This window comes from Pteronotus mesoamericanus, unplaced genomic scaffold, assembly GCF_021234165.1.
Source record: "Pteronotus mesoamericanus isolate MK-2021 breed Mesoamerican mustached bat unplaced genomic scaffold, CSHL_Meso_final contig_50, whole genome shotgun sequence".
In the NCBI taxonomy this organism is placed as follows: Eukaryota; Metazoa; Chordata; class Mammalia; order Chiroptera; family Mormoopidae; genus Pteronotus; species Pteronotus mesoamericanus.
In genome coordinates this window covers 38,203,883-38,492,240 of record NW_026555186.1, presented here as the reverse complement: position 1 = coordinate 38,492,240, position 288,358 = coordinate 38,203,883, and positions in this window count along the sequence as shown.

Below are 288,358 nucleotides of genomic sequence, written 5' to 3'. Positions count from 1 at the left end.
CCACTGTCAAAAATGGACAGATCTTCCAAACAAAACATCAACAAGGATATTGTGGAGCTGAATGACACACTGAATCAAATAGACTTAACTGACATATATAGAACCTTACATCCCAAAGAAGCAAAATACACTTTCTTTTCAAATGCTCATGGAAGTTTTTCAAAGATAGATCACATGACAGGACACAAAGCAAACCTCAGCAAATTCAGGAAAATTGAAATAATACCAAACTTTTTCTCAGACCACAAGGGCTTGAAACTGGAAATCAACCTCAAAGAGAAACTTCAGAAACTTGCAAACTTATGGAGACTGAACAGTAGACTATTAAGCAATAATGAGATAAGAGAAGAAATCAAAAAATTTCTGGAAACAAATGAAAATGAACAGACAACAGTCCAAAACCTACCAGACACAGCAAAGGCAGTCCTGAGAGGGAAGTTCATAGCAATACAGGCTTACCTAAAAAAGATAGAAACATTTCAAATGAAAGACCTCACACTACAACTTCAAGAACTGGAGAAACAACAACAAATAAATCCCAGAGCAAGTAGAAGGAAGGAAATAGTCAAGATCAGAGCAGAACTGAATGACATAGAGACGAAAAGAACAATTCAAAGGATCAACAAATCCAGGAGCTGGTTCTTTGAAAAGATAAAAAAAATTGACAAGCCTTTCAGCAGACTCATCAAGAAAAAAAGGGAGAGGACCCAAATTAATATTATCAGAAATGAAAGAGGAGAAATAACAACTGATACCACAGAAATAGAAAGGATTGTCAGAAACTACTATGAACAATTTATGCCAAGAAATTTGAAAACCCTGATGAAATGGACAAATTTCTAGAAAAGTATAATCTTCCATCCCTGAAGGAAGAACAAACAGAAAGCTTGAACAGACCGATACAGCTGGGGAAATTGAAGCAGTCATCAAGAAACTCCCAGCACACAAAAGCCCAGGGCCGGACGGTTTCACAGGAGAATTTTATAAAACATTTAAGGAAGAGCTAACCTCAGTCCTTCTCAGACTATTCCAAAAAATCCAAGAGGAGGGAAGACTCCCAGACTCTTTTTATGAGGCCAGCATCACCCTGATCCCAAAACCAGATAAAGACCCTACAAAGAAAGAAAACTACAGGCCAATTTCGCTGATGAACATAGATGCTAAAATCCTCGACAAAATATTGGCAAACCGCATCCAGCAATACATTAAAGAGATTAGCCACCACGATCAAGTGGGATTCATTGCAGGGGTGCAGGGATGGTTCAATATACGCAAGTCAGTAAACGTGATACACCACATAAATGAAAGAAAAGACAAAAACCACATGATCATCTCGATAGACACAGAAAAAGCATTCGATAAGGTACAGCACCCATTTATGATCAAAACACTCAGCAAAATGGAAATAAATGGGTCATTCCTCAATGTAATAAAGGCCATATATGAAAAACCTACAGCCAACATCATACTCAAAGGGCAAAAACTAAAAGCTTTCCCACTAAAATGGGGAACACGACAAGGATGTCCGCTTTCACCACTTCTTTTCAACATCGTATTGGAAGTCCTGGCCACAGCAGTCAAGCAAGAAAAAGAAATAAAAGGCATTCAAATAGGAAAGGAGGAAGTGAAGCTATCATTGTTTGCAGATGACATGATAATGTACACAGAAAACCCCATAGACTCCACCAAAAAACTCCTCAACCTAATAAGTGAATTTGGCAAAACAGCAGGATACTAAGTCAATATTCAGAAAGCAAAGGCATTTTTGTACACCAGCAATGAAAGAGAAGAAGAACAAATCAGAAAAAAATACCATTTGATATAGCAAGAAGAAAAATAAAGTACCTAGGAATAAATTTAACCAAAGAGGTAAAAGACATGTACGCAGAAAACTACACAACATTGAAGAAAGAAATTAAGGAAGACACAAATAAATGGAAGCATATACCGTGCTCATGGATTGGAAGAATAATATCATCAAAATGTCCATACTACCCAAAACAATTTGTAGATTCAACGCAATCCCTATTAAGATACCAATAACATATTTCACAGAAATAGAACAGACATTTCAAAAATTTATATGGAACCATAAACGACCCTGAATAGCCGCAGCAATTTTGAGAAAGAAAAACAAAGTAGGAGGGATCACAATACCGGACATCAAACTCTACTACAAAGCCACTACACTCAAAACAATCTGGTACTGGCGCAAGAACAGACCCATAGACCAGTGGAACAGAATAGAAAGCCCAGAAATAAGCCCAGGTCTCCATGGGCATCTAATATTTGACAGAGTGGGCAGAAGCATAAACTGGAGCAATAATAGCCTCTTCAACAAATGGTGTTGGGAGAACAGGATGGCTACATGCAAAAAATTGAAATTGGGTCATCAGCTGACACCATACACAAAAATAAACTCAAGATGGATAAAAGACTTAAATATAAGTCGCAACACCATAAAAGTCCTAGAGGAGAACATTGGCAGGAAACTCTCAGATATCCCACACAGCAATTTTTTCACTGATATGTCTCCTAAAGCAAGGGACATAAAGGAAAGAATAAACAAGTGGGACCTCATCAAAATAAGCTTCTGCATGGCTAAAGAAAACATCAGCGAAATGAAAAGGGAGCCAACTCTATGGGAAAATATATTCGCTAATGATACATCAGATAGAGGTTTGATCTCCAAGATATATAAAGAACTCACTCAACTCCACTCCAGAAGACAAATGATCCAATTAAAAAATGGGCAAAGGACCTGGGCAGATGCTTTTCCAAGGAGGAGATACAGAGGGCACAGAGACATTTGAAAGGGTGCTCAGCATCACTAGCCATCAGAGAAATGCAGATCAAAACCGCCATGAGGTACCACCTCACACCGGTCAGAATGGCCATCATAAACAGATCAACAAACAACAGGTGCTGGCGAGGCTGTGGAAAAAGGGAACCCTAGTACATTGTTGGTGGGAATGCAGACTGGTGCAGCCATTGTGGAAAGCAGTGTGAAATTTCCTCAAAAAGCTGAAACTGGAACTGCCTTTTGATCCAGTGATTCCCCTGCTGGGACGATACCCTAAGAATCCCAAAATGCCAATTCCAAAGAACCTATGCACCCCAATGTTCATAGCAGCACAATTTACAATAGCCAAGTGTTGGAAGCAACCTAAATGCCCATCAGTAGGTGATTGGATCAAAAAACGATGGTACATTTACACAATGGAATACTATGCAGCAGAAAGAAAAAAAAACTACTAAACTTCACGACAGCATGGATGGAACTGGAGAGCATTATGCTAAGCAAAATAAGCCAGGGGGGCTAAAGACAAATACCATATGATCTCACCTATAAGCAGAACCTAACCAACAAAACAAAGATGCAAGGAAAATAAGACTAGCAACACTGAAAGGAAAAGAAACCAAGAGACAAGAGGGAAGGAGGGCGGGGTGGGTGCGGGAAAGAGAAGGGAAGAGGAAAGTCAAGGAACATATAGCAAGGACTCATGGACAAAACCAAAGGGGAAGGATTGAGGGAGGGGAGGGGGAAAGGGGGCAAGGGAAAGTGGTGGGAGAAGGCAGAGACAAATGTATTTGAAAAAACAAAAAAACAAATAAATAAATACATAATTTAAAAAAAAAGAAGTACAAATTGATAGTTTCAGAATAGTCACAGGGATGTAACTTACAGCACAGGGAGTATATAATATTGTGAGAACTAGGTATGGTGTCAGGTGGGTGCTAGATTTATCAAGGTGATCACTTCGCAAATTATATAAATGCCTAGTCACTGGGTTGTACACCTGAAACTAATATAATATTGTATATGAGCTGTAATCAAAAAATAAAACATTATTTACAAAAAATATTAGTATTCTTATAAGAATAGACACCAGAGCTCACGCCTTCTCTCTCCACCATGAGATGACACAATGAAAAGGCAACCATCTGCAAGCCAGGAAGAGAGCCCTCACCAGAGAATCAAATTGGTCAGCACCTTGATCTTGAACTTTCTACAGCCTCTACATGTGTGAGAAACAAATTATCATTCTGTAAGCCACCCAACATATGGTATTTTGCTACAGCAACCCAAGTTGATTAATACACTAATGGTGTAGCTCTTGTTTGATTATGAAGGTCTGAGGACCAGGATTACCAGTGGTGTAGTTCTAGTCCAAATGCCAGTAAACAAGTTAAAAACAAAACAATGCCCCAGCTCACATACAGTCAGGCAAAAGAAGTTCCTTCTTCTCAAGAGAAGATCAGATTTTCTGTTATATTAGGGTCTTCACTTGAATAGCAGACACCCACCCACATTAGAAAGAATAATCTGCATTATTTAGTATACAGATTCAAATGTTAATACCATCTAAAAGGACCCTCATATACATATACAACGTAGTATTTGAACTAATATCTAAGTACCTCATAGTCCAGTGAAATTGACACATAAAATTAATCATTACAATTAAGTCCTTTTTTTATTCATTTTGATAACCTCTGTTTTTTAATTCAGGTATATAAGCCATTTACATTGATTGTGTTTATATGTGTGGACTTGAGTTAACCATTTTTTTCTGTGTGGTTCTGTTTTTATCTCTTTTTCTTCTTCCCCATTTCTTTGGACTATTTGATCTCTCTATCATATTTCATTTTAATATATCTATTGTTTTTTTAGTTTGTTTTTGAACTATATATCTTTTTTTTTAGTGATTTCTTTAGTGGTTATATTATACATACTTAACTTTTAGCAATCTATTTATAACTACACTTTTACCAATCTAACTAGGATGTAGAAAATTTAATAACATACATGTTCCTTTATCCTCCTCTTTATATGTTATATTGGCTTGTATATTATATCCACACATATAGAAAACCCCTTCATAAAATGTTATAATTTTTCTTTCAAGTATGAAAAATATTTAAAGAACAGAAGAAAAATATAGTCTATTATATTTACTCAGATACTTAGTATTTCTGTTTTATTTTTCCTTTTTCCAAATGTGTAAGTCTACCTCTGATAAAATTTTTCCTCTTTTATAAAGAATTTCCTCTTGAGAAGGTCTTCAGGCAATTAATTCTCTTAGTTTCCTATGCCTAAGAATGAATTTATTTCACCTTCATTAATTTTATTTTTATCCTCACTCAGGGACATTTTTTCTTTCCTTTTAGAGAGAGAGAGTCATCAATGTGAGAGAGAAATATCAATTGGTTGCCTCTCGTACACTTCCCAAGTGGGCATTGAACCTACAACCTAGGTATGTGCCTTGACTGGGAATCAAACCTGCAAACTCTCAGTCTACAGGATGATGCTCTAACAAACTGAGCCACACCAGCCAGAGCTCACCTTCATTCTTGAAGGGTAAAGGGTATTTTTACTCTGTGAGAGTGCAAGTTTGACAGTTCTTTTAGCCTGTTAAAAATGTTGCACTTTTTTCTGGCCACTATGGTTTTAGTACACCATTCTTCTCTAGGTGATTTTAAGAAATTTTTCTTTGTCTTTAGTTTTTAGTATTTGATTATGATGTGTCTAGACCTGACTTGCTTTACACTTATCCTGTTTGAGGTTTACTGAGTTTGTTAAAGCCATAGGTTTCTATCTTTCACCAAACTGGAACAGTTTTTTAACCTTTATTTTTACAAATATTTTTCCTCCCCACACTCTTTTTCTTTTTCTCAAAGGGACTCCAGTGGCAAGAATAGCAAAACTTTTGGTAATGTTCCACAGGTTCCTGGGGTTATGATTATTTTTTAAAATCTATTTTCTCTTCATACATGAAATAAAAAATTTTTAATGATATTATCAAGTTTATTGATTCTTTCTGTTGTCATCCCTGCTCTACTATTGAACTCATCCAGTGAGTTTTATTGTTTTAATTATTTTAATTTTAGTTTCAAAATTATTTGGTTTTTGTTTTGATTTATTTTCTATATATTGCTATGTTGATAATTTCTATCTTTATCTTCATGTCAACAGTGTCTGCCCTTCCTTCTTGTATTATTTTCATAATAGCTGCTTTAAAGTCATTCTCTGACAATTTGGGGTCTATGTCATCTATTTGTTGGTGTCTGCTGATTTTCTTCTCCCATGACATTTGAATTTTCTTCATTCTTCCTAAGCTGAGAAGTTTTAGATATATTCTGAAAATTTCATATGATGTTATGATAATCTGGATCTTGGTTAAATCCTTAGGAGGATGTTGATACTTTGTTTAGCAGGCAATCAGCTCAGTTGGATTCAGGCCACAGGTTCTGACTAGCCTTTTGAGGGTTGTGGCTTTACGGTCAGTTCCATTTTCAAAGCCTTTGAAATGCTATTTATATCTGTCCTGTGTTGGCTACACCCAGTGGCCAGTTTGAGATTGGTGGTAGTCTATATCTTATTTCAGTTCTCTGAGATTGTAATGTAATATTTAGGGTCAGGTTCATGTATATAAAGCTCAGGAGTGAGCTTAAGAGTTTATAAACAATTTCATGGGTCTCTCCAAATTTCTTTGTCTCCATTGATATCCACAGTATCATCTGGCATGAAAGCTGGGGATTTAGTCATCCTTCCCTGTTGTGCACATTACATTACTGTACCCTTGCCTAGGGCCGAGGAGCAGAAGGACAGAAAGAGAAAAAATAAATAAGAGTTTGTTCAATCTACATGGGACCACAGATCCCATGACAGAAGGGGAGATAATGATCTCTCAGCATTGTAGATATGTGGGCCCTGCCTCTGTTATTACACAATCTTCTACCTCTCACGCCTGAAATACAGGGTTTCTTTTAGAGCTCTCTGTATCTATGTTGATGCCCACTTCCAAGTTTTAGGATGAGTTAAGTCCAGTCCCAGGGTTACTGGAAGGATTAAAAAAACAAAAAAAGTATACCTACTACCAGTTCAGTTGTGCTTCAAAATTCTGGTCTTCTCTAGTGGTCTGCTATTTACTCTTCATAGTCCTCAGATGGCTGCTCAATGCATTTTTTTCAGGGTTTTTAACTATATTCAGAAACAGAGAAGTGTAAACTGTGCTTATTGTCTTATCCAGCATCAAAAACATGGTTAAGTTCTGAAATAAACATGAACATCTTGTACATAATAAAATAATAATAAATATAATAATAAATTGTGTCATACTGGGTTTTTGAGTGGCGGTAGTTTGCTTTTTATTTTAACTTAAGATCCTTAATATAAATACAAAATACTTATAAAAATATAAATTACTCTCAGTTTCAACTCAGTCACTTAATTCAAGAAATATTTATAGAATGGTTACTTCAAACCAGGCAGTTTACTATGCACTACAAGGTACAGTAATATTTTATATTGTGTCAGAGACAAATCAGTTATGTGACAGTACAGAAATGAAGGTACAATAGATTCTTGGTTGTTAGTATGAAAATTGCTTTTTTGGGGAAGATTCAACCATATTTATCATCTTATCTAATTTTAGTCTTGTATTCTTAACTCAGCAGGCAGTCATGTTTATAGCATTTAGGAAAAATTATTATTTTGACAGATTGAGAAGCTATTTCTTTAAAACTCTGTATTAGGCCTATTTTTTCATCACATTGTTGAAGAGTATCTGTAGTTCACCCCTCTGATTCATGACTCCTTTTTGGTACTCAGTTATATAACTCAGCTGCTTTCTTCTCAAGGAGTGGGTAGCTGAGTCACTCTTTTGCCATATTACTAAAGATTATTTTCATGAAGTATTGTGAATATTATTAATTGGTTTATTTACTATTTTGCGAGAAACATTAGCTAATTCAATATGTGAGCAGGCTTTATTAACCAACCTACAAAAACCAGACTGCAGTTAAACAAAAGCTTTAAAAAGACTTCTTATTGGAAACAACAAAGATTTTCCTTCTTATCATCATGTTTAAAGATTAAGATTACTTTTTTTAATTAAAAGAATTTCTATTATCAGGAAATCAATAAATGGAAAGCACTGATGAATTGGGCAACCACAGTAATACTCAATAACCTGGTGTTACTGCTAAATTTGGCAGCGTTACAATGAAGTTCTGCCCAGAGTAAGTGTATCAGAGGATGTTAAGAGTCTAGGCATGCTTTAAAAATAAAATATACATGCTGTGACTAAGTAGTCATTGAAATGACAAATGACATTCACTGTAAATGAAAAGATAAAGCTTCCTCTAAACTCTTCTTGAGGGTGAAAAGACTCTAGAGTCAGGTGGTTCAGAATGAAATTCTGGCTTGTACTCATTCTGTTTTTGGAATCTTGGCAAGTTACAAAGTTCTCTAAATCTAGATCAGTATGGTTTACTTGGTTGAGCATCATTCCACAATATCTCTGAATCTTGATTTATTCATCTCTAAATGGAGATAATAATGTAATTTACTTTATAAAGTTTCTATGAGGATAAAATAACATAAGAAGACACTATATTGCATAGCACATGGTACTCAGTAAATGGTTTCTGTAATTATCACTAAGGGAATTATCCAATACAGCTCAGTTTTTGTTTTTGTTTTTTAATAAAAAAGGGACAATAAATCTTTAAGTGACAAAGACATCGTTTGCAGGGTATCTACAAGTCACCTATCTGGCAAAGTCATGTATTTTTCTTTCTCATCCTATGGAGTGAGGTATGTGTAAATTTGAAGTTTACATAATTCCCTCAATTAGAAGAGACACCAATCCAATGAAGTTTGTTTTTGTCATTCATGTTATTTTGTATAATGCTTGTTTATTCCATTTTTGTCTCATTTATTCAGTTGACATTAACTGAGGTTACCAAATGCCAGGCACTATGCTGGGCACTGTGAACTAAAAAAATAATAACAGCACCAGCCTCTAAAGGGCACCCAATCTTTAGCAGAAAATTTTCATTCACTGACATCAAAATTTTAGTGGTATGCCGGAGCCAACTTCTATCAGCTCATGAGAACCAACCACTAAAATTCCAGGAAATTTGCAAGCTAGTTGTTAAACACTGAACTAAAATTTAAATTTTATAAATTAACAATTAAATAAATTATATTAAAAGGCAAGTAATACTCAAAACTCACCACTTTAGTATTATTTTACTGCATTTACTATTATCTATGTCTTTCATTTTATTTATGTGTATTGTTTTTATATGCTGGAAATCGTATGTAATATGCTATCATACATCTCTTACCAATTCTATGCTTCATGATTACTGTGTTGGTTACTTGGAAACAGTCATAGTAGAACATTTACACCGTGGAAATTGGCAAACATTACAAATCAGGACTTTTTCCCCTTAAGATATGTTACCAGCATAACAATTTATCTAATTATAATACACTGTGCTATGAATCATTAGAGAGATATGCATAAGATACTAAAGGAATACAAGTAAATCAATCAATGAATCCTTGATTTTAATTAAGAAATTAAGGAAGGCAGAACAAATCAAGATGAGAGAGGAGTGAGTGAAAGTTACACTTACCAACCTAGAATTACAACTAAATTATGGAGAATTCACCTGGAACGAGCAATTGAACAATAGTGAGAGAGGAGCTTTTTAACCTTGGACAGGCAGAAGAATCAGCTTTAGTACAACCTAACTGGTAACGAGTGCGGTAGAGACTCGAGAAGGCAGGCAGGGTGCCCATGGGTGGCAGCAACAGAAGGATATTGAAACAGCCAATTGAATCCCCTTGAGAAGAGTGGAGTCCAAACCATAAGCGGGGATTTCTAGCCTACAGCACCAGAGCCCAAAAAGTACACAGAAAACAGCCAGCTGTGAAAAGTGGCAGGGTTGTTCTCTGCCAGAAACAGGCAGCTGGAGACGCAAAGAGCCTTTTAAAGGGCCAACACATAAGTTTTTGTTTGCAGACACTTACCCTGGGTTCTGGCAAAGCAGGGTCAGAGTGGGCTAGAGATGCCTGAGTAGAGACTGGGAAAGGAGGCTTTGGGGAGAGAACTGAGATGCTGGCTCATCCGCCATATGGCAGCGACCATCTTGCTCAGGCAGACCACTCCCCTGAGCAGCAGCAGCATGAGAGGACCCAATAGCCTGCCCCCAGAAGGTTCTGCCTAGGCCTGGTAGTGCCAAAACCTGACAGCCGAGCAGAGTGGCAGCCACAGATAGTAGATACCTGGCTAAGGGGGGGCGCAGAATGATCTAGAGACACTTGAAGGAGAGGCCAGAGACAGAGGCTTTGGGGAGAGAACAGAGAGTAGCTGGCGGGATCCCAGTGCTGACTCATCCCCCATACATCAGCAGCCTCTGGCTCAGGCAGTCCACGCCCCAGACTGACAGCAGCAGGAGAGACCCCATAACCCCACCCCCAGGAGGGACTCCTGTAGTATATCTAACCCTGCCTGCTGAGTGCAGAGTGGCTAGATTATCAGTTGAAGGAGACAGCCACAGACAGTAGATTCTTGGAAGTCTCAGACAGACTGCCTAAGGTCAGACAGGGTCAACATCTGACATCATCAGAGGCAGATCCAGAAAGGAAAAAAAATCCAAAAAACAGCGGTCTCCTACCGTAGACATTCACACTGCAAAGTCAGGATATCAAGACAGATCAATTTAAGAAGCAGAAGCAAAAAAGAAGAGTCTCATAAATAATGGGAAGACAAAGAAACACCCTCCAATCGAAGGGAAAGGAGGAATCCCCACAAAGAGAACTAAATGAAATAGAGGTAAGTCAACTATCAGATATGGAGTTCAAAACAAAGGTTCTAAGGAAGCTCAATGAGCTCAGTGAGCTCAGAGAGAATTACAAAAAACTACAGGGAACTACGGGGCACTTACTCCAACCTATATCAGCATGAAAAAGAACACAGAAGCTATCAGTAAGAGGCAAGAAGAAAAAAAAATACAATTTCTGAATTGAAGAATACAGTAAAAGGAATCAAAAGCACGTTAGATGAAGCCAAGGATCGAATAAGTGAGCTGGAGGACAAGGTAGAAAAAAGCTCCCAGAAAGAGCAAAAAAGTGAAAAAAAGACTTAGAAAAAATGAAGAGGCATTTAGGGAAATGCAGGACAACTTGAAATGTAATAATATCCATATAATAAAGATACCAGAAGGAGAAGAGGAAAAGGAAGGGATAGAGAACCTGTTTGAAAAAGTAATGATGGAAAACTTCCCTAATTGGAGGAGAGAAAAAGTCACACAAGTCCAGGAAGCATAGAGGGTCCCATACAAGAGGAATCCAATGAGGCCCACTCCAAGACACATCATCATTAAAATGGCAAATATCAAAGACAAGCAGACAATCCTAAAGGCAGCAAGGGAAAAAGAGGTAGTAATGTATAAGGGAACCCCGTTACGGCTAGCAGCTATCTTCTCAACAGAAACACTACAAGCCAGAAGGGAATGGCAACAAATATTCCAAGTCATGAAAAGCAAAAGCCTGCAACCAAGACTGCTCTACCCAGCAAAGGTGTCAATTAAAATGGAAAGTGAAATAAGGAGCTTCTCAGACAAAAGAAAGCCAAAAGAATACACCTCCACCAAACCAGCATTGCAAAATATGCTAAAAGGACTGCTTTAAGAAGATGAAGAAAAAGAGTCTATGAATACCCAGTTCCTTTCACAGTTGCCAATATTTGATATTACTGATATTTTTAATACTTATTAATCTGATTGTGACAATGATGCATTATTTTAATTGTTACTTTATTATTTGTTGAAACTAAACCTGCTTTTGTATATTTCTTGCCTATTTCTATTATTTTTTTAAAAAGCTTTAAATAACTTTTTGGTATTCTTTATCCATTTTTTGATTGTTTGTAGAATTTTTTCCCTAAAAAACAAAAAAACAACTATTAACCCTTTTACAAATGTATGGCAAATATTTTCCTATTCTATTACTTGTCCTTTAACTTTTTTACATGAATATTACTGTATAGTCATGTGTTTAATATTACTGTATAGTCAAATGTTTAATATAGTCATACTGTCAGTATTTTACTTTATAACTTCTGGATTTGAATATGTTATTTCAGGGTAAGAAAAATATTATTTTGTATTTTCTCCTAAAACTCCTTAGATTTTACATATTGATCTTTAACTCACCTGAATATTCCTTGCATTATGTGTAGAATAGGGCTCTATATTTGTTTTATTTCAAATAATAGTGATTCATGCACCTTACATGTTGAATAAGCCTTATTTTCCACATTGATTTGAAATATCAATTTAATCATATATTACATTATTAGAAAGATATATGCATTTGTTTCTAAAATTCTCATTTTATTTCATTGATCTACTTGATTATTTCTGTGCAGGTGTCATGATTGCTTAGACTTTATAATGGATTTAAATTTTTTAATATTTTATAATGGATCTTGACATTTAAAAAATAAATAAATAAAGTCAATCTGTATTTTAAAAAAAAAAAGAAAAACAGAAGGAACTCCTACCTTTTGCAACAACATGGATGGAACTGGAGAATATTATACGAAGTGAAATAAGCCATTCAGTGAAAGACAAATACCATGTGATCTCACCTGTAAGTGGAATCTATTCAACAAAATAAACTAACGAACAAAATAAGCCAACGAACAAAATAAACCACAGGCAAGGAAACATGGAGCAGACTGAAAGTGACCAGAGGGGATGGGGAAGGATGCCAGTGATGGAAAGAAGGAGAAGGGACTGAACAAAGAACAGGTGTGAATGACCCGTGGCCATGGACAACAGACTGGGAACTGACTGTGGGGGGGGGGGGTGGGGGGGGTGGAGGAGGGCAAAGCGGCAAAAATGGAGACAACTGTAATGGAATAAACATGATTTAAAAATAAAATTAATTTTAAAAAAGAAATTAAGGACGGCTTTGTGGAGAAGAGATATTTGAATTGATTAAATTTCAAAGAATTTGGCTCTTTATCAGCTAAAAGTAGTGAAGGGGGTCTTTTGAAAACTGTAATAGACTATATTATTGCTTCCCATGGTACAGTCATACTTCCTGTTTTAAAACATCACTACCCAATGCCTTTGGACTTGGCTTTGTGAATTGAATTGGTCAATTGCATGTCAGTGGGCACAGGTAAGACATATGAACCAGAAACTTTAGAAGCCCTTGCATGTGTTTGCCATCAATCTTGCCCTTACCTTTGTCTAAAGAATGTAATGATTCACATAAGGGCAGTTCCTTCATCCTGTGCCCCAGAATGAGAGGACATGGAAAGCAGAGATGCAGCCAACTTTCACTAATTTCAGCTGGCCATAGAGAGCAGCAGCTGGCATGCTAACATAAATAAGGGCTAAATCATTATTGTCGTAGGCTGTTGTATGAGAGTGTCATTTATCACCACAACATAATATATCGAAAGCTGACTGTTATATATAAGGTCTGATTTAACATTGACACTTTCCTGCTCAATTATGATAGCTGGGGAAAATTTTGCCATCAAAATGGATCTGTGATATACCTGCAATGCTTTCAAAACATGTTTAGCTAATACTTTCACAAAACTTCTCCTAATGGCACAAAGTGCCAGGGACACTTTGGTATAGTCACTTTTGAGAACAGGACACTGCAAAAAATAAACAGAAGGTGGATATTCTAGAATCACACTAAACATATTACAATTTCTGCTTAAGCCAACATTGGATGAAACTTAGCTTACATATATTATCAAAAAGTTAGAACTAGAAGGAACCTTCCTGATAATATCTCCCTGCTCCTTACTTTCACAATTCGAGAAGCCAAGGTTCAATGAAATGTTTTGCATAAGAAGTGAGCTATGAAACTGGAATACAGTGTAGGTCTCCTAATTTCCAGCGATTTTCGTCTTCTAAATAATAGCAACAACAGTTAACACATTACATATTTACTATAGACAATATCGTTTAAGTGTTTTATTTATATAAATTAATCATCATGAATTAAAAAGAAAAATGAACTGAGGTATTATTCTTAATACTTCATTTTAAAAGTAGAAATCTTAAATAAGGTACCCATGATTATACAACTTTTAAGGATCATAAAGATTTTATAGCTGGGCCAATTTGCCTCACTCATGCTACTCCATGAAGTGCTTAGACATGCAAATTGTAAACAGGACACTCTTTTCTTTCTAGGGGTCAGCATATCATTTTTTCTTATAAATATCACAAAATTGTTTCAATCTCTAAAGTTGTTTTTTATTTTGAGAGATGCATTGCTTTTTAAATTACTACCCGTTCTAATCAAAACCACCTTCTCAGAAGACAACTCTTTTTAGGGGGAGGGATATTTTGTTGTTTTGTTTGTTTTATTGTTTTGATTTAAAATGTTATATTTAAGAACACTGGAAATTAAAGACTAGAAACTTGCTAAAGATCCATGATATAATTATAATACCTGCTAGGGAAAGATCATTTTCTGAAAAAGAGCTTTCACTTTCAAGCCCATGTCAACAAAGAAATGTGTAAATGTTTCCAATAAATAAAAATGTGACTTTTTCTGTTTTACTTGTTGAGTCAACCCAAATTCCTCTCCTTTAATGTTCATAATTTTTAAAAGCTGTGAAGAATAATTTGTGATAACTTTTGACCTTTACTAGATGTGAGTTGAGAATATTTTGAAATTGGAGGACACTCAAAAAAAATTAACCCTCAGCTTAAGTTGTTCTTTCACTTTCAGAAGAAGCTTCCTGAGAATAGAAGGAAAATTGTCTTCCAATTCCTTTGGTTTCTTGAGTGTTTCCATCCTCCAATTGATTTTGCATGTGAAGCCATGGTTTTGTAACAGAATTCCACAAAGACTTCGAAGATAATCCTTATGACTACTGACTTATGTGTTGGAATTATTGTGTTACCTCTGTTCTCCCAGTCATTCCTTGGTTTCCTACCTTTAGGATCAAACTGCCAAGGAGACTCAATGAAATTGGTCTAACTGAGAAGCAATGCAGCAACCTGCCAGGAAGGCTTCCTGGTTATCCCATCTATTTCAAAGTGTTCACAAGACTATGAACCCATTGTATTATCAAAATACAGACATTTCTCCAGGCAAGAATTGACTCCATTATGGTCTTTTATTTGTCTTCAGAAACACTGAAGCATGTGGAACTCAGAAGAATTACTCTAGGATATCCAAAAAGTATTACTGATAGAAAGTCAGAACCTAATGTACTTTCTTATCCAGATAGTAAGCCTTCTTGTTAACTATTCTCTTCACTTCCATTAGCTTTTCTTAGCATATGTATAGCTTTTGTACCCACCATTCTGATCTCCCATAGCACTTACTTTTGTATAATATAAAATCTCATGATTTTTTGATGTTCAGTGAAGCAAAGAATAAACAAGAGTTTTCCAGAATGCCTTTTTCTTTTAGATGAAAACACATTTTAAGTAGGATTTATCTCTGTTCTTGAAATTCACCATCAAATAATGAATGGTTACTTGAGAGTTTACTTGTATTAGTACTAGAATTCACTCATGGAGCTTTCTTGAACACACACACACACACACAAACATAGAATTTGTAATTATGCTAAAGAAAGAGAATACCATAAATGGTGAAGCACATTGTCCTAATGCTTAAATTTAATTCTGGCCTTCAGTTTAAAAAAACTGCTTTTATTATCTCTATTTTAGAAATTAATCTACTAGAATATGCTAGTTTCTTTTATTTCTTTATAAGCCTACATCATTCTGAATTATATATATGTATATATACATATATATGAGAGTACACTTTATTTTTTATTCAATTGTTACTTTAGCAGTGTCTGCAATTAAGAACCAGCTCACTAAATGAACTGTAATTATTGCAAATTGTAGTAAGCACCAGTAATTAAAATGTTGCAGTAATGCTGGCCAGCTTTGCTAGATGCCCTTTGAGAGTAGCATAAAATGATATTATGTCTTTAACTGCTGTTTGTTTTACAGATGAGAAAACCTGGAAATGCAGGCCTTTAGAATCTTTTGGCTGAGTCTTTAGAGCATAATGTAAAGTGGGGATTAGCAGTTATCCAATGAATTCAAACTGGGAAGATAGTCAATTTGGTTAATTCCACAGTGAAAGTGGCTTTTTCTTTTAAATGGGCAATCTTTAGGACATAAACATACATGGCTTCCCCATGAGGGGAAAATGAACAATAAACTCTAATCTCTTCTTTGTGTTTGCAGGACGCTAATAGTGAGCCTTCTGGGTACAAAAGCAAGACAGAAGTCTTTCAATACCCACCCATCTTTTGAGGATCCTCACCCAGCTGCTACCCCCAGTGAACTCTCCAGCTGTGCCGTCATTTGGCAGAGTGCAGCGTTATGCATAACTTAAGCTATGTGTGTGTGACTCCAACACGACTGGTGAATACTGATTGTTCACACGAAAACTCCCTTACCGTTTGCAAGAGAAACACAATGGGATCGATGATTTGGTGGTCATGAAAAAGACCTAACTTTCAGTTTTAGCTTGACTGAATCTACCCATCAACACATTCGTTTATTTTTGTTCAGCTTTGCTCAAGGTGATCCAAAAATGGCATCTGATTTACCAAAAATCATTACTTACAGAAAGATATGGTAATATAGGTGAAAATGTAAAGAACTGTATATAACTTTGTAAGAGCAGTGCCAACAAATATGTTCTATGTTCCATAAGATTTCTCCATAAGGTCCTGAAGATTATAGAGGATTGGAGTAAAGGAAAGTGTAGTCACATAATAGGGTGAAGGACAGACATTTGCTACACTAACATGCTGAAAGTAATCTGGTCTCCAAAAACACTTCCACTGAAAAATCCAATGGACAGTACTTCTGGTCCTGGCTATGGTAGATGATTGGATATTGAAATAATTCTTCCACTGTAAACAATTGTTAATATAGGCACAAAACAAAAACCATACTTTGTACAAGAGATTTGATCCTTGAGAAAAGGAAATCACACAAAGTTACCTTTGGGTTCACCCCAGCAACCTGCCTGGGTTGGTTTTCAAAATGCAGCAGAGGGAACTAGAGTCCAAACAGAGAGCTTTGGTCTCCCCAAGCAGAAGAACATGAGATAGTGTCAGGGCTGCTGAGGTGGCCAGATCTGAAAGACTAGGGTACCAGAAAGCAGAAAGCAGTATGGAGAAGGAACTCCAGACATCTGCATAGAGTTCTGTTTCTGTCATTGGCCAAAGAGTAAGCTGTGCATACACAGGGTAAAACATGAGGCCTGGAAAACCATAGTTAGTGAAGGCCTTGGAGATGAATGGAGACTCTAGAGGGTCGTTAATGCCAGTAGACTTTGGAGTTTCAACCAGCCAGAGTGGAGACATGTCTGTGAAAAACCCAGTACTTTAGTAGAAACCATAAAGTCCATAGTTGAAGAGCAGGACAATTTAGAACCATTTCAACAAAGTCTAAAACTGTCTGAACAGAATTAGGTTGAGCTACCAGAAATGTAATGCCTGCTGCAATAAATCTCAACATTTTTAAAAGAAGACAGCATAATTTAGATTTTAAATAATATGATATTCACAGTGCCCAAAATTCAATAAAAATTTACTGGATATACAAGGAAGAATTTAAAAATGTGACCTATAACCAGGAGAATTAGAGCGAATGATAAAAAACCGAGATTTGACACAAATGTTGGAATTTGCACACAGTGACTTTAAAATGATTATTATGAATATATTAATGGATTTAAAGATAAAGGAAAATTTCAACAGATAAGTGTAAGCTATGAAAAAAGTGTGAAATTTTAAACTAAAAAGTAATATAATTGAAATTAACATCTAATTACATGAGCTTAAAAGTAATTGGACATCTTATAAGACCAGATAATAACTATCTAAATTGAAGAATAGAGAAAATTCACTGAAACTCTGACTTGTAGCATGGTATCAAGTGTTCTTCTATGCATATGATAGGACAGGAGATAGTAAATGGCAAAAGTAATCTATGGGGAAAATAACTGAGCAGTGGTCACCACACCTGAGCACTGTGGGAGGAATTGACTGGGAAGGGACATGAGGGGACTTTTGAGAAAGATAGAAATGTCCCATATTTTGATAAGTGTGTGGGTCACAGAATTATATTTGTCATACCTCATTAAACTAAACTCTTATGGTCTATGTTTTTATTTTTGTAAATTATACTTCAACAAAAAGGAGGAACATGCAATGAAGAATGATCAGGTAGTATCATTATGCAAAATACTGGCAATCTCATTATAAAATCTTATTTATCCTTACCTATCAGTGTGATAAATTCTTTTTTTTAATTTAATTTTAATTTATTTTTTCAAATACATTTGTCTCTGCCAACCCCCCACCACTTTCCCTTGCCCCCTCCCTCCTTCCCTCCCTCAGCTCTTCCCCTTTGGTTTTGTCCATGAGTCCTTGCTATATGTTCCTTGACTTTCCCCTTCCCTTCCTTGTCCCTGCCCCCCCTCCCTCCTTCCCTCTTGTCTCTGTTGATTTCTTTTCCTTTCAGTGTTGCTGGTCTTATTTTCCTTGCATCTTTGTATTGTTGGTTAGGTTCCACTTATAGGTGAGATAATATGGTATTTGTCTTTCGCCCCCTGGCTTATTTCGCTTAGTATAATGCTCTCCAGTTCCATCCATGCTGTCGCAAAGTTTAGTAGATAAATTCTTAGTTTCATATTTCCTCTCTTTCTCTTTACTTTTTTACAGTCTCCTTAGGTAATCATTTTCTTCACCCTGCTAGTAAATATTCATTTTCCTGAGTTTCTATAGGTGGTCTTCTTTTATTATGATTTCATAGTTTCTTTCAGGACAGTTGTTCAATGCTAGATGGATGGATGGGTGGATGGAAGCTAAATAACGTGTGCTGTCCTGTTTATATTCATTCAATTTATGTGTCAGGTAATTTTTCAGATGCTGAAGATACGGCTGCGAACAAAGAGGAAAAATATTCTGTTTCCAGGTTCAAGTTCACATTTCTCAAATAGGACCATAACTACCTCCAATTTGTACCTTCTAAGTCACTGCCAAGGTAAAATTGCTGAGATCTACATCAGATTTGTTACTCTTTATGAATTTTTTGAAATTTAAAGTCTATAAGTTTATGTACACTTTATGATGTGTTCAACCACATCTCTACCTTAATATCCTATACTCTAGTCATACAAATTTTTTTCATTCATCTCTCTTATTGTGTCTTTGCATAAGGGATTTCTTCAGTCTAGCATATCCTCCCTCTTCCTACTCTCCACTCTCCATGATCTCTTGCAGAATTCTCTGTATTTATTCTTCAGAGCTGCTTAAGAGATACCATTTTCTTGCCCATCTTGACAGAGTTAAAGTTTTCTTCTCCAAATTTCTTTTTAACACTCCTCTAGTTACTTGTGTATAGGTTTTTATCTATAAGCTTGGTATTGGTACAAAGTACATAGCCATACACAGCATGCTGTGGACATATAAGAAAGGATATAGTAGAAGAATTAGAAGTGCAACACCAAGTAAGGCACTGGTGGTGGTTCAAAGATTCTACTCAGGAGGCAGCAGAGAGTAGGACATATAAAAATAGAAGTGAAACCCAGTGATCAGTAGTAAAACTGCCAGGGACATTCATTAGTCAGTTACCAAATCCATAGCCAGCTACCAAGTACAATAGACTGGACTCCGTTCACACCCAAACCCCAGAAGGGGCTGTATCTTTCAGGGGCTAGGTATAGTTTAGAAATGCTTTAAGCCAACAGTTGGCTGACCTAAAACTTATACAGAGATTGTACTGACTAAAATACAGGAAGTAGAGAACACTTTTGCCCTCAAACATAAGAACACTCATGGCAAATTTGAATTCTCTTCGATTCTGTAGACTTGATACTACCATTTCCATTTAATTGCCTATGTGACGCAGGCAGCTATTAGCTAGTTTAGGAGCATAGTCTGATACCTTCTCTAAAAAGGTGATTGTTATACTGTTGTTTGTAAGTCTGTTTCTCTTTAAGGCAGTAATGTCCTTGAAGGTCTTGCTAAGTTCTCTGTATCTGTTATTATATGCAACTCATTGTAGCACTGAAAATTCTCTTTAAATCATAAGTTAATAGTTTAGAGTGAGTAGAACAGTATTCACACAAAACACTCTTTAGTTCTTAACCATGAGTTCTTTGTTTGGGGTTGTGATGGATTTTGCTGCCATGAGAACATTTTGCTAATTAAAATTTTGAGAATCTAAAGATGTCATGTCCAAATATTAAACAAATAGATAAGCTCAGCATCAATTAATGTTTATATTGCATTGATAAATGATCCTTCTTTATTCTATATTTTTATTTCATAACTTATCATATTAATACTATTTATAGTTATTATCCAAATGAATGAAACTGTTTTTTGCCCTTAATAAGTAAAATGGACTTCCTAGGTATTTCAAAGCACTTTGCCTGTGCTGTTCTGTGGAATGCTTGCTCAAGAGGGTGTTAACAAATGCACCACGCAAGGATATAGGATTTAGAAGCACAGTCATCCTGACCTCTCTCTCTCTTGAAGATTCACAACACATTTTAATACATTAATATAGTCCTTTAGGAGAGAGGGTGATTTTTAACACATAGATCTCACAACAGTTTATCACAAAACTTTTTTTTTAGGAAAAATTAATAACTTTTGGAGCAGTGCTTCTTGAGGGTAAGAGTTTCAGAGATTTCTTCTAAAGAATAATAACTGTCTGAATAACCCCTCCCATATTCTGATGATGGACCAAGTACCGAACAGTGGGCCTAGCTGGCATGAGCATTCTTGAAACACGGGGTAGGCCTGGCTGGCGGCACCTGTGCTTCTGGAGAGCCAGGTGGGGTGTAGTGATATTGAGACTAGGCAGAAGACAAGTGGGGAAGTGGTTATTCCTCCCACACATTCTCACGTGCTGCAAAATGCAGCTGGTGAGTATTCTCTCAAGAGAAAGCCACTTGCATGCATACCAATGAAAATAAGCCCTCAGTTCTTGTTTGGTCCTTGTGCCTTCATTATTGACCACTAGGCCAGAAAGGTCAACAAAGGAGAAGTTCTCTGGTTTTCTGTGAAACAATCACTAAATCTGCTAGAAGAGTTAAGGTCAATGGTTTTCAAATGTTATATTTGGAGTTTTCTTTAGGCTATAAATACTATATATTCTGCAAGTTTTTGTCTGCATTAAGTTATCCATTGCTAGTTAGAGTCAAAATGTTGAGCGAATTCTAAGACTTCTGAATTTTATGTTTGGGTCCCACAAATTTTAATCAGGTGAAGCTCTAAACTAAGAGTTTTTTGCCTTAAGAAACAACAAATGTGGAAAAGGGTTTCCTGACTGGAATGGAGCTTATTCTCTCTAAGACTAAGTACCAGCACGCTGTAAGCCCTCTCCTCATTTCAGCCCACCCTCATGCTTCATCCCCAACCCTTGGCAAAGGATAGGCCACAGCACACCCCATGTAAGTTGTTTTGTCTTCAGGAAAAAAATCCCCTTAGTCAATTTTCCTTATAAACCAAACACACCTTCATCAGGGTCAGAGTAAATTGAGGACTATAGGTTAAAACCCGCATAAGACTAAAAATTAAATATTTGAAAATAAAAACACATTTTTCTCTGGAAAATCTAGAGTAATGACACAGGATCCAGACCTTATGTATTTCTAGGGAGTAATTCTGTAGTCAAACCCAATGTCAGACAAATTGTGGCCGGTAGGGTGCCTCCAGATCTGGTGGGTGCCTGGCTTGGAGAAGTACATAGCAAGCTCTGCAAAAGGGAACACAAACAAGCAGTCTTGTTTATAATTTTTCTCTCTTTTTCCTTTTCCTCCCTTTCTCCCTTTCGCCCTTTCTCCATTCTTTCCTCCTTCATTCCTTCCTCTCTCCTCTCCCTTTCTTTTTTTTTTCTTTCTTCCTCTTCTTTTTTTTTTCTTTCTTCCTCTTCTTTATTTTCTTTTTTTTTCTCTTTTGGGTAATGAGAATATGAAGTAGTTCCAGATGGTGAGTAAGTGGCCAGACTCGAGCCAGTTGCTAAGCTTGCTGGCATACAGGAACCTGCTTCGTGGTGACATCCAAGTACGGAATCCCCACAGTCCTGCTTTCTGGTGAAACTGGAGAGAATAAACCAACAATAGAGAAATGAGTACTGTAATTTATCTTGGAGGCCATTTAGGTTGTTTATCCCAAACTACATTTTGATTCCAGTTACAGTTTAATTATGAGTATTTGTTCTCTAACAGAGACTAAACAAAGGGTAACTATTTTCTTTTATCTTTTTCTTTGTTATGAAAATTTCAGTTTCATGTTTGCCTCTCCTCTCTCTTTAAATAGTGCCTCATGCCATGTAAACGTATCCAGCTCAATTTCTTCCTGTTCAAATGAAGTCCCTAAAACAAACTAACAATAAGAAAGAAGAGAAGTTTTTACATATAAGGAATGTGTGATTTAAAAATGTCTCATGTATATCTTTCAGCTTTTAGTACATATATTTGACAAGTCATTTCTGTTATAAAGAAGACACCACCAAGTCTCTCTGGGCATCAGACTCTTGGCATAAATTTTCTGAGTGGAGGAAACCCACTGAGCCTAGATAACCCTCTCCAGAAGTAACTGGGAAACTGTTTTTGTTTTTGATCATTAAATGGAATGTTATAAAGGTATCAAAGGAGTGCGGGTTACACTCAATCTATTCTGTGCACCTTACACGGCTTCTGTGCCTGGCCAGCAGTGACTGGGATTTGTCTTGTCTCACAGCTCATACTCTATTTACAGAACATGTTCAGTAGCTGCTTTTCCAATTGCTCTAAGGTCACTTTTATCACATAATTTTTGTGAAAAACATTGCTGAAGACATTTTCTTACATCTAAAAATCCTGCACTGTGTTTTCCCTTACTTTCTGTGGTAGAAGATTACACTTTCCCCTCTCTCTGTTGTAGATGAACCCCTTCAGTCATCTCTTGTTTCACCTAAATTGTAGCAATAAGTATTTGATAAACACTATTCATTGGCAAAAAAATAAAAAAATAAAAAAAATAAAAAGACATTTGCAAATTGGATGTTGGCTGAAACCAAATTCTACATTGCTAAAGATAGTAATAACAATAAATTTTTAAGATATATGTCATTGTGTGTAACAATTAAAAATCCTTTACTATATAGATGTCCCATAATTTTAATATTTAACTAATTCCCTCTTACTAGCACAAAAGTAATACATTTTAATTGTTTTTATTTGTCACTTACATTATTGATCAGATTTTTTTTTAGTGAAAGTTTATCTATTTTTGGGTGAATTATTTGGTTTTGACCATTCTCCTCAAAGACCTCATTTCCATTGCAATCTGTGTTTTGAATGATCTTGCTTTTTATTTTGTCATGAAAGCTTTTCATATTTTAGTTCAGATCAACTGGGGTTGACACATGATTTCAACAAAATTTTCAAGCACAATTGATAAAAACTTACTGAATAAACAATAAATGAGGACAGTTTTAGTTTATCAGTAATAACCTGCATTTCATTCTACATGGAACAGTAAATGTAGCTTGTACTAAGTTGGCTTAATTATTCAAAAATTCCTCTTAGGTCTTTCAACAATGATGGTACATTAAATATGTACATACTCAATGTTCAATTCTTATTGATCCACATTCAAACTGTACTCCCCATAGTCCACATATTTCACACAATATCACAACTTATTACATAAAGGATTGAGAGTTTTGGCTTTGGATTTGCTTACTTCTGGATTCAAATCTCAATTTAGTCATATACTACCTGTGAGATTTTTAAGCGATTTAAATTTCTGAATTTCACTTTTCCAACTCTAAAATAGAAAAAATAATACCTTATAGTTTTATCATGAGTATTATAAGATATAAATTATAACATATATAATTTATAAATTAGGTATACTCAGAAAAAATGTGGAGTATAATAATTATGGCTATTTTTAATATTATCTCTATGCAATAATTGACACAGAAATTGAAACAAAATATTCAATAAATTAGAATATTTAAGAAAGCTTTTCCACTGAAATGATTTGCTACTTAGCAAAAGGTGTTATTCTACCAAGAAAGTGAACATCATACTTAGACACTGGCTTCTTGAAAACTATATTTAAAAAAAGGCTTTTTGTTCCATGATGACAGCTATAAAATTTTAATATAATCATTAAAAGAAGGAGCTTTCTCATGATTTCTCAATTTGAAACATTTAAAGCACCATAGAACAAATCTTTGAAAAGAAGTTACTGTTACAGTTACCTTAGGGCTTCTATGTCCACATTAGGAACTTCAGAGATAGTGACTTAAAAAAAAAAAGAAAGAAGAAGCTTATTGCTTTTATAAAGTTATGTAACTTTTAATTTGAAATATAATTACCTTTTTCTTCAAGAGATTTTAGGATGAAAAAATAAAGAATCTGCTTTGCAATTGTAAGAAAAGTGAACACTGTTGAATAACTCTTTCTCAAAGCTTATTTAAAATAAATTTTTCTGTATTTGATCAGTGTAGGTAGTTGCCACCCATATGGTCATGAGCTCATATACATTTATAACACTGCCATTTGACTTGCAGCGAGGTACTCATGGGCACCCTCACGGATGTACCAGCAAGGCCCCTGCTCTTACTGTCAATGAGTGAGTCAATACATAAGGTCAAGATGCAGACCTGGAATTGGAGAATCTTAGAACCTGTTTATAATACAACTTACTTGAATAGACCATATTTATTTGCTGTAAATAGATTTTCTAGAAAGACAGCTCATGATCTGGACCATCTGGTTCAAAAGTGAGTATTTGGTGACTTTAATTACAACAAACATTTATCAGGTGCCAACCAGGAACTAGGCAAGGCACTGTGGACTCAACAACGAGTAGAATACAGATCTCTGTTCTTATTGACATGACTGTCTTTGGAGACAGATGCATAAAAAATATTTGGAACATGTACATTGTTACTATGGAAAATGTTAATGGTCTGTGGAGACACAGCAGAGTATGCATCCCAGACCCTCTTAAACTAGTCTATGGGAAAATTCTTGGAGAAGGTGGTATGGTCAGGAGTGACATGTGGACAATGGAAGTACAAGGTCACAATTTGATAACTGAGGAATCAAGGTTGCCTTAGTGATAAGACTCTATTTTCTATGAAAAATAGAGATAAAGATCTAAGCAACATTGCCTTGAACATGGCAGATAATTTACCAAGACTATTTGGGCTTAGATAAAATAGAAAGCAAAATCTCAAGTGGATATGAAGTTACCTTTAGTTTTCCAGATTGCGCTTTTGCCACTCTTCTGCCATGGATCTGAAAAGAGATTTTGAAGCATTGACTCTGTTCACTATCTCTTGGACTCTCCTTCGCTTTCAGCTAAGGTTTTTTGGGGAAGAGTTCATATTTTTTTTTCTGCTTCTAATTCCTTGTCTCTGTTTATTACATATAGAAACTCTCTTCTTTCTTTTCATATGTAATTAATGAAATATATTTGTAAATAAAACTATTTCTGATGAATTTTAAGATGTACCTCAATGGAGAAGCATTTGAAGTATATTCTTACTCTCTCAAAGAACTATAATAGTAGCAATTTGACTACATGCAGAACTCATTTTCTATTGCCAAACCCTTATAGCCTCCTCAAATTGTCAACAGGAAGTGGGAGTTCCTTGACCACAAAACCCTTGGAGTTGTTAGTATTTTGAGAATACAGTGAATGGGATTTCCTAATGTCTCTTCTCAGAATTTGGCAACTAGGGTGGTGACCAGAAAATTCCTTAGGCTGAGCCCTCAGGTCCGATCATATTTCATGTTCATTATCCTGTAGCTTGGTGTTGGTAGTTCTTAAGTTCCGATACTAAAAAACAAAAACTGTTTAAAACTGATTTTAGCAAATGAAAAAATTCTTACTGACTGTTGGGGTGAGCTTTATTGATAAGGTGTTACTTATTTTTCTTTGCATCATGCTACTTTGTTCTTAATATTTACTTAATGCACTCGAGAGTTTTTGATTGAATGCAAAATAATAAATGAAATATATTAATTAATATTGACCACAAATCCCAACAAATAGACTACTGTTATTATGAATAACTCAGTAGGTATAGAAAAATTGTATCAGTTTGGGGCCTCTAGAAGCATATGTGAAGACAGAGTAAGAACTGCAAGCAATTTTGGGAAATGCCTATGAAAGTTAAAGAGGAGAATTAACAGAAGGTCAGGGAAGGCTTTCAAACCAAGATGAGGTATGACATCTGAGAAAGAAGAGAGGGGAGAAAATGAAGGCTTGAGTAAAAGATTCTCAAACATCTGTGTAGCTCAGAAAGTCTTAGTCAGGCCAGTGGGTAGCCCCAGAATAAATGTTAACCATCAGTGGGGGGCTGCATAATACTCTGTTATTGACTGAGACAAGTTCAGCTAGAGCACAACCTCAGCATGAATGTTAGGGTGGAACCTAAATATGTGGCAGCAGGTGCTTTGTTAAGGAAGATTTTGAGAGCAGTGCTGTCTACACTGGTCTATCACAGTATTTTGTTTACTATCATGAAATTCTCACCAGAAATAAAATATATATGAGAAATTTCAAAAACTATAATTAATTACCCCAGTATTTTTAGTAATTTTGAGAAAATAATTACCTAAACTTTATTGAAAAAAATAATTTCAATGCCCACTAAAAAGGTCATGCTAATAATTATTCACAATTGATATTTTTACCTCAAAATGTCTTAGAGTCATTTAATTTTTCAACACGAACTTGAAGTTAGTGTTGAAAACAAACAAATTTCAAACAAAAATGACATATTTTGTTTGAAAAAATTTAGGGTTTTATTTTATCATTGTATTACGAAGGAGTATAATCTTGTCCTTTGTGACAGCATGGATGGACCTTGTGGGCATTATGCTACATGAAATAAATCAGACAAAGACAAATACCATATGATCTCACTTATATATGAAATCTAAAAAAAAAAACCCAATAAAATAAATAAATTTACAGAGAACAGATTGGTGGTTGCTGGGGTGGGGGATGGGTGATGAGCAAGATGGAAGGGTGCTGAAGGTAGTTAAAAGACACAAGCTTCCAGTTATAAAAGAAATAAACTATGGGGATTCCATGAACAGAATGGTGACTACAGTTAATACAGTTCAAGTGTATTTGGAAGTTGTCAAGAGTAGATCCTAAAAGTCCCTATCACAAAAAAAAAAATCGTAACTATGTGTGGCAATGGATATTAACTAAAATTATTGTGTTGATCATTTCACAATATATACAAATATCAAGCCATTATGTCATATATCTGAAATTTATAAAATATCATGTTAGTTATATCCAAATAAAAAAAGAATAATGAATATTCTCATAATATGAAAAATGTCTGAACAATATTGAAAAATTTGTTAGGTGGTATGAGAATTATATAAAGAGAAACTAGATATGAAGTTTTGTATAACTTACCCTACTTGGTTGGAATCATCGATTGTAGCTAGTAGTACCAGAACATCTTAATAGAGGAGAAAAACAAAACAAAACAAAAACACATGATCCATCACATACAGTAAAGGGAGAAAAAGTAGGGACAACTATAACAGAAAAAACAAACAAAAAACATATTTTAGGAAAAAAGTTAATGACAAGCTAAATATTTGAAACTATTATTAAGGTAAATAAAATGTCGAAATACAGTTTGAAAAGGTCCTTCCCATTGCCAAATATATATATATATATATATATATATATATATATATATATATATATACACACACACACACACACACACACACATAGATTTAAACAACACATATCCCAGAGTATTAGGATTATATTTGTGTGCTTAAATATTATATTTCTGAACATTTTACAGTAAAATGTATTTAATATTATTTTCATAATTCTGAGCAACAATACATATACATTTTTAGAGTTAAGAGTAATTACCAGTCAACAGGTTTACACACACACATATGCGCACACACACACCCATCAATAATGCTTTCAACACAACTTCAACATGTCAACAGGAGAAAGATATTTGACATACGCATTCCCTGAACTTTATAGTTACATTATATAGTCAAAACTAATAGGTAGAAACATATGCCTGTGTATCCAGTTTTATGTTAATGAAGATTCCAGCTAAAACTGTAAAGATCCTTCATCTTCTAAACTGTGATTCAGAACAAAAATACCCAGCTCCACCCAGTACCAACAAATAGCATTGGCTTTCATGTGGGTCACTTGGTCTCTTCCAACATTTTTTTAAAATCAGCATTGCCTTTGCTTTGTTTGTGCTTATTTTTGACTGAAATTTACCCAGGATATGCAATACATGTAAAGAAATAAGGTTTTAAATGCTAGTAAAGGACATTAAAGACATATTATAATAGGAGAAAATTTCAGAAACCTTTTTTAACTGTTAGTGGGTAGAAGATTATACATTTGTACAGAATATACTCTTCAAAAGAAAGTACAATTATAAAAGACAAAAAAAAATAAAGTATTGTGCCTTTATGGCTGATCACAAATCTCAACAAAAAAGGAAGAGTGATTTATGAAACAACATTTGAAAGTCTGGGTAGATGTTCAATACCTCTTTTGGATAATCTCAGTTTAATGTTAATTCAGGGAATTACTAGAAGTTAGTTTAAGAATACATAAAAGTCTGGTCTGGTGAATGCACCACTGATAACACTTTGGATGCAGCTAGAATTTGCAGGTGTTTTGGAATCTAAGAATCAAATTGAGTGGACAGGTGTAGAGTAAGGGAACCATGTTTGTGTTGAGAACGTCAGAAATTAGGAGTACATGCTTAGACAGTTGATTTCATGAGGAAGCACACATGTTAGATTTAGGATTAGAAAATTTTGATAATGTGTCCATCAAAGGAATCTTCTCCACACATTTCCTAGGTTAGTGAATCAGTGAAACTGTCTTCTCCATGCTGCCTTGGGCCATTACTCCTTCATCCACAGAAAACATAACCTTAGAAGCTCATATCAAAATATTTCATCACCTTTTTCTCCCTGTACCTTTTGTCTCTGATTTTTACAAATTCCTCAAACTATTCCTGCAAGCATTTGAATGTTTTAACCTCTTTATTTCTGCATTTCAACAATAACAATAACGTGGAAGACAGAGAAAATGTCGTGTTGATGATGGTCATATTATTTGGGAGAAAGGTTAACAATACTTTGGGGCATTGTTAAATATGTTAAACATTTTCATGGTTATCTGTAAAAAACAGGAAAAATTTTCAATATTTGTCTTTATCAGAACTCTTGTCATTATCTTGATCATTTCTGGTTCAGCTAGATATGAGAGCTTACACACCTGTTTTGTTGTTGCTAACCTCCTTGAGTTCAAATCCCTTCATCACCTAGCAGTTCAGTTACCTATTACTGCAGCCACACCTTTGACATAATCATCTTCAGAAGTGCTGCACTTTTGAAATATTCAATTTTTATCTGTCACTTTCTCTGGATGGTCTCCAGTATTCAGAAATAAAAAAGGCTTATGGAGAAATCAGATTCATATATGTCTTTACACTCTTAAAAGCTATGAGAAAGAATAGATAAATTACTTACAAAGAAATGACAATTAAACTGACAGCATCAATAGACACCAGAAACAAATGGAATAGTGTTTTCAAAGTGCCAGGGGAAAATGATTGTCAAATTATACTCCCATGTTCAGAATTAATGAGTGAAGGTGAAATAATGATACTTTTAGACATACAAACTCTGAGAGTTATTCTGCTCACAGGCCCTTACTAAATGAACTACCATATATCACTGGATTTAAGAGGTCATTGATTGCATGATGCACCAATAGAAGAAAAATGCTGTTAATTAAGCTATGATATGCCCTCAGTTGTAAAGCACATCTTAATTACAGAAATATTAACAATATGAAAACCTGTATCTTAGAATGAATTAAATAAAAATGAATGCTACATCAAGAAGAAAGGAGTCTAGAAGGTAGGGATAAGATGTAAACGTATTTGTAAATACAAGTAAATCCTGACAATAGCTAATAATAACTGTGTGACTTGAAACAAGATTGAGCTAAAATGCCAACCAACTAACATCGAAGACAAGCAAAACATCATGTTAATGATAGTTTACAGTTCTTATATTGTTTGGAGGAAATGTTAACAATCCTTTTGGGCAATGTTAAATATGTTAAACATTTTAATGGCTATCTGCAAAATATAGAAAAACTGTTCAATATTCAAACAGTTAAAGCAAAAATATAAAAATCTTTATTCTTATAACAGAATACAATAGAGCATTTAGAATTTATGACTTAGATTTTTATAAATATACATAAATCTCAGAAAATAATGCTGAATGAAAACACTGGTAGCATAAATGTAAACTTTAAAAAAGTTATAGTAATATTGTAAATTATACATAAGCTACGTGGGTGTGTTTGCATATGTGTGTGTGTAGTAAACATAAAAACACTGAATTGAAGATATTCACCACATCAATGAATGTGATGGCCTTTGAAGAAGTAGAGAGAGGAAAAACACTGGGAGGCAGGGGGAAAGGAAGGAAAGAAAATTGTTATGATGTGAATTTAGGAAAACAGTAAGTACCAAACTACCTTTATGATCATTACATAAATTGTGAGAGTCTGGGAAGTTTTGATAGAGATGATTCCTTAACCAAGTAAATGCGACAAAATCATAATAACCGTTGATCTGTAAATGTATATAGAGTGGGGGATTATAGCATCACTGCATCCTTTGAATGACTATACCAAGAGATAGCTAAGATATTTACCATTTATAATCAAGTAGTTTAATGAATGTAGTCTGTATAATTCTGGTATGAAGATATCTGAATAAAGACTGTAGTTTCACCTGAAAGGAATATCAAGTTTCCTAAGGTGTTTCAGTTTCATGAAAATGAACAAAGTGGATGAGTAAGAAGTGAATAGAGTTAGCTGATCACCTTTGTAAAATTATGAAAATCCAAATAATAAATTTCTAGTGATGTTCCATTATGGATATAACAATTCCATTGAAATATGAGTCAGTACATTTGTCTATATCATTTTATATTATTTATTTGACTGATGTGGTCCCTCTTATCTGTGGTTCTTACTACTTGCTGAGTCAGGCTAGAAAAAATTTTTTTTCAAGTATATTTAAGTTGGTAATTAGTGACAAACTCAAGATACGCAGTGGCTTTTTTGCTCAATGCAATATTTTATATTGGTATCTTGACTTTTAAAGAGTAATACTACATGGCTCCCTTTTTGAGAACACTCTAACAGTGGGGTCACTTGGGGATGAGAAGAAAATAGCTTTCATGCTAACTCTCTACTTTCAAATTTTCAGCATAGCAAGTATTTCTCTCTCATTCATCTGGGCTTTTAAATGTGGATGGCATGACACCTGGACAAAAGAGTAAGTTGGGAAACTTCTAGGAGGAAATTATAAATAGTAAATACTGAGAGTTTTCTTATGTCTCTTACTTATGTGGATGCTATAGTATTTCTGAATGGTGATAAAAACTCAAATTTAGATGTTTCCATTTATATCCCACTGACCGTCTATGGACTTTCTTGGGAGAGGAGGAGATGATAAAATGAAAATATGCTCTAAATATATATGAGTACTGTAACTGCAAATGACAACACATGAGCAAATTTTCTTAATTACCTTATATACATATGTGTAATTATTTGCAAAATAATTAAATTCATTATTTTCATATTACAAAATATTGTACTACTTAGTAAATAGAGTAAGAATTTTGTTTCAACACCAGTTCAGTGGAATCAGTTCTACCATTCTGCTTCATAGGGAGAACACCTAAATTGTAATCTTTTATAAGTCAGTGAATTAAACAACATGTATCTTACTTTTGACTCATGTGGTAGTTTCATGCTAACAAACACTCTAGAGTTTCACAAACTGTGTGTGTTTATTATTTGTGATTGTAAGAGAGTTTCACAATTGCACAGGGACATGAAAAAAATTGGATCAGATTATTAAAAATTTAATATTTTTAAATTACTTTTCAATCGCATTTTTTCTTTTTGAGCAAAAAGAGAGAAGTCTTAGGTCTAGAACTTTTGGCAGACAATAGTGTCTTGCTAGAAATAAATAATATTTTGTTTTAATTTTTTTCCTAGTTAAAACACCTAGTTTCCTGGTGTTTTCCTTTAATTTTGTTTCATTTTTTTCCTATTTATTTTAGTGAATCCAGTTTTTCATTTAGGGTAATTACATATATTTTCCTATAAATAAACGCATTTCAGTATTAAAAAATTTATTTAATGCATTTGTAAGTATTATAAAATCAACTTAAAATATATCAGAAGTTCTATTTTTGATAAGAAAAATTCACAGTTTTGATAGAAGAATGTTTGAAATCTGGTAGAACATTGTGATGAGTGTTAAGTAGGTAATATAGCATGGATTGACAAAGTAAATAAATGCCTTTTATATCAGCAAAAAGAAACAGAAGGTTGTGAAATACCCCCCACACCACACCCTGAACACTTGTGTTTCAATATCCTATACAATTTTCTGCAGGGGTGTGCATGTGTGAATGTGTGTGTGTGTGTTGAGAATTCTGTGTGTGTGTTAACTGCTGGTGCTGACCAATTTCCTCAGTCGCCCAGGTCCTTTGTGATCTACAATACTTTCTGCCTTATAGTCACTAAGAAACAGAAAGTGTATGCTAATACATTTAACTGGGAAGACGAGTATAAACAACCTCAAAGAACATGTGCAAAAACCATGGGCAGAGTCATAGTGAGTGTAAAGTGTGTAAAGGGAAAATTCGCAAGGATAGCAAGAGCCCTCTCCTTCCCTACTTGAAAAAGGACTCTGGTACAGTTTATTTTTTTCATTGTGTGCTGGTTCCATTTAAAAGGCCTATATGTTCCTGGAATCTGAAACTCAGGGTAAGGTCAAACATGCTGGAATTAGGGTACTCATTTTTAGGGATGGAAAAGGATTTGTGTTATTTTCAAAAAGCATTATGCACTATAAATGAACCACAAGCCCATTAAGTTGGTTGTTACTATAACCTTTGGATTGAAAAATTTCTAACAGTCCCAGTTCAGAACCATAGCAAAATTCAGAATTATTCAAGCTCTCCACATAACAGGAACTGAGCTTACACCAATAATAAACAGACACACATGAAGGAAAATTCTACTGACCTTTTCACCTCCACCTCAAGGGCCTAATTGCCTTAAGAAGTAGCGTCAAATCTGAACACTTACCTTTGGTCTCTGCAATTTGGAAGAGCAGAGAGGAGAATATTTCACTTTTAAGTAAACCAGAATATGGTTAAAGCTATGTTATTGCATTATGATGTGCCAAATATTATAATGGTTTAAAAATATGAATTAACATCTTTATACATACAGAAAAATTAAACACAAGTGTTGGCTGAGCAACAAACATGGTTGAATTGTGATCAAGATAATCGATAGTAGTGAGATATACTGATTTATGAGAGGTTAGAGGGAGAGAGAAAGATAGATTTTAGCTGGCAGGAGTATAGAAAAACGAATTCATTCACAATGTTTAGGAAATTTAGCAATATCTATCAAAATTGAAATTGCAGATACCACTTATCTCACTTATAATAATTTACTTTATACCTAATGAAATATAGAACACTATATGTGCGAGAATATTCCTTAGAACATTGTTTCTAACAACAACAAGGAAAAAACAACAAAAAAACACCAAGGAACAACTAGATAAACAAGCTATGGTTAGTCATTTCTTGACTATTCTGCAACTGTAAAAACTAGCAAACCAAACAAAAAACAATAACATAAATACATATGTAAACACATAGAAAAATTCTTTCACACATACACACACACACACACACACAGTTGACCCTTGAACAACATAAGGCTTAGGAAAGCCAATTCCCCAAGCAGTTAAAATTGACTCCCTCAAAACATAACTACTACTATTAGTCTGCAGTGATGGGAAGCCTTACTGATAACATCAACAGCTGATGAACATATATTTTGTATGTCATACATATTACATACTGTATTCTTAAAATGAAGTAAGCTGGATAAAAGAAAATGTTATTAAGAAATTCATACAGGAAAGAAAATACATTTATTGCGTTTATTGACAAAAATCCATGTACAAGTGGAATCATGCAGTTTAAATCACTGCTGTTCAAGGGTCAACTGTACATATTCATACATATACAAGGGAGGGCCCCCAAAATGGAATTTATTTACAACAAATTGTGTATTTATTCTTACATGGTTAAACTTCAGTCACCTCCAAAGTACTGTCCATTTGATGTAATACATCTTTCAAGACGGTTTTTCCACTCTTCAAAACAGGAACTCATTGATTTTGACATACTTTAGCGCTTCTTCCATTTTTTGTTTTATCTCTTCCACATATTGGCAAAACGTTTGCCTCTGAGGGCTTCTTTCATCTGGGGAAACAAAAATTGTCTCTCAGGGCAAGATTGGTAGGAGGATGGGGCGTGAGGGTAATGCCATTTTTGGACAAAAAACTGCTGAATACTCAGGGTGGTGTGGGCAGGTGCACTCATAAATCACCCATCATGAAATGGGCAAGTGTGTTGAAAGAGTCTTCAAAAAATTATTCACTGAAGTCAAGTATGTGGCCTCTCACAAGAATGCCAGCTGGTACACTGATACAGATGGGTTCCTAGAACACTCACCTAGCAGGGGAAGCATGTACTACAAGAGGCCCACCCTCCAGAAATAATTCCAGGTATATTTGGGTCCTCCCTCGTATGTTTATGTCTTTATCTATTTTTATGTGCTCCTTGTATTTTAGAAACACCAAATGATCTGGAATTCTATTCACCAAAAAACTGGCATCAGAGGTAGGCTACTATCATGACTTCTTGGGAAGAGCCATCCATGGGTGAGTGATAGCAGAGCAGAATATGGCCGAATAGTTTGTAGCTCTTGGGATGTATTTGTGTGAATTTCAAGACACAATTGGGTTAGACTTAGTTTGAGGCTGGAAATTCTATATAGCAAAGGGGGAAGCAAATACCATGACTTTGGTGTTGCTTAAATATGACTACATGCATTTATATTAAACCTAAGAAATGTGAGTTACAATTCTATTTTTTTAATATTTCATTAGTGGTTTGATACCAAATAACAGATGAAAGAATTATATTAAAAGGTCTGTATAAGAGTGAAGTTTGAGAAGGTATGTTCACTCATAAGACACTCAAATGTTAAGACTAATGCTAATAACACGCATTTTACAGAGCGTTATGACTGACAAAATGTGTTCACAAAAGTGTCTTGCTCATAACCAAACATCTTGAAAATGAATAGTGCACCTACTTTGTTAGTATTATACCAGATTATATGTCTCAATTATGCATATATGGAAAAGAAAGAATAAATACTTTTTTAGTAGTTTTGACTTTGCACTAAATTGAAATGAGTGACCAACAGACTGCATTATAAGTTAAGATTGGAGAGGAACACCTTGGTAATACATTAAGATTTAAAAGAAACAAACAAACAAACAAACCCTAAATGAATGAATGGAAGCTTTCTGACACAAATGTGATTCTGAAAAGTACAACACATGGTAACACAAAAGTCCTCTAATGAAAATTACAACTGGCTTTTCAAATATCCATAAGCCTGAATCTATACTATATTTTTAAGAATAAAATTCAAATGTCAAATTCTGAGAAAATAGTAATGAAGACAAAAAAGTATTTGAACTAATTTTTCATGTTTGAATCAGACATCTGAAAACAAAAGACCTAATAGAGGAGGAAGTAAAAGGAAAGAGGAAGAGGAAAATAGGTGGGAGGTTGTTTTCAAGAACATCAAAGACCATTTCAATAACAATTGTAAATGTTTATTTCAAATTGAAAGTGCTATATAGAGGAAGCTTATAAAAAATTCAGGTGAAAGAATTGATTCAGCCCATGAGTTTCCATAGTCTACTAAATAATATTTTCTTCTTCTTCTTTTTTATTTTTTGCATACAATGTTATTTTAGGAATTCTATTTCCTTTTTTAAAAACAAGAATTAAAAGCAATAGATTTAAAGGCAATACAGACTTTTTAAGATTCTCCTAATCTATAGGCATTCTCTTTAGGAGACAAGACTCTCTATATCTAGTACCCATTCAGTATTTGTTTGTTAAGGAAAAGAGCAGTAATAACAATGGAAGTAAAACTGATTGTCAATTTTGTTAGAATGCTTCTAGCAAAATGAGGTTTGTCCCAATCTAGGTAATATCAAATCATCTGACAATTTAAGGAAACTCTAGTAACAAAATGAAGTAGTAGTTCTACCAAATAACCAGAATTTAGGAAAGAAACTAATTAAATTAGTAGAAATTTCACTCAAACCAAATGATTCAATAGTATTATTTAGATGACCTGGTAATTTTGGTTCAGTCTAACAACATTGAATTTGGTTCTAGGCAGAATTAGAACATAAAAAGGTAAACAAAAGTTCTCAAAAGAAAAACTAGTTCAATTTGGCCAAATCTTATCATAGTGAATTTCTAGAAGGTGTATATATTGTTTTGGAGAATAGTGGTGAAACGATATACTATTATTCCAAATTGTCCATCAGTGTTTAGAAATAGTTTTTCTAAATAGAATATACATGGTAATTTAATTGTAAAAGAACTTTGATATAGATTTCTAATTTTTATGATTAGGTAATGTGTTGCTAATGTGGTTTTATTTCCAAATATAAGCAGAGAAAGTGAAGAAAGCCTTAATAGTCACGTGCATTGATATTTAACTGATTCACTGATGGCTTTCTTCATAATCCAAAGCTCAGTTACAATGCCTTTTAAAAATTTGTACCAAAGGAATCATTTTTATTTCAATCTCATTCAGCATCTTCAATATCTTTCATTTAAATATAAAGAAATAATAGATTTTTTATTTCTGTCCTTTCTGTTTGTTTTCATATAAAATAAGGAATTATTCAAATAGATAAGTATGGTGGTTGATTTTTAAAGTGAATCTAATCTACAACTTATGTGTGGTTCTTGGGACTTGAAACTCTCTAATATATGTCTCTGACACCACTACTTGATGAAGAAAGTGTTTAATACATTTTTCTAAATCTCAGAAAAATGCTTGCAAGGCTTAAAAATATTGCCACACTTTTCTTTCCTTACTATATCAATAAATTATTTTAAGCAAGCCCTCAAAGAGTGATTATTATCTTTTATAAATATTCTAGGTGCCAGGAGGATGGAGATAAAAGACACAGTCCATGCCCTCAAGGATCACGCAGACTAGAGCTGACCAATGGGCAGCATATAGTGTAATATGGAGTGATGCCATGTGATACAGAGCAATAAGTGGGATGATAGACACGCGAACAGGACGTAATTGGGGAACAGAAGGGGAGCATTTAACCCTGTTTTTGGATGAAGAAAATTATTGAGGGAAAGTGTGTTTTGTGGGGGTTATTTTTGATGAAATATAAACTGTGTCTTGAAGATGAAAAAAAGCTAGATGGACAAAGTGATGTTATTCAAGGCCTAGAGGTGCAAACTGTATGGAATGACAAGTCATTTTATTTTGTTAGAGGAGACATATTTAGAAGCTGCTGCAGGTAAATTAAATAGATTGCAAATGCAAGATTATGTAGGGCCATGTCTGCAGAGCTAAGGACATTTTATTTTATCCTAAAAATTACAGAGGATTTTCAAAGGCTTTAGGGGTATGGCCTTAACAGATGTGCGTTGTGGGGAATACATTATGGCAGAAGCATACAGTGTGGTGCAAATGTACGTGGTGAGCAGCAGAAAAAATTAGGTAATGGTCTCTTTGTAGTAATTTATATTTAGAAACAAACTACTTACATTGGAAAAAGAGCAAGAAATAGATCTGAGATATTTAAGTAGCCTGTGCACTAAGGTTTACTATTTGGAGATTGAGGGAGAGCTAGAGAAACAGTAAAGGATTATATCCAGGTACTGTCTTGGGAGACTGGATACAAGAGCTATTGCTTTGCATCATTACTCTTTTAAAGCAATCCCTCCATCAATTTATTCCTTTAATATCACATTCCCGTTGTCCTGACCGATGAATAGCTGAAAATATAAAGTGCCATAAACTGTACTACTTCATTCCAGCTAACTGTGTACCTTCCACTATCACTTCTCTGGTTACTAGGTTGAGAGACTTCTTATTTACCTGCCATTCTTAAACATAGTAAAGATTTCCTACTGATAGAAGACTAAACCAGTGACAAATTGTGTTATATAGACCTATCACAGTGGAAAAATTTATTTAGACATAATGATTAATATAAGAGAATATTGAGACCTTAAAATATGTTGTGTAAATTTTCTAAAAATTCCAAATAAGCAGATTTCCAGATAACAAACTAAATGTTTTCTTCTTCATTCAGGAAACTAGAAATTTAGGACACATGTTCAGTATGAACTAGACATGCATCTCTGATATACTTGGTAAACATTGGCTATTTCACACAAATTTTAGTTCACTAAGTCTGTGTACCAAGAAAAATTGTTATGCCTAAAGCAAATAGGAAAGGATGATATTTTCTCAGTGGGACTTAACCTGATTTTTTAATTAAATTATTTTACCTAGTAGTTTCCTACAATATATGCTACATTATGATCTTCTATCCCATCCTATTCTATTTAGTATAGTACTATAGCTCAGTTGGTTAGGATACGATCATTGTAGTAGAGGTTGTTAATTTCTTATATTATCCATTCTATTGCTTTCTTTTTCTTTTGTAATAGACCCTTACTGAATGGTCACCCAGCTGTATTTTCCATTACCTGGCATCCTCTCCAGCTACTTGCATCTTATAGTTAAGATGTTTTCATTTGGACATGAGTACAAATGAATAAAACTTTCAAGTTTTGGCCTTAAGAATAATTTGGCTTAGTCACTTTTTTTCTTTTCCTATCAGTTGGCAAAAGGCAAGAACAGGATATTTGTTTTGACTCAGAGATAGAAGCTTCATGATAATGAAAGCGGTGTCAGCCCACCAGCTTGGATCCTGGATTACCATGTTGAGTCTTCCCACACAGCCCATTTTTCCCTGCAGACTTATATGAGAGAAAGAAATACACACCTGCCTTTTTAAAGGCACTATATATTTTGCTTCTCTGTTGTAGAATTTATTCTGTATCCAGACTCATACCAGTGATAATGACAAGGTTTTCAGTCCCACAGCCAGCGACCTTCACACAGGAGCAACTGGATCAGACATGTCACAAAAGGAGCAGGTTCTGCAAAGGAACTGGGCAGGGTTGAGAGCAGAGGGATGAGGAATGTGCAGATACATTGTAACAAACTGATTCACTCAGACTGGAAATATAATGATGAGCCACTGTTCTTGTTCCAACCTTCCCCCACCAGCCACTCCCAAACTTTCTGTAATTCCAAGCACAACATTTAGAAATCGAATGTGTGCAAGGTGCACCATCAAAACAAAACAATATCCTAACTGGAATTTGAGATTGGCTCGGGATTCTTATTACACTGACAATGGCCCATAGTGTAACCGTCCTCTGACTGATGGACCACTAAGTATGTATGTATCAAAAAAAAAATCCAAAAACCAAAATCACTAAATGAGCATGCCTTTCTTGCACTGTGAGTGAAACCTACAAACAGGGACACAGCTGGTCCGCAACTTGTACTTTCCATTCTGAAAAAAAAAAAAAAAATTCCTTACTTTCATTTCTTGCCTGCCTCCTACAAGCTACATTTGGATTTTACACCTTACTATGACATCTTATTTCTGAATGCTAAAATGTAAAGGTTTGGGCGGTATTATTCATCAGCTTGTTTAAAAATGCATTTGAGTTCTTATTTATAGCACCATGCAAATATAAATATCATGAAATAAGAATAAATACTGTGTCTTAAACTATTTCATCCCGATAGTCTGTGGAAACCTTTAGAAGTGGGCAATAGAAAATCACACCGCCTGATTTTATTTATGACCTACCCCTTGAGGCGTGGGCAGACCAGAACATTTGTGCATTTCTTCAGAAGTCCCCTTCATCTGGGAGTAGGACAAGGTGTGAAACTGAGAGCGAAGTCTCTATGTAATGTGGTTGACAGTGGAATGTGAACTAGTGTAACGTAGATGATTTTTCCTTTAGCTCACAGAACCTTCAGAGCTACCAGAAAAACTCCTGCTAGAACTCCATCCAAAATGCCAGAATTAGACATTTCTGCAAATGTTGAATGAAAGTGTGTGCCTTGAGAGGTTGTTGACTTTAACAAAGAAACAGTAGTAGAATATAACTGAGTAAAGCATGCAAAAAAAATTATACTACTTTAAAAAATCAGATGAGCCAGTACATCTGGGTAATTTATCACTGGCTTTACTGAGCTTTAAAAAAAAAATTCTGAGAAATCATATGAATTTTCATAGTAGAAGAAAGAAGCACTCGTTAGTAACTCTTTAAAGAGACTTATGGGAGACTTATCTATCAATTTCAAGTAAATATATTTATCATCACAAAGAAAATATTTTTATATTGCTTAAGATTTATTTGAAATGAACTTTAATTTCTCCATCCATATTTTTATTATTCTACACTGGAGTGGCTTTTTAAAAAATCACTGAGTGATTTACTTAAACTTAAGAATTGTACTAAAGTTAAAATTTTTAAATTTATTTTTCTACTTTTTTATTGCAGTATAGCTGAGGTTGGATAAGGAGAGAAATATAGAGTATCACTATATTTAGAAAATATCTTTTGAAAATGTTGGGGTTTTTTTCAGAAGAAACATCCTTATTAAAAGGTCACCACATGAAATTATAGGGGAAGAGCTACAGGACAAAACATAGAATTAGCAGTAGGTGTAGTTTTATTGGTCCAAAATGACTGTCATTTTAAGGGGAAAATTTACTTTGATTTGGTTTGAATTGAATATCAGGAATGATAAACAAATAAGCGTATTTGGCTAGGGGAACAGAAAGCAAAATAAATTAATATATCCAAAAACTTAGTGATAAAAACTAATTATTCCTTGGTAGTACATTTTTCTAAAGAATCTAAGAGTGTTTACAGTGACCATCTTTCCTTGGAAAGCCCTTTATCTAGGTGACAAGAACTCAGACTAAATTAAATATACAACATTTGTATCTCTTAATTTTAGCCATTTTAAATAGTTTAATATAGAATCTTCCTTTGTTGTCATGAAACAAAATTCAGAAAAGAAAGAAGTAAAATATAATATATATTATTATTATTTGGATTTTTTGAAACATGCATATATTTCAATATAAAATTTACTGACTAAATTTGATAGAGTAAATTTAAAGAGTAAAATATTCTTTATATTTATTGAAAGACACATAAAAGTCATCCAGTCCAGTAAAATAGGGATTAAAAAGATTAAGAAAGACCCACATTTTTCCCCTAATAAATAAATTTTTTAACATGGCTTTAGAATCTCCCTTGCCTGATAAATGAGCATAATATAACATTGATAAGAATTGAGCTATTTCAATAACTGCAAATATCTTAGTACTGGAAACCCATTTATTGTATACTATATATTTAAACCACATATTCCAGTTCCTATGTCACCAATTGGCAATGGACTGTTCAACTCATATATGTATAGTAAGTCTTCAATTTAAAAATTATGCTTTCTTCTTCTTTTACACATTCTATGTTAAAAATGCTTTTATTATTTAAAGTCATTTTTATAGTCCATTATGGATGAGTAAGTATGTGTCATTTAACATTCTTAGTCCAATAACCATTTGAAAACTTATACCACATATTTTCATTTTTATTTTTTAAAGTGACTGCTTTTGTTGCAAGAAATAGTGTACTTTATTTATTTTTTAAAATATTTTATTTATTTATTTATTTTTAGACAGAGGGAAAGGGAGGGAGAAAGAAAGGGAGAGAAACATCAATGTGTGGTTGCCTCTCACGTGCTCCCTACTGGGGACCAGGCCATGTGCCCTGACTGGGAAGCGAACCAGCGACCCTTTGGTTTGCAGGCTGATGCTCAGTCCACTGAGCCACACCATCCAGGGCTATATTCATTTCTAAAAATTTTATTATTATTCAGGTTTTATTAATGAATTTTCTGTTCTTCATTGTTAATTATTTAGGAGGGGTTATATTTTCATTTTAGGAAAACCAGTTTCTAGTCCTCAACTTCCTTTTTTTAAATTGAGGTATAATTGACATATAACATTATGTTAGTTTCAGGTGTACACCATAATGATTTGCAATTTGTGTGCAAAATTATCACCACAATAAGTCTAGTCACCATGCATTACCATACAGTTACAATTTTTTTTCTTTTTGTGATGAGCTATTTAATATTTACTCCCTTAGCAACTGTTAAATATTTAACACTGCATTATTACCTACAGTCACCATGCTGTATATTACATGGTCATGACATGGTATAACAGCAGTTCTTAAACTTAGCTGTATAGAATAGTCCCCTGCTGTATCATTATTTTCCATCTGCCCCCTCTCCTACATTCTCTACCTTATCCTGTGCCCCAGGAAGAGAACCCCAACAGAGTGCACCATCTGGGTTCCCTTGCCCACTGGATTCAGCCAATAGGAGGCATTGAAAAGGAACAGGTGGACAGGATGAGAAAGGTCAGGGTATTTTTTCTGTTGTTTTGTTTTTTGTTTTGTTTTTTTTCCCTGTTTGGGAATCACATCTCTAGCAGTAGTTATATCCTTCTGTGACTATAGCTCCTGCCAAGAGACCAAATGGACTCCAGATGTTACTAATTTCTGGCCACCTTTTCTTTAACACTGGGCTTGTTGCATAACATTGCTCACACTTATGCAATTTATCTCTTCACTCAAGTCTCTTTATTTGAATCATTTTTTATGGGACTCTGATCAATATATGTGAATAGATTATTTTTATATACCAATGCTCAGACCTCACTCCAGACCAGTAGAAACAAAAACCTTGGGTGTGGTTCCTGGGCAGAGGTAATTTTATAAAAGCTCCTCCTGGTAGTAAAGTTCAAACATTTTCTATCTCATTCAAGGTTATGTGTAATCTGATAACAATCAATTTTTCCAACCAAGCAAATATAGAAGAAAATCTCTCACAACAAAATTTGACTAGTTAATAATTTTGCCAATAGGTTAATTTAAAGAATCATGGGCAAGAAATATAAACAAGTATAATTAAATATAACACAAACTGGACCCATTTCTTACATGCTAAAAAATGTTTCCCAAACAGAACAATAACCAGAATTAGGACAAGTTATTGGGACAAAAAAAAATATGGAAAGAGGTGCTTTATAGTTAACGAAATATATTACAAAGGGGAGATCTTCCAAGGTATCATATGCTTCTCAGCTATCTCATACCCTTGAAATGTAAAGTCCCAAAACATTCTTTTCATGATTTACCAGTCAGGTATGTTTCCCTTTTCAGTTATTAAGAAGTCTCATGATGGGATGGGTGGAGGAGGGAAAAAGGGGGAAAATTGAGACAACTGTAATAGAATAAACATGATTTAAAAATAAAAAATTTAAAAAAAGAAGTCTCATCTTGGCCTTTAATATTCTTCCACTTGCCATGATTACCATGCTAACAAGCAGAGAAATGGACCAATAAGTTGGTTGCCAGGGTGAAAGAGAGAGATACCACTCTTCTTCAATTACAAAGCAAATGGTGATGTTTGGAGTGAACACATAAGGGTTAGTAACTTTATTTATTTACAGAGCTAGGATTCTAGGATGCTTTTAAGTCTTGATTGTTTGACAAATAACTTCTTCCCTTGTGCCTGTCATAAAGGCCTGTTTCAACTCTTCTGATCTCAGCTAGGTGGCCACTGTTCTCTGCTATCGGGAAGCATTTTCAAATCAGCAGGTCAACCCAATCTTTTGAAGAGAGAGCCATTTATTCAATAGTCAGAGCACCAACCACAAGCAACCAGGGCAGCATAAATTTGATGTCTGGAGCTGGTCATTAAAACAGAGCTTTACTGGATGTGGTCTTTAGTTGAGTCAGTAGCATCACTGGTAAAATGAAATGATAAATGTGCATTTGCGGCAGTTGTATAATTTATTTATTCTAGATCTATATACAGAATAGCTGCTTGGGGATTGAATGCTTGATTGTAATTTGTTCTGGCACCATTGTCTCTATCTGTTTGCGTTAGGGCGGGGCAGAGGTTACGATGGTGATGGAAGCTGTGAGTAATTTACCTGGAGCCTGGCATCTAATGTCACCATTGGTTTTTGTTGCTCCCGGATAGAACAGATCTAGGTTGAAGAGCTCTGAACTTCGATTTCAATGCCTAAAAAAAAGAGGCAAATGGATGTCAGTTTTAGTTATAAGGTTTTATCAGAAGAGCTAAATTATTACAGTTAGTGAAATATTTTCTGGAGAAGCCAGATCTTGCATAAAGGGAAACAAGATAGTAATGTTTGATTAATTAGGCCTGAAATTTTTAGCCTTAGCCAGTTTGGTCAAGTGTAAAAATGTAAAATACCTCTCAGAAAAGGAATTATTTTGATTCTTAAAGAATCTTTCCTCCAACATGAAACATAGTTTCCTATTCATCAGGATTATTAATTTGTCATTATTGTCAGCCAGCGACTTGGAGGTGACTTAAATATTTTTTGATGATTTTGGTTCCTCTGGCTGTAGCCAGTTGTGAACAAAACTGCAGTCTCTCTCCAATCAGTTCCAAGGCCCAAACTATTTAGTGTTTAAGTAAGGTTCTGTCCTGTGGAAAGATACTTCTTCATGCTAAATTTACTGCTTAATACACAGGAAGATTACAAAACCATGTAAATGAGCACTGAAAAGAAGGGGAAAAAAAGCCTTTCTCAGTCAGTCAGGGTGTATGTTTATGCTGCAGTCAAGACACTTGAGCTGCCTCAGAATGAAATAAAATCTCGGCAGGTATTGTGGGTCTTGGAAGGAATTGCATGACTATGTCATTAGAAAACTATATATATTTTTTCACTCTCCGAATTCTTTAACAAAAAATAAAAAAGACTTCTGGCCGAGAGAAGAATAGTATGTCTTCTAAACACTAAAAAATTCTCTCAGAGGCCTTTCCAAGATGTTTTGGATGGCTTTCTGCCTCTTGCTCTCTGGCAGCCCACTCTTCCATCAATGTTTGGAGAAGGTCAATAAACCCCATGCAGGCGGGTACTGTGAAGTGCATATGTGAGAAAACCTGCCGTTGTTGCGGTAAATGCAGTGTCCACAAATTCATTAGGAATGCATTTGTTCCTGGAAGTGCTAGCCATTCCGGTAACTGGCTGCCGCCAATGTTTTTAACCATATTCTTTACTTTTATGCAGATGTTACAGGGCAGAAAACCAGTCTTCTGTTCTCACTGCCTGCATCAATTTGTAGTTTGTTACTTGATCGGCTCGTTTTACTTTTCGTCTAGTGTAAAGGGCAGTCTGGGACACTGTAGTTATGTCTGGGCCTTCTTATTAGACTTTGTGATGAAAAGGGTCTCTCTAGGGTAAGGAAAACTCTGAATCTACTTATTCGGCTCTAAAGAAAATAATGGGCATAAAGAAGAACTGAAAAATTGTAGGCAGTGTGAAAATTGGAGGAAAATAACAATGTCTACTTTCTAGATTTTCTCATATACACAACAGAAAAGATTGTGTTTTGTGTTCTCACTAACATGTTAATATTTAGTTTATTAAGGACTCTTTCTTTTCTGAGAAAATGACAAAATATTTCCATTCTTTATAAGCAACAGTTTTGTAAGCTAGCCCTTTTGAATGTCAATGATACTACTATTACTTAGAACCTATAAGGAGAACCTGGAAAATGCAAAATGCAGTTTTGTGAAAATGGCCAGGATTATACAGGCATACACACCAAACCCAGTATCACTACTTGTAACCTGATCTGACTGCCAAGGTGAGAGGAGAAAACACTAAATAAACATAGGATCACTGTCCTTTTCCTAGAAGACAACTCGGCTCCAGCTTTCTTGAACTAACATCACCTTAAGGGGGTGACAACATTGAACTTCCTATGATAATGGTATTTGACGTAACATGACTTCAGCATACTTGTAACTGACATGTTAGAATGCGTGAGAAGTGCAAGGCCCTTCCTTCACGAATGAAACACATCTGTCCAGGAAATACACTTCACTGAGCCAAAATGCTTTTAGTGTATCTGCCCCCCAAGTGCCCTCTCAAGCTACAATTCCCTGTCAGCAAGTACCTTGTAATTCCTTTCCTTTTATGTTGATGAAAGTCTTGATCTATTATGCCAATATTGCATACTTTCCACAGTCTCCCAGAAACTATTACTCGGTAATGCGCGTAGATCAGTCTCTGTTACTTAGACAACCAACCTCAGCTAAGAGTATCAGCCCTTGCAGAAAAACAGTAGCTAGATGATTAGATATTTCATCATGGATGAAGTTCCACTTTGGGAAAGAAAAGAAAAGAAAAGGAAAGGGGAGTGGTGGAAAGGGGCAGAAAAAAGGAAAGCAAAGGAATGGAAAGGGAGAGAGGGGAGAGTAGGGAAGGGGAGGAGAGGAAAGAAACATTAGATACTGAAGAAGATGATGCATTGCTTTTAGAGGGAGCCAAGAGGAGTTAAGGAGGTGTTTGCCTTGCCTCATTCCCCAACCTAATGGCTTCTAACTGTATTGAGTGAGCTCAGGTTAGCACGAATCAGAGCTGGAAGTCCCCCTGGGGTTCCGCTTACATCGACAGTAGCGACAGAGCCTCAGAGTGACCCCCATTCTTGAGAAAATCATAAGATCTCCGATTGTCTCTCCGCTTTAAGGTACTCAGCCATTAGGAAGTGCATCATATTCACAGTCCTTCTCAGGAAGAAACTGAATTTTTAACTTCAGGAGTTTTTGGTTTGACACAGATTCCCAGGAAGGGATCCAGATTAAAGCAATTCTAAGCTGTATTGATGCTCACCCAGACCATAAAGTCAGAAAAAATAAACTAGATTCAGGAGTTTAGTAAGTTGAAAATCATTTAACCTACCATAGTTAATTGCTCTTGACAGTTTCTGGATGAATCAAGATACCATTAGTTGTTGAGAATTTATCGAGTGCTTAACACGTGTCAGCCACCATGGTTGGTGCTGAGGCTACAGAGTAATAATAACCAGCACATCTGCTGCTGCTGGTTCTAAACACTTTGAAAATATTAACTCACTCAGTCTTCACAAGGACCTTCAAAGACAGGAATTACTGTTATACCAATTTATAGGTAAGGAAACTGATTCAGAGAGGTTGAACAACTCACACCAGGCAGGTTATTCAGAGCAGAGATGGAAACCAGGCAGGCTTTCTCTGAGTCCATGCTCCTACCTAACCACGGTGTTCTTATATTGCATGGTCATTAAGCACAAACAGGAACACTGTTGGTAAAAATGACCACTAAGGTCACAGCGCATTGATGATAAAAGCGAGAAGACAGTCCATCCACTTCTGAATCTCTGACCACTTGTGGTCATGCCTCTGAAATACAGCCAAAGGAGAGCTGAGAAATGTCCATCAGCTCTTCTACAGCCCAAGCTATCTGGGAAAATATCCAGTCCCTTGAATGTGGCTTTTTTAGGTTAATTATTTAATCTTTTGTTCTTGAACTATTCGATGAAAACAAAACAAAACCTCATGTTCTAAATTCACTAAATTGATTTCTCAGGTCCTATATTTTATATCCAAAACCCACTCAAAAAGAAGGTGATATTTTGAAGGCAGCACTAAAGTTTCATCAGCATTTTTTTTTTTTCTTTTCTGGAAAGATGGCACACTGAAGAAACCTGCTTTATTATAAAAGTCCACAACAGTTGCAAAAGTTTCAAGCCATGGTCCTCAGTGGATGTTTCTCAATGAATAATACAGGATATACAATAGACCTTTTAGCATCCATGTCCCAGGTGTCATGAAAAAATGATAATAAATCCCATGGCATAGGTATAATTCAGATTTTTAACTTCATATTCATATGACTGTTTAATATTTATTGACATGCACTATTTTTTTGGAGGCCCAAGTTAGCCAAACATTTAAAGTAATTTCCCTCAGTAGAAACTTTGGTTTATAAAAATAACTTGGCAAATAATTTGTAAGTGATGTTTGTAAGTGATCAGGATGCCATCTAAGGAAACGTTGAAGTTGGTATACTGTTTTAAAGAAAAAGAACACAAAAGTTTCCAATACAATTTATTAGGAGACAAAGTTGTACATGGAAAAATTCCTTAATATAACTCTTTGGGTAGATATAACAAATAGAAAAGTACTCCATTTAAAATATGTCACTGTAGGAGTGACTTAATTATTCATTTTGACTTCTGAATCGTGTGTTCAAGCTTTGTAACTTTTTGGTTTAAAAAAGCTCCAATTTACATTGTAGTTTGAGGGCTGTTTTTGATAGTTAGAACAAGGAAGTCAAAGAGTTGTCACCACCTCTATCATAAAGTAGACATGGCCCATTTCTTTTTGATGTGACTCTCATCCTTTTACTTATTTAATCCCAATATGTATAAATACATATGTAACTAGATATGCAGTTATGTAGTCTGTAGCTATATAGACAATTACAAACCGGCATACTGTTCCAAGCAGTGCAGGTTGAAAGGCATAACCCAAGATCTTCAGAAACTTACAGCTTAGCAGGAAAAATATAAGAGGTACAAGAGTAACTCCTATAAAAGAAGTGAGTAATAATTAACAATTGATAATGTCAACTATATAGTATTTGAAAAATTCAAAAGAAGGAACAGGCACATTTATTTGAGACCTTGAAAGGCTTCAAGGAGACAAAGCATCTGAGAAGGGCTCTGAGCAACAAGGGTAGCAGTGAGCTTGGGGAGAGGCCCCAGGAGGAAGAAAACAAGCCTAGGCATGTACATTGAAAAGAAACAACCCAAAAGCCCAAAATTAAGCATAGACTCAATAGAAAAACAATAGAGAGACAAATTTAACTGGAGGATAATGTGCCTTAAAAGGTTAAGGCAGGAGAAGTGAGTTAAACATCAAAATGAAGAGTTAGCTTAGATTTCATCTTGTTTGGTAGAAGGCCTTTTGAAGGGGGTGGTTGAGTAATTGGGCTTACCCTTTACGCAAGTTTGTCGGGCAGTGATTTGCAAGATGGATAAATTAGAAGACCGGAGATTGTAAATCAGGAGCGTGGGCGAGGGTGAACTGGGGTAATATGATGAACCCACAGAGCCTAGGAGGACAAGAAAAAGAATCATGCAAGAGAGGATTTGTGATTCATTGTTGAGGAAGAATTTCTAGAATCTGTCATCTGATTACATTTTCAAACTGGCTGAAGAACTTTAAATTCCTAAAACTTCTTTGAGCCTTGATGAGTAGGAGGAACAATCCAAGGAGAAGTATTGGTGGGAGAAAAAAAAAAAAAAGAGCCAAATACTCAGCATCTATTTATCAGAGGCTGCAGGTTGTTTAACATGTGTGAAGGTAAAAGAACTTCTCAAACCCCGACAGCATGTTAACCAAAGTAAATCTGCAGCTTCAAATCACCAGAGAGGATGCATTTTCTATGATCAGGACTCTTACTAAAAATGCTCTCCAGGTTTTTTTTGTTCCAGATGAAAGTGCTACTTGGGTAAATGTAAGCTTTCAAGTTAAACTATTGTTACTTAGATGTGTTCTTTTTATTTGAGAGTGTTATTTCCTGTGGCATGAGTGTTCCTCCGATAACACGAGCACATTCTGCACCCTTCCCAGAGATTGGGGACAAGAGTCTCATAGTCAATACTGACAGGGCTGGTGGCTTTCCAAGTTAAGGTCAGAGAGAGTGCAGCATTTTGTCGTGTCACTCTCACCAATAGTTTCCACAGGGAAGACCACCATGGTCACTTACTGCTGTCACTTCTGAGTGATTGACAGCTGTATCATTCAGTTCTGTGTCCTGATCCAGTATGGTCTAGTGCAAATGCAGGTGACTTTGTATCCCACAGACTTGGACTCTGGTTCCACTTTAGTCATGTTGGTCACACACTCATTTAATCTATCGTGGGGTAATTCCTACTTTAGAAATCTAGGCTTCACCAATTCTACCATAGGTAGTTATTTGGTTGTATAAACTTAAACTGAATTTTTGTCACCTATTAAAATGAACATTCAAAAGTAGAACTACATTCTAATCTCCTTTTCCTCTTGCTATCCATCTTAATAATTAATAACAGTTAATTTCCCTCAACTTAACACATTGGTAATAGAGTTGATGTTTCCCCTGATTGATTCAAAAATATGCTTGAGTACTCCTTGATTTCTAAGCAATGTAGCCAGTTCTGAAGACTCACAAGAAATATAAAGAACAGTTCATCCTCAAGTGGTTTATTATCTAGAAACAAAAATGAGAAAAACACACCTTTTGTGAGGATATTTTTGTCCACAACCTTTAAAAGATACCTTATTTATTCAAGTATTCAATGAAACCTTAAGACAATGTAGGTTACCTGATAACAAATTCATGGATGAACATTTTAAATATTACTTGTATGAGCATTTTTGATAGCCTTTAGGCAGGCTTCTAATGCTTTATTTGCTCTCAGAAATCCCCACAAAATTGAAATATCAGTTCTTGTATAGTTTGTGGAGTTTGTATGTTCCCATTGACAGGTAGGGAGATAAATAGTAGTACACACAAAAAAAAGGCAAAGCTCGTCAGATATCATGTGTCTGAAAGATATTCTGCTTTGGCCATGGAGTGAATTAATAAGGTGGTCACAATCTCTTATTATTTTATTAGAACACAAGCACAGAGCTTCTTCAGAAATAAAAATTTCTATTCACTGCTGAAATTGTGACAAAGACTCAAGACAGCTCAGCAGAAGACTGGTCATTATGCCATCTATGAGATCAAAAGTAAAACGGAGCTAGACCTCTGTCCTAACCAATAATCTACTTTCTGGGCTTTGTTCCTGTGGCACTTTGTCCACACTTAGGGCATCTGAAGATAGTGCACTCAAAAGTTGTATTTTTATCATGAATTATTTATCTGTAATTGATTATCTTCTAGATAATGGGTTTGGTTTAAGCAATCATAAAATGTTCTTTTTTTCCCCCTACTAAGGATATTAAAGAATTAAAGCTGAGGATATTGAATTGCTTGGGGGGGTACAATCAGGAAGTGACTTTATAGTTCTTTAGCCATGGCCTTTTAATATACCATGATAGAACTATTTTCTGTGCTCCAAGTTGTGACAACAACTTGGGCATAGTTTAGATTTCCAATCACTTTCAGTTGTAAGAACATGCACATTATGATTATTATGATGGTGATGATGATAGAGATGATAGATGATAGAAAGATAGATTGATAGGCAGATAGATGACACATAGATAGATATCGAACTTTTAAAAGTCCAATTTCTACTAAATAAAAGCATCAATCTCATGGCTCTTTCCCCCATTCCCTTAAGTATTAGATTTCCTGCAAAGATAATGAAAATTAGGCTTCAATGTTCGGAACCTCCAGGGGCCCATTATAAAGCCTGTACCTAACACTGGGTTGGCCACAAACTCCATTTAGTGTTTTCCATTAAAAAAAAGACACATTTTTCATTTTAACCAGTAACTTTATTAATTTGATTATTTTGAGTATGTCAGCTGTCTCCTGCCTGGTAGAATCCTGCTTGTTCTCAATTAATGTCTTGATTTGACCACCATCAACCACAACTGGTCTAACCAACCATGGAGCATTGTCCAGCTACAAATCTCCAGCACGAAACTTTGCAAACCACTTTTGATACATTTGAATAGTGACATCACCTTCTTCATACACTGCACAAATCTTTTTTTGCATTTCAGTTGCGTTTTTACCTTTCTTGAAGCGATAAAGCCCAATATGCCAAAAATGTTGAGCATTTTCTTCCATCTTCAATATTAAAATGGCTACACAAAAATTCACCATTTTGATAATTTTTTAAAATGCATGCTGATATGACAGCTATCACAATACAATCTAACATTTGTTTTGAAAGAAGTTAAAAACAACTAAGTGCTACTAGAACTATCCTACCAAAAAAAAAAAAATGAACTTTTCGGCCAACCCAATATTTTATGTGTAATTCTGTATTCTACTTTGTAAAGAGGTCCCCTGAATTATATAAGGCCCCACAAAATCTATGTTCCCTACCCAAGCAAGTTAGACCTGTAGGACGTGCTTGAAGGAATGGGGAAGCTCATCGACTCTGATTTCCCTCTTCTCCTTCATTCACTTCTACTCTTCACTCTTCCAGACTTAGAGCAGAAGAGAGGCAGCTTAGAAGAAAGAAGCACTTAATAGCAACTGTTGGTAGTTCAGTGTTGACTGTAGATGCCCTCCCTGAGATCAGCATGGAGATGCTGCCTGTTTGTTGAGGCAGACCTGCCAGACGCGGACAAAGCTCTCTCTCCCTGACCTCAGATGACACTCTACAAACCACCTCTCCCCTAGTTCCTGGCCCCTAAAGTCCATACAGCCTCTTCTCCACAACTCTCATGCCAGCTTCCTTGGTGGGGGACCTTTAGATAGCTCACATCTGATCACCTGTATGACAACCCTTCCCCTCATAAAAATTCTCCAGATCCTTGCCTAACAGCAGCCGTATAGTATAAATGACAGCTGCCTTCCCTCTTTCTCCTTGTCATCTCTCCAGTTGTCCTCTGTATCTACTTAGATAACACCAAGGGTCAGATCAGCCTTTCTACTCCATAGGCAAATATCCATCCAGCAAATGAAATGCCAGTCTCTCCCTCTTAACCCCACTCCCAATCTCTTAAGATCAATTTCTCTGGAACTCCTTTCACTTGACTAAGTGAGGAGAGAATATGCAATTTCTCCCCAGGCTAAAAACACTTCTACTCTCACAAATTCTACTGTTTCAAACACTCTTCTTGAATTTTATCTTATCTTTATAAAACTTGGTTGGAGTAATAGGGGAGAATGTGAAGGACTAATTTGGCTGTTTTTTAGCAAGTTTTAAAGATGGCATTTGGTAGCTACTTGTTTCATTCTTTAGATTATAATGTTGTTCATCAGCTATCAGCCTTGAGATTTTAACTAAACTACTGAGAAAATAGGAAGAGTCTCATTTAAATGCTCATTGTAAAGGCATTTTTAAATACAATTTTAATTAAACAAGTTTATAAACCTTTGAAAACATGTAGGGTCAGTTGGCAGCAGGCATGAGGACTTACTCTGCCACTTACTGATTAACCCGTCCACAGACACGAATACGCGCCTTTACTGCATCAGATACTCCGAGTAACACACATTTCCATTTCCACATGGATCATCCCAATTCCTGTCATGTCTTTCCAGGCTCATCTCCTGCCCTTAGACTATAAAAGTCCTGAAAGGACTCTGTTAAGTGAAACATTATACTTTGCTGCCTGAAATGGTGTAAATGATTCCAGTAACTGAAATTAGAAATACAGAAAGAAGGTAAATTATGAGTGACGGTGAAGTCTCACATGTACCATTGATAATGATAATGACCAACACTCTCATGTAGAAAGATACACAAATAGAATGGTTCAATCAGTCATTGGAAAAAATAGTTTATTGAACATTTTCTCTGTACCAGGTTCTATGCTAGATACTCATATTATTCTTCAACAGCAATTTAAAACATTATTTATGGTAAACACACATACATTACTTTCAATATACAACAAACATCACACTTCATCTATCATCCATTGCAGGCATAAAGAACAAAGCTGGACAAGTTCTGTATGCATACCATCTGGGGATTTCACAAAGTATGGCATCAGAGAATTTGAACAATACAATGAACACAAAATATTTCAGATAACTCATTCTCTGTGATAATTGTGATAAAAAAGTCACCTGAAGTTCATCTATTGCCAAATAATTTTTCAAGAAATTTTGTTAAGAGCCTACCCAGTAAATTAGATATCAACTTTTGAAGTTTTGTACCTTGGTTCAAGTAGCTACATCAAGTGCTATCTATGTTGCTCACAATTCTCCAGGTTTTATACTGTTTGTGACATATAGTAGGTGCTCATTAAATATTTGCAGATTGAATGGATGAATGAATGAAAATATTTTCCCCTAACTCATTCATCATCCAGGACAAACTTGAGTTTTTATCAGTAAGTAGACAGGGACCTTACCATAACTTCACAAGTGGTATACTTATTATTGCTTGGTATGCTTGTCCCTATGCACAGGGAGATATATATATATATATATATATATATATTCATCTAATTCTCAGATTCCTCTGAGGCTTGTTACTCTATGTGTCAATGAAGTTTATTTTCTCTCCAAGTGGATTGATGACATTCTTGAAAAAAGCACCAAAGGAAAGAAAACTCTTCCTGCTAACCCTTAAACAGTGAGTCCCATTCAAACAAAAGAAACTACCTACAATTACCTGTGTTTTCTATTTTTCTGTTATATGTTTTGTTCCAGCACTGGTATATCAATAGTAACTTAATTAAAAATTCAAAATTGGAATAGCTGCAACTTGCTCTGGAAATTAGCTCTAAGATTAAACCTACCTTCTAGCTTTCATTAGGAACTAATAATCCATTTGTTTTTAAAAAATCATAAAATTAAACAATATTTTTACTGATTTCTTGGAGAATCTAATGAGGCAAGACAAAGAGAAAAATTTTCATCAGATTGCTATCTTAATACTATGGAATGTCCTAGATATTTTTGTAGCCTATTCTTTATCTTTTTAACATAGTGTAAGAGTCATAACTCTTTCAAATAGAACCTCTCAAAAATAAATTTATAGTACCACCTACGTTATACTTACGCCACGAGGTCGACATTTAAAATTAATTTTATAATATCACCAATATGTAAATGGAACAGGGGAAAAATAAGGCAAGTGAATTTCACTTGAAGACCATGCAGCTTGCTCTTTGGTAACTATTGGAGGTAAAACCCTTTAAACTTTTAGAACCTTTCTTTTCTTCTCATAAATTGATGAGTTTTCCTAAATAAGTTGCGTTATTACCATGGTACTTCTATGTTGGACTTTCCAGAGTCACTATTCAGGCCCTACTGCCTGAAATGATGACATAAATCCATACATTTTCTTCCTTTCATGAAGGAGGAAAACATTACCAACATTCACCACTTCAAAGAACTACAGAATAGGTCCTCACTGCTCCAGTATCTGGCCATTCATGCATATGACATTATCTTCAATTTCAGAAGCCACTTGGTTAGTAGCATTTCCTTTAAAATTCTCCTACTAGCCATAAATAACAACCACTTATTTGCTCTTTCACTTTATTGGGGCTGCACTCAAGTCATAATTCATTTAAGTATAAAAGTAAAATCTGAATATTCAAGGTGAAAGCCTAGACTATGTTTTATGATTTTTTTAATCTCCATAAAATTGTTGGATGTATTAATTCTCCATTTTGCTTAGTATTTGTTAACTTAGGAAGGAGAGGGTTAATTCAACAAAGTTTTATAGTAATGAAGACAAGAAAAATAAATTGACAAAGAGAAGACTTCCATATGATGAAATTTGCTAACCTCAGTGAATAGTGGTGACCAGAGGCTTAAGGTATTTAAAAAGAAACTACAGAGTAATGTTTTTCTTGTAAATACACAAGAGTGAACTAAAATTGTGTTACCAGTGAAATATTTTAGATTGTGTTTTTAAGGTTTTCTATATTTGAACCGACTCAGGTAGTTTACGAGGGAACGACGTCCTTTATCACTCTCTGAAGCTGGCCAGACACATTGAGCTGACTTTCTAATGGTGTGAGAAGGGTTTCCCTCCTCACGACAGGCATGATTTTGAAACCAAGAAACTTTAGTTTGCCCTTCAAGCAAAGTGATTTATAGAAGTTGGTATGAGGGGAAAAAAAGGAACCCTACTTTACCCAAAAAGGAGACGAAAACCTTGCCCAAGGCAACATTGTGACATTGCCAATGTGAGAGGGTTGTGAAATCCTGAGCGTATGTTTTTGTGGTGATGTCTGAAAATACTGGTTACGGTACTGATGTCTCGCTATCGTGCATCTCTATTTCTGGATCTACTTCCTTATAACTGCTAATAAAAACGGGGCAAAAAGCAGAGCAGTGCCTCAGTCCCTGCTTTAATTCTTCTTCTGTCACTTTCATTGATAGATGGCTCCTTCTGAAAGTTTCAAAATAATCCTCTTCCACTTTTAAGAAAGAAAATGAATTCTACCTTTCCCTAATTAAAGAAATACACGATGTTTATTAAGATTATTTACTCTTTTGTCCTATAAACTACAGATTTCTTCATTCCTCAAATGTAAACATCCATTAAACCAATCTCTGATTATTAATGTGCATTTTGCAAATAATCAACAGGCTAAATCACAGTAGCTGAGTAAAATCAGGACAAGCCTAATAGTAGCCACGCTCTAGTTAGGACTTTAAAGTAAAACTAGAACATGCAATTCAGAACACAGTACTAGTTCATCGTACAGATGTTCCCGATCGTTAGAGTCAGCGTGGGTTATGTCACTGGTATGTGTGGATCAGATGGTTAGAAATTTGGAGAGTATGATAGGCCTTTTTTTCAGACACTCTTCCTATTACCTCATATACTTCATGTTTTACAGAATGCACAGAAAACTTTGTCTACTCATTTTCTATTTATCTTAATAGCAAGCTTTCAGTGAGCCTTAAATTAGTAACAGAATGGCCTCTCTCTTCTAATGACATTTTAGGTTTGCAAAACACATATTAGGAAACAATTGCCTGTCTTAGCTACTTGCTAGCTAAGTGTCATTACCTCATGAAACAAAATTTACCAATGATTTCTGTCATGACACACTGCAGAGGACCAATCAGACAGAAAAGACAGCATCTTTGACCATGAAAGGGACACAACAGAAACGCTGTCATGATATTTATATCCCACCTACTCAGAAGACCAATTGAGAAACTCCATATGGACTCCAGTTTGCCACTAGCCCACAAAATTACAATTTCTTAACTGGCGTGAACTAAGAATTTCAGGATAAGTATAAAACTTTTCAGATATTTATTTTCATAATTCTAGACAGTTTATTCTCATACAGTTCTCATCCTACCCAATTCTCCTTTAGTTGACATATTAAACAAAAGACATACATTCTTAGAAAGCTTATAAAATAATAGAGGGCCAGGTATAATCAGAAAAAATAAAAATAAATAATGCTAACAAATAGCTCTAAGGTGCATTAATGGGAGAAAGGGTGTCTATACCTAATTTAAGACAACAAGAAAAAGAAGCTACCGTACATGGAGGTAGACTAGCTGATTTGAATGAAAATAGAGGACAGAAACCCCTTCCTCTGACTTCTCAGCAGGGGCCACATGGCAGGTGGTACAAGTCCAGTTCCCCAGTAAGTTCCTGTAAACAAAACTATTTATTTATAGACAGCTTCTCAGTACTGTTTTCAGGAGCTCAGTCAGACTGCAACTCAGAGCCACCTATCAACTGCAAAAAAAAAAAATATATATATATATATATATAAAAATTAAAGACATAAAATCCTGTTTTCAAAAATTCGCCTTACAGTTGGAACCAGGTAATCTGACACTATGTATATTTAGAGGACAGTCAGAATCATGATTGAGAACAGGTATAAAGAAACAAACAAAACAACAACAACAAAAAAAAACAACAGAAAGAACCCGTGAACCTCTGCTTTGGAACAAAAAGAAAATTGGGCTGACATCATGGAAATTTGCTAGCAGACCTAAGCAAAACTTGATGTACCTACTTCTCCTTTCTATTCTTTTTGTCTTTCTGTTGGGCATTCGTGGGAATCAGCCTTGATAGAGGAATCACTGAGCCTCAGTATATAGATGTATCATAAAGTGGAGAACTGAGATTACTGAAACATTGAAGGCTTCCAGGAGATACTTTATCTGATATATTTATATATCAATTAAATAAAAATAATAATAATTCAGATAATATTGACTTCTTTTTACGTTTTGTTTTTCAATGTTCTTTAATTTATTCTCATAATTCTCCTTATGATATGTGCAGATATGTACAGATTAATTCAGCATATATTTCAGAATATAAATTCTTCACTTGTTTTAATCCAGAGCTGTGTTACATATACCAAATAATAAGATTAACAGTATGGCAGTTTCTTAGGGCAGTTAGAAAATAGATATTAAAACCAAAAGTGATACTTAAATAGGTACTTGTAGTTAAATAATTATGGCACAACCATCCTTGAAAGCAACAAGAAGGACTCATCTAGATTTACATTAGTGAATATAAAGGACATCGTGTGTGGCTAAATGAAATCAGCTAACACATTCACCGGTTTTTATTCATCAACTGTCAAAATCAAGGAATCTTCTTTGTTCTGAAGTGGATACAATTGCAAAGTCACATATATAATCTTACTCTTCAGGAACTAAATTTCACCAAAGGAATAATATGCAGGTGTCATTAAAGCGGAGATATATTTGCTCATTGCTGGCACACAATAGACATATATTGCATATTGAATGAATGAGTACACAAAACATGAATTCAAATAATTCCACTATAATGCAGGAAATTCAAAGAAAGGAGAAATCACTCTGAGCTAAATAATCAGCGAAGAATTCATGGAGTTGTACAAATTGATAAGGGTTCAAATTAGGAAATAGTTCAAAACAGAGAATCGTTTGTTAGGAAGAAATAAGAAATCAAGTCCCAGGCAGAGAGCAAAAAAGAGCTATGCAGTTCGGGTAGAACATAGCATGCCAATAATTGCATTCAGGAGATCAATACAATATGAATCGGTGGTGAAATAATAAAAGAAAACAGATTGGGGATTGTTTTCAAAGACCTTGGTTTTTATACTGAAGACTTCAGACTTCATTCAGACCAGTGGACTCTAGGTCTCTCAGAGTGCTAAATTTTTTTAGCACTTACAATATATGCATATTTACGTATTAGAATTTTAGAAATTAAACATATTAGATTATCTACTTATCTATTTATATACCTATATACATATACACATTACAAGTAGAAAATTTTGTGTCCTACACTTATACTTTTTAACACATTAAAAATGTAATGAATTAATTACTTTGTACAATGCATATTTGTTTAATATGTCATCTGTGTGACCCCTGCTAAATTGTGATCTCTAGATTAGCAGAAAAATTGTCGTTTTTGTCCTCTCTATATTGCTGGTGACTAATATTGGCCCAATGTAGATGCTCATTAATTATTTGTTTGATGAAATAATAACTGACTTGTTAATTTATTTTAAAGTGTAAATACACTAATCGGGAATCATCAAACATTTTTTACATTTTGCACTAGAGAGTATTTTCTTAAGAACATAAATCTTTAGTCGTGAAATTATCAATGACAGACTCCATATTTAAAGAAAAGGTGGAAGAAACAAGACTATCTCATCTTGAAGCATAACTGAAATGTTCTTAATGTAATTCCACATTTCTACCAACTGAAGAAACAGTTGGTCTACCTCGGGCAATTTTTAATTTTTTTCCCACAGAAGATGAATTAATAAAAGAATACGCAATTTGATTTACAATTTCCTCATAAATACAAAGGTGCTCCAAGTGAGTTCCTTGGAACCCAGGTATTCCCAGTAGGATCTTTCGTGTCTTTTATATTATGAGGGGTAGAAAGAGAAGTCAGAGTGGGGGACTTCTCCACTCTGCAACCAGCTGCCCCTAATGTTCTCTATTAAAATAAGTACTATTTTATGAGATGCTGTTTGAAAAAAATAGATTTAGGAAATTAAATGATAATTTTTAAAAAATCAGTTTAAAGTCATTTAAATTCTGTCGAAATCTAACAGATCCAATTAATTACTGTGTAAAACCCTGCATCTCAATGGTTTTGTTATACCGGTTTGATTATATTTGCATAGATGAAATATATGCAAATCCAGGATAAAATAAATAAATAAAATTTAACCCTCTAACCAAAGAGTAGCTTTACCCTTACTAGTTTGGGGTGTTTTTTCTGCTTGCCTTTCCAAGTATACTTCTTCCTTCTATTTTCTACCTGTCAACAGGATTCACTTATTGTTGGCTTCTGGTTGGGGGTCAGCCAGTGGAAGGCACTGCAGAGAAATCAGAGGGTGGGCGGAGAAGTGCTCATGGTTTACTTTCTGCTCGCTGGCTGCTTCAGCACTTCGACTCTCACAGTAGCTGCATCTCTCCCTGCCTCCCCCTGGACTCTGGAAACACTGTTTCCTTCCCTTCAGCTCCAGAGAGTAACAGCTTCTCACTGTTGCTAGTCTCCAGTCCTGGCTAGCCTTTGTTTGTTGCCTTACTTCATATCTCTGTAACTAATATCTTGTCTATTTATTTGAGCCATCTGGTGAATTATGTTTTCCACTATGACCTTAGCTGATATAAAGCTTAAGCCTATTAAACAGCAAGATCTAAAATACAGAAAATAAAAATTCTGATTATTAAAATGTTTTAATATTGAGTCATCCTTTTTTATCATGTTTCAAATATATCATACTGTACAATTTATTTTTTCCAAAACAATGACTACCTTATTCTTACAGACTATGAGCAAATAAAAACTATAAAAAATTATTTTAATGTCATATCGATAAATGTCCAAAAAAATGCTTACCTTATTGAAAATAAAAGTTTGGACTTTCCACTTTCTGCCTGCATTGAAGCCAGTAGGTGACGAGGTCACATAACTCATTTCACAAATCCAGGGAAGATTCAGGAAATGTCCCTAAAAAATTCAAAGAGTGACATTTCTACCTATACGCATTTAGTATGCATTTTCTACACGAAAACAAACTACTATTGTCAGAGTCCTAAGAGATGAGCTAATGACTAGTAGCAAAATATTTTCATCCAGATAATAAGTGTCAGTTACTGCTTGAATTTCAATGAAAAGTATAGTTGGTAAACACCTTGATAAACATACTTAGCATTTAACTCTAAAACTATTGTCTCTAAAAACCCTGAGAAAAAAAATCATTGATATGAACCCGAAGAAACTTTAACAAGGCTAAACAAATAAAGAACATTACTGTATGTTTTGAACATATTCTTGAGAAGAGATCATGGAGAGAAAGTTTCCATAGAGCTTTTTTGAAAACATTGACTGGTTATTTTTACATAGCTGTAAAAAAAATAGCATGCCTCTTTACAAAGGAATAAAGAGAAAACTCTTGTGATGAGTTTTTAAGAAAATCTTGTTTTAAGAGAAACATTCTACAATACACTCTATTACTTTAGGCATCTTGAAGAAATAGCTACAAAGAGAAAATAGATATTAAAACCAAAAGTGATACTTAAATAGGTACTTGTAGTTAAATAATTATGGCACAGCCATCCTTGAAAACAACAAGAAGGGCTCATCTAGATTTACATTAGTAAATATAAGGGACATCATCTCAGGTCAAAGAATTAAAGAAAACTAGATTAATGGCTTCTCTGTGCCTTGAATTTACAGAATCAACAGCAAATAATACAAAACAAAACAAAAGGAGTAGCCTAGCCCCAGACAATTTAAGCAGTTTAGTTTTTGTCTCTGTTAAGTAGAATCACAGTATTGAAATAACAGAATGTTCCTGTGGTTTCTTCAGTGATGCACGTGAAAGTTGGTTGTGATTACAAAAAAATTATGAAAAATATCAATATCCTTCCCCTAGTCTACCCACACTAAAGAGACAGAGCCGGGGTCAGAGGTGAACTTGCCTCCCCCAAGTCTGAGTGGCAGAATGACCAGAGCACTGTCGCTCTATGGGCATATGAGGTAGGAGGCTGTCATCCTACACATGTTACTAAATCCAGAGAAGCAGCAGTGTGATCAAATTCCATTATAAGTCAAATTTTCAATTTTGGGCACTAAGAAGATTGATAAACAAAAGGAGAGCTTCTACATGAAAAAGTAAATACTTGTTAAAACAGAATTACTTACAGAGATAAAATCTCATGAGATATTAAAACCATAGTGCCATTTTGCAATTGAATCCAACTGTATTCTAATCCTGCAGTAATAGTTTTCCACATATATGATGAGTTTTTTAAGGTTATTTATGCTATTTCTTAATTATAACATGATCCTTAGGTACTTTTAATCTGACTATTACTATCATCAATCAATTGAAAATCCTCAGAAATGATTTCAAATTTTATTTGCAATATTCAGCATGATTTACCACCACTTCCTTCTTATAATGCTTCCTCCATTGGGATTCATGACACAGGAGGCCTTTCTCTTTCTGGTGCTTTTAGATGAAACAGAAAATATTGTTCTAAATTACTTCGCTAGCCAGTTGCACCTGTCACTGGCTACAGACTTGTCTATATGCCTCCAAAGTTACTATGCATGCTGGTCCTGCTTCCCCTGCTCTCCACCTTGTAAATTCCTTGGGGGCTCTGGGGCTTTCTCCGTATTTGGCCTTCTTTGAGCTCTAGTTCCTCAATGAACCCAATGAGTGTGTGCTATTATATGAAATGGTATGTTATTATTAGAAAGAACCAATTGATTATGAATACATGAGTCCCTATGTATACCCTATGAGGTATAGAAATTTGTTCGGCTCAGACAGGAAGTGAGAGTTGACTGAAGCATTGACCCTTGACAGACAACAGGTATAGAACACCTTTAGCCATCATGAATTATTAAGCTAAAAAATGTCTAAAACAAAACAAAATATAACTATTATCTTATGTTAAATCAGATAATAGTTATATTTTATTCTTATATAGCTAAATAGTGCCAGCAAAAATTCTTAAAGAAAACATTGAATTGGAAAAAATAAGTTTTCCTAGTGGATTGGGGAAATACTAACTTTAACAGTAAATATATTAACATAGCTCTGGGAAAACTTTCTGGAAAGAAGCTTGCAAAGTTCTATGTTGGATCACAGAGTAATAAAGCCATAGACTGTAAAATATGACACATGGCTTATACATTATTTATTCTAACCCTTTAATTTTTCAGATGTGAAAAATGAGGCTCAGATAATTTGGGTGAATTTCCCGATTATATAACTATATATAATAGAACCAGGACTCAAGAACATTCAGCACAGTTTTCTTTACTCAGCAGTCTTTTCTGCCTTCTACTTACATGGAATTTTTTTCCCTGAAAACATCCAAAAAATATGAAAGGAATTTCAGTTTTCATGACAAAAAAATTGAAGTTCAGAATTGTCACTAATAGGTACTTGATTTACCATCTTTTTTCTGACTTTTAGCTAGTAGCCCCAATAAATTTTATTGAAAGAAAATAAAAATTGTTGCTCAGTAATGATCTTTAAAATTTGGTGACTTGAAATACTTTAGGATTTCACTAAAAATTACTTAAACAAAACTCTTTTAATAACTTTCGAAAACACCATTTGAACAAATAATTCATTGAGCTATTATATGACCTACATGCTAACAGTAAATATTTGGTATTCAAGAGGCAATAACTTAAGTAGAAATTATAAATGTATTTGAGAAAATCTGATTTCTTATGATTTAGTATCCATTAATTTTTGCCATTTTTGTGTATTTCAAATACACCAGAGTTAATGGTAGTATTCACAAAGTTATTTACTTGCAGTTCTGCCTTTCCTTGAGGCATTTCTAAGTGCCTGAAACTATTAATAAGGATGAATAAATAGACACAAATGAGCTTCTTTTCAGTCATTTACAATTTAGTCCACTATGTGCTAATCCTGTGTCCTACGTTAATCAACCCCAAAACACAAGTCTCCCATTGTGCTCAGTAGAGATGAGGCATATGTGGTGGAATTCAGTCAAAATATTAATTTAGACATTTGAGAACCATCACCTTCTTGAGAAAACTATCAGGTAAAATACAGTCATTTTCAGCCAAGTTAAATTCCCATGTCCATGAATTGCACAACACTGTTAAAGTCAGTAAGTGTCAAAGTCTTGAGCTATGGACTAGACAACATTGCCCAATAACCACAATTAGGGTTTCCAGAATCTGCTGTTCCTCTTTTACAAATCTGAACTCTTCTTCCTATGCTATCTCCAATGTACATTATTCATGCTGATGCTGAAATACTCACAATTTATGGGGAGAGTTCAGGAGTTTTGTGCAGCACTAAAAATCACTGCCCAAATAACAGAAGGAAAACTTACCTCAGGAAATTATCTCATAAACATTTTTAAAACCCCATTTTTATCATGATGTGATTTGAACAAAATTATACAATAATATTCTGTTAAATCTTTGGTTTGTTCTGAACTCTAAAACTAGATTTAGATCCTTAGTGTCACATTCTTTCACTGACTTGCCCTGATTTTACTTCTCTTTTTCCTTCCCTCCATAGTTGTCCTTTAATCAGTTAAATGTACCTACATCACAGTCATCTCTCTTACTCTTGGCCTTCATTCCCACTTACACTTGAAATAGTTCATCAGTATTCACAGCTGTGACTTCCCCCCTCAATTCACAGAACTCCCAAAATACAAAATTTTAATGTAGTTGATATTTAAAGGCAATTATTATTATTTACCCAAATCCACTCTATATTCTTCAGGAAAATTAATTCATTTTCTCTTTTTTTTTTTAATAAAATCAGGAGTGTGTGTGAGAAAGAGAGAGAACCTAGTGAGAATCAAAAAATGGAACTGAATAAAAATTTTATAATATTTCTATTTACTAAAGACATCTGTTTGGTTTTTATGGAAATATGACTTTTTATAAAACTCTGTTATGATTTTCTGCAAAACAATGTCCTCTCTGATTGAAGAAATAATCAGATTTTTTGGATACCAGGAAGAAAATTAGATGTGGAAAGGATGAATTTTGCAGGGAAAATTGAAGCTTGGAGCAAAATACATTTTTGAAAATTAAGGAAGCATGATATAATTATTTGTTTACATTATGTATCATTAATATTTACAAATATGCAAAATTATTTTTAAAAGAGAGAGAAAGTCCAGGTACAGGTTATCATTTTTTTGGTTTATTATTGTGCATACATCTTTCATCATTCTTAATAAATGACCAATTGTCCTATGGTCAACCCAACATCCATGGCTGAACCAAAGGAGCCTCCATAGTGCATTTTCTTGAGACTTGTAGCAAATGAACTTTTGGCTTGAGGGGGAAGTTGAGTTGTTGATTCACTGATTTATTTCCAAAGCTTACTACCAGGGAATCTCTAAAAATATTTTAAACATAAAGTTAGCAAAGTTTAGAAAGCATTCTAACGTTTTCATTCACTCCTTCTATGCAGACCACATTTGTTTTCTATGTAATCCTTTTCCCCTCTTAACAACAGCTGTAGTACTGAGTAGCGCCCATTAGTCTAATGCTATTATTAACTAAAACTTCTAAATTGCCTCTAAGGGAAGCACTGGAGGGGGCCAAAGAGTATATCAGTGTAGGGTGTTCCATTGGCCTGTCCAACATTTTATCCATTCAGTACTTACTATAATACACATACTTTGAGTAATCAATCCGATAATCAACCAACCTGAAAGATCACCGACAACCTATTGTATGTAAGGCATTGTAGTAGGCAATATTTCGAGAATACAAAGAAATATGTTACTTACAGGATTGAATATTATTACTTTGACTACTCTCAAGCAATAGTTAAGGGTTCATGACATGCAGCAATTTGTAATTTTGCTGAGGCATGAAATTGAATTACATGTGGCAAGAGGCGGGTTTCTAGTAGGAATCCTTTAACAAGAGTGAGTTTTGATGACTGGCCCACATATCTTCTCGCAGTGGTTTAGATATTCTCTACTTGTGGTCAAGTTACTATGTAGTAATTCTCATGACATGATAAAAACCTATTTTCTTTGTGAATACTTTCCCTGAAAATAAAAGTCAGCTGCTAGTTCTGGTGGATGAAAGTAAAGTGGAAGAAAACTATCCAAGAAAGTGATGGTTCTAATCCAGAAAGTAGAAGTTTTATGGAGACAATTACATGCTAAACTGATATTCATGAATTTGGGGCTGCGGTATCCCTCATGAATATTGAGGGTCTGCCATATAAAATAAAGTCCTTATCATCAAGGAACATTTAGAAAAATATAAAATTCATTGTCATAGTTACCTCCTTACAAGCCACATTGTCTTTAGATCATTGTAGACATGAATTTCATTTTAATTACATTTTAGACCAGGGCATCCATGTTATTTATAGCTTCCTAATACTGTGCACAAAATCAGCGCATGTTTACTGTTCCACTACACAAGATATGGGGTATGACCAAAACCATAGTTGTTATTTTTGAGGAGTTTTGGGGTGTTTTGTGTTTTCTGTGATTTTGTTTGTTTTAGTTTTAGGGACCAGCTAAAATAGCTTAGGTTAACATAAAGCTAAGAATAAGAGATACCTATTCCTATTAGCTGTAACAACATGCATTATAGACCTGGGCTGAAACAATTCTATAGGGAAGTGGGATTTGATATATTTTCTCAAGTTGGCTTAAACATTTTTTCTAACAGAGTAAGTCTGGAATCAGTTTTTGAAGCCCAGAACATGGTGATAATAACATGATGTTGCACAATCTAAGTATATTGCGTATCTTGGCCACCTGCTCCTGATGAAGATCAAGGCCCATCATTTCAGCTTATGGCAGCTGTTGTTTTACATCCTCCTTTCTTCCTGCTGCTGGTTGTATATCCAGCCTTCTAGGGTCTCCTAAACTTAGGCTGCTACCGTTTGTGGATCCTGCCCCTGCTATTTTCACTTTACTTAGGCTGTTTCTGTCCTTTCTCTAACTTGTACGAATAGTGCTCCTAATAAGGATTGAAAATCCAGTTCTTGAGTTCTTGAATGTAAAGCATCCTCTTTCCCTGGACAAGCACACAGCAGAATAGGGAGCAATGGGGATAAGAGATATAGGAAAGAAACAAGTCACTTATCTCTTAAAGTTTGCAAAATACTTTTTGAAAATGAGAATTTTTGTATTTTTAAAATCTTCTCCACCCATTAGCCTCAACACTACATTGCTGCTATACTTACACCTCGCTCGTTATATATTTACTTTTTATATAACTAAGCAGCACCCTGTCATAAATGAAATATTCATGCAGAAAAAACCTGCTCAAAATGCGTTTATAAAAAGAACACATAAAAACTACCATCTGCTCCCACTCCTCGCAAGCCCTTAGATACCCAAGTGTAAGCCCTCTGATTCCACAGAGGAAAGGTAACATGTCCATGATGTATTCCTAAAAGCCAAACCTTCAGACTTTTTATTAAGATGGATCTATGAGCTTTAGCCATCGAAATGCTTAGATCAACATTGATGGGCTTAGATATTGCCCATAATGAATTCACGTGCTAGCATATTGTAATGGGTAATCATACCCGGTCATATTGTGCTGAAATGAGCTGAAATTCTTCTGGGAAGTTGTGAGAGCATTTTGTAGTCAATTGATAACAAAGTACTTTGTGATATGCCTTCCTTTAAAGAAAGTTGTCTAGCCATTCAAGGACTCCAAGCTAAAGTGTGGGTACTTGGATACTGTATTATTTTTAATTCAGCTAAGAAAGCTAGGGATACTTCTGATATACTTAGGGCATTTTACTGCTTACCCTTGGAGTATCACCATTACTACACATAATAATATACATGATTTTCTCACTAGTTTAATTTGTCCCAAATGGTAAATTGCACCTTTATAAATTCTATGAACATTGTAAAGAAATTCTCTTTCTGTACTCTTTCCTTTCCGTCCAACACATTCCTGACTTTCCTCGATGTTCAGTGTGTCAACCTATGGTTGCTGGCACCAACTCAATGCCAACAGGATTCCCAACTTGGGGTGTAGTGAGAGAAAATTTTATTCAATGCAAAATAGCTCAATTATGATACAGCACAGCTGTAAAGCAGCCCTGTGCACTTGGGCCAATCTCTTCTCTGACTAGACAGCTTTGTTCTCCTCATTGGTCAGCTCTGCTCTGTTCTGGTGAGACGTCTGCGGTGTTTCAGTTCTCCCAGGAAAACACAACCTTCAGTGGAAAGGAGGAGTGTGCTCCCAGAGCCAGAGGGGAGCTGGCTAATATAGACAGATGTTTCAGCCCCTGCATCCTGATTGGTCTGTCCTCATGCAAGTGTGGACTCCAAATCCTCACAATTTGATTGATGCAATAGGCACTGTCATAATTGGTCAGAATAAAGTTGCTCTGGTTGGTTGGAGCTGCACACCTCTGATTAGATGGGGAAAGCCTCAGTCTTACTGGTTAAGACAGGATTCCAGGAACCACTTTATAAGGGCTGGCTCACATGGTAGAAACACAGCACAAGCAGGCAGTTCAGTGCGGAGGCAGGTAGTTCAGTGCAGATTTCTCCATGAAGTGCAGTTTGTGTGAGGCCGCTTACACAATGGCTTCTAGGCTATGCACTTGTTTGTTTTTTTTAATTTTTATGTATTTGAGTCCAGTTAGCCACCCAGAGCCCTTCTTAGTAGGTGTCTTCTATCACAGGGTCAAGTGCCATCCACTCTTAACTCTGTATGTGAAATTTTCATGTTTTTTTCACTGAGTCAATGAGAATTGTTTACCTGCAAGTGACAGTAAACCAAAATAATAATTGATTAACAAGAAAAAAGTTTATTTTTCTCTCATAGAGAAAATATCCAAAAGTAAGCCTTCTAGAACTAACATAATGGTTCCGGAATTATCAGGAAACAGTTTCTTTTTCTTGCTGTTCCACCACCTTAGCGCATTGATTTACGATTAAAGATGACTACAGTTCCAGTCATTTTATTCATTTCACACAACAAAAAGAAGAATTTTCTGCTCTCTGTTGCCTTAATAGGACTTCTGGGAAGTACCACACACTTTGAATATACCTTTCGTGACCATAATTTAGTCACATGATTGTCACCCAAAATATTGGATTGGCCAAAGAGTCTGTATGATTTTGTAATAAAATGAATGATGCATTTTTCATTTTCACCAATGATTTTATTGATTTGGATATTTTAAGTATGTCAACTATCTTCTGAGTGGTATAATGTTGATCGTTCTCAGTTAATGTCTTGATTTGATCATCATCAACTTCAACTGGTCTGCCCAGCTGTGGAGCATTGTCCAGTGAGAAAGCGCCAGCACAAACTTCATAAACCACTTTTGACATGTTCAGTCACAGCACCTTCTCTATACCCTGCACAGAACCCTTTTTTTATTTTGCATTTCAACTGAGTTTTTATCTTTATTGAAATAGTAAAGCATAATATACTGAAATTGTTGTATATTTTCCTCCATCTTCAATATTAAAATGGCCACACAAGAATTCACCAATTTTGATGTTTTTTTAAAAATGCATCCTGACATGACAGCTGTCACAATACAATCTAACAAAATTGTTTTGAATGAACTTAAAGACACCTAAGTGCTACCAGGACCATCTTACAGGAAAAAGACCCTGAACTTTTTGACTAGCCCAATATATTCAGAGTTCTCGCACTAAGGAAAAAGGAGAGAATAGATGTTGAGAGAGGCAACTTACAACCTCTGCTTCACTTCACTAGACCAATCATAACTTGCTGTTATATATCATTTGCTCAGGTTTAAATTTCTAATTGTCTTAATTGGTTAAAGAATCCAAGTGTTCATTATTCAATAATTAAATTATAGATAAAATAAAAATAGAGAAAAATCTGGGGTACTGCACTAAGGCACTTGACTCATTGTTACACTTTGTTTTTGTGTAAAGGAAGTTCTAAGACTGTCTTGAAATAACTGATCATAATTAATTACCTAAATTATGTAATTACCTAAATTACCTAAATTAATTAATTACCTAAATGAATATAGATTCAGGCCTATAATTCCACAGCCAAGACTCTTGATGGTTTTCTCATCAGTAAAATGACCACATATTTTATGAACCAAACCAGAACACTTTTGAGAGTGTGAAAAGAGAGGTTATTAATAATTACGGTGGAACATAAGGAGTAAATGAGGATTTTCCAGAGCAAACCGGAATATATATGATTGGTCACCCAACTCATCTTTCATACAGGATCCCTTCACAGACCTCGTATAGGTATCAATTTACTATTACTAATTTACCAGTCATTTCTCCCTAGAAATACATAAGATATGAAGAACACATGCCAGAATTAAACTATTAGCATACAGATCATATTCATGAATTTGATATAGAAGGGAAGAAACCCTAGTTAAAGGATCTATATTAACTGAGAAGTAATGTTAATGAACTATTGCCAGCTATTCATGCTACTATAAAACAAAATTGTTCCAGGAAATGAGTATGAGAAGTGAACATTTATTCCTAGTGCTCAGAATCTAGTTCTAAAGTGTTGTTTTTGGTCTCTCTGAATTTGTAGTATTTTTATTCATCATTCTGAATATTTTGTCACTTTAATCTGTAACCTGTGATAGTTGAGAGCTGTCTGTTGGGAGGATTTGCTATGACTAAAGTCCAACCATAAAGAACAAGGCTGAGTGTGAGAGCCCAGGATGAAAAACTACTTCAGCTTTCTTCATGGGCAATAACATGTTACTATTGTTAAAAATTACCTTTGTCTATGACAAAACCTAACACCAGATCCTACCCTTTTCCTTATTTTCATATATGTTTGTATAATTTTCCTGAAGACTATTTCTACCTGAAAAAAAAATTACTATTAACTTGCACCTTATTGTTTTTGTGTCTCCAGACTAATTCCTTCAAGACTATTTTCATATAGTTTATAGAATATCTGTGTTAAAAATCATCTTGCTCAAAATAACCTCTAACTTACTGATCATAACACTTAACAATTGTACCATAATGTTTTAGTCTATCTTTCCATTCTCATCTTTCTGCACCCTCATGCCCCAGATAAACCAGAGAATTAACTGTGCATTTTGGCACTTTAATATTTTTTCCCACACCCTTCCCACTAACTGGAATGTTCTTGTGATCTCTATTTTCTAAATAGTAAAGCCTTACCTACTTTAAAAGTCTAGCAGAGATATAAATTTCTACATAAAACTTTTTCTGAGTTATAAGTATTCTTTCCTTCTTTGGAGGTTCTGTGACTTGTACATTTGTGATAGTTCTTTGCATTGGCCTCCTTTAAGTCTTAATCTGTGTATCTTTCATATTTAAACTTCTTAGCAGAGTCCTTCGTCTTACCCGCTGGACTCTCTTGAGCCACTGGATATGGCTGTGAAATTTTTACACTTGTTCTAAGGAGTGGGCTTATGAAAGCTAAAATCTAAGCAGTTTCCTGCCTGTCAAGCCATGTGGCACTGGCTGTGTCATAGAGGGAGTCTTTCTTTAATTGATCAACCCAGAGCTGGCCAAAAGTGCTGCCTCATTCTTTATACTTCCTCCAACAGGCAGGCCATGTATCCTCTAGAAGGAGCATCTTTTTCTAAACAGGGCCAGTTTCAATAAGCAGCACCCCTGGACACTCATAATAGGTTCTTAAAAAAAAAAAATCAAGATTGCCACAGGCTTGTGACAGAAGATGTTAGTAAAGCTATAGCAGGAAACCTAAATCTCACAGACCCTAGTTCTTCAACTCCAGACACCCTCCTTCACCAAGTAGATCACTAGGGATAGTGATGATTAACAAGAGGGTGACATGACCATGCAAGCAACTGCATCTCTTGGTTGTAAAGTGCCTGTAATTAGGACAGGACCGTCTAGAGTAGCAAAAAGACTCAAGACCATATAATGGCTCCAATATGAATGAAGTTTATCTCTAGCTCACATAATATTCCAAAGAGGGTGTTCTTGGTTGGCAGGCAGCTCTCCCCAAAATGGTAATTTTGAGACAAATTTGCAAGGTTTAGAGAATTTCAAACAGTTTCATCTGGCTAGTGTGCTAGAAGCATGAGGGAATATGGCAGAAGATGAAGCTAGCAAGACAGGCAGGGCCCAGAATGTGAATGTATTTGAAAGTCCTGGAAAGGATTGGACTTTGTCCTTCAAGTGATAGGAAGCCACCCCAGTTAGTTTCTTGCTTTGTTGTTGTTGTCAGTATTGTTTTTTCTTATCACATTGATTAATGTAATTTGATAGATGTTAGAAAATTAGCACTGTCTTTAGTATGTAGCTGATTTGGTACATTCTAAATTGTGAACAGAAAGGCAGAATCACCACGGCCAAAATGATTTTCCAGAAAACATGATGAAAGCTCACAATAAGGCAGTGGCAGTGGTGATGAAGCAGAAGGGAAAAGCAAAAGAGCAATTTAGGAAGCAGGTCAGAGTAGGCTTACTGATTATTTTAAATTCGAGGGATTAGAAACAAAAAGTTGAGTATACCTTTCAGGCTGAATTGAAGTCTGTTGTGCCTACTAAAATCAAATTATTCTTTTCTGCTTTAACACTGAATTTAGTTGTGTTATCGAATAAGATTTTTTTTTGGTCACTAGTGAACAAAATGAATGAAAATGAATGCCTTTTCTACTACTAATCCCTCCAGAGGCCATGTGGATAAGACCTTTCAAGGTAGAATGTAAGAATCCATCACATTGTCATCATAAAGTGTCCAGGATTCCTGTTGGTTAAGTATGAAAATAACTGGCAAGAACTGACTGTTCCCTTTCAACAATGGTTGATTGACTTAAACATCACCCCCCATAAAAGACCATATATGGGAACTTCAAAATAGAGTTGGCTTCTTCTATTCTGAAGTTGCTATTCATTACTCATTGTCTTACTTTGTTTTTAAAAGATTTGGAATGTGAAAATTTACAGTCTTCAATAAAAAGCACCATGTATTAGAATTTTACTTGTTCCTTATGGCTGCTGCACATTATAAAGTATAGAAACAATCATGGAGGCTTGAGCTCGCTGCTTTGTTTTCCCAGCAATTTAGAAAAGGCAGACTGGCCGCTTGAATCCATCTCCCAGGGATTTAAGAAAATTGGAAATGGTTTGACTCTTCACTGAATCTTCACTGCCATATAAAGCTGGCTGAACATGGCATTCTGAGTTAAATTGGCACAGCTCTGCAGTATTGGAATGGTATTTTTTTTGACAGGGTTGGATGGCATATGTAGTTTTGTGTATTGTTCTAGTGCTTCTTAAATCAAGTTGCCCAGTTTAAGTCAAAGAAATGTTCTCCATTTCCCACTGTCCCTTCAGATGACTTCAGTTCTTTGCTTGGTCAAATCATAACTCTTTGACTATGATTTGCAAATTCCCATGGCACAGAAAAAAGAGTTTCATTATACCAAACAATAATAAAAGAATATACTCAAGTATACTTTAAACGATTCAAAACTTTAGTTTATTATTCCTACGATAACTCTTTGCATTTCTAGTGAGTAAAAGTTTATAAGCCTGTAAAAAATAAGTGACTATAATTAAAAACAAAAATGGTTCTCAGATCTTAAATAAGTTTCTAGATTGCTTTAATTTCTTGAAGATAACTTACCTACATTAAGTAACATCCAAGACTTAGACTTCCAGTCAAGATGAAGGTGTAGGTAAACATGGCTTACCTCAACCACAGCAAAAATTATAACTAGACTATAAAACACCTATCACCAAAAGTCTTCAGAAAATCAAGCTGTATGGAAGTCTGACAACCAAGGACTTAAAGAAGTCATATTCATCCAAACAGGTAGGAAGAGCACAGAGGTGCAGAGATATGGACAGATGGTCCCACACCCATGTGGGTGTGGAGTGGATAAAAATTGGGAGAAATACCTCAGAAGTGAGGGATCTCTGTTCCATACCAGGCAACTCAGCGCATGTTTCCAGTGCCAGGAAGATAAGTTCCCAAAACTTCTAGTTGTAAAAACCAGTGGGGACTGGGGTAGTGGAACAAACTTCGGGATTCTCAGGAATCTCCTCTTCAAGGGCTCACCTACGGACTTAAGACTTATGCAGACTCACTCCCTCTGGGCTTCAGCACCCGGGCAGCAACTGGAAGGACACCAGGGGCATACAGGGAGAAAATGAAGTGTCTGACCTCTCGGTGAGTGCTGGGGAAGAGCTTCATCCTGAACAGAACCCCAGAGGCCAGGCAGCAGCATTATCCCTGTACTGAGCCCTCCCCCACACAGAGCCACAGAGCTGTGATACCATATCTGAGACTTCACCAACCTAATTCACATGGGTGGCCCTGCCCTGGCGATTACCTAAGGCTCTGCCCCATTCAGCTTACCTGTGTGCTTTTCTACAATAGGCTACACTACTAAGACAGGGAGTCAAAGCATCTCTACCTAATAAAATAGAAACAAATGCGGGGAGGCTGCCAAAATGAGGAGACAAAAAAATAGGACCCAAATGAAAGAACAGGAAAAAAAAACTCCAAAAAAGAACTAATTAAATGGAGATAAGCAATCTATCAAGTATAGAGTTCAAAACACTGGTTACTAGGATGTTCAAGGAACTCATTGGGTACTTCAACAGCATAAAAAATACCTAGATAGAAATGAAGGTTACACTAAGTGAGTTAAAGAAAACTTTACGGGGAACCAACAGTGAAGTTAATAAAGCCAAGAATCAAATCAATGATCTGGAACATAAGGAAGGAAAAAATTCAATCAGAACAACAAAAAGAAAAAAAAATCCATAAAAGCAAGGGTTGTAAGGAGCCTCTCGGTCAATTTTGAACATAACAACATTAGAATCATAAGGCTGCCAGAAGGAGAAGAAAAAGAAAGAAATGGAAAACATATTTGAAAAAATAATGAAAGAAAAATTCCCTAATTTGGTGAAGGAAATAGACATGTAAATCCGGGAAGCACAGAAAATCCCAAACTAGATGGACAAAAAGAGGACCACATCAAGACAAATCACAATTAAAATGCAAAAGGTAAAAGATAAAGAATCTTAAAAGCAGAAAGAGAAAAACAGATAGTTACCTACAAAGGAGTCCCACAAGACCGTCAGCTGATTTCTCAAAAGAAACTTTGTAGGCTAGAAGGGACTGGCAAGAAGGTCTCGAACTGATGAAAAGCAAGGACCTACAACCTAGATTACTCTAACCAGCAAAGCTATCACTTAGAATGGAAGGGCAGATAAAGTACTTCCCAGACAAGGTAAAGCTAAAAGAGTCATTATTATATGAAATGTTAAAGGGCTTATTTAAGAAAAAGAAGGTCCAAACTATGAACATTAAAATGGCAGTAAATTCACGACTATCAACATTGAATCGGAAAAACAAACTAAGCAAACAAGCAGAAGAGAAGCTGAATCATAGATATGGAGATCATTTGGAGGGTTATCAGTTGGGAAGGAGAAGAGGTTAAAATGGGGGAAAAGGTACAGGATTAAGAAGTACAATATGGTAGGTAAGAATAGACAGGGGGATGTTAAGAACAGCTTAGCAAATGGAGTAGCCGTGGACATGAACTGGGGTGAGAGCATTGCCAGAGGGAATGGGGGATAATGGGTGGTGAGGGACAAAGGGAGAAAACTGGGACAACTGTAATAACATAATTAATAAATATTTTTTAATTATATCAACATTTAATCAAAGAATATGTAAGTGATCATAGTGAATTTTGTGCAAGAGAGGAGACCAGCTTGAAAAGAACATTGAGCTTTGGGCATTTCCTGCAATATTATAAATAGGCAACATCTCAAACTTCTTTTGGGTTGTTCTTTATTGGAGTCAGATTTATGGATACATTTGTCTTATAATTTTAAACTTTTACCCCATAAAGGTAGACAATGACTATCACTACTGATCCAGAGCCAGTCTAAGATTTTCTACCAGTTACTCAAATGCAAGCCCTAGGTCATGTCTCCTTTCTTCTGTGTTCCTGGATCTCAGTCCCCAAGGCCTACCAGAAAGGTTTTGGAAAAATTGTGCTCATGGATGACAATTCCCGGGGGCAACAAAGGAAAATAGCTGCATCTAGACGGTGACATGGGGTGACCTATGTAAGTTACTACCATCTCACAATCACACTATTTGGGTGATGACATCTAAGTGTACCTGAAATCGTACAGGAAGGTAAAACACGCGATATAAAGAATTCTTGGGCATATAGCAAATTCAAATTGAAAATCTGGATGTCAGTAAGGTTTCAAAATGAGGAAGAGTAAAGTTCTGATTGAGGAATTAAAACTTAATGAAATGGCTAAAGCTGGTGTATAGAGTGAACATTTGTGCCTTTTCCTCAAATTTCTAACCCCTAGTGTGATGGTATTAGAAAATGCAGCCTTTAGGAGGTAATTAGGTGACAGGATGAAGCCCCATGAATGGGATTAGTGCCATTATTTAAAAAAAAAAAAACCCCACAAAGGACTCACCCACCCCTTCTGCCATGTAAGGATGCAATGAGAAGACAGCTGTCTATGAAGCAGGAAGATGGTCTTTTACAGACACAAAATCTGCTAGAGCCTTGATCTTCGACCTCCCAGCCTCTAGAACTATGAGAAATAAATGTTTGTTCTTTAAGCCACCCCACCCATGCCATTGTGGGTATAGCAACCTGAACGGACTGTGTTAGTGTTAAAACCCCTGGGGAACACCATAGCTGGAGTCTCATCCCCAGGGTCCATAGTCTGCCTCCCTTCCCTGGACATTTTGGGAGATTTCTATTATAAAGCCCAAACCTCAGACTTCAAGGCCTTCAACTACTCTCTATTTCCTGGTGTGGACCTACCCCAGCTGTACCATCACACTGCTGAATGTTCAGGATCTCTAGCAATTGCTCAGCAGATCTTTACCCTGCATGAGGATGAACTGGGCTTACAGACTATTTATGTAGACAGAGCTCTGTTTTCTCCTATCATAATGCTGCTGCTTTCTGGCCTCCAGAAGTTTGTTTCAAGTAATTCTTGATGTCTCCTTCCTTTTTCAAGTCTCCCTCTGAGCCTGCCCCTTGGACTGTTTGGAGAACATTAGTTTCCTTCCATCCTGTTTTAATGTGTACTCTTTCCAGCTCCTTAGGTCACCAAGAGAAGTAGGTGGGGGAAGGAAGCAACTTGTTTGTTTTTCATTGCAGGACCCAGGTCTGTTCCCTTTGGAAACAGATGAAAATTCTTCATAGTCACTGGATCAGCCTGTTTGGCCTCAGATAAACCTCCTTGCATCTGAGAAACAAGACTTTTCCTCTTTTTTTTTTTTTTTAAGTTTCGTTTTCTTTTCTGTGGTCAGTGTTGTTTAGCTTCATTTTCTTCTCTTATTCCTCTCTTTGCTTTTATTCTTTCTCCATAGCTCTGCTGCCAGCCCCTGCCAAGATTCTTTATCATCTGTCCCTACAGCCAGCTTAACTTTCTGAGCCAATGGTGTCAAAGCAGAATGCATATGGGTTCTGTCAATCTTACACGGTGTGACTTAGAATTAATTTCTGATGCCTAGCAGATATTTAACCCATGAGCAGAGTAAAATTTGGGTGGCCCTGTCGTGTCTAAATTAAAGTGCTCTCTCCTTAATTCTGTATTCTCTCTCCTGCTATTGTAGCTGAACTCGGGGTCGGCCTAGAAGTAAGGCCTGCCTTCTGACTTTTTCCCAGCTTGTTACCTAGCTGTCTTCTAGGTCTTGGGCCCACCTGTGCATTCCAGCCTCACCGTCTGCTCTTGGTAATCCCTTGCTTCCTAGCCCCTCAGACACTATTTACTCTGGCCCTGCCCTGAACCAGAGGCTATCTTCAAACCCAAAAGCAGCAGTCATGTCAGAAAATTTTCTAGCATTCCCTGTGTACACCATGACTGGCTCTCCTACCCTCTGGGACCCAACAGGAGCTTGGTCAGTACCCTCTAAACACCGTATTCACCCTAGCCAGATGCTTAAGCCAACCCAGCCATCATGAATGAGACTGTTTGACACAAGCTCACTTTCCCCACAGATGATATTAGTGCCTCAAGCCAAGAGAAAACCCATGTCGTATCCTTGCATCCAAGCTAGATCCTGTGTATTCTCTGGGCTGAATTCACTTTCTCTCGATACCAGCTGGCAAACTGTTTATTTCTTCTTTACTCTTAATCTCTCTTTGAAATTCATCCTCCCAGCTCCCCTGGCTACACAATACTATCCAGTTCAGTAGAGAACATATTAAAGAAAACCCTATTTCACTGTTGTTGAAAAACTAGTTAGCTAGTTTTTTAATAGGATACACCTGTATCACTATGACTTTGGAAGATGTTTTGTCTCCTCAGAGATCAAACTGGACTTATGTACAGTTAATATTTATTGACAACTCACTGTTTACTAGTCACTGGCCTCATAATTCAGTACTTGTTTAACCTTTGCAATGTCCATATGAGGGAGATACGTTTTTAACCCCACTTTCCCTGGAAGAGCATTAGACTTGGAGAGATTAAGTCATTTTTCTCGGGTCAGCCAGATAATCAGTGATAGAGTTGAGATTTGGACACAAAGTTCTTGCTTTTATCCAGGGTTACACTCAATACTGTCTGCCCTGAAATGCCTACTCCTTATCCTTTACAGCTTTTTAAGTTCCATTTAGGTATCAGTTTCCCAGGAGATAATTATTTTACTCACTCACCAAAGATTTTCTGAGCACTTAGTAAGTGGCAATGACTGTACTAAGCCCTGGGGACAAATGAATTAACTAAAGAGGAGGAGCCACTCAGAAACAGCTGTGCTCAGGTAAAGATGTGCCTGTCCTAGTTTAAGAAGAACCATGTTCCCCTAAAGGAGCTGTTCAATGCAAAGAAAGGTTAGGGCCCTCCAAGGCAGGCTCCAAACACAGATGGCTAAATTGTTGTTCTCTGTGGCTAGGGCATTCAACACCATTTCTACGTTTGGTCATAAATAGGGTATTTCAAGTTAATCCACTGAGAATGTGGAATGTCAGAATGAGAAAGAACAATTGAGGTCATCTGATTTAAATGGTCTTGCTTTAGAAACGAAAAAATAAATAAATAACATGCTGAGAAGTTAACTTTTTCAAGATGACATGAACGTGTATTGAAAAGATCATTTCTTAAATACAGTTGTCCCAATTCCCCATCCAGGGCACTCACTTAGACACTCGAGTGCACTTACATAGTCTCCTGGGGACAGGGTGGGATACTTGTTGAAGCCAAAATTTACCATGGCTACAAGCGAAAATCTCAAGACTGTGGGTCAGTTTCACAGAACAAAGTTCCTTCATTTAAGCCATTGCCCATAAAATATTTCTTCTAGAGTTTTTTGTTTTTGTTTTTGTTTTTTCCTTAAAGTGGTATCTAAAAATTAGACAATGGTAACTCTGTAGAATGTAGGAGTAGCACATACAATTACTGATTGTATGTAATGGTGTGTGGTTTTAGTACTATCTCCTGTTAGAAGGAGGGGAAAAACCAAAAACCTAGAGAACTCCATCATTCTTATTGAGCCTGCTTATTAATCAACATCACCACCGGTTTCTGTCCCTTTTCCAGAGCCATTCATCCATATTTGTCTGGGCCACATTCTTGGGTTTTCTTTGCCACTGAGGATATTAGGTTAGCATGACTCAGTTCCATACACTCTCCACATTCTCCCCTTATCAGTTTACCACTTTTGCAGTTTATCCTGACATTTAAGGGTATAATCATCTCCTCGCCTCCGCCACCGCACCCCTTGCAGTGTGAAGTTAGTTGCTTTGTTTTTTCTTTCTGACACACTTGCTTTGTGCTATATTTAATTCCGGAACATTAGCATTAATACCCAGCCACACAAGCGAAGTTGCTGCTGTGCATTACTTCCACCAGGTACAGTGGGGGTTTATTCTGCTAATTCCTTTTGGGGATAGGGAAACAGATGCAAACACAATAAGAAAAGGGCCTAAACTTCTCTCCACAGTATATTGAATACAAGTCTTTATAAGGAGTTTATGTGCATGATTTTATTCTTTTGCTTTTTACCTACCTTTTGTCTTTGGCTGGCACACAAAGCAACCTACAAAAAGAGAGGCTGACAAGATAAAAGAATGTTTCCCTGAAAAGAATTTGCTTTTAACATAAAAAGAAACATAGATCAGCAACGTAAATTATTTTTATAAAATTCCCAACAGCCTAGAATAATACCTAGTACCTAGTAGGCACTCAAAAAATAATAATTAACCTGATATGATTTCTTCCCTTCTGCCTAGTCTCCCTTTGGCTGAATAGGGATTTAACTTATGTTGTCCAATTTCTTTTTTCTTTTCTTCCTTTATAACTTTTTTTCTATGAAGACTTCTCCTCCTTCTCCTCTTCTTTCTTAAAATTAGTTTCTTCTTTGAATTGCCTTTTTTATTTGTTTAAGCACTTAGATCACAGTAGGGTTTTCTTTTCTTTTAAGATTCAGTAAATCACTGCCCTATTAGAATAACAACAAAAAAGATGTATTGAAGGTTTGTTATCTAAATAAGAAAGCAACTTTTTGTCATGGCTTAACAGTTTTTGTGAGAAAGGGACTCATAAAAAGCAATATTTTATAGTTTCTCAGCCTTTCAGCTAAGATCAAGTAAAAAAAGCAATATATATTTGATTCTTAGGTAGTAAAAATGTATTTAATGATTATGTTAAATCTGTAAGACAGATTACAATTCTACTCAATTAATGAAATGGGACCCATTTATGGGAGAGGCAGAAGCACTCAAAACTAACAGAAAAAGGGAGAAAAAGAGGCAAGTAGAATGGGAAGAAAGTGAGCTTGAGACTGAAAAATTCATGGAAAGCTAATGGCTTAAAAAGAGAGGAGCTCTATGTGTATCCTCAAAGGTCTTTCTGCAGAAACTTCATGCAGAGAGCAGGGCAAATGTGGAGAGTGGTGTTTCTCTCTGGATCTCATCCACTGGGCACACAGGGGCTGTTTTCTTCTCTAATGCCCCAGATCCCACTTATGAATCTTACTTCATCCTCTTGGTCCTTCAGCTGCTTCAAATAAGAAGCCAACTGGAGCTAGATCTAGGAGGTTTCTAAGATGATGTCCAAAGTCAGAGAATTCTTCTAGAAGTACTTCTGCCTGATGTAAATAAGAGGTCACTAAACTTAGAGGGTTTTAAGCTAATAAAAAAAAAACAAAACTCTATCCCTTAAAGAAAAGTCTAGCTGGAACCAATAGTGTACATACACAGTGACACCCAGCCCATGCCCATTCTAACTGGTCAATGTTGATGCTTTGCATATAAATATTTGAGTATTACTAGCTACCTTGGGATAGCAACTGAAGAAAATGAAGATACTATTTTAAATTACATGAAGCTTTAATTCTTTTAAATATATCAGTGTAAGCAAGTTAGTTTCATTCATTCATTCATTCATTCATCCAACAAATGTTTATTGAGTGCTTCCTATTGTCAGGCAATGTGCTAAGCAATGGGGACTAAGTTTTGAGATAAAACTGGTAGCTTGAGCTAAGGTGCTTTTATACTGTTCTTAGAAAATCACATTTTGTTCTGTTTTTAATAGGGGGCCAATGAAGAATTTTAGACAAGGGAGTACTATAGTCAGACTTCTACTCAGAATATTACTCTGATATCACACATGTAGTTGAAGACTAGTCAAAATGCTGTGTGAAAGTATAGGTGAAATCGGTGATCACTAATTAAACCTGCAATAGAGAGATGCACTTAAAAAGGAAACAACCGAACATAGATACACATTCAGTGTTGAGAATTAGAAGAGCAGAGGGGGATAGGATGATTTCTCAGATTCCTGCAAAGGACACGTGGAATGCACGGGTTCGCTCCAGAAGTGATCTTGTCAAGGACGAGAGATGGCCATGAGAAGGAGGAGGAGAGCAGCATGCTGAAGGGAGAATTATAAGAGAGAACGTAGAGGGAGACGGAAGAAGATACGCAGCAGAGAGGACGAGGTGTGGTCACAGGGCTAGGAAGAGAATATGGGGAGTACATTGAAGTTTTGAGTAATTCCAAGTGGAGACTGAGCGTGACAGCGGGATATGGTTGGAAATGGGAAGGGTTTGGGATTCCACCAAGAAGAAATTAAAAAGCCGTCATTCATTACTTGCTCTAAGATCTCGGGCAAGTTACTCAATAATTCCCAGGTGTTTTTAAATCTATAAAATCGAGGTGACATCTTGTACATAAAATTTTTCTGAGTTTTAAAGTTTAGGATATGTTACTGTCTATTTCTATGCCAAAAGATTCTTTCACTGAATCTTTTACCTTTAGTTTTACCTTCCTCCAGGCCATCAACTTCTGAGCTCTCTCTCAAACAGGAAACTGGATTAGGTCAACACCTTGGTTATCGTCCCTCATTGCATGCCTTTACCTACAGAATAGGGGCCACAGGTAGCCCCTTCGTGGTCTGATTCCTGCTTACCCATTTGGCCCCATTTTTCATCACTTCAGCACTTTCCTCTAGCTATACCATATTTAATGCTCTTTCATAACTTCAAGTCTTTGAACAAACAGCTTCCTCTTCTTAGGATGTTCCTTACCTAGTTTTTTGACTGCATAACTCTTTATCAGCTTTCCAAGATTTTAGTTCAAGAACCTAGTTCTTCATGTAGATGTCCTTAGCCTGCCCCCTATTCTGCACTAATCCCCAAAAGCAACCACACCAAAATCTTTTTTTTCTTGCTGCCATCATTTTTTGTAAGTTCTTCCAATCATACCTTTTTTTTGATTTTTAAACAGCATTTTAACTATTTGTTTATGTCTTTATGTTCCCCCACTCAATAAACAGATATATCCATGAAAGCAAAATGATTTCTCATTTTATCCTTAGTAATGTTATATAACAGATCCTTAATAAATGTGCATTTAATGGATACATGGTTTTAGTGTAAGGCCATGAGTTTCACAAATTAAGTATGTACTGCTTTAAACACTTTAAAGCCATATACACAAAGAATACTTTTAGAACAATACTTTCCTGGGGTTCTTGTGGTCAATTGCTTACTCTGGGGCTAGATTTAAATCGGAGGTTCAATACAGGGTCCAGGACAAATAACATCCACATTTATTAGAAAATATTTTATTACAAAATCATACACATGTAATTCTGTAACACAACAATATCACACTCAAGCACACCGTATGACATTTTAGGTGATATGTTCAAACTTGTCCATCTTGTGTGAGACATTTCACACACCCTACTAACCACTCTCAAGCAGGCCTTACTTCCACTGGAACCTGTCGATCGCTATTGCATTGGCAAGATCAAAGCCCTAAAATCACATTGTCCTAAAGGTTTGTCCTCAGCCTCAAGTTTTAATCCAGTTTGAAAATGATAAGTAGTTTGAGAGAGAGAAAGCATAGTATGGTAATTATAAACATGAACGCTGGAGAAGGACCACCCAGATTCAACTCCTTTTCATCAATCATCACTAACTGAATGGTCTGGGCTACTTACTTAGCCTCTCCATTATTCTGCTTCTTCATTTATAAACCAGTGCTGATAACAATGGGATATACCTCCTAAAGATGTTATGAGAATTGAGTGAATTAATACAAATGAGACTACTAGAGCAGTGCTTGGCACATAATGATAAATCTTAGCATCTATGACATGACTTCTTTTAAGGATGTTAGTAGCTGAAGTTATACATGTCATAGATCACTTGTCATATACTCAGTTAGCAAGATAAGCACCATAGGCCAACACAATTTCTTGAAAGCTCCAAGGGAGATCCAGATACTATGCTGGCACTGAAATCAACATGTGCTCCTTATCATATTTCTGTCTGAACTTCTTCTCCAGCAAATGGTCCTTTCACAAGAAATACGGAAGAAAGAATGAAGGTAGGCAGAGTGATCTAGGATGAGGCTCTGTTTCTAAACAAAAAATTTGATAAGAATAGATACTAGTGATATCAATCAACAAATATTCTTTAAATACTTACTCTAGTTGAGGCACTTTTCTAGGTACAAAGAGGCTAATCCCTTGTATTCAGGGCTATTTAAAAGACTCTAAAATCATAGAGATGTCTCATGATTTTCAGCTTTAAAGGATCCTTATGCTAGAACAAGGAAAAACCTGAGGCTGTTTTTTTTTTCTCCTGCCTAAAATAGCACTCTTACCAACGTTTGTAGGTACTACGATGATAGCTGCTATATAAGTCCAGGAATAGAGAACAAGAAAGGAGAGGGAGGTAATTAACTCAATTGTACAAGGCTTTCTTTAAGAAGCAGAAAAAAGGTTCTCCATAATTTTATTCCTGTTTCCAAAGAGGCAGAAAAGGGTGTTATGAGAGACAGAGACATCCTTACACTCAGCCCTAGAGCACAATGCTCACTCCAAGATAGAGTCCACTTGATTTTTCCACCTGACTGTGCAAAGCAATCTAATTTCCCTACTGCTTTTTCCCTTCTATGTAAATAGCTTCTTTATAAATGGGAAAACGGAGAGCAAGTCTTTCAAACAGTTGTCATAAATTAGAATAAATTGCATTAATTCAAAATGTAAAACTAGAGGAGCCAGGAGAACATGCAACATATTTTCCCCAAATAACACTGTGAACAAGCACAAGTGTATACTTTGGGCATATGTATATCTTTCCTCTGACTGACAGCCTGAAGGATAGTCCATGCGATTTTGTGTTGCTGAGGTAGAAACAATCTTTATTTGGATTGAATAGCAGAGTAAAAGGGAATGAATAAGAGATACAAAAGTTTACAGTACAGATGGTTTTCTGATTCATTTTGTAAAACGTATGCCTTATCAATTAAAGGTACACTTGCTTTTTGTTCTAGTCAGCTGTCCTAGAGTCTTTTCACAGTTGTACAACAGAAAGATTAGAGATGATCAGTAAATGTTGCCCTGGATTAAATAACGTCAAACAGGCTATATGTAGTAGTAAAAGTTTATCTTCTTTATCATTTATCTGTAGAAATTGACATATTATAGTATAGTTATAGAAGTCAGTGGGAAAAGTAAAAACCTCTGTGATAAAAAAAAATTAAATGAGGATACATATATATGCACGCACACACATTTATCAGGTGGGGGAAAGGTAAAAGATTTTGATGATTCAAGCAAAAAACTAAATGGTGTGCCAAAGCTGGTCTCAAGAGATAAAGAAAACACTGATTAAACCATAATTACACCTACCTGTATGGAGCATATACCTGTGCACCTAAGTGCCTTCTTCCTAGAATCATAAGAACAATTTCCTTTCCACACAGTGATTTGGCTCTGTTACACAAATCAGCTACCTAGAGTAGCATGAAGAAGGTCTGATATAAACCTCCATCTTTTGTCAACAGGACCCCCTCACGTGTTCAGGGAAGCACGGGCTATTTGTGATAGAATTATCCACAACTTCATGAGAGTAATATCAAAAATGTAAAATAAAGCAGCACTGCCTAAATATTTACTCAACATTTTTTAATTTCATATGATTATGACATTGAATCATGATTTGTCTTTTAATCTGTGTCAAAGAGTACCTTTATCCTCAACAATTTTTGACTACAGATGTAGGGCAGTGAAAGGTCTAACTGAGGGGATCTTGAGAGATGAGTAGACAAACACACAAGTTTGACTTCCAGGTTCGTCCTTGATTCTGCTGGCTCTTCTGCCTGCCTTGAAAAAGCCAGTTATGGCTCTCGGGGGTACTCTAATCTGGAACAATTCCCACAAAACAATCAATGGTGTATCATCATTTCTTTCCCTTTCTCAGAGAACAGGATGCACAGAAAATAATGCACATGTAGGAAAGAGTTTGAAAGCCTAATGCACGAAGGAAACTTGCTGCCTCTCCAAATCAGCACATCAGGCTACCAGATACCAGTCTCCGGCAGGAGTTAGTCATCATTTTCTTCAACGAGCCCTGCTCTTCTCCCAGGATTGATGCATCTTCTTCCCTTCTACATAAAGAATTAGCTGAATAAAGTAAAAATAAGTGGACTCTGGGGCTGCAGATGGCTGACCAGCTGTTTCTGGGTGACTCCCCATGAATCAGTGCCTCATCTGAGTTTTAGTGCTTCCATGTTTTGGGGGCAAAATATTCTGCATTTTGGAAACTAGTTCATGGAAAATAATACAGCAAACTAACATTTATAGAAAACCACAGTAATCTTGTAACAAATGTCCTAAATTATGTATTCAAAAGAAGATCCAATTATATCCAAGGTTCTCTGTCTGCAGAGCCTCTAGGACCCTTTTTGGTGTTTATAACTCTGGCTCCTCCCAGCCCCCAATCCAAATGCCTCTTCTTTAATGATACACCACTTAATATAATACACCTTGCAGAAAACAAAATTTCATTTTGAAGAAAAGACAAGGGGGTGTGGGTGGAATGTATAAACAACTTCATTTTTCTGTCCCCTTTGGCATTTCATCATACATGTTTTCCTTTAGTTTGATGGTAAGAGCAATGCTTCTTTTGAAAGCCTCCTGCTTCCTTTTGAATAATATTCACTTCTCACTGGTTCAGTGCCAAGTTGTGGGTATTGACAAAATAAAAGTAGAATGGAACTTTATATTTCAACATCTCCCACTCTCCTTAAAGGCTGAAGTTTCTAGCAAGGCAAGAGTTTCATTCATTGTCCTTTCAATTTTAAATTATTGTTTGATGTGACTGTATCGCAGAGGATATATTTTATACACAGAGGAGCAGAGATATCTCCAAATATCTATTATCAGGGGGGAAAAGGCATTTAACATGATAGAAGACTAAGAAAACTTCTGTGATCATTTTTATTCAATGAAAGCCATTCTTTTGGGTGGAAGAGTCAAATGCTATTAACCACACATGCTGCATGCATACCAGCACGAGCCAGAGGAATGCAGATTTCTGTATCTGAGAGCAGCTGCTAAGTGAAATGGAACGTCCAACAGATGGCTACATTGTCATTGTTGGGGGAGGAAGAGAGGGAAGCTATTTTGGTTTTTCTGTGGAGTATGTGTATGTGTATATGTGTTTAATAGGATGTGTTCACCACTACCTGGATCTCTCTGTTGTCATCAAGGGTTTTTATTCATTTGGAACCTTTGAACTGAAACAAACCTTAGAGATCATTTGGTCATTTGAAATGTAATGGAGAAAGAGAAAGACGATCAAGGACACATTGTCGATTAGAGCCAAGATCAGAGTTCTTTCATTAGTCCATACTACATAGAAGTCATGCGTTCTATTTACTGGAGTATTGGGATTTAGCACCAATACTAACACTTAAGAAAGAGACACTACTGCAGTTGCAGTTTCATAGTTTGAAAAGTACATGTATATTGTTTTCTTTTAAAGCCGTATTGTGGGGTTCTATGTTGGAAGAAAGAGCAAAGACACTTAAGCAAAGTTATATTGGGTATTCATTACATATTAGATTTTTAGAAAAATAGGCCCAAGTTTAAATAGCATGCTACAGGATATTAAGTTTCTATAATAGTTTCTTATTCCAGAACAAGGAGTTGAACTTACAAGTCAAAGCTTTCAAAGGCCATGGTTAAGAGGCAAACAACAAAGTGTTGGGGTCTCATCATGACCTGTCTGCAAAAGGTTTTTACTCCCTTCGGATGGGAGCTTTGGGTCAGTTGTACAGTCACATGGCTCACCCATTGGTTCATGGTTTTGTTTTTTTTCCAGAAATAGAATCAATAGAGAACAGACAAACCCACAGTTGCCAGTTTGTACAGTCTTGTGGTTTCTGTCAGGGGCTACAGACTCGAGCAGGTCTACCAGATAGTGAAGGCAAACTATTTCAGTTCCTGTGGGTCCAGAGTGCCTCAGCAGAGTTCTGGTTTCAAACAAATGAATAACAAATTAAAAGGTCCAGTAAAATAAGGGGGGTGGTTAAAATATATTAACTAAAATCAATGGAAGAGAATCGTAGTTAAAACCCCGCATTCTCAGCAATAGTCAGTGATGTAGTTTGTTAATCTCTTAAAATTTATGTTAAAAGCCTTTTAACAGAAAGTCAATATATTTGGCTGGTTGAGCAAGTATATCATCCTGCCCTGGGCATTGCATGAAAAATGACACAGAGGCTCCATTCCCTGTAGGAAATGAACAGAGGTCCATCCAACGGAAGTCCTACCTCAGGGAGACCAGACGTTTTTCCCAAAACAGCCTGTGGAACCAAGCTGAGTCTCATGCTCTCCTCCTCTGCTTAGGTTCCCCACTGACGTCAATGTGAGTCCTGGAAATGAAGCGAGATCAGAATACCAGAAGCATAGCCTAATAATAGAGCAAAAATGGAGAGCAGATGGAAAAGAAAGCATCTTGATAAAGTGTGACCTAATGTTATAAATTTGTTCAGGGAAAGAAAACAACAACAGCAAAGCAAAAAGGCCTATAAGCAGACTTACTGGTGCTAAAATTCCGGAATATGGCAAACTAGAAAAACACCTAGACTTAGAAACCTTCCAGAAAAAGACTGAAAAATAAACAGGAGAACAAGAAAAATCAATTATGGGATGAGTTTGAAACACCACTAGTAAATGTGCCTAGGAGTAAAATTGACAGAAATCCAGCAGTAGAAAACTAGAAACAGATTATTAGCAGCTTCCTTTACTTATGATTTGTGCAAAATTTTATCTATTATCTTCACCTTTCCTGAAACAATATGCTGTTCACATGGCTAAGGAATGCTGGGAGAACATAGGTACAAACATGGACCGTGATGGTGAACATGAATTGAAATACTGGGCCCAAAGTAAAAGCTTTAGCATAGGGGACTTGTCACACCTACAGCTCCAAGAAAAGCTCTTACAATCTACCTTGCATCCACACTGTGTGTGTGTCTGTGTGTGCACTTGCATACGTATGTGGTCGAAGCCACAAAGGCTACTTTTATCTCTTAGTATGGCTATGACATATTCAAACAAACACTCCACTTACTTTTCTGGGATGAGTAGCAAAGTCTTGAAACAAACCTCTTCTGAATTTTTACACTTTGTCAGAAAAAAAGATTTTGAGATCCAATTAATAATTAGACTTATAAACATACACTAGTTTTGACATGGACAAAGAAGGTGCAAAGAAGTTGAGGCTGAGGCATAAAGAAAAATCTCCATTTCAATCTCTAAGTACTTGTTCTGTCTAGAAATCATCAAGATGTTCTATTTGATAAACACCCTGCATTTTCTAAGAGTGAGCTATTGATTGGGAAAACTGATGGGGGAAAGTTTTAAAACAGAGATATATTTTCTTTTCATTTTTATTGTTCAACCACTGATACGATTTAAAAAGCCCCTTTCTTAAAAATTTCCCTTTTTTAGCTTATCACTCTAATGGTTCTTGGGCTCTGTCTCTAGTACCCAGAAAAAGAAACCTTGTGTCTTCAGGTAATCTGCTAGTTTCTACTTCCTCCACCGCTTTACTCTGCCTAGCCAACATTTTTCTTTGAGTCTGAGTCTCACTCTGCCTGATCTTTTGAGCCTGATATTTCAGACCCACCCTCACTCTCAGGGGAGATCCTTCACCTTGTACTTCAACTTAAGTCTCCCTCTGCTCCGCACCATGTGCTGAGGGTGAGCCCAGGCCATTCATTTCCAGGCTTCTAGATGCCCAACCTGGCAGTCCCACAGGCCTCCTGTTACCACCTACCACCCCTGAAGAAACTATTGGACACCCATCTTGGCTTGGAAGGTCTTCAGCTGGATCGATCCCAGGAAACTATTCTAAAGAACCCAGGCTACATAAATGCATGAGATTAGGGGCATATGATTCATGAAATTTTAGACATAAAAGACACCTAAAGATCATTCATTTTATAGTAGAAGAAATTGATACTCATATCCAGTCAATAATCCAGAGTTCCTGTAAGTAGTGCATGATATAATGTGTATAAAATGTTTTATAAGCTATGTAACACTATACTGTGTGCATTAAAAAGTCAGTGTTTGTCTTCTAGGTTGTGTGTTAGGGAGTCATTCTAGAAATGCTGCCATTTTTCAAAATGTTTTAAATCTCTTTTTAAAAATGTCATTTCAGGCAGTTAAGATTGTCACTATAGTCACATCTCACTCTTATCAGTAAAGGTATTATCCAAGATTCAGACATTCATCTCAGATTTGATCTTAAATGTCTCTAATGGCATTTAAACTCACATCTGTTTAGCTCCTTGCTCCTGGTATATCGCTTGCCCCTTAAGCACCTAAAAATTATTTGTTCGATGATTTTTTTAAAAGATATCAAACCCACCTTTAGAGAATGATGATTTGCTAGACTGATAGGCAAAGGCTCTAAAGATATTTCAAAAGACAATTTCCCAAATAAAATTATTTTTGAGCTATAACATTGTTTTTGGAATAAATTCAAGGTTATTAAATAAGAGAGGCTAATAGTCCTTGTATTTACACATTGGTGTTCTGGCTGACCTGTTTACGTAGTTCAATTTATTTATATCTTACCTTTCAAAAAAGGGGGCAGATTGAAACAACAACAAAAAGAAACCCATAATAACAATAATATTAATAAAAAGCACATTACTATACTCACATCTCAGATATGCACAGCAAAAAGCAGCCCACAGGGCAGGTTCCTTATGTGTGGTTAGCTAAAGAGTGACAGTAAGTAACAAGAAATAGAGAACAAATGAGACTCACCCAGTCTCAAGCACATGTCTGCCTGCCATCTGGCCCTTCTTCCCTGTTGAGTAAAAGAGTTACTTACAGCTAGTAAGAATGCAGTCATAAGGAAACATTCTAGGGTAACTGGGGTGACGAGATTCCCAGTTGATAATAAGTGCCCATGAAGAAAGGCATCTGCAGGTGTCACAATAACCAGTCATCAGTGTTGTTAGCACTAACAGGTAAAGTCAGTGTTGAGGATTCCACACGACACATAAAAGTGAGAACAGTCCCTCTCCAGGAGGCTGATATTTAAATTTCTTTGAAGGAGGAGAAAATGAACAGAATACTAATAGGCAAGGCATAGTAATCACAAGACAAAACTGTCCACCTTTTTCACATGTGAGTTACTCTCTGGAGGCCTAAGAGTAGTGATTTCATAATTGTTTTAAAATACATTCGGCACACACATACAAATCCACTTCACACCACAAAAGCAGTGAACTTTTCCCAGATTTCAGCTAGTTCCGGTCTAAATCACCCTGACCAAGCAAGGGCTGGAGGCATACATTAGTAATTGCTCGGCGAACGTACTTATCTGTCCTTTGCAATGCCCCGAAACATCGTATTATAAAAATTCAAGTAGGTCCAGCTAAAAGCAAAGCAAAATGTGGTACTTCGTAAAAATGAAACCGAAGAGTGTTCAGAAGAAGAAGTAAAGGGCGCTGAATTTCTCACCGGGCCGCCGGCGCGCTTACCTCAGGGCCGCTCCGGTTTTGATGGGAACCGGAGCATGGGTGTCATTGGTGATGTGTGGCATCCACAAGAACAAAAGTTACTATTTCTTTTTTCCTAGAAATAAGTGCCATAATTAAAATAAGGAAGAAGTACTTCAATTCTGAAGTGGCTATAAATCTGAGCTGGATCCTTTAGCTAAGGAGATAATATCCAACACAACTTCCGTAGAGCATTTATGGTCCAACATCACTCCCTGAAATCACATCCCAAGCCCGAACCCCACGGTTGGGTTCCGGTATAACCTCCACAGCAAATCGAGAGCCAATAGTAAGTGTCGAAACTACAAGCCTGATTCTGTAAGTACACAGGTTAAAATCTTTTGTTACTTACAGACTGAAGTCCAAAGTGTAAGCTTAACATATGAAGATTTTTAAGGAACTGGCTTTTTCTTTCTCCCCACCCCCCCCCCCCCCCCCATCTTCTGCAGCTTTTGAATGTACATCTTAAGTTCCAGCCATAAGGAATTAATTAAGGTCCAGAATCCAGGATTTCAACATGTTCATTTATACCTCTGTTCTCTCTGAGGAGCATGCACTTTCTTTTTGCAATAATGTCACTTTCATCCCCTAACCATGAAGACTCAAGTACTGCTTGCTATATGCAACTCTAAACGTACAGAATGCCCTCAACTATTCTGACTCTGAGAGCATTTTCAACCCCCTGGTATGATAACCTTGAGTTCCACTCCCAAAGGGACAAAACGTATGAGCATATATCCCATTCATCTACATTTCCATGGCTGTTTTCTATCCACCCCATGAGCTGCTTGAATAAGATTGCGTTTTAATCAGTGTATTAGCCTGCTTGGTCTGGGTGGCTTAAACAACATAAATTTCTGAAAATTCCTTCATAGTTTTGAAGACGAGAAGTCCATGTTCAATGTGCCAGATGATTTACTTTCCGGAGAGGCTCTCTTCCTAGCTGATAGACAGCTGCCTTCTTGCTGTCCTCACTTGGCCTTTCCTGAGTACATGCGCACAGGAGAGAGAGAAAGAGATGGGAGGTGGTGGTGGGGGAGTGCTAGCTCTTTGGTGTTTGTTCTTTTAAGGACACTAATCCTGTCAGTTCAACATCCCACCCTTATGACCTCGTTTAACCTTAATTCCTTCTTCAGAGCCACATTCAAGGGTAGGGCTTTAGCACATGAATTTGGGGGAGGGGGGGCACAAACATTCAGTTTATAAAAATCACCTTTTGTTTCCAATATCCAAGTAGTTATTGCAATATCTGTTAACGTTTGTGACATGATTAAATGTTTCACCGTATGAAAGGAGAATGAGTAAAACTGGTTAACTCATTAATCAACCAAAAGGACTCCTTTAGTGTGCACCATGTGCAAATCTCTGTTATAAAGCATGTCAGTGGTCTTAAGGAATTCACAATCAAATTATCTAATTGAGAATTTAATCTCAACTAAGAGTGCCAAATAAGTGGTTCGATTAACAAGCAACCATAAAGTAGAGCAAAGAGTACTAGGTTTGGAGTCAGAAAATATGGGTTTAAAATCCATTGCTGCCACTTCCCATTTACATGAACTTAAGGCAAGCAGCTTAATTTCTCTCAGTTTCAGTGTCCTGGCCTATTACATGGAGACATAATACCTAGATGAAAAAGCAAGTGAGAGAGAGAGAGGGGAGGTAAGTGCACTTTGAAAATGTTAACACCACATCACATGGAAACAAAGATGTGGGCAAGCCCTCATAGAAGTCTCCTTGGCCAGGATCCTTGATGCATTCCCTCTTCCCAAGTGGGAAGGGCAGCTTTTCTGCCTCCCTACGAGGCGGGCCCTGCTGCATTAACCACATTTGTGCATGCCTGGTTATCACCACTCTCACAACTCAGTGTGTTATGCTGGTGCCCCACCAGAAAAAGAAGAACTCTTGTTTCTTTTCTACATTTGCTTTCTTGCATAAAAGAGAACCAGAATGCTTTAATTCTGAATCATAGAGAAGTTGTGGTAAAAAGCAGAATGAGAAATTCTTCACAAGCAAATGCCACATGGGTTCCTTCAAGGCTCCATGCACTCTCGCAGCAACACTCAAGTACTAACAATGTTGAAGCTAAGGCTGAAATGGCCAGGAGTGATTTAAATGTGAAGGCCACCAGACAGTGAAAATTCTTATTAAAAATCCGTGAAATATGTTATGTGCTACCAGCAGATAAAGAATTGTCAACATGAAACATTCACTTTGTGGTCAGTGCCAGGAGGGAAAATTGACCTTGACCGATTGCTAATTATTGCTTCATCTTCTAATCAGCAACTATCAGATCATGTTACTAAATCTTAAGTAAGAGTGTGATATTTGCAGAGTTTGTAAAAGCAAATGGAGTCCAGGTGGAGCTGCATAGGAAAAACAAGAAAAAATGGCTCCTCACCAGGAACAAGAGATGAGCAGAGGAGGACAGATTCAGACACCCCAGGCTCCCAAACCCCCTGTGGAGAAGTAGATTGTGTGTGTGCTCGGGCACACACACACACACACACACCCCCACAAGCACACATTATTTATTTATTTTTAAACAACTTCACTTCCTACTGATGCTGGCAATGCTCTTCATCTCCATTGCAAGTCACAGAAAAGAACTGAGGAGTGTAAAGAAAGGAATTGTAAAAAAGATTGCTCTGATTCATTCAAAGCTAGGCTCCAGAACTGATTTTGTATTTATTCTTTAATATCTATCAAAAGCAACAAAACACCACAGCTAAAGAAACAGACACTGAAAACTTAAATTGAAAATGTAACTCAAGCATTGTAGAGTGACAAATACAGCTTTTAATGCATAGTGTATTTTCTTTATCAAGTGTAAAGGTGTCAATGCATATAAAGGCTGCTTATCAAGTGGAAAGGTGCCAATGTATATAAAAAATATTCGCTTGAGTTACTAGCAAAATACTAAAGCAAAAGCAGGAAGGAGCACTCCCAGCCACAGGAAACGTAAGTCACTTGACCATTCACTGAGCGGTCAGGCCATGCTTTACAAGTCTTTTATATATCTGCCTCCAAGCTCTTCACAGAGAAGTTCACACAGGCAGAGACATATGTTTTTTTTCTTCTTAATCACGTACCTTTTAAGATTCATAATTTGGGATGAGCAAAAGGCTCGGCAGGAGGTGGGGATGAATTAAAAACCATAAAATTGATGCTATCACTCTGATTGACATACCAGTAGTGCAGCATACATTTCCTGTTTGTCAGGAATGAAAGGTGTTCACATTCTGTAATAATACCTAATAATGTTTTGGAAAGACAAACTGCTGTCTGACTGCATTTTAGCAAGATGGATTTTTTTTTTCCTTTCTGTCAGCACTGAAATCAGAAGCTTGATTATATATTACAACCCTCTAGAAAGGATGACCTAGATATTTAATAGCTGCAGCTATTCCAGTCCACTACCTGGACCTCCCCAGGTCTCTGATGCTATATTCTAGCTTGCCCCGAAATCACCATTACACCTTAAAACTAATTCGAGAGAGTGTCCTGGGAGCTAGCTGTCCAGGACTACTATAATAAACTTAAGGCAGGAGAGTATCCTTTGCTACCTATAGCTGTCTCATCACAAAATTGGTCAGCCCTCTACTTAGAGGTCTGTCTAATCTGACAATTAACATTTTGTGCAGGGTAGTAAAGAGAATCTCATACACAGGGATCAGGAGACCTGGATCCCCTCAGCTGCCGTGTCAATCTGTAGCCACTAGCAAGCCATTTAACCAGCCCACAGTTCAATGGGATCGCATTTAAAACAGAGGTGCTGCCATTTGCCTTGACGACCTGAGGGGTTGTTGCACACAGAGAAGCAAAATAATAGCTTTATAGCTGGCATGTGTCCTCTGTCATGTAGATTCTAAATATGATTTTATGTTAATTAAACAAAGGATTTGGGGAGTATTGAAAGTAATTTATTTCTGGGGTGGCAATTTAACAAAAGGATGAGGAAGAATCAATGAAGTGCTCGATCTCATATGACAGGACAACATCATAAAAAAATCAGATATAGTTATAGTCACTGAAGAATTTAGCTTGTGGTGAATTTTGAGCCAAAGATGTAGTCTTCTCATTCCTGTCATGTTACTACTATTTATATTCCTACTGGGTATGGATTATAGGCACTAATTATCTCATGGTTTAAAATGTTAAAAGTATTATTTGGGGGAAAGGAGAATAAAAATAATGATGAAATAAATATTAAAATTTCAGGAGGAAAGTAGAATAGGAATGTTTGTGATAAATATTTTAAAGACACATTTTTGCATTTTAATCTCTGAGATTATGTTATTTCTACAGAAATTTTCTAGAAAATAAGAAGGTAAGATCAGTGCTATAATCATTATCTAATAATACCAAGTTGCAACATTCAGACACTAGAGTCTGAACAATCCTTTTGTCTCCAGAATTGTAAACATAGATTTGGATGCTTTGGGAAGCCTGAAAAAATTAACCCAAATGAAAAGGGGGGTGTTATATAGACCCTGCTCTTGGTAATAATACTGTTGCACAGGGATCAAAAGTGCTTTTGAATACATTTTATTGTTGTTATTTTTGCTAAGTCAAATAAAGGCTTTAAACAAAAACAGGTTTCAAGCCTTCTGCTTATAATTGCACTTCATGTGACTTGACAATGCTGATTTCTGTGTAATTTTTTAAATCCATGTTTGGTAAAAACCAAAGGCTTTTCTTCTAGTCTTTCAAAGTTACTGCTGGTAAATTCAGCTCATTTGTGCACATGCTAACAGACCCAGTGCAAATGAAAATTGTAAAAAATCTCAGCGAAGTCACTTCCACTATACACAATTGATACCTTCTAAACCTGCAAGAGTTATGATGCAACTTTTTCAGGATTTGAATACATTTAAATCCCAGCCTGAATTAATTTTACATTAACTAAAAATAAAGTTAAACGCAGAATGTATGGATCATGTCCTCACAATCTTAAACTGGCAGTCCCAGACTGCTGTTTCTTCAGTTGGACTGACGAAAACTGGAAGAAAAACATTAGCAAAAGGGATCTTGTGTGCTATCAGTTGAAATCTACCTAAATCTCCAGAGCAAAACATAATCTAGAAGACAGAGGAGTCTTCTTTTGGTTCTAGTCAATAGCTTGAACATTATTTTATACAATATCAATTCCTCTACTTGCTAAATTACCCAAATGTGGCAACAATGACAAAACAAACAAACAAACAAACAAAAAACCAGGTCAAGTGTTCAGGCCAGAGATACTTATCAGAAGGATGTAATTTACATGGCTATATAGCTCATGACAAGCCTCACATGGAAATGTAGGTACAAATATGCATAAGTTGTATTTATATACTTTCTATAAAATTAGACTGGCATTAATTAAATGGCAGAAAAGGCAATGAGAGCATTGTTTGGAGAGTAGCTTATTCCAAGTTCTGATTATAACTTGCTTCCCAAAGAAGGAGCCACCCACAAGCTTAGAAGACAGATGAGAAGATCATCAGCGCAGATTTGCTGTGAACAGCTCGGTTCAGTTCTGTCCTTGCCAGACTCGGGGCCACACACACCCTCCCAGGATGCTAGAGAAGACTGACAAAAAGAGCACCCACTTCTCGCTCCAGTTTTGGCAAAAGCAGAGGGTGGTTTTGTCTCTGAGTAACTTGAAACCTGCCTGTAGAGCTGAGAACTGCCCTCAATTGCAAAATTGTCATCATCATTATTACACCTAACATTTACTGAGCATTTACTATGTGCCAAGCACAAAATGCTTCACATTATCACATCTTGTGTTCACAATAATCCCATGAAGTAAATGCTATACTTATCCAAATTTTACAGAAGAAAAAACAGAGGCTAAAATTTGCCCACACTTACAGAGATGGTGAGTGCATAGTAGGACTTAAACTGATACGACCTCACTTTTCTAGAATCTTTACTCCTTGTAACCATTAGAGTAGCTTAATCAACTGCCAAAAGGGAAAAAAAAAAACCCCACAAAACTATAGATTAGGTTTTTAAAAATCCCACTCCACTTACAAAGTTCCTCCTATTTATCGATTAATTTTATACATATATTTTGTTTTAGCCCTTGCAGAGCACCAGGAACTGTTTGAAGCACTAAGAATTCAGCAGCAAACAGGCAAATGCTCTATCTGTGTAGTGTTTATATTTTATATTCCACACACAAAGCCTCATTTATTCCTTAATATAACCATACAAGTCGTGGGCCATTACTATCACCCAATTTTTAGATAAGGGAGCCTTGCTCAGAGAAGGGAAATAACTTACCCAAGGCCACGAAGCTGGTAAACAGGAGAGCTATGGTTTGCCTCCTGGCCTCTGACTGTTAAATCTACATCCTTATAAAAAGAAGTCCCAGGGATGTAATGTTTGGCAGCATAGGGAATGTAGTCAATAATATCGTTATAATTATGTATGGTGACAGAAGATTACTAAATTTATTATAGTGATCACTTTGTAAGGAATATAAATATTGAATCACTAGGCTGTACACCTGAAGTTATTGTAGTCCTGTTACCCATTCCTGAGTGGCTTTCAACAGTGGGGCAGAATGTTCGCAGTGCCAGGATAGGAAATAATACCGCCTCTTTTTAATTTTTGTCTCTCCTCTCCCTTTGTTTTTCTCATTATGTCTGTCATGCTTCAGAGACCCACTGCCTTCTGATTGTCCATATTCTCCAACTCCTGTACACCCCACCCTCACTATACCTGTTCTGCCCTCACCTCCATTGCCTTACATATCCCGCTTTGGTCTCTCACTCCTTCACTCCCAAACATCAGGTTAATCGTAGCTCCCACCATTCACTTTATAGAGGAGGCCTGACTTGTGAAAAATGATGAAAATGGGATTCCCTTCTATCATTACATCATGAAAACCTGTCCCTAGTAAGTCACAAATTTTATTTCCTCAGAAGTTTTTGAGTGAGTTTTCCCATGGAAACGTTCTCCCATGTGGTAGTTATTGCAGGTACATCTGGGCTAAATATGTTCCTAAGGGCTGGCTAGCAAAGTTTAAAGTGGGTAATATGCTTTGAATTCCAATCAACCCAACTACAAGTGACCTCTGGCAAAGACTTCCTCAGCAATGCACTCCCTGTCTTCACTATCACTCACAATGAAGAATGGAAAGAAGTAAAAAATAAATTTTAAAAATAAATGATTTCTTAGAATTAGAGAGATAAGGCCAAAGGGTTATACATACAATGCAGAAAAAGAAATGTTTTAAACTTATGGGTGGCAATAATGGAGGCTGTAGGAGGTAAAAAAATAAATGTTTCTGGCTTCAGAGAATTTCAAGTCTACAGAGAAACCCTGAATGCAAATGACATGCAAGAACCTCCTTAATCCTGTCCTAATTTCTCCATTAGCTTTGAGTCCCGTGGGAGTAAAGAACACATCTGATTTTGCTCAACGTTGTATCAGCAGCACTTAGCACAGGGCCTGAGACATAGTAGGTAATCAATCAGTAATGAATGATTACTGAATGAAGGAATGTCGTCCTAAATATCTCCATCACCCCCTACCATCTGCTTCCCAAAGAGCAAAGCTCTCGGTTGACTTGCATTCCCTAAACAGGGCTGGATTTTCACTTTGAGCTTTTCCCTCAGGCAGTAACCTCTACCTGCATTGCCTTTCCTCCCTTCCAGACTGTTGAAATGAGGTTCTTTAGGACCAAGGTCAAAAACTGTATTGCTGGAATTCTCTCCTAGGTTAGGTCCCAAGCCTGAATGCAGCAGCTATGTTGGGCCTGCCTGCAATGTCTCAGGGTGGAGAAAGTGGGTGCTTAGCAAAGGCTGGGAGGGGGTTCCTTGCCCATCTCAGACCAAGGTACAGAACATGTCTCAGCAGAAAAGGTGCAATCCCTTGGGAGTTACCCACTCACTGGTGGAAAAGGGAAATTGACTTCCTCACCCTGTTGGACACCTGCATTATCAGTTCACTCTGGGACCCTGAAAATTAGTAGCTGGTCCTGGACCCAAGGAGGAAACCATTTTGTTTTCTTTTAAGACACATTGCAACTTTCCCCATAGTCATTAAAGAATTCTCTGAGAGCAAAGGGACCTTTTCTAGTCATCTTGGTTTCTGGCTCTGCCCAAGGGTTTACTGAACTGACTTGAGAAAGGGAAAATATTTTAAAAGGTAAATAATCCCAAATCCAAATTTACCTGGACAAATCAGAATATGGACTACATAACAATTTCTTTTCTTTTTTTGAGATAATCATGCATTTTATTCAAGAAAAGAAATTTTAATGATTTGCCATACTACTGTAAAAAGCTTCTCCATCAAACGAGTAGAAAACCTGTAGAATCTGCATTTATAAATTTATTTTTCTGCCAAGGATTGGGTACTGTTTAAATATAAGGATGATTAAACTATTCATTCATAATCATACTTACTATGTGCAAAGTGCAATAGCAGATACCATTAAAAGCTGATTTCTCATTTTAGGCCTCAACTTGGCCTTGCCCAAGACCACTGTAAACAGCTGCTCACCTGCAGAGGCAAACGAGAGCTGAAGTCCAGCCTCCACTGTTTGCCAAACCACATATCCTGGCATGGGATTGGCTGTGTCCACTCAGGGGAAGTGGCAGCTTTTTCCTAACTCTCAAAACATACTTTCTTGGCCCTGCCCCTTTTCCCACACATACCTCCTAAGCTGCACTGGGCCATCTGTAATTTTTCTCCCTTTCCAGAGCCACCACTAGCCAGCTGAACATCCCGGCGGTTGCATAAAGATGCTGGAATGGAGGGAAAAGGGCACACCATGTGATTTCCCAAGTGCCAATATTTCCCAAGAGATGGTTCTGGCTAAAGGGACACAAAAACAAACAACCTAACTCCAAAAAATATCCTGTCCAAATTCCCTTTTCATAGCACTGTGTAGCCTGTATTCAATACAAAACAAGTAGAGTGAGAATTGAATGTGAATCACAGTGCAGAATTTTAGTCATGATTCATGAGTTAAATAGAAAAAACAGTCAAGACCACTTTCTTTATTTTATTGTTAACAGTTTTACCAAATAGGCAATTTATTTGGAAAGGTGGCACCTCTTTGAAATTAGCTTTCAACTTCTCATAAAAGTTCAGATTTTTCCTACCTTCTTAGTGAACTAATAGAGATTATTGTTATTGCTAGAAGCCATCCATGTAGGTTTTTGAGAACATGCCATTAATCATAATTAAGTTGTATAGGTTAAAAAATCTCTAATACCTGCAAAAAAAAAATACAACACAGCTGTAAAAATGTTTACCAACCAGTAAAAACTTGTGTGGATTTTCAATAAAACTTGCAGTTGGAAATAATAAAATTTATATTTTATCCTTATAAGAATCTTCATAGGTTTACCTGAAAGGAGGAATAAAGTCAATTACTTTACTATTTCAAATAGATTTTGCCTTTAGCAAGTGCGCAAATCATAATGGAATTGTACCTTTGAGCTTTTTAATTGTGACAACTCTGAGATATTACTTGGCAAAGCAGATCATGCTGCTCCAATTACCTCTCCAATCTGTTCTCAAATGGAATCATGTTCATGTTTCCAAGGCAGAGAGAGCACCGAGAGGTGAGCTTCTGTCAGCTCCCGCTATGGACTGAATTTTGTACACACCATCCCCCGCCCCAACCACCAAATTAACGTGTTGAAGCCCTAATCCACAATGTGACTGATCTGGAAACAGAGCCTTTAAGAAGGTGATTAAAGTTAAACAAGGTCATAAAGGCGGGACCCTGATCCAATAAAACTGCCCTTGTAACAGAAGGAAGAGACATCAGAGCTCTGTCATCTGTAAGCCTGGATGAGAACTTTCATGTGAATTTGACTATGCTGGTACCCTGATCTTGGACTCCCAGACTCCAAAACTGTGGGAAAATACATTTCTGTTGTTTAAGCCACCCAGCCTATGATATTTGTTATGGCAATCTGAATTGACTGATACAACCCTTTAAGCAACATAATTAAAACTAGTAATTATTATTACTGTTTCTTCAAATAAATAAAAAGAAATATTTTAGATATTTTAAATTCTTCTAATTTTTATACAAAAACTATAAATAAAAGCATCCTTAAAAATTGAGTTCTTTTTATTGATTTGTAATAAACTTACTAAGTAAATTTGGTGTTTTTGCTATGCAACCATAACTTCAAAAGAAATACCCTTGTTTCTGCATGCAAGATTGTTGCTCTAGAATTCCTCTTATTTGGGTATCCCAGAGCCACCACTGCCAAAGCCCCAACACAAATGCTGTTGATTCTCTTACACTTCCCACATCCCCTGCTCTATCCTCCCTCTTATCATAATACTCAGTTTTAAAATGTCTGTGTCATTTATATCATTTTATAATTCCATCACTTGTGCATATACCAATCTCCTCACTAGAAGACACACATACAAAAGACAAGGTTCATGCTATCCTTTTAGATTTCCATAATGCTCACTACAGTCTTTTTTCAGTGGTGAGTATATGTTCAGTAAATGTATGAAAGAATGAATGAACTATTGATGGATGGAAAAATGAATGAAGAAATGGATTAATAATTTATTAACAAATAAGTCAATATATTTAGCATTTTGCTTCATCAATTCTCCATGGCATCCACGAAAAATATTTTCCCACCATAAGGCCTCTCCTTGATGCCACATTTATGAAAGAGAATTTATAAAAAGGGAAAATGGAGTAGCTCTTAGTTGCAATGTCTTTTATTGATTAGATACAGTACCCTTGTTATCTTTAATTTTTACTACCATGGGAGTTAAGTTTCACTACCCCTATTTTTCTGACAGGAAAATTGAGGCTCTGCGAGGCTAATTAATGCTTCCATACCCACACAACTACTAAAAAGCAGAGCTACGATTTAACACTAAAAGCCAGGCTCAATTCCTACATTTTATATTACCTTTCTTTCTCTGTGGCCTTCTTCTAACTTTTTGTTTTAGCTTTTTGGTCAAAAGAGAGGCAAAAAATATTTTCTGAAGCCATTTAACATGGTCATTTTATTGTGCCCAATTTGGAGGATGAGGCAGAGTGTTCACTTATTTCTCAGTGTTTTTCGTTTTCCTGCCACTGTAAGACGATAACAACCTCAGGGTCTCCTCTATAAGAATTACCCTAACTACCTTAGTTAAAGTACCATGCATTCCAGTTAGATTTTGATATATCAAAGAGCACAAGAGATGCAAATCAATGCAGTCAGGTTTCTTCCAATATGATCTCATCCATGTTGCTGCTCCCCAAAGTATAAAGCTTAGGAGGAGAACATAACTTGCAATGTTATGTTTGGTCAAATTTGAATTACAGTCCACTTCTGTTGTTGATTACCTATCTATATTTAAATAGTCTGTCTCAGTTTCTCTATTAAACAATGTTCTTGAACTCAGACATATCGGAACATATGGCAAAGGCTAAGAAGACAGACCTATTAAAGATTAAGTTGCATGAGGGATGGGAAAAAGCCCCTTGGTCAATGTGGTAGACTGGCTAAAAGCTCGCAATCCCATAACTTCCTTCTAGGCACTTAGAAAACTACATTTCCCAACATCCTTTGTGGTTAAACTGGTGCCATATCAGGGAAGTGATGTTCAGCACTTCCAGTTATGGACATAAATGGCATCGTATGATCTTACTCTTTCTTTCCTGCTCAGCCAGCTAAATACAGATGGTATAGCAGTGGACTCTGAAGAGGCCTTAGAAGACGACCTCACCACAAGATAGAAGAACTGAGATTCCAGAATCATGGAATGGGAAGCTGCCTGCCAATTTGTTATAGCACCTGGCACTAATCACCTGACTCATACAGTTTCTCAAAAGTCAGCAAATTCAAGTCTAGGGCAAAAAAAAAAAAAAAAAGAAAGAAGAAAATGGGTCATCAAAAAAAGAAAAGATATGATTTGTGTTATCCTGTGACTGATAAGTACTGCTCAGCATAACCTCAGGACCGTTTCCCTCACTTCCCTTCCCCCACTCTCCTATGCTTCAGCTGGGACTGAGGCCCACCCTCAGAGTGGGGCTCTCAGGAAGGCCCTTCTCAGCACAACCTCCACAGGAGATGGAAAATGCAAAGCCGTCTTGCTTTGTGGTCTGCATTACAGAAGGAAGGTGGAGAATATTTCCCCACTTTGACTAGAAAATGGTTGGAGAGCAGACAGCATAACATGTCAGATGCAGAGAATGTCATTCTAGTTACCTAGTGTGCAAGCAGCCCAGTCAGAAGTGAAGGGAGACCACAGAAAATTGAAACCTCAAGAAAGATTCAGCACCCCTTACAGACACCCCCACAGTTAGATAGGACAGAATTAAAATGAAAGAGTTCAGGTTTTAGTACCCGTTCCCCCCACTCCCCGCCCTTGTTTCCCTTTTATGTGAACTGCTCTCATTAAAAGCATCCCAACTTTTCGATTAATGCCTTTGAGTTGCACAAAGATTTTACACTTCTCTGTAAAGGAGAATGTTGGAATTACACATTGAGTGAGGGACACGCTGAGAGTTGCTGTCCATCCTCCAGAGAACTGCAGGATAATCCTGTTAACCTTCCTAACAGGAGGTCATTAAACAATTTTGAAAGCTGTTTCCTCTCACATCAGAACTGCATGCGAAATCTGATCTAGTGTTTTTAATATAAGCTGTTCGGCTATACAGACAGCTCTTCACATGTTTTAGATGGTCTTTTCTCATTCTTCCCTTAGCTACTGAGTGCTTTTAGCCTTTCTCTCAGTTTAGGTGTTGTCCTATGGTTTTTGTCCCCATGATTTCAACATTTAACACATTTTCTTCCAATGGTATAGCCACTTTTTTTCTCATTCCTTTTGATGCTTTGTTTATCACTTGTGCCAACATGTTTCATTCATTTCAACATATCACCCTCCCGTGCGTGTGTTTTAAGATTTGTTGTACTTGATACTTTGTTCTTATTGCTGCTTAGCTGTTTTCATGAAACTATTCATTTCCATTAAACTTAATTTATTTCTGTATTTTACTCACAGTCCCTTTTTTTATCTCCAAAGAAACATTTTGCCATCAAGTTTCCTTCCTTCCTTCCTTCGTTCGTTCCTTCCTTCCTTCCTTCCTTCCTTCTCTTTTATTTTTTCAGCAAAGTATGCTAACAACCATGTGATGTCAGAACTTGTACCTGAATACATTTTCACGAACAAGTTTACCATTTTTATCTTCTTGATCATGTAGTCTTTTTATTCAGCTTGAAAGCTTGATTTCCTTTCTCTAGGAGCACTAATTTTTTACCTCCAGAACAAGGAAAACTTACATTTTTAACTACATTTAAGAAATTGGGTAAAACTAAAAGTGCCTCTGGTGGTTTAAATAACACAAAATGGATTCCTCATCTCTGGGAAAGATTCCATAATAAAACCCTATCACTGAATCAGCAATGCAAACATCAAGAAAGTTAGTGTTCAGGAGAGTCAGGTTAGGGACTTGACTTTTTTAAGAAATGTCTTTGCAAAACATGGGCCTAGTTATCATTGGATGAAGGACACTGATTTAATCTCCAGGGGTGACTGAACCCCGTGTCTGGGGTTCTTCCAAACATTTAAAGTCATTTCCAAATGTTTTTGATGCAGCACAACCCAAAAAGGATTTTGGCAAGTGTGTTTTCCCTTCATTTTAAAACCCATGCGTATTTCAAGGGAAATGCAATCCATATGTCTTTGATTCATTTACACTTAAATCATCTAAATGCCATTGTGCAAGAGCTATTTGATGTACAAGAAGCCTGTGAGCCTGTTTTATAAGCCTTTTTAAGCCTTATTTCTTTGAATCAGAAAGTCATGTTTTGCCGGCCCTAAACAGAACTTGAACTGGGAAAGGCTCAAGTTCACTTCTAAACTGAAAACCCGCAAAGTTTTGCGTGGCTTCTGTACTTAGCAATATGTTTCCCTTTGCCCAAAGCTCACAAACACCCAGCATTTCTCTTCTCTGTCTCACATGTAGTGAGAACAGGGTAAATCAATTTTTGAATCACATTTTACTTGTAAAATTCACATTTTGAACCTCAGTTCTCTCCCAGGCACTGCCAGAAGTTAAAATAGCAACACTTGAAAATTAGGCTTTTGCTCTAAAAGGGCAAAACAGTCTATAAAGTACATAAATTACTGCTTCTGTACATTTATTTGTTTGACAGGTTTAAGATATAAGTGTGGCTTACATATGGATTTTCAGGATGCCAGATTGGATGCTCCACGAGCTACAGTCACAAATGTAACCTCTTTTTTTAAGACTTATGTTTGGGAGAATAGAATTGGAACAATCTTGCTGTTCTGCACAAATCTAATTGCTGTGTCAAAACAGCAATGGAATATGATGAACATTTGCATTTTTCTCATTTACTGGCCTTTTCTATGGTTTTAATCATACTTGCATTTGTGGTCAAGAAGAAAGTGTGTTAAACTATTTTCTCTCTCGCTTTCTGACACTTTAAAAATTTCTGATGCATTACAAACTAATACTTTGAGACTAAAAATGTAAACCTCTGATCAGGTGTTTGGAGATACCCAAACGATTAACATGGATTGCTATGGACATAGAAACATGTCTTGAGAATAGATAAATCTTTCTCAAGCAAAGGCACTAATTATCTTCAAATGTATGATTCCTTTGTTTTTATTTAGACACATCTTAGAGGTTGCATTTTAGTGAGAAGGAAAAAATAATGATGGTGTGATTGTCTGAAGAGAAGCAATATTGTAAATTTGCATTCAAATCTTAGGGAGTGGGGATGAATATAAAGAGAAAGAAATCCAGGTGAACTTAATTATTCCTTATGTGTTCTCTGTAGTTCACTTATATGATAGACTATCATGTTTGTGTAATCAAAAGGATTATGAAATTTAAGTTTGGAAAAAAGAATTTGGGCATTAAACCTAGCAAAACAATTATGTTGAGATAATTAGATAGCAGAAAGTGTTGGGTTTAGCTCTTTTTCATAGTTTTCATTAAGTACCACGTCTTCATGATTCTCTGTGAACAGAAATTATTAGTATTCTATTCTCAGAAGAACGGTGCACACGCAACAAAGAATTAAACTTTCAAAAAATGTGACAGAAGCCTTTATGTTGACCTATCCCCATACTTTCTTTAAAAAAAAAGATAGCTGTTCCTATTAAAAACTTTATATAACAAAGTTTTAAAATCTAAATTAAATTCAGGAAATACATTAGTTTAATAATTTAGCAGATGATCATAACTTAAACATATTTTTAAGTGTCAATTGAAAACACAAAGCAAAGAACTTGAGTTTTTATGATATTTTGCTGCCAAAATCACCAAATTGAACCAGAGGGTACTGATTAGGATTGTCCAATAGGTTAATAATTCTGATTTTAGTTAAAACAATTAATGTTATATGGTAGAATTCCCTTCCAGTATTTATGAGATTTAACTTGAGTTCAGGTGGACACTGAAAAACTTAGAGAAACAAAGCTCAGCAGTACTTCCTGCCCGGACCTGCTGCTCCATATACTCATCTCTTCTTGCTAGAGCTAAATTCACCTCCACCTATAAACATAAAGGCTTTGTCAGATCTCATCTGTCATATCAGAATGATTTGTTCTCTATCTTGAGAACCTGTCTGCTGTAAGACATTATTTATCTCACCTAGTGGGTCAGATTGTCCAGCTCTCCATTAATGAAGACACAAGTGCAAAGGAAACACAGCCAGCGGAGAGTGGAATATGGTCGGAACATTTGTAGTTATAAGAAGGCACTACAGGATGCAAATGTCATTAGAGTAAGTTATAACTTTGAAAATTTTAGTTTTCATATGAATGGATAGGGAAATCTTTATCATGCCCAACTGACACACATATTTACCCACAACACACACACACATACACATATATACACACATGCAAACACATGCACTTCAATCCATATTCTTCTATAAGCATTTTTTATCTGAATAAATTTTGAGTCTCAAATATACCCAACTGTTGAAAGCTTGGGTGGGTGGAATCCTTACAAACACAACCATAAAAAAAATTATGAAAGATTTTGTACAAAGGATCAAATTGATTCTTATTTTATCTAAATCTATCTATTAACTCCTCACTTAAGGAGCCATACAACTTGTTATGTAATAAGTAAGAGTCAATGGTATAAACTAGGGCAGATAACTCCGGGCTGTGTTTTGAGATTCACACCTAAACATTATAAAATCTTAAAGTCAGACTTTACAATCATTCTTATTTAAATGTTTGGTTGTGAGGAAAAAGTTAAAAATTTAACTTATTAATGTTTACCTTGATCCCAAAAGACTTTGATCTTTAAAACTCACATTCAATACTATGGTAGACAGAATAATGGCCTCCAAAGAGATTCAAATCCTAATTTCAGGAAGCTATGAATATGTTAAATTACATGGCAAAAGGAATTCTACAGATTTTATTAAGGATCTTGAGATAGGGAGATTATTCTGAACTGTGAAGGTGAGCCGAATGTAAACAGAGCAGTTCTTACTGGGGTCAAAATCATAGAGAGGAGACATGAGAATGAAAGAAGAGGCTGGAGTGATGCATTTTGAAGGGGCATGAACCAGACTCAGTTTGCTTCAAGATGCTGGAAAAGGCAAGGCATTAAATTCACCTCTTCAGCTTCCAGAAGGAACACAGCTTTGCTAAAACTTCAATGTCAGTCTATAAAACCCATTTGAGGTTTTTGACCTCCAGAATTGTAAAAGAATAAATCAATTTTTAAGTCACTAACAGTGTAATAATTTGTTGCAGCAGCAAAAGGAAATGATTACAAACACTAAGTTCTTTCTATTTTGAATGCACTTTTATAATAAATGTGTTAGCACTTGATATCCATGTATTAATTTAAAACTTTACTATGTACCTTCCTTTAAACAAATAATATACACAAGTTACATTTTGCAAAAGGATACTTCATAGGATTCCCAGAACAAAACAGTTTTCCCAATCAATATAAAAATCTACACAATTGTCCCTGGCTGGGTAGCTCAGCTGGTTAGAGAGTTGGCCCTGATACTCCAATGTTGGAGGTTCAGTCCCCAGTCAAGGCACATACAAGACTCAACCAATGAATGCATAAGTAAGTAGAACAACAAATTGATGTTTCTCTCTTTATCCATCTATCTATCTTTCTCTCTCTGTCTCTCTCTTTCTCTCCTTTTTACTTTCTCTCTAAAAGTCAATTAATAATTTTTTTAAATCTACACAATCAATTGTTTATAAATTGGGATAAATCATGATAAATTACAATATACAAATTTTCACGACAGTTTTTAGGAACATGTCAATTTGGTTGAAAGATATGGTGATATAGGGCTAATTACAATCCTTTCCCCCATAATTAGCTTTCATTTTTCTAAAGACTAAAGTTCAGACATTCCAATTTATCAGTTAACATTATATTTTCCTTGGTTAATATGATTTAGTATTCATATTTTATAACACCTATTACTGAAAAGAAGTCCCTGTAGATTTCTACTTATCTTTTGCCCCCAAAGATCTGGAATTAGAATAACTGGGCCCTGAAGTTTGGAAGCTTAGTGTCAGTCAATTACTTTCAGGATACCCATCCTTGTAATTGACTATCATCACTGAAGCTTTTTGCTCCATCCTCTCTGCAGTGGAAAGTTCAAGAATTTGCAGCTTGATCAAGAAAGAAGCAGGACCATGAGAGGCAGTGATACATAAGCTCTTATGGGCAATGTTCGGACAGAATTGCATGAAAGGACATCTCCCATCAAGAGATCTTCCAGAATCAGTGATAGGAGTCTGCCATCCAGAAAGGGAAATGAGCAAGAGACATCCTGGAAGAGCGGGGGGAACCAGAAAGGGGGCTTGAATGTCAACGTGATATTATGCAGCAGCAGTGAGGAATCTCTAGTCCGGGAGCTCCGAAGAGCAGAAGCAGTTTTGGGTTCTTTATAGTTTCAGAGTTTGTCTTATCTATGGTTAGCAGACTTTGGGTGCAGTTTCACAGGATATGTAAAGTAGACAGGTTCTAAATGGCTAAAAATATGTCTATGTGGGCTATATTTAAAGCACTCAGATGCGTAAAAATTTGGAGTTTAGTGTCAGCAGTCTTTGGACTAATGGTCTTAACCTGCTCTAAAGAAATAAACAACAAGGAAGCCATCTTTGGCCATTTATACGACATCTGCTCTTTTCTTTCGTCCACCTTCTCAATTCCTCTTCTTTTCTGAACTGATCTCGGGACATACATACTACATATTCAGCCTCTTTGGAGAGCACAAAATGTTTCTTCCACCCCTTTGCTCCAATTCAAATTGGCTTTTCCCCAAAGGCAGTACTTTTCCTGCAGCACTCTTGAGTATCGTGCAAATGGGAGAGTGGAAGAAGAGTTACCTGCAACCCCCTCCTTATTTTAACCTTCTATCCAAGAAAGTTCAGATTTTCCCTAAGAGACCTTTTTTATGCTTGCACTCTAGTTAAAAAAAATTATCCTACACCAAAGATCAGTTAACTTGTTCACAAACGTACCCACTTTTTATATGGCATCTGTTGGCCGGCAGGTCACACCCCCATATTCACTGAGGTTGTCACCTGAATCACAGCTTCTTTCTGCATGAATGTTTATTACCCTGAGTAACTTCAATGCCCATAAAGAAGAGCTCTCCAATACCTTCCCATTTTCATCAATAATAACTTCAATTCCTGAGGCCTTGACCTCCACTTTTCCCCTGCCAACTCTTTTTTAGGTCTCTTCCTGGACCTTCTCAGGAACTAAAACTTCTCAATTTAGAAATCTGAAATTCTGCTCTTTGATCTTACTTTGTCTTTCTGCTTCCCTTCTGGAACCACTTTCTTTTTTTTTTTTTTTTTTTTTAAGATTTTATTTACTTATTTTTAGACAAAGGGGAAGGGAGGGAGAGAGAGGGAAACATCAATGTGTGGTTGCCTCCCGCACCGCCCCCCCTAAAGGGCACCTGACCTGCAACCCAGGCATGTACCCTGACTGGTAATCAAACCAGGGACCCTTTGTTTCACAGGCTGATGCTCAGTCCTCTGAGTCACACTAGCCAGGAACTACTTCCTTTACAACTGCCCTTCTACTTTGTAGAGTACTGAGAACAACTTGTGATTCCATGTTATTCTTTAATTGCCTCATTTCTTTCCTTACATAGATTTACAAACACCCTCAACTGCTTTGCAACTCTATGCTTTTGTCACATATCTTAACCTTGGATCAATCATATACATTGTCCACCTGTATACTCTGAGTCTGAGTTGGGTTGAAAAATATATAATTTTGCAAACTGGGCCTACTAAATGTTTATGTCCTTCAACTTCATCTTGCTTCTGTCCATTGCTCATAAAGTTTTTTATGTGTCTTCTTTTAGTTCCCACTCCCATTTCCCTCAGTAGCAATTCAAAATATTTGTTAGTCCACTCAAAATCCGTAACAAACTCTTGTTTTTATTCTCCACAGTAAATGTCAATAATTTCTTCAGAAAGAAAACCTGGGGTTTCCAATTTAACTAAATCTACTTCAAAATATGCTTTCCCTTCTGTCCTGTTGATCTCTACTTGTGGTCTTCAGCCATTCAGTCATTCCAGTCAGAAAACTGAATGACATTTTTAACATCTTCCTCTCCCTTGCCCTCTATAAGCAGGCTATCACCATATATTTTTATCCTTTTTTTCTATTAAGCATCTTTATGTTTCCATCTAAATGTCTATTTAATTTTTTGTATACTTTCCTTGTTACTTCCCAAGTAACCCCATGTATCTTACCATAGTACCAGATACAGAACAAGTGTCCAGAAAATTTTGGTAAAGAAGAGAGGAAGGACAAAATGACAAGATTTTACTACTTTAACTTTCTTCTTATCAATTTTTTTGTGAACATTCTTCAAAATGTTGTACTTATAAAATCTCTAGATATATAAATATACATATCTCATACATGTAAATATATATGCACATATACATAGATATATAGCCTCCAACCTTATGCAGAATGTGAAAATTAAAACACCTCATCCATAAATAATAATAGAAGCCAGCAAAAAAAAGTATCTCAAAGTGATTAAAATATACTCTTATTTGATTTACGTATTAATTGATTTTTTAAAAATCATGTGTTCAGAGGTTAATAAAACATGCACCCTGACCTATAAGATCTAAATAGAGATCCTATTGCACAGCAATAGAGAATAAGAGTTATCTCAGAACAAAGAGCTATGAGAAATAGAGCAGAAGGAGAATATAACTTCCTGGAAAGATTAGGAAACAATTCATACCAGAGATAATAGCTGTGCTGGGGGTTAAGGATAAGCAGGACCTTAAAAGGGAAGGAGAAAAGGACAAACATGTGAAGTTTCACAAGCAATGGTCAACAGGGGGAAATGGCGGCAATGGCTAGCGAGAACTGTACTGTTCATTAGTGCTGTTCACCAATATCTGGTTTTCTTCTCCTTGTGCCACATGGTAGGCTTGTGCTTCCTAGTTTCTCTTGTGGTTAGTTGGAGCCAAATGACTAACTCTGGCCAGTGGATTGTGAGCTGAAGTGACATCTGTTACTTCTGTGCCATAACATTTAACCGCCTGTATAAGATCCTTCATAGCTCTTTCCACCCTTTCCCACGGCAGGGAGACCAGCAATATTTAACATGGTGGCTACACCCTTAGGCTGGGTCTTTGAGTGACAGCAACGAACGAAGAACATCCTTGCTGATCTGAAATGACTACATAATGCGTGAAAAACAAATCTTTGTTAGTTTAAGACACTGAGATTTTGGAGAATTTTGTTATCACACTTTAACCTAGACCACACAAACAGTTTCAGAAATGACACTCCATTTGATAGGCATACGTAGCATATTAAATGGAGAAGTGATAAATAAGTTTGGAGGGATAAACAAGTCAATTTGTGGAAAAACATGTATTCCAGTTTAGAGAGTTTGGACTTTATTTTATAGGCAAGCAGAGCTGTTAAAAGCTCTCAAACAAGGAAACATTCAGAACAGAACTGTGCTTTAGAAAAATTAATCAAGCAGGATAGGGGGTGCCTAGGAAGCAGAAAGACACTTAGAAGCAGGGAAACAAGTTATGCTATTGTGAAAAGCCTAGAAGTCATGGGGTTTAAACTAGGGTAGTGGCAGTGGGAACCAATTTGGCAGAATGAATAGAACAGTAATTCGCAGGTCCTGGCAACTGATGAGGCCCAAGGGACTTACACATCATTCCAGGATTTTGAGCCTGAATGATTGCCATTGCCACTGAAATAGGAAGCCGAGAAACAGGAACAAATCTAAGAGGAAAAAGTGCAAATTTAGGTCAAGCATGAAACCCAGCTGGCAATGTCCAGCAGACAACTGGAAGCAAACTGAATATATATTTGAGACTCATTTGGGAAGTGGAGCCATATAGGAATGAAAATGTCAAGGCAGGGAAAAAAGAGAAAACCAAGGAGAGACCTTTGGGAAGCGCCTATAACAGAAAGGGAGAGACACAAAGATATCAAGAAAGGTATATTTTCCCAAAATCAGAATGAGGGAATTTCAAGAAAAATGGGTTAAGTTTTACACCGAATATAAGGATAGATTATTAATAATTGTTTTTTAAAAAACCTATTAGATTTGGTTAGTTTTAAAGGAGCAGTTTCAGGTAATAATTATAGGAAGAAGATAATATTCAAAAGACTGAGAAGTGAGTAGGAAAAAACAAATTGAAGTTGTGGTTTCTTCATACAGCATAAAAATACTGAGCAGTTACAATGAATAAAACTAAATTATTATGTAAGAAAACATGATATATCTCAAAAATAGAGTAAAATAACAAATTAAAAATGACACATACTGTATGATCACACTTACTAAACATACAAATAAAAAGGCATTTATTGTTTATAAGTACATAGATGTTATTCATAAAACAAACACATAAGATTAAGGATAGTAATTACATCTGGGGAGAGTGGGAGAAGGGATGGAGAAGACGGAGCAGTACTGTTTCTTAATAAAAATAATGACAGAAGCAAAATTTTAAAAAGTGATGGAAAAAGAAAGTGCAGCCTGTTTTTTAAACATGTTAAAGAGTGGGGGGTGGGGGGGAGAAACAGTAGCTTGAGAGAAAAGGAACACAATGTAAATATATACATTTGTCTTTTCAAGATACTGGGAAACTAGGCAATATTTGTAAGATAGTGTAATGTATCTGTCAGTAAAAGCAGACATTGAAAATATGAAGATGAAAGCAAGATAGCAGAATCTAGAAAGGGCATGAATGAAATACCAGAGTGTAAATGTTAGGCCCTGGGGAAAACAACAATGCTTTTCAGTCTAATCTCATTTGCCCTTATTTTTCTCCACATACTTTATGCTCCAGGTAATATGGGCTTCTTTGTACCGATCCTGTAAGCCTGCTTTCCCCATCTCTTTGCCTTCTCATGGTCATCTTTCAATATTCTACTTTAAGGTCAACTAGGTCAACTGTGCCATTAATCCTAATTATCTTGTCATATTCTGTACTTGTATAACACTTTAGATTGTTTCTAGCTCTTTCCATAATTGGTTATTATTGTTTAATTTTTTCTAACTCTGTACATGTCTTACTTCCTTAAGTTTGTCAGAGTTCTTATGGACAGGCATCAAAAAGCACTTCACTTAACTTGAGTAGAAAATGGATTTTTGAAGGTTATTAGATGGCTCACAGGATTGACAGAAATTTTATAGCCATCTCACCAAGGGGCCAGGAACCTAGGGAAGGTAGCCCTCATGGCCAAGTTTAAAAGATGGATGCAATCTGGCTGAGTCTACAAGTGGCACTACAGCCCCTGGATTCCTAACCCTGGGATTGAGACTATCCACCACTCCTTGAGCAATTTTTCAACCACGACTTAATTTTTACTTCATATTCTCAAATTCTAGTTCTGGGCACAGAGCCTTGACCATACACCCTTGGGCTCCAACAGCCTATTGGTGGGAAGAAAGGGGGCTTCTTCAGCTCTGAGAATGAGGAGCAAAACAGATTCCTACTAGGATTCATGTAGTGAGGATTTTTCTGAAATAAAAGGGATGTTCAGAATTTATGCAGTAAGAAGTGCAAAAAATTCCATTTAATCCCCATATTAGATTGTCTTTTTCCTTTCATTTGGGGATTTTCTAACATTTACAGAATAAATATGATAACTAATAAAGAAGGTATATAGTCAATTTACATCAATTCTAAAGGAAAATATTTCTACTAATAAATATTTTATGATATGTTGCCACAGACAGATTTCTGATTTTGGAGCTATATACATTTATTTTGTGACCTTAAGGAAATTATGACCCCCTTAACTTCAGTTTCTTATCTGTAGAAGGGAAGATAATTCCTATGTCCAAGAGTTTAGGTAGTGACCAGAAATAACATAAATTACTCACTTAATATGGTGTCTGGCACATAGAATGTGTTCAATAAAATAGTAGCTATTATTTGTATGTAATCCATTAAGAATTAAGAAGAAAAAGATAATGATATTGTCCTTCCTGTATGCCTGATTGTAAACCAGAGAGGAAGTGCATTACCAGAGAGAGGAGGGGTAGGGAGGTAGAAAGTGTAAAGGGAGAATAAATGGTGATGGAAAGATATTTGACTTGATGTGGTAAACACACAATACAATATACAGATGAGGTATTCTAGAATTGTATACCTGAAACCTCTATAATTTTATAAACCAGTATCACCTCAATAAATTCAATAAAAATTAAAAAAAAGAAATGCAATATTGTGGTCAAGTGCAAGGAAAAGAGAGCCCGACTTTCTGGATTCAAATCATAGCTATGACACATATCAACAAATTAGCCAAGTGATCTTGGGCAACTTATTTAACCTTGTTATAACTCCATTTATTCATCTATAAAATGGAGATGATGAAACTGATAATGATAATAATTATAATGATAATGTTGATGATGGTATATACGATTTTGATAACAATCTCCTTGAAGATTGTTATGAAATTGTAGTTAATATGCATAAACTATTTAAACAGCATTAGTATTGGTACATATTAAGGAATTCATATGTATTTTAGACTGTACAAGTATGTCAGCTTCATCATTAGTATTAGTTGTTGTTGTTTTAAATGTAAAGTTTTGGTGGGGCTTTTTTCCTCAGCGAGCTTAGTCCTTCTCTTAACAAGCCATAGATGTAATACTTGACTGCCAGTAGGACAGCTAAGGATGAACTCTGTGATCATGCAGCAGTGCAAATTACACTTGTCTGTCTACATTAGCACAGATATTAAACCTCAAGGAATGTTTACATTATTTCAGGCATTAAAAAAGGGATAAGCTATTAAGTACTTCCTATATGTGTCAAACACTGTTCAAGGCCCTTGGGATACAGCAATGAATAATTGGCAATGCCTTTGTTCTCATGGAGTTTCCATTTCCTGCACAAGTGTTAAATCAACAAATTCTATGCTAAATTTTGGCATAAGTAAATATTTCAGACTGTGTTCCTAATAAACATGACTTAAATATAAAATAAAATCAATAAAATGAAATTAAAATCTCCAAAGTTTCAAAACTGCATTTTTTTAAGCTAAAACAGCACAGGTGACCACATCTCTCATCTTCAATCACTTTTTTTTCACTTGATCTTCTTGGTATTACTACTCTACAGACATTTAACCTTTTCCTGGCTTATACTGAGTCTCTAAATGTTGGCATATCCCAAGGCTTCAACCCACTCCTTCTCTCTGTTTCAGTTTTTTTCATCCAATCTGTGACTCTCAAATTTATATTTTCAATTTGAACCACTTTCCTGAAAGTCACATTTTTCATCAGCTTCCTACTCAATATTCCCATTGGATATCTCTAGTTTCTTAAATGTAGCATAACTAAAGCAGAACTCCTAGTCCATCTCCTCAACCTGTTCTTACCATTACTTCTCAGCCCTGTTAAGTTGCATTATAGTTTGTAGAGTTGCATTTTAAAAGCCTAAATATCATTCTTTAAAATTACATTTCCACTTTCCCTAATTCCATTCTCCCTTCAAAATATAACCTGAAAATCTCATTTTACCACCTCCACTGTTACCATTCAATTCCAGGTAGCTTTTATTTCCCTTCTAAACTGTGATAAACTCATAACTTACTTCATAGCTTCCACGCTCCCCCACACAGTAGCCAAGGGGAACTTTTAAAATCTCAATCATATTACATTTTATTATTAACCTATCTAAACTCTCCCCATGGTTTTCTAACATATTCAATTAAATTACAATTTCCAATCCTTGCCTTCATCATCTAGCTATGGTCTATCTTTTCAAACTCATTTTCTATTATTGTACAATATGGTCCCTTCCTTATTACATACTATAATTTATCCAGTGTCCTTCTTACTTTTCCTGCACATGTCATCTTATACTTACCTCAGTACCTTAATGCTTGCTATTGTTTTTGTTTAGAACAAATTCTTGATTCTCCAAAAGCTTGCTCCTTCATTTTATTCATGCCCGTATTCAAAGATCATGAACTTAGAAAGGCTTTCCTTGACCAACAAGTCTTTGATATCTCCCCTTTCATTTGTAATTCCTTCACACTAATCTACTTTTCTTAAGTTATAACTAAGAAAAATTGTATTAAATACTTTGCTAATTTGATTTTTATTCCTGTTTTTGTCACTTGTATATAAGTTCTATCCAGGCACGAACTTGGTGCCTAAGACATTTCTAGCACATTGTAAGCTTTTAATAAATTATTTTAAACTGGTGAGTAAATTAATTACTTCAATTATAAAAAATTTTTTTTACCAGTCAGAGAAAGACAAATCCTCTATGATCTCACTTATATGTGGAATCTAAAGAACAAAATAAACTGATGAACAAAACAGAAACAGAGACATGGACACATGGAACAGACTGACAGCTGTCAGAGGGGAGAAGGCAGGACTAGATGAAAGAAGGGGAAGGGATTAACCAAAGAACATGTATACATAACCCATAGATACAGACAGCAGTGTTGTGACTTCCAGAAAAAAGGGGGTAGGTGAAGATGGGCAATGGGGGATAATGAGGGAATCAGTATTAGTGTAAAAAATAAAATAAAAGTAAAGGGAAAAAATCCAAACATTTCAAATTTAAAATTTTATTCCCCTTTTGGAGTTAAATTTTATCTTAATACTATATTCATTTTTTTCATTTTATATGGTAAATGTGGACATGCTTAAAAAGTATTTTGTATATAACTTCAATCATTTCAGTTTTAGAAACTTAAAGGTCATAAATAAACACAGAAGATCAAAGATAGTTAGTAATAAATGGAAGAATCTAAGTAGATGTTTTCACTTTAACATAGTCCCTGCAAAGCGCAAAATTAGCCTAGCTATTCAATCTTATGGAAAGCTATTTAGAATTGCTACTAAGAGTTAAATAGAATCTCAGTGAATTCAGCAAGAGAGAGAAATTTGAATAGTCTAATGTCACAAAGTCAACAGACTTTCAAGAATACCTATTGTATGATAAGAACTTATGCTGGGCATTCTGTCTTATATGTGAAATATAGAAGAAATTCAATAAAGTTCATAAACCAGAATTTATAATTCAGTTGCTGCTATAAAACACATGCAACAAGGACAAGCCTTAGAAACATCTCTAAACCACATACAAATAAGAACACAATTATATAGAACTAGTGTGCTATGTTAGGAGAAAGGAGGAATAAAGCCAGAAATTTATTTTCATTCATTCATTCATTCATTCATTCATTCCTTGCCTGAGGATATGTTTTCATTGATTTTAGAGAGAGAGGAAGAGAGAAAGAAAGAGAGATTAATGTGAGAGAGAAACGTTGATTGGGTGCCTCCTGCATGCACCCAGACCAAGGACTGACCCTGCAACATTTCGGTGCATGGTACGATGCTTCAGCCTACTGACCCACCTAGCCAGAGCCCAACAAATTACTTTTTTTTACAAGGGCCAGTTTAATCATGGAAATATAAATTCCTTTATATTTTTTAATTGTCAAATGGACACAGCAGTGAAGTAAGTGGCAGCAGCAGAGATAGGTGTGATTTTTCCATAAGGGAAAATGATAAAGTTATAGTGAAACAAATAATTGGATCATATAACCTAAGGAGAATTCAAAAATTGAGCTGTTTATATGGCAAATAGGAATCTTGGCAAGACCTTGATACAGGAAGAAGAGTTCATATTTAATCCAATTTTCACTCAATTTTCAAAATCAGCAAGAAGATCACAAAGTCAGACAGAGGCTCTCTATGGTTGCAAGAATTCCCAGTAAGTAGAGGTCTAAATAACTAAATAACTCAGACCCTCTTACTGATGGCAACTAGAAAATCTGGATAAAATTACTTTTTTTAATTTAAAAATAAAAATATGTTTAAAGTCCTAGAAATCTAACCAAATAGTGGAAAATTTCAAGGCCATGATCCCACACAGGACAAAGGTCAAAACAAGCCCAGTTTTCAGGGCTGATTTGCCCTTGAATATAGCTGTTGTTCCTAAGGAAGCCGTGGAGGAATTCTTTTACCCCCTCACATACGCAAAGATGTGTAAAGTGCACTAATCCTAAACTCAGTGATTTTAACATATGTATGTGTATGCCTATTTAACCACTGTTCAAATGAAGACACAACAGTTTCTCACCATATAAGTTTTCTCTTTTACCTTTTCTTCTCCATGTAACTGCTATTGTGTCTTTTATCAAAATCAATTAGCTTTATTACATATGGAATCTTTACAGAGTAATGAAATTCTAATGAGGTCATTAGGTTGGCTTCTAATCTAATATGAGCAATCTCTTTATTAAAAGAGGGAATTTGAACAGGGAGACACATAGGGACAAGATGGCCACATAATTGGAGTGATGCATCTTCAAACCAAGGAAATCTAAGGATTCCCAGCAAACACTAGAAGCTAAGATGTATCTTAGCATAACAGGTGTGGAACAAGGTCCAGAACTTGGGGTAGGAGCTGAGAAGCCCTAGAACACCCACTATGATGGCTGGGGGAAGAGAAAGCAGCATAGGGCCATTGAGAGTTACTTTGTATATTTAAAAAACTTGGCAAGTGTTTTAGTATTGTTAAGTAGCTGTGCCTGCCTTGCTCAGAGCCAGGTAGAGGGGCATGGCTTCCATTCAAGAGGTAGCCAGAGGGGCTTGTTGTGCCTGAGAGAGCAAGAAGGTGGTTCCCCTACATCACAAGGCCATGCCTGCCCTAACAATGGTAGCCAAGAAAGGCAAAAGAAACCAGAGTATTGGCAGGTGTAACCCTTTATGGGAGGAGTTGGAAATGAGGTTACAGAGGAAGATCCACACTGAAATTTAAACCCAAGCGTGGTGGTGGGGTGGTGCGGTGGTGCGGGGTGAGGGATGGGGGCTGCCATGTACTCTTAGCCATGAGGGATTCTCTGCCATGCAGCTTAGAAAGAGGCAGAAAAGCAGAATGTAGTAGCCATGTTGTTTTGGCCACACGGTTTGAAACAATGCAGAAGAACCCCCACCCATCCACCATGAGGAGGGGCCCTGTGGTTTTTAAGAGCAGGAGCTTAGCCGCACAAGGACGACTAGAAGAAGCCAAAACATGGACAGGAACCTGCTTAACCAAATTACAAACTTGTATTTCTTTTCCTCAGAGACGGTGCCTCTGATGGGCCTGGTTCGGCAAAGGGAGGCAGGACTGTGTGTTCGTTCATGGGTGTTCAGTTTCAAGGGACTTTGGGACTTAAAAACAAAATTCCACCATTATTCTGAACCTGTGTAATTTTTAAATAAATAGTTCCTTTCTTTTTCATAAGACTCTGGCATTGGAAGTCGCAGTGTTTTTGGCAGCAGGCAATAGAACCCAGAGTGGTTCTGTTACATTAATAGGACTCTCCTCTATAGCTACCATGGAGAGTATGGCCTAGACAACACCTTCTAAACTCCAAAAATATGAAATCATAAATTTCTGTTCTTTTAAACCACCTAGTTTTGGGTACCTCAATCCAAGATGAGAGAGTGAAGACTATGCTGTTCAGGTATAAGTTATACATATGCAGGGAAAGGGATGGATATTGAAGCACTAAAATTACTTGAAAACAATCTATTCAGATAAATAAAAATGAACAGTTAAACAATGATTAAATAAAGATTAATGATAAAACTAAACAATCATTTCTTCTCCTACCACTAAAATATATTGCTTTTTAACAAACATTCTTTTTGAGAATGTTGGGTACATGATCCTCAAATCCCCACTTCTCTTCCCTAAGCCAATCAATTTCAATCATACAGGAAGGTACAAAGCTTTTTACCATGGAAGATTGAACATGTGTTTAAATAATGAATATTAATAAGATAAAAATATTTTATTATATTTATAAAGTACATTATAAACTATTACTAAAACAACACTTTTTGTTGGATAATAGCTAAAAATATTTTATCTACCACATTACTGACAAGCCAATTACTCGTCTAGTGAGCTACTGAGCTACCTATTTAGACTCAAATTGTTTGACCTCAGAAAGAAAAAGAAGAAAAGGAGGGAAGAATGAGTCACATTTCATGCCAAGAATGAATTATATTCCTCTTCTCCTAACTAACAGAGACACCAAGTTTGAGTTATTTTCTTTAATTACCATCTTCTGGAAAGATTTCAATCACCTCTTACAACTTTATGTTTTCTATCTTTCCAGCAATAAGAAATCAGCATTAAAATTTCAGAAAACAAAGAATAGTTTAATTAAGAAAACAAAGTCATCTATAATTCCATATCCAAAGATGATCACTGTTAGCTTTTGTGTGTATTTTCTGCTACCTTTAACAAATGTATCAATCATACTAATTCATTAGACAATCCTTGTCCTACCTTTTTTCTTTACATAAATTATATGTTTTTAAAAACATTTTCCAATGCTGTAAATCTCACTTTAATGAATTATATTGCATTATGTAGACATGCCATAATTTATTTACCATTTTTCCTAGTTTTGTTCCAATTTTTCACTATTGCATTATTTGGAACTGGAATTCAGTAAAATTACCCACTTGGGATCCATAAATTTAAGAGTTAGTGGAGTTTTTTTTATTACCCTTGAAGATAAATTAAATGATAGAGTTGTTTCTGCTTTGAGCTTTATGTTTAAACAATTTATTTTTTAAAATATACTTTAATTTTTAAACCTTTAAAGTTTTCTGTTTCTTTGAACATAAAAGCATCTAGACAGGCTGTTTTTGCAGTATTTCTCCACTTAACAATATATACCTGTTGGCCTATTTCCATTTCAACATTTCAGGATATATAATGTATCTCCTCCTTTTTTTCACAAATGCCTGTAATTGCATTGTTTGAATTTATCATAATATATTTAACTTGTGTCTTATTGATAGAAATTGTTTTGTGCAGGTCTTTTGCTACAGCAATCAATGCCACAATAAATAACTTTGCAAACCTTCATGTTAATGTGCACAAATGTCTGTAGGACAGATTTCCAGAAATATGATTGCTCAGTAAAGGTATAATTACATTTGTAACATTTATTCACATCTTGAATTTGTATTAAAACACACACACCCATACACATCCCTGAGGAAATATACAAAATATAGTGAGCAAGTGATTCACTTGTGTGGAGAGAGGGCATGGGTTAAGTGGATGAGAAATAGCATGGGATTAAAATTTTGCATAGTTTACATTTTTATAATTTTTATTTTTATTGTGAACCTTGTATATCACCTTTTTCACAAAGTAAATTTTCCATGCCTGCCTGTCAACCCCACCCAATAGCCCAACTCTTTATTTTGGCAGTATAGATATTTAAAGACTGCTTCAGGACCCAAAATGGATACATTTGCAGTTTATTCTTTAATTCACTGAGTTTTGTGGCATTTAGATATGTAAAGAGGCATCATGAATTCAGATAAGATATGGAAATGGCTAGACTGAACTGAAGAAAAGTCTGGAACACTAATTCCAACACTTTGTCCACATACAGCCCCCGGTTATTACAACTTAGTTCTAAAAAGAAGTCACCGCCGAGAACCTTTGTTTCCAATGGTGCCTATCCCTGTGGGAGTACTCAATAATATAATGGGAGAGCTGTCATCCAAGCCCTCAAGTGTGAGATATAACTATTTTTTTAAATTTTAATTTATTTTTTCAAATACATTTGTCTCTACCTCCCCCCCCCACCACTTTCCCTTGCCCCCTCCCTCCTCCCCTCCCTCAGCTCTTCCCCTTTGGTTTTGTCCATGAGTCCTTGCTATATGTTCCTTGACTTTCCCCTTCCCTTCCTTTTCCCCTGCCCACCCCCACCCCGCCCCCTTCCCTCTTGTCTCTGTTAGTTTCCTTTCCTTTCAGTGTTGCTGGTCTTATTTTCCTTGCATCTTTGTATTGTTGGTTAGGTTCTGCTTATAGGTGAGATCATATGGTATTTGTCTTTTGCCCCCTGGCTTATGTCGCTTAGCATAATGCTCTCCAGTTCCATCCATGCTGTCGCGAAGTGTAGTAGTTCTTTTTTTCTTTCTGCTGCGTAGTATTCCATTGTGTATATGTACCATCACTTTTTGATCCAATCATCTACCGATAGCCATTTTTAAATAACTCCTCATTTTATAGTGTAGGACACTCTAGTCAGACCATCAGGTGTTTTTCACATTTAAAACAGTGGTCTTTCTAGGAAGAATGTCCTCCACACAGTAATCCCTCTGCATTAATAACAAAGGGGAGGGATGCAAAGTTTAAAAAAAACAAAACAGGATGGGGGTAATTTTATTACCAGAAGATTAACCTTCTCTCTCCATCTCATTATTATCCTTTGCCCAACTCAGACATCAAAAGATTTGGAGGAAGCACATGAGAAAACCATCATTTAATTTTGTAGTATCATAAGCTAATGACTTCTAAATCTGCTTCTTTTTTCTTTCCTTTTTTTCCTTTCTGTTTTGAGCCATGTGGCCACATATTAGATCCAGAAGAGTGGTATAAAGCTACAAAATGACTTAAGAAAAATACCCAAGGGGGGGAAACACTTTTTTAAATAATGTAAAATGTGAAAAAAATAGTTTGGAATTGAAAATTAAATTTTGTCCAAATGGGTATCTTAAAACAGGTAAGCAGCATATATTAAAGACAATGGCTCAGAAGGCTTGCAGAATTCTGAGGGGAAAAAAAAATACATGGTTCCGAAGCCCTCTCACTTTGCAGCACTTTGTAGAGGGAACTAAAAGGTGAAGGCAGTGTCACCCTGCAACTCACTTTTGGAAACATAAAGACTCCACATTAACAAGAAGTGGTTAATGCTACTTTAGCAAAAGTAGAAAGCAAAGTGGTAACTCCATAAAAGTGTTGATTTCACCTTGCCAATTATATGTGTCATGAAAATTTCCCTTCCCAAGTATCAAGGTAATTGTCATCAGTACTACTATTAAATTGGTCAAATGTAGCCCTACCCTCATGGTTTTTCATATACCTTGGAGGCATGTTGGTAAATGTTTATTAACTGCAACTTTGGAGAAAATTTATTTCTCCACACACACATTTACATATACACACATACATACACACACACACACACACACACACACATAGATGTTATAAATAAATTTTACCAATATAAAAGTTATATAACACACAATTTACAAATAATAATGAGTAAAGTAAAAGTGATAGAGTAAAGACATATATCAGGACGTTACTCACTTGTCAATATTATTCGTGGGCAATTTCTTTCCTGAATTGTATCATAGTTTTTAGATATTTAGAATAGTTCTTCAATTTTTGTGCTACTCACAATTTAATGAAGACATAGGCACTCGAATTTAATCTGCATCGTTAACGTTTTCTCCATCAGCTTTTAAGCTTTGTACAATCAACAAAACAATAATTCAATCCTTGACCATTAGCGTTTTGTGGTTTTCACAGTACAAACTCTTCCACTATGTTTGGTGTAAACATTTCTACCATGTCCTATTTCAAGTTATCGATGCAACGTCGATGAACAGGGAACTGGGAAGAAAGGTCTGGTAACACACTATTATATAATATTTCCACTGGTTAAAACAGTAGATAAAAAATAAACTTGAACAAAGATAATAAGTACACTGCACTAAATTAATTAAGAAATGATATTTGTATTTATCATATTTATTTTAATATAATTTAATTTTAAGCCTGCGCATTTTAATTTCTAACAAGGGTCTGTTTAATGCCAACTTGAAAAATTAATGAAAATTTAACAATTGGCTTTAATAAGCTGATAAAACTGGCTCTAGCATATCTTTGAATATTCCTGTAGTCTATTCCCAACAAAGTTTAATTTGCTGAAATTTTTATTCTGATTTGATTCCTTGGACCTCCTAACCTCCTTCACCTATGAAAATAATATAATTGATCATGGTTATGTGAAAACAGTACATAAATGAAGCTATTTATAATAATATAAAGGATTACAACAACAGAAAAAAAGGTGATGCCATTTTAGCAAGACAAACATTTAAACTTGAAGTCCATTTAATTGTAAAAAAATAAAAGTGAAGGTAGAAGTTTGTGATGATTCCAAGGGTGCCTTCTGAGCACATTACAAAACTTTTCAAACTGATGTCACTTCTCCTTTATTAAGTGTAATTACACTGAGGCAGTAGACATGGGACAGGAAAAAGGGAAGTTGTGTGTTCGAAAATATATGCAAGTCACCTTCTCAAACTGGAGAAGGGCACTTAATGTTTGTTCAGTTATCAAATATCCCTGTTAAGGCAATCCACATCCATGGGTGTCTTCCTTCACTGATATGCTCCCTTAAAGCAGAATACTCCCTATTAATCTGTTACATGCATTTTGACAGGTGATTTTTCATGCCCATGCTTATTGACCGCACTAGAGTAAATAGGGCTATTTTCTGTATAGGGTTAAGAATTTTATCATTCTTTACAAAATACATTTTTAATACTAATGCCCATCCAAATCAAAAGACAAACAATCTGAAATAACCTTTAATGCTTATCTAAGTTGAGTTCTTAATCATAAAGCTTTAGCTCAGCATGAGCTTTTAGTTTACATTGAAGGAAGAAGGAAAGTTTTAGCTTTTGCAGCATATATATTTCTAGTACTCCTTTCTGATTTTATGGCCAATTCTGCCTTCATGCTTCCTTAATCTTGAAGCTCTTTCAAAGGCAACATGCTGTGCCAAATGTACAATGATTATGTAATGTGGACAAAAATCCAGTGGGAAATGTGTAGAGCAGATCAAAATCATTCCTCTTAAGACCTCTTACAGTCATTTGATCTAATGATGTTCACTAGGGCTTGATGTACTAAAAGGCAGCCACTGTGAGAACATACGGTTTGCATCAATATGTGACTTTTCAGTGAAACTGGGATCATTGTGGTCTCTTGAAAACTGGTTTACATACAAAATAACAATATCTATACAAAAACAAATCCCATGACAGAACTTTCTGAATCACTGAATTTTATGCTACTTCCTATGAAAAATATCTTTCTTTTGTCAAACGGACATCAAGGTAGCATCTTATGTGAATGGGAAGTAAAATAGAGAAATCCATTGATAACCTACATTGCCAGTATGGCTCATCTGAATTTTTGGAAAAAGAATAAATCTTCATCTGGTTTGCTACACATACTTTCATATTTAAGCTATAAAATATTTCCTCATTCCTTTTCGTGTTTTATTCCTCAGTTGCTTTTTTCAAGACTCATCAATATTCTATATTTCAGGATTCAAAAATGCTTGTAAGATTTCTAGTTTTAACTCAGACACTTAAAAAACTTAGAAGTATTGGGGTTCAGAACAACCTACCCCAAGATGTGTCTCAGTGGTATGCAGATTACTTTTAGCTAAAGAAAATTTTATTTTTTTAAGTTTTATTTATTGATTTTAGAGAGAGACAGGAAGGGGGAGGAGAGAGAGAGAGAGAGAGATAGAGATGTGTATTTGTTGGTCCACTTATTTATGCAGTCGTTGGTTAATTCTTGTTTATACCCTGACCAGAAACCAAACCTGGAACCTTGGCATATCAGGACAATGCTCTAAAAAACTGAGCTGCCCAGCCAGTGCTAGAGGTAATTTTAGCTTCAGGCTTAACAGAAACTTCAGCCTATCCCTTTAATTTAGGGACCTTGACCATAGGAGATTATCAGAGATAACTTGTTTTCACTTATCTATGGAGCAAGGCAAACTTCTACTTGCTGAATGTCTGCTCTTCTTATCATCCTGCAATGACCCTTTGAAGCTCCCAAGGTGCATTACCTCATCCCTGGCATAGGATGCCTTATTTACCTCATTTCCCCTTGCTATCTCTGAATCTCTCAAGTAAGTGGAGTCTCTGACTCTCATGCATATGGGGTTCCCATACATATGTATGTATTGGATTTGGTTATTTTTTAGTGGTTACTTAATCTGTCTGAAGTCTATTTAATTATTAAACCAGACAAAAGAAACTGGAGGGTAGAGGAAGGTTTGTTCTCCCTCCGCAGAAGTTATTAGTCACGTCCTTTCAACAATAAAAACTGAATAAACTGAAAAACAATGGCTTCTTAGATTACAGAGGACTGAGGTGCAGGGCAAACTGTCACCCAGAAATCCAGAGACAAAGGAAAACCCAGAGTCACAGCCTGGATCTGCCTCTTGGAACAGAAGCTGCAGTAGCCATAAACTGGTAGAAACACTTAAATAGTCATTTCAACACATTGCTGGAGGTTGTGTGGACTAGTGTGAAAATAGGAAAATCTAAGATGCCACAGACTTTGGGAGGCCCACACTTTTGTGGTTGTACCTCCAGGAACCCGACCAGATTTTCACTATGAGGATCTAAGAAAGATCCCTCATGGTTCTGGCAAGAACAGGGTAAGAATAATCTGTGAAACCCACCCAGAGCTCTCTCTTATAACAAAGGCCTACAATCCAGGGGAAAGGAGTTTCCTGTAACTCATCCATGAGGAAAGGAAATTTCTTCACCTCCAACACTCTTCAGTCTTCCAGTTCTACCTTAGAAAACAAAAACAAAAACCAGGAGACAGGAATCAGCAATTCCAGAAAATAGATTAGGAATGCTGTATGTAGCCAGAGACAGAGATTGAGGGGTGGCAGGGTGGGCAATGAAGCCATAGCACTGGAGAAGCCCTTGTATAGGTAACGGCCTAGAACACAAGCTGACCAAAAGACTTAGATTTAATTATAAGATTATAGAAGCCTCCCCTTCCTCCATATCTTACCACATCAACAGGGCTCCAGGGTAACACCAATAGATTGCTGCTGAAAGAACTATAAAATGCTGACTCTGAAGAGTACTTAGAAAAGCCCAAAGGCAGAGGGTAAAAAACAAGAACACTGGAGTAGTGGTAAGCTGCTGGCACCCGAACTACAGCAAACTTCGACACAGACCAACTCTTAGCCAGATTAAGATAAATCTTCATATTATAGACCTATTTACCTCAGTTTCTATTACCCAATATATCATGTTTGGTTTTCAAGAAAAAGTTATACGCCATGATAAAAGACAAGAAAACACACAGTCTGAAAAAACAAAGTGAGCATCACTACCAGGCTCAGATACAATACACATGTTGTAATTATTAGATAAGGAATTTAAAATGACTATGATTAATATGTTAAGGCTCTAATGAAAAAACTAGATAACATACAAAAAAAAATGGGTAATAAGGAGAAAGAGGGAAATTCCAAGAAGAGAAACCAAAGATAAATACCAGAAATCAAAGAGAGCAAAACGAACTAAGAATACCTTTAATAAATAAGGAAGGCTAAAGTTTTGCCTCAAAACTGTGCCTTTTGGAATATTGATATTAATCTGTATATTAAGAAATGGAAGGCTCAGAAAGAACTTTTGTCCCTCCCCCTTTTCTGCATGAAAAATTCAGATGAAATGGCTTACTTCAGGAAGGAAATCTTAACATACTGATTTCAGCATTAGATAGAAAGGTCAATCATGATATCTACCTTATAGAGTTGTGATAAAGATAAAATGTTTATATTCCAGGTGGGGCAAAAACTAGGTTTACAGCTGTTCCTATGGAAAATAATAAAGTAATTAATAAATAGTAATACAAAAATAAACTCTTTGTTTTGCATACTCACAACTGTGAATCTATTTTTGCCCCATCCTGTATATAAAGTGCATAGAATATTGCACTCAATAAATGCTATATTTATCTACGGTGAAGATTAACAACTTTATTGTATTAACTTTTTCCTAGTCTAACATATCAGAAATATTATATGTGTATTCTCTGGAAAAAATATTATATCTAAATCTGGCCAATTACTCTAGTTCCATGTTTTACATTAAAACCTCTGTATATTTGCATTTAAAATAGCATTGAGCATAAACAAGGTCAACTAGGCTACAGGATAAAAGGCTGATATAAAAAGTTAATTGCACTTCCACGCAATAACAATGAACAATTGAAAATGAAATTAACAAAATAATTCCATGCATATTAGCATAAAAAAGTAAAATACTTAAGAATAAATGTAATCAAAGATGTGCAAGGCTTATACACTGTAAACTACATAACATTTTTCTAAGAAATTAAAGACCTAACTTATAGAAGACATTCCTGTGTTCATAGATTGAAAGACACAATGTTGTCATATACTAACCAAATTGACATACGGATTCAACACAAACCCTATTGAAATTCCACTGGGTTTTTTTTTTCCAGAATTGAACAAGTTGACACTAAAATTCATATGGAGTTGCAAAGAACCCAGAAGGGCCAAAACAATCATTAAAAAAAAAGGTGGATTCATGATTTTTTATTTCAAAACCTACCATACAGCTACAATAATCTAGATAAGTTGAACCCATAAATCTATGGATGTTTGATTTTTGCAAAGTTTTTGAAGACCATTCAATAGAGAAGAACAATTTTTTCAAAAAATCTTGCTGGGACAATGAGATATGTATATGCAAAATAATAAATTCTCACCATTACTTTACACCACCACATGTAAAAATTGCCTCAAAATAGGTCAAAGACCTAACTGTAAGACTGAAAACTAGTAAACTCTTAGAAGAAAATCTAGTTGTAAATCTGTATGACCTTAGATTAGGCAATGACAACAAAAGCACCAGCAAACAAAAATAAATAAATAAATAAGACTTCATCAAAATGGAAAACTTCTGTGTGTCAAAGACACTACCGAGGAAGTGGGATAAGGCAAAAAAACCTGTAGAATGGGATAAAATACTTACAATTCAACAATAAAAAGGCAATTCTTACACTTAATAAAAAACAGGTAAACCCAATTAAAAACGATCAGTGGATTTGAATAGACATTCATCCCAAGAAGTTATAGAAGTGTCTGACAAGTACATAAAAATAAGCTCAACATCATGAGTTATTAGGAAAAAGCAAAGTAAAACCACAATGAGATACCACTTCTCACTCTCTAAGATGCCTATAATCAAAATAATGAAAAATAACTATTAGTATCAAGGATATGTAGAAGTTGTAATCCTCATACATCATTGCTGGTAGAATGTAAAATAGTTCTACCACTACAGAAAATGGTTTGGCAGTTTCACAAAAAAGGTAAACATAAAGTTATTTTATGATCCAGCAATTCCACTCCTAAGTGTACAGCCGAGATAACTGAAAACACATGTTCATGCAAAAACTTGTACATGAATGTTCATAGCAGCATTATACATAATAGATAAAAAATGAAAGCAACCCAAATAGCCATCATCCAATGAATAGATAAACAAGTGGTATATCCATGCAAAGGAGTACCAGTAGTCCATAAAAAAGACTAAAATACTGATGCATGTTACAGTTTGGGTGTACCTTGAAACATGGTGTTTAATGGGAAAAAAAAAAAATCAAACAAAAAGGCGACATGTCACATGGTTCCATTTATATGAACTATCCAGAATAGAGAGAGAAAGTAGGTTAGTGGTTTCCAGGAAGTGAGGGTAAAAAGGAATGAAGAGTGCCTGTTAATGGATACAAGTTTTCCCTGTAGGATGATAGAATGTTTAAAAATTAGATGGTGATGGAGGCACAGTTTTGTGAATATGCTAAAGCCCACTAACTTGCACATTTTAAAATGGTGAATTTTAATGGTATGTGAATTATCTCTCTCTCCTATACCAAAGACATGGCAGAAAGTAGATGATACATTCAGATGGCTTAATTAAAGAGAATTTACTAAAGGGACTATTTGTAAATATGACAGCAGGATTAAAGAGGAAAAGGGAGGCGTTGAAGTGTTTTGGATTTAGCAACAGTAGGGGAGCATTATCATCCCTGGGACTGAAGGAACATGGAAAAGGAGGCATTCGCAGGCCTTGGGAAGAGCTGTCTACGAGGGCCACAGAAGAGGGCCTGGGCCTTGGGTAGAGGACTACTGACGGCGCCAAGCAGTGCCCAGGAAGAAAGTGTTCCTGGGTGACAAATGGCCCCAACCACCTTCTCCTCCCCTCCCCACACTGATCTCCTACCAATGCCTCCCCAATTGAATAATCTCAATAGAAACCAGAAAGTAGTCCTGTTTGGTGTGGCTCAGTGGATTGAGTGCCGGCCTGAGAACCAATGAGTTATCAGTTCAATTCCCTGTCAGGGCACATGCCTGGGTTGCAGGCAAGGTTCCCAGTGAGGAGTGTTTGAGAGGCAACCACACACTGATATTTCTCCCCCTCTCTTTCTCCCTCCCTTCCCCTCTCTCTAAAAATAAATAAATGAAATATTTTTTTAAAAAGAAACCAGAAAGTAGGGAAGCCCATCAAATACAGTCAGCAGAAGTTGACGCCCTAAGTTCCAGGGCACAGAACTGGAGGGAAGAAGGGTATTGATTACACCTTGAGTGGGCGAAAAGAATATACAATGGAATCCTTCTAATTACTGTCTGAAGAATGAGTGCTAGGGGAAAGGGAAGCAAGAGTAACACAGCAAGAGCCATGGGAAGCTATACCAGAATTCGGAGGTGCTGACAGTGACTTGAACTGCAATGCCAGTAATGACCGTGAAAGACAAAGAGAAGCCTTAGATGTCTTCCTGATTTTTAAAACAATATCTAGAAAAAAAAAAAAGACATGTGGTAAGTTGTAGATCACAGACCAGAAATGTCAAATGACCTTTTCCAATGTTTTAAATGTTTAAATTTTCCAATATTTAGACCAGTATTTAAGTTCAACCAGTTTATTTGAAGCCCAAGTTCAGTGTCCTCCAAAGTAAAAAAACAAAACAAAACAAAACAAAACAAAACAAAACAAAAACCTCTTGGGAAGATGAGATCCCAGAGAACTGGCTACCTTTATTTTTTAATCCTGATTCAAGGATATGTTTATTTATTTTTTAGAGAGAGGTAGGGCAAGAGAAGAGAAAGATGTCAATGTTAGAGAGAAACACCGATTGGTTGCCTCCCCAAGGATCAAACCCACTATATAGGTATGTGCCCTGACCAGAAATCAAACCCACAACCTTCTGGTGTATGAGATGATGCTCCAACCAACTGAGCCGCCATGCCAGGGACACATCTGGGACTACGGTCTTGAGGCTGAGCCTGCACTGGCTGAGAAGAGCAAAGTGATTTATCCGAAGGACTTTTTCTCATAGATTTTAGAACAGAAAGTAGCCTTCTAACAACTTAGTCTAGCCTTAATTTTAAAAGGAAACTGAGGCCCAGTGAATTGGTCTGACTTGCCCATCCAATGTTGTTTAGTAAGCAAATGGCACAGCCAGCCCTGCAATCCAGTTGGGCCTGTTGCTAGGCTGAAGTGCTTTCAGTCATATTTTCCAACTGGGAGGTTTCCAAATAAAATGCTTTGTCTTTCAACAACCTCCTTGTTACAAAGGTGATCCCAACTACAACAGTGTTCTTTTGGTCTTTAACCCTGCTACACTGGAAGAGGAAAGGAGGGCACACAGTTTAAAGTTAGATTAATAGTGAAAGGATTTCCAGAATAATATTAGTGGCACAACTTAGTGGTTAAGAATGATGTTTTTCGGTGTCAATTTAAGGAGCAATAGACTTGTTTTGAACCCAGTTATGATTCAGCATGTCAGATTGTATTACTCATGTAGTTCTACCTTCTGATATCACAGTTATAGTTCTATATAGTAAATGCAGACTTCTGGAGGGAAAAGGCAGCTTTTGATTTGACTTTGCTTTCACATATGGAGCACACATTGTGATCAGTGCAACAGAAAACAAGCGAAGAAAATGATGAAACCTCCAGAGAAATATGAGGCTGGGTTCCTTAGTGGTCAAAACTGAAAGTGCCACCTGAAAAATGCATCCTAACAGACTGCTTTATTTGTGGTTTATATCATGACTTTACTTATCTCACCTGGTGCACAGGAGTACCTTGAGAGTCCAAGATCAAGTCCAAAACTGCCAGATGAGAGTTACCTCTGGCCCCCAGTCAGTTTTTGTAGCACCTAGATTACATTTGATTGTTAGATTTATAGATTATCCATGTTATTCTCAGGTACCTAAAATATATATTATTTTATACATAACATTTTTATTTTATTTATTTTTATATTACTTGTTTATATATAATATATATTATATATTTATAGACTACATATATAAAATATACATATAAATCAATGATCAAGATGGACAGAACCTCCCTTAAGATGTTCAGGACCCCAGTTAAAAATATTTGCAGGCCCCTGTCTGTATAAACAACTTGAATCATCCCAAATCAGCTGTGTCGGCACTATTGTGGCAGTCCCAAATCACCAGATCCTGAAAACCAAATTCTAATCAGGCCAGTGGGAGTGATCCATCTGCCACACCTCCCTCCTGGAACCAGCTTGCTCAGGGTCCCCAGGAAGACCTCCTACATGTAAGTTCCAGAGCACTCAGACATCTGGCTGACTGAGGCATGAAAGGGATGGGTAGGTGTGGAGAGTTCTCAAAGAGGTGACCCAGGACAGGGCCCCTTCGCATTCCATTTCACGCTTGATGGGCAGGTGCCAGACAGCAAAGAGGGGCTTAGGTACCGAAGAAGGCACTCCAAAGGCATAGTCTTTTGAGGTAACAGGCCAGGGCCCTGCTTTCCAGAGCCTAAAAGAAGTTCTGAGGATCCTTATTGCCTAATGGGAAAAGCAGACATTGCCCAAGTTTATACAAGTGAAATTATTATTATTAAAGATGATGTTAATATGCTCTGGGGATCCCTAGCTCAGGCTTGAAGGAAATAAACATCTTCCCTGAGGAAATATCCTTAGATGAGATGCAAGCATGGGCATAAGCTAGCTAGTAAATGGAGACATAATGCGTGTGTGTGTGTATGTGTGTGTGTCTGTCTGTCTGTCTGTCTGTCTGTCTGTGTGTTTTCAGAGAGCATGTGTGAGGGCCCTGAGTAGGGACACCAGGCTATTTACCAGGAACTGAAGATCCAAAGCCACTGGAAAGTGTAGAGTCATGCAAGATGACCACTATTGAGAAAGAGTAAATCAAGGCAATTCTTCCCGCTTCTTTCCCATTTTCTATGGCCTTGCTATTCAAAGTGCAAAATATGGTGCAGTGGCATTAGCATCACCTGAAAGCTTGCTAGAGATGCAGAACCTCAGATCCCGTCCCAGAGTTATTGAATCAGAGTTTGCATTTAACAAGTTCCCACAGTGATCCATATAGATATTAAAATTTGAGAAGGGCTGATCTGTGCTATCGAATTCCCTACAGCACTGCAATATAATTAGGAAGTCAGTACCCAAACCAACTTTGCTACACCTGACCCCAACAAGGAGTGTGCTCACAATAGCTTCAGGATAACATAAAATGTATTTGAACGCTCTGATTCTCATGGGATAATATATGAATCAACATTTATATAAACCAGATTAGAATGATAAGTCATAATTTCCTGGAAAGCAAAGCTGTGTTTACCTTAGACCGGTGTGGTGATAGTGGAGAGGAGAACTGGTTTTCCTTGCCTCTCAAACACTGCCCAGAAACTTGAAATTCAGTACTGCCCTCCTGTGTACCTCCCATTCAGAATTATACATGTATTTAAAACAAAGTGTTACTTTCTTAAGGTTCATATGTCATTTCAACATTATTTTAAGGCCAACTCTTCCAGGAACCAATATCTTTTTTATAAAAATGTCTTCATTAACTAAACAAATTTATATAGCTATGTTTTGTAAAATGGGGAAGAAAGGGTATCTGTGTGCATAGAAATGCCACAAAAATATACTTTCTATTAATTCCAGGAAAAATTTCTATATGAAATATGGCATCAGAAAATAAGAGGCATTACAATTCTTAAAAGTGAAAATATTTAAATGGACAAACAAAAGATGCTATATTAAAACTGAGGGTTTTTGCTTTTATTCATATAATGCAAAAGCCCAGTTTCAAAATGTAATTTAACAAAACCTCTATACTTATACTTTTTGCAAAACCATATAAGAAGCAACAAAAATCAATGTGTTTTAATGTGCATTTTCAAATAATAAAAAAATATATAAATCAAGAATTAAGAAATATCTCTAAAACTCACCTAAGACTTCTCTTGTGATAAAATTAGTAACTTATTTCTTTAAGAAAATATTTTTTTTAGACCACTGTGTTTCCTTAACTCCACATTTAATGTGTAAAACACACATACAATACACAAATGCATACAAAGGAAAAATAAGCATAGTTCACAGAGAGTAATGACAGAGTGAAGAGTCTAAGAGTCTAGTGATTTCAATGGATAATTTAAGGTTATGTTTAAGTGAGAGGTAATAATTTTTAATTTTATACATTTTTTAAATTTTTTAATTATATCTTATTGATTATGCTATTACAGCTGTCCTGATTTTTCTCCCTTTGCCCCCCTCCACCCAGCAGCCCCCCCTCCCTCAGGCCATCCCCCCACCATTGTCCATGTGTAGGAGTTCTTTGGCTGCTCCATTACCTATACTGTACTTTACATCCCCATGGCTATTCTGTAGCTACCTAAATTTTTATACGTATTATTAAGCATACATGTTATTTTTAAAATATTTTCTTTTAAACAAGTTTAAAATTTTTTCTAAGAGAAACTGATTCTTCCTTGAAAAAGTCTGAGACAATGCACAAAATACAATTGCAACAAACAGTACTTGACAAAATAAACATTCAATACAAGTTAGCTATATTATTATTATTATCTTCCTTTGTCAATATAATTTAACTAAAATGTCCAATTATCAACAAAAGAGATAGTAAGTTCTGTTTCTATTCAGTCTTTAAATATCTTCGTGTCATCCCACTTCAATCAAGAATTTTCAGATTTCTTGGCCAAGTCAAAATTCAGGCAATATGTATACATACATAATGAGCCCTAATGATGTTCTTGTCATAGTGCTTCTTACTGGGTTAAGCTTTCAGGTTTTCTACTTTATATTTTACTCTTCTTCTCAACAAGTGACCTATTGTTAATTTGATAAAATAATTGTTACTGTAGTTTTAATAGATGACAATAATGGTAGCCTGTGTCTTTCTCTCATGGTATATAAGCCTTTAAATAGAGATCAAGGTAGTCACCTTGTTAAAATTATAGATCTATGGCTCTGAAAAAATACCATTTAATTGTGCTTCCCATCTTGCTATGACTGGTGCTAGGGCTACCCATGTTATACGGAACTTATGTTACAAAATGCAGATCACATTTGAGTGCTTCTTCTTCTTAAATGCTTAATGGGAAACAGAAAACCACTGTAATGCTACACTAACTTATAAGGGTTGTGGCTCCACTCACAGAAATCAGCCCAGCTTCCAGCTGGCACAGAGCCTATAGCTCAAACTACGTCCCAGATAGAGAAACCACTGAAAGGCAAAAAAGAAAAAAAAAAAGGCAGAGTTCACACAGTTTTCCTTCAATCTACTGAGCTACATGAAGTGTGGCATGCTTAAGGATTCTTCAAGGGAAAAATTCTATGTAAAGGTTAGCATTAAATAAAGTAATGACAGTCATAAAGAACTGAGCGACCCTAAAGCATAATATTCAAAGACAATGGAATAAGAATGCACCAGTTGAGGAGAAAATTGATATAAGAAAATGGTCTGATAGACAAGAAGTAAGTGCAGAATTATAATAAATTTTCATTGCCGTGTGTCTGAAAAGCTTCTAATGTAACCTGGTCATGTAGAGTTAACTAGTATTTGTATTTACTCCTCCTCAGCCTTCCTTCTACAACTCCCAAAAGACATGATTTCTAAGATTATGTAAAACACACAGATAGCAAAAAACATGTATTAGTTCAATTGCCCACTCTAATGAATTGTAAATTGTTACTCAAAGCATGTTATTGAGAAGATCAAGGTCATCTCAATGAGCAAGGAGGACTATAATTCATTAGTGTTTGTTATCATGGACTAGGGAGAATGGGGCTAAATACCCCATTATATTCCATTATAGCATTATAACGTCTAGCATTGTTGTGGATGAAGCCTTGCTAAAACCATAGAGTCTGTATAATTATTAATCAATCTGAGATCTTATAAAACAGAATTTTTCTTTCAAAATTAAGTTTATTTAGAAATTGATGACTTTTTTTTTCTGACAGATACTATACATACCCTCCTTAACCCACTGCAATCTATTTTCTTCCTTTTCCATTTCAAAGAATACCTCTAGTACACCATCAAATTCATTGGCCTTTTCTTATGATATGGTCTTTGGCATTGCTGAGATTTTTGGTAACTTTGAAATTGATCACATGGAACTCATTCTTCTTTTATTCTTCTCTGGCTTTATCCCCTTGGGTCTCTTTAGTCTCAGATTTGAAATCATTACCTTCTCTCTAGTTATTCTGGCTACATATAATCTCCCTCTGTTTCTAGCTGTCCTGTTTCTTCTGTCGCACTGATCTTAATAAAACATTTATTTCATCCTGCTAGCTTTTTAGGCAAAGGCTTGTTATTTTATGAGATGAAGGCTGAACACCTTAGCCTGGACCATTAGTTTCTTGTATTAGCGGGCTCCTATAACAATCTTTTCAGAGGTCTATTCCAATGGAAATGTATTTTTCACTCATGTAAATTCCAGTTTTATGAAAGTAGAGAAGGGCCTCTGCTCCATGCAGTCCCTTAGAAACACAGACAGAGGTACTATGAATTTCTACTTGTACCCAAAGTCAAATCAGCGAATGGGAAAGAGAAAAAGCAGAGGATTGCACTGGAGGTTTTTATGAGTCATGCTTCCTGCCCACATTCCAGTGGCCCAAATCAGTCACATGGCTAAAATAGCTGCAAAGGAGTTTGGGAAATGTGCTCAGGAACAAAACAAAAATGGATTTATTGAATAGCTATTCAGTCATTGTCACAATTGTACCCCATCTGTTAAAAACTAATTTTCAAAAATTTTCAAGTCTTCATAAAATACAGCCAACCCTAATTGATTCATTTTTCCTATCTTCTGCCTATTTATACTGCTTTTCAACAAATAAAACTACCCTTCACTTTAACTGATCTCCTCTTTCTCTGCACATCTAAACTCTGTATATCTTTCAGAGTTTGGTTTAAGTTTCACATTATCTATAAAGCTTTCCTAACTTCTCACTGGGCTCTGCTTGCTCAAAATAGATAGCACTATTTTATTTATTTTTATTGGCAAACAATTCTTCAAATATTTGGAGGCATGGAGCTGATACCATGTGTGCATGGAAGTTCATGGCATGAACTGCAGGATTACCTGCACCAAGAGGTATTTGTACATTTTAGAGCACCCAAAAAGAAGCCTGGCTTGTTCCAAAGCAAGGGCTAGCTGTACACATTTCTGTGCATTTTGTGAATGAATATGTGACTCCACAACTTTTGGAGTGTCTGCCAGTTTTATGATCTAACAGTTCCCCATTCTCTGAAAACCCTTTTCAATTGACAGTAGGGTACCCCAGCTCTCACTTTAGTACAGGGTGACTCCCTTCTTCCTTTTCTATAAATTTTGGATGCTAAACTATTTTAAATAGGATAAATAATGGATAAAGGGCAAGTTTCTGCAAAGTGTCAAAACCAGCCTTTGGCATTTCTGTTATCATTGAGCTTCTAGAAAGAGTTCGAGGGTCTTTAATAGACCTCCTCATGGTTGTTTCAACAAAAATTCAATGGTTACCAGACCAGGTAGATCTAGAGCTCTTGCGACTGGTCTCTTGCTAGAGACACAGAAGTTATAACTATTATTAACTTCCAGGCGAGTTTTTAATCAGAAGAATTTCGAATGCTAAGTGTAAAGTAAGTTTTTATCTTTGGAAAAGTAATACTTCTTTACTTAGCTCAATGCTTCTCAGGTTGGGATGACAAGCAATAATTATTTGAGAATGAAAACTTTTTTATTCTGTTTTTCAATTTACTGTGATAATTAATATGTGAAAGTGAAAAAAAGGACATCTCCATTTTCATATGTTAGTTAGAAATAGCAATATTGACAAGATCAAGTAACTGTTTTGATCATTAAATAATTACAGATGCTATAGAATTTTGCAATGGAATAAAATACAAGCAATGCCAAAATCCTGCGTTAGTAAGTCACTGCCTTAAACATATGGAAATTTAATTTAAGACAAATGCCTAAGAAGTATCTAATCATAAAAACAATACTAATATCTAATTCATAAACAGCAGTAGGCAGAAAAAGAACAAAAACATACATAATGTTTAACTGTGTATTACATGAATAAAAATAAATATTTTTGACTTTTAAAGAAGTTCTGTATTGTCAAAGAAGTTTGCAGGAGTGCAAATAGCTAGTTCAAGAAGGAAGTAGTGATGTATAATTCTGTGGAAAAATTAATGTCATCAGCATTTATACATTCTCTAGGGATATAGTAAGACATGCTTCACTAAGTTTGTCTCTTCCTCTCTAGTTGGGAGGTAAAAATGGTGTGTAAACATATTGAAGATTTCTTTTAAAAAAAATAAAACTCATATCTAATGTCCTGGTACTATGTTAGTTGCATGTACAAGAGCAAATCTCAGAGGCCTTGAACAACATAACTGTGTTGCTCTGGTTGGTATGGCTCCATTGCTTAGAGCACAATCTCACAACATAAAGGTTGCGGGTTTGATTCCTGGTCTGGACGTATACCTAGGTTGTGAGTCTGATTCCCGGTCCGAACATGTGCAATCCCCAGTCTGGACGTGTACAGATGCAACCGATCAATGTTTCTCTCTCACATAGATGTTTCTCCCTCCCCCTTCATCTCTCACTTCTTTTCTCTCTAAAAACAATAAAAGTCCTCAGGTGAGAATAAAAATGATAGATAGATAGATGATAGATAGATAGATAGATAGATAGATAGATAGATAGATAGATAGATAGATGATAGATAGATAAAACAACCATGTTGATTATTTTAACAAACGTTTGTTGACCACAAATTCTGGGCCACATGTAGAATATTATGGATTCTAAGGCAAATTAAATGACCTCAGAAAGATTTAGAAACTCTAACTAATGTCACTATAGAAAATTAGGGCATATGCCAAAAAAGAGGAAAAAAATAATGAGTAATACAGGGTCCCATGTATTCCAATGTAAAATCTACGTTTAGCCTCCAAATATCATGCAGGACACAACCTCTTGGTCTTCAGCATAACTGTGCAGATGAAGGGGAAGAAAATCCAACTCACATATGAAAAGCATGCTTTACCACAATGGCACCATCTGTTTCTCGCTCCTCAGTATGTTAATTCCAGTTTTTCCAAAAAGCTCATCCAATATGAAAATTACTCTCCCAAGTTCTACCTGTGGCTCAAATCCATACAGAAATAATGTGGACTAGCTCTTATCAGAAAATGCTTGCCATGGTGAAAATGAACAACTATGGGAAAAACACAAGACAGCAACTGTCAGCCAAGTGGAAAGATAAACAAAAGCTGGGGAGAAGATATAGTTTGAGATTTTTTTCAAAATTAAAGTACTGGACAAATAATATATGGTCAATATATTTTAAAAAATACATTAAAATGTGAAGGTAAGTCTTTCTGTAGAACAGAACTCAGGAAACTATGCCCCAAAAGACAGTCTGGAACTCTGTCTCTCAGAAGGTTTATAAATAAAGTTTTATTGGAATACAGTCATGCTTATTTGTTTAAATAATCTATGGCTGCATTTGAGCTAAAGTGGTAGAGCTGAGTTGTTGCTACTGAGACCAAATGACCAACAAAATTTAAAATAGTACTTAAAAAAATAGTTTGTTAACCCTGATACAGAGTTAGAAACTCTCATCCTCATTGCCAAACCTACCAGTGTTCCCTCCCACTTCAATCAATTTTTCTTCATTATTCCAGGCTTGGGATTCCCTTTGAGTACTTTCTGCTCCCTTGTAGGCCCGGGTTACCTGAAATTTATATTAGGCCCAGTAGGTAATCTGGAGAAAGCCAATTATTTTATGCTTTCTAAATGAATGTATAGAATTGCTATCTTCTCCTGAAGGAAAAGTTTGTACCAGAGGAATTTCTTGGAAGAATTATGTAGAAGCAAGAGATGCAATGGTATACCACATGCACAGTAAAATAAGGTTAACTTACCCAGAATCCCCAGGTCTTTGATGGCGCTGAAAGAGAAAAAGGAATATAAGTGTATATATTCCTTAAATATATAAACTGAAGATTTAAAATAAATGTCAGACACCTATGAATCATTAAGATGGATCTAGATTCTATGCTTGAGATCTAATAAAAAGCTCCAGTAAATTTGTAAGTAAATCTACTTGATACGTAAGTCCCTCTGTAGGTTCTGGTTCATAGGTATCATACAACTTCAAGGAAGTTTTAAATGTGTCCATTAAAGGGAGTATACTTATAAGAGGGTTATGAAAGCATGGCTAAATAGAAATATTACTTATCTGTAGGGGGACACACATTTAAGCAGGTAATTCTTTTTCAACTACTTAATTAAGATTATTTAATACTTATTTTGCCAATATATAAAAGATTAATTAAACAAGAAGGGGGTTATATGCTTTAGAAACAAAACTAAATATCAACTACATTCATGAAAGTTTAATAGTTGTTAAAAATAAAAAATTCAATTCCTACTTTTAGGTTTTTAGAAAAATTAACCATCCCCTCCCTACCCCCAATTGAGTTCTATAATAGCAGAGATCAAAGTGTATCTGTTTCTACTAAGGGCACACACAATGTTGCCTTCTCACAGAGTCAGCCTTAAGCAACATTTCCTTCAGGCACTATATAATAATTGACAGTTATTGCCAGGCACTGTGCTAGTGCTTTGTTTGCATTAACTCATTTGCTCTTTGGCAGAACTTTGTAAGGGTGTTACGATTATTATCCTTCATCACAATATTGATTTTTAGGCATGCCATCAAATTATGCACCACCAAGGGGGAAAAAGTGTTATCAATTAAATCATGGCATTCCATCAATTGCAAGAGTCACCCTGACTTCTGAAAAGTTAATTGTCAAAATTTATCCTGCTTAGACTTAATTAATGATGGCGTTAACCCCGTATTTCAGGTGAGAAAACCAGAGCATGAATAGGTAAATTTTCTTGCCTAAGGTGATATAGCTAGTAAGTGGACATGGTCTGAGTACTGAGTCCATGAACTTAAACATTGAGCTCCACTGCATATGAAAGAGAACCGGATGTAACATATTGGATTTCTCAAGAAACATAAAGGTGTTGGTTGCAGGCACAAATAGCAGGAAGCAAAGTCACAGGAAATGTAGTAGCTGCCACAAAGAAGTGTTTTTCTTCCTGTGCCCTATGAATTCTTTCTGTACAAGCTCCTGTTATTTCAATGGTGTTTGGGTTATTCATACCTCCCTTTTATGGCATTATAATCATGATTTCAGAGAGATCAAATGAGAGCAAGAGGGCAAGACCAGTCCATAAATATGTGTTAATTTAGAACACATTGGGAAAATATTAGTAACTACCATACATACAGGATTTCCACATGGCAAAAACCTGCATGTATATATGCGACACTAAAATTTATATTTTAAGTGTCAATATATAGATTTATATATTTACATTATAGAAAGTATAGAATTATAAATTAGAATTATAAATTACATATTCAAATGCAGGTAAGTTCTTTTTGTAAAAGGACTTTGGACAGAGAATGTTAAGTAAGGTAGGAAACACCTGTATGTGTCCCAATGACTTAGGCTGTTACCTGAAGGGAAAAATAAGAGCAGCAAAGCTGTGACTTGCCTAATGGCCAAGACTGCATGTTTCTCACAGTTACAACAGTAGCTTCTACAACAGTCAATAAGGATTTTTTTTTAAAACAACAACAATTTTTTGACTTTATACGTTCATTATAAAACCAAATTCTTCGTTCACTTATCAAGTTCTTCAAAAGATATATATCATCATTTACCAAAACACACACACACACGCACGCACGCACACACACACGCAGATCGCATTCATGGTGTTGGGTGAGCGTGACTTCTCAATATGAAGTACAACATTTCAGATTTTTCAGTGTGTGAAACTGAAGTAAATTTCAACTGTTTATGACTACAATGGGCTGGAAAAAGGAGAGAACCTTTATGTATTCCAGACAGCTTTAGTGATCAAAGCATAGTCTGTGTGCCTTATAAACTTGTTCTTGAGACAATGGCACAAGAGATAGAACTTTGCAATTTATGCTTGTTTGCTACTGACCCTCACTTGGTCATTTAGTAACTATGCCTCTTGAAGTGAGGTTTGAAGTAATTTTTTGAGATCTACTTTGGATGAGACCAAGGCCACTCTAGATCATATGTTTTGACTTACTCAGACCTAAAGAATTTGAACCCCAAATGAAACCTGCTTGCCTTGCATCATGTTCAAACTGAATTTTCCTTTCTAAAGCCAGAGTCCATTTCGTTCTAATTGCAGTTATTTTGTCCTATTTCATCTCCTATAATCAAAGTATCATTGTAAAATGTTAAAAAACTATAGATGTCAGGAGTAATTGGAAATGATACAAAATGTACCGATTTTATCTTTCATGAGTTAGTCTTCATTTCAAAATGTAAACTAAAAAGGGATTTTATATCTGGCATACTCTGGATGTAGTGCTAGCAAAGAACTGGAACCAGAGAAGAAAAGTGGCAAAGGACAGAAGGGGAAAAATTAAAAGTCTGTGTAGAACAATGATTGTTTACTTTAAATGCAAGGGATATTCTTTTGAAGTGAATATTGTGCTAAGTGTTAAGCCAAAACCAAAATTATATGAATGGAAAGAAAGTAAAGGCTTTGAGTTCCCAATGGATTTTTAAAATTCCTGTGGAAAGTTTGATGGGCTGTCTTTCTTCTTATAAATAAACTGTTGTGGTTTGAAGACATGTCTTGCGTCTTGGTTTATTTAATTCTGAATAGCAGAAAGAAAGAGTCACTTGGTGGGTAATACACAATATATTGGCATTCAGAGTAAATACAACAGATCATGTTTAAATTAAAAAGGTTCTGCCTCAGAATAAAAGCCAAAAGGCAGTATTAAAAAAAGGCATTGTGGCTGTGAAGAAAATCCCAGCTCTTTAAAAATAATTTAAACTAAATTATGGCAAAAAGAAATTCCTCATTGAGCAGATAAACTCAACCTAGTCAGTTCAATTTCAATTATTAAACATTTTCTCTATTACTCTAGAGGCAGAATGTACTATCAGATTTTAAAAATCATTAGTAGAAAATCAGTTGCTGGATGTGTACTATCATCTAACTCATAAATTCCAAAATTTTCCTCATAATTTTACTGACTCATATCCAAGCAAACTGTGATAAATTGGCTAAGAATAGGCACAATATATGCTTTTTTAATATTTAGAAAAACACATTTTGATTTTATAGTTATAGAGCCTTTGGCTATATTTTAATTGTAAATAAATCTTTATGGCAATGGTTCTTGGAAAAACAGATATTTGAGAAAAATTTTCCAGTGATCTTAGTTTGACCTCACCTGAGCATTCTGAAAGTACACACACACACACACACACACACACACACACACACCCCTTCTATATCTCAAGATTGGAGATGTTTAAAATTTCAAAAAATCTATGGAAAACCAGAATGAATTTGAAATCCTAGAAAAATTTAACTGATCCCAAGAAAATTATATTTCTAAATTTATGCCAATTTTGAAAGCCTAATAAAATCATTGGTTTATACAATGCAGAACCTACACATCCCTATTGAATCATAACTACATATTCCTCATATACATACAGTTTTTCCTTTATGTGGGTTATAGCCCTCTATTCACTATAATATTCTAGGGGTGGAGGAAGAATGACAAGAATAAACAGGAGAGAAAAACTACACCTACACACAAAAACAAAACTAGTCCACCACCAGTAGTTTTAAGTTTCTTTGGATGAAACAGTACAGTATTTACATTTGTAACTATTTTACAGCAACAATCCTGAACAAGTATATTCAACTTTTTTTTTGCCTTTCTCCTCTATTTCATAAGGTGTATAAATTAGAAACAATTTGCCCCCATATAAGAAATCATTGTTTTATCTTTTTAAGAATTTGAATTCACAGCCCTTCAATATTTTCTAGTGTTGGAAATTCAACATATTCATGTCTGTAATATGCCAACCTACCTTTTTCTGACATTTTCAGACATTCACTCCAGCAGGAATTTCCCAAATGTGTGCTCAGGAAGACTATCCGCATTAGAATCAATGAGTCACATTTTGAAAATATAGATTCTAGGGCTGCAGCCCAGCCCTGCAAAGTCAGAATCTCAGCAAGTAAGATTTGGAAATCTACATGTTTTACAAACCTGATTCTTTTGAGTATTCCATTTTGAGAATCACTTGCAACAGTCATTCAAAGGTCAGACAGTGAGGAAATGAAGGGAAACAAAGGCTAATTTTGTGGATATTTATAACAGAACAACAAAAAGGGTATATAAAAGTTATTGAAAGTAGTAGAGAGGGAATAAATTAGAACTAACAATGCAGTATTCAATTTCAGATTAGAGATAGAATATAGGTAGGGAGATACATACATGCATACATACATACACATACAGGGGGGGAAAGAGATACATAGATAGATATTCCTCATACATCAAGACCAGTGGATAGCTGGACATTTTCATAAACTAAGATGCATTATCTCTTCCAATGACTTGCTTATAAAGTATGCACATTATCTTCATTTGCATTATACAACCACCATTATCTTGCAGATATGATGGAATCTTATCATAAAAACGGTTCATTTTATTAAGACAAACTTTCTTGTGTTGTATGTGCTGATTTGAGCACTGAATTATAAACTCTAGTTTTTAATACAGAGATTTACTGGCAGCTCCTTGGTCATAGGATAATTTTGAGATATTATATGAAATAAGAAATCACTCCCTAAATTTCCCTGACCTAAAAACCCTATAGTTAAACATCTTTCAAATGAGCTTCTAATGAGCTGTAATAATGAAGAGTCACCATATAACTAAGATTCATATAGAATGTTAGTAATAAAATTATAGCTTTACTTTTGGACATATTCAGCAAAAATTTAATAATTTAATTCAAAATATCATTACATTACAAGCTATATTTGAAAATAATTTTTCATCAGGCAATAAAGATTTAAATTAACTTGCCACATAATATATGTTCAAAAAACATATTTGGATGAACTAATGAGCTAATGAATGGCTAGGAAACCCACACACTAATTCATGCAAATTTAACATTTACCATTTAAGGAAGATGAAAGCCATTAGAAATTTTAGTGCTTTAACTTTGAAAAGGAAATACCCTAATAATCTCCTTTAAATTTTATGCATTAATACAGTTAAATAGTCTTCCGAGATTTCATGGAAACTATTTAAATTTTCTGATAATTTGCTACTACTTATCCGTATGCCAAGACTATCAGTACTCTCAACATAAAACAAAATATAAAACAGTTTGGCGTCAGAGGTGGTGGGATCCTGGAGACACAGGCTCTAGTTGCACACAGCCTGAGTTGGAAGCCTGACTCCCTACTTCACTATGTGATGTAGAGAAATGGATTTGCTTGGCTATGCCCACTCCCTTTTCTGTAAAATGGAAATGATGGTGGGTAACAATAACTGCCTCTTAAGATAATGTGGAGAACGAAAGAGATAATTCACTGCCTGGTGCAAAGCATATCTCCAATAACTTTGTAATGATTGTTTTTCTATCCAATTTTTATTTTCATCATAGCAAGTTTACTTTTCTCATTGTCCCTTCAAAATAATTTAATTTGAAATTATAAATTATAGTTATAGTAATACACTGCTTTTCACTGGTATATAACATATATGATATGTATTCGTGCGCATGTACATGTGTGGATAGATAGATGATGATAGACGACAGATAGATAGATAGATAGATAGATGTTGTAATATAAGATTGTCTTTGAACAAAAAGGTCTAGCTGTTAAAGTTTGAAAGCCAACATCGTATTTACTGTAATTAAGAATTTTTACAAAGAATTCAAAGTGTGCATATCCATTTACATATATTACCTAATATGTTTTATAGTAAGCCTACACATTTTGCAGTATTATTTTTATTCCCGTTTTACAGGTGAGAAATGTGAGCCTCAAAGAACTTGCCCACAGCCATAGAGTCCAAAAAGGGGAAACCTATGATTAAAAACATTTGACTACAACACCTATGTTTTTATATTATATACACTGCTTTACACCAGTGTAAGATTTTTAATAGCTAAGGCATTCAAACAACTTAAATTTAGAACAGGTAATGGGTAAAGCAATAAAGGGTGTTAAGGAATACCAGTGGAGAAGACAGGGGCTAAGCTGACGAATGGCTGGGATCTACATTTTCTGGCCAAATTGACTCTCTACTCTCCATTGCATTCTAAGATGATTTCACCATGGTGTCCATTTCCCTAAATGACTGCTGTCTGCAGCTACTTAAATCCATTCAGTAGCCATCCTGGAGAAGAATGCCTGAAATGAAACAGCTGCAAGGTTCAGATGCCCCTGTCAATCTCATTTGTCATCTTCCATCAAAGCCATCTTGGTCCGATGGGTATTCTTAGTGCGGGCCGACTTAGTTGGCTGAATCACTCACTGTGACCTTTCTTTTTATGGCAATCTATTCAAGCAGCTTCTCCTGCCCTATACCTCCCATTGACACTGTTGTTCTACAACCCCTATTTCAGATAGCTTTTTAGGAGAGTGGTTTTCTGAAAAGTGTCCTACCAATAAATGTAGTTCCCTTATTTTTAAAGTGAACTATGAAAACATATGTCACCAACAGTAACTCTAGATGGTAAGCTAGTTGCAAGTCTCATCCAGAGAAAATTTTGAGTTACTATGGTTGATGGCTGGTGTGAAAATTAGAATTAGGTTGTGTTGTTTATGAATACATAGTTCTAGCATAAGAAGCTTAGAAACTCCCTTTACTTGGTTGAGTGTATGAGTATTTCTATCATTCTGATTTAGGTTTTTTACTGCCTGCCACAGGAAGCTAAAATTGCAGCAATTTCCAGGGTCAGATGGGGAGAGAAGTCTTGGATGAAATTTAGACAGAACCACACACTTCCCTTCCCCAAAGCCCCCAAGATGTGGCCCCTGGAAAAGGCCTTTCATAAAGAGGACCTATCAGTTAAACGTCTCCTTTGTGGGCAGATCTGGCTCCGGCTATGTCTAAAGGTGTATAAAGAGAGTGGAAGTTTTTACAGCAATTGCCCAAAATTGTGTTTTAATTTCCATACACACATTTGGAATGTTGTGTTATTTTTAGTTTTTGCCATCACTGTTCAAACAAAGCAGCAGGTTAAAACTTTTTTTTCCTCAAATCATATAAAAACCTCATATAACAAAAGTCCAGTTCTATTTTAGACCAAGTAAATACAGACAAGTAGACCTTAAACCTCCTCTTGTCTTTTGGCTCTGCTTCAGTTTGAACTAAGAGAAGTCTTTCTGGGGAAAAAAATGAAAATTATAATTCTTAAAATGAGACTAAATTTAGGAAGCCTAACAAGCAATAGTTCTGCATACAATTGCTTTAAAGTCCAGGAAGAAAAACCTGTAAAATATGACATTATGTACCATGTCCTTTGGAATTGTTTGCATTTTTAGGACAGTGCATATGGGTGTGTATTCTGACAGAGTGTTTTAAAATAATAACCATGGAAACTAATTCAGTCCTTTATTCATGTAATCAACAAACATTTATTAAATGTTCACTACGTGTAGAGCCTTAGGCTGAGTTGGGAGGAAAACAATGTCTTCATCCAGACCTGGCCCTCAATGAGTCACACAGTCTAGAAGGGAGATCAAACTATAAACAAATGACTACAACACAATGTGGAAAGTATTGACATGTGTATGCATAAAGTGTGATGAGAACACTGAAGAATGAGCAAATAGCCATGCAGGAAATAAAAGAAAAGAAATGAAGGGACTCTTTACCAGATAGGTAGGATTTTAGCTGAGTTGTTTGGTCAAAAATGGGCCAGACTATGCCAGAAGGTAAACAGGCACAGCCCTAAGAGCATAAAGCATATATTACATTCAGACAACCAGAGCAATATATGGTAGATTTCAGGATGGATTTTCAAAGTAGGGAAGGGCCAAAGTTTCCTGATGACTTCTGAAGAATTTGAGCATCATCCTGGAAGCAGTGGGAAGCTTCACAGAACTTTATTAAGTAAATTAAAATTAAAGAGACCTACATTAACAAGCTAGGGCAGCAGTGTAGACAGAGAAACAGAAGAACTCAAATTAAGCAAGTAGGAATGGAGATACAAGGAGAAAAACAGGAACATCTAAGAGAAAGGATCAGAAGGCTGGGGCCCCTGATGAGTTGAGAAGGTAGAGGGAAAATGGATTCAGAGTTAAATTCAATAAACTTATGGGAGGCTTTTAGCTGAATGATGGAATGCCCAGCTCAAAATAGCAAAAATAATGAGTCTCACACAAGTTAAGTGTGCAGAGATGGGAAGAGCCATACAGAGTTTTATCAGGGCAGCTCTGCTTCTTTGCAACTTCCTTGAACTGCTCATTTCCATCTGTTGCGCTTTTTACTCAATTGGCCCTCCTGATGGCAAGGAGAATGCTGCCAACCCTACCTGGGCTACATGCCATCTGGTTAACATACAGAAGAGAAAGATAGTGTCTCCTACAACCCGAGCTTTGTTATCATTGGACTAGCTTAGGTCCTTTGCCCACCCTAATCAGTGTTTGTGGCTGTGAGATGTCATCTGCTAATTGGCTTGGGCTAAGGTTTCCAGAAGCAATCACAATGTCAAGGAAGACAGAATTATCCTCATTTAGACTTGTCTGGTCCCACCTGTGGGGCTTGGAATCAGATAGATCAGTTCCATTGAAAATACATGTCTGCTGCACAACTGAATCAAGAGTAGAATATATGAGGGGGGACTCAAAGAAACTGAAATTTATTTATTAAAAAAATATGTATTTATTCTTACATGTTTGAACTTCAGTCACCTTCAAAGTATTCTCCATTTGATGCAATACACCTGAGACATTTTTTCCACTGCTCAAAACAGTTTTGAACTCTTCTTTTAGTGCTTCTGCTGTTTTTTGTTTCGCCTCTTCCACATCCACAAAAAGTCACATTTTGAAGACTGCTTTCATCGAGGAAACAAAAGGAAAGTTTCTCTGGACGAGACTGGGTGAGTAAAGAGGGTGGCACATGGGGGTCATGCTGTTTTGGGTCAAAAACTGCTGAACACTAAGCCTAGTGCAGGCTGGTATGTTCATAAATCACCCATCATGAATGAACTACTATGTTGAAAGCGTTCACTGAAGCTGAACGCAGCCTCTCACAACAACGCCAGCATATACACTGATAGATGGGTTCCTAGAACACTCACTTACAGGGGAAACTTGCATTACAAGGAGCCTGCCCACCAGAAGATAATTCTGTTTTATGGGGGTCCCCCCTCATATGTGAGGTAGACATTACAATGCCCACTAACGTGCTGAACAAAATCATTCTTTAGATGTATTGCTATGTAAGCAAGTGGTCAAGACTAATTTCTTCAAGCAATTTCCAGGCCAAAGACTGAAATGCTTTTATTTACCCATTGTTTCTGTAATAGCTGGCAGGTTCCAATATGAGATAGCCAAAGATAGGTATTTAGATTTATAATATCTTTCTTTAAAATGTGATTTCTTGGACTATCATCTGAAAATTCTGTAACTTGGATAAAGTCTGTATTTCCTGCTACTATTCCTAACTATTTAGGAATCAATTAACAATTCCAATTTTTAAGAATGCCCTAATATATGTCCTTAGTGCAGTGACCAAGGATATAAGTTTTCTACTACATTATATTTATATTTTGTAGATTTATAATTAACTTTTAGACATCTATAAAAATTATATGTATTCAGAGTATATACTAAGAAATTTGCCATTACAAAAACACATAACATGTTTAAAATTCTTACTTAAAACTGACGGCAAGAAAAAAAAATTTACTAACTCTGTATGGGAATATATGTTGACCATATTTGTTATGGTGATCATTTTGCAATGTATGCAGGTTTTGATTCATTGTGTTGTACATCTGAAACTAATATGTTATATGTCAATCATACCTCAATTTAAAAAAATAGAAAAAATATGTGTGTGGATCTGCTATTATTTAGTATAAGCAATAATGCAAATATTAGCTACTGTGTTAATTTTTAAAGTTGATTCCATGCCAATTTATCAACAAGGTATTCTTAAATGAAATTCATTCATAAACAAGACTCAAACCTATTTGTTTGTTTGGTACTTTGTAAACTAGAGTTTAGAGGATTCAATAGGGAATGATAGCCCGATGGGGCAAAACTCAATTATGTCATTTATTAACATATGACCATAAGTATATCGAGTATGTTACTTATATCTTTGGAGATCAGTGTTATTATCTATAAAATGGATTCAATAATATACAGCTCAAAACACAAGAATAAACACTAGAGGTTATAATAAACATAATAGGCCTGGCCTATAAAGTGGTTGAGGTCTTCATTACTGGTTGACAACTATGCAACAAACACAAGTGTACTTGAAGCACAGTATACAAAGTAAAAGTTTAGTAAACACCGTTCTATATTTTATAAGATAAAAATAGTAAGCTTTCTAAAAACAGCTTTTATGGGTTATTAAAAGAACTGTAAATGTCTACCATGGTTTCATAGGTTAGACTGTCTCTCCTTTTCTCATCTAATAGACAGAAATAACAGCTGCACTCCTTTTTCTCTATTCTTATGAACAAAGTCATAAGATTCAAGTTTGATTTTCAGAATCAGGTTCATCTTCCTGTTGCTTATTATAAAGAAACTATGAATTGGTTTGAAATTAAATACATTGCCTTGGAAATTAGAAACACATGTAAACTTTTCAGAATATTAAAAGTTTTCAACCAAAGGAAGTAGTAAAAGTCTTGCTTAAGTAAATTTTAATATTTCCTTTGCTATCTGAGAGAGACTACACATTTTGGATTGTGTAAAGGAGGGAATGTAGTTTCAAAATGTGATTTATTTTACTATGGATTTTAACAGCACCTGCTTTGTTTTCATTGGAATCCTTTCAAGCACCTTCTCAAGTAAGCATTACATTGCCTAAAGGGAGCTGAATATCTATGAGTTTAGTTGAATGTAACCATAACAATGGAAAACCTGTTTTACCATGTACTATGTATTGTACTGTATGTTATCAGTGTTTAATGAATGAATTGAGAGATAATCAGCCCAATCAATTATAACAATATCTAAAGATAGGTGTGTGCTGATGTTTGATTGCCATCTTGCCACAATAAAACACACAAGATTGTCTCTATTTAAAGATCCTTCAGAATAGTTTTTAAAGAATTTTATTTTAAAATATTGGTTTCCATTAAATTAAGGGAAGTACATACATATGTATACACATAAATATATCCACATGTGTATGTAATTGAACCATGGTTTTTCTTTCTTTTCAATTATATTTTATTGTATGTGTTTCCATTATGGTTTTTCAATCCCACTTTTCTCTAGAATCTTGTTTGTCTACACTGCACCCAAAGCTGTATAGATCTAGGTGAAGATCAAAGATTAACTACAGATCACAGAAGTGTTCGTTTTCCAGTCTTCTTGCTCAGCACTAGTCTACATCTACCTTTTAAACTTATTGCAGGGCATTTTGACTTACACAAAACTAGAAGTTTCAGTCCCTTGTGGATTAACATAATGCACCCAAATGATGCCATTGTCTAAACCTCAACTTGTAAAGAAGAAGTTTCAGACAAATTATTTGATCCAAGAGCTCCTGTGGCATCACCTTTCTTCTTTATGCATCTCTTTTCTTGGTCTCCATGACACCATTCTTGTGTGCTTTTATGATTTTCTTACCTATTCACTCAATGTTTTTGTTCTGTCTCTTTAACTACCTCCCTTTCCTCGTTCAGAACTTTAATATTGACATTCCACAGGGTCCTGTGCAACACACTTTGCTCTTCATTCCACAGGGTCCTGTGCAACACACTTTGCTCTTCATTAATACCTATCTACCAACGATTACATTTTAAGTTCTGTTCCAGTCAGGAGTGTAGAGCTACAATGGAGAGAATGGGAAGTCAGTGTCAGCATAAACTGTGCTCTAGGTGAGGTTGTAATATGGTTTATCCAAATTGATAAAGTTCATCGAAGGATCTTATTGTATCAGAATCTTTAAATCAGTTTGCCCATCTGAGTTATATAGAGAGACCATACCTGTAGTTATGACATCTCAGGGACATATACAATAAAATCCAATCATGTAGTTCTCTGTTACTCTGCAGACTCAGCTATGTATGCTGCCTGTGGTATCGAGAGCATTTTTTACTCCGTCATAAAACTGTCCAGGTAGGTGGAAAGCAACATTTTAAGACACAGAACTTGGAATTTTAGATGAAAACACTTTTTGGGTTTTATACATACCCTATTTTTATTTTTACAAATAAGTGAGTGAGATTGACTATTTTTTTTTGTTTACTTTTTTGAGGAATAACAAAGTTGTCAATTTTAATATATGAAAAAATTTTATTTATTTAGGTTACATCTTGACTATTTGCAGTACTTGTATGTAAGGATATTGTATGGCACACACACAATTTGAGGCACATATCCACAGAGATCATAAAGAATTATAATAATTATGTTTCTTTTTAATTAAAATATGAATGTTCATGCCTAAATTTATAATCTTCTAATTCTATCTATGTTGAACCCATATCTTTGTGTACCAAATAAAACAAAATATTTAAGGTTTTTAAATTAGGGGGGAAAAACCCTTGATTCTAATTATGGACTGTTTTAATAGCTTAAATTAAATGTTATTTTTCTTTAGTAACATTATAATTCCCAAACAGAAACAAACCATGGATAGCCGTTAAATAATTCTTTTTAGTTGATAATATCTGAGGAAGGATACAAATTCTAATCGGTACACAAACGTATGCAGTTCTCTCATCAGTACTCAAGGATTCTCACTGTCACACTAGACTAGAAAGGAACCAGAAAGCCTCTGAATATTATAATTCATTACAATTTCAATCATGAAATAATGGTAATTGTACATACTTTATTTTGCTCTCTATTAATTTTCAGGTAAAATAAGATGTGCACAAATATATATACACATACATGTGTGTATATAAAGATCTGTCCAGAAGGTATTTAGCCATGTAATATGAAAAATAGAGACATTTATTGAAGAAGATACAAGTTACAGGAAACATTGTACATAGGACAATGACAACACAGTCCCCTTCAAAGTAGGCACCTTGGGACCTCACACAATTCTCCCAGTTGCCCCATCATATTTTTCTGAATCTCATAGATGGTCTGAAATCTCTTCCCTTTCAAAGGTGATTTTAGTTTTGGGAAAAGCCAGAAGCCCCAGGGCACCAAATCTGGGCTGTAGGGGGGCTAAGTCACCTGGGTGATTTCATGTTTCACCAAAACATTCTGTATGAGACATGATGCATGAGCAGGCACATTGCCATGATGAAGCTGCCCAGAGCTGCGTCCTTCTGAATTATCTGGATAGTTTCCACAGAGGACTGTTCAAGCTTCACGCAAAATTTGATGCAGATTCATTGCTCTACTTGCTCAGTCATTTTAAATGTGACAGCCACACAGTGCACACGCTCACTCAATTACATCTGCTGCCCCCACTGTCTAGGTAAGTGAAATCATTGTTCACTCATGTGCATTCCCATCCACTCTCCTTGGCTGCCAGGTTACACTGATGTCATAAAAACTGTTCTCATTGTATCAACAATGGTTGAACTTTTTCTCGGCAGACCTCATATATACACAAAATAGCTTACAACATAAATATTTAATAAATTATAGGTGCCATTACACCCAACTAGAGTTTATAAAACTATTTCTAGTTCCAAATAATATGCAGACAAAATGAGAATTTAGAATGTCATAAATTTTTAGAATGGTTTTGTAAGTCAAAGTTTGAATGTGAAAACACCTTTTAAGAAATCATATTTTTAGTAAGTTTTTCTCCATCCACTGTAGATTTGAAAAGAAAATCTAAATTATTATTAGATAGCTAGTTGCCTCATTTGTTACATTGTTTCAGAATTTGACATGACATACTTTGCAAGCAATACATGCATACCATTTGATAATGAAATCATAATTTACGGGATTGGATGTAACTGAAGTGTTTTAGTGAACACAAACTCAGTATCAAAATTCTGTCAAATGATTATAGTGAATTAGAGTTTATCAGCCTTGAAACTAATGATACTTTGGGCCATATAAATTTTTGTTTTGGGGGTATGTCCTGTGTATTAGTGGATATTTAGCAGCATAGTTGGCAATGCCCAGCATGTTTCCACAACTCACACACCCTCCTACCCAGTCATTTCAATTAAAAATGTTTCCAGACATTGCCAGATGTCTCCTGAGGGCAAAATCATCCCAGGTTGAGACTCACTGTGCTAGATACTTTAAGTAATATTGTAAAAATTCTAACTGCCTAAACCAGTTTTACTGAGGCAAAAATTGTATTGGGGGAAAAAAATGAGACACTTAAACCAATACAAACAAGCTGGAAATGTAGCATTTTAAAAACTCCTTTCTTCCTCCTCAATCCAGACAAAAAGCCACACCAGAAGTTAAAGCAAAACATCCTGATTAGATTAGCACCAACTGCACTGGTGGCCAGCAATTGCCTCCCTAACAGGGTGTGGCAAGGAATGAAAGTTTCTTCTCTTCAGGGGCTGCTTGCCTGCAACGGCTTTTATTTGGGCAGTAGCCTGAAGCAACCCATCTTTTATTGGAACCACGATTGATGTAAGTTTATTGTTTTCCTTTGTGGAACCCCAAAGGACACAATGTTTATTGTTCATTTCCTCTGCACAGTGTCTGCCTATGCAGCTTAAGTAATGCAGTGTCCAAACTTGGGTTTGGCAACCTCTAGCCTCCAAACTCAGTCCCATAGAGATACTGGTTAATGCCAGGCGTGGCTTAACATTTAAGAATTCCTTTTGCCAAATAACATAGCATACTGGTTTATCCAGATGTTGGGAGTTAGTCTCAGAGAACCAATCGTTCTCTAAATTGGAGGAAAAACACAACCACAAATCTACTCTTTCTGATGTTCTTCAAGGTCTTGCCCTCAACATTATGGCACTGTATCAAGTATTCTGTACTTGGGATCCTTCAAGTTGTGTACTGCCCAAAGACAATGACTTTGTCTAACTTAAATCAGGTGGGCTAGAAGCATATGGTGACTAGACTTTCATCACGAGTGGATACTACACTACCACTCTCCCACTAGAACACGTTATCTCCACTTTTTGAGTCTTCTCATATATTTTCAGTAAAATATGCTGACCACCTACATCATACCTTTTTCTGCTATGTTTACATGCAAAATAAATTGGTAAAATTCCCATCAATTGCACACCATCTACACAGCCTCTGAATTCAGAGGTGATATACAGCCTCTGAATTTCCCTGTGAGCCATAAGTGTGCACAGTAAGGAAATGCAGACGAGCTCATCTAAGCTTCACTGCCTTTAAAATTCTTGAGCCCTTCTCTTAATCGATCTCCCCCTTTCCAGCCCCTTCTAATCTTTGCCAAACTCTGAAGGGGGCTTATTCAGGCAACGGAGAATGAGAAAGTCAGGTCACAAGCATGCTCTGTGTTCGTGCCAAGGCTGCAGAACCACTCCACTGGCCATGCTGGGGAATGTGCGTTCCTAGTACCATCCCATGTGTCTGGCTCTAGGTTCCAAAATACCATCAACAGCAAGCATCCAGTTGGCAACCATAGCTTTCAGACTTGCTCATAAACATACACCTATATATATCCACATATCACGTTTCCCTGTCCAATGAGGTAATGATGCCTTTTTTGCCTTGAGTTTCTAGTAATAACCTAAACTATGATGGGCTAAAATGTCATACAGCGTATGATCATATCCACAAGTGCTTTCTTAAGAGGTTTCCTGACACCATGGCTTCCAATTTCGGTGGTCTCAAAGTCACTTGCCCATTAAAAACCCCATACGTTTGGTATTAAAAAAACAAACGAGCAGATAAAACAGAAACGCACTCTGTCCATGAACAAGAAGATTGTTGAGTTTGCTTTAGTGTCAAAATGTCATCTCTGTTGGTAATTTTTTTTTTTAATTCTCTGAAAAAAAATGTTTCCCTTCATCTGTTAAAAATTTAAAGGGAATTGCAAACTCTTTGGGAATGCAACCTCTGTGTGATTGACAGTGACAAGTACACATCCCTTGAAAGCTCCACTGTAATGTTTATACTTAATAAAAACAAATACTGTGGCATCTAAGAGTAGCCTAGTCAGCCATGAAGCTTTCTACCTGGCATCTTGTAAATTAATCTGGGTGTTTATGCTGTAGATCATTCATGATGAACATATTGCTATAGCAACATGCATTTCTTCCATTTTTCCTGCTAATTACACTAACATCACCATCAGCTACTAAATCTTTGAATTACTAATGAATGTATGTGAAAAGCAGTATCTCGATAACACTCTTTTATGTGTTCTTATATAAAAGAAAAGAAAAGATGTATGTAATTTGATTGTTTTCAGTTTATTGTTAACTCTCGTCAGTATAAAGTTAATCCATATTCACATTTGAACATGTCGGAGGACTTGGGAGGTGTCTCTGCATAAGAACATACATCTCAAAGAGAGAGAATATGATGATACCAGGTCGAGTTCTTGCCTCCAGGGCCCATTACTACACCGTCTTTACCATTTCTGCCTACGTTAAATTAATATTTGACCCCAAGGAGGTATTATTTAAACCTATAAACTTCTCAAGCTCTTAAGTGTCTGTAAGTCAAATATCAATATTATAAATATTCAGATCTATTTCAATTAAGCCTTTTGGTTGAGTATCTAATGAAAGACTGCAAAGATTTCAGTTTATATGTAGCACATAGGTGAAACACTTCTGGAAAATTCATGTTCATCAGCACTCTAAGGATAAAGAAATACTCATCCTAGATAATTTTCCAAATCGTTACTTCTTGAATAGGTTCTGTTTAATATTCTTCTCATTGCACATTTAGTGTGTTGGGAAAAGCTTTCACTCTTTCAGGCCGTCACAGTTCTATGTAAGTCACAGAAACAGATATTTCCTAGTTATCTATCAATGTAAATTATTAGTGCTTATACCAAATACGTCTAAACATAGCCAAGTTATTTAAGCCCTAAAGCCTGGTTCAAATCATTAGTAAAGATGAAAATTTCTGATGTGATTCAAGTAGGGTAAAATAGAGGCCTTCATCTACTCAATAAATATTGACTGTCAAAGAAATACAAACGAGAAACAAAGGTGGTGAGAATGATAGCTGGACTCCCCTCACTAAATAAACTATGCCAAATAAAACCTGATGATCATTTGATAACTGTTCTAGCCAGACGTTCATTGTCAGAATTATGACTATGTGTAATTATTTCCATGTCTTTCAATGTTCATGTGTAGGAATGAAAAGAGAATGTCTATCATGCAGCAATAGAAAACTAATACAATCAATTAACTATCAAAGAAATAATCATATAGATCATCAAAGCAATTATTATTCATTTGTTGAGGTCAGTGTTATTATTTATTTTGTTATTTATACCAGAATCAGTAAAATAATACTAAAAAATTTGCAAAGGTGAGCTTCTCAAACGTGTGCTCTTCAACAAAACTTTTCTCAGTTGGGTGTTGTAATAATACCTCCTTCTTCTTACAGAGTCAGGAGGAGAATCCAAAAAAAGATTTTCCTCTTGACATCAAAACATTCAATGATTGTTACTTTTGGGACACTGAATTCAGTAGAAACCTTTGAAGTTAGAATGGAGGGTAGAGTGACTCTCAGCTGTCTTTCTGTGCAGGAGAATGGAATATTCAGAATTCAGAATTGTTGCTCATAGGGTTACTATGTATCTATCACAGACCCCATACAGCCCTCAGGATCTCCCTACCCGGACAAGAAGAAGCTGGTGTAAGTGTGAATATGTATGATGGAAGTTAGTTGAGAGTAAATAATTCAAAATAGCAACCCATTATTTTATTATTCAACAACTCCACATTCATGATGCATATGTAAGTAATTTATCAGAGGGAAGGTTAGGAGAAAGAGTACTGCTTGGCCCATCTATTGGTCCTGATAGGAAAAAAAAAAATCTGACTCCACTACTGGGATGGGATTTAGAAGAAATAAATACAAATTTGACTTTTAAAACTGTGGTAAACAAATGATGTATATATTTGTATAAATACACAGAAATGCATAAGCAAATATATAACAAAAGTAGAAATCAGGTAAGTAGGTGATATTAGTGAGAAAGAGGCAGGTTTTTAATATTTTATTTACACATTTTTGTTGTTTAGCCACTTATAAAACAAGCATGAGCTCCCCTTTTAATTAAAAACAAAACAAAACAAAATGCCAATATACTTTTAAAAAGGAGTCTTTACCTGATGAGAAAGGACATTAGATATTGGATGTAGAAATGAACTATTTCCTCTTTCACTTCTTGTTTCTCATTTATCAGGAATTTTCCATTCAGAAGGGAGACCCATGCCTGAATTTTTTTTATTAAAGGAAAATCATTTATAAAGCTTTACAGAGGAAGACTATTTTTTGAAAATTTGTAAAAAGTAAATTGCTTTCTAACTGAGACCATGAAGGGCAAGTTGCAGCTGAGAGTGAATTTTTAATACTTAGTTAAAAGTCCTTGGTAATAAAGGTTTATTGTACAAGCATTAACAAATCCTTAATTATGAGTGTTTGCAACAAGTCCAACTGCATTATCCCAGTGGTTCAGCACCTTATGTATATATTATGTCTATCTGATTCAATTAGACCTCCAACATAATCAATATAGAAAAGACTAAAACAATTAACTTCCTTTTCACACTCTTAAAGTTAGTCAGAGAATGGCTTAGAAATAAATCTTTCCTCTCCACAATTTGGATTGTATGGGCTGCCAGTATCCTAGAGGTTTCCAACATGGTTCATACAATAGTTATCATTGTGTAATTTAAGTTCGTTCATACTGATTTTGGTGTTTCAGGGGGTGGAAACCTAATCCAAAGTGCTCTTTTAAGAATAATAAATGAGAAAACACATTTCCAATATTTTGAGGTAACAATAACTAAAACATTAGACAGTATTTAAAATATCTCTTTCTAGAAAAACAAAAACTAGATTTGCCTGTTACCTTATTTCTTTATTAAGTCCAACTATGGTTTGATTGAACCAGGGTTTTTTATTGTTTTGTTCTAGTCAAAGTGCTACATGCCTCAAATCTGTTTTTACTATAAAAACAAATATAATCAATCATTCAAATATTTAATTTTAAATAAAACCTCATTTAACCCCTGTACTGAAAACCAAATAGTCCCATGAAATGCAAAAACCAAAGGATTCTTTATTTAGAGACCACCTGAAATATGTCCTACAAAATGTGATTTGAATTTACAACAGACCGACTTTTGTCAACTAACATCTTCTTTACACCAAGCATGTATCAGTTAAGGAAGCAGAGCGATTCTGTGCCAGAAGATGAGGCTGTGATTTGAGTCTCTGCTGCAGATTGCAAGGAGTCCCAGCTGAGGAATCAGTTATGACAACAAGTAGCTGTGTGGCCTCAGGCAAAGGCCTTTAACCCCTTTGGACAAGATTTTCTTATCTCAAGGAATTGCAAGAGGGTTCAAATGAGATAAAATTAGCCTCCTTATCTTCCTTCTTCATCCTTCCTATTCAGAATTATTTACTAGAATTTATAATGTGTTAATTGTCTTTTACCTACTTATATGTTTATCTTCCCCATTACATTATATATCCTTCTCAATGCAAATAGCATTTTTCCCTTATATCCTAATTACTGAAGGATCAGAATACATGTTTATGAAATGAAATATTGCTTGCAAAGAGTAAAGCATCACATAAATGCAAGGTGTTGGGTATGATTTTGCATTACTGTTGACAGCAAGAGTCAGTATAAAAATGAAAATTCCTCTGTGAGGTAGTCATTTCACCCTGAAGGGCATTTGGTCCAGAACTGATGGGGTCCACATTTCTCAGAATTCAGTGCCATGACCAAGGCCATCATTTACTAAGTTAGGGCTTCCTCGTGAACAAGTTTCTTATAAAAACAACTAGTCTTTGTAGTTTTTATTTCTTATCTTGCATTGAATGAAGTACATTCCATGGTGGAACTGTATGTTAAAATGAATGTAAATAAACCAAATAAAAGTGATTATGAAGCTGCAAACTTTATAAATAAGGTCCCCAAATATGTCTACAACTTCTCTTCATTTTAAGGATAGTTTGCACGAACATGGACACTTTATTCTCAAACAAAAAACAAAAAAGAAAAACCCCACATTTCCAGCAAGGACTATAACATTAGAAAAATAGCCTGTTTTTTTCCTTTTATGTATAAAAAGAAATCTACTTCAAAGACAATGTGGCTGTCTGTGTTCTAACATTATATGAACATTAATAATGGTTTCTTTGCTTTTTTTTCTATAATGATAAAAATTACCTTTTTTCAGCTGGGTAAAAATTTCAAAAGTTATTGGCCAGGACCTATTAACTTCCGGGAATCACTCAAATAGTATATAAAAGAATATCATAATAGCAGAAGACCAAAAATATCAAGTTAAAAGTCAGTGGATATGGATAAAATTATTTTATTTCAGTAATTTTTAAAAATTCTTTTAGCAAAACTGAATATTTTTTAGATGAAAAATAGAATTTAGTAAAATAATAATTTTCATACCACCAGCGCCTGGTCAACAAATGAGAGCAAATAATCAAAAAATCAATATAGTGATTAAGGAAAAAATACAATTAAAAATGGTTTACAAAACAATCAATATAGTGATTGAGAAACATGCTAAAAGAAAATACAAGGCTTTGTCCCAATTCTACTTATTAATCTTTAATATAAAGTCCTAATTTAGCATTTCAAGTTACTCATTTTCCTTATCTTTTTAGTATGATCTAACATTTGTTATATTTCACGAAGCCTTCTTTGCTGCACCACTTTGCCAGTATAAAATTGAGGAAAGAGCATTCAAGTGACTTGAATAAGATCAAATAGTAAATTCATGATAGCATTGGCAATGCACTAGACTTTTAGTGTCAAAATCTTCTTTACCACCTCAGACCCCTGCATTGTTCTTTGAGAGAGAGAGAGAGAGAGAGAGAACTTTAAAGCTTGTATACTAATTTTAAGGAGAGAAAATATTTCTTTATTATTATTGTTTTATCCTCACCTGAGGACATTTTTCATTGTTTATAGAGGAAGGAAGTGGGGGTGGGGGGAGAGATACACTGATTGGTTGCCTTCTTGTACACACCTTGACTTGGGCACGCACCCTGATGGGGAATGGAACCTGCAGTCTGGGGACGTGCCCAGACCTGAGAAGAGCACCTGTGATGTTTTGGTCTCCTGGACAACGCTCTAAACAACAGAGTCACACTGGCCAGGGCATGGAGAGAAACCTTTTCAATTATACTTCGTGGAATCTTGTTTCTCCATTAAAAGATTAGTTTTATTAAAAAATATAGATTTAATGTTAATATAGGAAATGAAAAGGTAGATGATGAAATATCATTTTATAAAAACTGTTTATTTTGAACTTCCCAAAATTCAAGTATGATTAATTTATAGTCATGGGCATTCCTTGCTACTTTAGATAAATGTCAACAGAGCGGAGAAGACAACTGATAAGCAAGGTGAGTAGGAAAGAAAAGAGGTAGTTCAGCTAACTCAAGAAAATATTCAAAATCCGAGTAGGAGTGTTCTAAACTTTTGCCATCAAGGATTTCTTCCTTTAAATGTTCACCAGTAAACCTATTTCTTGAAAGCTCTACTTCGTGGCACAAATTACACTTAGTAAATTTTTAATAAAGATGAGTTAGAAGTTATTATGTACTGAGTTGATGTAATTCCAGCCAAAAGCAAAGTCACTAATTATCCTTCACAGTCTTATCAAGTGTTTATATATCATTTGTCTTGGGTGTATTGAAGCAGTGAAAATACCCTAGGATGTCTAAGGATTAAGATTGTTAACTATTACATTAAGGAATCCAGTTTTTCCTTCACACCCCAGTGTCCATAACTTCTTCCTATTTTGAATACTCATGACATGAAGAGTCATGATGAATTTATCTATTATACTCTTTGACACTCAATTATTAGAAAGTCCTATTGAATCTACCTCTATAGAATATCTCCAATTTTTATATTTCTCTCTGTTTCGTCTTATACCTTTCTTGTTCAAGGCACCGTCACCTTCTTTTTATGGCCTACTGTCAAAGCTGCGGAACAGGGTTTCCTGCCTTCCTTTTCCTCTCCCTAAAATTTATTCTCTACAAAGAATTTGGATTTTTTTAAAATGTGTCAATCAGATCATGTTGCCCACTTATTTAAAGTTCTTCAATTATTTCTCCTTGCATTTAAAATAAAATCTACATTCTTTTCCATGACCTACAAGATGTTATAATGATCTGACCTATTGCATCTTCTCCAACTTTACTTTAAAACCAATCCTTTCCTAGACACTGGTCATCAGCCTCATTATACTTCTATACCTTCCTCAAATATGTCACATACATTCCTTGTACTTGTTGTCGCCACCCCCTGAAATTCCCTTCTCTCTGATCTTCTCATGGCTAGAGCCTTTTCAGCATTCAGATCTCACTTCAAAAGGTACTTATTCATAGAAGCTTTCCCTGGTGCCTTAACCTGTCACAATCCTTTCATGCATCTAACACATTACATTATTTTACTTTTTTATTAGCACCTTTATCACTGTCTGAATTTATCATATTTATTAATCTGTTTCCTTATAAATATCTCCAAATGAACTGTAAGTTCTTTGACAATGAGGACTGGCACATAGTAGCCATTCAATAAATAGCTATTGAACAGAAGAATGAATGTTACAAACTAATTCTTTTAACTGAACCTATTTGGGAATATGTTTGATCTCCTCTATTAAACATAATCATTACGGATGTTCACCTTTGTTCTTTTTTTCCTGAACATAGTAGATAATTAATCAATTCATTGAGAAAATGAATGAAAAAAAAAATCCAGAAATCATTTTACTTCCATGAGAGATGTCTGTGCTAGGGCACAATGATACATTCTCTGTAATTATGGAGAGCAAATTTTGTAAGTGCAGGACTAAAAAGGAAATTGAGAATCAATCCTTGCCTTCTACCTGAAGAAACACATGGAAACAATAAACCGTAATACAAATAGAGTGAAATAAATATATCTAGATGATGGCAATTAAGATAGGAGAAGAAGACTGTTTGTGGAGATGGGCTAGAGTCCAAGGCTTGTGTAGGGATAAACCTAAAAGTAAAACTGAAAATGGGGAAGATCCGAGTGGCAACTTCATTTTGCAGAAATAAGAAACTCTTAAAAAGAGGAATAAATTATGCATTTGCCTTCTGTTTAGATGTAGTTTCCCCCAAGGGGCTTTCTCCATCCCTCAAAGAATTGGTTAGGGCACCCAGCAGAACCCCTTACATGCCAATTTAAGAGAACCTTTTCTATTGAGTTGTAATTGCCAGCTTACCAGTTTGAATCCTCCATTGTCTCTAAGCTCCAGAAAGGCTGTCCTGTGGATGCCTTACTCACCATTTTATCCCCAGCTTCTACCAAAGTACTTAAATCATGAAAATGGTTCAATAAACATTTTTTTTTAAGTTAGGAAGGAAAGAAGACAAGTGGAAGGTAAGAGAAAGAGAGGGAGGGGGATGCAAGCCAGTATCCTTCCTACTCTGTACCACCCCTCTGTACACAGCAGTGAGGTGAGCAGCATCTTCTCCGCTGCCCACCACTTGAAAACCTGGATATGATTCATCAAGTGAATGTAGTTGGCAAAATAAATTATTAGCATATCAAATACATCATAATCATAGTAACGAAAAATAAAGCCAGTTCCAAGAGTTGTATTTATAGGTTATATCTTTTACAGGCTGTAATTAAAGAAACATTTTAAACATCCAGATTTCAAAACCATGTATTAGTCATTGATTTTAATATATTCTCATACATGTGTTCAATATTTAGGCAATTTACTGTTTTTATCTTAATTAAGATTTTTCTTTTGTAACTTGCAGCAAGCAAAATCATGGGTATTGTCATTAAAGAGTCAGACCTCTAAACTCTTTAAACTTCATTTGTTTGACTAGGTGGGTCCTTGTTATAAAAGCTCTTCTATAGGGAGGGTATTGGAAAATGTATACAATACTTTATTTGAAATTATCCATGTATATAATGCTTGAAACATAAGCAGGAGATAGCATGAGAAAAGTTTCAATTCCATCTTGTGTCTATCTCAGTCTATTATTTAGCATTGGGACAAAGTCATTTAGAAAAACTAAAATGAGTCTCTACATGAAATAGCCTGCCTGTCCTTCTTTAACAGGGAGCCTGTCCTGATCTTCAGTTTCACCTTTTGTTTTGGAAGAACTACACTACACAGCAAAAATGCCTCCTTAGCAACACAAGAATGGAAAACTGCAGTTTTAAACCCAGATCTACAAAAGGCTTCCTGTTCAACAAAGCAGTAACTTTATTAATATCAGTTTTTTCAGTTATAAAACAAACCTTTCAAGTGAAAATAATCAATGAATAATTGATTTAAATATGTAAAAACAATCTACTTATTTGACATTAGCATATTTACTTTTAAATGATACTTTTAATTTGGAGTGACGTGAACCACATTGCCAATTTAATGCATTTGTGCACAAAATTTATCAGAAATCACTTAAGAATTTATGAAACAAAAGTAAAGTATTAACTGCCCTCACAATTATTTTCAAAGAGATCTCAGAATATATCCAGATATAGTGAAGTAGGGTCCAGGCCATTCAATTTTTAGATCCAATTAAAATTAATTGGATCTAAAATCAATTTACATTTACAAAAATATTGCCAGTCATCTAAGGCCTATGCTATACTTTCAGCTTCTTGATAAAATAAATCTGAAGAATAGTAGTTTATGTACTCTTGTTTCTGCATGTGAGAGGAAAGACAGCGGTATGGAAAATAGCACAGAATTTTATATCAGAGTTCCCAGCTTTGAGTCCTAGGTCCACCCTTTACTACTGTGTGCTTTCTTGGGAGACTCATGTCCTTTCCATGAGGGTCTTAAAACTCTCAGTTGCTTTGTCAGCACACAGGGATAAGAACGTACATACTACTATAATTTAACTGATTGCAGTGAAAATAACATCTAAGGAGCAATGTATAGAATGCTATATAAATGCTCATTGTTACAGTTCCATAATATTTTAAATTAATTCTTTACGATAGCAAACATTTTAAATCTTCCAAACACAAACTAGGCATGTATTTTTTAACAAATTTTCTGATCTGGGATTAGGGTATCTGCATGAAGTTGAATGCTTCTCAAGCTAAACAAAGTCATCTTGCACAGAATCCTTACACAGAGTATGTTCCCTGACACTGACAAATCTCTGGTTGCCAAAGTGTACAGAAGATTAATGCACTTGGGCAAAATAAGAACATAATAGAGGCACCTCACTTCCGATGGTGCCTCACAGGCCCTCAATACAATGGGTGAATGAACCTTATCTATGGATAAGATGAAGGTCTTTTTGGTTAGTGTTTTCATGGAAAGACAATGTATCAGTCAATTTCTCTCAAGTTAATTTTGAATCCCATTTCCCTGACTACATTCTAACAAATAAGAATGGTCTTATACTAATATCCCTGAAGCCTCATACCAAGCCAGACTTTGTAACACAATCAGCTATTATGGGCCAAATTTTCCTCATAGAAGTCAACTTGTCTATGTATATTGGAACTACTAGTTATCTGTTTACTTTTCTGACCAGTTAAAACATGTAGCAGTCCTTTATGTATCTTTATAACAACATGAAAAAAATCATGTTTGTGAGATAAATCATTGGGCATATTTGGATCTTGGAGTTGTCCTAAAATAATAACATGAAGAGCCATGGAAGATGCTTGAGATAACTAGCACACCAGAGTTGGCACTAGTGAATGCCAGCTAATACAGTTTTTATGGAGCAAATATCTTCTTTTGCTGTTTTGAAAATGAATTGCAAAAATTGAAATATAATTCCTTTTTAGGCAATTTTTTTAACTCCAATGGATTTAAAGACAAGAACACCAAAAGGTGAAGCTCTCTGTTGTCTGCGATTTCCCTACCTTACTATCAGTTCCAGGATCTGCCGTTTTACCCTTATTGATCATGTGCTTCTTATTTGCCCTGGTATCTGAAATCTGCCTTTTTCCTACTTAAAAAACATGTCAGCTACCTTGCTTTCATAGTGTCTCTGCCACCATTAGTCTCGGCCTTACATGGTTCTGTGTTTTTATGGTTCTAGCAGTTGTGTGTATTTCTTATTCAGATTGTTAAAAAGGAACAGAGGTTTAGTAAACTGTGGCAATGGGAAAAGAGTCTGAAAATTACAGGGGCAGAAGTTGAAAAACACTGTATGTTGTTTTTATGAAAATACAAATTGTTGAGGACAATTTGTAAAATACAGATATATCCTAAACAGAGAAGTCCTAACATTGCAATATTAAATTTTGGCAGTTATGTATGGTTCCTCATTACTTTATTACATTCAATTATATTAATGGTAAGTCATTTTCATATTCATTAGATTCCATATGTAGTCTGAAAAGCCTGTACATATGGAAAAATGGAAATAAACCTTTCTAGATGCTGGCAAGAAATAGACAGTATTTTGTTCTGGAGTTGTTATCGTTGTCACTGTTCATGTTGGTGGTGATGGTGAGGTAATTTTTGTTTCTGTTTTTTCATTAGACATGAATGTGATGGAAAACTGAATTCCAAACATACTCCTGGATTGAAATAACTTCTTGGTTATCTGTCTAGATTTATATTTATGTAAATATACCATTGATACTTTAAATAATCTGGAAATTGAATTAAATATAGTAAAGTCAATACAAAAGGCAAACTATACTCACAAGAGATATTAAGATGTTTTATGTATTTCTTTGTAGACTAAGCCATAGAAATATGAATATCATTTATATGACACTTAATATTTTGTGTGGTTCCCACAGCAACATCAACAATCATACAAAAAAAAATAAAGTTTCAAGTGTATCATTTGTCCTAAAAAAATATTTGTTTAAGTGACTCCATGCAAGGCTAGATGACTGAATGACTCCCAGTAAAGAAAAGGAAGCTCGGAGAAATTGACTTGTCAGACATAGCACACTAATACATTTTAAGATCCTGGCCTTGAACACAGGTGTTTTGACTCTACTTTCATTGTGCTTTTGACTTTCCTGTTTTCTCTTTCCAACAATTGGCATTGGCTTCCACATTGTCTTCTCTTCTGCTGTGTATCTAAGCTATTCTGGACAGGTAAAGTTTGATGCCATTCTCGAGTTTATTAACCATATAGGGTCACTAATTCATAACATTTGATCTTTGATCTCTGGACAAATCTAAACAGTGGGAGACACCCTGGGGAAGACAAGTATAGAGAATTGTGCATACAAATCAAATTCAGGATAGAAGTAAATAGGGAGTGTCTTCTGATTTAAGAGCAGAATTTTAAAAATACTGTATTCACCTTCAGTTCATACTGGAGACTTCACTGTAAGCAATGATGTAATTAGCAATTCTGATTTTCCCCTTTAAAAAACAGAAAGTCTTTGGAACTGTTCTTGACGCAGAGTTCTCAACCAGAAAGTTGTTTAGTTGGGGAGGGGGTGGGGGGCAGTATAGAAAGTAACATGTCAAATTGCATTCAATATTATTAAATATTATAAACTTAAGTTTGCAAATAATTTAACTTAAGCAAAAGTTAGAGTCAGTTCAAGCTTATCTTTACAATAAAACCACCCTTCATGCTCATCTCAGTATTGCTTCTCAACACTTACATGTTGAGTGGAATAACCACTGAGACTCTCTGAATTGCTTAGAATCCAAAGTTTATCTGAGTGTGTCTATGGGAAGGTTGAAGGCTTGAAAATACTCTTCCAGACAGATGATTCTAACCTGCTGAAACATTGTGTACATATTTCCCCAAAGCTGTAAAATTAGTAAGTAAGCATTCATTAGAGCCATTGATTTCTCAAAGGATGACAAAATGGGAAAGCAGCACGCTTAAATGAATGTAGTTGCTCTGGACAATTAACCCACTGGATCAAGAGGGATTATTCTTATATAATTATCTTGCCAGATATTGGCTGGAATTTAAGAGTAAACATACGAACTTGGAAATATCACAGTGTGTATGAGTTTCAAGTTATATTAATTCCATCCTTGTCAGTGTCCCTTAGGTATGTTCAGAGAATGATGACATTTTTTGTAGTCAAATAAAGAAAGGTTTTTCTTAGACAAGGAATTCCATCATTTCTGAAGTTTTACAACTCTGTTCTCTACCTATCATTTTCATATGCTTCCTTAACCAGCAAATGATGTGGTAAAATTGTGGGTAGCGGCAGCATGAAGAACAGAACCATTTTAATTTCTCCCATCTGGCATATTAGCATTAATAAAAGATGTTTAAAAAGAGAAGCCTTGAAAGGCTTTCACCTCTTGATTTAATAAGATAATAAGGAAAGCTTGCAATCTGCCACTAAATATAACCGATTAGAATAAGAGTATAATGTGATGATCACCAAGATTAACCTTTGAGACAATTTATAAAACCCTGCTGATTACAATACAATCATGTTAAGACTAGCACTGAAACTGTTGTTTTTACTTTTTAGTACAAATATAATAGAAAATTTTCCATTTTATACAATATAGATAAATAGATTAATAGAACCAAGCTTAAGATACCTACAGCTGCCTTATCTATCAAATTGACCATTATGGATCTCCCACTCTCTGAAACTAGTGCCTTAGTAGTATTACTGAATCATTGCATAACTGGTTTAGAATACGTACAACATAACACTGATTGTTCACTTCTATATTTATCTGTTTCACCCAGTTTTGTTGTTTTTACACCACCATTCTGTTTGCCAAAACCTCATTAATATTTTCCCATTTACTTTGGACTTCTGATTGGACAAAGGGGAAGATACTCCTTACCCTGGCATTTTCTCAGTTAAAATGGGGTTTGGGGATCATACCCTTCCTAACTGGAAAATTACCTGAGTAGTTTGTTCAAAGTTTTCATAGCTCTATTGGCTGATCTTTTTGACCACAACTACACTTCAGAAGAGCATCATAACTGACAACCACATAGGGTAATAAAAGAATTGTTCAAAAGGGAGTTTAATGAATGTCATCTCAATTCATTTCTTCATGTTTCCCTTGACTGTGCATCAGATGAGGTATTTCAGATAGTAATCTTACAGGATAAGAAACCAGTCTGGGAATAAGATTTTGTCTATTAATATGCTTGTTTCTACTAAAACAAATTTATAATAGAGTCAAAGAGGTCATATGCTCATTCTGATATCAAGAAGCACCTAGAAAAACAAGGATAGGCCTGGTTACATAAGCCGTACTCATGTTAATTGCTGCCTTAAGTAAAAACAGGGCTTTGTTTTGTTTATTCAAGGCAAAATTTGGTGGTGTGCTGCATAGAGCTTAGAACTAATAGAAGATGTTCTTAATATATCTTTAATGCAAATTTTAAGTACCTGTAGGGCAGGAAAGTTATTTACATAATGAATCAATAAGTACAGAAGGAGTGTATAAAGACTTGTTAGTTTACTTTGGACACATATGGCATCCAACCTGAAAGGCTACTTTTGTGTTACAAATAAAAGAAAGTACAAAAGAAAGAAGGAAGGGATAGGTGTAGAGAGGGAGGAAGGAAAGAAGGAAGGAAGGAGGGAAGGAAGGAAGGAAGGAAGGAAGGAAGGAAGGAAGGAAGGAAGGAAGGAAGGAAGGAAGGAAGGAAGGAAGGAGAGCGAGAGGGGGAGAGACCTGGTGCTCTTGGAGAGATGGTTGATTCTAGAGCTGAAGTAAGAAAAATACAAGATAACCTGGAGCATCTTCTAGTACTAGAACAAAAAACACATGATTGGAGAGTGTGCCCAAAGCACGTAGAAGCCAATTTTAAAGAGCCCACAAAGGCCAAAGATGGAATAATTTGATCAATAAAATAATGGAGTATTAGATTACAGCCCAGAATATAAAATAAATATCCATGCATCACATATATAAATAAATGATTGAATAAAGTAATTCAATGGAAATAAGAAACAAATCCTTAAAGAATAATTACAAATAATATACATAGATTGTCCCCTCTAAAAGATAAAGCTTAATTCCACTTCTCTTGAGTAGGGATTAAAATTAGTGATCACTTCTAATGAAGACTATGGAAATAGAAAAATAATAACTTTACAGTAGGAAAACCCAGCAAGCACTACTTTAATACAGTGAAGATTAACATGATCAGTGATGTCATGTGGATATAATGTGTCCTTTGATATCATGATAAAAACATCAGACAAATCCAGATTGGGAAACATTCAATAACCCACATACCTCATGATTCTCAAGATCATGAATAACAAGGAAAGACTGAGAAACTAATATAAATTAGAGAAGACTGGGGGAGTGAGGTAATTAGACATAGTGTGTTACTCTGCATCAGATCCTGGACCACTAATGGAAAACTGGTGAAATGTGAGTAGTATGGAGTTTAGCTAATAGGTTTCTTTTTTCATTTTGAGAAATATATTATGGTAATATAAGATGTTAACAATAGGGAAATCTAAGTGATGAATATACAGGAACTCTCTGTACTATCTTTGTAACTATTCTATAAATCTAAAATCATTCTCAAAATAAAAAGTTCATTCAAAAGTAATTGTCCAAGTAGGGGCAGAGCATATATGAGAAATCTCTGAATCTTTCTCTCAATTTTGCTGTGAACCTTAAACTGTTCTAAAAATAAGTCTTAATGTAAAAAAGTATTATTCACTTACTGAAAAGAGTAATTTTCATAAATAAAGAGCCCATAAGTAAACCCTTTCATATATAGTTAATGATTTTCACAAAAGGTTGCAAGACCATTCAATGGGGAGAAAACATAATTTCAACAAATGAAGTTGAGAAAACTGTATATTTACATGGATAATATATAAAGTTAGGGATAGTTGGACCCTAACTTTACATTATATACAAGAAGTAATTAAGAATTGATAAAATAAATAAACGAGGTAAAACTATAAACCTCTTAGAAGAAATCATAGGGAAAATCTTCATAACATTGGCTTTGTCAATAATTTCTTTGCTACAACAACAAAAGCACAAGCAACTAAAAAAAAACATAAATTGGGCTTCATTAAACTTTTTTACATTAAACGACATTATTGAGAACGCGAAAAAAAATCCACAGAATGAGAGAAAATATTTGTAAATCATATATCTGATAAGGGATTGATATCCAGAATATGTAAAGAATTCTTACGGCTCAACAATAAAAAACAAATAACCCACTATAAAAATGGGCGGGGACTTGAATAGACATTTCGTCAAAGAAGATATACAAATTCCAATAAGCACAACAAAAAAAGTTCGATATCGATAATCATTAAAGAAATGTCAATAGAAACGTCAATGAGATACCACTGCACACCCATTAGGATGGTAATTACAAAAATATATATATATATAAAAACAGAGAAAATAACACATACTGGTGAGGATGTAAATAAACAATATATATTCAGCCTTAAAAAGGATGGAAGTTCTGACACATGGTACAAAATGGATGAACTCTGAAAACATGCTAAGTTAAATGAGCCGGTCACAATAGGGCAAATACTGTATGATTCAACTTATAGGAGGTACCTGGAGGAGTCAAATTTATAGAAACAGAAAGTAGACTGATGGTTGTCCAGGGTCGAGGGGAGAAAGAAATGGGGAGTTACTGTTTAATGCACATCGAGTTTCAGGGAAGATGAAGTTCTGGAAATGAATGATGATGTTGCTTACACAATAATATGAATGTATTTATTTACCACAGAACTGCACACCTCTAAAATGGTTAAAATGTTACTTTTGTTATGTATATTTTATCACAAAAAGTTTTACTATAATTGTCATAATAATATATCCAATTTTTCTTTAAATATTTTGTTTGATGCATACACATTGTGAAAATTTGCAAATTTAAGAATCAAGTTGCTGAACATAACAAGTGGACATTGAAAACTAGGTTATAAACCATTTATTTTGATTCATTGTAAAGTTTTGATTGATTACAAAGTTAAGTGCCCAAATCAGGTAAAAATAAATCATTTAGATGTACAAGAGAGTTAGAAATAGACATTTTTAAAAATTTTGCTCTGTTACTCAATTTAGGAAGAATCTCTAGAGATTAATACTGACTAACACATTATTATCTATTTTTTAAAACAATAGGATATCACACATTAGTTTTATTGATATCAGTCAAAATGACAAAAAGAAAAGATGAAGATAATAATAAAGTATATTTTATATGAGCAAAAGTACACTCTGTCAAACATTTTACCTCTGTTGTGATATGTGCTCAAATTAAGCATTATAATAAGTATTAATAGAAATAATAAACTGGCTCCAGGAAAATATCAGAGTAATTTTTTTTTTACTTTCTCTTTCCTCCAGAGGATATCTTCTTGTTCTTTTGATGTGATTTCCCCCATTATAACCCTTCTATCCTCTTAAATGTTTCTCTAGTCAGTCAATTAAAGAGGCAGAGAAATTTTCTCTGTCAAGTTTACTATGCCTTTAGAACAGTCAAATTGAAAGAAAAGTTATTCATTAATTCACGTCTAATTTAATACACTTACTAAGGACCTCGATATGTGAAAATTTGTTCTAGGTATTACGCTCTAGTCAAATATTTTGTCTCTGGCCTTATTTTGCTATATAGTATAAGCCTTCTCTTTGCTATTGTATTATTGGTCTTGCTTGTTGTCTCTATTTTCCCATCAAAAGGCCCTTTCTCAAAGCTTTTCAAAATTCCTCTTGATGTATAATTTCTTTACAATGAATCTGAATCTGGCATGCCAATGCCTAGCACATAGTAGTTCAGTAAGATCAATAAGCATGTGTTGAATGAATCTCTTAGATGAATGAAAAGGGGCTCTTGATGATACAACCTCACATCAATATGTAGAATGCTAGTTGCACTGCCCTGGGTTATAAGACCATTAAACACAATCAATTAATTATCATGGAAATATTTATAAATGCTAATTTCAAAGTTCAATTGAAAAAGTCAGATTTATTCAAAAATTCGCCCTCAGTGTTCTTCAAACTCATTAGATTGTGACTTCTTTTTAAAATCAAAAAGCAATTAGAATGCTTGAAATACACTGTGTGTTTGATTATTATGTTATCAATTAATGCTGAAAACAGTTAACAGCATTGTTTAAATTTCACAGAGTGTAGCAAAGAGAAAATAATATGTATACATCTGGCTAATTCTCTGAGTTATAAATTTACAATTAAAATTTGACCAAGCTTTAGATACTTAAGAGCTTAACTGACCATGTAATTCCAAAACACGCTACACGGATTCTATTATAGAAAATGCCTGGTTATAGGTACGTAGTTAATGATGACAAATCTTGCACATCAGATTCTACTTTTATTTAAACTTTTTTTAAAGCTTACCTTTAAATCAGAGACATAATCTTTTAAAACATATCGTATGTCTTTTCTTTGGTAGCACATGTTTAAAAGCAGCCTTAATTAGAGTTAATGTATATTTGGTTGCTTCACTGCCACTTCCCTTGTCCTGTCCAACACGATAGCAAAATTAGTCCTGCACTTCTGTGCAGGTTGGAAATCAAGCTAGTGAGAAGGCTCCAGACAGTCTAGAAAATCAAAGTGGCTGAAATAAGGCATTAACTAGAATCAACATGTATTTATTGTTTTTTTAAGGAAACAACATAAAAGATGTTATTTTTTGTTCATAGTAGCAAACATTTGTCAGATAACAAATGCTCCTTTACGTTGGTGAATATAAGGGAATTGTGCTAAATATCCAGTGAAGGGAAATAAATAATAAAATAATTCCTGAATTGTGACCATCTATTTCTTATTTTGGTCCAATGAGCAAGGAACCTATGGTTACAGAATTACAGAATTCTGGCAGTTTCTAAGGCTGACAGTGCTGTGGACTTGCAAAGCTTTTCTTGGTCTGAAGAACTGAAGAATGTCTCATTCAAGGTCATTCAGAAGAGTATAGTTTCATTTTATTATGTTTAAAGGACTTCAAAACACTAGATCATTTCTTTAACAACTGATGTAATATGTCTCATTTTTTTCTCATCTAGAAATTTCCAAACCATTGTTTTAATTTAAAATAAAATGATTCCTCTTGCTGTAGAGCAATTTATTCAGCCTGACTTCTTAAGCAGTGTCTTATTTTATCCAAAGCCTTAAATTTCAGCTATGCTTGGGATTTGGTTCTTCTCTCTTCTTTGCCTTTATAGACAATCTTATAGGCTCTAATAGACTCTACCTAAAACTGTCCTTGTTACCTAAAACTATGCTTGTGAAAAAAATTAAGAAATTAAAATATAAAATAATCACAATATACAATATTTTCATTGTTTCTTCTTAGACTATATTTAGACAGCAGGAATCATTTTTTGATAACATTTGTTCGAAAACCAATTAGTAAGTATCTGCTATTTGCATATGAGTCCTCTAGACACAACAATGGAAACCAAAACACATGACCTCTGCCCTCAAGGATAACTGAATGACAAATCAGTAATTAATAGAAGAACAAAAGGGACCTACAAATTTCAGTAGTTAAATGGACTATTAAAAGTTAAGTTTGTGAAGAATATTTAATTAACCACCGTCCTCCTTATGTTTTTAATATATTAAACTTCTAAACTCATCTTTACTGTTTTGCTTCCTACTCCTCTATCTTTCTCACCTCCGTAAAGAATCTCCAACCATTGTCCACTTTTATGAAGATCTGCTTATCATCTTTAAAAATATAAACACATACACACACACACAAATGCACACTCAACCAGGCAGGGCAGACTGGTGACATTACATGTTTACACTTTTGAATCTGAGGCATTTTAGCATCTTAATTCTACAATCATTTTACATGTCGCTAATGAAATCCCTTCCCATCTCTCAAAGAAGCTATTCAAATCCATCATCAGTCTCATCCATATCAGTAGCTGCACCTCTTCCCTTCATATCACCTGCCTCCAGCTATGCCCAGGAATTAAAGGCTATTAAGGCTAAACTCCCTCTACTCAATATCTCCCTTCTCTTCACAGTGTCCTCCTACCTCAAACATGCATCTGTAAAGACATCCACACTGTCTCTTCCTTCCTTCCTTCCTTCCTTCCTTCCTTCCTTCCTTCCTTCCTTCCTTCCTTCCTTCCTTCCTTGCATCCTCCCTCCCTCCCTTCCTTCCTTCCTCTCTTCTCTCAGATCTCAGGATGGCTCCTTACAAATTAAAGTGTGTCACTGTCCCTCTCCATCTTTCCCTAATCAGCTTATACTCCTCAGGGCAGCCTTGCAAACATTTACCCTCATCATTTCCTTTCTACTTCCCATACCCCTTTCACCTCAAACAATAATTTTAATAACTCAAACTCCAATGAGGAAATGACAGCCATCTGAAATGAAGTTCAGAGTTTCCTCAACATGTTCCCCCATATAGATGTATACACCCACACACGCACACATAAACTTCCCTATTTTGGTACTTACATTTTACCAAATTTCTTCTGCTCTCAGAGGGAAATTTTACTGCTGGGTGTGATTCCTTCCACTCACCTAGAATAGCAATCACATTTCCTCCTGTCTTACAAAGAATCATTATCTTTTTCCTGTATGCTCAAACTCTCCCTCTCTGCTCCCTCCTTTCCTTCCATTTCAAATGCAGTCATATAACCCATGTTCTGCTCTCTCTCCCCTTGCAACAATAAAACAAAACAAAACCATCATCTTGATTCTGTTTTTCTTTCCTTTCGTATTTTCCTGACAAAATTTCTGCAACAGATTTTTGAACATCTTTCTTTCCTCCATTCCCTCTATCCAAAATCCCTTGACTTCTGCCCCACAACTTGATACCACCTAATACTTCAAAGATTAGCAACAGCCTTCTAACTGCTAAATCATCATAAACTAACTCTCTTCCTCCTCACAAATTCTCCCTGCCTTATCTTTCATTACACCGCTTTCTCCTGACTCTTCTTCTAAGACTCTGACTGTATTTTACTCTTTCTGGGGTTTTTTTTTTAATTGTTTTATTTTTTTGCTACTCCTTGTTTGCCTGCTTCCAAAATGCTGGAATTGCGATTTAATCCTCTTTTCATTCTATACACTCTCAAAACCAAGATATCCTGACACAGATATTTTAGAGAAGTCCTTTGACACTGGTACTTCAACTCTTTGATGTCATGGAAAATAGTCCCTCAAGAAATTAATAAATGGTAGCTTTTGAAAATTACCTAATTTTCCTAGATATTAAATAGACACAACAAAATTAATTGTTAGTCCAAGAATTCCATGAATGAAAGTGGAAATATCAAGTGAATCAAGTCAAAAGTTTTTCTTCACACCCTGATAATCTAATCTTACTAAACGTCCTCTCAGTATGATTATGATTTACAATCTGTTCACCAGACTTCATCTGCCTTTGACCTTAAGGCTTATTTTTTTAATTTTTTTTATTGTTTATGCTATTACAGTTGTCCCAGTTCTCCCCCTTTTCCCCCTCCCCTCAGTACCCCCTTCCCACAGCCAGTTTCCACACCATTCATGTCCACGGGTGATGCATATGTGTTCCGTGTCTAATCCCTTCATCTTCTTTCAACCAGCTCCACCTTCCTCCCTCCCCTCTTATAGCTGTCAGTCCGTCCCTTGTTTTTGTACTTCCGATTCTATTTTGCTCATTAGTTGATTTTATTCCTTAGATTCCAGTTGTAAGTGAGATCATATGGCATTTGTCTTTCATTGAGTAGCTTATTTCACTTAGTCTCCAGGGCCATCCATGCTGCCACAAAAGTTAAGAATTCCTTCTCTTTTACTGCTGTGTGGTATTCCATTTGTACCACAACTTTTTTTATCTACCCACTGACTGATGTGCATTTAGGCTGTTTCCAAATCTTGGCTATTGTAAACAGTACTGCTCTGAACATAGGGAGGCATATGTTTTTTTGAATTGGTATTTCAAGATTCTTTGGATATATTCCCAGAAGTGGAATCACTGAGTCAAAAGGTAGTTTCATTTTTAATTTTGTGAGGAAACGCCATACTCTTTTCCAGAGAGGTTTCACCAGCCTACATTCCCACAACAGCACATAGGGTTCCCTTTTCTCTACATCCTCACCAGCATTTGTTTGTTGATTTATTGATGATAGCCATTTTGGCAGGTGTGAGGTAGTATCTCATCATGGTTTCAATGTGTATCTCTCTGATGACTAGTGATGTTGAGCATTTTCTCTTATGTCTATGGACCATCTGTATGTCTCCCTTGGAAAAATATTCAGGTCCTTTGCTCATTTTTTAATTAGACTGTTTGTCTTCCTGGTGTTCAGTCATATGAGTTCCTTACATATTTTGGAAATTAAACCCTTGTCCAAGGTATCATTGGCAAATGTGTTCCCCTATATTGTGGGTTCCCTTTTCACTTTGATGATGGTTTCTTTAGCTGTGCAGAAGCTCTTTAATTTAATGTAGTCCCAATTGTGTACTTTTTCTTTGTTTCTCTTACTCTAGGAGATATATTGACAAAAATATCGCTACATAAGATATCTGAAAATTTACTGCTTATTTTTCCTCTAGAATTTTTATGGTATCATGACTTTTTTAAAGTCTTTTATGATATTGAGTTTATTCTAGTGTAATGTGTAAATTGGTGGTATAGTTTCATTTTTTTTTTGCAAGTACTAGTCCAGTTCTCCCCAACACCATTTATTGAAGAGACCATCTTTACTCCATTGTATGCTCTTCCTTCCTTTGTCAAATATTAATTTAAGAAAATTGTGAGGTTATTTCTGAGCTCTCTATTCTGTTCCATTAATCTGTGCCAGTAGGAGACCTTTTTGATTACAGTGGGCCTTATAGTATAGTTTGATACCAAATACTGTGATCCTTCCAACTTTGTTCTTCTTTCTCAAAATTGCTGAAGCTATTTGAGGTCTTTTATGGTTCCATATAAATTTTTGGAATATTTGTTATAGATCTGTGAAGTATGCCATTGGTATTTTAATGGGAATTGTGTTGAATCTGTATATTGTTTTGGAGAGCGTGGACATTTTAATGATGTTTATTCTCCCCAGTACATGAACATGGTATATTCTTCCACTTATTTATATCTCCTTCAATTTCTTTCTTCAGTGTCCGATAGTTTTCTAAATACAGGTCTTTTATCTCCTTGGTTAAATGTATTCCTAGTTACCTCATTTTTTTTTTGTTGTTGTTGTAATAGTAAATGGGGTTGATTTCTTAATATCTCTTTTTGATAGCCTATTCTCTATGTATAGAAATGGCATCAATTTCTGAGTATTGATTTTGTATCCTGCTACTTTGCCAAATTCATTATATCTAGTAGTTTTTGGGGGGGTTTTCTTGTGGAGACTATAGGGTTTTCTATATGTTGAATAAAACAATGGACATCCCTGTGTTGTTCCTGATCTTAAAGTAGACACTTAGTGTTTGCCCATTCAGTATGATGTTGGCTCTAAGTTTTTTGTATATGACCTTTATTATGTTGAAGTATGGTCCCTCTATTTTTACTTCACTGAGAGGTTTTATTATAAATGGGTGCTAGATTTTATCATATGCTTTTTCTGTATTTATTTATATGATCATGTGATTTTTATCTTTCATTTTCTTTATGTGATATATCACATTCATTGATTTGCAAATATTGAACCAACCTTGCATCCCAAGGATAAATCCCACTTGATCATGGTGTATGGTTTTTTTATGTGTTGCTGGGTCCAGTTTCTTAGTATTTTGTTGAGGATCTTAGCATAAATGGTCGTCAAGGATATTGGCCTAAGTTTTCTTTCTTTGTTGTCTTTACCTTGTTTTGGAATTAGGATAATACTGGCCTTGTAAAAAGAGCTTGGAAGCCTTCCTTCTGAAATTTTTTGGAATAGTTTGAAAAGGATAGGTGTTAGTTTTCCTTTAAAGGGAAAATTTGCCTGTGAAGCCATTTGGTCCAGGACTTTTGTTTCCTGGGATTTTTTTGATGACTTCTTTGATTTTATTAGTTGTTACAGGTCTATTCAGGCGTTCTGCTTCTTCCTGAGTCAGTCTTGGGAAATTGTATGTTCCTAGAAATATATCTTTTTCACCAAGATTATTCAATTTCTTATCATATAGTCTTTCATAGTATTTTCTTACAATCCTTTGTATTTCTGTCGTATCAGTTGTTACTTCCCCTCTTTCACTTCTGATTTCATTAATTTATGTCCTCTTTATTCCTTGATGAGCCTGGTATCTCGTAAAAAGTTCACCAATTTTATTTAACTTTTCAAAGAATGAGTTCCCGGATTCATTGATTTCTTTTTTAGTTTCTATGTCATTTATTTCTACTCTGATCTTGATTATTTTCTTCCTTATACTCCAGTTAGGCTTTGTTGTTGTTTTTTTTTCTAGTTCTTTTAAGTGTAGAGTTAGATTGTATTTGAGATCTTTCTACCTTCCTAAGTTATGCCTGTAATGCTATAAACTTGCCTTTCAGAACTGCTTTCTCTGTGTCCCGTAAGTTTTGGGTTGTTGCGTATTTATTTTCATTGGTTTCCAGGTATTTTTTAAAATTTCTTCCTTGATCTCATTGATGGCTTATTTATTATTTGATAATATGCTTTTTTTACTCTTCATGTATTTGAATGATTTTGAGTTTTTGTTTTTACTGAGGTTGATTTTTAGTTTCATACCATTGCAATACAAGAAAATATTTGATATGATTGCAATTTTCTTGAATTTGTTAAGACTTCTTTTATGTCATACCATGTGGTCTATCTTTGAGAATTATCCATGTGCACTTGAGAAGAATGTGTATTCTGATGCTTTGGGATGAAATGTTCTGTAAATATAAATTAAATCCATTTGATCTAGTATGTCATTTAAGTTTGTTGTTTTTGATTTTTTGTCTGGAAGATTTATCCAGTGGGGACAGTGGGGTGTTAAAACCCATTACAATGACTGTATTGCTGTCAATCTCTTCCTCAAAGTCTACTAAGATTTTCTTTACATATATAGGTGCTCCTGTATTGGGTATGTATATGTTTATAAGGATTATATCCTCTTGGTAGATTGACTCCTTTAGTATTATGTAGTGACCTTCTTTGTCTCTTTTTGTTGCCTCTGTTTTGAAGTCTCTTTTGTCAGCTACATTTATTGCTACTCCAGCTTTTTTCTTGTCTTCACTTGCATTGAATTTTTTTTTCCATTTCTTCACTTTCAGCCTGTGTAAAACCTTTGTTCTGAGTTGACTTTCTTGTGGACAGCATATATATGGGTCATGTTTTCTTATCCATTCAGCTACCCTATGTCTTTTGATTGGAGCATTTAATCCATTTACAGTTAAGGTTATTATTGATAGGTACTTGTTTATTGCCATTTTATTACTTTATACCTATGTTTCTCTCTCTCTTGATCTCTCTCTCTCTCTCTCTCTCTCTTTATTACTTCTCTTTCTTAAAGCAGTTCTTTGACATTTCTTGCAGCAGTGGTTTGGTGTTAATGAACTCTTGTAGCTTTTTGGTGGGGGGGCGTTGGGAAGCTCTTGGTTTCACCTTCAATTTTAAATGATAACCTTGCTAGGTAGAGTAGTCTTGGATGCAGGTGCTTGCTTTTCATTACTTTAAATATCTTCACACCAATCCTTTCTGGCCTAAAGTATTTCTACTGAAAAATCAGCTGACAGTCTTATTTGAGGTCCCTTGTAGGTAACTTTATTTCTTTCTTGCTGCCTTTAAGATTTTCTCTTTATCTTTAGCTTTGCCATTTTAATTATGATGTGCCTTAGTGTGAGTCTCTTTGGGTTCCTCTTGATGGGGTCCTCTTGATTGGGTTCCTCTTGATGGGGTGCTTCCTGAACTTGTGTGACTTTTTCCTTTGCCATGCAAGGAAACTGTTTGTTTTCTGTTCTTATTTTTCAAACAGGATATCTATATCTTACTAATTTTCTTCTTCTGGTATCCTTATGATGATATATTGTTACATTATATGTTCTCCCAAAGTTCCCTTAAACCATCCTCATTCTTTTCAATTCTTTCTTCTTTTTGTGGTTTTGATTGACTGTTTATTATCTATGTTGTCTTCCAAATTAGTGATTTGATCCTCTGCTTCATTTACCCTGCTTTTAATTCCTTCTAGGGTATTTTTCCTCATTTTTAACTGGTTCTTATTCAAGGTTTCTATGTCATTTTTCATTCTGATATAATTCCCACTGATTTCCTTTTAGTTTTCAGCAAGTTCTTAGAGCATCCTTATGACCATTGCTTTGAATTTTGTTCCTGATCATTTGTTTTGCCTCAGTTTCAATTAGCTCTTTTACCGGGGATTCCTCCTTTTCTTTTATTGGACATTTTTCTTTATCTCGCCATTTTAGCTGACTCTTTTTGTTTGTTTCTATATATTATATAGATCTAGTTTGATTCCCTGTCTTCATAGGGATACCTTATGTTGTAGGAGTCATGAGGTACTCAGTGGTGCATCCTCCTTGATGTCCTAAGCTAGATGCATTAGGAATGCACCTTGTGCGGTTTATGCAAGCTCTCCTGTCATATTTGGATCTTTATTGCTCTCAGCCTGTTTGTTGGTGGGTTCTTCCATCTGGTTGGTTGACTGAGAAGCTCAACCCCTTCTATGTTTGTACACTGTTGTACTGGTGCAGATAGAACAGAGCAAAACCACACAGAAAACAAAACCCACACAAGCAAAAAAACAACAACAAAAAAACCCCCCAGCAAAATTAATGATAAAAGAGCAAAGAATAATACAAGTGGGAAGAGAAGTAGAATATTATGTGAAACAAGACTACAGTAAGACCAAAGGAGAGAAAAATGATTATGAGAGGGTAGAGAATTAACAATAAGAGCAAGGAGTAGAAACAGGGAATTGCCACAGAAGAACAAAGAAAGGGAAAACTAAAATTTTTAAAAAAAATAAGAAAAGGAAGGAAGAGAAAAAATGGAATAATAAAAGGAAAGAGTAGAATAAGAGATTTGAAATAAAAAATAGAGAAAAGTAAGACAAAAATTGAAGGAAAAATGATATAAACCTATGCAAAAGAAAAATATCAAAAATAATGAAAAAGAACAAAGTAGAGTTCATCTCAGCAGAGTGTAGTGCTTGCCTCCTGGGTTCTCCTTCTGGATACAATGCTGATGTTGTTTGCAGCTGGTACAAGCCAATGTCAGATGATGTTAAGTCTAGCTCCTAGCAGCTTGTTCAAAGCTCAACCCACAGTTTGTGGCTACCTCCTTTGGGCTTGGCTGTCTCCTCTAAGATGGGCTTCACTGCTCTGCAAGTCTGGCTTTTTATCAACACAGGCCCCAGGGGTGGGTCAACTAACAGCAAAAGGCATTGCTGGAACTGCTTCCACCTACCTCTGCTTGCAGTCCTGCCAAGAGTCATAGGTTAGCCACTGACCCATCTATTTCTGAGAAGGCTTCTGATGGAATCAGAATGATGGGACCCCTGTATCTCCTGTTAGCAGTAACATTCAGACTTCAGAGAATATAATGGGTGTATTCACACATCTGAGTCTATCCAGATTATTTCCCTGAACTCAGCAGGGTGAAGGCCCTAGTAGGATAGTAGGTAGGGCCTCCAGAGTCCAGGGTTTGGATCTGCTTGGAGGGGTGTTCCTAGGCTCTCTGGTAAGGAGGAAGTGCTAGTCTGGTTCCTGGGAAAATGTAAGGAATGGCAGTGCCGTGCAGTCAGCCTCTAACACCTCTGTGTCCACCTATGTTGCTGTCCCCTCGGAAAGGAATAAGATGCAGGTTAGGGAAAGTGGTAAAGAAAGAAAAACATTTTTAAAAATATGCAGGGTGGGCCGAATAGAATTCCAGAGGGTGTGGTAAGCAGAATTCCAGAGAATGGGGATCGGTGTCTTCCAGAGGCTGGATGGAGCTGTTTCCCATAAGGTAGATTACCTGTTTTTCCCTTTGGAGGAGCTTGCTCTTCTCAAGAAAGATGGCTGCTCAGTAAGGTGTTACAGCCTAGCCCCAGAACCCCAGCAGCCGCTCTCCCTGTGCATCTCCTGCAAGCCTCCCACTCCAGGCTCTCCTCACATAAGTCCAAACCATGCTGCCCTCCTTTCACCTGAGGAAAGGTGAGTGGCTGGGGATGCAAATTTTGTATGTTGGCCTCTTAGAACAAAAGAAAGCAAGAAGAAAAAAAGGAAAAAAAAAAAAAGATGGCTTTGACTCCAGTGGGCTCCGTCTTTCTGCTGTGAGCATGAAAACCCCATGGCCTTTCATTGCTGGATGCTGCATGGGTGCATGATTCCCAACACTGGTGCTCTGAGCTTGGAAGCCAGGTCTGAGGTGCAGGCTTCACTCCTCTCCAGGGAAGCTGCCACAGCCCTGCAGCCACCTCTGCTCATCACCTGTGAACAGTGCCTACCCTTCATGTTCTTGGTTAAGTATCTCCTCTTCAGGTAGCCTCCAGTTGTTTATTTTGGGTGGATGTACCCCTCTTTGTTTTTATTTTCAGCTTGGTTCTTGGAGGCAGTGCAAGATAAATTCTCCTCCTCTGCTGCCATTTTACCCCTTGAAACAAAGCTTATAGTTTTAATAGTTTCCTGGAAATGTCTACAGAGATGTCCTACTGGTTTCTTTAAATCAACCAATCCAAAATTAAATTCATTTTCTTCTCTTCCCAAACTGGTAGTCCCCCTTGTAAACCTCTCTTGGTTAACAGCAGCAAGATAAGTCCAGCTAGCCCAATCAAAACTCAGGAGCCATCTCTGATATCACTTTATTCCCTTTTCCTACATTCAATAGCTCTTTAAATTTAGTCATTTATGCTTTCCTTAAAAACATGTCAAATATGCCCCACCTATCTAACCTCAGTTCATGGTTAGAGTTTAAAGCCTTCAGTGTCTTTGGATGTAATAGGCTCCTAATTGGCTTCTTACTATGATTTGACTATCCTTCAATCTATGTTCCATGCCAGAGATATCTTTCCAAGAACAAACTTCTGCTTAAAACTGTAAAGAGTTTCCTACAGGCATTAAGAATATGTTCTGCTTGTCTTTTCAGAGTCATTATTTGTCACTCCCCCACATGCATCCTGAAATGGAACCATACCGAACTAAGTACAATTCTATTAACAAGTGCAATCTTAATGGCTCCCTGTTTTTGCAGATGCCCTTATTTCTTCCTGCGTGTGTCTAATGAATGCCTAATTAGTTCAGTATTCTCAATGCACCTTAAATACACTTCCAGGAGTACATGTCTCATACATTACTGCAATCATTTAAAAAATCTTTTCTTTTCTTCTGCTAAAGTTGTTTAAGGCACAGTATCTTATTTATATTTTAATGTCAAATGTAGAGTGGCATGTAGACATTTGGTATCCAGAAAATTTTGGTGAAGATGCAAAGGCAATCACTATGCACATTTGGATTGGATAATATATATATTCATTATATTCCTATGAGAAAATAACAAATCCATGGAGGAGAGAGATGAATGTATGTGTGTCACAGAATTTGAATCAAGAACAAACCTTGCATGATTTTTGGCATGCAAAAAATAAGCTCTTTCAATCAGATTCTCATTTTATTACTCTACTTAGAATTAGCCTCCCTTATTCTCTAATATTTTCTCTGCAAAGTCAATAACAGGAATGCGACTGTCTTTTTAAAATTCTCCTTTAAAAATCCATTGACTGCTTCTGAGCAATATAGTCATAAAGGGAGAAAATGTGAGCAAAGAAACAATCTGATTCTTAAAAAATAAACATGATGAAAGAGTTTTCAATGCAGTTATTAACTCACATAACAGAGATAGATCACTAATTTAAGATTTTTCAGAGTTACAAAGAATAAACCTTTCTTTACCAAGATTTTGCAAGCATTCAATTTTTCAATGCTGCAAAATAGACTTGATCAACTGTTTCCCCCCCATAAGTTTCTACTTTAAGACCTCCATATGCTCAGTTTTAATAATCAGCTTCCAAAACCAGGAACCATTCCAAATATGAGTTATGGAAATATTGTGCTTCTTATTAAAAACAACATGAAAAGAAATATCTGAAGACCAGGTATCAATCTGTAAAATACATAGTGGCAGATCCATGTGAAAGGTTTGTATGAAGAATTACTGCTTAAAATCGCTTTTACAGAGGCAATTTAACTCGTTTCACTAGAAGTGAAAATTGCTATGACAAATATGTCACTATGGAGGTCAAATGGTAATTTGCACATGCTAAACAGCTCAGCAGGAAATTACATGTGATCTTCAAAATCACTAGCATTCCCACCAGAAATCATTTTAGAAGACATGGAGGTCACATGGATTGTGTTAGGGATAAAACTCTTTCAAACACATGTTCACCCTCCCCCTTGGGAGGAAGAAATTGCAGATAGGGAAAGAGGTATGATCAAGGTGTTCAAAGTTGGAGAATTGTTGTAATTTAGTGTAGTTATTAAAAAAGAGGTAAGTGTCATCAGAGACCTATAAAAATACTTGCTTTACTTAAATATTTTGAAGCTATTTTATCACTTCATATTAATAAAATGCAGTTATGCTCACATACCTTGTTATCAAAAAAACAGTAAATGGCTTAAATGCTCGAACCAAAAGACATAGGGTAGCTAAATGGATAAGAAAGCAAGGCCAATATATATGCTGTCTACAAGAAACCCACCTCAGAACAAAAGATACACACAGACTAAAAGTAAAGAGATGCATAAACATATTTCATGCAAATGAAAATGAAAAAAAGTGGAGTAGAAATACTTATATCTGACAAAATAGACTTTAAAGCAAAGGCTATAGTAAGAGACAAAGGTACTACAATAATGATAAAGGGGATTATTCAACAACAGGATATAAAGCTTGTAAACATTTATGTACCCAAAATAGGCACCCCTAAATGTGTAGAGCAAATCTTGGTAGACATTAATGGAGAAACTGACAGTAATGCAATCATAGTAAAGGATTTTAACACCCCATTGACATCAAAGGATAGGTCTTCCAGACAGAAAATCAACAAGAAAACAGCAGTCTTAAATGACAGAGTAAATCACATGGATTTAATTGATATTTTCAGAGCATTTTACCTCAAAGCAACAGAATATACATTCTTAGAAATTGCACATGGAACATTTTCTAGGACATACCACATGTTAGGATACAAAACAAGTCTCAGTAAACTTTAAAAATTTGAAAAGGTATCAAGCATCTTTTTTTTTAACATAATGGTATGAAATTAGATCAATCACAAGAAAAAAACTGAAAAATACACAAAGACATGGAGGCTAAATAACATGTTACTGAACAATAATGGGTTAACAAGGAGATCAAGAAATCAAAAGATACTTGAAACAAGTGAAAATAAGAATACAACAACCCCAAATCTATGAGACACAGCAAAAGCCATCCTAACAGGAAAATTCATAGCATTTCAGGCCTACCTCAAGAAACAAGAAAAATCTCAAATAAGCAATCTAACTTTACACTTAAAAAAAACTGGAAAAAGAAAAAGAAATGAAACCCAAAGTGAATAGAGGAAGTAAATAATAAAGATCAGAGGAGAAATAAGCAAAATAGTGTATAAACAATACAACAGATTAATGAAACCAAAAGCTGGTTCTTTGAAAAGATAAATAAGATTGACAAACCTTTAACCAGAGCCATCAAGAAAAAAAGAAAGAAGACCCAAATAGATAAAATCAGAAATAAAAGAGGAGAAGTAACAACTGACATCAAATAAATACAAAGATTTGTTAGAAAATATTATGAAAAATACATGCCAATAAATTAGGCAATCTGTAAAAAATGTATAAATTCCTAGAAACATACAATCTTCTAAAACTGAATCAGGAAAAATCAAGAATCCCAAAAGGCAGATTAAAACAAATGAAATAGAAGCAATAATAAAAAAAACTCCCAGCAAACAAAAGTTCTGAACCTGTTGGCTTAAAGGGTGATTTTTACCAAATATTTAAAGAATAAATAACACCTATCCTTCTGAAATTGTTCAAAAAAGTTCAAGAGAAGGGAAGACTGTAAGCACATTTTATGAGCCCAGCATTGTCCTAATTTCAAAACTAGATAAAGACACAACAAAGAAAATTATAGGTCAATTTCCCTGATGAACGTAGATGAAAAATCCTCAACAAAATATTAGCAAACTGGATCCAGCAGTACAATAAAAAGATTATACACCATGATTAGGTTAGATTTATTCTGGGAATTCAGGGTTGGTACAATATATGCAAATTTAAAAATATGATACATCACATAAACAAAATGAAAGATGAAAACCACATGATCATATCAATAGATTCAAAAATTATTTGATAAAACCCAACATCCGTTTATAATAAAAACTCTCAACAAAGTGGGATTAAAGGGAATATACCTCAGCATAATAATGGCCATGTATAATAAACCCACAACCAAAATTATACTAAGTGGGCAAAAACTAAAAATATTTCCTCTAAGATCAGAAACAACACACAGGGATGTCCACTTTTACCATAGTACTGGAAGTACTCGGTAAAAGTACTTCCGACATAGTACTTTTTCAACTACTGTGTACTGGTATTCGACATAGTACTGGAAGTTCTAGACACAACAATTGTACATGAAGAAGAAATAAAAGGCATTCAAATTGGAAATAAAGAAGTAAAACTGTCATTATTTGCAAATGACATAAAGCTGTATGTAGAGAACCCTAAAGATTTCACCAAAACAAACAAACAAACAAACAAACAAAACACTACTGGAAGTGATAAATGAATTCAGTAAAGTAGCAGAATACAAAACAAAGATCCAAAAATTAGTTGCATTTTATACACCAGTAATGAACTATCAGAAAGGGAAGCTAAGAAAATAATCTTATTTACAATTGCTTCAAAAAAATAAAATACCTAGGGATAAATTTAATTAAGGATTTAAAAGACCTGCACTTGGAAAATTATAAGACACAGAAAAAAAAATTAAAAGACCCAAAAGAGCGGAAGCATATACATGTATTATTCATGAATAGGAAGAATTAACATCATTAAAATATCCATACTCTCCAAAGGAATTTAAAGATTCAAAGCAATTCTTATCAAGATAACAATGGCATATCTCATAAAGGTATAACAAATATACCAAAATTTTATATGGAACAACAAAGACCATGAATAGACACAGCAATCTGGAGAAAGAAGAATAAAGTTGGGGGAGTCAAGTTACCTGGTATAAAACTATACTAAAAAGGACACAGTAATCAAAACAGCATGGTACTGGCATAAAAAGAGACATATACATCAACTGAACAGAATAGAGAGCCCAGAAATAAACTCACACTTTTATGGTCAATTAATATTTGACAAAGGAGGCAAAAACTTCCAATGGGGTAATGACAGTCGTTGCAATAAATAGTGTTGGAAATGTTGGACAAATACATGAAAAAAAATGAAATTAGACCACATTTTACAAAATATACAAGAATAAACTCAAAGTGAATTAAGACTTAAATGTTAGACTCAAACCATAAGAATACAAGAAAAAAACATAGGCAGTAAAATCTCAGACATTTCTCATAGCAATATTTTTCTATATCACCTTGAACAAGGGAAACAAAAGAAAAAGTAAACAAATGGGACTACATCAAACTAAAATGTTTTTGCACAGCAAAGGAAACCATCAACAAAATGTGAAGACAACCCAATGAACAGAACATATTTTCCAAGACATCTGCTAAAGGCTTAATATCCAAAATGTATTGGGTTGGCCAAAAAGTTCATTTGTTTTTTCCTTAAGATGACTCTAGTAGTGCTTAGTTGTCTTTAACTTCATTCAAAACAATTTTGTTAGATCGTATTTTGACAGCTGTCATATCAGCATGCATTAAAAAAAAAATCAAAACTGGTGAATTTTTGTGTAGCTATTTTAATATTGAAGATGCAAGAAATACACATTTTTGGCATATTTTGCTTTATTGCTTCAAAAAGGTATAAACACAATGGAAATGCAAAAAAAAAGGGGGGGGTTGTGCAGTGTATGGAGAAGGTGCTATGACTGATTTAAGGTGTCAAAAGTGCTTTGCAAAATTTTGTGCCAGAGATTTCTCACTGGACAATGCTCCTCAGTTGGGTAGATCAGTTGAAGTTGGTAACAATCAAATCAAGATAGTAATTGAGAAGGAAAAGATGGCAGAGGAGTGAACGGGAGTCACGCTGACCTCCTCCCAAGACCAAACTGGAATTGCAACTAAATAGTGGAGTAATCACCTGAAAAACAATGGAACTATAGTGGGAGAGGAGCCTTGGAGCCGTGGACAGACAGTGGATTCAACTCTCACACATCCAAACAGGTGAGAAGTGCGGTGGAGGCTCAAGAGGGTGGGCTGGGTGCCCACGGGCACTAGCACCAGATGGACATTGAAACGGCCAATTAGCTCACTCCAAGAAGAACGGGGTCAGAATCATAAACAGGGACCCCTAGACTACAGCAGCTGAAATTAGGAAAACACACAGACAAAACGCAACCCCGAAAAGCTTAGGGGCGCTCTCAGCCAGAGACAGGTGGCTGGGGATGCAAAGAGCCATTTAAAGGACCAACGCAAAAATTGCAGTGGCAGCAACCCTCCTTGGTCTCTGGGTAGAGGCAGCAGCAGGGTGGGCTGATGCCTGGGAAAAGACTGGTGAGGAAAACTTTGTGAAGAGAACTGAGACGGCGGCTGGTGGAGACCCGGTGATAACGCACCTCCCACTCTGCAGCTACCATCTCGCTCAGGCATAAGGGAATCAATTAACCTGCCTTTTGTGTGTTCTGCACACAGCTTGTACGCCTGTGAGCTACGGGGCTGAGTGCAGACTGGCTGGGAGAGCCTTGAGGAGAGACTGGAGACGGAGGCATTGGGGAAAGAATGGAAGGAGGAACCGGGGGATTCCCGACTCCTTCTCCTTTCCACAGTCTCCATTGTGCGGGAAAAGGACACACCCCCAAAGAGCCAAAAGCCGAAAAGCACACAATAGAGAGCCCCAAACTACCCAGTGCCGGCACGCACACTTGCACCGAGTGACCGGCGACGGTTGGTGAGTGTGTGTGTGGACCTGCGCAGGCTGGCAAGGGCTCATGCGGGCTGGCAAGGCCTCCCACAGGTTGGCACTGATGGGGCCTGCAAGGGAGTGCGCAGATCGGGGGAGGGCAGGTGTAAAACGACCCACGCGGGCTGTGAGTGCAGAGCAGGCCACAGAAATAGTGGATCCCCCGCTGAAGGGGTCACAGAGCTGCCCAGAGTCCCTGGAGGAGAGACCGGAGACAGGATTAACCGGAGAGGCCTGGAGCTGACTTTCTCCCATTTCCATAGTCTCCATTTGGCAAGGGCAAGCAATGCATCCAAAGAGCCAAAAGCAGGGAAAGCACACAATATAAGACCCTAAACAGACCAGTGCCGGGGTGCCCGCTGGCCTGGGGGGCCAGACGAGTACACAAGGTCGCGAAGAAGCCCCTGGGCTGGGGCAAGCACGCACCAGCCCAGGCTGGCAGGGGATCCTGCCTGGCTGGGGAGCGCGATCAAGGAGCTGGCAGGAGAGTGCAGAGTGATCCACAGAAATAGTGGATCCCTGGCCGAAAGGGTCACACAGCTGCCCAAAGCAGGAGTCAGACACAGACAGTAGACTCCTGGCAGGCTCAAACAAACGACCCAAGGCCATATAGGATCAACAACTGACATCATCAGAGGTAGGTCCAGAAAGAAAAGTAAAGGAAAATAAATAAATGAATAAATAAAAAGACCTGCCTACTTACCATAGAAGTTTAATCCACAAAGTCAGGAAATCTAGACAGCCCAACTGAAGCAGAAGTGAAAATAAATAAATAAATAAGTAAATTACTTAACAGACTCTCACAAAAATGGGAAGAAAAAGAAGTTCCCCCCAAATGAGTGGAAAAGGGGACTCCCCACAGAGAGAGCTAAATGAAATAGAGGCAAGGGAACTATCAGATATTGAATTCAAAACAATGGCTCTAAGGAAGCTCCATGAGCTCAGCCAGCTCAAAGATAACTATGAGAAACTGCAGAGAAACTCTCAGGATCTTACAGCAAACTATATCAGCCTGGAAAAGGATATAGAAACTATCAAGAAGACACAAGAGGATATGAAGAATACCATTTCTGAATTGAAGAACACAGTGGAAGGAATCCAAAGCACGCTGCATGAAGCTGAGGATCGAATCAGTGAGATGGAGGATAAGGTAGAAAGAAGCTCCCAGAAAGAACAAGAAATGGAAAAAAGACACCAAAAGAATGAAGAGGCATTTAGGAAAATGCAGGACAACCTGAAACGCAATAATATCCGTATGAGGAAAGGCTCTCATGGATCCAGGAGGCACAGAGAACCCCACTCAAGAGAGACTCAAAGAGGTCCACTCCAAGACACATCATCATTAAAAGGCAACTATCAAAGACAAAGAGAATCCTCAAGGCAGCAAGGGAGACGGAGAAAGTAACATACAAGGGGTCCCCAATACGCCTAGGAGCTGACTTTTCAACAGAAACACTACAAGCCAGAAGGGAATGGCAACAAATATTCCAAGTCATGAAAAGCAAGGGCCTACAGCCAAGGCTGCTCTACCCAGCAAGACTCTCAATTAAAATAGAAGGGGAAATACGGAGTTTCCCAGACAAGAGAAGGCGCAAAGAATACATCTCTACCAAACCAGCACTCCAAGATATGCTAAGGCGACTGGTTTAAGAAGATGAAGGAAAAAAATGAGAGAGGAACACAGGTACAAAGAGAAAAGATGAGTAAATTTCTATCAGTAATATCTCTCAATGTGAATGGACTAAATGTCCCGATCAAAAGACACAGGGCAGCTGAATGGATAAGAAAACATGACCCACACATATGCTGCCTACAAGAGACCCACCTCAGAGCAAGAGACATACACAGATTGAAAGTTAAGAAATGGAAAAAAATATTCCAAACAAATGGGCATGAGAAAAAGGCCGGGGTTGCCATACTTGTATCAGACAAAGTAGATTTCAAAACAAAGGCCATAAAAAGAGACCCAGAGGGACACTTTATAATACTTAAAGGAAGAATCTATCAGGAAGACATAAACATTGTAAACTTATATGCTCCCAATACAGGAGCCCCCAAGTTTATAAGGAAATTGTTGGATGACTTCCAAAAAGATATAGACAGCAACACACTGATAGTAGGGGATTTCAACACCCCACTGTCAAAAATGGACAGATCTTCCAAATAAAACATCAACAAGGATATTGTGGCGCTGAATGACACACTGAATCAAAGAGACTTAACTGACATATATAGAACCTTACATCCCAAAGAAGAAAAACACACATTCTTTTCAAATGCTCATGGCAGTTTTTCAAAGATAGGCCACATGATAGGACACAAAGCAAACCTCGGCAAATTCAGGAAAATTGAAATAATACCAAACTTTTTCTCAGATCACAAGGGCTTGAAACTGGAAATCAACCTCAAAGAGAAACTTCAAAAACTTGCAAACTCATGGAGACTGAACAGTAGACTATTAAACAATGAATGGGTCAATAATGAGATAAGAGAAGAAATCAAAAAGTTTCTGGAAACAAATGAATATGAACAGACAACAGTCCAAAACCTATGGGACACAGCAAAGGCAATCCTGAGAGGGAAGTTCACAGCAATACAGGCCTACCTAAAAAAGACAGAAACATTTCAAATAAAAGACCTCACACTACAACTTCAAGAACTGGAGAAACAACAACAAATAAATCTCAGAGCAAGTAGAAGGAAGGAAATAGTCAAGATTAGAGAAGAACTGAATGACATAGAGACAAAAAGAACAATTTAAAGGATCAACCAATCCAGGAGCTGGTTCTTTGAAAAGATAAATAAAATTGACAAGCCTTTAAGCAGACTCATCAAGACAAAAAGGGAGAGGACCCAAATAAATATTATCAGAAATGAAAGAGGAGAAATAACAACTGATACCGCAGAAATACAAAGGATCGTCAGAAACTACTATGAACAATTATATGCTATGAAATTTGAAAACCTTGATGAAATAGACAAATTTTTAGAAAAGTATAATCTTCCAACACTGAAGGAGGAAGAAACAGAAAGCTTGAACAGACCGATAACAGCTGGGGAAATTGAAGCAGTAATCAAGAAACTCCCGGCACACAAAAGCCCAGGGCCAGACGGTTTCACAGGAGAATTTTACAAAACATTTAAGGAAGAGCTAACCCCGGTCCTTCTCAGACTATTCCAAGAAATCCAAAAGGAGGGAAGACTCCCAGACTCTTTCTATGAGGCCAGCATCACCCTGATCCCAAAACCAGATAAAGACCCTACAAAGAAAGAAAAATACAGGCCAATTTCGCTGATGAACATAGATGTTAAAATCCTCAACAAAATATTGGCAAACCACATCCAGCAATACATTAAAAAGATTATCCACCATGATCAAGTGGGATTCATCCCAGGAATGCAGGGATGGTTCCATATAAGCAAGTCAATAAACGTAATACATCACATAAATCAAAGAAAAGACAAAAACCACATGATCATCTCGATAGACGCAGAAAAAGCATTCGATAAGGTACAGCACACATTTATGATCAAAACACTCAGCAAAATGGGAATAAATGGGGCATTCCTCAATGTAATAAAGGCCATATATGAAAAACCTATAGCCAACATCATACTCAACGGGCAAAAACTGAAAGCTTTCCCACTATGATCAGGAACACGACAAGGATGTCCGCTTTCACCGCTTCTTTTCAATATCGTATTGGAAGTCCTAGCCACAGCAGTCAGACAAGAAAAAGAAATAAAAGGCATCCAAATAGGAAAGGAGGAAGTAAAGCTATCATTGCAGATGACATGATAGTGTACACAGAAAACCCTGTAGACTCTACCAAAAAACTCCTCAACCTAATAAGTGAATTTGGCAAAACAGCAGGATACTAAGTCAATATTCAGAAAGCAAAGGCATTTTTGTACACCAGCAATGAAAGAGAAGAAGAACAAATCAGAAAAAAAAAATACCATTCAATATAGCAAGAAGAAAAACAAAGTACCTAGGAATAAATTTAACCAAAGAGGTAAAAGACCTGTACACAGAAAACTATACAACTTTGAAGAAAGAAATTAAGGAAGACACAAATAAATAGAAGCATATACCGTGCTCTTGGATTCGAAGAATTAATATCATCAAAATGTCCATACTACCCAAAGCAATTTATAGATTCAATGCAATTCCTATTAAGATACCAATGACATATTTCACAGAAATAGAACAGACATTTCAAAAAATTATATGGAACCATTAACATCCTGAAATAGCCTCAGCAATTTTTAGAAAGAAAAACAAAGTAAGAGGGATCACAGTACCGGACACCAAACTGTACTACAAAGCCACTATACTCAAAACAATCTGGTACTGACACAAGAACAGACCCACAGACCAGTGGAACAGAATAGAAAGCCCAGAAATAAGCTCAGGTCTATATGGGCATCTAATATTTGACAAAGGGGGCAGAAGCATAAAGTGGAGCAATAATAGCCTCTTCAACAAACGGTGTTGGGAGAACTGGACGGCTACATGCAAAAAATTGAAATTTGATAATCAGCTGACACCATACACAAAAATAAACTCAAGATGGATAAAAAGACTTAAATATAAGTCGCAACACCATAAAAGTCCTGGAGGAGAACATTGGCAGGAAACTCTCAGATATCCGATGCAGCAATTTTTTCATCGATATGTCTCCTAAAGCAAGGGACATAAAGGAAAGAATAAACAAGTGGGACCTCATCAAAATAAGAAGCTTCTGCATGGCTAAAGAAAACATCAGCAAAATGAAAAGGGAGCCAACTCTATGAGAAAATATATTCGCTAATGATACATCAGATAAAGGTTTGATCTCCAAGATATATAAAGAACTCACTCGACTCCACTCCAAGAAGACAAATGATCCAATCAAAAAATGGACAAAGGACCTGGGCAGACGGTTTTCCAAGGAAGAGATACAGAGGGCCCAGAGACATTTGAAAGGATACTCGGCATCACTAGCCATCAGAGAAATGCAGATCAAAACCACAATGAGGTACCACCTCACACCGGTCAGAATGGCCATCATAAACAGATCCACAAACAACAGGTGCTGGCAAAGCTGTGGATAAAAGGGAACACTAGTACACTGCTTGTGGGAATGCAGACCGGTGCAACCATTGTGGAAAGCAGTGTAGAATTTCCTCAAAAGCTGAAACTGGAACTGCCTTTTGATCCAGTGATTCCTCTGCTGGGACTATACCCTACGAATCCCAAAACACCAATTCAAAAGAACCTATGCACCCCCATGTTCATAGCAGCACAATTTACAATAGCCAAGTGTTGGAAGCAACCTACATGCCCATCAGTAGATGTATGGATCAAAAAACGATGGTACATTTACACAATGGAATACTATGCAGCAGAAAGAAAAAAAGTACTAAACTTCGCGACAGCATGGATGGAACTGGAGAGCATCATGCTAAGTGAAATAAGCCAGGGGGCGAAAGACAAATACCATATGATCTCATCTATAAGTAGAACCTAACCAACAATACAAAGATGCAAGGAAAATATGACCAGCAACACTGAAAGGAAAAGAAACCAACAGAGACAAGAGGGAAGGAAGGGGTGGCGGGGGAAAAGGAAGGGAAAGGGAATGTCAAGGAACATATAGCAAGGAGTCATGGACAATACCAAAGGGGAAGAGCTGAGGGAGGCAGGAAGGGAGGGAGGGGGAAAGGGAAAGTGGTGGGAAGTAGGCAAAGAGAAATGTATTTGAAAAAACAAATTAATTAATTTAAAAAAAAAGATAGTAATTGAGAACAATCTGTATTATACCACATGGGAGATAGCCAACATACTCAAAATATCCACATCAATAAAGTTATAGGTGAAAATGAAAAATGTGTCTTTTATATGAAACAAATTAACCAGACATTTTGGTCAACCCAATATACAGAACTTAAAAAAAAAAAAAAAAAAAAAAAAGGCAATCCAAATAAGAAATGGGCAAAATACATGAATAGACACTTCTCCAAAGAGGACATATAGAAAGACATTACACATATGAAAGGATGCTCAATGTCACTAATCCTCAGAGAAATGAAAATTAAAACCACAATGAGCTATCACTGCACCCCTATCAGAATGGCTGTCATCAATAAATCAACAAACAAGCATTGGTGAGAATGTCGAGAAAATGGAATCCTCATGCACTGTTGATGGGAATGCAGATTCGTTCAGCCACTATGGAAAGCAATATGGAGTTACCTCAAAAAATTTTTAAAAATAGAACTACCTTATGACACAGCAATTCTACTTCTGGGAATATATCCAAGGAAACCCAAAACACTAATTCAAAAGTAAATATACACCCCTATGTTCACTGCAGCATTATTTACCAAAGCCAATATTTGGAAGCTGACTAAGCGCTCATCAGCAGATGAGTGGATAAAAAGCTTGGTACATTTACACAATGGGATACTACTCAGCTGTAAAAAGAAGAAAATCTTAACCTTTGCAATAGTATAGATGGACCTGGGGAGCTTTGTTAAGTGTAATAAGGCAGTGAGAGAAAGGCAAGTACCACATATTTTCACTTATATATGGAATCTAATGAACTAAATAAAATAACAAAGTGGAGACAGACTCATGGATATAGGGAACAGACTGGCAGCTGTCACAGGGAGGAGGTGGTATGGGTGACAAGGGTGAAGGGATTCAGCAAATAAAAAAAGACTCATGGATGCAGATAACAGTATGATGATCATCAGAAGGAAGGGGGTTGGGGTTGAGTAGAAGAGGGTAAAGGAGGTATAAATGGTGATGGAAAAAGACTTGACTTGGGGTGATAAACACACAATACAATATACAGATAATGTACTGTATAACTGTATATCTAAAAGCTATATGATTTTATTGACCAATGTCACCCCAATAAATTCAATTAAAAATATGATATGAAAAAAGAGAATAATTTAAATGAGGTTAATAGTTTCTGTATATTTTAGCAGATTTACTTCACCTGCATATACTTCCTACATAATATAAGATTTGAGTTAGTAGTCTGGTGTTCTCGTGGCCTGGATGGATATGCAATAAAAAGGGAATGACATTCAGCAATATCCTAGATTCTCATATTTATACATTAAAGAATGTTGTATCTTGTCAACTCTCCTAGGTAAACAGAAGATTTCGAACACTGCAATAAAATTGCCTTGTAGCATCATGGTGATTCTGTTATTCCAGTAGTAAAGCCCTATGAAAAATCTGTCAGGGAAAAAGCCCAGGAGAAAAGGAATACTTTTTTCTTTTGACAAGGACTATATCGATAACTATCTTATCTTAAACAGCTTTTACTCTCATGTCTTTACTCCAATCTTGTATAAAGATTCCTACATCTGCTGATATACTCATCCACTAATTTATTCTTAATTGAACATGTATTTTGTTCCAGGTAGTATGGCATAGTAGTAGCCAAGATACAGAATTCCTTTTCCCAAGAAGCCTTTGATTTGATGGGACATGCAAATTAAGGTGATATATCCTAACAGAAGAAAACTGTAAGTTGTTACAGGAGCATACGGCATAATCACCAAGCTCAATTTGAGTGATTCAGAGGACTTCCGGACTTCCTTGAGAAAAAAACACCTAAGACCTAAAGAGAGTGATCATAGAAGTGAGAAGCAGAAAAATTCCCCAAGCCAAGAAAATACAGTATAAAATAGCTTAGCAATGATATGCAGTTATCATCAATAAATCAACAGATAACATTGCTGGCAAGGATGAGGCAAAAAGGGAACCCTCATGTATAATTGATGGGAATGCAAACTGGTGCAGCCACTGTGGAAAACAGTATGACATCCCCTCAGAGTTAAAATTGTAACTGTCTTATGACCCAGTGACCCTATTTCCGTAAATATATTAGAAGAAATTAGAAACTCTAATTTGAAAGAATATAGGCACCTTTATGTTCATAGCAGCACTATTTACAATAGCTAAGATCTGGAAACAGCCCAAATGCCCTTCAGTGGGTGAATGGGTAAAAAAGCTATGGTACATTTATACAATGGAATACTACTCTGCCATAAAAAATAATTTAAAAAAAGGAAATCTTACCTTTTGAGACAGCATACATGGACCTGGAAATTATTACACTGAGTGAACTAAGCCAGTCAGAGAAAGACAAATACTGCATGATCTCACTTATATGTGGAATCTAATCAGCAAAATAATTTAACAAACAAAACAGAAACAGGAGAATAAATACATACAACAGGCTGACAGCTATGATAGAGAAGGTGGGTTGTGGGGCTGTGTGTAAAAATGTGAAGGGATTAAGCAATGCACATGACACAGGCACAGACAACAGTATGGTGATAACCAAAGGGAAAGGGGTGTAAGGGGAGGTAGAAGTAGGTAAAAGGGGGTAAATGAGGATGAAAAGAGACTTGACTTTGGGTGTTGAGCACATGAGGCCGTATGCAGATGATGTTTTATTGAGTCATACACTTAAAACCTGTATGGTTTCATTAACTCAATGTTACCCAATAAATTTAATTTCTAAAAAAAGAAAACGAAATATGTTTAATATAGAAAAAGCATGAAACTCATAGAAGAACTTTGTAGTAATTAGGTTGGATTGGTTGAGATCATGGAGTATACCTTGTAAGCCATAGTCCATTAACAAACAAGTGCAATGGGAAGCCTCCGTAAATTTTCCAACAGGAGTTGGGGATCAGCTTTACATTTAAATTTACATTTAAATGTAAATTTAATTTACATGTACATTTACATTTACATTACCCTGATCAGCATGGCTTAGTTGGTTGAGCATCATTCAACAAAACAAAAGGTCACCAGTTCAATTCCTGGTCAGGGTGCATGCCTGGGTTGTGGGCCTGGTCCCCAGATGAGGCACATGAGAGGTGCAACCTATCAATGTCCCTCTCACACATCGTTGTTTCTCTCCCTCTCTCTATCCCCCTTTTCCTGTCTCTCTAAAAATAAAATGAAATATGTAAAAAAAAAAAAAGTCTTGACTGGAGTGTAGGTGAGGGGTGGCTGAGCTGTGAGGGAGGCTAATAGAGCCTTCGGTGACTAATTTAGGTGAGACATTATTGTGGTTTGGATGAGAACTGTAGAAGTGGGTCGTTATAATCAATTTATAGAAGAACTTAACAGAGGGATAAGGATTGAAGGTGTGAGTTGAGAGTCATTAAAACATAGATGCTACAGAAACTACAGCACAAACAACTATATCGATTAAGAAAAGTTAAGGACTGATAACTGAAACCAGAGGAAATCCAAATTAAACTGGTAGTTAAAATATCCTGAAAAAGAGATGAAGTAATAGCACAGAAAGAAGAATATGAGGTTTCAAAAGACAGGAAAGTGTTTTAAAAGAGTTTATGGACTCTAGTGTCTAATAATACTGAAAAATCAAGTCACATATAGATTAAGAAATTTTCCTAGGATTTAATAATAAAGATATAGACCTATGAACCTGGCAAGAACAAATCCAGCAGAGTTCTAGAAGCAGAAGCCATTATTTAGGTGCAAGTGTAGATAAAGGTGAGATAGGGTAGCTGAGTGTACAACTCATTAAGTAACTTTAAGTACCAAGAAGATAAGAAATATATGTCAAAGTGGAGGAGCTCTGAGAGAGAAAGGAGATTTGTATAGTTTTTTTCCCTTAAGTATCAAGACATTTGAACTGTAAACAAAAGTGGTCATAAGGAGACACTGAGGTAAATAAAGAGATGGGATACCAAGAATGCTCCAGACCATGGGTAACAGCATAAACATAGAAGGAAGTATTCTCACAGCTGAAAGATAATACATAATTGACAAGGTATCTATATGATGGTTTACACTTTCTCTTCTAAATTAGACATGATTATCTGTTGAGAGAGAAGGAGGAGAAGGGAAGAGCAGAGATTCAAGGAACATGGAGAAGTATTGAAAATACCATTGTGGAATGCAGTGGAGAGAGACAACTAATGTTAAGCAGAAATGTTGCCGAGCCCTTTTGAGGGATGCTGATTTTGGAGATTATGAATACTTAGTGGGCACGTATCTTCAAGTGTATTTTATTTTCAAAAGCTGTGAAACTGCATTGATCTTGGATTGGTCTGATTATATGTATCCAGCATTGAGACTTTTCTGAAAAGTTATGATGGGACAAGAAGGCAAGACAGTTCAAAATATTGAAAGAACTCCTAAACTGGGCTGGGAAAGATGGGAAAAGAAAGGAGGACCTGTTCAGTAGGACAAATGGGAGAATAAAATGATCAGGAGTTCCCACATTTCCCAAAAACTGTGTGGTAGAAAATAAGTGGAAAAAACAGGAGGCATAAAACCCAAAGATTATGAAGTGAAATAGTTGAATTTGATACCTTGGAAGTTTGGGGTTATAACAAGGTCTAATATGCAGGAATGAAATAGGATATCTGAGGTGGCTTATAGATAAAGGTTACACTGGCATTGAAAAGAAGGAATTAAAAGCCAAGATCATTGAACAGGCACACCATCAAGTAGATATGTAAGCCTTCCTAGGAGGATGGCAAGATTGGAGACTGAGAGAAGTCAGTACTAAAATCTTCATTGAAAGAGGGGAAAAATCTTGAAAGATATTTTTAGTAATTCCATAGTCATACAAATAAAGGTCATTTCAACAAATTCTAGCTCCTTCAGAATGCTATAATAGAAATAGCTCTAACACTTGAGAAAATTCTTTAACTTTGTAATATTGTTATTTTAGACATGTATGTTATTAGTAACTTTTTACTTTGAATTAAAATGCAACTTGAAACCCTTTAGATAATGAATTCATTGAGTCATATCTAACTACTGAATACCTTTGGAGATCTAGTAGTATAATCAAAGTAAAATAATAAGATAATTTGTTCTTTATAAGTATTTGCTCTCTACTCAATAATGATCATGATGATGAGTGCTACCTATAAGGAATTCAAGCTTAATCCAAACCACTCCACTCAAATCTCCACCAGTTGTCTTTATTGAGAATGGCTCTCTAAACACTACTTTGTCTCAATAAGCAATTTGTCGGAGAATGATCAGTAGTAGAGAAATGAATCTTACACCTACTGAAATTCACCCCCTGGAAATACCCCATTATTGATAGAAACATTAAATTATATGGTTAAACTATTTTTTAACCATGTAAACATAGAAAGAGGCATATCATAAAGCCTCTTCTTAATGTCTTAGGGTTATCACTTATATAACCTCTCATAACCTTGAGGCAGGGTTTCACAAACATTGCTAAAACTATTTAAGTATGGTTCCCAAGGTACTATCCCACAAATAGTGAATCAGAGTCCCCAATAGGAGGACTAGAGAAGGCCTCCTCAGTAATTCTTATTACCAGGACTGTTTGAGAAACAATACAAGCCTTTTAAGAGCCTTTCTGTCATTTTCCTTGTTGCCAATTGCCACTTTTTTTATTTATTTTTATTTTTTGCTGCTGATGTTTCTGTTTCAAGTAGTTTTTCTCTTCTGATCAAAATGTATAAATTACTGCAATGTAGGAACCAGGATAGCTAAGTCTGCTAGAATTCCAAGTGAGATAATAACTTGTGGGCTCTGCTTGATGATCAGCGATTAGTCTCATGAGAAAAACTATAAGCATTTTTAATTTAAAGATTTTATATTATTGACCCAGATTTTATTCACTTCTAGGTTTTTTGGTAATCATTCAGATAATGGTCAGATAATTTATTTTAAAATATAAGCAGAAGTTTAGAGTTGGACAATGCACACAGGTTTGGTTTGGTTTGGTTTTGTATCTAACCAAATATTTTAATTCCATCCAAATATCTAGAATCAAATGGAAACTGCCTAAATTCCATTTCTTAAATAATTATAGCAGAATGAATTGTATTTGATATTGGATATAATTTATTTGACAAAGAGGGAAAAGGTTAAACTATTTATATACACAAATTTCCCAAAAAGGAAACAATTAAATATGGTTTCCTAATCTAATTGCTGAATTTCACAATTAAGCCAATTATGTTCTTTTTGAGTATCAGTGTCCAATCTAGACATTCTTTAATCTGGGTGACCTGGTAAAAACAGGGGAAGAAAAAGTAATTTATATCACTAGGAGAGGGACCTGTTTCATTGCCTGTTAAAACTGAGATTTCAGGTTCTTTGGAAAATCAGACATTCAGCAATTGGTGAATTAAGTGAGCATTTCCTGAAGGCCTAAAACTACTATGAATTTGCAGTGATATTAGAGAAAAGTGAAGCTGACTTTGCTTTAAGTCTCAGTATTACCTTGTCTGAAAACTTTGGTAAACACTCCATGTTTTGGGCCAGTGTCTATATTCTTTTAAGTACTTGTTTAAAGATCCTTTGCCAACCCTTTTGCTTGAAAAGAGAGGCTGAAGAGTCTTCTTGAGTTGTAATTAAAATCTCAAAGTAGTTGGCTTTCTCAAATGCTGAGCCTCACCCTCCTCCAAGTTGTTTGTGTTAGCTTAACAGGGTCACTGCAACATGTCCCCCTCTTCCTTGCTGCACTATTGAAACACAGTAAGAAGACCCTTTGAGCCAACCATCTGCTCTTCAATTAAACTAGCAAGCATTTTCTTCTCAATAATTTATTGTGGGCGTCTTTTTGTTTCCAAGTAACTGTTGGTAAAAATTCATAAATTAATTGGAAAAATGAACTAAACAAAGACACAATTTCACTTGCAAGATGGAAAACTAAGGGAAGCAAGGTACGAAAGACCACATGGCATTCTTTGCCATAATAGTTGGCCCCATATTTTTCTAAACCCTGTAATTGAACCACTTTCCAATGAGAGTATAAGAACAATTGCAAAGATTGTGGCTATAAGTAAACATGATGCAAGATTTACTAATAAATTGGACTGCTTTATAATTACCCGTGAAATAACAACACTTGACCCTGATTTATTTTGTGGGTTGCCTTTTTCTCTCCAAACATGTTGAAGTTGATTTTTTTCCCCTGAAACCAGATGTTTTAACATTTCAAAGAAGATGGATGGAATGCAAACTCAAGACTAAAACTGTTTTAGGTTTGCATTTGTTATTATTGTTATTAAAGAAAGGTCCAGGGCTCTATACAAACTGGAAACAAGCCAAAATTCTAATATAGATGACAGTGGCCATCTTGAAATTTTCTAAACATACAAACATCTTTGTTTCCATTTTCTCCAAGCACATAAGCAAAGAAATGTGAAAATTAAATCGAATAATAAAAGAATTATTCATTTTTAAGGTTCAGTGTGTTCTACTGATAGTCTATTTTACTTCACTTACACCTATTAAGTGGGAAGGGTCCTATTGTTTAGAATATTAAATTAAAGATGTTAAAGCTTACTTACCCTATTATGCTATGTTTATTTTTAAAAATATTTTGACAGGCAACTTTGTTTTTGTGTCTGTGATTTGCCCCTTTGACAACACAAGGAATTTACAATAACCTGGGAACTGGGAGTTGGGAAGTTTCCAAGAGCCTTCTCCAAAGTGAGAGAGGCAAGGGCTCCTGTTCTGTTCTCTTGATTGTATCCAGCTGGTTTCAGAAAAGCAGCTGCTCAGTCCACTCTAGGGCCAGAGCTCCTAGGTAGTGGTTCCAAATGGATAAGGACCAGGAGGGGGAGGTAAGAGATAAGATAGAAATGCACGGACCATGCTGATAACTGCAGTGAGAATAAGAAGGAAGGCTGACAGAGTGACATGTGGAAATGCAAGTCCATTCTAAGCCAGAACTGAAAGAGTGCTTTCCTAAATAATGATTACTTAGGTAATCTCTCTTCACTAGATTAGGCCCTTGCATTAGTGCTTCATTTCACTTTATTTATTTATTTTAAATAGATGGCCTTTGCTAACTAACCAAAGTTAGTACTTAGGAGAAGTGGATTGACAGGACTTTTCAAGTAGCATTTGCACAGTTTTGGGTTATGGTTTCTAGCTGGCAGACAGTCCCTTGAGGCACCGAGGGTTTAGCACAATATAGGTGCCTGGAGAAATGAAGACAAGGCTCATAAAACAATGTAGTGCTTCCCTTTTGCCACAGAATCATTGTTTGCCAAATTACCTTGAGGGAAAGTGGCCTTCACAGAGAGTTGTTTAAGATTATTTTATACAAAATGGAATGTTGAAGTAAAATAGAAAAAATTTGATTTTTAAAATTTTTTATTGTATTTTTTCTATTATCATTTAGTCCCCTTATACTTCCCTCTCCCCAACCCCACAGTCACCACACTGTTGTCCATGTCTGTGTTTTTTCTTTTTGTTCAATCCCTCCACCTCCTATCCTCCCACCCCTCTTAGCTATTATTCTGCTCTCTATGAGTCTGTCTCTGTTTTGCTTGTTAGTTCATTAGATTCCACATATAAGTGAAATCGCATGGCATTTGTCTTTCTCTTATTGGCTTATTTCACTTAGCATAATGTTCTCCAGGTCCATACTCAGTGTTGCAAAGGGTAAAATTTTCTTCTTGGAATATATCTGAAGGAACCCAAAACATTTAACTAGAAAAACAATGAGCACCCCTCTGTTCATTGCAGCGTTGCTTACAATCACCAGCATACGGACACAGCCCAAGTGCCTATCAGTAGATGAGTGGATAAAAAACTATGGGACATTTACACAATGGAATACTATTCAGCTATAAAAAGAGAAGGTTTGATTTTTGTACACAAACTTTCTCAGACAAGTCACTTCATAGGACATTATAAATCAGTAATATGTTGTTTTTATATGGCCCAGGTAGATAAACTCAATGGCTAGTACACATCCAGCAATAACTTGATATAATCTGTGTTGCAAAGAAGAGGAATGTTGACCAGAAAGTGAGGTTTGTTTTGTTAAATTTACTGAGTTCTAGAATAGAAAGTAATAGAGTGGGACTCCTTCTTTTAGTCATTCAGCAAATATTTGGGTGCCTATTATATACCAGGCATGCTACTAGTATGTTACCATGGTGACCACAAACATAGGTCCTAGCCTTATGAACTACAGTAACTGGAAAGACCTATAATAACCAAGGATTACAACTGTGGTGGTATATGCCACAAAAGAGAGCCACAGCGTGATTAGAAGTGAATAAAATGGGGGGCTGACTAAAAGAGGAAGAGACGGCCTAAGACAGGAAGGAGGAAGCTGAGTTGAAGAGGAGGAACATGAGGAGGCCCTCCCAGGGGAGGACACACCTGTGTGCTAGTCCTATATTGGAAGGCAGTTCTGGCAGGAGCAGGAACCAGAAGGAAGCCCACATAGGTGGAGGGTAAAGAGCAGGAAAGATACCCAGGAGAGGAGTGAGAAGAGCTGAGAAAGGACCAGATCCTCCCAGGCTTGCAAGCTCTGTGAAAGGACAAAACCTCGAGAGTAACAGGAAGCCACTGACATGTTTTAACTGTAATCAGCAAATACCAGGAAATGTGATTCAGTGTGGCTGTCCTTGTCTGCAATTCAAAAGCCCCCATTTTTCTTTCAGGAATCATGGCACTACACATATTTTCAGATACACTTTGCTCTTAGTCAAGTTAAGGTCTCAGTTAAATAAATTCAACAGAGACCTACAGCTTTGTGGGCCTGAAGCAGTGCTGATTTCGCCTTCTGCTCTGCACTTCTAAAAAAGGGCCTAAGTAAGATTCTTTTCAATGCCAAATGTAGTGAATTTTTCAATATTTTTGCATGACAATAACCAAAGAAACCAAAAGAGGCATTGAGGGGGTGGAGAGGTCATTGAATGATTGTTTTACAATTTCTCTTACGCTATTTCTAAATTGTGGAGAGAGGGTAAGGCTTTCCTCTCATATTCTGATGGTAAAAGCAAATATTTACAAGACAGGCTGTCCAGGAAAGAAACAGAATCCACATATAATCTGCTTTTATTGCACTGTTTGCTGCTCAATTTTATAAACAGCTGCTGGCCAAATGTAATTCGAACCCAAACCCAAAATTTTGTGCCTTTTTGTTGAGGGAACAGAATATTTTGCTTAAATATGTCAAAGAAACTGTTGAGAGTCATTAAGGGTTTTTGGTTGGGAGGGTTTTTTTTGGCAATTTGGAATCACATTTTGAAAAAGCCTACAGAACCATGTAGCTAAGTAAGAATTAGATTGTTATGAAAGCCCAGGACAAGTAAATCAGAAACATTAGAGTATGCGCTTCCAATCATGAGTAGGTGGCACAAACATGAATCCTACTGAGAAATAATGAGATGTGTGTACATATGAGTCTCCTGTGTATCTTTTTGAAAGCATATCCTCAAGGGAAAATGACATAAAACAACTTGCAATTAAACTTTATTTAATGCCAGATGAGAAACAAATGTTTTAGAAACTGTAATTTTAATATAATAATTTTTGCTTTGGATGTGCAGACCAGCAGCTTCTTATAATGCGCCAATTTCTTAGCCAACATTTATTTCCTCAATAGAAGTTAAAATTTTAATTACAATTTCTCTATTATTTGTATATTTACTTTGTAAGTTTTTTTGGGGGGAATGAATTATTTCAACTTGACTTTAGAGGTCATGGTATATATACACTTTATGAAACCAATGTTTTCCTTATAGACATTTCATAACAAAAAATAGCAGATTTCTCCATCTATTATATGTAAATACTTCATAAATTTTTCCAGCACTAAAGATTGGTTTCTTCTGGATGTCTAAGTAGTACAGCAATTGTTCCCAAGCGTTTTAACTACTAGAACCCTGTTTCAATAGCAAAAGAATTCGAAAGTCTATGCACAAGATAATAGACCTTTATAGTACATTATTCATTGATTAGAAAAAGGATAATGATAACAAATTATAATTAATCCAGTAATTGTTTTCATAGAATGTATGTTTTATAGCCACAAGCATTTAGGCACACATTTGAAAAACCCCGCTACAAACTACATTCAAGATAAACTAGTTATTCCTTCTAAAGGTAGTGCTGGGTTCATAGGTGAGCCCCTGCATTCTCTGTCGTAGCATTTCCAAAGAGCCCCAGTGCTTGATAAATCTAATTAGACATATATATATACACATGTATGCATGTGTGTGTATATATATGCACACACGTGTATATACTAATATATATGCATATATGTATGCATAAAATCTGTAAGATTATTACAGATATGTAAATGTGTATGTATAAAATCTATAAAAGTAATAAATACAGTAATATATAATTTATAGTAAAATAACTGAGAAGTTTTTAAAATTGTGAATTTTTAAAGCATGGCATTTCACAAGGAAAATCTTGTCGTAAAAGAGATGAGAAGCTGGAAGCAGTTTCTGCAATACATCACTTGACAGGAAATTAAGTTATCAGAACAAAGACTTACAGGTAACAATCTCATAACCATACATGGTGTATGTCTTAGTTACCATACAGATATGAAAGGTCCATTAAGGTTCCTTATCAGCTGTATATTGGTGTAATTTGGAGAGTGTGATAACATGAATCTGAACTGCAAAAGTCTCCACACAATTCCCTGTTATCAGTTATCTAACCTTTGAGTTTAAACAGCCACAATAAGTAGAATTTCTCTTGTCCCTACCAGAGAAAATTGTCTTCCTAAACAGTTTAGAGGAGGCTATTAATTTCATTACCTTCTAATATTTTTTCTTAACCAAAACACCTAAAAATATATCAGGCTCTGAGGATTAAAACCCTACCATACAATACTATTTATTGGTTAACAATTAAACACAGTATGTGTATAGCTTGTTTTAGTATCCAACTATTATGTGATATAATAAGCAGAGTCTCTATGGTGATCTCTCAGATTTTCAAACAGATCACATATATTGTTTAACACTTTCACAAGCATTCTCACAAATGGTCAAGTTTTCATGTGTTTCGTTTCCACTATTGAGATGCCTTTAGACTATGCTGAATAAAATATTGTATGATTTTTTCCAACTCCCTGCCTACTAGAGCTGAAGACAAACCATCTGGATGCTCACTAGGTGGCTAGGACCAGGATTAGTTTCTGAGAAGCTGTGTTCCACACCAAATCAAGAGAGGGGAGAAAACCAAAGCCATATGGGAAAGGTAAGGTAAAAATAAAAAGCTAGAAGAAGAGTTCAAAAGGTTTTTTAAACAATGACATTGGAAACCAGAAGTGAGGCACTCAGAGGCCAGTTTGATGAGAAGAGGAATGTTGGATCTGAGAGCCACAGACTGAGGTGAAGAAAGTGGGAGTGCCTACAATGTTGGTTCAGTTAGTAATTGTTCTCATGAACCAGCATGACTTTTGCCTAGGTGATCTTTCCAGGCTTACAGAGCCAGAAAAGAATGCCTGAAACCTAAAGGCTAATGTCACCTCTAAACCAATGGTTGTGCTTAGCTTGAACTCAAATTAGTAATGCCATTTACATATTCTAGTTTTGGAAGAGTCATGGAGTCACCCATATCCTGCTATTAAATCTATTACTAGTTTATATAAATATTAACTTTTTCCCCCAGGATGTTCCACTGTGGCAGGAATCTAAGTACAGAGTTATTGTTGATATAAAGAGATTAGATTCCTACCAGGAGTTATCTGGGCTTTTACCCACATTAGGTCTCCTAATGTGAAATTTTTATTTTTTCATCTTAGTGAGGAATAATAAAATCTTCCTCGTCATCATCATTGTCATCATCACCATTATCATGTCCACTGATTCCTCCCCTGATGTCACCATATCGCCCAAATGTTAAAGGGACCTCTTCTAAGGGTGTTGTCATGGTTCAAGACAAAGGAACAGAGACACTTCACAATTCTTCCTTATGCTCCCAAAGACTGTACTTGGTGCAAAGTCCCCAAGAATCACTTCCCCCCTTTTATGGCTGCTGTTCTTGTCTCTAAGATGGCTTTCAACAGCAGTCCTTGAAGAAGGCAGCACCAACGGGTGAGCCTTCAGGAAACAGTAACAGCTTCTAGTGGCTGTTCCCAAAGAACCTACCTTTCTCTTGTTTTGTATTACCCTTGAATCCTTCTTTAATTGACTGGAAAATGAACAGTTATATTGCTCTCTACACCCACTACAGGCAATGATTCCCAGACTGTGTTCCTCGAGGTTTACACACACACACACACACACACGCACACACATGCACGCACACACATGCACACACGCGCACATACACACACACAAAAAGCAGTATTACTGCTTCTGAATTTAATTTTACATATGAACTTAATACATGAAAATACTGAATAAATGTATAAAGAACTATAATTGTCATACAATTCTCTACTTTTAAGAAATGAATACCCAGAAGGACGCCCCAAATTTACACTATCACCTAAGGACTTTTACCCTACACATTGGTGCAGTATTTACCACTTTACCCTCAAGTTGATGTGTATTGTCAATTTGATGATCATTAATCTACATTAGCATTTTATAATTGAAAAGTTACTGTGTAATTTTATTAAATATTTGTCATATATTTAAAATTTATGCTTTATGGTCCCATTCACCATAATCGATACTTGAAAGAGACAATATTTTTTAAGTGAGTCATGTAGCTTTAAAAATCATGTCTAAATAAAACTAGTAAGCATTTAAAAAATCAGAATATTTCAAAATAAAAATGATGACTCTCCATTCTTCCTTCTTTTGAACATACAAATAACTAGTGATTCTTGAACAGTTAATTTAAAGTTACCCAAATATTGCAAAATATTTAATTTCAATTCTTTTCCTTTTTCTATACATATACAATTCTCATTATATAGCAATATTGAGTATGCTACAAAATATATTAATGTAGGGATAAAATATCTTTGTATTTTACTTAACCTTCAAATGGTTGCTTCTTATTATTAATTAAATAAAGTAATTTATCTGATTTGTTTTGGAATATTACAAAGTTAAACCAAACACACACATGAATAAGTTTTGGTCATTTTTGCAGCTTTTAAATCATATATGAGGTCATTTGTGAGGTCTTCTTTGATCAAGGTATACAATGTATCTAATGACTTCTTGTTAGTATTCTATAAATATTACTTAAACATGTTTCAGCAGTCAAGTAAATTGGGACATTCTGCCCTAAAGGATTGCTCAGTGTCATGGCTCCATTGAATCCCCCTGATCTGTAGCATAGTCTGCTGGCAAGCTGAATTGGGCCAAACCCTTTTTTTCCACATTGGGGAAGCAAGCACTCTTTTCCCATTCCCCAAGTTAGTGTTCAAGTCCTGTCCTTTCTTTTGACTATGGGTAAAATCTCACACTCCACGCTGATGTCCTCCCAGAGCATGTCTGAGCAAAGGCCATTGTGCCTCTACATATATTCTGCAATTCAACATTTAAGAGACTTGAAAACAGCTCATTCATATTTCACTTAATTTCTGCAAATAAAATCCTAAGGACCCACTTAGAGTCCAGAGTTGCCCATAGCATCTATGCAAATTAACCTCTAATGAGGATCTCTAAATATCTCTAAATACATTCATTCTACAGGTGTTTTCTGGAATAATGATTCTTTGGACATATTTTCTTGTAGTATTTAAAATATTTCCTGTGCAAAAAGCAGTAACTCTTTTTCCAGCTTTCTTTTATATTTTCCCTTTTAATAATTAGTGATTCTAGAGTTATGTGTGTTATGTATATTCTTTCTAATTCTTTTCCATAAAGTTGACATTATATTTATAATGTTGGCTGGAACATCTTGCTTGTGCATAAAAAACTATGCTCAGTAAACGAATTGCTATTCTGCTTATAAAATTCAACCTGGCTTTTTTTCCCTTTCCTTTTCTCTTTCCTAGATCAACATGATTTACAGATTCATTCCTTCCCTCCCTAAACAAATCATAGTACTTTAGATCCAGAGCATATCCGAATTTTCCATCAGTAGGCTTCACAAGCACATTTTCCATTATCTAAAATGTCACTCTCTTTAGTCTCCGTAGTGTACAAGGTGTTACTAGAAAAGGATTTTGCTCAAATTATCCAAAGCCTAGTTCATTTATCAAACCACTGTCCACACTTCACAAAATGAATAGCAAATGGCCCCCATTCATTTTGAACTGATAACTTGGACTTAATGTCATCGACTTCAATGCCAAGAGGCACAGAAAATTCCCACAGTCCACAACAAAATCCTGACCTGGGAGATTTGTTCTAATGTTCACAGGAAGCCATAAATTGTAGAATACATTCTGCCCTGTTGACTCATAATTTGTAATGGAATAATATAAGGTTTATACAGCTCTGTTCTCCCAAAAGCTTCTTAAGGATGCATAAGGCATCTAAAATCCTTCACAGGGAAAATGTTTTTTCCCTGACTCAAAAGGCATAGCGCCACTATGTATTGGTAGTTAACGTTTCCCACAGAGTGAAAGAAGATAAGAAAGTGAGAGAGCAAGGGAGAAAGAAAGTTGATGAACCACAGTGAAATTGCAATAATTTGCCTATATATATCTTTGTATTTTGACAACTGTCTTCCAAACATATATCAGAGTAAATTTCCCCAAGAATGCATACTGCTCCAGAATATCTTTGAGATATAATCCAACCTGGTGAAAATAAAAATGGGGTATACGTATTTGAAGAAAGTTTGCCTTTTATATACACAAGAAGTTAATCACCATTACCTATCCAATTCCTGTGTAAAACTTGGGACTTCTTTAATCTCTACTGTCAAGCCTATAAGAAATACTTAAATCTGTCCTGGCTGGTATGGCTCAGTAGATTGCATGCCAGCCTGCGTACCAAAGGGTGGCTGGTTTGATTTCCAGTCAGATCACATGCCTGGGTTGCAGGTCAGGTCCCCCATAGACGGCATGTGAGAGGCAACCACACATCGATGTTCTTTCCCTTTCTTTCTCCCTCCCTTTCCCTCTCTCTAAAAATAAATAAATATTTAAATCTTTGTGTCTATCCCCATAATTTCACTCTTAACTTTTTATTTCTTTTCAACTCCTTTCCATCTGACCTGGAAAAAGCCCTCCTTATCTTTCATTACCTCAACAAAATTCCCTGCTACCAGCCTCCACCCATCATCCACACTGCTACAAGAGTGTTTGTCCTGAAACAAAATTCTGATCATGTCACTTAAAGTCAAAATTATCTGATGGTTTCCAGTTGCCTGTAGGGCCCATTGAATTGCCTCATAAATGAAGAACATCATTCTTAGCAACCCAACCTTTATAACTTTTCAGGCACATCTAGCCAGACTCCTCTTCCATTGCTCCTCACTTGACCTTGTCCCTTCCCCTTCTGGAGATGTGTAATGAACACTTCCACTTTAGCTACTGTTTGAAATGCACTCATCTCACTCAAAATGCTTCTTTTGATCACCTATTACTTTGTTCTATTATATTTATTGAATTGCATATAATTGTTTATTTCCTCTTAAGAGGAAAAAAGCTCTTCAAAGTCACAACATCTGTCTAAATCAATTTTGGATTATATTGCATATGAATCTCTTAGTACATAGTAAATGTTCAACAAAAAGTTAAGGGATAAATAGAAAATAAAATCTATGTTTAAAAACTATGTTTAAAAACTATGATATTGTTTTACATAAGAACACTAACCTTTGAGATTCTCACCCTCTTTATCTTTCTAAACCACCAAGCTTTCACTCCCACCATTGCTAGCTGAATATTACACTCAAGGTCCTGAAATATTCCTCTGTTTCCTTTATTTTGCCCTTATTCATTTATCTATGAATATACAACATGCACATTAATCAAGTGTTTTTCCATTTTGCATTGGCATTTAAAATTTTCATCTAAATACAGAAGAAATAGAACGTTTTTCTCCCCATTATTAATTGATCTATAAGCCAAATACCGGTCATTTTTAGACAGGCACCTATTTACAAAGAACCTCCATTACAGAACTTATTAAGTGTAAAAGAAGTTAGGATACTTTTAAAAAGAATTATTTGGCAAGATTTTAATTACAATAAGCCAGTTAAACAAAATAAAACCATTAGAATAAACCCATATAGTAAGCTGGTCTTGAAAATGATTTTGTTTTTTATGATTTTTACAGCTGGGGAAACAACCAAAATGGCTTTAGCTTTGACAATTTAACTTATTTCAAGTTTTACAAGTCATATCAACCTCACAGTTTTTAGACTTTTTGAATTGTTGTTTCCTATTCCAATCAGCTTACCTTTAAAGAGCATTTGCATTCATAGGCTCTAATATATACAAAGATAATTAATACTGTGCAATTCATTCTATTTGAGGTATTAAGTTCATTCTACATTTTTAAAACACCAGTACCAGTGGAATTCTGTTGTCTCAAGGTACAACTATCACCTTGTGTTGCCACATGATTTTGTTTTCATTTCAGGGAGCACTTCCTTCAATGATGAACAGAAATATCAGTCACCATAGTCACTTGCTCTACTTCATTTACCTATGTAAGACTTTTGCCAGATACTGTATAGCGCAGTGTGTTTCAAAGTCATTTGCAAACTCATTCCCTTTCTTCTAAAATAATATCCACTCAATCTGGTTAGGGTCATAGGTTGAATTCTTTCATTTCTCTTTTCAATCATTTTAAACTGTGTATTCTGTGGTCTTTACTATGCACAGTAGTTTCACTAGCACCAAGCTACTTTCAATTTTTAGAAAACATCCCCCCACCTTTCATGGATAGGGTTCAAATGTCTATAAATGTGAATACTTGAAGAGCTGATTGGAAAACTACAGAAGATTTTAGCTTGAAGTCTTCATTTTCTCAGGAGCTTGAAGTACTTTGTAACTCACAAATTCTGAAACGTAGTCATTTAAGTTAATTAATGGCCAGGACTGGCTAGCTTCCAGGGTCTATGTACAGTCCTGCCCTCCCCCATCCCTGCCCCCCAAGCTGACTGTGGTAAAGGAAACCACAAGATGCTATCCACCCCCAGGCCCCACACCCTTCTACCACTCTGCAGTTAAAACTATGATCAGCAAGCTAAAATTACCATGAGGCTTTGCTTTCCTCTATTCTTCTTTTCTTTTTGAGTCATTTAAAACTGGGTAGATCTGTGAATATAAGGAAGAAAGATGTACATGTGCATATACATCCCTTTTTCTGATTGTTTTATAACTATGTGTTTATAATTCTGCTTTCTTTACTATGACGAGATTAAAAGTGAGATTGATTTGCTGATATGTCATCTCTCTTCTAAATGCTGCACTAAATTGTTGAAATTCTACGTAACAGTCATAAGTATAGTAACTTTTATTTGTTTTGGTTTTTTTGTTTATTTTTTAAGACCCAGGGAAATTTCTTACTGGCTCTAGTTTCCTACACCTATAAAGATTTAGGATTTTTTCTAAGGATAGATCCTTAAAGTACTTGACAAAAACTATAATTGTCATGTCAATGTGCTCCTTCCTTCACATATTATAGAATGAGCTTAGTTGAATTCTGAGTTAAGTCAAAGGCCATGATCAAATTGTTTTATAAAACAAAATTTTCAAAAAAATTTGTAATTGGAGATCATCCAAAATAAAATATGAAATAACATAGGTTAAAAACAAATGGAAGATGTTTTAGTAAACCTTTCCTTGATCTATTCATTAAGCAATATAAATATTTCAGAGAGATTTATAAGTCAGACATGTAACTGAAACAAATAGCTGAATAGCAAAATTTTGTTTTACGAAAGTTGAATAATGGTATTATAATATTTTTCTAGGAAGAATAGTGTTTTAGGAGAGAGACTATTTTTCCATTTATGTAATAAAATGTGAATAAAAATACATATATTAAATAATTGACTAGGATGAATATATCTTACAAGAGCTGTGTCCTTTCAACAGTAATACACAGCTGTGCCCAGAGGTGACTTTTCATTATTTTCATCTTTCATTTTACCTGAAAATTTTTCTAAGACTTTATTTATTTATTTTTAGAGAGGGGGAAGGGAAGGAGAAAGAAAGGGAAAGAAACACCAATGTGCAAGAGAAACATCCACCTGTTGCCTCTCACAATCCCCCAACTGGGGACATGGCCTGCAACCCAGGCATGTGCCCTGACAGGAAATCAAATTGGTGACCTTTCAGTCTGCAGGCCAACTCTCAATCCATTGAGCCACACCAGCCAGGGCTGAATTTTTTTTTGATAGTTCCTATTATACATAAGAGAATTTTCTTGAAAAAAATTATTAATGAATAATTGAACTACAATGTCTTATTATTCACACCAACTGATAATCAACAAAAAAGAACAATATATTTTTGTACAACAAGATTAGAAAGGTTTGACTTAAAAACATTTGCCTCTTTTATATCAAGTCTAAACATTTTATATGCCATGATTTTGAAACAAAAGACTGTAGTCTTTCATTTTGTCCAAAATAAATTAGAGGTACCTATGTATATGCTGATCAACTTAAAATTGTTATTTCAATGTCTTTCCAGAGCCAAATGTCACACTAAAATTTTTGTTAAAGGTAAAAAACGTAAGGCACATTCTTTCTGAAAAACTAACAGACATTCTTATGTGACTAAGTCACATAATGCAGGTGTAAGAATTCAGAAAAATTAAAGCATTTTATGATTCTTCTTTTATAGCTATCTTTGGAGAATCCACATAAAAAGAGAACACAGATTTTTAAACATAAACTTGAATAATCAGTGTCAGAGAATAAATTATTGTCCATGATCAATCAAAAAATGTCATAACAAAGAGTTCAAATAATACAACCTTAGTGATTCACTGTAGAGAACACAGGAGTTTATAGAACCACCCTCCTAAGGTTTTTAAATGTTCTCTCAAACAATTCCCACTCCAGGATCGGGGTTGTCACAGTTGAGCCAAGACTGTTACTAAAGGCTAACCTGATGGAAAACCAGATTCAAAACATCTTGTCTTAAAATCTGTTTTAAATCCAAAAATATACTCCATCCCCTTGGTTCCTTTTCCTTACTAATAATCATGGGGAACAGTGATTGCCTCTCTCTTTTGCTACAGTTGCTGATCAGATTCAATGAGTTAATTTTCAGAATAGCATTTACCTACTTTCTAATTTTTCCTATTTCAGCTTTATTTATGGTGCAGTGTTTTGGGTTACATATTCACACACATACAAGAAAACCCCACAAATAATTTGTTACATCACTTCACATAATATCAACAAAAGTCTGAGGTAATTAAAACATGAAGATAGCCCCTAAATCTCAATTTCTATCTTTCCAAATGAAACATTTTCTTAAAACCACTAAATATTAGCAAAACTAAACAGTTTGCATGTTTTTTTTTCTCTTTATTTTCACTCTGGTAGGTAATACATGATGGTAAAACGTTGGCATGGTAGCTGTAGAAGTGGTGGCTATTAAATATTTTACAAATTGGACATCATTTTCCAAATAATAATTTATTACATTGTATTGTTTAGCATATCTTTTGCATATATCTGTACAAATTGGTTATAAGAATTTGGAAAGGATTTAAAAACCAAGTAGAATAGCTACCATTATGGAAAAAAATAATTTGTAAATGTCTCAAAGGTCACTCTAACTCTTTAATAATAATTGCTTTATAGAATTTTTCAATAATTTTACATCAAGCTAATAGAGTTTTAAATTTTACCAAAATTATTAACATATTAACCTGGAATTTTATTATTCCAGAGTATGTCTATAGGTTTTTGTGTTCAGAAAGGTTAAAAATATTTTTTGAAAACATACCTTCATCTGAAGCTCAATTATATAAGTAATTTTCCATTGCTATTCTATTAAACATGGATTTCAGATCTAAAATGTGTTTTACTAATCCATCAAATCATATCACTGTCAATGAAGAGTATAACCCCAAATCACGAAAAAACAGTGCTCAAGGATCACTATTTCAGTTAAATCCATTAGCATACTATCTACTTGATCAATCCTTTGTTTGAAAAAAATCTCTTCCCATGTTCAATGTTCCATATTTTATACAGTTAAAATTAAAGAAATTTTACAGCAAAATAAATATCATTATCCTTAACAATGTCTGTTAACAATTGTTTGTAGGAAGGACCAATTTAGCTTCCTTGCAAACTCTAAAAGAACTCATACCATCTAGCCTTTTAGGTAGCATTAAAACCTAATTATGGTGCAACTGTGAAAAAGTTCTAACAGTTTGTCTAATAAGGCCAAGAAATTTGAATATTCCTGGACTGAAAACATTATAGTACAAAAGGAAAACATTTATAATTCTAACTTTACCATGTTGTATTAGCATTGATGGGTTTTTTAAATATTCTGATTTTTAATATAAAATTTAGATATATCCATTATATAACAGCTAAACCTTATTTCAAAATATATATTTAAAATATAGGGTATAAGAAAAAGTAAAGAAACAAAACTGCTCTTCATGAGACTTGGTTACAGTAGTATATACATCTTATATACTCAAAAGTATATACACTCAAGAATTAATTGCTTTGAAAGTACTGTTCCATAATATTATATTAAGTATTGTTTTTCATTTCATAGAAAGTCAGTATTTTTACTGAGAAAATATTGATAAGAAATAAACTGACAATAAAAATAAATTTAACATTTTTGGAATAATTATTATGAATTAATAAAGTCAAATATAAGCCCAAGACAAGTGATAAACTAGCAAAGTTGTTCCCATTGGGAAGAATCTAATACTCCTCATTTCATCCACTTAATTTCCAAGAAATATAACTCAACTATTCTAAGCTACTACATGGGCTTGTGTGTTGCATACATATTTATTAAGCACTTTTTCTTTTGAACATTAGTAGGGGCTGAAGCTATCTAAAGATGTTACTTAGATATTTCAAATCTAAGTAAAGATGGGGCAAAATATCATTTAATAACAGAATCACTTTCAGTGTACATGCATTTTTCTAGACTATAAACAATAAAAATATATCAATGCTTTGGCAGTCTACAAAATTAAACATTACTGTTCATCCCTGTTGCTTTCCTTTTTGGAAGCCAAGCACAAAATCACTGCAATCAAAAAGCAAAATCTGTTCTATTTTAGTTGCTCTTGTTTTAGTGTTAAATTTATCAACACGGAGTTTTTACATATAAACTGTTCACTTTTGTCAGAAAATAACTCTATGCTCTAGATAAAAAGGAGTGCCCATTTAAAGAATTATGTCAAAGTAGACATAATAAAAAACATTTTAAAATTTATTGGTATAAGTATTCCATACTGAAAACAAGTGAACAGAAGTCTGTTTCTCCAGCACCGTGAACACACAAGTGCCATTAACACTGAAGCAAGTTGTATACCCAGCCTTGAGACTGCAATGGGTCTGCCTTCTCAATAAGTACTTTCCTTTCAATGTCATTCATATCCAGAAATTACCAGTGTACCTTGGTACAAGACCTCATTTGTTTGCAATGTAGTGTGATATGAAATTGTTCCAGGACAGTCTATCTTGTAATATTTGGTGCATATTTTTTAACAAGGTGCTTGTGGTTATGTGGAAGGAACATAGCAAGACGTCAAGTTCTTAGGAATGAAGATTTAAGAGTCCTATGAGACAATACTTTTAAATTGCATAAACCAGACTAAGTAAATTTGTATTAAAATATAAAATAATAGCAGGAAAGTGAACACATTTAAGAAACTTGTGATTTATCATACCCATTTGCTACAGTGCTTCTTCCAAAGCATAGGACAAGAAACTATAATTCTACTCAGAAACCGAATTTTATTTTTTTTAAAAAAAGCAATAAGAATGAACTTTCTATTTCACATTTAAGTTGCATGCTTAACTAGTTAAAATATAAATAATTTAAGTTCGAATCGGACTTGAAATTTTCATTTTCTAGAACTTCGACCCTTTAGTTAATCTACTTCTCTGAAAATTCATGTACCAGAACTCAATTCAGATCTACAAAGGGTCAGCCTTGTGAGTTTATATTCTAACTCTGATTAGAGGTTCCCAATTAAAGAACTCTCTAATAGGTATAGATTCCTTAAATTTTCTCAAAATTACAGGTAATTATCAGCCAGGCATTCAAGGCACAATACTAAGTATATCTTCAGACAGTAGAAGTTAAGACACAATAGCCAAAATGTTTTCATTCACTTTCTGCAATAACTCTTAGAGCACATTAGTGTTTTGTTACCACTTACAGCTCCCCAGCCAACTTTCATTGTCTATGATTGTATTAGTCATTGTACTGCTCAAAGATGTGTATTTGGTAACAAAGACAATGTCCCAAATTTTTAAAAAAGACATGACAGTGACTTTAGTTTTGTACATGGTGCAAAAGAAAATAAGTTAAAGTTGCCCATCAAGAAATGACAAATAGAAGGACACATGTTGGCAGCTCCTTCCAATTTTTTTTCTATATCCCTTTTGATAGATGAAATCAAAAATGAAAGCATTGAACATCACTTGGGTTAAAAGTAACAACTGGTTTGTTTGACATTCTTAGTAACATCTTGGCTCAATGAAGGTGTTACATCTGTTTCAGAGCTGGACATTTGTGGTTTGAATGATTTACCAAAATACATCTGCTTTGAGAAGACAAATCCAAACTTTATATAAGACTTTTCAACATTTTCTTTACAAGGCAGAGCACATCTAATCTTTGATCAATTTGTTTTTTGTGCATGTTGGTCACATTTCTTCTTTTTGTACTCTTAAAAATCTGTAGAAGCAGACCATAGTCGTTGAGGCCAAAGATGATATACAAGATTCATAGCTATAAAACCTGGTAGCAAAATACAGTAGACAAAAACACAAAGTATATCATACCACCTCAGCTAAAATCTCAGTTCCATCAGTAAGCCTGGAAAAGTTACACAATCTTCAGTTGTTTCATCTGTAAATTGGGCATAATACAGGTCTTAAGATGATTAAATGGGTCAGTACATTTAAAGCATTTGAAACAGAGCCTGGCATATGGTAGTAACTACATAGTTACAGTCATCATTATCATCATCATCATCACCACCATCAAATAATTTCCTCAGAAGGTAAATTAGGTAATATACATGAGTACCTAACAGAGTATTATATAATCTAGTGGGCCTGTAGCAATACATGTTCAAAATTACTGTACTTTAAGTAGGTTTTTTTTATTTCACATATTCTTGTGCATCCAAATGGTGAGCAAATACATAAAAGTAATGTTAATACCTTAAATAGTATAATAAACAACATTAAATACCTTTCTGAAGTATTGAATCACAATTGTTATGGTAATTTTACTTATTTGGGGGACTATTTTTACCTACTGATTAGTTAACATTTTTGTGAAAAAAGTTTCATTGGCTTACAAAGGTAAAAGAGATTAGGAATAGGAAAAATAAAACAGTTTCTTCTTGTCATTAGAGATAATTTAAATAAACAAGTATGCCTGACAGAATATCTGAATTTTTATGTGAACGTAAGTGTCAATAAATACAACTTGCTTTAGGACTGCTTAGAGCAGAGTTCCTTGAAATCTAGCTTTGATGTTTGTTGAAACTGTCATACTTCAGTAGCCTTCAGGAGTTTGTTTAAAGATGTCACTCTAGGAAGACACTTACTCTAAAACCTATAATGAAAAGCAGCTGGGGTAAGGTTTAGGGGAGCATATACATCCTAATGACTGATCTGTGTGTGAATTGCCCCCGATTGTGCTCCAAAGTTTACTAAAAAGTCTCTAGGAAGAGGTGTTTCAAATATTCTTTTATGTGGGGCCATTTTTAATTTTCATGTGTTCTCTTGTATAAGATATGCAAATTAATTACAGTCATTTCCAGCTCCAACTCAAACGAGTTTCAAAATTGAAACAGAACATGGTGTGGGAAGGGACTAGTGAAAAGAATTCTTTGCTTGAAAACATTTTCCAGATTGTTCAACTTCTGAAGGGAAATGGTGGTAGTGACAGGAGGCATGCAATATACATTTATGATTTTAGACTAATTCTCATGCCCCTTCCTTTTTTTTTTACTTTTTCTTTTGCAACTAAACAGAAGACAACAGGAAATTTTATCTACCTTCTGCTATGTTCTACGTGATTTACAGTTTTATTGCTATCTGAAAGAGTAGAGAAAGAGTTGGCAGGTTTTATTCTAAATTTTTTTAAAAATCTTAAATGGGTTTAAAAATTAATACGTATTATTTTTGTTTTTCATCCTTCCATTCATACCGTTTAATTAAAAGCCACCAGTGATCAAAAATCACCAGGTCCTTTCAAATGTTAAATGTACAATGTTAGCAGTGTTTCATATATTATACAAACCTATAATATTGCTTAAACAAACCCTTTCATGAACACAATTCTTCAAAACTACATATGGAAAATCATGTGGCCAAGGACACTGGCAAGATTAAATTATTACTTCTAAAGGCTACTCCATTCTAGTTTACATGGTATATGAAAATTTTTTAACATAAATTTGAAAACACAAGTCTTACATGACCAGTGTTCAAAATTTCCTCAATGGAATTTCAGTTTAAGAGAAGTACCGCAATTCTTTCTTGTCATTAGCGTGTCAAAGTGTCTCATTTATTAATTTATTCATTTATTAATAAAATAAGCTATTATAATGACTGTTCTTTTGGCTCGAATAGTATCAATTTCACTGAAGTTATATATAACTTGTGTAGAGGTATCCAACAAATTGTTGATGAAGGGCACTAACAATCTAATGGCCTGAAAGAAATATTAACTTTTCCTCAGTGTCTTCCTTAAAATTAGAAAGTGAATAGTTACTCTGAGAACCATCTGGACTTGAAGAATTTGTTTTCAAGAAATTTAAGGGAGTGTTTTGAAGGGTATATCCTGTGTGTGGTAGAAAGTAGCACTGAATCCTCAATAATGTACCGTTCCCAGAGGTGATCAGTCAGCTACGTGGTGGCAGGTTGATTATGTTGGGCTGCTTCCATCATGGAAAAGGTAGTATTTTGTTTTCTGTTGGAATGGGCACTAACTCTGCATGCAGGTTTGCCTTCCCTGAATGCAATCCTTCTGCCAAAATTACCATCTATGGACCTATGGAACACCTTATTCACAATCATGGTATTGCACACAGCATTACTTCTGATCAAGAAACTCACTTCACAGCAAATGAAGGGTGGCAATGGGCCCATGCACATGGAATTGATTGGTTTTATCATGTCCCCACTATCCTAAAACAGCTACTTGAGAATGGTGGAATGGCCATTTGAAAACTCAGTTACATCACCAGGTTGATGTCAACACTTCTAAATCTGATGAAGGTTCTCCAGGAGGCTACATTTGTTCTGAATCAGCATCCAATATATGGTGCTGTTTCTCCCATAGCAGAATTCACAGACCCAAGAATCAGGGGATGGAAACAGAAGTGACATCATTTTCTATTATATCCAGTGACTCCCAAGAAAAATTCTTTCTTCCTGTCCCCACAACCTCGTGCTCTGCTGGACTAGTTTGTAGTTCTAAAAGGAGGGGAATCCTTCCACCAGAGACACAATAAGAATTCCATTGAACTGGAAGTTAGTGCTACTTGGTCCTCCTGACTCAGAATCATAGGCCAAAAAGGGCATTACGGTGCTGGCTGGGGTCATTCATACTAATTACCAAGGAGAAATTAAACTGCTACTCCAGAATGAGAAGACAAGAAAAAGTTGTTTGGAATACAGGAGATGGGGCTTCTCTTATTATTATCATGATCTGTGATTAATGTAATTAGAAAGCTACAACACAATCCAGGCAAAGTCTACTGATGATCCAGACCCTTCAGGAATGAGGGTTTGAGTCACTTCATCCGGTAAGTAGTATGACTAGCTGAGGTGGTGGCTGATGGCAAAGGAAATACAGAATGGGTAGTGAAAGAAGGTAGCTATGAATAATACCTATTCTGACATGACCAGTTTCAGAAATGAGAGCCCTAATTGTCATATTTCCTCATTTTATGTTGTGTGTGTACATATATGTATGTATGTATGTATTTTGTGTGTGTGTGTGTGTGTGTGTGTGTGTGTATAAAACAACGTAAGATGTATTGACACTACAGCATTGCATTTAAATTACAGGGCATCAAGGAGAAGAGTAAACATCACTAAGGATTTTTGCGTCCTCTTCCGGGGAAGGGCTAGTGTGTTTTAGGTTGTATGCAAGATAGTCAGTCGTATTATGTCAGGCATAAATACGACTCAGTTATCATCTTTATTTGGAGATTAAGAATAGTTTAAGGAGGTGTATATGGGTGCCAAATTGACAAGGGGTTTACTTGTGATTGTTAATTTTCTATGTTAACTTGGCTGGGCCATGGGTTGCCCAGGTATTTGATCAAACATTATTGTTTGATGTCTTAGATGAGATTAACATGCAATTTGTTAGCCTTTGAGTAAAACAGATAGTCCTCCATAAGGTGGGTGGGCCTTCAGTTGAAAGACTGAATAGAGCAGAAAAGACCAGACTCCCTGAAGCAGTCGAGAATTCTCCGGCAGACTGCCTTCAGACATCATTTACAACACCCACCCTTTCTGATTCTGTAGCAGGCAACCTTCAGACTCAAACTGGAACATGGGCTCTCCTGAGTCTCTAGCCTGCTGGCCTACTCTGCAGATTTTGGACTAGCCAGATTCTTATAATAAATTTCTTTTCATATATACACATATATCCTATGAGTTCTACTTCTCTAGAGAATTCTGACTGATGTAATGGGTAAATTAACTTTTTGTCATGACCGAGGTGAACATGCCTTTCTAGGTCCTCCTCTTAACTCATTTGTTATTTAATCTCTCTCTCTCTTGTCCTGTTATCCTCCTATTTCCTAAATTCATAGTATTAACCAAAGAACCCTTTCTGTGGCAAATTCTCTTCCATGATTGTCAAATATATACTTCCAGCCTCACCTCCCTCTGAAGATACAGGTCCTCATTTCCCCTCATTTCCAAATGCTTAATAGTGATCTTTCTCCACCTGATTATTCATCAGATATCTCAATATGATCAATAGTGAACTTTTTTTCCCTTTAAAAACTATACCATGTCCTATTTTCTTTATTCTTTTAATAGCACAACCTTCTACCCTGGTTACCCCAGGGCAAAAAATCTCATTTACTCTTTACATTTTCTCTTTTTTTTTTTTGTACAACCAGCTGGTGAATCCTGGCACATATTCCTTTGCAGCATCCATTCTCTCCACTCCTCCGCCCCCATCATCCTTCTTCCCCTCCCATTCACACCTTGGGTTAAGCCTCAGGTCAGTTCCCCTGGCTGAACTTCTTCAAGAACCTCCTAATAGGTTTATCTTATTCTAGGTTCTTCCCTTCCATTCTTTTTTCTCCATGATTTTTGAATTATTCCTTTGAAGGAGTCATACAAAAATCTTAAGAGAAGAAAATGAGAGACCAAGAGTTCATAGAAAACACTTCTTACCCAAATCAATAAACCCAATTGCTGTGTATATTTGGAGGGGCTGGCCACCATAAAGTCAATCTGATTTGTGAGGCAGCAGTGTTGTTGATGCAGTCCAAGGGCAGTATGCCACACACAAAGGATGCAGGTCAAGGCATAATTTTAAAAGTACAAGGCAGAGTCAAGACAAATACCTAATGTACAGTAATGCCATAGGTTCAACACTTTGAGTGGGAGATACAGGAATCCATGGAGGCTTCAGAAGTTACAGCCAAGCGGAGAGCAATCAATGAACAACAACCTCAGAGACAGGGCTATCAGGACTAATTTTCTCTCTCTCCAGCCTTATGCAAACATCTGGCACTGTCCTGGAATGCACCTCTCAGACACTGGGAGGGGCAGTGCCCTGAGAATGGTTTGGTATTTATCTTTGATATGACTTCCAATTAGAGGTGTCTTGAAAGCAGGTACAATTGTATTCATACCAATATCATACGCACCATTCGATTGTTTAAAAAAATTAATGTGTTTATGTTGGTGACAACACAAAACAAAAACCCTTTAGCCGAACATTCAAGCTTTCCTGACCTTATTCCAGCTTCAAACATTTCTCATCAGATTCTTGGCTCCAGCAAAACTTAACTGATGTTTCAAGTACAAAGTTTCTGAACTTTGTTCCTTGGTTCCAACCACTATACAACTCATCTTAGCGACCAAAGTTATTTTCTTTTTCTCACTTCTCTATATGTGTAAGTCATACTCAGCCTTCATGGATTATCTTAAATGCTATTTCCTCCAATGAATCCAACACCTCAGTCAGAAGTAATATTTTCTCTCTCTCTCCACCTCCCCCCCTCCTTTCTCTCTTCTTTGTAAATCCAGGGTAAAAAGCATCTATGATTCTCCTCCTACATGTTTACTTTTATACATCATATCCTCCTACTCTTCTATAAGTTACTTGACAATTTCTATCTGAGCCCTTTGGTAGGCCACCACAACAACAGTTGTCTTGTACACAGTGAACACAATATATGTTTGTTAAAATAATAAATTTCAGTTAAACTGAAATTTTTAGGTTTTTAAAACCGATGGTTTATATAAATATTTTTGGTACATCAGCAGTATATGCATTTTTAACACAAAATAATTGTTTCCCTTTTCAACTGCATATATTTCTTTCATAGCTTTCTAAGAAACCAATCAGATATGGCAATAAATCTATCATCCAGTATCTGGGAAATCCTACTAAAGACAGATGCATATTTGTATGATAATATTAATAATGACACGTATATAGCACTCATGATGTGCTGGACACTGATTTTTATATACACTAACTTATTTAATTTCCACAACACAAATATGATGTCATTACAAAAGAAATGGAAGTGCAAAGAGATTGAGGGATTTACCCTGATTCATGTAGCTCGTAAGCAGCAGAGTCAGGATTCAGCCATAGGTATTCAGGACTCTGAATCCATGCCCTTAATGACACTCCACAAAATACATCTTTATTTGTATTCCCTCCACCACTCAGAAAAAGGCCCAAGTAGAAGGGATGATCCCTAGTTTGAAGGGCACATTATGTTCCAGCTCACTCTGGAGGATGACCCTTAAACCCTTTCCCAAGAATGAGTGAAAAGTGCTCTAGAGCCAAGAGCAAATGAGAAATCAAGGTCTCCACTGGGTATATTTTTTTTAAAGGCATTTGTGCATTGAAAAATCTAGTGATACATTTCCAATGTCATTATATAAGGCTTTTGGTACAGGGAGATATAGAAAATGACGTGTTTTAAGGGTGTTGCCTTTGTAGTAGCCTCAGAACCAAATTTTCTAAAAAGTAAAGTGGAATATATGTGAAGACTGGAATCACAAATACCCTTACTGCACACACCCTGCTGTGAGTTAGTCTTTGAACAGAATTGTTGCTTAGACTTCAAACCACCACTGTGACCTCAAGAGGTTAACAGAAAAAAGAGATCCTTTGGTTCAGAAACCATAACATGGATATAATGCCATTTAAAGGCCCAAGATTTAGAACTCAATGTGGCTTTTTGGAAAAAGTCAGTCAATCCTCTTCTTAAAAAGAGGAAAGCTCAATGAAGTCTAACACTTTTAAATTCCAGATTCATATACAGGCCTAATAGCAGTAAAATATATTGTCCATAAATATAGATGTTATGTTCTTAAACATTATTAAGTAAATCATGTTTTTCGATTGATCATGTTCATACCAAACATTTTTGAACTCGTGACAGTCTTTTGGATGTGAAATGGCAGTTATCTGTTAGTTCTCTGGAGAAAGAGAGAGTGAAGCAAACACAGGCTACGTGAAATGTGCTGGGCCCACAAGAGCATTTGATATAGCAACTGGACAAACCGAAGGAGATTCAGGAGGAAAGCCAGGCAGCCCCTGTCCAAAGCAGTGGATTTAAACCATCTATCGGTAGGTTTGACTGATCAAGGACAGACTTCTTAAGAGCAAGCCCTGGAACAAAGACTAGAAAGATCTATGCGTGCTTATGGTTGAGCTAGGAGAAACAAACACACGCCCCTCAGGTTTTCATTTAAGGGGGGTCCCTAACTCGCACCTCCCAGGATCACAGGATCACATCTTCGGATTCACTCTCTACCCGACCCTCCTCTGAATTCAGTATTTTTTAATCTTTCAGCATCTAACCAAAAAGAGATTATTCTCTTATTTTCCTGAAACCAGAACACAGAAATAATAATGATAATAGTTATTATTATTGCTATGAAAGGGAGGGGGGAGAATGGAAGAAAAATACAGTTTTAGTAAGTGTCAGTTCTTGTAAAATGTATCAAGTTACCTTCTCCTCTCAGAGAAACTTTTTAAAATAACACCTTGCTAGTTTTATCTAGTGTTGCCATTCTGACCATGTTCATTTATGCTGGTACAACATTTTGTTAGTAGACTATTTGGTTTATAATGACTGAATCTCCAGTAGTCATAATAAACATTTCTTCAATACAGCAGATGCTTTTAGATTTCCTTTAATGGGCTAATTACTTTAAGAGTAACTAGTGGTAGAGAAAGAAAAAATTCTAGTCATTTTTTAATGAAAAAACTGTTACTCTAATCCTTATATTGATGTTCACAACCTCAAGTGAGTGATTTTATCATTCCAAGCTGTTTAAAATAATCAGCTTCATAAAATTTTAATGACCATCACTTTTTCACTCTGTGTTTATAGCGCAACCTTCTTACTCATTTATAGAAACAGACTAAATTCTCAAAAATACTTACATGGTTCAGTTCTTATCTGGTACAAGCTTTCTCTGTTCCAACTCTCAAATGTGTTCAAATTGGTTTTAATCTCATGATACAAACTATATGATCTGCAGACTTTTCTATACAAATTTCAGACTGTATTGAGAGCATTTAAATATTGTTGATTTTTTATCTAACGTAAATAACTTACTATCATTGAGTGCACTGCAATATAACTTTATTATTATTCCTTGGACTAAGATTAGTGTATAATTTATTGGGATTCAGCCAAGTGCACATAACTTAAAGATCTTCTATAAGAAGCAAAGTGAAAAAGCATATTCCCTTCACACAGGTGGATGATAGTATTTGTGCCAAATAATATAGCATTTTCCCCTTATTTGGTGTTTTAAACGTGCTTTTTGTTGACCGGCTCCCTGCCAATATGCTGCATGGGTCGCCTTAGAGCCTAGCTGACATTTCAAAGGTGAACTAATTAGAGTTTTACAGTTATCAAGCTGCTGCTTATACATCTATCTGCTTTCCACACAGGTGTGAAATATTGACAACAAATTTTAGAAGTGTGATGACATTTTTACCTTCACCTACTTGATTAAATTTTGCTATGACTCATACTTTAAGCGGAATAGAAACTATATATTTTTTCAAGTAGCTATTTATCATGAGAACACACTTGAACACACTTGAAGCATTCAAAAGAAATGCAGTATTAAATCAATTAACAAAATATGCTTGAGACTTCATACATCCTTCCATTATTACACAAAGATTGAATTTGAAGCATATCGGTTACAGTTCACCATCTATACCGCAGTACCTTTCATTCACGGGTTCTGAAACTATGATGGCACTGAGGGCAGATCACAATGAAATGTGTTAGTTTGTAATATTTTATTTATATATGATCAAATTTATTAGACTAATAGTAAGTCACTGTAGAGAAAGGATTTCAACTTCAACTATTTTTGCCTTAATATCACATCAGGAAAAGCAAAGATTATAAAGAGGCCCAAATCTTGATGTGTATCTGAGAATTACCTGGGTGAAAATTAGGTGAAAAAATTTAGCCATGATACAAAGGGAGAAAGTTATGTAGCATACATTTTATCATTACACTCCTAGGAGTTCAGTTTTTTAAATGAGTATATTGTGATTGATGAGCCTTAAATACTGAGTGTCTACATATCTTTTTAGAATTGCCCTATTTTTTTCTAAAATAACAGGAGAATGTGCATAATCAAAAAATAGAGCAATAAACTGGGCAAATGGTTTCTATATAATTTTTCCTTTTTCCTCATCTCTCCCAATCAAAATCAGACACCAGACAATATCATGTTCCAATGCTGTTTCTTCATTCCTCGACGTCCCCTGAATAAAAGGGTACCTTGCTAAACCCAAGCCTTACATTTGCAGACTTACATGTAACTCTTATCATATGATCTTGAAATATGTTTGCATAGTTCATTAATTTTACTATTAGTTATAGAGATGATGGTGGTCATGATTTAAAAATAGCAATAGAATTAAGCATAAAATTGTTTGTAAACCTAAAAAACCACCTTTGACTATATTTGTGAAAAATAAACATCTTAATTTGGTTCCACTGAGAGCAGAGCCCATGACAAGGATGTGAGAGCATGTAGCTTCATTAGCAGGTCAGCCTAGTAAGCAGAAGTGAAGAAGTGGGGAGAGGGCAGGAGGTAAAAAAATACAAGTGTAAGAGCTTATTATTGAGCGTGTGTTTGTCAGGGCTCATTTCTACTAGGAAATCTGAGACGCATACAGATTACTGTCTAACACTGCCCACCTGAAGAAGAGAAGCTGCCTATATTTTCCATTGTTTAAGAGTTGTCTCCAAGGGCATTCACTTTTAAAACCACACACTTCTCAACAGTACTCATTTCAGGCCATATCTCATGAAAAGTCCAGAGGATAAAAGCTGAAAGACACACACAATGTGCTTAAGATGGGACACCACCTTTCAGAGAGATGTCTGGGCTCACAAAGTGCCATGGAAGGCAACTGGAGCCACAGTCACAGGTGGCCAAGGGGATGTGACTGGGGATACCAAAGATACTTACCGCTATAAGAATTGTTATTTTACAAACAACTGCCTATCTACAAGCTTTATTGATGTTAATTTTTCTTGATTCAGTCCCAATCAAAAAGTAATCAAGCAGTAATAGCCTTGTCTATATTTACATAGGGCTTCTTGCCCCCTGAGCAGAGAATAGTGGTTTATTATTATACAATATGGTCTTCTTTGATAAAGTAACCCAATCTCAGCTCTGGTAAAAATGAAAATAGGCAGCAAAATGATCAGAATGTGCATAGCAAGAAAAAAGGAAAAAAATCCAAGAATGTATAAATTGTGGTAAATGAGATTATTGATTGGTATATATTCACTCCCTTCTCTTTCTACACCTATAGTAGACAGTTACATCAGTAGCTCTTAATGAATCATTTCTCCAGATGTTCAATATTCCTGTGTAATGGCTCTGTCACTTGTTTTAGAGAATGGGACATTACCAACTAAGCTGAAATCAGAAGCCGGCTAACCATTTGTACATTGGGGCATATTCTTTTAGAACTCTGCCCCATGAAAGGCAGCCATCATACAGATGGCATACCATAAAGTAACTCAGCCTAACCTACTAAATGAGAAACCATGGAAGAAAAAAAGCCATTCTTAGATATTCTGGCACCTCATCTTAAAGAAAATGCTTAAGTAACTCAGTTACAACATGGGAAACAAAAGAACTACTCATAAAATCATGACAGATAATAAAGAATTGTTGTGCAAGCTACTAAATTCAGTTAGTTGTTTGTTTTGTTTTGTTTTGCAGCAACATATAGCTGATACAGAAGTTGGTTCTAGAGATGGGATTCTATATAACAAAAACCTAAAACATATGACATTGAGCTTGGGGACAGGAAGTAAGTAGAGGCTTGAAAGGTGGTTAAAAGGAGAGACTTAAAAAGCAGGAAGAAAAGCGCTACTGAAGGATACAGAAAGGGAAACCTTTTATTATGGAAAGGTAAATGAGATTGTTGCATGTGATAATCTTGCCAATAGAAAATGTATTTAAGGATCTGGTGAATATTTCCGCATATAATGTCAAACATGTCTGCTGACTCTGTTTAGCCACATATGATAAAGTATTACAAGAAAGATATGAACTAAAGATAGAACCGGTCAATTTCAAAACAGAATTTAGAGAGGATTTTTCCAACCCAGGGCTTGATGGGTGGGAAAATGAAACTATTTTTTATTTTCAGCCTTTCCAGATGGCAAAAAGCTCTCAAATAAGAAATGATCTCAAGGCAAAGATAAAATCTAGAGTGCTACCATGAAACATGCCTTTGGAGTCAAGATCAAGTCAAAGATGAAGGTGCAATACCCTTTGTTAAGATCTTAAAAGATTTAAAGAAATATTTTCTAGACCCTGTAAACTAGATAAAAAGAATTCTCCAGGCATTGTTCCATAGCAGGCAGCCTCAATTAGAGGGGGATTAGTCAAAAAAGGTTTAAGAATGTGGTTTATATATAAATGAGTAAATTGTAGTTTGATATGTAGAAAACCCATTAGGTGTTTAAAGGCGTTTAATCAGCTTACATGAGAAAGAATTCAAAATTAAAAGATGTCCCTGAGCCCCTACCTCTGCAGGCAAGAAACAGACTGGAAAATGTACTTAGCTGAAAACATATGCTATTTCTTAAGGAAATGAGAGAGCAAAGTCAAAAATTAAGAGAGTGAAGCCATGAGCAATGAATTAAAGAAGCATTTCCAATAAGTATAATTAGATCCTAGTTAAGGAAAAGTCCCTGAACCCAGAACAAGGGGAACTGAAAATATCTGTCTACTTGCTATGGACAGTAACTATTACATATCTTCAATTCCTCCTCTTTTTATTGGGAGCCTCTATTGTGTTTATTTTGTCCCTGTTTCAGCATTGAGTATTGGGTGTGTGTATGTCAATCAGATAGCTTGTCTTTTTAGTTTACAAGCTTTTGCTACCCAAGAAGTCATATCTGAGAAATAACATTGAAGGAGATACACATGAGAAACAATAGCCAAGATACCTCATTGTACCTATGCCTGATTTAAATAATTAAAATGATGTTATTAGAAAGTTCAGGCCTGAGTTTAATGCCAAAATAGGATTAGGCGTTGGAAGTCTTCAAATGAAGTGGGTTTGTTTTGTTTTGTTTTGTTTTTGCAAGTGGAATCATTAGAAGCCAATGTGTGTATGGTATACAGTTGCATTGGTGATCTCTAATAAACCACAACTCCATTTCTTCATGCTCCTGTGTAGTCTTCTATCATATTGACTCTTGCCTTGGCCATATGACTTGCTTTGGCCAATGGGCCATTAAGAAGTGTGATGCAAGCAAAAGCTCAATTTGCACTTTGGTGCCTGAGCCTTGGAACACTTCCTCTTGAAAATCAGTTGCTTTATGTAAAGAAGTTCATGCTAAATTACTAAATTATGAGAACCACATGGTGTGAGGCCCTGCAAGCTGAAAGGCCATCTTATTTGATCTAGTCCTAGTAAGCTCCAAGCTGAATGCATCCATGTGTATCATTGCAGCTACATCGCATGGAGCAGTAAAATTGTCCCATTGAACCCAGTCGACATAGGATTGCAAACGATAATAAATAGCCATAGTTTTTAAACATCTTTGGATAATTGAAACACCATTTTCATGAGAGAACTATTCTTTTCCACCTCACCAAAGTTGGGCCTGGCCCTGTATCTTGCATCTTTATATTCCCATACCTCCTGTGGCCTTGCTTTGACCAACTCAATGTGCTTGGAAATGACAGTGCTAGTTCTGGCCTAGACTTTAGGGGCCTCACATATTTCCATTCCCCACTTGAAAAGCTTCTGCCTTCTTCCATGAGAAGAACATTTCGCAGGTAGCTATTGCCTGTCCAGCTAGGGTTCCATACCAATGCTAGGACTAGACTCAGACAACTAAAATGCTTAAGGCTTAAAATGTAAGGAGCCACTCACTGTTGGGGCTATACAAATGTTATATCTGTACTTGAACCACTCTGAAAGTCAGTTCTTCCTTAAATGATGTGCCATAGACACCTCTCTTACCTCACTCTAGTCTTACTCCTGCTCCAGAATGCAACATGTGAAGCAGACCTGTCCCAACTAACCTCCTGTAATTGCATTAGTTAGAAGGAAAAGTTTATTTGCATGTTTTTGCGATTGTTTGTTTCAGAGCAAGGTAACAATACAAACCTTGATAATCAAACTATGATATTCACATTCATACCTTCGGCATCTTTATATTCCCATAGTGTTATGAACTAAATTATTGTGTCCCCTAAAGATTCATATCCTGAAGCACACCACTAATTGAGAATATTTGGAGATGAGAATTTTAAGATAATTGTGGTTAAATAAGGCCATATGTGTGGGGCCCTAATCCTACAGGACTAGTATTCATACAAGAAGAAGAAGAGACACCAGAGATCCCACTTTCTCCATGCACACACAAAGTAATACCATGAGAGGACAGAGCAACAAGGTTGCTGTCTGTATGCCAGGAAGAAAGAGCCCACTAGAAACCAAATTTTCTGGTACCTTGATCTTGAACTTCTTGCCTCAAGACCCAGAACTGTGAGAAAATAAATTTCTGTTGTTTAAGCCACCCAGTCTGTGATATTTTGTTATGGCAGTCCTATTCGACTAATACATATACCTCGTATGGTGTTTAATACCTTTAAAGTTTGTTGCCTAAGTGAAAATTTGCTATCTCTCCTCTTAGCATGAAGTATATGAGGTCCATCTGGAAAAAGTCCAAACATTGTTAATATAACGAGAAAGGTCTGCATGACATCAATGTAACCACAGCAGCCAAGGAGAGTGGACTGGAATGCACATGTGTAAACAATGACGACTTCACTGTACTAGTCAGTGGGGGTGGTAGATGCTGTTGATTGACCATGTGTATTGTGTGGCCATTACATTCAAAATGACTGAGTAGAGCAACGAATCTGCATCAAATTTTGAGTTAAGTCTGAACATTCCTCTGCAGAAACTATTCAGATGATTGAGAAGGCGATAGGCAACTGGTGCCTGGCAGATTCATCACGACAATGCACCCACTTATGTATAACTTCTTGTGCAGAGTTTCTGGCAAAACATCAAATCACCCAGATGACTCAGCCCCTCTACAGCCCAGATTTGGTGCCCTGCAACTTCTGGCTCTTCTCAAAACTAAAATCACCTTTGAAAGGGAAGAGATTTCAGATTTTTGATGAGTATCAGGAAAATATGACGGGGCAGAGATGATGGTGATTGGAAGAACTGCATGAGGTCCGAAGGTGCCTACTTTGAAGGGGACTGAGGTGTCATTGTCTTATGTACAATGTTTCTTGTATCTTGTATCTTCTTCAATAAATGTCTCTAGCTTTCATATTACATGGCTGGATGCCTTCTGGACAGACTTTGTATCTTATCTTTACAAGGTTCCCAAATCCCTCATGCCTCTTCAATAGTTATATAATAAAAAGTATTTTTTAAATATATTTTAGGTGACTCATTTATATTTGGATTTGGATTTTATGTCTTTTTCTGAACCAAACTTCCAGGGATAGAAATTGTATTTGAATTACCTTCCTATAAGCTATATCACTTACCCTTTGCTCTAGCCTATTGGTCTTTGTGATTGAGCTAGTAAGCTCAAAGACGGGTGTTTAGAGTTCAAAAATTTCCTAAGATTTTAACCATGGTTATTAAAAAGAATACAATTATTCAAAAGACAGTGATGATGTGGTGAAGAGGGAAATGGTTTGGATGAGGAATTCAGCCACTGTAGTTAACATCCTGTCTCTTCAATCTCTTGTAAAACAATCAAATTCTATGTGCCATGATTTTCTCAACTGTCAAAATTAATTGTTGAACTAGTGATTCTTGAAGATGCTTCTTTTCCTCTTTATAGCTCTTAGTCCTAGGATATATAGTTGTCTGATAATCTGCTTTACATCATATTCTGTCAAATTATTTCTTAATGCTTTGACCTAACCCTATAGGGTATCCCATGATTTTTTTTACTATAAAATCTGATGTTCATTTAAAATAAATCTACAAATTGAGTCTAATTTTTCTTAGAATTTTTGAACATGAGAAAAATGTACATCAGTGCTACATAATTAAGTACCATTTATTTTTTGCACTGTTTAAACAAGCTACAGATATTCAATTGCCATTGAAATATTTTTGTAAACCATGCAACCTTTTACACAAAAGATAATTATGAAATAGCTAACATTCATTTGACCACAACCAATAAATAATTTATGAACTGGGTGTTTAAAATTATGCAAATAATCTAAATACTTTTTGTTGTCTGTACATCTGAGTAAGTATGATTCAGAAGAAAGTGTGCAATGGATTAATAGATTCAACATTGAGGAGATTTGCATTTCTACAGAGTTCTTTTCTTTGCTGGCTCCTACTATCTTTAGTATCATGGCTCGGAAAACAAGCTTGACAATACTGTCTCTAAATGTATTTGAATATCCTGGCATCCCTATTCATCAGCCTCTTTGATGCTTTAAATGTCTTTTGCTTTCTTTCCAGAAGTCTTTATGAAGGCAGAGAGATATGCTTTTAGTAGAGTATCCAACCACCTTATAATACATACTAAATGAAGGGAAAATGAGCATCTTTAAATATTTGCTCTATCTGTGATAGCCCATAGCAGAGTTCTGTTAGAGTAAGTTGCAGAATGGGGCCATTACTATGAGCCAACTGCATACCAGGTGCCACATACAACATCACAGCAATGAACAGGGACTGCTGGCTTCATAAACTCCCTTTGAAAATGAAAGGCAATTGACACCCATAAATTAATTAGAGAACAACCCCTGTTAGCAGTTACATGTATATTGCCATTGGTATAGACTAGCATTGCATGAAGAAACCCTGTTTAATTTTGGATTATAATCAAGTATAAGATGTTTTTATTACATATAACACTGTATCATCCAAAATATTTCTTTAAAACTGCTAAGGAGCCAAGAGGTCAGTTATTTTCATTTCTTTCTCTGTGGAATTTCTGTTAATAAAAATATAAGTCTTCGGTTTTATGACTCCAGCTGATGTTAGTATAGTTAGTGAAGACTACATTTTTATTGTTAGTAAATATGTTGTTATTTTTCCTAACCACTTTCTTCACCTAGATGCATCTTGTTCTCTGACCAAATTTCATCACAATGTAATACATGTACTGACAGATTGGTACCTTGCATTGTTTTGTAAATCCAATTAGTACATGAAGAACAAGAAAAGGGAGCTGTGCTGACCAAGACCTATGGATTGGTATAGACAATGGAGCACTGTATATTCTCAAAGGCCTTTTTCTTCTACTATTGTCCTATCATTAACATTTTGCATATATCCAAAAGAGAAAAAGTCACATCATGGGAGTTAATATCTCTAGTAATCTAAATGCTTACTTTCTCTGAAAAAAATAATTTTGCATAATCCTACACAGTCTTTCATAGTCACAGAAGTTCCCAAAGCAACCATTAGGTTTAACTACTAATCCAAACACAAGCTCTCTTTTAGTATCTGATTACTGTTTGCCCTGCTCACATCCTCACACATCTTCCCCTCAGTCTGATCCACATTTGCCTCCTTCTTTTAGTGTTTATTTTTGTGCTTTTATACCCTGAAAACACAAACCCACAAACTGATGACTGAAACAAAGAACTCACTTTCCTTGGCACTGTCATGTGAATAAAACTTGCTTATTTTATTTTTTTATTTAAACTATTCCCTGTCTTTTGACCTGTGGTTGCAAAGCACAAAATCATTCACCTACCCCAATCCCCAAAAAGGGAAGGTGGCAATGTTTTCTTAAGTTATCCATAAATAGTGAAGCAAGAGAGCATATCAAAAGCAATGCACCCTGGGGATTGCTCACTCTGTTCTACACAGAATTCAGCTGAGTTAACTTTAAAACATTCCTTTTCATTTAAGTACTCCCTTAAAACAGCATAAAGGATAGAGAACTATATAAGCTGCTTACAATTTCTACTGCACATTTTATCAGGAAAGCTATCTATCCCAGATTTCTTCTCTTCAGAAAAATTTTAATGATCCAAGGTCACACCTCTTAAAAAGAATGAGGTCTAGTTTTACATAAGAAGGTCCAACTTGTAGGGTTTTATTTTCTTTTTATGCCCAGACCTCACAAACCGGGGACCACAGTCTTCAAATAACATTTCTTGTTAAAACTGAACTCAGAAAAGAGGGTTATTCTACCTCAGAATTTTAAATTAAGCTTCTACAACAAAGTTCAGTGTTCCAAAGCTTTAAATAAATCTGAATTAAAGAAGCACTCCAACACTAAAGTGTTTAAATCAGGTTGCTAATCACCTTACTCTCGAAACATGGCCTAGTGTTTTGGGGAGAGAATACTGTAGACCTTGGATTGCTTCTTAAAGGAGGGGGGTGCCTCCGAACGCTTGTGCCACAGTCACCTGCAGAGCTTACTGAAAACAGATCACTGGGCTCATCTCTCTCCAACTGCATCAGAATCTCTGCAGGGTGCAGGCAAGTCTCACACCTGCACCCCTGACACGTTTCCCGGGTAATGCTGGCACACCCCACCGTTTGAGAGCCACTGTGGGGGACCCACAAAAGTCCAGCTAGCACCAACTCTTAACCTGTTAAATTCTTCAGTTTCAGGAGACATGGTGCTTTTAAATTGAACCTCACTGACACTACCCTGAGGCCAGGATTATGCTGGGAAGATTAAGTAAGGTCCCTCCAGATATTCAGAACTTTGTCTCCCTGCTGTCAGCAACCAAGGAAGCTGGCAAACGCTGGTCTCTCACAGTAACATTTAGTGCCGGTCAACACACCGTATGGGCTAACATCTGAGCCCAGAAATAGGAAAGGCAAGTATAAATAGATTTGAATTGGGGTTGGACAAGGATTTGGCAGGCAAAAAAATGACTGTGTGTTGATGGGGTGGGAAAGGATAGCTGCCAATTCAGGGATCCGTGGTCGGGGAGCTTCCTGACCCCCATCCACCCCAGAAGTTCCTGTGCGCTCTCTGGACTGTGAGCCTTTGGCTATAATTAGGGGGGCGCTGCTTTCCCTGGCTTCTTCCATATGCATGCTAGTTATGTTTGGCATTCAGCAACAGTGTTTGAAGAGTGTCTGGCCCCCACCAGCATTTAGTTGAGCCAGTCAGTGGAAAAAATGACAATGGTATCTGGCATAGAATTCAGGTGTTAAAATACCTTTATTAAAATAGAGGAAGTATCACCTATTAGGAAGTGACCCCAAGCTACCAAATTTTATTAGACTGGGAGTAGGTGTTTTTCCCTTCTTTGAAGCATACTGTAAATTCCCTTACGTCTTTCATGGTATTTAACTCCAGAAATGGGTGCATTCAGTAATTTCAGAATTTTAATGCTATATTTATTGCAACTCACTTTGTGCAGTATCAGGGAATACTGAGCTGGGACTTGGCACATTTCAATACAACTTTTTGTATATATTTAGCTAAAGAAAATGGATGGGGGTAGGAGAGAGAGTCAACACTTTTGGTAATTTCCCATTAGCAGTGCAGGAGGTAAAAGTCAAAAATAAAGTCTGTGGGATAAGACTGAACATGGCATCCATGTTTAAAAGAAATGCCATTTCTCTTTTTCATCCTGAGGTAGGAGAGGAGGCTTGACAGAAGTGAGTGAAACCTCACTCTGTAACATTCGTCTAAGCCAGCCCTGATGTCAGCAGTCAGTACATTAAGCTGTGGATGAAGTGGGCCATGTCCGCCCTCCACAACTCTCCAAAACTGCTTTAAAGTCAGCACGAGGTGCCGGCTGTCCCCTCTCTCATTGAAAAGCATACTTCTTGATTAAAAATGTATGTTTCAACTTTATGCCAAAACAAGAGAGCATTATTTTCAGGATGATCACAGAAACCAAGTTAAATGTGTTTCTTATTTCAAGAGATAAAAAAGCACTGCAGCTCGGCGAAGGAACTATTCAGTGCTAGATGTTGGTTTAATGTAGCACTACTATGCATGTAATTTATTTTGAAACACAGTGATGTATGAAAATCTTCAGCATTTTTGACAGAATGAGATTACACATCCATCTCCCTCTATGCTTTAAAGAAAGAAAATCTTGACTTAACCTGCCAATATTATAGGTAATACCTGCGTGTGTCTGCATTGTAATACCCCTCTGTTATTTTCACTTTCGGAGATAGTAATTCCTGGGATAATTTCATTCATAGAGGGTTCCCATAGGAGTAAGGTGGATGGTCAGGAAAAAATATTGAAGATAATTTATAGCTCTGTTGAACAACTTCTTGAGTCAGTTTGATTCTCTCTTGTCAGTCAGGAGACTCAGGACAGTCTGAATGTGGATGGGGAGAGAAGGTGTAGGGGGTCCAGACACCTCCTTTCCCAAAGGGTGAACTATTTTACAAGGTGGTCAGGCTTAACAAGAATGTCTTCATTTTCACAGAGGATTTTTCTAGAATGACCGTCCATAGAAACTAAGTTATTAGAGAATATTTTTCCACCCCCTACTTTCTCTTCTCGAAACTAAGGCAGAGAGTATGGGTGAATGATGTAGTATGCAAACTGGAGGAAGATACGAAGACAAACTAAAAATTATAAATATGAAGAAGATTTACTACCCACAGTACAATGTGGCAGCTCTGAAATTTGGGCTACTTGTTTACTCAAGAACAATATTAAAGATGACTATCAATTTCATATTCTTAGATTTTTCAAATACAAATATGACCACATATTTGGATGTTTTCTCTTCTATATCACTTAATAGCTTTTTAAATTAATTCACATAATAGAAGCTTACTAATATGTTATTCTACAACCCAGAAGTCTCTATCAGCAGATACTTCCCGCTTTTACAAGTTTGGTCAACCTAGACTCAAGAGGTATATCTTGAATCATTAAGGTTTAACATTGTTTAATTTAGGTTTAGCATTAAAATACATGTCATAGCAGAAAAATTTCCTGAAAATTATTAATCCGTGAATAATATTCTGAATAAATATTTATTAGTCAGAATACTTGATTAAACAGCATAATGCATAGTACAACCACTTCAGACACTACATTTTTCTATAACAATGCACTAAAAATACAGTTGGTAATATTAGAATGTGGATCAAAAATAGCTAAAATGTAAAATTATGTACACAGACATTAATATGTAAAAATCTTAGGAATATGGAATTATTTAACTTATTTATTGATGTTTAGTATCTACTGTGTGCCTTGTAATATATCAAGAATTAAAGGGTATTCAAGCAACACATGGGATTCAATGTTTCTTTCCTCAAGAAACTTACAACACAGATCAGATTTTACCATGATAGAGAAAAAAACACACTATAGAATATACACTTAAGAGAATAAAACACGACACCTTAGCAATATAAACAATAAGAGATCAGCAGATCAAGGAGGGGGAGGAAATAATTGTCTGGAACAGTTGTTTTATTATTTCAAAAGTAGCAGCTTTCAAATAAATAATAGTTATGAAAAATTATGGTAACTTACAAATATTGAATATCTACACGTATGCACACCATGCCAATATATTTCAAAATTTTGCACAGTTCACTCTTAGTTCAATTTCAGTGCAAAACTATAAGGTTTATGGCATTAGATAGAAATGGTCTTTTAAAGTTTCATATCCTGGAAAATCATAGATATAAAAACCTTATACTTCTTCCTCAATAAAACAGCCAACATATTTCTTGGATGGAGTACCCTGGGCATGGAAAATTGCTAGACTATTGGTTTGGAGTATTTCTGGGACTGGTGCTGTGCTACCCCTACTACTACCCAGGCATAATTGGCACTGCTAGTTTTGTAGTCATTGTTACAGCAGCTAGGGGTCTTTTAATAGGTTATTTAGAAAAAAGAAAAGAGGACAATTGACCCTGGGTGGTTCTCAAACGGTGCTATTACTGGTTTGTTTTCACAGATTGGCAGTGCCCTACAACATACAATGTTCAAGAAATAAAATTACAGTTGTATTAACAGCTTCAAATTAGTGGTATTTTTTCAAATCATTGTGTGGGGTTTTAGTGGCCCCAGAACGAGCGGTTTTAATTGGGACTTCTTCTTTAGAAGGCTCGAGGAAAACTCTCCAGCCCAATGACAGTAGGAAGGGGCAACCAGGGCAAGAGCCACAAGGACAAGAGCCACATTATCACATTATGAAATTGCTGGTCAGGATCTGACAAAATATTTTCATGATTTATTCAAAGAACTAAAATGCTGGGATCTGGTCCTTTGCAGTAAAACATATTTTAAAAATGACATCTCATTTTGGGGGGAAATCTTCAGAAGCTGAATTGCCCCAGGTTCCTGCATAATAAAATGATCTCAAAAGTTGACTAGCATATTTTGGCTGTGGCACCAGAAAATACCACAAACAAAATATTTGTATAGCTTATAAAACACTCAAGCTGAATATTAAAAGCATCTGTTTTCAAGAAATATAATTACAAAGTACTTAAAGTGAATCAAGAGGCAGGATTCACAAAACATTAAACATGTTGTAAACAAGCCATTTGACTCATTCAAATACTATGGGTACTAGATGGACTGTTGACTTACAAAAGGAAACTTTCATTAAAGCCTCTGACATCAGAAATCACAAAGCAAGGGTTAAATGCTTCCTGATGTCATTCTGGGATGAATAATTCTGGGCCATTTACTGAAGCAGTTTGATATTTTTAAAAAATTGTGGACAAAGAGAGCCAAAATATTTTACCTTTTAAGAAACACAATCTGGCCAATTCATTGCAGTCAAGACCACTGACAAAGTATGTGGTGATGGACAACATCATAATGAATTACAAATCATAAACTAGGCCTACATTTTTCCTGTAAAAATGCATTAACTATCATTCGGGAGTATAAAATTCAAATGTGCTAATATGCAAGGAATTTTTCTGTTGTTGTTTTTACTTGGACATATCAAAAACAAGAAACTTCATTGTGGCCATTATGAAGTCAAATGCAATTCATAACAGTACTGCTATCTTATGAAAAGAGAGCAGACAGAATCCACTTTCTAAGATTAAATTGAAACTTCCTTCCTCAAATGTTAAGCTAAAATTATGGACAAAATTCTTTTCTCACATTTGCATTATGGGACTTAAGCCTGTTATTCTTTCCTCCTACAAAACAGGCTCCTGGGAGTCTTACATACTTATCAGGAGCAAAATATTGGATTTGACATCTGCAATATACATCTTTGTTGAACTTCGTCCCAAATCACAATAAAAGCCTGTTTTACATTGTCCTCCTGAGGGCTCAGGAAAGAGTTTATCTTTTTACATTCTCAAAAATGATATGAATTTTCTGAAAGATAGTCTCTGAAAGCATTAATCCTGTAGAAATATGTTCATTAAGATTTCTTTATCCCACACAAGATGCCTAAACTTAATACTACTTAAAAGAAAAGAAAACAGAAAGAAGATGATGAAGAGGGAAGGGTGCTGAAGAATAAAATATTATGGAAAGAAGAGGTAACTAGGTGTAAAAACTGGATGCTTCAAAAAGCAATGGGATTCTGTGGTTAGTATATCCTGAAGTACTCATCAGAATGTTCATGGGGAGCAGTTGCTAAAACTGTAAGACTCTGAAACAAGTATTAACATGTTATGTTCTCTTTTATAAAACTCTCACTCTTCTTTTTTTTTGTTCATTTAATGTGCTCTATTTGACGACTGATTGGAGTATTTGACTCTGAAAGTTCTCTTCACAGACCAAATGTTAAGCCTGAGAACCTTTAGCAAAGCCACACAAGACCGGCTTGGGGACCCAATGACATCTTTGAACTGTGGCTCTCTCCTCTAGCTTGATTAGAGATTTTATCATGACTGCTAAAGGGAATGGGAAACTTTAATGAGAAATGGTGTTTCATACAGAAGCCATTCATACAGGAAGGAGAGGCTACAAATTAGAGGCTAGCTTGGCTGAAAAATAGGGCTGAAAAATCACATTAAAAATTGCACCATTATAAATTGCCATATAATTAAGCATGCAGTATATAAAGTAAGCATAAAGCATATGGAGAACAATCTTTGTAGATATTGTTAATATGAATCTTAAATGCCACCATAAATGTTTTGCTACCTCAGATTCATAATGCTATAAGAGTTTGAATCAGTACAAATTTTACCACTTGAAACAGGAAAATATATGTATCACAGCTCATGCTATTTGATGTTCTTTTTACTAAAAGAAGAATTTTTTGGTTTTGATATGCAAGATGTCTGGAAAAAATGCATTTCCATTGGTGCTATTTTACTTATACTATTTTCTAATTTTATTAACATATAGAATAACACAAAAATGAATGTTTTAAAGAAAAACTGCAAGTACTTTCTAAAAAGCACAGACCTGTGAACTCTGGTTGGCATGCTATTACACATGACCTTACCTTGTTTAGATTCTATTCTTTCCTCCTGAGAAATAGCAAGGTTAACATTAAAAATGTGAACTAGAGAGCCAAGAGACTAAACTAATATGGTGAATAATACTTTACAAATTAATTAATAAATTTCAATGGGATTAGCTGTTAAATTTGATCAAATATTTCAGTAAAGGAGATCCATTGAATTATTCTATGAGGTCTCCATTAAGTTATTCTAAATTATTCTTAGTATTTCTTGGATGTAATCAGGTATAATCTAGGATATAATCATTATATGCATCATGATATTTGAATTGCACAATTTCCAAGGAGACCATCCAATCACTCAGGGGACATAAGCATTCCTGGGTTCTAAACCTTTTCTTTTTCTTTTTTGGATGGCTGCTAATATTACATAAGATGAACTTAAAGCCACATTATTTTTATCTCTGTCAAGGATTTCAGTGCTTTGAAATCAAAGTTCAGGAAAAGAAAGTTCAAAGTTTCATATAAACTCAGGAATAGATTATATGACCTGCAACATGATTTCAAACCCTGTAGAAAATTGTTAGGCGGCAGCATTACTCCTTTCACCTGGACCATTATTCTAGCAAACTGATTACCCCATCACTACACGAAAGGCAAATATGTACTGTGATCTCCATCAGTGCCCTAGTTTTTCTGATTTTCCCTTATCCCTGTGCTTTAGCCATTCAAAGTAAAGCCCTCTTTCCTTTACCTTTACCTTTCTTACAAGTTGTCTTTTCTTTGTTCAGAAAGCACAGGCATGCTCCAGAATACTAGATGTTTATTGTGCTTATTCATACAGGCTGTTGTTTTTTTTTTAAGACAATGAAAAGGATGTTTTTCAAAAGACCCCTGTGTTAATCCAATATACCTCCAGTGCTACAAAATGCAATACAAAAATGTTTGTTTTAAATATTTAAGTTACCAGTTGAATTAAAAACTAAAGATCAGAAATACAGACTAGATAGTATATTGGACCAATATAATTACTTTTAATTATCGTTCAATCTGGGAATCCATATAGCCATGATGCAACAGTTCTCAACCTTTTATATGCCTGATACCATTCACTTTGACTGTTACCAGCACTAAGTTCAAGATTCTCTGCGGGCTTGTCACTTAACATATGAGCTACCTTATCCAGCTTTGTGTCAATTTCATGAGCATTACATAAATATTTTTATATGAAAAAGAGGAAAAAAACAAATGATTTCTGTGTATTTGCACACTTGTACATGTACACATTCACCTTGAGAACAACTATTTAAAAAAATATGTTTGAGCCAGTTGCTAGAGAAATTTTTCTTCTTTTGTTTTTAAAAATATTTAACCTTGTTATTACAACAGAGTACAATTGGTTTTCTTTCTTTTTTTTTTTAAGTAAAAATGATAGTTTCCTTTTCAGAGCTGCCATTTTAGAAAGTGATACACTTATTCTAATCATGGTGCCTTTGCTTTTCTTGGTTTGCTTCTCTGTTTTTGGACCTGAGATATGCAGACTTAGATTAACCATAATGTTTAACTCATAATGCACTACCATCAGGTATTTATACACGACTCTTCTAAATTTTGTTATTTATTACCCATTTATTTATTTAGTATATAAATGAAACCTATCAATTTTCTCTTCAAACCAAAGAATAAAATGTTAGCAAACATTTACATATTTTGTGATGTCATCCTCCTCTCCGGCCCTGATGTATCCTCTCCTCAGGAATCGCCCTGATCCTGCATTCTGTCTCGCTCATTCATTTGCTTTATCACACATACATGTTTACCTGCACAATAAATTGCTCACTTTCACTTAGCTTTGAACTTTATAAAGAGGCATTATACGGTCTCATCGTTAGGGGCTTGTTTTTCAAACTCAATATTAAGTTCTTAGCATATTTCTATGCATTTCAGATACATGATAAACAAGAGAGCTTGAACTTTTGTCATCACGGTTCTTAATGATACAGTGTAAAACGGTCTTGAACGTCAACATGTTAGCAGGTTCTTCTCTCTATTTACTGAAATGGAGATGCAGCCTTAGTCACTAAAGCCAGATAAGACCAGGTTTCTTACTGCTTAAAGAACAGATTTCCATCCACCCCCAAGCTCTGTGAACTTATCGCTGAGCATCCCAGTTTCATACCTAATAACTGCTACACCATATCCAGGGAAGATGGGACTTTGAGATTTAACTCTCCAATCTCTTAAGTACATTTTATATTTTGTGAGACAGATGAAAAGGGAAAGGGAAATTTGCTAAGAAAGGCTTTTACAAGAGAGAATAATTAGCTAGAGACCTCACTTCTCCCCCAGGATTAAAAAAGATAACATTCCTGGTGTACTGTGTGGGAAAGAAAAAGGTGCCCTTTTAAAATATACTGTAACTCTCTGCGTTTTTTAGATTTCATCTGCCAGGCAACATAATAACATTTCTTTCCACACATGTCCACATTAGGTCGAATATTGATTTTAGAGCTGGATGAATAAAATAAAACATTTTGAAAGAGCAAAATATCAGTCACATCCAGGCAGCCAGATATTATCAAATATCAAGCAGCCAACATTAGACTCTTTAATGTTCAGATTGTCAGTAAGAAGACCTCTATGAATTTAAACCCAGATTCTTCTTCTCATATTTTCCATTTATATTTGAGGAAATTTATCTGAAAAAAATCTTGATATTACTATCTTCATTTGCTATGAGGTTGCTGGCTTCCTTCCTTCCACAAATATTTTTTGAGTACCTTACAATGTGCCAGATGCTAAGTATTGTAGTATCATATAGCATGGTATTATGCTTCGATGTGTTTGGCCTTCTTTACTCTGTGAAAGTGATTAGAGTCTCTGACAACCAATGCAACACAAACTGTACCTATAACAGATAATTATCTAAGACAGCAATAGCTTATTCCCTGTAATTCAGTTTTCCTTCATTCTCAGCTATCTTCCCTTCTGTTGTATCCCAACTTCTGTGCTAATGATTTCATGCCATATTTTTAATATCTCCTGTAATGTATATTACTATGGTATTGTGTAATTTTCTGATTTTTGCTTTTACTCAATTCTACTCATTTAACAACCTTGATTATTCATTTTGCAAATAGTCTACCCTTTCTTGCTTTGCTATTTTTTGTTGCCATCTCTGAAATTTTGAGTTACTTATTTTCTGCCATGTTTATAAAATATACATAAATCTGGAAAGACAGTTTATCATGATGTTTAAGTAAGATCTTGGGCTCTAAAGTCACACTACCTGAGTTTGGGTTTCAACTCACTCACGGCCTAGCTTCATGACCCTACGCAAATCACCTGCCTTCTCCAAGCCTATATTTTCCCCTGGCACAAAGTGGGGCTAAGGATGGTTAACATCTTCAAAGATTGCTTTGTGGTTAAATGAGATAATGTGTACAAAGCTTTTAGCATACTACTTGGTGTATAGTAGGAGGGCAATAAATATTAGTCCAATGAAATTTTGGTAAATAGATTACATTCTACCTAAATTCACTTATCTTGATTACTACAACTTAATTAGTATACCTCCATTTTCATTCAGGACATTCAAGGAATTATCAATACTTGTCACTATCCCTTGATGGAACTTGAATACTCATTTGGAAGTAGCAATATAAAACAGTATATGACCAAAAAGCAGTAGCAATGCTTGAGATAAAAGATATCATGAGATTTCAGAGAAATGAGAGATCACTCTGGTCCAAATGGTAAAGAAGAATTTACTGAAGAGAAAACAAATGGCTGAACCTAGCAGGAAAGAGTTGAATATTGGGCAGGGCAACAAAAACCTTCACAGTAGGGTAAGCAGCAGAAGCAAATGACAAAGGCAGAAGAGAGTATGGCCTTTCTTGAAATATTCTATAGTCTGATTGACTTATTTTTCCTCAACTGGGAGATCAGGTTGTAAAAGTATGTTTATACCTCATGGTGGAGAAGTTGGGGTGTTTAGTTGAAATATAATAATATTCTTATAGAGAAAAAGTCATGTTTATTTATTGATTTAATTAATAAATGTATATTGAGTGTTTACTGGATGCTATTCTAAATGCTAGGGATACAGCAGTGAAAAAAAATATACCTTCATGAAATTTATATTCCATACTCACACCTCAATGCCGACAGAGATTTAGGAGGTAACAAAAGTAAGGAAAGTAGACAAGGTAAGTCACTAGGGACCATGGCATGGCGGACTGATTAATTTTATGTCAACTTGACTGGGCCACAGGGTAACCAACTATTTGGTCACACAATACCCATCAGTGTGGGTGTTTGTGGATGGGGTTAACCTTTAAATCAGTAGATTGTGTAAAGCAGATTGTTCTTCCTAATGTGTGTGGGCTTCATCCAATCAGATAAAGCTTAGAATAGACAAAACAACTGAATAAGAGGACATTCCTTCTGCTGCCTGGCTGCCTTAGAAGTCAGACAAGGGCTTTTTCCTGCCTTCAGATTCAAACTAAAATGTCAGATTTCCTGGGTCTCAAACCTCCTGGTTTTTGGACTGAAATTATACCCTATACTATATTCTCTTTGGTTTCCAGCTCACCAGCTACAGTTCTTGGGACTTACCAATCTCCATAATTAGATAAGCCAATTTTTTATAATAAACCTGTATGTATATAGCATATATATATATCAAGATTTTATTATTTGTATAATTTATACTCATATATACACATACAAGTCTCTGGAGAATCCTAATACAGTGGAGTTCAGGGCACACTGTAAAGTGTATGCCTTGCTCCAGTTGATAGCTTCCATGTGAGAATGGGGACCCAACCCTGCCAAACCATTTATTTGTCAAAAGAAGCCAAAAATCTGGATTTTTTACTATCTCAATTTTTATTTTATTTTTTTAATTTTATTTATTTTTTTAAATACATTTGTCTCTGCCTCCCTCCCACCTCTTTCCCTTGCCCCCTCCCTCTTTCCCTCCCTCAGCTCTTCCCCTTTGGTTTTGTCCATGAGTCTTTGCTATATGTTCCTTGACTTTCCCCTTCCCTTCCCTTTCCCTGCCCCCCCCCCCCCTTCCCTCTTGTCTCTGTTGATTTCTTTTCCTTTTAGTGTTGCTGGTCATATTTTCCTTGCATCTTTGTTTTGTTGGTTAGGTTCCGCTTATAGGTGAGATCATATGGTATTTGTCTTTCGCCCCCTGGCTTATTACTATCTCAATTTTTAAATACTGACAACAAGGTTTTGCTTTGTTTGTCTTGTTTTGTTTTTAAAGAAAGCACATCATATCAGCCAAGCAAAGCCTCCCTAAAGGTCATATATATCCTGAGGCCTCCAATTCTTCACTTCGGTCCTAGACAAAAGTCAACAGAGGTTTTTTGAGCAGGATTACTCTCATATCCATTCATGATGAAAATTAGAAGAGAGGCATGCTAAAGACTCAGAGATCTGTTAAGAGGCTTTTGCTACCATTGAAGTTCAAATGATAAAAGTCTAGTATATTATTGTAATAGTGAGACTGGAAAGGAGGAAACACTCGAATATGTGTCAGACCAGGACAAAGAATGAAACTTGCCATTCAAGGCTAGGTTAATGATTAGGCAGTTTTCAGAAGTATTCCCTCTCCTACTGCTGCAACTGCTACTTATAAGTCTCTGATTTCATTTCCTTGGCATTAAAAGTTTGTTGTTCTAAATGAATATTTTTTGAGAGGGTAATGGTGTTACCCTCTAATATAATAGATATACTTCAAAACTCCAATGGTCTAAGAAATAAGTTTGTTGTTCATTCATACAGCAGTGCTACATAGCTGAAGGGTAGATGCCTTGCCCACAATGATTCCAAGATCTGGGATTCATTCTCTTCAAGTTACATCTGTCAGAGGGCCTCTGAGTCCTTCACTCCAGGTCAGCAGACAGGTAAAGAGCCTGGACAATCAAGCAGAGAGTTTCCAATAAGCCCGGCCTGGGAGTAAAACACATCATATTTGCCCATATTTTATTGAGTAGAACTTAGTCACTAGGCCACACCTAACTTCAAGGGAAGAAGAAAGGAATTTAGTGAACAACTAACCAGATTGTCACAGAAAAGGAGTATGTATTCTCTTTGACCCCATTTTCTCAACTATTAAATAAAAGTTTCAGGTTTGGTGATTTCTAAGATTCTTTTTATTTATTAAGTCTTTTGTTATTTAAGTGGTTTATTGACCAGTAGGAACAGAAAATACAGTAGAAGATGGAATTTATTATAAGACATATTGTATAGAGAATAATGTCATGTTCTTTAAAGACAACACTTTATAAAATTATTTAACTGATGAAAAGCAATATTCAAATTACGTATTTCATGACATTATATTAGCAATTATCATACCACAGATCACATACAGTGAATTGACATCACATGGTATTTCCTTCCTGTTTTACTAGATAGCCACAGATCTTTCTGTAGTGATGACAATGAGAATATACAAAAGGATAATGTGATTCTTTAGGCTTTTATTTAATTAACACTGAATGGAATTATGCTTAGATAAATAAAAGATGAACAGCTCTTTTCATTTTCTTCTCTCTTATTCCTAAAATAATTTATAATTTAACTTTTCCTGCTTCTCCTCCAAAATCCCAGTTTTAAACCCAATCAAAAGATGCCAACATTTTCCAAAGTGAGAGAATGCTTTGGATTCTGTACTCCTCCTGTCTTCTTCATCTTTAAGAGATTTTAAGTCTTTTCTTTCCCGAGCTGCCAGTTACACTGAATTGTTCTGAAATGTGAATAATTTTTTTGTGTAAATATGAGCTTCTATCGACTAGCGCAACAATGAGAACTTCACACTTGTCATTTACTAAAACCTGCCTTTTGAGCCCTGTCAGTCATGTGCCTCTACATGTGTGTTTGTTGGTTAGAGCAGCGTGGTTTCATGGCAGATTCTGCTTAGGAATTCATGTCGCTACTTGGCATTTATGTAGTTCAGCTGTTAAAAGAGTCAGGGTGAAAGGAAAGAAAACACACAGGAGTGAAGGTTTCAGGGGCAAAGAGGGAAATAAGAAAGGCCTTTAGGTTATGAAATAACAATGCCAGTCATGTGGCAGCAGTAAACCACAGGCACACCCCTCGGTTTTAGGAAAGACAATGACAGAACAGATGTAGCTCACACCCATCCTGCTGATCTGGGTGGCCGGCTGCTATCACGAAAGGCAAGTGCCGCATGAAATATTAGCAGTTATATTCACCTTTCAATAGTTCTCATTCTTTGCAGTACTGAGCTTGATTACATTGTGTGCCGCTGAGCTTAGACATGCTTAAAGCAAAGACAAAGAGGCTGGAAAAGACAGTCGTAAGGATAAAAAAAGCTAAATACTTTGGTTCCTAACCAGAGATGACAGAACTATGCATGATTCATAAAGTGGGCTCAAATAGGCCCAGAAGTTCAGATATTTACCCAACATTTATCTGCATAAAACCATATACCTCCGAACTCTTGCATTTTAATGAGAAAATAGTGAGAGTCAGCTTTCTCTGAGATTCTCAAACACGCTGAGCTTTTTAGTAGCCTCAAATTAGTGGAAACACTGAGTTTAGAGATCTGAGAGATTCGGGGAGCAGGCTTTTTACAATATGTAAACAAAGAGTAATACAAATTAAATTTCACCTCTTTTCCTAATAACTGCAGGAAAGGTAATATAGGTTTTCACTCTTGATTAACTATCATATTCTATTCGTGCTTGCCAAGGAGATGGTGCAGATTTCTGAGAGTTCTTCGGTAGATGTAGCTTACAAATAGCAGTAAAGAGGTAGAGGTAAAATTTTTTTTAAGTATAGAAGGTAAAAAACATATTTCTTCAAAAATTATTGCTTCTACCCTATAGTTCGTTCACATCTTTATTCAAATAATTTGAGTCTTGCAAGTGATGTATTTTTAGATTTGTTGTGAAGTCCATCCTGTAAAATATCCATCTTTTATTAATATTTCATTATTGATATACTAATATTTTCATATTATCTTAGTAGAAAACCTCTTTAAAACAACCACTGTGAATAACCAAATATTATTAGGTTTTAATACATGAGTACAACATAATATTTATAACAGATTCTCATTTATTTCCTTCTTTGAAAACATACATGTATTTTAGTTTCATTTATGCTTACTCATTTTTAGTTTTAAAAAAACAAGCAAAAAACTTCAGTCTAATAACTAAAATGTTATATCCATTATGGCTAAAATTACCCACACAGTGTACGTATACTGATAGTGACCAAAAATAAAAATGTTTTGTATTTGTACACAATGAACAATGTTCTTACACTTAATATCTCTTCACATATAATGGAATAAAATTGTCAGCCATGAGTACATAGAGCAATTTTCATGCACTTATTGTTTCCTTTTTTGTAGTCATTTGCCAAACCAGAAAAGTAAATTAAAATGCCTTGCTTTTCTCTTCCACACTTAAAAACTGTATTTCAACAATTCTCTGAGCCTTAGAACTTTATTGTTTTAAGGTAACAAAGTAGTTAGCTGAGGCATAGAATCAATCAACTCTTTGTTTCTAAAGCACAGCAACTAAAGTATTCAGGTTAACAAAATAAAAGATAACTAAAGACTAGGATAGGATCCTAGGACAGGTAACTAGGACAGGATCTCGAATACTATGCTTTGCCGTGCCTGACACGAAACTGGGGAATTGCTGACTTTCCATTTCCAAGGGGTTCATACAGTTCTAATCCACTGCTGCAAGTACCTTAGAAGATTTAAGAAATGAATGCTGTAAAAAGTATACAAATTAATGTAAATATACTGCATCTTGCTTCTGAAAACTCTGTCAGGGCTCATGTTGCCAGTACACATACTGTGATGGGAATAATACCAAAAAGATTAGTGTGGCCTCTGCACCCAGATGACGTTAATTTATGGAGTGACCTGTATTTTTCAGAGTACCAGGGACCACAGGATGTAGGGAGGGTAGTAACAACAATAGGCCACAATGGGACTTTTGATTGTTAATAGTAATGGTTTATATCATGATTGCAGTAATGGTAATACAACAGTATACATTTGTCGAAGCTCATCAAATAGCAATCTTAAAATTGGTAGATTTTATTTTATGTAAGTTACATCTCAGTACAGTTGACAAAAAAAATGTTTTCAAATACTAAAAAACATCTTTGCAAGAATTCTGATTCTTCCTGCCTTATACCATGAACTAATTGGGGTAATAAAATTTCATGAAAATTTATGAATGGAAGACTTTTCTCCTCTATTCTTTTTGCTTGAGGAATTCAGGCAGAGAAAAATCAACAGGTCTTATAAAAATTCATCAATGGCTTGCAACCAAATATAAATTCACCACATTTATTCACCCTATACTACCATATGTGCAATTCAATTAGATATTCAAATAAATATTTCAATGTAATGTCTAATTGTTGCCCATCACTAAACTAAGGGAACTATTGAGGAAACATGGGAAGTGGAATGGTCAATAATCAATAATGTGTTGCTTCTCAAAAGGCAAACAAAATAATTTGAAGACAGAAATTAGCATTCAACTTTTGGACAAAACATCTATTTTTTTCTCCAACCATTTCATTAAATTAAAACTTTAAAAACATATACACAAACACACACTATGCACAGAAAATGGGTATGTGTGTTTTTGTCTCCAGTATATGCACCCAAAAGTCTGGTGAAATCAATAATGTGGATAGGAGTTACTTTCCATTTTTTTTCCTCTCAGACAAGTCTTTTTTTGGCATGTCAATCTGATGAGGTGGGAAAAATGAAGTTGGAACAGAAAACAAAATTGAAGCTAAAAACAATAGATAAGATTGATTAACCCCACGTTATCAAGTTAAGTGTCAATAACAAGGAGCTACTGGGCATCTGCACTGTTTTCCTCTAAACTTTTAGCCTTACATCCGTAAAACCTCAAGATAACTATCCATCATGGAGTCAAAGTGGCGAACAACTGTGTGGTCCTTTGATAAGACAGTGTCACAATTTGTCTCCTTCTTTTCCACAGATCACCCCTAATGGGGCAAGGGCAGGCCACAACAGCTGCAAATAGCCCAAAGACATTGTTTAGTGTAAAAGAAATTCTCAGAAAATATGTACAACAGGAATCAAAGCAGCTTTTAAAAAAAGTATCTAAACTCCATGATTATTTACTTGGATGTTTTATGTCAATTGTGTTTGTTCTTTCTTTCTAAACACTACTGTTGACCAACAAATTTTTAAGTATAACAAATAGTAGAATTGTAATACATTTAAAAAGGAGATGCTGTTAACAATTCTCTGAGAGCTAAAATAAAACATCTATATAACTCAGTAATATTTAAAATTTGTGGCTGGATTATTGCTATTTATGCAACGCCTGCAAGAGTTAAGTTATGCACTTACATATACAATAGAACACCATTTATGCCGTGCAAAAAATGAAGACATAGCCCATTCTCCTTGAAAAGAAAATTAGCCTAACTAATGAAGAATGCTTTAGTGGCATAGAGTATGACAATGTCATAGTATTAAGAGAAAAAAACAAAATTTTAATATATGAGTTATGACTACAATTATATTAATAGATATTCACAGAAAAAAAGTGGTTGAAAGTTTATAACATATCAATTGGTATGTTAGAATAGTGAGATTATAAACAACAGTTTTTCTGCTGCTTATTAATTTTTTCAGATTTTTTATATCTTGACATTTTTTCTCTATGCATTTGAAAACTTAGATTACATTAAGATTCTCTAACATACTGTGTCAGCAAATACTAGATTAAAAATAAAAAAGAAACCTCATGTCACCCGCATGGCAGATGCACTCTCAAGCCAACCTGTAACTTCTCTATTGTGGGCAGCAAATGCCACGCTCTTGAGCAGGAAGCAGCTCTATTCAAGGGTAGTGAGAAGAAATGTGATCCAGGATAAGTGTTCTGAAGTCTTGCTTTGCTACACAGTCTTCAGTGGAATGGAATAAACTGGAACTGAGGAAAGAGAATCTCAAATGTAAGTAATCAGTTCAGAACCTCAGAGAACACACTCATGTTGCAAAGCAAAGGAGTTATTCTGCCCTGCCCTGACCACATTTCTCCCCTTCAGCTATAGTTTGTAACTTATTTTTGCCTTCCAATCTGCTTTAGTGTTCATTTTTGACTGATTTTATATGTATAAAAATATTTAAGGAGAAAACATTGAGTTTCCTCAGGCTCCAAGGCCCTCTCTGAGAATGTACAGCTCTTTAGCCCCGATACGTCCCCCAAGAGTCTCTAGCTATCGAGACGTCTTAAATGCATTCTTTTTTATCTTAAAGGCATTTTAGTGTATTTGGTTTTTAAGAAAATACAAATACCTATCAGACAAGTATAATTAATTAATATCATTTTCAGTTAACATTTATGTTGGAAGCAAGCAAGGATATTGGTAAAATAAGACCTGTGAGAATTGGACAGTGGATAGGAATAGGGGCCACCAAAATGAAGACATTTATGGAAGGGAGGAACCCCTGAAATGAAATTTTACTTCATTCACCATTTGATCCTGGGTCAACCCTATCGATCTTGGTTGAATAAAGAATATGAACTTTAGAATCTGACCAACATGGATTCAAATCATGCCTCTGCCATTTAGCAATTGTGAAGTCATTAATGAGTTATCAAATGTGTCAATATTGTGCTTCCTTTGCTGTCCAATAGGAAAACATTTCACGGAAATGTTTTAAGTCATAAATGAGGTAATTGTGTACTTAGCCATATATAATAAGCACTTCACAAATGTTAAGTACTGTTCTATTTATTTTCCCTTTCTTTTTATTTTCTTCTACAATTTAGAGATACATTGTGGTCCCTAAAGTCCATATTTACAATGAGTTTTAAAACCTTATTTAATGGTTATTATGGTCAAGACTTGGTTTCCATAGACCAGCCTGGCTCTGGAGGATTCTACTTTGTCTTGAGGAGAAGATCCAGGTCTGTTTCTTCACATTTCAAGCAAATGTTATGGGAAATCTACTTGTATGCTTCTTGGATGAGGAATTCAAACTGCCTGTTCCATATTAGTCCGTTATAGAATGTAATGAGCTCCCCAGATGTGAGCCATGTAAAAGTACAGCCACATGCAAAGACCAGTAGAGAAATGACTCTCATCATAAGCTCCCAGCTGAGGTCTCTAAAATTCAGGGGGCACAGCAAAGAGCCATTAGAAGCCCAGCTATGAGTGTGCAGTGTCAGCAGACTGTCCCAAACCTGAAGGTTTACTCAACCTGAAAAACTGCCAGAGATGTTGATGCTTAATTAGCAACATGTATCTCTTGAAAACTGAATAGCAAAGAGGTTCTAATTGCAGTGTCTTTAGTTTGTCACATACAAATTATTTGGAAGCCCCAAATTCCAAAAGATTATGAAAAAAATGTTCCAAGGATATAATGGCAAGACATAATTAGAATGTAAGCAAGTTGGGGTTTTTTTAAATTAATTTTTAATTTTTTAGTTTTATAAATCAGAATAAAAACAGCTCTAAATAATCTTTGGCATGTTAATTGCTTCGTACTTGATGTTCTCATGAAGTCAGCAGGAGTTTTGCTGATTGAGGACCTATCCGAAAGAGGCCTTTGCTAGAACCAAAAAATGCTACTGGCTATTCTAACTTGATAGAAGAACAAAGTCCATATTATGTGTAATAATAATCTATGAGCATGCTCTAAAAGCATTTAGCATGAAAGTATTATCCCTTAGAGTACTTTCAAATAAAAACAAATATGACTCAACATTTAAACACATATAATTATGAAATTTGGGTCTATTAGATTCACAAATAAAATAAAATTCTTAACATGAAAATGAGAGACACTTTGTATCTTTGTTTTGCTTTATATTTCAAAACCCAACAAGGCAAAACATTATTTTTATGGAAGCTTTTCCATCTATGAGGAACCACATCACCTCTCCACCTCTCTCTCTCTCTTGTGCGTGCGCACCCACACACACACACACACACACACACACACACACACAAACACACACACATCCTAATATAGCAGTATCTCACAGGTATGCTAAGCATGTGATAAACATGATAAAGCATTGCTATACCCAGAAATATGTCTCTGAAATAGTCATATATGACTATTCAATAAGGAGAGTGTTTAGGATAACCCAATTTAAGAAAGCTGTGTTACAAGATCAGATTCTATTTTTAGGCTGGATTTTTCTAGACAGATGTTAAAAACCCATAAAGAGGATTTTAAAAGTGTTATTACCGGTAAGTTATTGCACCCTTAATGTGGTCCGTACTGTGGGAATAGAAGCTTCAGGAAAACATCTTTTCTTTCTGTCTCTTTCTCTCTTTAAACTTTATTTATAGCCTTGCAAAAGACTAGCATTCACATAACCCGCCTTTGCAGGCGTGCCAGAAGATTAATGATATCTCAGTGTTCTTGAGAACAAAAATGTGTCTACCACTGTGTTGAATAATCTCTCCTTTCACACATTAAAAGTGAGATGAGGCCTACTTTAGAAAGCAAGGACAATGTGTCACAAAGAGTTCCTTGGCTTAAAGACATACCCGTATTGCTATCCTGAATCACAAATTGTTTTCATGCATGTTATCTTGAGAATAAGAAAGCTTTTATCACCATCATGTTTTTAAAATTTACATAGAGCCTCAAAATTTGACTTACTCCAGCATTTTTTTACAATCTGTTGCTGGTAAGAATTGAGAATTTAGAAAGTTGTACACTATGATCTCTTTTATCTCCACTCTCCTTAAATTGGTTAACAAGACCCAAGGCTATTTAAAGGTTTAAATATTATTGATGTAGCCATTTATGTTAAAAGATATCTTAGCCTAGTTTATAGTAATAATAATAACTTATGCACAATGTTAAGTGTTCAACATATATTATCTCATTGAATCTTCATAAAAATCTTAAGAGGTAGTTACTACTATTCCCCTTTAAAGGAGGGAAGAATTTATAGTTCGAGAGATACATGACTAACCCTAAGTCATCCCACTAACAGGCGACAGAACCACATCTCAAACTCAGGTTTGGGGGTATTTCCATGCCATATTCTTGACCACTATGATATAGTGACTTTTGGGTTATATTCATTTAATATAAACTTTTATTCAGACAAGTGATACTTGGAGATTGTTTATAACTTTCAAGAATTTCATCACCAGTATTTAGGTGTATATTATATGTCAGTCATTGCTATTGACCTTTGGAATCATAAAAGTGAGGAAAATATACAAGAACATGCAATTGGGTAATGACAGTGTATGCAATAAATGGTCTTGGGTTAATCTGACTGATACATACAAAAAAAATGAAACTAAAGCACCTTTTATACCATATATAAGAATAAACTAACAATGAATTAAAGACTTAAATGTAAAACTCAAAACCATAAAACTCTCAGTAGAAAACACAGATAGTAAAATCTATAACATTTCTCTTAGCAAGATTTTCTTCTGACATTGCTCCTCAGGCAAGGGAAACAAAAGAAAAAATAAACAAATGGAACTATAGCAAACTCAAAAGTTTTTGCAAAGCAAAAGAAACCATCAATGAAACAAAAAAGACAATTTACTGAATGGGAGAATGTATTTGCCAACGATAGAGCTGATAAAAGGTTAATATCCAAAGTTTATAAAGAACTCATACAACTCAACACACACACACACACACGCACGCGCACACACACACACAGAGTCCAATTAAAAAATGGACAGCCCTGGCCAGTGAGACTCAGTCTGTTAGAGCATTCGTTGTCCAGTACACCAAATGGTTGTGGGTTTGATTCTTGGTCAGGCCACACATAGGTTGTGGTTTCAATCCCCTGTCTGGACACATACAATACCCCATCTGGATGCACATGGGATGCAACTGATTGATGTTTCTTTCTCACATCATCCTCTCTCTTTCCCTGACCCCTCCTGTCCCCTCCCTTCCCCATTTCTCTCTCTCTAAAAGCAATGAGAAAATGTCCTCAGGTGAGGATTTAAAAAATGAGCAAAGGACCTGAATAGATACTTCTCTAAAGAAAACATACAGATGACCATTAGACTTATGAAAAGATGCTCAATGTCACTAATCAGAGAAATGTAAATCAAAACCACAATGTGATATCACCTCACACCTGCCAGAATGACTATCATCAATAAATAAACAAACAAGTGTTGGTAAAGGTGTGGAGAAAGGGAACCCTTGTGCACTGCTGGTGGGAAAGAAGACTGGTGCAACCACTATGCAATACAGTGTAGAAGTTCTTCAAAAAATTAAAAATGGAACTACCTTATGACCCAGTAATTCTACTTCAAGGTATACATCCAAAGAAACCCAAAACATTAATTCGAAAAAATATATGCACCCTTACGTTCATTGCAGGATATTGAGGTGCACCCCTATGTTCATTACAGGATGCTGGGGTGCAGGATGAAAAAGATGAAGAGATTAAGAAGTGCAAATTGGTAGTCACAAATCAGTCACAAGGATGTAAAGTACAGTGTAGGGAATAAAGTCAGTATTATTGTAATAGCTATATAAGGTGTCATGTGAGTATTTGAAATACTGGAGAGACCACATTATAAAGTATATGATTATGTAACCACTATGCTGCACACATTAAACTAATACAAATTAATAATGAGTGTAAATTTAAAAATTAATAAAAAGTGAGTAAAACAAGTTTTGCTCTCAAAATGTAGAGGTGCCACACTGCCAACTCAGGCTTTGTTATTTAATTTTCTTAATCCATTTGATGTCATATGAAACATTAAAATGCACTCACATCTCACATTAATATAATTTATATAACTACATAGGAGTTGGGTTACATTTGCTTGAGATCATTTCGTAGACATTTTAATAATAATTAACCTTGATGTAGTCAATGTATATATTTTCTGGAGCCTCAGATATTTTTCCCAGGTCCTCTGCCTATAATGCATAAGAGTACCTTGGTCATAATGGAAAAGATAGAAAGGTATACTAGAAAACTGACACAATGCGATAAGTAAATAATACATAAAAGTGCGAAGTATTATGGGAGCCAAAGCATATCACTTCACAGAGCAAAGAAAATTTGAGAAAAATCTTGGGGTATTAGTAGAAGCTTGTCACATAACAAAACCCTCATTTACAAAATTGAGCTACAAAAATGTGTGATATGTCCAAGAAATATCAAGTAATATTGTGTGACTTAAGAAACATAGTTGGGCAGCATGAGATAGGATAATGATGGAGGGAGACTTACAATTCAATTTTTTTTTTCATTGTACATCGTTTACCTTATCTGAAAGAAATTTTAATATACATTACACTAAAATTTCTATTTCTTCACTGTACTGAACACAGCAACTTGTTTTTATTCTAAACACAATTTAAGTTATAATTAATATTGTTTTTCAGACAATTTTTAGCCATTTTTTCTAAAGAAATTAACTATACTCTTAATTCAGAATATTCAATAAGAATTATTTATAAATTACTTGAGACACTACTACACATATAAACAGTATATATAGTTTGCATTGATTATGATATATAGAGTACAAATATTCATTATACAATACATGCATATATATTCTACAAGTATAGACAAAAAAATAGAGTACATTTCTATGTATGTGCATATGTGTGTATATATGTTATATATATAATAAAATATAAGATAATATGTGAGGTCTTTCTGTAAGGTATCCAGCCATGTAATATGAAAAATAGAGACACTTATTGAAGAAGATACAAGATACAAGAAACATGGTACATAGGACAATGACAACTCAGTTCCCTTTAAATCAGCACCTTGGGACCTCACACAGTTCTCCCAGTTGTAGTTAGCTGCCCGACCATATTTTCCTGAATCTCAATAATGGTCTGAAAACTCTTGCTTTTCAAAGATGATTTTCATTTTAGGTAAAGTCAGAAATCCGAGGGGGCCAAATCTGGACTGTAGGGGAGCTGAGTCACCTCAGTGATTTGATGTTTTGTGAAAAAACTCTGCATGAGACATGATGCATTAGTGAGCGTGTTGTCACGATGAAGCTGCCAATCACCAGTTGCCCATAGTTGTGGCCTTCTGAATCATCTGAATAGCTTCTGAAGAGGAATGTTCAAGCTGAACTCAAAATTTCATGGAGATTCGTTGCTCTACTCACTGTCATTTTGAATGTGATGGCCACACAGTACATATGTTCACTCAGAGGTGTCTACCACTCCCACTGACTAGTACAGTGAGTCTGTCATTGTTCCCGTATGTATTTTCCAGTCCACTCTCCTTGACTGCCAGGTTACATTGATGTTGCACAAACCATTCTTGTTATATTAAGAATGACTTGACTCTTTTTGGACAGACCTTGTATATGATCAAGCAATCAGTGAGTATATATAAATTTCTTCTAACATTATGGAATATATCCAACAGAAATAACCAAATTGTATATTTCCCATTAAAAGCTTTGGACAAAAAAATAATATATTCAAGAGTAAATGGAAAGTTTTGAGGGTGAAACAACCTGTATGAGTGTGTATAGTGAGGATTTACGTTGTAATCCTTTTTAAGTAGTTCTTTTCAAAATATTTATCATGTTAAACATAGTCTGTCTCCATTAATAACTTAGTTTGCTGGAAGTGGGAGATAAAACAGGTAACTAAATAGATGAATCTTTGAATTAAACATCTTCTTAAATGCTGGAGAAAAGATGTTGTTATATTAGTCAATGGGGGTACTGAAAATAAAACTAACTAAAATGGTAAACCAACCAAACAGAACACTAGTTCAAAGCCATCTCACCTGAGAACTCTTTCTCTAAATGGAAATGAAAGATTATGGAATTGTAAATTTATCATACCAGTGAGTTTCACCTTGTGAAGCAGTAGGAAAAAAAAGGATGAACAGGTATTTTAAAGGATAGGCTGAAAAAAATTAAGCCATAAAGTGCAAAAAAATTTTATATTTTAAAAGTCACAGAACTGAAAAATATTCTCCCTTTCAAACTATAATATAATGATGAAAGCCTTTATACATGTGTTTACTAAAATAAACTGGCTAAATAAAATATAAAATTCATGACTGGTCAGACAAGACTTGGTTTGCTTTCCAACGCCTAGCTGTTTTGGTGAGAATGACACCAGAATTAAGTTATATTCTGTTGTAACACAATTAGACAGGGCATCAACCAAAGGACACATAATTCTGTAAATCTTACTCCTGGTAGTGTCCTCTCAGTTTATTTGTATTAATGTTTTAATAAAATTCTGTATTCCCCTTTTCTAAAAATAAATAAATTATGAGCTTTAACTTGTTTCTCAGTTATTCTTGCTTGAAAGTCATAGCCTAATATATATATGCACTCATATTTTCTTCTATATGATCTAAGTAACTAACATTAAGTTAGATGTTGAGAATATAATTTTAAAAAATATAGACAAGATCCTTGTCCTTTTGGAATTAAGGTTTAATACAGACAGGGACATAAAGGACAATTGCAAAGCAATGTAGTACACGTTATGATGGAGAAAGTAAAGATGTCATGTGAAACGTCAAAAGAAATGACTTGGAGAAATCAACGCCTAGAAAGGTTTCCTAGAGGAACTGAAGTCTAAGCAAAGACATAAAGCATAATTATCAACTGACTCGGAGAAGGGAGGGGAAATTAGGAAAGCATTTTTAGGCAAAGAAAATAGCATCTGCAGAATGCCAGAGGTACGAAAGCATGGATATTATGGAGGCAGAGAAATTGGAGAAATAAGCAAAGGCTAGTTCTTAGGGCATTATACACCACACCAAGAAGACTGAATATTTTTACGTTGGGAAAGAAATTAGATTTGTTTTGTAGGACCATTTTTCATCTTTTATTCAGAAAATTAAAGATAGAATTGGAGGTAGGGAAATCAACCATGAGGTTGTTGCAGTAGATCAGACAAGAGACAGATTAAGGTAGGGACAATTAATAAAATAGAATTAAGAAAATACTTAAAATGAAGAATGTATAAGATTCATATTGTATGTGGATGAGTTGGGGGGAGGAATGAAGGAAATAAATATAACCCTGTTTGATGAGAAACTAGGTGAGTGGCATTGCCATTTAATGGGAGTGGGGAAAACGGGACAGGAAAGCTGACAAGTCCAATTTTGAACATGTTGAATATGAGGTACATGTGGACCATCAGATGAAGATGCCTAGAAAGCAGGTGTATATAGAGGTTTAGCACTCAGCAGTGAGGTCCAGGCTAGAAATAGAAATTTGGAAGTCATCAGCTTATAGGTTTTACAATAATTCAAATTCTAAAACCAAAAGCGGTCAGCCAAGGGGAATGGATAGAGCAAAAAGAGTAAACTGCAAAGAGTAAAGAGTAAAAGACTGAGCTTTGATACAGCCTAACATACAAGAAATGAAAGAAAAGAGAGCATTCAAAAAGGGACTGTGGAAGAGATGGCAGAGAAAACTTGATGAAAATAGAAAGAGTAGGAAGACTTTCAGAAAGAGGGAGTGTTCACCAGCATCCAATATGATTGAGAAATTAAACAGCACAGAGACTAAGATGTGTCCATTCTCCTCATACAGGCTGTTTAGTGACTAGAAGATAGACTGTCTCTATTAGCATATATGTAAATACATATGTGTATATAAATATACATATACACATGTATATAAATATACATATACACACACACATATATAGGTATGGTATCTTTACATACACACATATTCAATCACTGTAACATTACGGGATAGGTGTTATTATTATGCTTTTTGCAAGAAGAGAAAATGGAGGCACAGAGAAGTGACAATTTGTCCAAGGTGACACAGATAGTAAGTGGAAGAGCCAGAATTGAAATAGATTAAGGACTTCCGTGGGAGGTCAAGGGATAAAGATTAGGAATGCAGATAATTCTCTCTAACAATATCACTGTGGGAAGATTTTCTGCTTATCAGGTCCAAGCTATTTAATACTACCCAAAGTGCAGATTGCCTCTCAAGGGGTACCAAATGCTTTTAAAGAAATCTTTAATGGTTATGCAAGGAGACTTGACTTGGGGTGTTGAACACACAATGCAATATACAGATGATAGATTATAGAACTGTACACCTGAAACCTATATGTATTTATTAAAAATCTAACACCAGTGTTTAAGTGATAATGATAAAACATAGAAATTGTTTTTCCTGTGTACTATCTCCTTGAGTTTTTAGAACAATGCATTATTTTTGGTCCTTAAACTTAATATTCAAGTGTAACCTTGCCTGGATCTACTTCAAGAATCATTTCAAAAAATTCTCCCCATAGATCTACCAAAGCAACTAGAACCTTGAACACTGGGTTTTAATTTATTAGTATGTCTTTAAGAAGTATCTGTTAAGTACATACACTGTCTATTTAGGGCACTGTTTTTCCAGAGACATCCTTATAAAGCCTGACTGACTGGTTAATCTTCTCCATCTTGAGCAATGAGTTATATGATAAATCGTCAAGCAAGTTGAGTTTTCTCTGTATGGGAGAAACACCACTGATTTGTGTGAAAGAGAAGAAATTCCTTCATAATTTTATTTTCATTCCCAAATATTTTGGGGATATTGTATAGCCACATTCATCATCCACTAAGACCTTTTTGTAAATAATTGTTGGATGAGAAACCACATTGAAGTATTTGCTATTTACAGGATTTACTGCTATACTACATGCAAGTTCTAGTATTGTATAAGAACATAATTACAATTAGAAAATCTTTTAAAATCAGATTTAGAAGTGCAAAGTGACCTCTGTAGTTTAAAAAAGTGAAAAAAAGAGACTTAAGAAAAAATGTTAAAATTAGATAGATTGGCAATTTTTGAAAAATTTAAGACACCATTTTTTCAATTATCCTTATAATTCCAATTCCAGTTTTCAGTTTGGTGGTCTGCTTTCTGTCTCTTTATTTATTTATTTATTTTACTGTTTCACCTCCAAAAAAGAAAACCAATAATGTTTTCAGTTGTTTCAAGATTTTTCTTTGGCCACAGTTGCCTATTTTCCACAACTAAATTTCCCAGTGACAGTCCTGTAAACTTTATTGTCAGGTTGACCAGCCAAAGACAAACTATTCTCCTCCCCCACCCCCACTTAGGACTGTAAGTGATGCCAAACACAACTAACATGAAACTCGGAAAGACAATGACTTGTTTTTAACCACAAAAGGCATAATAATACTTAGTTGAGCAAAATTTTTGAAAGAAAGTAAGTTTGTTTCCATTACTCCAATATGTTACAGTGGTCATGTGAAAATAAGCTTACACTGTCCCTACAACTACCCTAATATTCCTGAGGGGCCCTCCTTCAAACCTCACCATTCTACAAAACATGAATCTATCATGTTACCTAAGACAGAGGTTATGTTGCCCTTCTCCAATGACAAGAGCCCTGTGTTTGACTGCAGACCTTATTTTAGCATTGGACACCTGATTTTCAAAGGTTACCTTTCCCAAATTATAGGAAGAATGAGACATGCAGGCTCCCCTGTGCTGGCTGCATTTTGCTTTCATAAGATCCTTTAAGTTTCTCAATAAAAAACAGTACTTCCAGGTGATAAATGGGTCACATTCACAGAATATTGAAAGTGTGGGAGGGAGGCTGGGAGAGAGGAAGGCTTTCCTTCTATTTCCAGCATGTGGTGTAACTGGGATATTCACCAGATCCTGTTCTAAAGAAAGATATAAAGCCATGAAGGATTAGAAAAGTGTTAATATAATAAATGGGAAACCTCTGTGATTTATTTTTTTTATTTTTCTACTACTAAGTTTTTGTGGTAATGTTTTCATTGCTTTCAATCACCTCTTCCCTCCATCTTATTTGTCTTAACCTTTCTCTTCTTAAATGCAAAATACTCATAATTGTTACTGTGGTTATGTGGGCCCGTGATATCCGTACACGAATTCTTTGATTCAGAGAATTAGTATTAGATTTAAGCTTAATGACCTAGCAGACATCTGCCTCACATGGCCTCTCATTGCCTAGGAAACATGGGCAATCTACATGTACTGCCCTTGCTTTATTTCAAGGACCAAATAAAAATGACTTCCTACACCATTTTCATTCTAGAATCAGGAATCTTCAGAGCACATGTTTTCACCCTATTCCCATCTTCCTTCTCTTCTGGCTGATAAAAGACTGAAGGCCTGTGTGTCTCAGGCCAAGGCACAGAGGAATACAAAAGGACACAATGAACGCTGAAATGGGGTGTGTGGCGGTGGGGGGAAGTATATATGTTAGTTTTTGATAAATGAGGGCTTGCTGTCTAGTTTTCTTGCCTCCTAGCCTCATCTACCTCTTTTTATGTTAGTGAAGCAATCTTCTTTTTGCTTTTTCAATAATAACCATCAATCTTATGTAGCAGGATTTTTCTTCAGAATCCTAAATTAGCTTTAGTTTTTGCGATAAAAGTTGTCATGAAGACTCTCTTTTTCCCCCAGAAATGATATATGCAACTAGACATCAGGTACACAGAAGTCTACATCCTTCACTCATTAAAAACAATTAATATGTTTTTGACTCACAGAAGCTAAATATTCCATCATCAATTTATTTTTCCATTTTCTAAACAGAGGCTCTCAAAGATACTTGGTGAGCATATTGCCTAAGACTCCAGAGTCAGCTGATGCTGACTCCATCATAATGGGCATTCTTTGCAGGTTCATTACCCATTTCTCTTTTTATTCTAGGTTGCTTTGACAATTTATATAAAGCAGCTATTTTCCAACCAACTACATCATACTGTTGACTACAATAGTAAGATCAGCATCAGAGACAGGTAGATTTTTGGTGGTTCTGCATGCTGACACAGATGCGATTTTTTTTTCTTCTTTGCCATTTTATCAGCATCTTAACACTTAAAAGGAATCCATAGAGACCAATTGATCCGTTCCTCTGTTTTCAGACTGTTAAAGGGTTTTCATATTTACGTTTGAGGCAATTGAGGCCAAAAGAGGTTGAGGAACTTGCATGAATGTCTGTTTGTTAATAATAAAACAACAATAATAGCTACACCCATAAAGATGTCAGAAGATTACATACAAAAAAGTCCTAAACATTGTCTAGTATATATTAGGCATGCAATAAGTAGTACCTATTACATTTCACTAAACCCAGGTGATTTAGATATTAAAATAATTCCCCTTACAGACTGAATGAGATGTATTTAGGAGAAAATAAAATAAAATGTTGCTTTAAACTTAGATGGTAAACATGAAATATTAACCTAAGGAACTATAGAGGCTAGATATATAAGCAGCTTCATAAGAGGTTATATAAATGTGTGAACAATGGACTTAGACAAAAAGGAAGGAAGGTTGATGTGAGGTTCCCAGCTTCCGAGGCTGAAAATAAGAGATGAAAACCTTGCTCTCTTCCTAATGTCCTTGAAGTTATTATCAGGTTTAGCATATAGGGACCCAACAGATAGCAATGCAGTTTCTCTTACCTACCTGGAGGCAATTGCTCCAAAAGCCCTCACTTCTTCAATGAACATGTAGGAATGGAGAGAGCTCAGACACTGAGGTGCGTGTTGTGTAGAAGGACAGAATACAGCTGCACTTTCAAGGCCAACTGTACATGTTGATGTCATGGCTTATGGATAGCAAAGATGATGAGCCGTATGCTAATCATTTTTCCCACCAGAGGAACCAGAGGCTAAGGGGAGAGGACTTCATGCGGGCCGAACTGCTCTGGCCTGGTGGAGGGCAACGTAGCCAGTGTGTGGCTGCTCCTCTTACCCTTCTAATGCAGTGTGTTGGCCTCTGCGATGCAGGGGGCGGGGGCATGCGTCAGCCTCACCTCCAAGCTCTACAATTCTCAGTGGTGTCTGGTTCATGAAGTTGATAGCTGTTCTTGGGAGGAGGAGGGAAGTCAGAATGACCTGTGTCGCCTTTTTGATGACGTCACTCTCCCAGCAGTAAGTGATACAACTGATCTCCTTCCTTTCTTTTAAAATGCTGTCTTCACTGGCATTTAAGACATCATGCCCTTAATCATTTTTATTTGCAACCATTCTAACCATCCAACTGTGACTACCAAGTCCATGTGCAAGGTTACCCAAACTCCTTTCGATCCTAAAAAAGTAGCCCCATCCAAAGGCAACGTTTTTGTTTTTGTTTTTTAGTTTCTTGGTAAAAGAGAATCCTTTCGTTGGTAGAATTTGGATATTTCTTCTTTCCACTAATGCCAATACTGAATTCCGACAACAATATTAGCCAGGAATTTACAAGACTTTCTTTACAAAGACGCCATGAACATTATAAATCAGCATAGTTTTAAGAATGAAGACTCAGGTTTGTTGTTAATTTTGTTGGAACTCATTCACACCTCTGCTGGTTACGGTACTGGGCAGAGAGTGGCGAACTGCTGAGCCCCAGATATGCCCACTGCCATCTCTCAGAGTTCAACATTTGTTTTTTGTAGCAGCCCTTCTGCATATAGGAGAACAATTCCTACATTTGCTAAAGCTAGAAAAGTGAAGCATCCAGAGGTACTGCTTCCCAATAAAATAATAATGCTCTATTAGTTGTTCTGCTGTTACACGTTTTACCACAGACGACTCTTCTTTAAGCTGCCTTCCCGTATGTTACTCTGTGATAAATTTTATCAGCGGTCAGCGGGACGGGGATGCAGGCTGGGCAGTAGCACAGTGGCTTTTTATCTAGCTTAGTTCCTCCTGCCATGCCCCCCACCCAAAGCGGCATTTTCTTGGTGTAATTTATGTTGTGGCATTTCTGTCAGTAGATGTGGTGTCAGCAATTTGTGTTCCCAATGGAAGTTTACATGGAAATGAGATACTTAGCCACAGAGTAAAATTAAAGATGGGATAAAACTAACAAAAATTGTAATGCAAAGGTGTTTGCGCCTGCTCATATCCTTACAAAATTTTAAAACAAGGATTGTCTTTTGCCGGGAAAGTTTGTTTTCCAAGTCAAAAATACTGGTACAAGTAAAATGTACAGAGTGCATCCATTTGCAAAGCTAAAATTGTGTCAGCACTTGTACTAGGAACATCTACATTCCAGAGGCCTTATAGCACTGCCATAGATTTTAAATTAAAATGGTATTTAAAGTTTTAGAAGCTAGACTGTTTCATTAAACTTTGTAGTGTTTGTACCTTAGAAAAATATGTACATATGATGTATATTATTGTAAAGTTAAAAAACTTAGCCCAGTGCAAATATGATTGGAGAAATTATTTTACTAAATAAATATTGTTTGTCCTACATATGGCTTATCATAATACAAATTTTCATTATTCTGTTACAGGTTATTTAGAGCATTCAGCTGCATATTGCATTTTAAAAATGAAATAGAAGTATTTAGACTTCTTAGCTAAAGGCTTCTGAGATAGCCCAAGCTCTGGATTAGAGCCTCAACTTCTCCATCTTAAAAAGGGCTTTTATACAAATGGGATCCTCATGCATTGTGATGTACAGCGCACAGCAAGAGTGTAAGTAGTGCTCTTCGTCTCTCTACAACCTCTCTCTTCCTATTTCATTTTTTTCTCATAGAGAATACATTGACCAAGAAGGGAAGAAAGAACAGACATCGTGAATCCAAGTTTCACTACATTATCTGCCATTGAATTAACAGCAAACAGATTTTATCACTTATATTTTTCTGTGCTTTAAAAGTATTTAAAAATATCTTAATAGCTTTTTGCTCTTGATTAAATTTTCCTTCTTGATCCCGTCAGCATATGGATGGTATTTTTGAGGCGTTGGTAATATTCTGAACTGCATGTGACATGATGGTTATTTTACGCACAAAGATGTCCAGAAAGGAGATCTACTTCCATGAATGATGTCTACATTTCTGAAAAATTTTTCTTCAGTCAAACTGGCAAGAAAGATTTGAACTCCATTAGTTGAAAATTTTTACCCTTTTGAAATGATTTAAGGACCTGTCCATAGTAATTTTGATTAAAGATGAATGTTTTGAAATTCAGTCGCTATATCCAAGGTGTATCTCCCAGAATCCTGCTAGGATTCTGAATAGACAGTAGAGCAGCATACATAGCTCACACATACCAAAATGCCAATATATGTATTCAGCTTTGTAAATACACCTTTAAAAATACCTCGCCATATTTAGCCACTCCTAAATATGTATTTACACAAGTCTACACACTGTAAGTGTTTACCTGGGAGACAGGAAAGGTCTCTCTGGTAAATAATATGGGTTTTATAGCCTTTCATGAAGGAATTTTTTGTTTGCTATGTAAAAAAAATCAGCTCCTCTCAGTTATAATTTAATAAATTTTTTCTTTCCCTCTAAATTTACTGCATAGCACTTGAGGTAAAGCCCTGTAATGTTTAAAAAAAAAAAAAGGCACCACTGGTGTTAGCTTTGGGGACAGAATGGCTTTGATTCATTCTGCTAAAGACTACAGAGAGTAGAAAACATGGATATGATTTCTGAAAACCAAACAAATAAAAATAAACTGTCAGATATATTTTAGAGCTAAAGCTATCGAGTAATTACCTATTTCTCCAGGTTAAAAAAAAAAATCAGAATTTCTAGGAAGAGCCAAATGATTTAAACTACTGTACCCTGAATTTTCTAGATCACTAATTTAATTTTATACTTGACATTACTTCAGTCAATAGTCGATGTAGTTTAAACATTTTCAACTGATAAGCAATATTGTGTTAAATTGAAGAAATGAACAAATTCTAATAGAAAAGCAGCATTGCCCAGTACACTAGTCCAAGGACAGGAAATTTTCAGGGCATACTCTAACCTGCAAATACATGGCCTTGAGCAATTGATTTGATGTGACTTATATTTTTGAATTTGTAATTTAGGCTGTGATCTTCCCTGGACCTAATGAATGATGAATTCATAGTCAGATATAAAGTACTGAATTTTAATAAAGAAATGTATATCTTTTTTAAAAAAACACATTGCTTTTTTTTTAACTGAAAGATACAAAGTAAAATAGAACGTGTTTGGGATTAGAGCGATCTCCTGTTACCTGGGAGTTTCTCGCAGTTTTTTTCATTTTCCGGCCCCATCTTTGCTCTCCCTTTATTAAGGCTTTTGAAATCACCTAACATTAAGCATGTGGCCCTGGGCTTTTGTGAGCCAGTTAGGGTTCCAGAAATGAGTATGGCTTAATTTGGAATCTCTTAAAGTTTTTTAAGCGGAGGATCTCTCTGAAAGGATCACTCTCCTAATCAGCTCACTTCCTCCTAGAAAATAAATGTGCAGGGTTTCCAGCAGCTTGTCTCTGGAACCACTGAAGATTTTCCTGTCATCAGTGGAGTTAGAGACCTACAAGAGAAGAACAAAAACAGAGAGGCCCCTTACATGAATTCTAAAGACACTTAATAAATTACAGCCTTACACTTAAAGGTCTCCTCTTTCTTTGTTCTCTGTCTTTCAAAATTTTTCTCTTTCAGAATCTTTCTGCACATGGGTGTTTGTGCAGGAGTCTGGTTTATATTGAGGAGGTGGAAAATACAGGCAGTTTGGCAAGTCCAGATATGGAAACATTGTAGGGTTTTTCAGGATAGAAACATATCAACTTTTTTAATGGGTCCAATTATTTACCCCCACATAAAGTGCCTATTAAAATTTGTGAATGCAAAACAGGTGCTTGTATATCTTTCTATCTCACATCTAAAATACAGCTTGGAAGAGATCAAATGTGTGTATGTGTGTGAAAATATTGACATCTCATATTATGATGTTTTAAAGTACTTCACCTTTAAGCATTTTTCTTACATTTATTCTTAAAATGTTGAAAGAGGCGTCCTATTTTAAAAGATTAAAATGATCCTTTAAAATAAAAAATATAATTTGTTTTAACTTTAAATATGTTAGAAATTTAAATACAAAGGTATGTTTGATAAGCATGGAACAGGGGGGTTCCAACTAGGTCACCAATTCATATCTGATCCAGAGTGCTGAATACCTATGGCTCTCTATCATGAGTATCTAAAATGAATGCAACAAATAAATATCTGATTATATTTCCATGCAAATTTTATACCTACTCGACTAATTGAAATGAAGCATACTATATTGATTGTGTATTCAACTTGTGCTTCTGAAAATTATTCTATACTATCCTATATTCTTACAAAATGAAGAAAAAATTCATAAATGTCAATAATTATTCAGACCTGTGCTCCAAAAAACACAAATAATACATCCCCCGTCTTCTGAGTCTGAACCATCGGGACATAATTCTTTCCGCTCCATCCTAGATTGTCACATACCTATGTACATGACAGGTTAGAAGGATCACTCGTATGTCCCGCAGATCCATCCTGGCCATGGTGAATTATGTCCCAGGGTACTGCAGAAAGGAACAGACGAGCGGCACCGCTGACCCCTACGTGGGAATCAGTGTCTGTTAGAAGAAACACTGCCTTATGTTTCTTAACATCTCCCAAACATATGAGGAAATATAATTTCTGTTCTTTTGTTTTTGCCCTGTCACTCCACACCTTATCTCCACGAAAACTCAGGGACAAGTTCAGAGCACCAGAGTAAGTGCCAAACCTCTGCTATTCTAAAAATTGCCCCTCCATCTCCTTGCCTGTTTTCCTGGAAACAAAAGCATGTACTTTGACTCTCTTCCCCGAGGGTTCTTTCCTAACGCTATGACAGGATTTCAGAATGCTCGAGGTTGGCTGGAGCCTGAGACTTGCTCTGTTGAGGTGAAGGGATAGTGTGAGGGGAGCTCAGCTAGCATGAAATCACAATACTTTGTGTGGCTGCTGAATGTAATTTCAGATGTATGTTCTCTAAAATTCCCAGGTGATAGTCCCGCTCTAATATGCAGTAGTTAAATCAGTCCTGGATTTACTCTTAAACCTTACTGCTCCCTTATAAGACTAAATAGCATTCAGGAAAGAAAATACAGGGTCATAGGGTAAATACAACCATATCCTAGAGATTGCAGTTGAAAGCAATGTGACTGCTTTAAAAAGGTGAAGGGAGGGATTTGGAATCCTTTCAAAAATCTGAAGGACAGTTAAGCAGCAGAGGATGAGGGTTAATTTTTATGGAAGCATCATGGAATAAAGTGTCTGGATGAATATAAAGAACATTCTATGAGTTTGTGTAGTCCCAAAAAGAATGGACCAACTGCCTCAAGAAACTCCTTGGGAATTGGGTTAGATGACCTTCCGGCCTCTTCCAGTGCTGAAGTTGTATGAATCGACAAAACTCGCCCAGCTGAGGGAGTACCAAGGGTGCTCACTGAGCAATTTCAGGATACTCTCAGATAATCATCCCAACTAGACATATCCTCACTTTGGTCTTTTCTAACCCAGGATTTCTTTTCAGGAGTCTGTGGTGAATGTGATCATAAAAAGAACATGGATTCCACCATCAGAGATCCCTGGTTTAAAATCTTGGCTCTTCCATTTGACTACTTTTGTATATTGAGAAGGTCAATGAACCTAAGAATCTGCCATAAAGCTGAGGATTATTCCCATTTCACAGGGTAGTTATCAGCATATGAAACTGTGTATTTCCCAGTGTATGCAGTAGGTATTAATTGTTATAGGTGTATAAGTACATGGCACAAGAGTACCATGGCCAAAAATGCTCACTGCTAGACATCCTGGGGGAGGGTGATCATATTGTAGTAAGTTCTGAAGCAGCAAGCTAGGTGATATATGTCAATTACCTGTGTTTATAAAGGCTCCCTTTTCTATGAAGAACACACAAATTTATATTAATCTAGAAAAGGAAAAAGATCCTACTGTGGAAATTGTGCTATAAACATACAAAATGTGGTAAATGAAATAATCATTGCAGTGATGAACTTTATCAAAATTTACATGAGATGAATAATGCAAAGGCAGAGAAAATTATTCTCTACAGCAGCAGAAATCCTCTACATAGCTCCCTCTTAATTTTAAGATTCTTCCAGTAATACAGTCTGATTATTATCACTCCTTTATTTTAAAATCAAATCACCTAAGGTTGGAAGCATTGTTCACAAGGACAATAAGAATTGCCTGGTTTCTTTGCTAAACGCATACTTTTCACTCTTGGTAAATGATTCTTAAATTCCCAAACTGAAAACTGTGATTTTTCAACCAGGAGGGTAATTACTTTCACACATAAATAGTTGGTCAGTTTGATCCAATAAACTGCTGAGTTTATTAACTAGTTATTCTGTATAATGCAAGCCTCAGCTACAATTATTATATATAATTAGCTCTGTATTTAATCTACTTTCAGGTATTAAGCCTATATTTAGCATGGCTACTCCTTTGAAATTAGAATTAAAGATCTTTGATCTGGTCAGTCTTTACCACATGTATGGGTATTTATGACATGGACTTGGACTTCTACCATCCCTTGAAGGACACTAACAGCTGCTTCTGGGTTGCTTTCAGTTTGAACAGAAACATACATACATTCACACTGAATGAGTAGTATTAGTTACAATTCCTACTAAAATGATTCTTTATTCCCAAGAAGGGGTGGCTAGATTTGACCAAAACATTTACTCCTAATTTTGATGGGTACCTTAAATACACAGCTAAGTTAGGCAACCTTTTTAAGAGTTGAAATCCTTCCTGCAATCTGGTTACAATACATGACTTAATGTGGCATCCAACAATGCTTAACTTTCAACTTGTGAGTGGTTAGCAGTCAGGAGCTCGTATTCCAGGAACACAATTTGTTCACTCGAGCACAAGTGCTCTTGCACACAGGAGAGGGGCAAATGATCCCAAGGGAAAGTCTATGGGATAGCGCCTGGCTTCCTGCCCTACCTTCATGTGGCAGTAATTTTCCTACACAAGAGGCAGAGGGCCTCTTCTTGACACACACTGTCTGCCTTGCCTCCCACACACAAACCCACAAGAAAGTCTGACCCAATGCATATTAAGAAAAAAAGCTTGACCTGACCACACAGCAATTCTGGAGCATGAGCAGTAGCCACTGCCATGCTCCTGGCAAGGGTTTCATTGCATCCAATTGAAAGTGGGCATAATAAAATTCCTTTGTCAGGAGTCCCAGTGGAGTGTTGGCAATTGAGCGCATATTCTCCCCTTGGTAGGAACGACTGTGGAACAGCATGAAATCTATGCTTTGGCAGCAAGGGAACGTGGTGCTAGCATTTTTCTAAACTGAAGCAAGACGGATGAGTTGGCCTGATACAAGTTATCAGATATGTTAAATCACCTCTAAAAATAAAAACAAAAGATTTAAAGAAAGTTGTGAATCTTACAAAAGAATAAGGATGGTTAGAAAGGCTTTTTGCTAGTAAAGAATGATTTTAAAACATGCTGAGAGCATGATCAGAGGAAACAAAAATATGGAATTGTGAACACCTAAGCCATTTTAGTTGGTTCAGAATTCAAGGACTGAGGGCTATGGCCAAATCCCACAACAGTCCAGAGAGTATTTATTTGTAGTCAGTCAAAAAGTTCTCGTATCCACTAAATTATTACAGAGTTCAGTAAGTGCCAGGCACTGAACTTATGCTCTCAAGAAACATAAATACAAATAGATCCTGCCCTTACAAATATCTATTCACAGATATAAGGCATAAACCCTCCAAATAGAAAAGGATAAGAGGTAAAAACTAGAGAAACTTGAATAAAGGCATTAAAAATAAAAGTAAATATTCTGGAGAATCATTCAAGTATCTTGATTTTTTTTCAAACATCTCAGTGTGATACTGGGTCTTTCTTTTTCCCTCTCCACCATGATAAATTGCCTAACTAATCCAAAAAAGCCTCAGTTTCCTATGAGGTCAAGGTCTTTTATTATTATTTTTCATTGCTTTTAGAGAGAGGGAGGAAGAGAGAAACATCAATGTGAGAGAGAAACATCAATTGGTTGCCACCGAAATGTGCCTGGACCCGATCATACACACCTAGAATGAGGACTGAACCTGCAGCCTTTCAATCATGGGACGATGCTCCAACCAACCGAGCCACACCACCCAGTGCCCTTGTTACTTCTCTTTTTCCTAACTAGCTTCTGAAATATTTACCCAAAGACGTGCATAGTTCTAGCATAAGTTCACCCTCTAAGTAACACAAATGCAATGCTCTTTCCCTAAGGAATGTTTTGGGATTCTTTTTATTGTGCTTTCTCAAAGAACCCAAATGAATAGAGAGAACAGCTTTGCTCATGGCAATCACTAGCCTCAGAGATCTCAGATCCTGGGAACAGAAAAAAAGAAGGGGGGCAAATTTTCCATTCTCTGAGTTCCTGGTACAATGTGAGAAAGCCGCTTCATTATTTGTCATTAAATTCAATCTTAAACTACATTAGATTTAAACAGCACAATGCTTATTAGATTAAAAACCTGTAGATGCTTCACAAAATACAGGACAAAGATAAATAGAGTATGTATGAGCCATGCAGAGTGACAAAAATAGAGCACAAAAAAAAATGTGTAAATATTTTCCTTAATATGCCCAAGACTTTAAAAGTAAAATGAAGAACCTGTCAATGGGGCTAAAATTGAACCACTCAAACCAGGCTCAATGTTTATAAATGAAGAAGAGCCAAACCAATAATAATATTGTGGCATTGATTCTTTATGGTCTCAGTCACACCCACCTCATCATTTAATATATTTTTTCTCCTAATATGTGTTCAATCCTTTTTGATGGCTTGGCTCAGGGCTTAGATAATGGAGCCAAACCATATCCCTTTGGTTGGTCTCAAGCTTGGCTGGACTCTCAATGACTTCCACACATTAAGAGCCACTCTCACAAAAAGCTTAATATATAATAAAGCCACCTACCTAACAAGTAATAAGAATCAGCATTTCTGAATTAGTCTATGAGCCAGTCCCTGTGCTTAGGGACTTACACACAATCTGTCATTTAAACCTCACAAAAAAATGCTGAGGCAGCTAGCGTTAACCCCACTCTACAGACAAGGGAATGGAGACGGAAGGGTCAGGGCTTTCCCAAGGTCACAGAGTTAGCAAATAGCAGGACCCTGATTCTGTCAGCTATATTTTAATTGCTGCAGGGTCACAGGGTGTTGTTCTGCTACACTTTGAGGTAAATTTCCTGATACATTAGGATGGTTACTTTGAGAAATATAGAAAGCTTCCTGTTGCCACAATATGTGAAGACTGGCCAACATTTTCTAAGGAATCTGACTAGGAAATAAATCGCTCACCTTGAGATGATACAGAGATCTGAAGTCACAAACATATGATCAATTACTAACCCCCTCCCAGACCTCCTGCCACCACCACCTCCACCAAGAGCAAGGAAATTTAGGGCTACTGCACCCCCACACTGCAAATTATTTTTTGTGATTCGTGGGGTTTTTCTTTTTTAATGTCAGTTCAGTATGATGCCCTCTATAGGCAAATATCGGGGGAGGGATTACCCAAATGTGAGTTACCTCAGGCCACACCCAAAATATCCCTAGTGCTCCCATCCCTGAACTTCAAAGCCAGCCCATTCTCCCTGCTTCCTCTGCGGTGACTCTGCAGTGGGCACAGCTACGCAGCCTGGGTGGTCCACCATACCCAAGCACTCCCTGAGCCAGGGAGTTACCACATGCCCTCATTCTGGGGTGGGAAAGGCAGAGGAGAAAAAGATAGAGCTGATAAATACAAGCCGGCCTCCCCCAATTCCCTCTTGGGGAAAGTCAACTATATACGAGCCAACTGGGCTTACACAAGGCAAAGCTTCTCAACAGTACAGCTCTGTCCTGCATTGCCTGGAGTTTTTCCTTCCGGACTACTGTGGACCGATGTGGGAGGCCACGTGGCACCTCACGGGTGGTGGGAAGACCATGAAACTGGAAGCAAAGAGACCCAATTTTTGATTCCAGCTCTGTAACTCACAAGCTCGGATTTTCAGCCCTCTTTGGCCATCCATGCTCTTTATCTTGTATTTCTCTGGGTATAGGGCGCTGGAACTTATTTGTTTGTTTGTTTTCTGAAGATGGAAAAAATATAAAGTATTTCTCCCAAATTTCTGCAGCCCTGACTCTATTAGAAGACAATAATTTGTAGCAAGCAAGTTTCAGTCCTCAAAAGAATTCAATTGGAAATCAGCTTTCGTGTCTTCAATTGGAAATCAGCTTTCGTATCTTCTCGAAGGCAGACAGGGGGTCCCAGGGAGAACCTAGACATATCTCTTCTCAGGAGAGAGGAGACTGTTACACGCAGGGTAACTTTCCAGCAGAGTCAGGAACTAAGCAGTAACACTGTCCCTGTCACATATTGGAGAATCCTTTCTTCAGCTTATTACAGGGCTTTCATTAATCCGGAAAGGACTAGTGGAAACAGGGAACCACTACTGCTGAGCAAAATTTCTCTCTTTTATGAATCTCATAAAGGAGCCAGTCCTCGTATCTGAAAATATACAAACGTTCCCTCAATTTAAAAAGGAAAAAAAAAAATGTGACTGGATGTTTTAAGGCCATGGGCTGCAGGGTTAGGAAGAAGAACTGGCTTTTCTTTGAAACTAGAAAATCCATTTGGTACCTTTGTTCAACAGACACAAGGAGCAGATCTCATGGTCACAAGTTGTTTTATCTAAGTTTTTCCCTCCTGGTTTCCTTTGTTGTGAGTTCCAAGCCGCTTTGTACCCTTCCATCCTTTACAACTATTGAATCTCTTCTACAGATCTGTAAAAATAAACAGGCCATTTCCAGATTACCAGCCAGCGACACCACATCCTGTGTTAGGGCTGATGATAAATAGAAATGAGGCAGGTAGTCCCCCAGAAACATCTGGGAAGCATCCTCTCCTCTCAACAGAAGCACACAGCATTCAATTCTAGCCAAAGCTTGTTCAGCCCTGTGGTCTGCTGTGTTGAAATGGTTATGCCATTTTCCCCCTGATTCTAAAGATTATGTTTTACCTCTCACATTTTTTCCTTTCTCTAAATTTTGTTATATAAAAATATAACCCCCTGGGGGAAATTATTGGCTTTAGCCATGAATCCCAGGTATATCCTAATTAGCTTTAAAATTTACATGTAAAAAAAAAACAACAAAACTTCAATTTGAAGACAGCAAAAGCAACTAGCAGCCACAGTTTGGGCTAATTAACTCTTCTGGTAACATCTAGTGACTAGAAACTATGGTCTCAAAGATTCTGTGACAATGTAACTACCCAGGATCTTATGTGTTCTTTTAACTTCTTTTTAAATTAATCGACTTTATAATGATTACCAACCTGAACTTACTTTTAGCTCTAGAGCTTATCTATTCTTCTCCCCTCTCCATTTATGAATTCTTCATTTTCTCCCAGCTAAACCCTCCAACCTCTGCTTAAACTATAGGATTTTCATGTAACCAGCATCCCTCCTCTCTGTTTCCCAAACTTGAGTAAAAGTAGACCAAGGGGATCAGTATGGGGAATAACTTTTCTTTTGCAACCTATGTTTATCAGTCTCAGAAGCCAGGGCAGATGGGTGATAGGCATAGAAAGGGCGAAGCACTGTGACTCCACTGTCCCTGAGAAGGTTCATTTGCATCCCAGAATCTTAAGTGGTCCTCTCCCTCCTTTCTGAACTCCTCAAGGGAATGTTGTTTCCAGGCAGAGCGGTGTCTTGGTAGCTGACCTGCAGTGTAAGGAAAACCACACCTGTGGTTTTATAGCAGCCTCAGGAGGGACCAGCTATAGAAGCCTTAGTCGTGCACAGCTGTCCATGTTTCTGGACTGGCCTGTGACAGTCAGCAAGTGGACCTGGGAAGTTGCAGTAAAAGCACTCGCATTCCTACTGGCTTCTCTCCCACCAGCCTGTAAGGGAAGGTGTCCTTTCAGGGCAACCTCTGTCATCCAGCTCACCGTCCACATGGTCTGAAAACAATAGTCAACAGACTTAAGCAAGAAATAAGTCTTTGTATAGTAAGGAAAGACAATATTGGCCCTGAATTCAAAAGAACTGGCCTCTAATCTCTTCTCTGCCGCTAGCTAGTATAGGATTTTGGAGAAAACAGTTTCTTCTTATGAACACTAAGCCAGAGAATTTTTAAGGCTCCTTATACCTATAAAGCTTCTGTGAAGGGATGTGTTCTCCCATTTGCTCCTTTGAAGACCAACTGCTAACTTCTGTGCAGATATAAGGTAGAGGAATCAGACTCAAGGATACCCAGACTTACATTTCATAGGACTTCAAGGGAATTCTCAAAGACACATGTTTGCTGCTTCCCCCCCGCCCACCCCTGTAATCAAGAGACCTCTTGCAGTTCAATACTGGTTATAAGATTTACATGAAATAAAATATCATTTTTCTGATATATTGATCACCAGTCAGAAGGTTAAATTAAGATTCTTTTGCAAAGTTGTAAAGCAACTCTAAAAGTCAAACTAAAATAAATAAATATAATTACAACAATAGAAACACCAAATGAACACTTTAATCCTTATTTTGTGCCAGACACTGAGCTCGGGATTTCTACATGTGTTATCCTGGCTTAGCATTGTAAACACACTCTGGCCTCTCATTCTGTTCTCCAATTATCCCCTCCGGCCGGCTTGCCATATGTCCACCTCCTGCACAGAGAGTTTTGTATAAGGCAAGACCTTTATGCACAAGCACACCCAACCAGTCCAAATATACCCTAAGGACTACCATGGCCTTCATGTTAATGCATCACTTCCTGATGGGAGGAAAAGAGCTCCATATTTGTCAAAAAGAAAACAAGTCTCAGTGTTTGTTTTTTCCTGGTGCACTTCCTGCAAGTATCTGGGATTATTTTAACTACACAAGGAGTGTTTAAATCAATACCTACAAAAGCTCTTAAGCTATAATAACCATGATCTTCAGCATTCAATATATTCCAACAAGACCCCCCCCCCATGTCAAATAAAGTGGGTAAACTCTTGAATAGAGCTTTTTAGATCCACTCCTTAGCTACTAGTACTTTCAGCAGAAAAGTCCATAATTATTAAGCCAAATGCAAGGGGACAGACATTCTCAATGACAAAGTTTTAATTCCCTTTAAGTCCAATCAGCACAAACTTTATCACTACCTTGTAGTGTTGCTAACTAATGAGTTGAATTTTGGCAGTCCATTAATCTTAATTTTGTAAACATTAATTTTTTTCCTGGGTTTTGAATGGAGCTAAAATTAGCATGGTTTTTATTTTGTTTTGTTTTAGGTTTTTGGGGTTTTTTGTTTTGTTTTGTTTTGTTTTGTTTTTTTAGTATAACCTCTATTTCAACTTCCTGCTGCTGGATATTTTATTACAACAAACAGCTCTATCCTTGACCAGGGTCTAAAAAGAAGTCATAAGAGTTCTGGGAAATAATGATCCCACCTCTCATCTTGTTTCACACACTTCCCCTGTCCCTTCTGGGACACGGAGCCGCCATTGACTTCTAAGGAAATTCACTTGAGGCTCAATTAAAACTGCAGGGCACAAAGAAGAAGAGGTATATCCTCACCTTTTCTTCCCCAGTAATATCTGTATAGGAGGATGTTTGAGGGCTTGTGGTCTAAGACTAAAGTGGGAGGTTCAACCCGCCACTCACTCCTTTGACAACTGCTGGTTCACATCAGCATTCTCTCAGAAGTGCAAATACCTAAAATTTAAAACTGAAAGGATCTCTCCCACGAAGGGTGTGCTTCTGGCTTCTGATCTTTCCCCAACTCTCTGTCTTCTTAGCCATTGCCATTTAGAAAAACAGTTTAGGAAACAGCAGTTTTATTAGTGTAGAATACAGGGGGTATGAACTACACACTTCTTATTTAAGCAGAAGTTATTTCACATAACCCATTTTCACGTTATGCCCTCTCTTTAGCATATTCTCATTTAAAGTAGGCTATCTATTCTATCCTTCTTCCTTTCTTTCTCTGCGATAGCCTATTCTAGAAGGCTTTGAGCGTTTTCTCTTTATTTTCCTCAAAACTTCCATCAATAATTTCCAAGACCCTCTCTTCCTTTCTCTACTCTGTCCTTTTAGTCTGTTGCCATTACTTCATATTTCTCCTGACAAAATACCAATCCAATCTCTAAGTATTATCTGCTCACTTATGACAAACCAAACAATCACATTTCTTCTTTTGAACCATCCTGACATTTATCACTTTCCTTCAAAATTTTATATTACTCACTGAAATTCTAAACGCAGTCATCAAATCAGCCTTGAGGGGAAAAAAAGGCTCTCCAGGCAAAAGGTTGGATTTCTGGTGATGAAGAATAAAGGTTTCATGATCAGACTGTAGTCAGCCAGGTAGAAATCTCAGTGCTGTCAGATTCCAGCTGAGTGTCCTTGGGTTTGTTACATAAGCTTTCTGTGCCTCATTTTTCCCATAGAAACCGAAGATATCATAGTCTTTACTTCACAGTGTAGTTGTGAAGAATAAACAAGAGCCTGTGAATAATCAACCTTTAGCACAGTGCCTGGAACATGGATTCTTAATAAAAGTTAGCTACACAACAAAACCATACATAATTGATTAACTGGAGGTTACATCCTTAGGCCTCACTTGCAGTTCAACGATTATAATTATACTAAATCATTTCATTCAGGAACATTTTATTTTATTGTACAAAGAATATGGAAAGGCACACACACACGAGGTCTGTCTGGAAAAAGTCCAGCCATTGTTAATATAATGAGAATAGTTTGCATGATTGTCAATGTAACCTGGCTTCCAAGGAGAGTTGACTGGAATGCACATGAGTGAACAATGACAACTTCACAGTACTAGTCAGCAGGGGTGGTGGACGGTGTTGAGTGAGCATGTGTACTGTGTGGCCATCACATTCAAAATGACTGAACAAGCTGAGCAAAAAATCTGCATCAAATTTTGCATTAAGCTTGAACATTCCTCCGCAGAAACTATTCAGATGATTCAGAAGGCTTTTGGGGACAATGAAATGAGTACAGCACAAGTAAAAGTATGGCACAAACACTTCAAAATCACAGAAAGATCAAGACCATGTTAATTGTGTGATTGGGAAGGTGTTGTCCATCATGAGTATGCCCCTCCAGGACAAACAATTTATAAGGAGTACTACCTCAATGTTCTTCATTTGTTTGCAATATGACAAAAATGGCTGTAGCTATGGGCAACTGGTGATTGGCACTTCATCACAACAACATGCCTGCTCATGCATCATGTCCCATGCAGAATTTTTTGGCAAAACATCAAATCACAGAGGCGACTCAGCCTCCTAAAACCTAGATTTTGCATCCTGCAACTTCTGGTTTTCCCAAAACCAAAATTGCCTTTGAAAGGGAACAGATTTCAGATCTTTGATGAGATTCAGGAAAATACAAAGGGGCTGATGATGGCGACTGGGAGAACTGCGTGAGGTCCCAAGGTGCCGACTTTAAAGGAGACTGAGGCTTCATTGCCTTGTGTACAATGTTTCTTGTATCTTGTATCTTCTTCAATAAATGTCTCCATTTTTCATAGAACATGGCTGGATTCTTTCTGGACAGATCTCATATACTTTTTTGAATTTCTCTTTTACTGACCTGCCGTCATGAAATCAAGCAGTAAGTGTTTACATTTTGTGAGATGCTGTCAACCACCACTGTAAAGGTAGGGAGAAGCAGGAATCTGGTTCCTACCCCCTGAGGTCTAACTGGAAGAGAGGACATGCATTCAACAAGAAAATACCAGCCACCTAAGAGCCATTTCACAAACCTCTTTTAGTCAGTGATTAAATGAATAGCAGAGTTACTGAGAGTTAAGACAACTATGACCTGACATGGCCTAAGAGGAATCCATGGATCAAGGAGAATTAAAGCTGAGCCTTGAAACATGGGCCTATTTGGACTAGATAAGAGAAGTAGGCTGTACATTATCAGTAGAGAAATTTCAGAAACAGTGGCCCAGAGTCTGGACAGAATAGAGCGTGTTCAGCAGAGAGCTAGGTTCTGAATTTTGCTAGACCAAAGCAGGAATATTTCATATCTACATTCAGCGAAAGACAGAGCGGGATCAGCTTATGTTGACTTCACTGAGTGTGGGTTTTCACTTTGCATTTCTTATTATGACCCAGGTATGACAAGGAAGTTTCATCTGGAAAACTATCTCCTAGCAATTGACAGTGATTCATTAGAACTCTCTGTTGAGAATTCTGAGGCCACTGGCTCTCAGGGAAACAGAACATGATTGAGTATTAATGTCTGCCATGAGGAAGGAGAAAGAGGTGGCTTACATGCTATATGTCTGCTATCCCAGCAATGTAAACAGTGGAGGTCTAAGAGGGCAATTTTATCCAAAGAGTGGCAAAATAAAAGAGAAGTTTTAAAAGTTTAATTTGGCAACAGATCATAGGATGGGCTGCTGAAAGAAGAAAGGAAGCAAGGAAGCAAGAAAGCCACTTTGGAGGTTTTTACTGAATAAAGGACCGCACCAATACAAACATTAAAAAAGGAATACATTTAAGAGACTGTAAGAACAAATCAATATACTTAGCATGACTTCTAAAGAGCCTTTAAGTTGAGCTTGGGTATTTTTAATAAACTTTATTTTCTTAGAGCAGTTTTAAGTTCCCAGCAATATGGAGCAGAAGGAGAGGGTTTCCCATACACCCCCTTCTCCCACACATGCATAGCCTCCCTCATTTACCACATCCCCCACCAGAGTGGCACGTTTGTTACAACTGATGAACTAACATTGACATATCACAATCAGCCAAAGTCCGTAGTTTACATTAGGATTCACTTTTTAAGCTCTATGTTCTCTGGGTTTGGACAAATGTGTAATGACATATATCCACCATTATAGTATTACGCAGAGTAGTTTCACTATTCTAAAAATATCTGTGCTCTGCCTATTCCTTCCTCTCTAGCCCCAGGCAAACATTGATCTTTTTACTGTCTCCATAAGTTTTATCTTTTCCAGAATGCCATATAGTTTGAGTCATATAGTATGTAGCTTTTCAGATTACCTTCTTTCACTTAGAAATATGCATTTAATTTTCCTCCAGTGGAATGATTTTGGTGGCTCTTATCTTTGTAGAGCTGAGTAATATTCCATTGCGTGGATGTACCACAATTTATTTATCCATTCACTTACTGAAGGACATCTTGGTTCCTTCCAAGTTTTGGCAATTATGAATAAAGCTGCTACAAAAATCCATGTTTGGGTATTTGGGTGGACCTAAGCTTTTTCCTCTTTTGGGTAAATTACCAAGGAGCATAATTGTTAAATTACATGGTAAAAGTATGTTTAGTTTTGTAAGAAACTGACAATTTGTCTCCAAAGTGGCTGCACCATGTTGCATTCCCACCAGCAATGAATGAAAGCCCCTGTTGTTCCATACCCTCACCAGCATCTGGTGCTGCCAGTGTTCTGGATATTGGTCATTCTAATAAATGAGTAGTAGTATCACATTGTTGTTTTGCATTTTTCCTGACAACATATGATGTGGTACAGAAATAAGGCATTTTGATTCTTGAGAAAGGTACCATATTGGCTAGTTTTAGATTAGCAAAGATTTGTTTATTTCATGCATGTATTACCAAGCATTATACCTAACAAACAGCAAGGTATGGGGGCATTTGAAGTACAATATAGGCAAATTCTGAAATATTACAGATAAGGAAAATTTTGGATAAAGTCTATTCCTAACATCAGTGAGTATTTTTGGTAACCATGGTTAAAGTTCTACCCTGGTAAAGCAGAGGCCACCTGGAGGGAGTCAATGATGTTAGGCAGAGATGTTGGATGATAAGGAATATAAATCTTGCCTTCTTCATAATTTTGACCAGCACCTCTGGTCCTGCCTTAGTTCAGCCACTGTTGTTTCTCTATCTTGTGACTATGTAAATAAGGAATATCATGGTAGTTATTGCTAGAAATAAAGATACACGGCTGAGGGCAGCTCTCATTTCAAGATCCTGTCTCTTGGAAGTCCTCCTGGAGGATAAGGCAAAAGAAATGGGGAAGATACTGATTATAATCATCAATAGTATAAAACATTTATTTTATCAATTTATTGAGGGACCACTAAGTATGAAATTCTGAATTAAAAACCATTTCAAAATTATAAGAATGATGTATACCCTCCAGAAACATACATTCTACCTAGAAGAAAAGAAACATGTTTATTAAAATTAAGGAATACATAAAAAATAGCACAGGCCATGCATAGCAAATGTCCCTGCTTGTATCTTGCCAAATAGGCTTAGGTAAGTTGCAAGTTGGGTGAAGGAAACTATGATTTGGGAAATAGGAATAGCCATTTATGTAAGTGCTGAATCACAGAGGTTTCCCAGAGCTAGATGAACGCCAGGCAAAAGAGAATAACAAATGAGGAGGAGCTGCGAGGCATAGGACTGGCTCTGACTGGGGCTCCCTCCTTCCTGCACAAGTGTGTTGATTATGTGAAACTTACTAGGCTGAGGGAAAGATGGTTGGAACATTTCCTTAGACAATGGCCCGATTGAAAGGTCACTTCCTGCCACTTGCCATATCCCTCAGGGGCAATCCCAAGCTGGCTCCCAGGACACAGCGATGGCTATGTGGGAAGCCAGGCTTTCAGACAAATGGCTGCCTTGCAGAGTCACAGGCCTCTGCTCTGGGGTTTACACATGAATTAAAGGTAAGTATTAATGCTTCAATGTCTGCTCAAATTTAATACAATTTGTATAAGTTTTCAATTCACAATCATTGCCAATGGCCTTGAATGTTTTTCTATACTTTATTAACTCCATGATTTTTTGTATCATCTGAGAAACAGAGATTCTTCACTCCCAAATGAGCAACATTTTGAACTCAACCCTGACCTTATCATGATAAAAATCTGTGCCATTGAAAAGAAACATAAAGTGTTTTGTTGTTTTGTTCCATCTTTTCCCCTGAAAGCCATCCAAGGACCGAATCCCATTGCCTGTGTTCACAATGAATATGACACAGAAAGAACATGGTATTTTAGACAGAGCTTTCAGAAAAATCCATATAAGGGAAAAAAGAAACATTTGATGCTGAATTCTTTCCTAATTTAAGACATTTTGAGTCCAGTTTTTATTTTAAAAAGAAGAAGAAGAAGAATTCCAGGGCAAATACTCCTGGGATTTCTTCTGTGAACGGAACGTAATGATGAGCAGACATCGTCCAAGTCGTTGAAGGAATACTCGGATAACCTAAACGTCCCCTCTGTGTGCCTAGCCAGCACTAGCTTGCACAAAAGATCCCATCTCTTCCCTAGTCTCATCCTTAGCTACTGAATCCCAGCAAAGCTGAATACTCTAGCATACTACACATGTTGGTGTGTTGTTTTGAAATTGCTCTCAAGTTTCTTAGTGGAAACATTGCATAATCTAATGCAATGCTTATCAAAGCAGATGATCTGCATCAGAATCACCTAGGGTTTTATTAAAAGGCAGATTCCTGAGTCCATGCCTGGAATTGCTGAATGTGGAATGTTTATGGGAGAAGCCTGGACATCTGCATTGTTACAGACAGTACTGTGGTTCAGATTCACTGGGTAAAGAACAGTGGACTTTGAACTCTGGTCATAGTTTCACTATTGAACATTTGTTGCAGACTTTCAGCCAGTCACTTAATCTCTGTGACTCAGTTTTCTTCAACTGTAAAATGATATTACTGTGAAGAAATATATGCAGAAGTATTCATACATATAAGAAAAATATTCATACATGTACTTATGAATTCCATAGTTAAATGATAAAGTCTTGTGATCCAGAGTTTTTGTTTTTTGGGTTTTGGTTTTTTTTTTTGTAATTTTCCTACTGGTAACATCATATTGATAACTGGATTTCAGTAAATAGTTGTTCAATGTACTATATAGCAGGAGACTTGGAAGCATTTTCACCTGATACTTAGAGAAATTCAATTAGTCACCAGGAATCCATATCAATGTAGAATTTACTTTGGGTGAATTTACCATGAACCCAGGGTCTTCTCTAGGATTTGAAGGTTAATAAACTATCAGAGTTGATTAACCTTAATGAAATTGTTGTATGTTGTCTAACACTTTTGAGGTAGACATGTAAGCTCTCCTTCCAAAATTACTTACTAATTTTTCAGGAGAAAAATAACTCAGGTAGCCTGATAAGTCATGTTGACTACCCTACATGAATGAGAATAAAGGTAAGAGGACCAGTTTTTTAATTAAAAAAAGTATTGAGGACATTATTTTAATGCTTTCTCATAACAATACTTTGAATAATAGTATATTCCTATTTTACAAATGAGTAAACAGAATCATAGGAAAGCTAAGTAACTTTCTCCAATGACCTGATAGATGTGTATCTTCAAGAGGGAAACACCTGCCTGTGCCGGCTGATCACTTAGTGCTCAGGCTGCCGGGGGGTGGGGGGGGGGGGCGCGGGGGGCGGGGGGGACGTTCACTAAGGTGACTCACTTCGGATCCATTCTATCTCTTTTTTTTTTCAGTTGACATATGTCTTTATTTATTTTTTTCTTTAAATGTGGTTAAGTCTTCATTCAGGTTCACATCACTTTTATAGGCTCTAGAGTCATTTTATCTTAGAAAGTCAATGTTTCCCCAGATTTACTTTATTTGGTAGAATTATGAGTACTTTTTTATATAAACAGTTATGTGTTTATGATCATGGTTGTTAGAAAAAATATATAACCCAAAAATCAAATCCTAGTTTTTAAAATGGCATTTAAAAATGAGGTTAAATAATTAAAATAGTGAGTTGGTACAAAGTGCACCTAATGAAAAACATGAAATAATAGTTTTGGTTTTATGTAGATTATCACCTATTTGTGGAAGGAATAATAAGTGCAGGTGATGAAAGATTGCTTTAAATTGATTTACCTCTCTCTGTCTCATTTTGAGTGTTTTTATAGTTTGACTTTAAGGAAAAAATATTTGTTTCCATTTTCAAGCTTTTCAGGGACTGCCTCAAAGTAGCCCCTGTTGAGCCAACAATATATATGTGTATCATCTGAAATTATACTGTTGACTATGTAACTCCAAATCACACTAAATGTAAATATAGAAATAACAGCTCCATTTATTGATTTATATATGAATTACATACTTCTGAATACTGTACATATACTGTATA